This window comes from Drosophila teissieri, chromosome 3R (assembly GCF_016746235.2).
Source record: "Drosophila teissieri strain GT53w chromosome 3R, Prin_Dtei_1.1, whole genome shotgun sequence".
Classification (NCBI taxonomy): Eukaryota; Metazoa; Arthropoda; class Insecta; order Diptera; family Drosophilidae; genus Drosophila; species Drosophila teissieri.
This window is the reverse complement of record NC_053032.1, coordinates 6401473-6627364: the sequence shown is the minus strand read 5'-3', so window position 1 is coordinate 6627364 and position 225892 is coordinate 6401473. Positions and strand designations below refer to the sequence as shown.

Here is a 225892-nt window from a genome sequence, read left to right as displayed (position 1 = left end):
AGTGCCGGACTGGGTTATAAAATGGTCACGGACTGCAGACCGAGGACTGCAGATGCAAATGACACAGAAAAAATGTGATATTTTTTATTGAGCATTTTACAAACGGCACAACAAACCGCAGGGCATGACCTCCGACCGCGCAGAGCCCCAGCCACGAAACCCGACGACGGAGTCTTCCCAATGGAATCACGATGGGCCCAATCGTTTTTGTGCATTAAAATGCAACCAAGATTTATGTAAGCCGCGGCCAAAGTTGCCGAGCTGGTAGCGCAGGAACCCCTCATTATCGATCGATATAGGCTTCCAGACGAGACAGTCGATGAGAGACTGACTGCTTGAGTGGGGCCAGGAACCGCATATAATAACTTGATCACAGGAAAATCATTTATTGTGACACGATCGCCAATTGGGACCCGATAGACCATGTCTTGGAAAGAGATTCTCCCCCACTCGCCATTAACTTGTTGTCATGCTGTTTGATTGCCCTGCTTGTTTGCTTTTTCCCCCACTGATTAATATCTCTGTGGGACCTAATTGTGCACAGATAAAATAAACACAGTTCCGCGAATTTCATGATTTTATTATTTGTCTGCTCCATGGGTACTACTTCGGTATAATAATCTCTACGCGTAGAGCATTTCCTCATCCACTTTGCTGTCATTTGGGTTATGAGTAAACATAAGATATAAGCGAATTTCGTGCGTTTGCGTATTTTATACCTCTATTAAGGGGTTTCACCACTCTAATGATCCAAAAAGTGACACGAAAATCAATGTTTGTTTTATGGAATCTATGAACCACCATTTTTTAAGATTAAAAACCCACGGCTATTACAAATTAAATTACTATTTCCTAGAGTTTAAAAACATGCATCATATTTACATTCTCATAGCACTCAAACTGATTTAATTGTTGTTTTAATTCATAAGTCTACCAGTAGAGTTTGTGTTTCTTTCTTTCTTAATTTAGGAAAATCGAAGTGTCAACTAAGGAGTGCATTCCTCATGTCATATCATATCATCATATCATATCATCATTTCAGCCAGCTCCAGGCAACGATAGAATATGCAAATCTGTAGCAGACGCACCCGCTGGCAGTTGCTTTCCACCCTGATATGTGGGTAAGAATCCGGTGATCTGTTTGATCAATCGGTGATACGTTATATTTTTTCACCAGTGTGCATTATGGCATTGACTCAAGGAATATCGCTAGGATGGTTCTCGCCCACTCTGCCCACTCTCATCTCCGACAACAGTCCCATTGGAAAACCAATTGACACCAGCGAGGTGAAGTGGTATGTCAGCAATTGAAATAGTGAATTTTGGTGTAAATATAACCGGGATCATTGAGATTTTCAGGATCGGTGCGGCTTTTGGAATTGGGTGTCTGTTTTGCAATGTGGTAATTTGCGTACCGGTCTCGTATTTCGGAATTAAGAAGTGCATGTACTTCGTGCCCCTACCAAATATCGTAAATAAAACTTTGCCTTAGTTTAACGAGCTCCCAAAAGACTAAGCACTAAAATGTTTACAGATCAATTGGATCTTAATCTACTTCGCAAGCAAATCAGTATATTTTTATGTGTGTCGTGTACTTTTGGGATTTTCTGGTGGCACTTTGGTGGTTTGCTTCCCTGTATTTATCGCGGAAGTATCTGATAATAGGTAAGTCATTCCAAAACTCAACTGCGAGCAACCGCTAGCTAAATCGGATAGTATTCAGACTAGTTTAACCACAACTTTCCTTAAGCATTCGTGGAACTCTAGGCTCTTTTTTTATGATGACCCTCTGTAGTGGCATCACGGTGGGATTTGTGTTGGTCTATTGCCTATCCTACCATGTGCTTCCGTGCGTCGTCATTGTCCTGCCAATTCTATATTTGTGCCTCATCATTCCCCTTCCTGAGCCGCCACAGGACTTACTGAAACGGGGCCATGAAGAAAAAGCCGAGAAGTCTTTTTGCTTTTACAACAATTTGTCGAAGGATCCAGCCAGACAGGAAGAAATTAAAGCTGAATTTGACAACTTGCGAAATAAAGTTCTCGCCAGCGGCATATCAGAAAAGTTTACTCGTGCAGATTTCTGTAAGTTAAAAATTGTTCAAATAACCAAATTTAGTTCAAATAACCAAATCTTGTAGACATCGCACGTATTAAATCAATTTGTATTTGAAATATATTAATTATTTATATAAAATGCCAGAATTCTTCAGAGCACAGCCACTCTAACATTAATATTTACCTCTTCTGATGAGACATCATTATCATAGAAAAACTGTTTTACTTTACAATGATACATTTTTATCTTCAACTCAGTTAACAAAGTCTCAGGAAGAGCATTTGGGCTAATCGCTGTTTTGCTGGTCTCCAATCAAATGTCGGGATCTTTTGCCATCTTCAACTATGCGTCGACCATCTTCGAACAGCTCGGTAGCAGGATGGAACCTAATTTATGCGGCATATTTCTGGGTGTTGTGCAGATTTTTGGATTGATCAGCGCCGTTTTCCTGGTAGACCGAGTGGGTCGTCGACGCCTTTTGATCCCATCGCTGGCCGGAGTGGGTCTGGCTGAGCTGGGTGTGGGTCTATTGAAGTCCTTTGCCTCACAGGAATTTTTAGACCGCAATGGTTGGATTGGACTAACTCTAATGGGCATTGTGGCTTACATGGCGTCAGCGGGCATTGTGGCTCTTACATTTGTCATCATAGTTGAGCTTCTGCCCTTAAAGGTAAGCTCGGGTATGCTTATTTATCATAGGATTTTACTTAAAACTCTTGGTCTTGCAGATCCGCGCCCCCGGCATCTCCATCAGTATGTGCGGACTCAGTCTCTCCATATTCATTGCCCTCATGACTTATCCTGTCCTGATCAACGATTATGGACTGCATGTCACAATGTTTATGTCTGCGAGTTTCTGCCTACTTGGCTTAGTAGTTCTGGGAATCTTTTTGCCTGAGACCAGGGGCAAGAGCATTATCCAATAATGGGTTAATTTCTAGTACGTGTTAAGTAAAACCAGTACAAATCGAAGTACAAATTCACGTAGTCTAGGTAAGTGATAAACAGCGAGGTTTGCGAAATCTGAGATTAGTGAAAGCGATATATTTCTAGCAGCAAGCCACAAGGAATAAAAGAAAGCGTATTGAGATGAACCATTGAAATATGTGTAGATTTCAGGGCGTTTTAGAATATGCATTCCACCTAATAAATATTATAATTTCCTCTTGCTTCCATTATCTAATGTAATGTTTTATAATATTGTTTAATAAACTTCCTTTGGAATAAAGATCGAAAAAAGCTGTACATTTTAAAGAGAAAATGTATATAAATTCATAATAAATGTCTACATGGCGATAACTCTAAAAAAAAACAAGAGAGAACGCTATAGTCGAGTTCTCCGACTATCTGATACCCGTTACTCAGCTAGTGGAAGTGCGAAGGAGAGTCTTTAACACTGACAGTTTTTGGCGGCTTGTGGGCGTTAGAGTGGGCGTGGCAAAGAGTTTTTTGGCATATCGATAGAAATTTACAAATCTAATACAAAAATGCAAAAATATCAAAACATTTTTCAAAAGTGTGGGCGTGGCAGTTCTGGGCGGTTTGTGGGCGGTAGAGTGGCCGTGGCAAAAAGTTGTTTGGCAAATCGATAGAAATTTTCAAAACTAATACAAAAATTAAAAAATATCAAAACCTCTTTCAAAAGTGTGGGCGTGACAGTTTTAGGCGGTTTGTGGGCGTTAAGGTGGGCGTGGCAACATAAATCGACAAACTTGCGTCTATGTCCCTGGAGTCTGTATGCTTAATCTCAACTTTCTAGCTTTTGTAGTTCCTGAGATCTCGACGTTCATACGGACAGACAGACAGACAGACAGACAGACGGCCAGACGGACAGACGGGCATGGTCAGATCGACTCGGCTACTGATCCTGATCAAGAATATATATACTTTATATGGTCGGAAACACTTCCTTCTGCCTGTTACATACTTTTCAACGAATCTAGTATACCCCATATACTCTACGAGTAACGGGTATAAAATAAAAACTGTATACAATGTATACTTTACCAATCTTAGGTAAATATTGTCCCCTTACCCATGCAAAGTTATGCAAATTTACACAGTCTTATTGCTGCTATCCAACAGTTCAACGGTAAGATTAGTCTGACTGTCAAGTGTTTTTTTTTTAACAAAATTTGCAGACTTCCCCAGACCTATTCAAATGGGAGCGTTTTGCATTAATCAGCGGTACTACGTTCCGACTACTTAAAACTTATCTAATCTTCAACAATTTTACAGTCGTCATTATTGTTTACGATTACCAGAAGATTGGGAAGTAAGCTTATCTGGCGTGATTTCCACTACATAAGCTCTTGTCACTCAAATTGAGAACCCTCAGTAGACAAACGAGCGCCCAGTGGTTAATTCGGAATCGAAAAGCGGAACATTTTCAGGAGTCCTACTTTTATATATGCAATATGACTTTTGATTCAAGTCCACCGCAGAAGTTGAGTGTTTTTAGTGCGCGGTACCGATGGCAATTTATTGCCACCATGACGGGTGGGTTAAAATTCAAAGAACCCTAGAGAGAAATTTATTAAAGTTCACTAATCCAAGTGCATATTATGACGCTAACCCATGGAATTGCCGTGGGATGGCTATCTCCCTCTCTTCGACTGCTCGGATCCGACGAAAGCCCTCTGGGAGATCCCCTGACCATTACCCAGGCATCCTGGTAAGCTTGATATCCTGCCAGTAGAAATCCCTGTGGCTTAACTCTTCGATGTTGTCAGGGTTGGATCACTTATCGGCCTAGGCTCGCTGGCCGGCAATATAATCTTCGGACTGCTACTCGATCGGTTGGGCCGTAAAGTGTGCATGTATTTCTTGGCCATACCCAATATGGTAGATAAAGTTCCAAATATTTTCAAGGGGTTTCCCAAGAGTTTGAGTCACTGCACGGCTTTTTTTTTAAATTCGTTAGATCTACTGGATCCTTATCTATTCCGCCCAAGACGTTACTTATCTGTATGCTGGTCGATTCCTGGCGGGAATGTCCGGAGGTGGCTGCTACGTCGTCTTGCCCATATTCATAGCCGAAATTGCCGACAATAGGTAAGTCGCGTTATTTTCAATTGAGGAACAACATTTCCGATTAAAGGTAATCTATTAATTATAGATTATTTCAAGTTTTACGTGCACTGATAAGCTCAGACTACGTTCACATATTCAATAATATCGAAACACGTTTGTCTACCCTATAACGATTAGATATAGGTCGGGGAATTATTGTACGATTGAAAGTAATTACGTGGAATTAAGGATTGCCTCTTTTTAGTGACCGTGTGGCGGAAAACTAATTCGTTTATTATACCCGTTACTCGTAGAGTAAAAGAGTATACTAGATTCGTTGAAAAGTATGTAACAGGCAGAAGGAAGCGTTTCCGACCATATAAAGTATATATATTCTTGATCAGGATCAAAAGCCGAGTCGATCTGGCCATGTCCGTCTGTCCGTCCGTCTGTCTGTCCGTCTGTCTGTCCGTCTGTCTGTCCGTCTGTCTGTCCGTCTGTCTGTCCGTCTGTCTGTCCGTCCGTATGAACGTCGAGATCTCAGGAACTACAAAAGCTAGAAAGTTCATATTAAGCATACAGACTCCAGAGACATAGACGCAGCGCATGTTTGTCGATTTATGTTGCCACGCCCACTGTAACGCCCACAAACCGCCCAAAGCTGCCACGCCCACAATTTTGAAAAATGTTTTGATATTTTTTCATTTATGTACTAGTCTTGTTAATTTCTATCAATTTGCCACGCCCACTCTAACGCCCACAAACCGCCAAAAAATTTCAGAGTTGAAGAGCCTCCTTCGCAACTCCACTAGCTGAGTAACGGGTATCAGATAGTCGGGGAACTCGACTATAGCGTTCTCTCTTGTTTTTATTTTAACATTCAACTGGAGTATTGTTGCGCCATGTAATTTACAAAAGTGTTTACAGAAAAAAACAGATAGAAAAAATGATATTAATCAAAATGGCCGGTAGCTCATTGCTTATTGCAACTATACTTGAAAAGAATTAATTTTTCATCCGATTTCGAAATTATTTTTGTTGATCATTAATATTTGGTGGATAGAATAATTGATTTCACGTCCATATTAAGAGAATTTTGAAACAAGGTATTACATCCAGCTGGTGGCCTTATAATGACCACATACATTCTTATTTAAATCCATTTAACATTTAAATCCAATACATTAATTATTTTAATATAAACTGAAATACAATACATCATTATCTTAGCGTTCGGGGAGCGTTATCGTCCATGGCCATGATGTACGTTAGCATCGGTATGATGGTTGGCTTTACACTGGCCTCGTATCTCTCGTACAAACTGATGCCGTGTATTATCGTTGCTCTGCCGGTGGTGTTTATGCTGGCAATTATTGGCTTATCGGAGACACCGCAATATCTGCTGAGACGAGGCCGCGATGACCAGGCCGAGAAGTCTTTCTACTTCTACAAGAATCTGACGCCACCCACTTCCTCCGACAAGGAAGCTTCTAAGCATGACGCGGCTAAAATTGAGTTTGACACATTTCGACTTCAGGTTCTCAGCGGCGGCGTCACCGAGAGCATTTCTTGGCGAGATTTCAGTGAGTAAGATATGAAAATATTTGTAGATTGTATAATATTGCGCTATATCCGCACTCTATTCTAAAGAAAATGATTACAGTTAAAATACAAATTATCTATAGCTAAGTAAGGTCTGTTTAAATAATTACGTACCCTTGCAGTAAACGTACCTACGCTGAAGATATTCGGCCTGATCTTTGTGCTGATCATCTGCAATCAGCTGTCAGGGAGCTTCGCCATATTCAACTACACATCGCACATTTTTGCGGAGCTGGGCAACAATCTTGATCCGAACACCAGCACCATTGTGGTTGGAGCTGCCCAGCTGGTGGGAATCTTCAGTGCTGTGGTCCTGGTGGACAGACTGGGTCGTCGTGTTCTGCTCCTCACCTCGATGGGTGGAATGGGCCTGGGTGAGCTGTCCATTGCTCTACTAAAGTGCTTCGCCTCGGAGGAATTTCTGAATCAGAATGGATGGCTTCCTCTGGTTATCATGTGCCTTGTGGCCAGCATTGCTTCACTAGGAGTTATTGCCCTGATCTTCATCATCATCATTGAGCTGCTCCCAGCTAAGGTGAGTGATTCGGAAAGAAGTTTATGTCCACTTTAGAATTGAAAAGAAGAGGGAACGCTATAGTCGAGTACCCCGACTATTTTCACATTTTTCTGGCATATTGATAAAAATGGGGGAAAAAAAGAATTAATTGAAAAATAAGAGAGAATTCTATGTATAGTCAAGTTTCCCGACTATCAGAAACCTGTTACTCACCTAGTAGAAGTGCGAAGCAGAAATTTTAACATTGATAGTTATTTGACGTATTGTGAGCATTAGAGTGGGACAAAAAAATTGTTGAGAAATCTAGCCTTTTACTGTTTTACTTTTCAACGAATCTAGTATACCATTATTATCTATGAGTAACGGGTGCAAAATGATCAATAATTGCAACCAAACATTTCTTATGCTTCAGCTCCAAAGATATCTATTTCTATATTTTCCTTACCCATGCAGATCCGCTCCATTGGCACCTCCTTGAGCATGGCAACATTTAGCGGATTTATCTTTGTGGCTCTGAAGATCTACCCCACAATGATCTACGATCAGGGCCTGCCTGCCACCATGTTCATGTCGGCGGGCATGTGCCTCTTCGGATTCATTGTCTTGGGACTGTTTCTGCCGGAGACCAAAGGGAAGCTGATGACGCACTGATGACATCAACCTCGGGCCCAGCGGCCACGCCAGTTGGATGCTTTTGTTGGCCCATTGCATAAGCTGCGGGATCCAAAATGCTCCTATGTCAGGAGTACTCACTTAACAATTTGTGGCACAATAGCGGCATCGGCTCATTCTGAACTCTTGAACTTAATTCAATTTGTGAGGCATTGCGGTTTTCTTTCAGATTTCTGTACATCAAAATTTAATTTAATAATTTGGTTGGGAGAAAGTCTTGGGTCTGTGATCTTGTGATTGATAAGCGCGAAATTGTAAATGAATAGGCTTAAGTCACCTATAGCTTTTAATAAAGTAAATTTGAATTAGATGTAAAAACTATCGAGATTGTTGTTTTTATCTACAGCTGTAAAAAGTATTCAATTCATTTGGCATTTATTTTTGAATTTGCCGTATTCATTTGGCGTGTTCTCTGGATTGTGCAGAACTTAATGACATACTAGGATATGAAAAATGAGATAACAATACATAAACGTATAGTTTATATTTACAAATATTATCTCTTATTAACTAGACTAAACAGAGAATTAACTTTTTCTAAGTTTTGGAAAGTTTGTTCACTATTTTTATATTTTATGTGTTTGCATTTTCTTCGTAATGCTTACTCATTTTTCCATATCGATTTCTACTATCAGACAGTTTTATTCGCTACCTTAATGGATTTGCAGTGATAACCCTGTAATGTAACAAGAAAATACTTTTTCTTAGCCGCTTTCCTGCGATCAATTCGCAATGCAAAATTAATGAACTCGCAAAAGCCTAGATGATAAAGCCAGCTAAGGTAAAAGCCAGGCAGCCGAAGCTCCAAAGAGCCAAACAATGACTCATAAATTCAACACAATAAAAATTATTTATTTTGCTTCTACGACGGGCACTTTTTGAGCTCTGCAAATGCAGTTTCAGTGCAAATTAAGCGCCGCAATGTGAGCGAGGAGAAAAGAAAATTTGATCGCTATGACAGGACACACAAATCTCGCTCAGATCTTCAGAGACGATGCCAGCCGAAACAAAGCCCAGCTGGAGATGGCGCTGTAGCTGCAGTCAAAAAACCCACAGAGCCACAATCTAATGCTCACATTTTTAGTGGGGGGAGTTTCTTATTTCGGGAGTCCATCCACAACCGCATCCACTTACCCGCAGACGTTGCATCAAAATGCAGTTTCATAATTTTCACACGTTTTTCTGTCACTCACTGGAAATGGGATCTAGTCGGTCTGCTGACAGGCGGAAATTTGTAACCACTCCAACTTAGCTGCACTTATTGCTGTTGGGTTAAGTGCAAATGTGGCGGCAGACCGCAATTAGCCGCTGCTGATTAAGTTGATAATCAGCCTGGCTGATGGGATGGGTCAGCCCTGGATGAGTTGTCGGAAGTCGGTAGTATGGTACCGAACTCCTTAGTGTGTGGGCCATGGAACTGTTGCAACCACTCCCGAATTGAAAGAGGCCGAAAAGTTGGTCAAACAATCGCGACTAATGCCAGCAATTGCTTATTGTTGCGATTACGAGCATTTGATTTGTGGCAACACGGATGCCAATTGTTTGGCTTTGATCGGCTGCCATGGCTGAAAGAAAGCCGGGTGGGCAATCCACATCCATTGTCTGCCCGCATGACTATTAACACGCAATTTTCCATCTGACCGAAATGTCAATTCTTGTTTTTGGTCCACGGTAGCAACTCCGATTTCGGCCTCCATAACTCACAATTAGCGGCCGAGTGCCACTCACCTAGTGATCTCCATTGATAACCAAACTGGGATGACAACGTCGCAATTGCGGGTGAAATTATTTCTCGATTTATTTATTATGTTTTTGCAAATATTGAATTCATTATTGTTTGTTTGTCCGTTGAGTTTCTATTGTGCGCTTTGGCCGTCGATTTGGTAATTGTGAAAAATTGGTTTAAATAGTTATATGCTCTAATTTTGTGAATGGAGATTTGGGCATACCGAATTCCGCATTTCTTTTGATCACGAAACTTATACAATCGGTAGGCTTGAATGACTTGGTTCTTTTTCGGGGAGTTTGCATAATAGCAGATTCCGCTTGTTATTGCTTCTTTAAAGACTAGGCTTGGACTACAGTTGACTGAACTTTAGCCAAAATAAACACCATTCGCATTTTAGACACAGATATCCGAAGAAAATACTTAAATATTCATACAGACTAACTTACTTCCATGAAACCTGCCCGGTCGTGTGAAAACTTTATGGTAAATACGGCGGCGATTGAAAAACATGTCTGATAGCGGCTGTCAGCAGAAGCTATCTTAAAACACCTGAAAACTTCACACTCATATATTAGCCATGATTAATTGAAAGGTCAGGTAGCGAGTGAAGTGCGTAAAGCTGAGCAGAGTTAAATATTCAGTAATATTCATAAAATTCAGATATCAATTCATAAAAGCTGCATTCGCATTACTCGTGAATGTTTGGCACGTACACCCAGAAAATTAAAGTGGCCTTGTCAATCAAAAGGAATTACCAAGGATCGAGAACTAAAATGCAATTTATAAATGCCTGAAAAATTACACAAATTACGTAAAAACATATATTTAATTAGCGCTTCCTGTCAGTGGAACATTTATAAAGCGTCTGCCAATAAAACAATTAATAAGAGTACCTGAATCCCGCAAGCATCGTCTTCAGCATCTTAAAAAGGTCATTAAATCAACCTCAACTGGCGGTTGGCAAGACAAAGCCATCATTATTTCAGAAGAGCTGGCCTGGCCTTTAAACATGAATTATAAATTTATGTTAGAACATTAATTTAATGCCTCCGCCACTTGGAGGAAATTTCGCCACATCTAAGATTTATGAAATCCCACGAGACCTGTTATAAAATTAGCCACGATCAGCAAATTAAAGAATGGTCAAGTGTGAGGATAGAATGCGAGGGCAAAAACACCATTTGGGCAACGCCATTTGGGTCCGACAGAGACCTTTCTATTTTCTATAATGCTAATTTATGTTAGCCGGGACAGCATTATTGCTATAATTATTATGTAAGATCGTACAGCCGCCATCCACGTAGCCAAAGAAGAAAAGCTATTAATTAGAAATGATAAAAAATATGGAAAATGACGCAACTTTGCGGAATCGAACATATGTACATATACAACTTCTGACCCTGTAGTTTTCGGCTTTGCTTCCCAAAAAGCAAGAGTAAAGAGTAAAGCAAGAGCTGTAAGTATCGTTACATGGCACAAGAACAGTAGAATGTCTAGTGGCATTGTTGTTATGGACTGAAGCAATTATGTTGAGTGCGCTAGTGGCTATGCAAGTGGCGAGTTGCCGTCGACAGTGGCGAGTTGTTGTAAATTTAGTTATAAAACAAACACAAATGACATTGTTCGCACGAAGACAGGACGGCAACTTGGCCGAGCTGCCGTTGCAGCTGTTGCAGCACGACTTTCTTTGGATCTTCGCAGCAACTGCCACAACTGCAACATCAACTGCAACAATCAATTCGACAGCAACGCCAACGACATTTGCTAAGGCTCAGGCGCCTTTGTTGCGCTTCAGCTCCAACTTCCGGAAATCACGCTGCTTGTTGTAATAATGTTTTAGGTTTTCTCGGTTTTCAGCCGAGTAAAAAACCTACGGCTTTGGCCAAGGAATGGGTCAGGTCGGATAGGTAAACGAAATGTGCACGCGAGCGAAATTACAAAATGCGCACAGTTAACGTAAAGTTGTTAAATTTTTTCAATTATGCAAAAATAAAATTTTAACACAATCTTGTGGTGGCGGTGGGTGAAATGAAGACATGAAGGCAAAGGCACGAAGCCGAAAGCCGAAACTAGTTGCTAGTTGCAACAATCTATCGAAAGGGGGTTATGAAACTGGGCAGGCATTCACCTCCTCAAAAGGCAAAACTTTGCATCAGTAAAAATGCAACGGGGAAGTCCAGATTACATCTAGAAAATCGATTTAGTTCAAACCTTAAAAAAGTCATAGCAACCACATCCACATGAAACATTGTACTATAATCAGCGTTTACAGCCGAGTACATCAACATTTTTGTCAGACTTTTTAATTAGAATAGTCTAAATTGTGCAAAGATTAATGATAAATAATAACTAAGCCACCAACTTACCTACCTTAAAATAAACACTGAACCAATTAGAAAATGTTTTCCAATCATCTCTGCCCAGCAAATATCTCACTTAATGATTCAGTCTATAAAGATGCCCAGAAAACAGCTTAGATTGTGCAGATTGTACTACCCTAAATGAAATGAGAAACATTTCTATATATATAGCAAAATAACATAGAAAAACTAATACAAATTTAATTGATCGTCGACTACCGAAAAACCCCCTAAAGTGCCTTATATACCAAATTGACACCTTGATTATTCTTCAGACCTGGCCGCTCCCCGAGTAGGTGGTTGATGTCAGACAATCATTTGGCCCTTCCTCGGCTTTTAATTCGTGACGTAGAGCTGCGCACTGCAATTTGAAAAAATTCTTTTGATTTATATGTACGAACGAGCTAGAAGAGCAACCGAAATGGCCTTCCCAAGTGGCAATCAATTCTGGCCGAGCTGTGCGACTCCAGAGCCGGGTATTCACAGCCCGGGGGCATGGAACACTCTGCACGTGTTGACTCCCAGTTGAAGTCGATGATTTAGCTCGCCTCGTTACCTCAACGCCATTTGACCCCGCAGCAATTGTGGTAGCCACGACTCGACGGCGGCTTAGCAGACTGGCACTTGGTATCAGTGATGGCAAAGGTACTAAAGCTTAACGCAGGGTACTACAAAAAATATGCTTAATTAAAACCAAAATATTTTGATTAAAATCTGATTGTCACCTTAAAGTATCACCATCCAAGGGCTTACAAAAACTTTAAAATAGTTCTTTTGTAAGCAAGATCTTTTAGAGCTTTGTCGAACTGCCGCAGGCCTCCATCATATGTATTAAGTTTCCTTATGAATTAGTATGTATGGATGGGTGACTTTAAATCCATTTTAAATAATTTAATATTAAATTTTAATTTAGTGAACTAAAGCTTTTATTGTGACCAAATGCAAGATTGGAAGTCTTCTCTGTAACCCACATCCTTTAGCGCACACAAACATAATATATTGTTCATTGGCAATATACGATATTGCTCAGTTGGCTTATCCTTAAAAATGATGTACCCATATTAGTGTCCAGCCTTTTCGCATCACTGTTCATCAGCCGGCAGTTCGCAGTCGAGGACCTATACATTTCATTGGTTATCAGAAAGGCAGAGATCGCAGCAATATGTTTTCTATATGCCTCATTTCTGCACAAATCGCTTGACCTTAAGCGTTGCCGTAATTTATTTGTCGTTGTCGCAATTTCCCACACATAACTCGACCCGATGATTTTCCCGCTCGGGTTTTGTTTCATTTTCTTTAGAAGCTGCAAACTGTATTACGTTGGCTTTAGCAGTTTAGCTTTGTATTTTGGTGTTTATTTTTCTCCTTTTGGGCCTAGGTTCAGTCGGTTAGTGAGGTTGCATTTGTAGGTTATTGTGCCTGCCCTGGCAGCTGGAGGTTATGTAATGTCTCCGCTGCCATTGTTGTGTTCGCCCGAGCTTTTGGTTTTCCTCAGCTCCAGGGTGAGGTGGCCTTATCAGTTGCGGAGCGTCAAACAGTGGGGGCATTTACAATTTACTACTGGATTGTATAACTGAGCATTTGCAGTTGCCTTTTAATTGATTTTGGCCAGCTGATTGAAAGCGTTTTGCCTGAATCGAATACATTTGCTTAACTTGTGGACGAAGTTCTGCAATTTGACTTCCTGAAGTCAAGCTAAATTCACGATATTAAAGATATTATCCTCTCGTATTTATTAGACGTACCGTTTATGTAACAGTAGGACTCCCTTTTTAGTGTCTATTTAATCAAATTGAAGCCTCAATTTCCCTGACATGCATGGCCGCACAGTCAAATGCATCATGTATAACACTTCCTGACTAATGAACTTCCAGACCCGGCAGTTTGGCACGGATTCGGTTCCAGTTTTGGAGAGACATCTTCATTAGGCACAAAGTGATACCCGCAGTCCGAGGGTTTGGATGAGGGCCAAGGTTCGGTGAGGGAAGAGCTGCCCGAGGTGTGAAAATAGGAATAGGAAAATGCGCTAAAGAGTCTTCCATTTGACTCTTCTTGGCTGCCTTGCATTTCACTGAGGCCGCCCATTTAAGTGTCCAATAATTCAATCACATCAAACGTCATGTTGATTGCCGTTAAAGAGTTTCAATTACACCAATTTCCAAAGACGTTGGGAAAGTTGGGCTTATCACGAAGAATGCAGGGAAGACAACAAAAATGGAAAGTAAAGACGGTTTTTCAGGCCAGTAGGCGAGGTATTTCCAGTCCAGTTTAAGTCAACCGAGGATAGCCCAAATTATTTTATTCTACAACGTTGGTTGAGCAGCAAACATTGTTCGGAATTCAAAATTTGTATATACAAAAATTTAATTTAAAAATTTGGCACTTGAAAATTTGTACTAATGGACATTTCCAAGGCCGAGAGTCAAACGCCTGTCGGCGAGCGTCGATCTGCGAATCCTGATTATTTGAGAACCCTGCTGCAGGACATCCTGTGTTTCTTGGTCCTGCTCTCGGTGGCCTTACTGATTGTGGCTGGCATTTTGTTTGTGGTGGAGGACGTAAGCCGTCTCCAACAACAGCACCAACACCAGCAGTACCACCACCACCATCATCGCCACATGCGTCCGGATCAGATAGGCAATGACTTAAAAGGATCGCCGATCGAGGAGGCACCGAGAGAGCAGGGTCAAGTCTTCCGACCGCACACATGGATTCGATTCTTCAACTGCAAGAATAAGGTACCACAACAGCAACAGGATCAACAAGATCTTGGAAGGGCAGCGGTACAGTTTGGCGCAAAGCAGGACGATCAGGCGCAGCAGATCCCGGTAGATGATGTTCCAACTTATCACCCTGCCATAGAACGTTTGCCGCTGAGCGCTGGCGGAGACTACATAGATGAGGTTATCAACAAAAAACTGGATCCGGAACCCCACCATTTTCTGGCCAGTAAGAACCGAATAATTTGTTATCAATGGCAATAATAATTCCTTGTTTTTCTAGATAATATTAGGACCTAAAGAAATGTCTGAAATGCTGTTTGCATGTTCAAACTGAGCCCTTTGCAGCTGCAGACTATTAGGTGCCTCCTGGTAGATTTGTCATTTGATGTTTAAAGGCCAACTCAAAAGCATTTGCCCCTTTTGGTCAAGGCCATCAAGAGCGAAGACGGTTACAATCCGAATGTTTCTGGGAATACCTAAATTGTGCAATAAATAAAATAACAGCTATGTTAATTTGTATGTTGGTCATAACGGGTAATATTCAAGTATGTCAAGGTCTACGCCTAGAGAATTATTCCTAATATCGTACATATCTAAAGGAGCCTCTGTAAATGGCATTTTCCCCACCCAAGCCCTTTTAAGGAGTCCAAATGATAATGCAATATATTTCACACTGTTAATTAGATACTTCCTAATATCAAAAGCTATGATGGTACTTCGAGCTCGTTAATGAGTTCAAGTATGCAAGTCGCGGAACCTTTCAATTATTTGCAAGAACTTTAACTGATTCACGACTTTTCAATGGCACACCGAGTTCTGGTCCCGAGTCATAACGAGCCACCAACGACTATCTGGGATCTCACAAATTGTAGATCGACGCAGAAGTGTTGGCTCGATAGGCATCTCGGAGATACAAAGGCAAAACAAAGCCCGAACCAAAGGTAAAACAAAGCCGCAGACAGAAGCTGCGCATGCCCATGATGGGTTAATTGAGGTATTGAAAGCCGCGCAGACGCGGCGGCAGACCAAACCAAATGAAATGAAGTGTCTAATGTTTGCATTATCGCGTTCCAAACGAACAATTGCTGTGACTTCTCGAAGGGCAAGTCCGTGGACGGGGTGTGGATTGGGCTGGAATCCATGCCCGGGGTCATTTGAGGTCGGGCCGTGTTCTAGACAACATGGCTGATAAGTGCAGCTGTGTAATTGCCGGGAAGATATGGTTGGAATATTTGCATAGAACAGAGCTTGAAAAACAATTGCATTAACAGCAGAATGAAAGAATAAATTTTTGGGTATTTACTTTGCCATTGGCATATGGGCGTTGGGTCTTTTATAATAAAATTTAATTTAAATAATCGGCAAAACTCTCACAGAGAGCTCCTGAGGTATCCATATTTATAGAGAGTGATTTCAAAACACCTTTGGGCCAGAGACTTAAAGAATAAAAGGCTTAAAGCTGAAGCCCTAATGGCGGCAGAACACGAACGGAACGTGCAACTCTAGGTCTTCGAGCAACTGGCAGATGTTCTTATCTACGATTTGCTGAATATTTATGAAGCTTGGTTAATTAGGCAGATGACTGGGCCAAGACAAAGTGACACTATTACAATATGCATGCCAGCAAATTTACAGTTCGGCCAAAAGTCTTCTGACGCTGGGAAAGTTTCGCCGAGATTCGACTAAACGTGTTCTGCGCCTAGAACCGAAACAAGTTTGTTGTCCAAGTCTTTTGTATTTAATCTCTCGCTTGCGTGTTTGATATTTTTTCATTTACTCCTATAAATTGCATAATCTGGAATGACTTAAGGGGTGTTTATTTAGCGATGTTTTTGTTTAGCCATCTATTGTCTTGTGCTGGATTCTGCCAGTGACACAGATTTATTTATAACTTATTCTCTGTTAGCGACTGAAGCCGGTTTCTGGGCCGAAGAAATGGGATAGTCCACTAAAGAGTTGGACCTGTTAGTTGATATTGTTCTGCAGGTGATATACTGCCAAAATTGATCGCTACTTTGATGTCTTTTAAAAGACATTACCTGTAGTCAACCCAATTAATTTAATAGATTTATTTGGAGCATACACAATTTAATTATGTAGATTAAAGACAATTGTTAGGACCAAACATAATTTCTTATAGACAACTAGACCCCATGCCCTACTCAGGCCCCATGCTGGGCCTCCTGAGAGCGGAAACCTAAACGCACCCACTGACCACGAACAAAAGACAAAACTGTCTGCCCTATACGAATCATCAATTGCAGAGAAATATATAAATGGATGGATAGTTGGTTGAAATCGATGTTAACGGTTACATGTGTACTCGACTTTGGACTCTCTCTCTCCCCCTCTCTGCACTGCTTTCCTTGGTATGACTCGATGGCAATTAAATAAAACATGCCGCATCAGTTGGAGCCGAGTTTTGCAATATATACCCTACCCCTTTTGCCTTCCCAAATTCAGCTTATATAACCATATGTAAATTATTCCAGCAAATGAAGAAGAAATATGGTTGGGATCATGAGCTTTAGAGAAACACACCTAAAAACGAGCTCCCAAAAAAAGGGAACTGCCAGCCAGGTCCGGGCTACTGTCCATCTCAGGCCAAGTGAAATGCAGAGGAGTTGGCCCCGGACTCCAAAAACGAAGACCATGCCCAACAATAGCTGGACTGCAATTGAAGCGCAGCCATTGACAAGATAATTTCCTGGGGGTGCTGCATGCAATGCAGTAAATCCTACATTTATACCCTTGGTAAGGGTATAAACTTACTTACTTACTTACTTACTTACTTGATTTGGTATTTAATAAATGTTACGTTCTAACAAGAATGATTACTAGCATAATATTGCTAAAAAACTGAAGAATACGAGAAACGTGAGAATTACACATTGGTCGATGTTTTAAGATGTGCCAATGAAACCCAAAAACGTAATTAAGGAACACTTTGTCACTTTTATTTTTAGAAATCATTATAGACCTTTTTTAATTCTCATGAGTAAGGGTAACACCGTTTCGTCACATGCATTTTCATTTATATATTTCCTTCCTCCTCCCAGCAGTTCGTCTTCGTTTTACAAATTGAACAAAGCAAGAAAAAGGAAAGGAAAACTTTGGCCACGACTCAGCCGGCAGAAACGAACAGAAATTGGCTAGTTTCGCAGATCGCGTTAAGTTGACTGACTACCAATTGTTGTTGCCACGATGCCCGGGCTACTATGCGAATAATTTCAAACACAAACTGCCGCCATCAGCCAAGAAGGTTCATAATTATTGGACGCCTGAACGGTTGCTGGTGGGTTGCAGCTTCTTAAAATGTTGCAACTTGCTACCGTTTGAACGATGACTACAGGAACTGAACAACCGCATCGTCGTTTTGGGGCAAGAGTGCAAAGTGACGGGTTAAATAGGTTTTGACTACTTGAAAAGAGTCCGAGGAGCCTGGGCAATTGTTTCCTTTCGTTTATGAAGATTTACTACGTTCAAATTAGCCATTTGTTAGGCCCAATCACGTAGCTGACTTGGGAGTGGGTAATGTGAAACAGTGACCAGACTCCAAACCAAAATACATTATTTAGTGGTAATATACATATATCCAAAAAGCATAAGACTGATTTAATTTACAGTCGAGGTGAAACCCCCAAAACGAATTGACCTAATTGTTTAATTTTGAATATAATTATTCTCATTGCCCAATGGGATTAATTGATTTCTGCTCTGGGTATTTCCGAGAATATGTGATTTATTATGTCGATTATACATTGGCCTTTAATATATATGTTTTTAATTATTTAATTGTGCTGGATTCGGACCAGAAATGTAGCGGAAATTACTACGAATTCACAGAATATCTGTGTGATGTTATCTATCACTTTTTTATCTTCGTTATTTGTACAACAAGTTCACCGCAAAGCACCAACTATTCAAAATATTTGAACACTATAGAAAAGTCGAAAGTTGACCACACAATTAACTCTTAAGGGCAGCCACCAAAAAACCATCATCTTCGCTTGAGCCAAGCGCTTCCAACACCCAATTTGTCTGGCTTTTCGGGGGGGAAACAATGACAATAGCCGCATCGTGAATATGTTCGAGTGTGTGGATATGAATAAACATGGTGGCCCGCGAGTAATGTGAGACTTGCATAACCTCATTTGGCGGCTTACGGGCTCGCGTGCTCCCGTGCCAGGCTTATATATTTTTTGACGTCAGCGTGATATAGTGTACGCAGATATAACAGTGCAGATAGATAGAAAGGTAGTCCGCAAGTGTACTGCGGATCGGAATGGAAGCGTGCGCGCTCCTCTAAGACAGTTAAATTACGGGCCATAACCCATCCATCCAGCCCATCCAGTCAACTTTATTTCGGTCGATTGGTTTTATCCGTAGACTGGTGAGCGAGTAAACTTTTATGACAACCACTGACCTTTTTGGGAAAGACGACAGGAAATCGCAGTGGAGTGGCCAGGAAATGATTAATGGCTCTATTGATGCATTCAGAGACCGTCCGAATTATGCTCAACGAATGCGGATTAATCTGTAGAAGGCTGTCTGCATCGTATTCAAAGCTGAAGCTTTATCTAGTATTCACACCTTGCACAACCCACAAATCAAACTGGGAAAACTCCCAAATTATGAGATGAGGCAATGGAACTACAATTCTTCCCCGGAATTATTACAACTGCCACTGAAAATGCAGGGCGTCAACAAAAGCCAAAAGTTGAAGCAATCTAGCTTGGTTCAATCCAAGATCCCAAGCACCGTTTGCTGCAATTATGGATAAATTACATAAAGTTGACTACTGAGAGGCAGCGCCTCTTGTTTTGGAATTTCGCCAATGCAAAGCTCACGATTTTTTATTTTTTCGAAGCCACCAATTGTGCGGGCAATTCAAATTGTTTGTTAACGTACAGAATTTAAGTTACTTCAAATTTTATATAGCTGCAACACGAATACCTAACTAAACATTTACATTTCATCCCGTTTGGCCAGCTCCTCCACAAGCTTAGCACTTTGTGCCTTGATTTGTTTGCGGTTGGGCACATTGGCCATGGTCTTGTTCTCCTGCAGTATGTCATCCTCGGGAGCTGTTGGAGCCTGCTCTTCATTATCCACGGGCTCGTACATATCTAGGCTGGCCAAGAAGTCGGCATGGTATTCCTCGACATTTCGCTTGATGGTCGCCGGCTTGAGCTCAACTGCATAAGCCTTCATCAGCTTGTAGATCTTACGCTTCACCATGTGCATTATGTTATCAACTGTGGGCAGTGATTTGGATTAATGGCTACTGTTTCATTATATATGTCGGCTCAACTATTCTCCTCGAAAATCTCTGGGGCAGCGGCCCTCATGTTCAGCATTTCGAATTTAAGCAAGGGGAGCTTCAAGTACGAGTTTGGATACTGGGCACGAAGTAATTTGGGTTGGCGATCAATGTGACGAAGAATCTCCAATAAATTCCAAATGCTAACCCTGTAATCGACATGATAATATTTTTTACAGATCATTTTATATCACTATGATAATTGTCTGCTTATTTTATAAGAATCAAAAAACCTAGTTACCTTAACATAACATATGCATCAGCTCTATTCTTAAGATGTTGCAAAGTATCTTGCTCAAATTGGATGTCATTTTGAAGCATCTTCTTTAAGTCCTTGATGCGCTCCAAGCGACTATAAAACAAGTAAAGGTAAGAAAATTGATAATAATGGAGTTATTTACCTACTTAATCTCTTCCTCTGAGAGATTGTTGATAAGGACCCCTTTCAAGACACTGGCGCACTTCATCTTGGTTTCCAGCATTTCATGAGCTAACATGTCATTAACAATCATGCGATGTAGTTTATCGTTGTTGTCAACCTGGCTCTTCATTCTGAAATGTACATGGTTAAGTATTCTCAAATAGATACAATACACTTTAATGACACACCGTGGATAAATTTCCTTGGCCTGCGAACAAAGTGTTACAAACTTGACCTCCTTGATAGTCTTTTCCACAGCCTTAAGCTCCAGTTTTAGGATCATCATGCTCTGAGTTTCGCGAACATATCGCTTTAGATTCGTCGTAGGAGGCGCCTCCTTGGGCTTGTTGAAATTAACAATTGATGTACCTGTTGGTTTCTTTAAAGCAGACAGCATTTGCAATTTGTGCTGCAGGTTTTTTCGGGATTTCTCCTCCATATTTCGGAACTCATCGTTTAACTCCTTAAACTTGGCGATCGCCGGCATGCCTAGGAACAGGATATGTTTGATGAAGTTAGATTGATCATCCATGTCACTGCTAAGGGAGCGCAAGATGGGTTCATAAAAAATCTCGTCATGAACGAGCACCTGTATCATCTTTTTATAAGTATTGTTGATGGTCTTGATCGCCTTTAGGCGCACATTCGAATTTTCAATCTTCTTTAGAAAAACTCGGGACTTCAGCTCCTCGTCGAGGATAAATTCGTTCTGGTACTTGATGCGATTTTGCAGAAGTGCCCTACGCAGCTACCAAAACAAAATTTAAGGTAACAATTAAAAGGGCAAGTTGCAAGTAAAAAAACAAGAGAGAACGCTATAGTCGAGTTCCCCGACTATCTGATACCCGTTACTCAGCTATTTGAAGTGCGAAGAAGAGTCTTCAGCACATACAGTTATTGGCGGTTTTGTGGGCGTTAGAGTGGGCGTGGCAAAAAGTTTTTTGGCAAATCGTTAGAAATGTACAAGACTAATACAAAAATGAAAAAATATCAAAACATTTTTCAAAAGTGTGGACGTGGCAGTTTTGGGCGGTTTGTGGGCGTTAGAGTGGGCGTGGCAACATGAATCGACAAACTTGCGCTGCGTCTATATCCCTGGTGTCTGTATGCTTAATCTCAACTTTCTAGCTTTTGTAGTTCCTGAGATCTCGACGTTCATACGGACGGACAGACGGACGGACAGACGGACAGACAGACGGACAGACAGACGGACGGACAGACGGACATGGCAAAATCGACTCGGCTACTGATCCTGATCAAGAATATATATACTTTATATGGTCGGAAACGCCTGCCTGTTACATACTTTTCAACGAATCTAGTATACCCTTTTACTCTACGAGTAACGGGTATAATAATTATACAAACCAGCTGTTCCTTGTAATGCTGCTTCAATTGATCTAAGCGAAACTCTAAACGATCCCGTTCCTTTCTCATCACAAAGGTTCGCTGATTAATGTTGTCCACTACCAAATGAATGGGCATCTTCTGGTACAGTCTCTGTAGCGGCTTATGGTTGATGAGAAAGTTGCGGATCTTATGGGTGTTGTCGTTGACCAGAATATTCTGTAATTTTGTGCGACCATCTCGACATTGCAACTTTAGGCGCTTGTTCTCTCGAAAATACCGCTGGCGATTGGCTTTCGACTCATGGTTCTTAAACACCAAACGTCGCGCTGTTCATTATGTATTATTAACGGAGCGATATCACACCCAGAAAGATATATCTTACTCAACAAGTCGGTCATTCCCTTAAACTGCTCCGTTAGGGAGTTGGGTGTCCATCGCTCATCCACCATCACATGCTGATGGACGTATGACATGCCAAAAAATCCATGAAAGCGCAAGGAGCGCGGATGCACAGGCTTCGGGGCCAGGACATCCTTCTCTCGGTTCTTGTCCCGACGTGGTATATAGGCCATACCTCTCTGGCGCAAAGTACACGGCGGCATGGTGAGTGCTTTAGGGGCTCTTGGCTAAAATGTGATTTGATGGAGCTTATTGAACATTCGATTCTCGTGTGGATGTGATCACTTCAAGAAAACTATATGTTTGACACTTTCATAGCCGCCGACTCAAAAGAATAATACAAAATCAACAAAATATATTTTTGTTTTACACATTTATTTTGCACTAACATTTCATTTTTGTTTTGTTTTATAGTTGGGTTTGTTTCAACATAATTTTAATAATACACAATATATTTTACTCCTATTTAATGAGAATGTGTGCATATTACATACTCGAGTAGTTTGCATTTCCATGAGATTGGATCGAATTGTAAGAATTCATTGCGACAAAAATGTCTTTTAATTTATATGTGTTCTTATTCATTTAAATAGGGTTCTTTCGAGAGAGAGAGTACACAAACTAATAGAAACATAGTAACACTTTGATTCAAACATAAATAGTTCTTAGTTGTACATTGCATTGCACGATCGATGGTTATCTACAAGATACATTCGATTTGGTAAGCCAACCCTCCAAGCACGCTTCATTGCAAATTGTCGACCAAATATATCTCACTACCTATTGATCATTTATTAAGATTCATTAGAATCATATACAAGTGGTCGCAATTTTCTAATAATTTTAGTTCTGCAAAGTTATAAACGCATGCACCGTGTTGACAGTAAGTGTAGTTTTAAGTTAGTCCTATGTATGAGTATAGTTTAGCTCAAACACCAGCGTATATATATTGTCATAAAACATTTTTTTGTAATTTTTGAGTGTATAATTTTGCTAAATGTACATTGATTCGAGTTCGGGTCTTTACGTTTACATAAGCTGTAGCTTTAATGAAAATTCCATACATGATTGTTTGCTTCTAACGATTATTGCATTTGCGTTGTTGTTTGCCTACGAGAGTTGACCCACCTATTCCATTAGTAGGACATACTAAACCGCAAATCCTGGTCAACCTTCTTACTTAATAGTTTTACTAAATTGTTGCCTACTTTGGTGAGCAATAAAATTGCATTTTGGCTGGTGCAAAAATATAACGTACTTTTCTGCTTATGTGATTATTTTTAAATGATAACAGCGAAAAACTGACGGTGTTACCTATAGCAACTGCTATATAATTTTGAAGAATTAACGGCCTTAGCGGATAGACTCCCATGAATAGTAGTATGAAAGCGGCAGAATTTAAAGCATTTGAGATAGGATGTGAAGATAGTTGAAGAAACCTTTGAACCATCAATTAATCACTGAAGGAGGGTAATAGATTGGAGTTGATAAAAGTTTTGGAAGTCATTTACTTTGTTTGATTTTGGCAATTAATTCCAGTGCAGCGCAAAATAAAAAAAATAATGCAAATTAATATTTCATATAATTTTTATAAATTTTATTTAAACATAGCTCAGCTTGTCGCGTAGAAGGAAAAGTTCTACATTCACGTCTTATGCTTTATATACACATTCTTGAAATGAACTATGTACGTATATGATGTCCGTTTTCAATCGAGTACTAGAAGCAATTAAATAAATTTCTAACACAACGTACGTACTAAAGTATAACACATATTAAATAAACGTTGCGGTTTTTCTAGAATTTAAACATATTTTACATTAGCGTTGCTTGAATTTGTTTTTAAATAATACTTAATAATTACATATGTTTTCTACTTCGCAAATTAAATTTGGACAAAATTGAAGCTAGTTTGGAATGCATTTACAAATATTTGCCGTTCAATAAATCATAAATTGCTTAACAAAACTTTAAAAAATATAATAGGTACATATTTAGTCACAAGAAATGACTAAAAATAACAGGAAAACATTGATAGACGGATTAAAATATTGCAAATTATTACGTTAGGCTGTGCAAGCACTTCGACTGCGTTTGAAAATATAATTTCTGAATCAGTTTCATGTTCGGTCTTACTTCTGTTTTGAGACAGTTAACGTAGTTCCACTAGATAATTCAACGTGTGTTAAGTGATTGGCGTAGGACACAACTGCAGGTTTTGTAAAGACTTATTTTTAAGTTAGTAGGTATATTTCACATAGGTTACTTTCCGTTAGCTATTGTTGGAAATTGTTTCGTTTTTGCTTTTACTTTCTCTTCATTTGTTTTAGCATAGTATATAAATTGGTGTATACATATAAATAGTCAAACTTATTTGCTTTCATTTAAATATTAATAATATAAATATATATATATGTATGTATATAGCATTTTTCGTGTTTTCTCAATGTTCAACATTATAATATATATTTTTATCTGCTTCCGTCTCATTTGTGTTTGCCATTGCTGCTGGTTTTTCCATAAACTTTATATGTATTTTCTGTATCATTGGGTGAACAGAAAACATACTGCAATTTTAAGATCTTGTTTTTCACTTGCACGTTTATATAATATATAATTATGGGTTTATTTAATATTTCATTACGCGTTTGTGTCTGTGAGTGTGGTTGGATATTTGCCGTCTATGAGGTTAGAGCGCTCAGACTGAGTGAGTGAGTGGGTTGCACGTATGAGCTCCTTTGGGACCGCTTATAACGCACCAAATGGGTCGAGTGGGACGCCTTTATTGCTGCCATTCTGCGTTGGCTGGATGGGTTGCATGATGCCTGTTGCATTACTGTGCGGCGCCGCCATCATCGTCGGTTGCACCCCAATCAAAGGGGCTGCTGCCTGCCCCATCATACTTGGCTGTCCCATCACCGTCATTCCCTATAAGAGTCATAAGGAAGGGCGTTAAAAACGAACATAAATCTCTGTTAAATTGAAATTCATGCACTGAAAAGGGAATACTTATTAACTGCTATGGCACACGCAATGCTACAAAATCAGTGGCAGGAAAAGAATAGTCGTTTGGGCTAAATAGGAGAGGCTGCAGTGAGCTTGGGAAACAGTTGCTACATGGAATCGCACGTAAGGTAGTGAGCTCTACAGACAAGTGAAATAGTAACTCTATTAAAAACAAAATGTCTACTAAACTTAATAATGTATATTTAAATAAATAATCAACAGATACGAATGGAAGATAGTATTGCAGTTTAGTTCACAGACGAGAATCATAGAGTAGGAACACTTAAAACGCTTGTTACTGGTCATCGAGAGGGAATTGTTGGCAGGTTTCTTTGAAAGTTAGAAGAAAGTTCTTGGCATATGGGTCACATTTATATGTTATAGTGCTGGAGATGATAGAAATTCGATTGGTAAACATAATGAAAACAAATAAAACTAAAATAATATTTTAGTTAAGAAAAACGGCAACTCAGGGCAAAACCAAGATGATATTTATATAGAATTTTTCATTCTGCTTCATTTTGTAATGGTTCATTTCGTTCGTTTCAGCATCATCTTACCTGCATATAATTTGGCGTTACAGGATAACTAGCATGTATATACGGATGATTGATTGTGATTGGCGCAGGACTTACGGTCATGCCATGTGCCTACGTGATGCATATTGGTATATATAGGCATATTGATAGAATATATATTGATATATCACAAAGACACATACACACACACAGACAGCATTAGCAAAGGCGCAGCGTGAGTTGTCATACGTGATTCGTTTGTTGTTGTTTGTTTGATTGGATTCAATATATATTTAGTTGTGATTCAATTTGATTCAGTTCGGTTAACGATTTTCGATTTTGCGGTATGCGTTGGGATAGTTGAGATATAAAGCAAACATAAAATAAAGAAAAGAAAGAAGTTGATAGTTTATATATACTCCGTCGAAATGCAAATTAAAAAATAAAATAAAAAGGATTTAAAACTATAAAATGGGTATATGTGAATTGTCGTATTCGTGTGCTGCGTGTTTTGTGTGTCCAGACTTAAACCCATCATCAAAGCCCTGCTCTTCAGGATGCCCTAGTGCTTATGATCTAGTGCTGTTTACTGTGATTCTGTTGTATAAGTGGAAGGTGTGTGGAAACTAGGGCCAAGGTTATGTGTGGACAAAATAAAGTCAAACTTACAACCCGCAGACTTGATTTTGCGCTTTGATTCTGGTCATCCAATTTATAATTATGATATACGAAAAACACTTAGAAATTTAAAGGGAACTGCCACAGTGAAGAAATATTAAATATAATAATTTACTTTAAATCTTATCAAGACAATTTTAAGCAAGCTAAAAAATTTTCATACAGATCAAAAATGTACTGTAAACCAAGGAAACCAAGTAGCTCAAGTTGTAAATTTATACGGATTGTGCAAATGGTAAATAAACATTAATTTTTATAATTTAGTTCACATTAAATTAAGTAAAGTGTATTGTACTTTACATGAAGTGTAGCCTAAAGTGTTGGGTGACACAAAATCGTAAGAAAATGATATGAAAAAACAATGCATTAACATAAGTAAAGAAATGTGTCATTTGTTTTCTTCTCTGGCATTGTTATATTTCTTTTTATTTTTTGTATCTGCTTCGGCACAAATTCTAGTGAATTCGAATTTTTTTCAGTCACTTATTAAATTTGAACAAATTTGAGGCAACGTAGATTCTTTCGAGTAGTATTGATTGTTTTTGAGTAGAGTAGTTCGGTAGACAGAAGAGTTAGAGTAGGCAAAACTCACCATTGGACGGTAGCCAGCACCAGTAGTAGCCGCCATTGGTTGGGGTGTCCAATTAGCACCTGGTTTCGCTGTATTTTTAGGTGAATTCCATTGCACGGGTCTATGAGAATAATGGGGTAAGAGAGTAATGATATATAGACGACGTCAATGAACACGGCATTTTGAATTTTTGAGTTTTTTTCATCTAAAACGATTTCTGCGTGATTTCGAACCATTTTTGGATGAATATTATGTACACGTATGAAACATGAATATGGCTATATGGTCGGGAGGGCAAGTTCGGAATGGTATTGGATTAAAGGATCATCAAAGGATCGGTTTCTTCGGAAGTGGAGCATGGCTTATCAAACAGATCTGTGGTAGATCGAAAATGACACCATTCAGCCATCTACTGCGGATCAACCGAAAGGGATGTGACAACATGGATTCTGATCAACATTCTGGTTTGGCTTCGCTTTCGAACGCACGCACATACAATCATCAGTTTACTGGCTCGATCTACTCACTTTGCACTTGCCGTTTTGTTAATATTTAAGTTATCAACGAGTGACATTAGTGAACTATCCAAGTCGCCGGTAATTATCTTTCCAGTGCCAGCTGGTGGCTGCTGCTGTTGCTGCTGGAGTTGCTGCTGGTATTGCTGCTGGTGTTGCTGCTGGTGCTGCTGCTGTTGTAACGCTAGGATCGAACTGCTATTGCTGGAGTAACCTGCGGCGACAACGTTCATTTGATTGCTGTTGTTGCTGGCTGAGGCCGGCTTGAGGACATCGCCCAAGGCATCGAAGCCTTTGATAGATTTATATTATTCAGGCGACATGGTTGATTGGGGATAGCCATAGCCAATGCACCGTTTTTAGCAGACATTTATACACAGAGACAAACACATTGGTGTATATATAGTAGGTATGCATAAATAATGAAGCCGATGAGCCCAAAGGATTTGTTTTGATGTTTGTCGAGTTAGCGTTGAGTTTGATTGCCGTAGATATTTGATATTTCGGTTTTAATTTGTTTTTAATATTTTTCATTTTGCCAGCGTAATCATAAAACACACAAATATGTTTTAGCATTTTGTTGAGATTTAAGTGTTCAATATGTATTTGTGCCACCAACATTAACATGATACAATGTGAAATTGTTTTTAGTTTTGATATTTTTGATTTTTACGTTCAGTACATAAGAACATAAGAGAGAGAAAAAGAGAAAAAATAACATTTACAAAATAAATAACATGAAATTGCATTGAATATTTAAAGATTTAGGAATTTTCGATCTCTAATGATTTTTGACATATGGTGGATTAATAATAGGTTATCATTTACACACACATGACAAAGGTAAAATTATTTACAAAGCAGAATAATTTTTGTTAATGTAATTTGTGTTAATGTGTTAGGTGTTGCATTATATTATAGAAAATACATCCTGATAGCTATGTAAAAAGTTCAGAATTAAAAAAGCAAAAATTCGTATAGCGGAAATTAACACAAAATGAAAAAAGTTAACACACAGTTATCACACGAAACACATATTAAATAATTTTTTTGTAGAAAATTAATTAAAAGTTAAGAGACAACAACGCAGCTTCCTTGTCAATAACAGGACGAGTTTATAGTCGATTGCAGACAACTCAACTTCATAAAATAGCTACAAAACACGAGCAGACAACAGAGGGAAAAGCGCGTTCTGTTTGGTGTTGATGAGCATCTGTGGCAATGGCCAAAGCTCAGGAGATCTTGGATGCTGAGATAGAAGTCAGTGTCCGATACAGTACAACAAGCCAGTGATGGATCAAGCTTTGTACAAAAACAAAGCGCGCAGAGGAACATATGCTTGTGATTAATGGGTTTGTTTTCGTTTTGCGTCGAGGAGCTACGATTGTTCACCTGGTGGAAACTGAGCTGCTGACATGGAAGGTGGCAATATCGCTTGCTGTTGCGGCCAGTGTTGCTGCTGCTGCTGTAGATGCAACTGCTGTTGCTGCTGCTGCAAATATAAAGCCGCTTGTTGTTGTGGTTGCATCTGCTGATCCATGAAATTTATATTGTTGCCAAAGGGCGCAGCAACAGATTCAGCAGAGAGTGAGACTTGGGGAAACGATAAGTCATCAAAAAATGGATTTGGCAACGACGTCGAAGCTGTGTAAAATGTAACGCAAACATTCAGAGGATAACAATTAAAATATGTAATAAAAAAAAATAAGAAATAATAAAAACTGGCAATTAAATATACAGGTACAGGATCAGGTTCTAATATCATCACGCATAGTTCTGATCGAATTTTATATACGCACTAAAGAATTTTCTTAGCTCTTTGTTGAGTCTGTTTAAAAAGTGGAAATTAATCAGGCTTATTAAATCGCATGCTACATGTATTTTAGTATTAATCAAACACATCACAGTTGGATGATATTACTGGCATTGTTATTTCCTTAACCAATTGGTAAACTAAAACGAACCACTTCAATTTTCACTCAATTTGGAATAGTTAGAAAATCATAAGCATGTTGTTAGTGACTGCATATTAAATATTTAAATATGTATTCTTAGGATTAGATTTTAGCTTGCAGTTAGGAATGAATGAAGACTGTTCCGTATTACCATCGAGTGACTTACCTGCCGGTTCCGTATTACCAAATACGGATGAGAAATTACTATCGGAAACGAATGCATTTGTAGCAGCAGCGGAGGAAACTGATGCTCCATTGAAACCTAGTTTTGTTTGTTTTATTTTGACATTTTTTGGTGGTTTTGTTTCAGTTTAGTTGGGTGTGTGTGGGCGGTGGACAGTAGGCGATGGTCGTTGTCGTGTTTTGGAAGATTTGCGATTGGTTTGGTTTCGTAACCGAGGATTTGATTTCGGTATCGTTGTTAAAGATGTTGTTATTACAGTTTCAGGTTGGAAAAAAACAGTGATGAAAAAATGAAGAGTAACAATACATTAGACAAGAATTTAAAAAAAAAATCAAAACTTACAAAAATAAATATGGTAAATAATTGAATTAATACAAAATATATCGCTATGACTTCAATTATGAATAATGAATGCATGTAAACTTGTGCAAACAGACGTCTAAGCTGAAGTGATAAGTAGACAGACAAAGGGTGAGGGGGGTCTAGGGCGCCTGAAAAGTGCGCTCCTCATAGCTCTGATTTGTAGAATACGACAACATAAATAGGTAAGATCACTACACTTACACATCGACTGTTACCTATGTACAGCACAAAATAAATGTAACTTAAATCGTAATCGCTAAACGAGAACTTAGGACGAAATTATAAGAAAATTATAACATGCTACCGTTATTATGCATCCACAAATTATTGGCATTGAGTGCAGCACCTGTGGCTCCAACAGCAGCTGCTCCACCATCAAACATGTCTGCGAAAGGATTGCCCAACTGCAGCAGATCGTCGGAGGCCTTGGTGGCTGCTGCAGCAGCAGCGGGCTGCGCAGACGCGGCACCGAACAGATCAACTATCGGCTGGCCAGCCTGCGCGGCTGGCGGCGACGATAGAAATGGATTTGTTAGTGCAGCGCTAGCGCCAGTAGCACCGCTGCTGGTGGGCGACGACACCTTGGACTAGCAAAAGAGCAGGCAGATAAATGGATTATTTGGGGTGTGATATATAAGGATAATGTTTCAAATAAACTCACCTTGTACTGGTTCATAGCGGCCTCCTCTTCGGCCAGAACCTGGGCCTTAAGCTGCTCGTCAATGCCGTTGGTGGTATCAAATTTGCTAGACGCAGCTGCAGTACCAAAAGCCGAGCTGGTAGAAGACAGGGCAGATACAGCGGATTTTACATTACGCTGATTACTAATGTTTGCCAGGCATCCAAATCAGGTGCAACATAAGAACCAAGGAAAATAATAGAAAAAACAAAAAAAAAAGCAAGTCAAAAATATATCGCAACAATACACTAAATAGTAAGTAAATAAAATCCATATACAATTAGAACTAAAAGAATTCTTAAATCCTTCATAAATAATTGCTAATTATAAAATAATTTCTTATTATTTTATATAACATTGGAAATACGTCGAAATGTGTCAAATAGAAATAAGCTAACCAATTATAATGTTTAAATTATGTTAGCATATAACAGATAACAGTAATAATAATACTCCAATAGATCGATTTCGGAGTTTGATATTTTAGATGTACAAATCACTTAAATATCGCAGCTTTTTCTGCATTCTTCATATTACAGAAAGCTTCAAACTCCTACTACTATGTATTGGTTAAAGCATGTGACGCACGATTGCATTAAAATAGATCAACAAACCTCGATGACTGTGTAGGAGTATTAGCAGCGGATACTTTTCGACCCTCAAGCGTGGCCAAGTGCTGCTCCAAGGCGTCTAACAACGAGCTGGGCGCCTTGGTCAAATCGGGTATATCACCCTTATCTATGCCCACATTCTGGAAACAGAAAATAAAACGTAAATGATATTAAAAAAAAGTATATATAATATATTAACATACGACACTCTTACCTCAGCCACTTTTAAGAACTCTCCAACACGATCCATTCGCACTAAGAACTTCTTATAAAGATCCAACGCATCGCGCGCATGTTTCTTGTTCATGTCGAAATATTTTTCAAGCAAATTTATAATGCCATCATTGTAGCAAGCAAACAATCGTATGAGATCGCGGAACAAGAGCATAAAGCTCATATTGATGACGCCTAAAAATCGTTATAATTATATTTTACAAATTATTTGGGAGTATAAACATACCATTGGACAAGTCGTTGGATTGGCAGTCGAACTCTAAAAGTGCATCCAATTGTGCCTGCAAAACTGGCAAAGTCTTTAGAAGCTTTTCCGCGTTCATGCTGCGTAGCGAGCCTTCCTCTTTGCTAAAATTATAGATTGCGATACAAATCAATAAGATGACACTTAAATGTAAGCTGGATTTACTTACCCCCGTTTGACTTTGCAAAAGTCAAAGGCCATGGCTCGATAGGAGAGCGATTTCTCATTCAAATACTTGGCGTAGCGCCGAATAAAGGGAGACATATCGTAACCTGTTGATTGGGCAAAAAATATAGTACAGATATCCAATCATAAAGGTCACACAAATGTTGGGCAATGCCAAATACGAAACTTAAAAAGAAGTGTCTTTTGGTTAGTTAATTTCGCATTTAATAATAAGTAGAACAAATTTTAGTAACAACCAGTAATGAATTCAATGCCTATAGCCAAATAAGGAAAGTTTTATCCAATTTCTAATAGCTTCTGTATAATACTTACCCATTCTGCCACCAGGAACGCCCATGCCACCATCTGTATAAGGTTTATATTTTTTTATATTGAATATTTATTTCGGATAATTGCATTTTTCAAGTTGTTGTTAGCCACCATATTGTGTGTTGTATGTAGGTCAGTAAGCAGCGCCATTCGGTATTAATATTTTTGGTTTATAAATTGTTGTTAATCAAATAAAAGTATAAAAGATGAAGCCAAACGTTCGCGCAGCATTTGCATGAGTTGAACAAGAGAATGGGAATGATCAAAATGTAGGCATTAGTTAACAATTTAAAATAGGTAAATCGATTAAATCGTCGATGCGTTCGAAACAAATTTGGGATGTTTTATAAAGAGGGTTCGTTATACCTTGTACAGTTCCTTTATCCAGAAAGGAGCTGAGATTGAATGTCGAATTGCTAGAGGCAAGATATTGCATAAACCGCTGAAAAGATTTGGAAAATAAACAATCAAAAAGCCGTTAAATATTATTTCGACAATAAGAAATGGCAAATAATTTATATAAAGTTTAAAATTGACCCCCATATATTATCTGTTGTGGCCCTATTTAAACTTAATTATTTTTCATTGAAGACAAATTTATGCGGCACCAAATAAATAACCAATAAATAAAACTGGACAAACAGAAACAAAAAGTAATATATCACATAACGATAAGCTTGGTCAGAGGTCATCCAAAAAGCGTAATGCCTCCAGTAATTATTAGCCATTAAAGATAGCCTACAAAAAAATCAAGAAATGAGAATCGTGTTATGTACGTGACCTTTTCTATAGAAGTGCCCACATTCTGTACAATAAATAAAAAAATAAATAAAATAAATTACCTCATTTTTAACGCTTAAACGAAAGTAAAAATTTAACTGTAATACGCCCCTAAGCTTCACACAAACACTAGATACAGATAAATATACAAATACAAACCTCATTGCCATATGCCATCAGATGATGTGTGGTTATCAGCGACTTGTAGACAACCACCCAGTTGGCATTCTGTGAACGCTCGATAAGTAAATTGGCCAGATGAGGGATTGACACATTCGGCTCGTTTGTGCAGTGCACCAAATCTGCAATTGTATTAAAAAAATGCAGCCAAAAGATAATTTTACACATTACTTTGCATAAGAGAATAAATTAATATCCTCTATTTTATAAACAACGCTTTATATTAGTTTCTTATCGCATAGACAGAAATCCCTCGAGTGTATTACTAAGCAATTATAAAATATTATATTGTAATTTTCTATTAGTGCACCATTGGCATTTGTTGCTTAATTGTGTACGTTCAATACAACTTTTTGGTAGAAAAAAATAGGCAAACGATTGATAAAATCGAAAAAATATAATCTGGTTGCGATAATTGGTTGCGATTAACTTTAGTTTGATATTTATTTTACTAAACAGCCCAACATTTTTGAAAATATTTTCACAGATTCACAAATTACTTCTGACAACTATTAGTTAGTATTGATTTAATCAACAGTGTCATTATTTTTACAATAATTGTAGTTAATGTAATCAAAACAAGAAATGTTTACACGTATAAGAAGCCACATACCACTTTAAAAGTCAATTTATCTCTTCTACAAAGTTTCTGTAACGATTACTTTTATTATTTGGTTCTCTGCTGTACGACCGAACCTCCCATAAATATAATCATCTTGTTTTTTGCGTCCCATTATCGGTCGCGACTCTTAGTCGTTGTTGGCTTATCAGCGCTTTCAGTTTGCAACCGCCAATCAAGCTAAATATTAACGGAAAAGTGTCGATGATAAGCGCAGAATCCCATTGTGTCTACTATCATGCGGTTCCATTTGAAGCATTTCCCATTTCAGTTGCAAAGTGTTTGTCGCAGAGCAAAATAATTGCATGGGATTCGAGGGGCGTTGCACATGCCAGACCTGATGTTCTCCGGCATTTTGTTTCATTTTGTTTGGGAAAGCTGACGGGCGCCAGACCAGTGATTCATGCATACATACATACATAAATAAGAACAAATTTCAATAAACAGTAAATGTGGAAAATTGATTGGCCCTTGTAAGCGAAACTGGTGAGTTTCTGAACGAGCACAGTGGTCTGGATCTGTTTCTTTATAAAAACGCGTTGAAATTGCAGAGTGGTAAGCATTTAAAAAATAGTTTTTTAGTTAAAATTACTATCCGCCCGCTTTTTTAGTCTGATTCACGTATATTTTTAAGTGATTTACAGTTGTTTAATAACAAGGCAGATGGCGACTTCAGTACCGTAGTTATCGCTGGACTGAATCCACATTCATATGCTCTCAAATAATTAAAGTAAATGTGGTAGTTGATAAAGGCAAATGTTTGTCGGGAGATGTTAGATATAAAGGGCAACCCTTTGTAAAATGTACGAGTTTACTTTGAACTCAGATTTTTGTAGAGTTTTGCTACGTGAATTGAACATTACATATTAATATAAAATGATTATCTTGAATAATCAGAACACAAAAAACAGCATACAGCATTTGCGGCCAAATTTTTGGTTATATGTATTCCTTTTGGTCGTGGACAAATGCGAATTCATTGGAAGTTGGTCTGCGGCAACTACAATACAATGTTTATGTGGCAAGTAACGCCCTCAGTAATGCCCTCTTTAATCGGAGCCATATCTGATGACTCATCGAAAAAAAAGTTTTGCCAACAAGCAATATAAAAGGGGGTCACAATGCGAGTAAAACTAACCAAAAAACCAGATTTCAACGGGAATGTCAAGATATTGGGCTCTTTAGAAGTTTTTGCAAAATTCAAACGACTAAGGAAATCCAGCAAATTAGGAAAAGACTTGTGCATAAATTTAACAAGCCATGATACCGCGACAACAACAATACCTGATTTCGCAGGCGTTTTAAGCCATTCAAAGCCCCTACAAACACACGTGCACCCGTGGGAAAGTGACGTAACATTAGAGAGAGAGAGAGCGCATTGGGTAGAAAGAGATGGGAGTGCAATCAATGACGAACGGAGTCCACAAACACCAGCAGCTGAGCTCCAGATGCAATTGTGGGTGGTGGTAGATGTTTTTGGGTTTATGTGGACCGTGAACAGTGGTTTCGTTTTCAGAAAACTTTGTGATTTATCGCACAAAAACTCAAAGCATGTGAGGATGGCCAAGAAAGCCAAGTGGCTCGAACTGGTTGCATCTGAGTTACTTTTACAGCCCGTATTAGCTGTGGCAGTAGTGCTTTTTATTTTAAGTACATTGTAAATTTTTATTTTCTGTACTAATTTGTTGTTAGTTTGTTGATTATAGAAAAATGTAATTGCGCTAGACTCATTTGATTTTTAATTTTTTTTCACCTTATCCGGTCTAACATTATTTTATCAATACCATTACCAAAATGATTTCAATTTAATTTCAAACAGACAAGTTACTGCTTTGAATGTTTGTAGATTTAAATAAATAACTTTAGAAGCTTTATACAATAATAACAGTGAAATTTCAGCATTATTTTCGTGGTAGGGGGGTGCATCTCCCCTAGTAGCACAAGACTGTGCCTCTTTTTTCTCCGTGTGATAACAAGGAAATGTAACCGTGATTTACGCAATGAAAGAGCGAAAGCGAGGGTAAGGGAAAGAGATAGACAGGGCCACTCACAGTCCAAGTGCTTCTTCTTCGGACCAATGCATTCCTCCGTAGTGGCCTTGCAAACGGACTTGGCGAGTCCTTGGCCCGCAAGGCTGTGACGGGCGGCCAGCAGCCTGTCGTTGATCGTTTGCCCTGCCATGGTCATGATGAAGCTGTTGTTGTTCCTGCTCCCGCTCGCTGGCTTTTATTTACTTGATTAATTTAATTATGCACCCAAGGAGCAGACCACACCGACACACACAATCACAAGCAGATACAGAGAGAGAGAGAGTGACACACACACGTATGGGGCGAGCGAGAGACAGAGAGGTATTGATTGATTGAGAATATTTCGAACGGGAAAACTCTGCTACACGGGTTTCACGAATAAACGAACGGTAAGGATTTAGTGGTTCATACGTCACAATCACTTCACAATTTAACGCCGCGATTAATGCGCTCTCTAACCGGTACCTAACGCTGAAACGCGATTTTTTAATTCTCTATTTTTCCTCTGCCACAAATCGATAATGGCGACTGGCAAATGGAGCGAGTTTATGAGCAATGTCCTAATGCGTCCGCAAAGTGGAGCTAACGCGTGAAATCGACTTCAATTTACGACGTAAGGCAAGAAGATATCGATTGCAAACGTAAGCGAATACGAAGCGGTTGAAGTTAGCCTACAATGATTTTAAATATGTTCTGAAAATGAAAAGTACTGATTTTACTAAAGGTAAATATTGATATTATAAAAACAAAAAATGTAAATAGCCTATAAACTGTATAAAGAGTCAGAGATAAAGCAATATAAATATTCAAATTCGAAATTTATACACTTTTGGAATTGTAATTATTTTTCAATTCATTTATTTTATAAATCGGGCTTCACTTATAATATACCTTCAAATTTGAAAAGTGGCTTAATTGGTCGGAAGTGTAGCCGAACCCGCAGCCCATAACGTAAACCTATCTAGCAGTTAACAGCAATTTTTTGTTTCGAGTAGGCGGTCATACTGGTCATTAAAATAAATAAAATTATACTAAAAAACAGTAGTTAGCAGAATCAGCAGTCTCGTAATAAAATTATAAGATGTTGAATGGACAGATTGCACACAGTTATTTGGAGAACTCGTGCACGCTGCTCATACCCCGCCCGCCTGCCCTGAATCAGTCCTCAAAGTGGCACCAGCCAGCAGCAGCTGCTGCTGCTTCTTCTTCCGCAAGTGAAGAGTTGTGTCAGGGGGCGGGGGTAGTAGAAGCGGAGGCGTTGCATGTGGATCGCATAAGAAACTGCGATATATTCGTTGACGCGCACGATCTTTATTTCTACGCAGACGTTAAGCTGTACAAGTGAGTCACATCCGGCAATCTGGCGTGCCCACAGTGACGAAATTCCAGCGATATCATTACGCACTATTATTTTTCCTCTCTGACAGATTCCACAGCCGCCGCACCTTTGACTTGCGAGAGCTGAAGACACTGTTGATAAGGTTCAACACTAAGGAGAATCACTACCAAATTTGCCTGCGCTGTCTGCCACTATCAGCGGGTGCCCAGGAAGGACCCGGCGGCGAAAGAGGAGGTGGCGGCGGTACGGGTGATACAGCCAAGCAGTGGAGTGGGCGCAAAGAGTACATCGCTACTTTCCTGCACCTACCCACGCTGACCGACGCCACCAGTGCCCATTTGCCGGACAAGGAGCATCTGGTCCAGGAATGGAAACTTAAACGAATCACCGATCAGTGCCAATTGCAGCTCGACGGCCACGAGCGCATTTACAAGTTGACCAACAATTTCGGGTACGGCTATGCCAGTGAGTACAGTGGACCGCTGGACGCGAGTGAGGTGAGTTCCAATATTTTTTTAACTGCTCTTCCGCACAATAATAATCTTCCTATAATCTTCCCAGTTGGACAGAGCCACGTGCCGCGTTTCGGAGCCACATCGCATGAGCCCCATACAAAGGCGACAAGAGCGTGTGGTCGATGAGATGAAGCGCTTTTCGCGCGAGCAGTACAAGATTAATTTTGTGGAGCTACAGGTTCCGTCCGGTCACCAGAATCCTTTACGCTACAAACCGAAAATCTACGAGACTTCCATGACCCAGGAACAAGCGCATCTGCTGCACAACATCAGCCGAAAGCTGACACGGGAACAGCAGCCGTGCGACATCTTTCGGCAAAACGAGATCGATTGCGGACTGATTAGCATCCTGTTGGCCATATGCTATGATGTGCGGACGACGAACAATGAACCGACGTGTGAATCGGGCTGGACGCGAAGTATCCTCTGCCCGCTTTATTGTTACTTTGAGCAATTCGACAACTATCGGGACGTACTGGTTGCCTTCCTGCGGCGAATGATAACCTACCCGCTGTACCGCAATTTCGAGCTGGGCCGCCAATGTGTACGAGATGCCATAGAAGTTTTAAAGGGCGGGCGTAACTGGTTGATTAACCAGTTGCTGCTGACGCACCAGCAGTTCGCCAGCAGTGATCCCAGTCGCGATAGCTTCAACAGTTACTATTTGGAGGACTATATCCGATATGTGACCAGTCCGAGCGCTTGCAGCGATGAGCACATGCGCCTTCTTGCCCGCAATCTTAAGAACGTGCTGATGGACGTAAACAAGCAGCACTTGGGCCTTGGGGTCACCGAGATTGAGACTGAGCTGATCAAGGAGCTGATGCAGGAGATGCGCATTGATGCGGGGAGCGACGGCTCCTCGCCGCAGCAACATGGCCATGGCGATGATGAGCTAGACCTTGAAACCGATACTTCTGGGCAGGAGGACGAGACTACTACTGATGATGATAGCGTCATAACCGACTCCTTCGACAGCATGGACATGGACATGCGACTGATCGAGAACGAAATTGTATATGAGGATGACGAGGAGGACGAGGATGGGGATGAGGATGACGATGAGGATGGGGATGGCGATGAGGATGACGACGACAGCAGTTCTTCCACAACCACCAGCAGCGAGGCGGAGGGAAACAGCGTCATCGAGCAGTGCAGCAACAGTGAGACAGCAGCCAGCACCAGCACCAAGTGAATTGCCACTTATGTCGAGTCCGGCAAGTCCTACTCCTGCCTTGCCCAAAACAAACAAGCAACACAACCAACTTAATGTCAAAGAACGGAGGCTAAACAGTGATTACTTTTAAAATTAAAACAAAGTAAAAAAAAACAAAAAACAAAGCCAAGTAAATGATGTAAGTTTACACAAAAATATCCCAAAAAAAACTACTTAAATCTTAATTGTACAATAATTTAACGAGAAGCAAACTTAAAGATTTGTTCACGCCAAATGCGGAAAGATATTTGAATATTTTTTCCCTTGCACTACAATAACTTCGATTATAATTACACATACAAGTAAATCAGAACTTTAGCATTTAGTATGGCATTAGTGTACGAAACATTTGAATTTTGAATTCTGAACAGCGAAATCTAGTTGTGCATTTGTAAATACATCTATAATCTTATAGATATCGATATTGTTGGTGCTGCAAGCAAAAAAAAAAAAAACAAAATATGAATAAAATAAAATGGAAATGGAAAACAACCTCCAAACTGAATATACACTTTGGGCAAAAGTCATTAAGGATTTACATGTTAATGTTGTATGAGTGTCTTTTAAGTGAGAAAAGAAGTATGAACGAAAATTCTAATAAAATGGATGATACATATTTTTTTACAAACGTGACGTTAGTCATTTACTGTTTTTATTCTGCGTATCGACGAGGCAAAGGTAAGATTTTTGAAGGCCTATATCTAGCTTTATTTAATTTATATTAATATAATTTCAAACATTTTATCAGTATTCCAAATAAAATATATTTTTACTTTTAATACGCTTAAATCAACAAGAATGTTATACTTCCGATAAGTGTTAGTGATAGGGGCCTCTATATCAACCAGAAAAAATATAAGCTTATTAGTTTTATTATCTTTTCTTTATTTATCCATACTCACATACATATACATATCTATGTACGTTTTAAAAGCTAATTTAAATATTTATGGACTGTTAATTGAAGAACGCATCGTATTGCTGGTGCTGCGGAGTCTGTTTATGCTGATGCGCCCTTTAATTACGATAAGTGTAAAGCTACAATTTACAAGTTAAACTAACTAAACTCGTATGCATTTTGAAATCGCCAATAGAATCGATACGCCCAGAGAGACCAATTTTAGTTGTGGAGCAATTGTCAATTGGTTCTTTCATAGGGTGTCTTCTTCTGTCTCAATCTCTCTCTATTTACACAAGTCGCAAATTGTTTAACAAAAGGTATGTGTTTTTAGATTACTTAACCATTACATTCAACATGGCGGACATTTCGATTTTAACAAATTTTTAAGTCTTGCGCCGGTTTCGGAAAATTGCTTGCTCCATCTCATTTAATCGGTTTGATTCAGGATTTTCACTTATATTCTTTTACTGACACTGAGTTTTTCTTCCACATCTATTCCCTTCAATATTTACAAAAATCTGCTTTCAAACTAGTTGCTTGCAGGGCAAGGTGAGTCATTTACAGATCTGGAATTAAAAAACATATCATTAAAATCTGGAATTCTTACCGTATTATGCAATCTACTCACTCATAGTCTCCTGTTGGATCTCCACTTTGTATGAGGGATTATCATAGGCAGCGTCGCTTTTTCGTGGTGGCGTGATGGATGCCGTTTGATGAACTCGTCTCCTGGTGATGATCAGTAGCAGGGCCAAAGTAGACATAATCGCCAAGGCAGCGATCACAGAAACCACCACAAGCGGGCCGTAGTAGTCGCCCACGGGCTGGTCCGTTCCCGCGGTTAGGAGTTTTCCTGATAATGGCATAGTCGAGGTAGAGTATTAGTAGCGAATAATTGTCAAATCACTAAAACAAAATATAACATGTTAACATAAATAAACTATATATGCCATTTTTGAGTTATATCTTATGACTGACTTTTATAATAGAGGATTTTTTTCCGGCTCACCAAATAGTTTAAATCCTCTACTTATTCCTTCAAAAAATTGCAAAACTTGAAACGGAATTATGTTCTATTGATAATCTTTACATATATCCTCAACCTTCCTATGACTTACCAGTCTTTCCGGGAGTGGACGGACCACCTGGCTTCGTAATGAAGTTGACAACATTGCTCTTCTTGGTGTTGCCGTTGGTGAGGTACATTTCCAGCCAGAGGCGGTACTTGGTGCCTGGTTTGAGATCCATGATCAGGGTACCAGTGGTGCTGTCTCGCTTCGCCACCTTGAAGACGCTGGAGTCCTCCTTACCAGCGTCGCTCTGGTAGATGGCACGATAAATGTGCACGAATTTGTCCTCCGGATAGGGCACTCCATTCCATGAGATCTCGACACTTTGGGTCTTCACCTTGGTCACGTTTACGGTCACATCAAAGCCATACACGTCCACCTTCTGGGCAGTTCGCACCTTAATCATGTGTCCCGCACGCAATTCAGCTCCGTGTCCTGCCAATGGAATGTAGTAAAGCCCGATCTCGTAGCCCGTATCCGGCTGAAGGTTCTGGATGGTGTAGCTGGTCAATGTGCGATGGATCAGAGGCGTTGAGGAGTAGATCATGCCCGTCAGTTCCTTGTAGCGCAGTTGAACTCCATCAACGTATTCCATTTGGTCGTCGCCCAGTTTCTTCCATGTCAACTGCAACCAGCTGGCGTTTGTTTCGCTGACCGTCAGCTCTGGGTCCTCTACGTTCTTAAAGATGTCCTGGAAGTCTGGCCTGTAATCGGGGAACGGAGGTGGGGGAGTGATGGTCCTTTCAGGCGGTGTCTTTACGGTGTAGATACTGCTCGTGGGCTGCGAGTTCAGATCACGAAGAATTAAAGTGATCTTCACTTTGTACAGTGAGTTTGGTTCAAGACTGGGTAGATCGAACTCCATCTGGGATGTGGCAATGAGGTCCTCGGGCGGAGCAAAGATCTGCTGTTCCCATGTGGATGTGTCGTTACTGGGTCCATTCGAGTAGCGCAGCTCCACGCGTCCATGGAGGTTCACATAGACCTGGGGAACGGTGAAAACAATGCGAATGGAACGAGGATCGATGGCTTCCAAGGTGTGAACTTCGATATCAGGTTGCAGGTTGCTGGCTCCTAGTTATTATAATAAAAAAGTGTTAATGTTAAATTAAAGCTTTTTACGAGTAAAGAAAAGAGATAAGCAATCATAAAGATCTTCATTCATTCGATTATTTATATACTAGTTAAAAAGTTACTTTCTAAAAATTTTAAAGAAATTAAAATTTATTACTTCTGAGCTAAACATCGGGATTTCCAATTTGGATTCGATTTTTCAATAAAAGAACATTAAGCTTTTAATGTTAGTGGGGAAAATATGATAGTTTCCCACGGTGATCTTAACTTGCTCATCTCTGACTTAGAGTATTTTTAGTAATAGTAACTATAGCCCGAATATTAAAAAAACGAGCATCGTTAGGAAATTGCTTGAGTTGCGGATTAGCTGCAAGCATGTTTATAATGGATGATCTTTTAAGCTGATGGGTGTGTTAGTGCTTGTGATAGATGAGTGTATGTCTGTTGTTGGTTTTTGGTTTTTGGTGGATGGTGTTGTCTCAGTTAGTACAGTAAAACCCTGTCGCAGTGTTTCTATTGTTTGCTGAATAGCTGAGCAGAGTAAAGGAGATCTAAAAGGTGTGGTGGTGACTAGAATAGTTTGTTCAACCTGACTGCTGCTGTTTGACCAGCTTGTCCTTGTTCTGGTGCAGACTGTGCTCACTAGCCTGTGTGGAGAGTCCAGAAGTGGTGCTCGAGCTAGGCGAGATTGTCTGCTGCAAGTGTTGCTGCGGGGTCGTCTGTTGTGGCTGCGGATGGAGCTGTGGTACTCCCAGTCCCGGGATCACAGGATAACTGTCATAGGTCACTGTTTGCCCATCGACAATGGCAATGCCATGTCCTGGTGGCGGCGGAGGCACTCCACTGTGTACGATGGGCACATAATGACCCGGATGTTGCTGCGGAGCTGGTTGCTGCTGCTGTGGTGTCAGAGACTGGTGTTGCTGATGGGGCGGCGGTGGTGGTCCACCTGGAACAGTTTGCTGCAGGTGCTGCAGTATCTGTTCGATGCGAACTTGTGGTCCCAGGTTGTGATTGTCCTTTTGTGTTTGCCCAGGATGAATTGGTGGTCCAGCATGGCCAGGATGATCCCGGTGTCCTGGTTGCTCTGCACCTAATATATTGAACAAATCGGACTGACTAGTGGGCACTGGAGGCGGTTTGCCCTGGGGTGTGCCATTGGGATTGATGTCGTACGGTTCATATTGATTATAGTCCTCGTAAACAGGCTTCACAGGATTGTAGAAGCCATACGGTCCAAGATGTGGCTGATGAGCATGCTGGTGGCCGAATTGGAAGGGCACAAATCCGCCGTTCGGTGGCAAAGGGTCTTCCTGCTCCTCTGTGCGATCACCGTCGAAAATAACATCATTCTGGTGTTGCTGCTGTTCCTGCTGCAGATGCTGCTGCTGTTGATGCTGCACTTTCTTGTGGCCCTTCTCCGGTTTCTCCGGCTTTTCGAAGATACCAAGACCCCCAATCGACTTGGGTGGTTTGCCATCCAATGTGGGATAGAAGGCGCCATTTGCTGATGGCTTCTTCTCCTCGTCCTTCTTGATTTGGGGTACTTTGCTAGGTATACTGGTCGATATATTTGCTGTCGCTGTCGTTGTTGTGGTTTCTGTTATCGGTTGCATGTTGGATGGTTGATTGGTTGTTGTAGTTTGATTATTTACAAAATGCATAGCGTGAATAACAGTATTGAAATTGGTTGTGATGAGCGTAGAAAATAAAAATAAAGTAAAACGAAATTAAATAGCATGTCAGCGCGATAAAGATGGCAGTAGAGAGGTCAGGACAACGGGCAAAAGCGCAACATATTAACAAAACAATGTAATCAATAGATGTAACAACACGAACTCAAAATGACTTTTCAATGACAAAGCTTAAGGAAATGAAGCGATTTGGTGGAAACACTTTCTTGATAACGGCATGCAAACTATAAAAGGAGGAAGGGATTATTATGGCATGCACATTTTTTTACCATTTGGTGGAATAGAGGCATGGGTTGAAGTAGCTTCCTTCTCTTCGTCCTGACCCGCACCTCCAATTTTAGGGATTTGGGGGGCACACATCCAGTGCTTGCAGCACTCGTCATCGGGAATGGGCAACAGGCGGGCCAAAGCTGGATGACAGGGCAAATCTGCCGGAGGAAGAGCTGGAACCGGAGGACAAGCTGCCCTGCACTCTACTCGTCCATTCTCACAATAGCAATGCTGATCGCAACCTGTGTGAAAGAGGCATGTTCGAGGGATATTGAAATGGAGGTGAATAAGCCACGATCTTACCCGTCAGGTTGGCTGGGACAGGGGACCAGTTCTCGATCTGGACGCCTTGGTAACTACATGTGCCATTGTCGACGCAACGCATGCTCTCCGGACAGCAATTCGGCGGCGAGGGCTTAAAGTCCGCCGGAACCGGTTCCCAGCGGATGCAGTGCGGATCCTGGACATCCAGGCCAAAGTTCGAGGGGCATTCCAGCTTGGCACAGTGAATGCCCTGCTCATTGCAAATGCACAACTGATCGCAGCCATCGCGGAACTGCTGGCCCACATCGTATTCTGTACCCTTGAATGTGCAGGAGGGCTTGGCGCCTCCGGCGTCGCGAGCCTGCTCCTGGAAGCGGAAAGGGTCGATCTCCTCTGGATCTTCGTTGTTGGTGTTCTGCTGCGGCGTTGGCTGCTGTTCGTGATCGTCCAGGGTGACATCGCAGAGCTCCAGTTGGCAGCACACGTCCTTCGGGTCCTTTACGTACACACACTTGTCCAAACGCGTGTGATTCCGTTCCGGGCAGCGTGGCCTGCAATCCATGACACCTTCTTCTGCACAGTGACAGATCTGCTCGCACCCGATCTCCAAACGCTCCCGGAACTTGTAGATAGCGCCCATGTAGTGGCAATCGGTTCGAGGCTTGGGCGTGGCTGCAATGTGGTGGGTGGTGGAAATGAGCAATGGGCGTGAGCGGCGTGGATGGGACATGTTTATGAAGGGCACAGAGAATACGGCAAATGTTAAAATGCTTGAGCAAATAGTGATGACCTGGGAATGCATATAAGCTACGTCTACAGCAAAGCCACAAAAAGCTAACTCATCTGCTGCTGCCCTTAAGATATACGCTCACTCACCTTCATCATCGGTCGTGGGCAGGGTCACAGCAGCTTCTCCTGTTCCATTGGTGGAAGTTGCCGCACCCTCTGTGGCCACCACCGTGGGCTCCAGCAACGGCTCAATGCATTCCATCACCCGACAGCATTCATCCTCCGCCACCATCTTCTCCAGGCAGTTGGGATTGGCCATGCTGCGTTGGCTACCGCGTGGATAACTCAGTCCCTTGCACCTCGGCTCGCACATCCAGTCACCGCGGTTGCAGGTGCACCGTTCGTCGCAATCTCGCTCCATCAACTCTCCGTGCTGTGAATTATGGTAATACGTTAGAGTCAGACTTCTTCAGTTTATAGTCACTGTATTATAAATAATTACAAACTATAAATGCTTTAGTGTAGATAACTATGAGTCACTTTTTGTAAATTTAAAAAACCCTTTAAGCCACTACATTTATTAAGTTATAAGTTATATATAGTAACCAAGAGAGAACGATATAGTCGAGTGCCTCGACTGACAAATGGCCTATCAATATATAATGTCAAAAAATCAAATCTTATTGGACAGTGTGCGGTAGAGGGCGTGGTAACGTCACAAGAATCTGCATGCTTGATCTTAACGTTGCTGCTTTCATAGTTCCCGAGATTAAGACGTACGAACAGATACGGACAGATGGACATGGCCAGATGGACTCCTACCTTATATGGTCGGTTAGTTTTACAAATGAAGCATACAGTGTACAATAATAATAATGAAATTTATATCTCACTTGTGGAGTATATACAAATACGAATTTTTTCAAAGCCACCATAAGCTATAACCACTACTTTCACTATCTCAAAGACCCCTAAATTACACCGATTATCATGAATTTGAATTCCAAGAACAACAGCAAATTTATTCCGGTAATGACCAAAGATCGACCTACTGAGCCATTTTTATTTTTTGTCAAAATACATTTCATAAGTTTCGCTGTGTGAAAGCTTTTTGCGCAGAAATTACGTCAATTTGCACAACTAACTAAGTAGGTGAGAGTAGATGGGCTCATCAATCATCCGCCTTGTTGATTGAAGGCAATTGCCGACTTAGATTTCCTGCTCTCTGCGTGGTGCTCCAATAATCAAATATGTCATATTTAGACGAAGCCTACGCATGCTAGAGGGCATAGATTTTTGTTAGAGTGGAAAATTAACTTTTGTCTGATGTTGGTTTTCTTAAATATTTCGACGCGTTTATTGAATTTTCAGGTGCAAGAACTCGCACCCGTCTGTTTTGCCAAATCGTCTTTTCTGGGGCCATAATTGCTTCCCCTTTCCCCCTTTCTTTAATGGCACCTAATGAGCACAATTGTTGTGAAGGCTCAAAGGCCTTGGCGTCGAAAAAAAACCCAAACCGCCCTCTTTGACACAATAATCTACTGAAAAGGTAAACTGTGCTATTTTACTGATTATTTTCTGAGTTATTCGGTGCTCACTTAAAAAAGATTTGCGGCATGCGGCTTGGCATGTTGCACGTGTCCACCAATCGATGGCAATTTATAAAAAACAAGAGAGAACGCTATAGTCGAGTTCCCCGACTATATGATACCCGTTACTCAGCTAGTGGAAGTGCAAAGGAGAGTTTTTGGCGGTTTGTGGGCGTTAGAGTGGGCGTGGCAAAAAGTTTTTTGAGAAATCGATAAAAATTTACCAGACTAATACAAAAATGAAAAAATATCAAAACATTTTTCAAAAGTGTGGTCGTGGCAGTTTTTGGCGGTTTGTGGGCGTTATAGTGGGCGTGGCAAAAAGTTTTTTGGCAAATCGATAGAAATTTACAAGACTAATACAAAAATGAAAAAATATCAAAACCGTTTTCAAAAGTGTGGGCGTGGCAGTTTTAGGCGGTTTGTAGGCGTTAGAGTGGGCGTGGCAGCATGAATCGACAAACTTGCGCTGCGTCTATGTCCCTGGAGTCTGTATGCTTAATCTCAACTTTCTAGCTTTTGTAGTTCCTGAGATCTCGACGTTCATACGGACGGACAGACGGACAGACGGACGGACAGACGGACAGACGGACGGACAGACGGACGGACAGACGGACATGGCCAAATCGACTCAGCTACTGATCCTGATCACGAATATATATACTTTATATGGTCGGAAACGCTTCCTTCTGCCTGTTACATACTTTTCAACGAATCTAGTATACCCTTTTACTCTACGAGTAACGGGTATAAAAAGGGGTGGAAGGGGAGGACCGATCGCCGCCGACAATTCATTAAAAGTGAAAGCAAAAATTATTTCATATCGAAGTGGACCGCAAACTCGATTATGAAAACTACAACACAAGCAATTTAAAAGACTAAGAAAAGCGATATTAATAAAAGATGAGGAGTGTGCCATCTCGAAGTGTAAATGCTCTACAAAAGGGTACCACTTTTTAAGTGTCTAATAAAAATTATATAAGGATTAGGACATTGAGAAGGCTATCTCGAAATTCTATGACGTCTTAAAATTTGAAAATTGCATAATTATCTTTAGTAATGTGTGCCTATAGTTAGAGTATTTAAAAAGAAAACCCAAACACCCAAAGATTCAGGCATCGCAGCGGAAAATGGCTTGGTCAGTAAGTTGTGGCAGCTGTATCCATCTGTATCTATGTATTTTCGAACTCCCGATGCGGCCCAAGATGTGGAGCTTACATGACTGGGCGCCATTACCCGAGCTGGAGAGAACCGAGTGCAACGTTTGATGAACACGTCACACATGGACAGACGCAAAGAGGAGTGTAGCAATTATTTAAATTCAAATGGCCCGATGGGCCATTTAAACAGCTGAAAGATAAGGCACAAAGTTTTCCCTGTTCGCGCGAATCGTTCTAACTTATAACTGTCTTATTACTTATTTAAAATGCCGGCAATTGTCACTCTGCTGTAAAGATTGCTGCAAATTGGGTATGCGAATTGGCGCGGTGATTGGATGGACTGATCCGCGACCACAGAGGCGATGTCAACATTAATGACAATGAGCAGTTTCTTGGAATTTTCTTCCTCAACCTGTCTTTTTTGTGCCTTTTTTTCTGCAATTTAAAGGTGCGCAAATATTTGCATAATTGCTGCTTGGGCGAGCAGCAGCCGGGAAAGCTCACCGAAATATTTTCGATTTTCGACGCTTTTTGGAGTGCGCAGACAGCTGCGCTGGATGCTGGAACTCGGAGTGGGCTCTGACCGGTTTCATTATGAGCACCAAACTCGTTACCATTATGCAATCCAGGTGACGACAAGGCGAATTGGAGTTGCGTGCCAGGAAGTGGGCAGGCCGACTGGGAAATGGAGACGTCGACCGCAGCTCTGTTGCTTGTCAGGATCTGTCATATATTCTATTGTGTTTTTATGATGGTTGTCATAGGGCCTGGCGCTTTGGTCAAACTAGACTTAAACAAATGCTGGCAATTCTCCAATCAATATAACCGAATGTGAAACAACAACCAGATCTGTGCATTGACGTCAGACGGTTGAAAATGTCAAAGATTAAAAAGTTTCAAGCAACGGATATAAAATGGACTTCCTCTATGATCGTTAAATAGAATTTATATACATAAATTATTTATGTGATAATAATAATAATTACGATGATATCATTCCAAATATAATTTTGAAATTCTTTAGGCAGAGAAAAATGAAACATTTATTGATTCAAGCTAATTTAATAAGTGGAATTATTAATTATTACGAATTATTTAATAGTGTTAAAAATATTTCGGTATTCTGTGTTTCGGACACCCTCAAGAATTGTTAGGAATTGTTTGGAATTAGTTCTAAATGATTTCTGTGTCCCAACAAAAAGAGTGCGTTGGATACCAACCTTATAACTTTTGTTGTTGGCCAGGCATTCCCGCTGCATGGTATCCCCGCTGGCGGTGATTTCCACTATTTTCGGCATTTCCGTTTCCGGCTGAGCAGTGGGCGTGGTGGAGCTGGTAGTGCTGCTTTGTGTTGTGCTGCTGCCCTCGTTCTGATCTACGTCCATGCTGACATCACTGAGATCCATGAGCTGCTCGTGGGTAGAGGCATTGTGGTGCAGGAACAGTTCGATATCGTTGCCGCCACCAGCCGATCGTCCCTCGCCAGCAAAGGCAACGAATGGCGATGGCTCGGTGGTGGTGGTCGAGAGTTCGGTGGTGGAGCTGCTTTCCGACGCCTGGGTCACCTCCTCCTTCTTCGGCTCCTCCTGCTCCTTCTCCTTCTCCTGCTGCAGCATGTGTTGTCCTTCAACAATGTTAATCACTGGCACCGACTCGCTGTCCGGCATTATTGTGGTGGCCGCTTCACTTTCTGGATCATTCATATGCATGGCGCGTGCTCGCGATGTGGTTGAAGTTGCCGCTGTCGCTGTCGCTGCAGTTGTTGTGGTTGTGGATGTGTATGTTGCCTCGGTTGCAGTTGATGGCTCAGCGGTTGCCTTGTTCTCCTGACTGACAACAATACCAGCCACAATTCCCGAATCGGCGGTGGTGGTAGTCGAAGTGGTAGTGGACGATTCCTCGGTGCTGGTCGAGAGCATTTGATAATCTTCGTGTTCGGCCAGGCGATCATGATTCTCGGACAGTATATGCACATGATAGGGATCTTCTTCGCGCTCGCTCGGGACTGTGGATGTAGATGTGGCTGGCGTACCTGTTGTTGGTGTACCTGTTGCTGTTGCCGCTGTGGATGTTGCTGCCGCCGTCGTTGTCTCAACTTGTTTGTCACTTTCGATTTCAACGTTCTCCTCGCTGTTGCTGTTGCTGGCTGTTATGAGCGTGGCCGGATGTCGGAAATTGTTGAGATCCTTGGCCACATCGTCCTGCTCGTTGGAGATCTGATTGAGCTCATTCTGCTGCTGATCCTGCTCGCGCTGCCGTTGCATCTCGGTGGTGGCATCGTCGGCGCCAATGCTCTCGGCGTGCTCATCCCGCAGCGGAATGTGCTGAATGTGGCTCTGATCTGGTTCCGTGTTGGAGAAGACCATATGCTGATCGGGTCCCTCGGTCTCCAGGCGGGGCGTTGTTGTGGGCTCCGTGGAGGTGATGGGTTCAATGCTCGTCGATCGCATGCTGGTGTCTTCTGGCAGGCTACTTGGCACTGGCACAACTGTCGTGAACTCTGGAAAGAAAACATTTTTATATGTTTAGTTATTGGAAATATAAGATCTTCTCTGATTATCCCTAACAAACCATGAAGTTATAGATTAATGCAGACCCTTGACCTGTTCCTTTTCCAATTACAATGCCGCAATAAGTTTTTGTTGTAGACTTTGGTTGTGACAGCAGTCAGTTTATATTCATAAACACCCATCTATAAGAAATTCGCTTTTAAGCGAATTCATATCTTTTCGATTTTACTTATATATTTTAAGTATCTCTAAGGGTCCTCACCAAAACACTTCAATATTTCTGTTATCGCAAAATAGCGATTACGCTATTTGTAAACAAATTAAATGTACGAAGAATTCCTTTTGATTCCGTTCCGGAATGAAGTCATTTCTGGGGTAAACAAACTCTAAGGCTTTGTCCCACATTTACGGTAAGTGGCTGATAGAATTCTTTCGCAATTCTAGCGGAAACCACGTAAATCGTATTGGAAATATCTCACGCGTCTCGTCATCATCATCGCCATCCGCAATTCGCTTGGATACGCCATCATTGAAACGTAATTTCTGTTTTTCGCTCGGTTTTTTTTTGCCGCAGCATCAGTTCCTCAAAATCTGCAAGGTATTCATTAAGCCCCGTCTGCCTGAATCTTCTGCCTGCTGAATCATCGTCCACATGTCGGACCATTCTCGGAAGACCTGGGCGGACAAGCCCCGACCAAAATATCTGGCAAAACACATCTTTTATGATATAATTCCAGTTCCTCTTCGGTTTTCTGCTTCTTTTGGCTTGAGTATGTTGGCTTGTAAAGCTCTTTTGTGGGCTCAGACAGACCCGGCAACTTGTTGTTCTTTGTGATTTTCTTTTCTCTCTGTTATATAATTACATTTGTTTTCGGGCATAGTTTCGGGGCGCAAAGCTCTTGTCATAAATAAATGACGACCTTAGTAAGGGGTCTTTAAGGGGTTCTTGTTATAAACCGACAGAAAACACTTGACTTGCACATGGATGCCCAAGAGATTCAAGATTGCTTCTGCCAAGCTAGTCTGTGAGCTTTCACAGAAATATTCAGTTAAGACTTAATTAATTAATGGAAACTTGAACTTGATTGCTAATTGTTGAACACGAATAGGAAATGGTCTCGTAGAAAATAGCAGGGCAACCTTTTTCCTCCACCGCTAGGTTCCTATCTCGTAAGTTAGTCAATCGATATTCATCAAGCTGGAACTTAATTATGTGACTGTCAAGGAATTCCGAAAATCTCCATTTGAATTCTGTCTTCAGTCTCATTCCGGTAATAACTTTAAAATGGTCTAGCTGCAATTTTCAACGTAGTCGAGCACTCGATCATCCAGTTGGAATGGTAAATAACCCTCGCTCACTCGACTCTGACTCATGGAAGGAGGAGGGGAAATGGAATGGAGTAAATGCGACCCCATGGGGACGGCACTTACCCAGTCAAGTCCTCCGCCTCGACAGGCCCATGTAAAGTGTGGGTGGAGGGGGAGTGCGACTGTCATGCGTGCGTCGTAATAGCCATAAAAGTGGCCCCAGACCCCGTGTCCCCACACCATAAGGCCTACTCGCTATTCGCTAGTCGCTAGTCCCTAATCCCTATTCCCTAGTCATGAGCTTATTGTTCCTGTTACATGGTGCGGATGCAACAGTTGTCGCCGCTCCAATAAGAAGAAGGAGACCTGGAACCAGGCAGTCAGTCAGTCAGCTTCAAAGGCTGACTTGCAGTCAGAGCTGGCATGCAACGAACGCCAATTTAGCGTTAAAATTCTTTTTTTTTTAATTCAAGCTCCGAAAGATGAATACCCTTCATTCGCTAGAAAATGAAAAAATACCGAATATACTAAGCATACATTTTAGATTAGACTTTTAAGTTCCAAACTTCGGATTAAATTGAAACAGAAGGTACTAGCTGAGAAATTTGTTAAAGGAATCCGTCAAGCTTGAACATTCACAGTACCACACATACACCTCTTAAAAGTCAGGGTACATACCACCTAACTAAACACAGTTCGGTTCGTTAGCCAACAGAGTGAATGGGAGAAAGAGGCCCTAGACGATTTTTATATAGAGAGAACACCTTTATGTGTGTGTTTTATGTTTTAGCTGTTGCTTTTATTGTTGTGTCGGGACTGGAGCTTAGGGTTACTGACATGAACCTTGAATTTCAGTTCGTTATGCTGCTGCTGGCAGCCTCCAGCTCGAGCTCCAGCTAGGGTTGCCATTGCTGTGGTGCAGCTCTGTTTCTTCTTCTGGTTCTTGATTCTTGGATCTTGGTTATTCGACGGGCTTGCTGTCACGGTTAGTCGTTTATAATACGCGAACAGTTCGAGGGCTTTTGCCGTAGTGAGCTCCCACTCCATTTGTTTAGTTCGATTTTACTTGGCGCACAATTTGTCTCTTACTGTCATTGATTTTCATTTTTTACTGGCTTTCGTTAAGCGAGTCCAGGCGTCCTCTAAATAAATATATACCCAGCTGGAACATGGCACACAGATAGGACTCGTTTGGTGGTCTGTCCTTGCGTTATGGAAGTTTTGCATTGTGTTTTTATCCGCAACTTCTGCGACTGCATACGAAAGACTCAGACAACAAACTTGAGTTTATGTATCTGCATTTGTTCCCTTGCCTCAGTTCTTTCTGGGCTTTTGGCTTAGCGTAGTTTATGACTCAGCGCTAAGCCGGTCAGCCAGCTTGATTATGATATATATGCATGCGACAACGAACCACCAGCTAACCACCATCAGCACCGCAAACAATCACCCGAGGACAGGCCACTTATGCAGAAATGCAAAGCTGCTGTCCGGTAGTTTTAACTCATCTGCGGTTTTTCTAAGTCGCCGCACGTTCTGCGGCTTGGCAAACAAACAAATGAAAAGACAGTTCTTCGGAGGAGTGGGAGATCACTTTTAAAGTAGGGGCTGTAGAACGGGGCAAAGGAGAGCCCATAAGTGATGTGCTTAGAATTGACAAGCTGCCATGAAGCGATGCATGCAAGCCGGATGTCTTTGTTAGATGGGATAGTGGTTTTTCTTCTGGGTAATGGTTGCCATAGATCTAGAGTTGATTATGTCTGGAAATGTGCTTCATATGCGATTGGGAAGGAGTTTCATGGTCAATTTATTTAGTTCAAAGCCATCTGTACATCGTAAAATAAAATTTAAAAGATCTGAAAACATTAACACCAATTCTAGACTTTTTCACCAACTTATAACATGTCGATTAAAGATCGGAAATTTAAAATAACCAGACCATACTTAAGCCGTAAATCGATACTATTTAAAGAATACAATTTATTCGGGATTTCAGTAAATGAAGTGCACATCACAGACCCATAATATTATTTTTATTATATCATTAATATTATTTCCAGCTATTAGATTTTTAATAGATAGATTTTTAATAATTTCCACATTTAAAGTTTTGTGGCGCAGTGTACTGAAAGCTCTTCAAAACAGCTTCAAAACAATCCCTGCCTAATAACCATGCCCACGCCCCTGATCCCCACTAACCTGTCACCGCTCCCTGCCCCGTTATCACCCTTTTGGCCGAGTTTAGTAATGCGCAAAAAGTGTCAACAGAAATGAAACCGGCAATAGCTATCAAGGGGAGGGATAGGGAAGAGGAAAAGTTTTACCTTTTTGGGGGCTTGGGTAATGTAACGGTCATGCATAAAGTGTGACATGAATCAAAAATGGATACTCTCGCACATAATATTATATATATAACGTAGGCATTATGCAGCTGTTGGCTGTGGTCGGTTTTATTTATTATTCAAAACTAAGATCTGAATTGATTACGCAATCTACGATGTAGCCTGCATTCGAATTCACTCGCTTCTTTTTGAGTGTTAATTTTGATTATATTTTCGTTTTAATTAAGCCCATGTTTTGGAGGTTTTATTATTGTATTTGTTTTAGAAATTTGCTGATGTTAATGAATTTGCGCGGCCTTTGTTCAAAATGATGACGTTCCACAAAAGACGAGTATGGAAATTTGTGAAACGAAGTGTTAACTTTCAATGGCGCATGTTGAATGAAAATTATACATGGATAAAGAAATCATTTTTTGACGGAAAGACCTTAAAGTGATAATTTTAAGAATGATTTGCTTCCGGATCTAGTAGAAACATGGAGATTCATTTAAAACGTCACAAAATAGACAGCATTATCCTGAACTCATCTCAATTGGAGTTAACTGAACTTGCTCTTAACCCAAATAGTTCTTGGCATCTTATCGGCCTTTCTATCTGGCTAATGATATAAAAATGTGCCGGACCATTGAGAAAACCCAAGCAAACAAAGAATATATATACTCAAACAAATGGCTGGTGGTCAGTCAGGTATGTAAGAGCATCTCCGATAGGCCAAAATTCCTCTACACCATAAAAACAACAGTTCACAACAATATCATTAACAAGCCAAACGGAAGACGAGTGCAACCATTCGACAATAAAGCAAAATTGTTTCCCAACCAGCATTTGACCTTTTTCAACTCGAAAGTTCATGTGCATCTAACAACAACACAAATGCCGTTTGACCCGCTAAAAAGGGGCAGAATAGGCGGGCGTGGGAGGAGAAGGCTGACCCGATGCAGAGGTAAAACAAGTTTCGAATACTACCAAGAGCGCGTGTCATTCTCCGTTTGGAGTTCGGGCTGAAGGAGCCGAGACAAAGACCTCTGGCAGAAATGAGAATAAGCAACAATATGACTAAACACAACGCCACTACTGGCGTAGTTGCAGCTCTAGTTGTATCTGTACCCGATCTCAATGGAATGACACCACACACTTTTAGCCAAGTGAATGCGAGTTGTTTGGGCGGCCATGAAATCGAATTGGAAGTGGAGTTTGGATTGGAATTGAAGCCGCGTATGCCTGTGGATTTTGTACCGTCAACTTGCTGACTTGTAACTAGTGCCAAAGTGCGTTTCGAATTGAAGGCCAATTGAATGGCACAAGCAGCGAAAACAAGATCGCTTAGGCTATACATATATTTACAATGTACACTGAACGTGTTCGGAATTTCGATTTGGTAATCACGTTGAATGAGAGCTTCACTTCCTTGTGTATTTAGCAAAAGGAATGTAATGCAATAAAATAAATAAATAAAGTGCAAAATTAGACCAATTTTAAAATATAAAATTATACTTTGTTCGTTGGGCCATTGTGTATTTACTAGATCTACTCTTTTAGTACACAAATTAGTATATAAATTAATATATATTTATATATATGCTATTTATACAGTGGGTTTTGGACAAAAATTACATGGGATGTTGATCTGCAAATTAACAAGAAGTTCATTCTTTCACATATTTATGTGGCGAGAAATTGTTCAGCTGCCATTACGCCCCTTAGCTAATCTTTCGACTCAAACAACAGTATAAAGTATTCAGAACTTGTAATTAAATTAATTTCCATTCTTTTATTTGAGGCTCCGCTTAAGCTCAACTTCCTGACTACGTTCGCCGCTCTCAGCACCGTTCAATGACACAGATAATTGCCCAGCACACACTCAACTCTAGTCATTCGCAATTAAAATGCATTAATTAGCCGCATATTGCCTTTCTGTGCTACATTTTTCTTACTGCGCTCACATGGGAGAATAAGATACATGAAAATTATCTAATTGGAAAATGCAAGCCAGCTAACCTAACGCACGTCTAGACCAGGGAGGGAATTGCATGATACTGTAAGGGGAATTGATGCCATAGCTTAATGCACATTTCAAACGAGTTACAATTGAGCTACATTTTAGCCTGTATTTTGATTTGCGCCCCTGACATAAATGAGATTGAGTTCACAGCCAGGCTGGGTCGGGTTTTCACTTGCCTAACCCGTTTGGTTCTGCTGAATGGGAGGCTGTTGGCGGAGAAAGCCCGCAAATCTGCTGTGAAAAACCCACTTACAGTTTAAAGCCCAAAAATGTTTTTTTTCGACACTTTAATACGTAACATCCCAAGAGCCATATTTACGACTAAAATGTTTATTGCCCTGTCTGCACTTTCTCGCTTCCCCCTCGCAAACTGAAACTGAATTGAGTGTCAATGTACAAGACCATATTAATAACAGCGGCAAAAAGCCCACTGCCTAACGGCAAACAATTAATAATCGCGCAGTGTTGTATTTGTCACTATACACTTAATACTCAACGTATGTATTTTCGAACTAGCCGGGTGAAAAGCACTTTTAAGCTACTTTTACTTATCGGTTTATTATAGCGGTCCCCTGAAATTCGCCAGCTAATCGAGTATGAACCCCAAAGCGAAAGGTACAGCAGTTCAAGTCAGAAATCACGAACCGAATTGCCACACTCTTCAAAGAAATATGTTTCTCACACTCCGCTGAAATAGGTATCCTTGAAAGATCTGAGAAAACATAAGGCTGAGAGACTTGCCTGTTCTGCAGAAATTCTCAGTTATGAAAAAACAACACCGTATAAATAAACATGAACGGGAAGGTGAAGAAGAAGCTCAAATGGGCGCGGCAAACTAATGACTTAGGGAACGAACTTCATATTGCACCTCGGAGTTCGGTGTATTCCATTTAGCAAAACTTGGGTTTTCATTTTAGGATCCACCATTTTTTACAAAAAGTCGTGTCGTGCAAGAAATATGTAAATTTCACTTTGCTATGAATTGTAAAAATAATAAACAATTAACAAGTCCACAAAACGGCAGGTCAATCAGCACTTTTCATTTTGCCCGCTGTACATTTTCCCTTGAAGAAAGTGAGCTGCAGACAAGTTGGCCAGTTGATTGAGGTCGTTATTGAATTTTGTAAATTTCGTGATACGTACTTTTTTTAAGGGACCTCGTGCATATCTATATTTATTTATTTTTGGCAAGCCATTTTGAGTGCAGTCCCTGACTTGCAATGCCAACGCCTTGAAAATTGCTCAATACGATTTTTTCTGCATTTTTGTATCTCTGCTATATCAAGGCATCAAGGCCATTAACTACAGTCAGTTGTGGAGTGCAATTTTCCAAATCATTAGTATTACTTTGCTGATTTTTTTCTCATATTGAAAATAACTCGATGGCCCCAGAATGTTTCTTTTGGATTGTTTATATATGAAACACGAGATTTTTATTACAAATTAATATGAAAATTCAATTGATTATTTTGTTCAAAGCTATTCCAGCTATATTTCTATATTTTCTGTTTCAGTAGCTGTAACTATAACACAAAACCAGTTAATCAACTGTCTAAAGTCTTGCCCAATAATTGATTTGCTAATATATGTGCTTGTTTTAATTATAAAATCAAAATCCCCAATCCACTAGCTACCCACTCGACGCCTAGCAGAATAAGAGTTTGCGTAACTTTAAATACCCGTTTTAAAATGTAATCAGGTGCGGTTTCTTCTTCAAGTTTGTAGGTGTTTCATTTATTACATCTGTCAATGACTAATTGCTATTTATCTCTTCCAGCTAATTTCCTGGGCACATACTTATATAATTAGCCCACGCGAAAAGACATTCCGAGTTGCTGTACAAGTCAACACCCAAAATTGACCGAAGCTCACTGAAAGCTTGTGTTACTACGTAGGTTAAGGGCATGAGTCATGACAGTTGGCTGCTATGCATTTAAATTGAGTAAGTAGTGAAGGCCATCAGCTCAGTGTTTGCTGTTAAATATTATTCGCTTCCCCGTGGTATTTATACCTCAAAAAGGCCAGTCCCTTTATAACACATGCCATGGCAACAACCTATGTTCAATCGATCTCGTTTTATCGAGTCATCAATGAAACTAGCTGAAATTCTATCAAAATAATGAAAAACCAATTGAAGTTTTTACGACAGCGTGCTTGCCCCTTAAAAAGTTAGGTGTGCATCTAACGTTAAGCCCAAAACAACGTTCAAGATAATTCTAAATGTGCTACAGCCAAGAACTCGGCTATTAAACGGGCACTCTATTTCCAAAACCCGATTGCTTTTGACAAAACGCCGAACAATGGGGCCTTTTACTTTTGCACTACATAAGTTTAAACAAAAGGTACGTGTGTGAAAGTTAATTATTCTATCTGAGATGATCTGAATACATTTTTCCAGTTATCCTAATAACCCATATGTGAATGTCTTCATTCAACCGAATTTAAATAAAAAATTTGGACGTGTGATCTGAATTATATAGTAATTATTTATATCAATAAAAAATAAGTACATATATTTCAATATAATTATATAATATCTTGAAAAACGAATTAATTCTTTAGATCCGAAATATTAAAATTTAATTATGTTCATAAACTTATTCTAACACGCATAATAATTTCTCTTAGAATAGGTTTCCGAGATTAAGCTTGAGGACTCCAAATTTTATTATTTTCCCTTTAACATGCCGCGTAATTAACTAAGTAATTCAACAGGAAACCACTTATATCTCCAAATATTCTTCCATCCATTAATAGTCAAACAATTTCTCTTGTTCGCTCCATTTAACCGGATCGGAAAATAATTATGGAGAAATGCCTTACAAATCGAAACGAAATGGGTAAAAAGGGCGGACCAGAAGTCACGCACCGGCACGGCGTTAATTGGTGGCTCAGAGAACGAGATTTGATTATGGCGCAGAGAGCGCGGCTAGGCGGGATTAAAGTGTCTGACTGGAGATCGGGATGAGATGCCCCATCTATGCGAGCGTCGTCGCGTTTAGACGGCATCTATAATTTTCATGGCTTTCGGCTTGGACTCACCAGTTTCGGAGGCATTGGATTTGTTGACCGCCTCAGTTGTTGTCGTCGTGGAAGTCGTTGAACTATCAGCTGCCTCGGTGGTAATGCTGCTGCTTTGTTCTACGGCAATTGTGGCTTGAGTGGTGGCTGCTGCGGCGTCTGGGGCATCTGTTGTGGTATCCAGAGCTGGCATCGTTGTGGTTGCTGCATCTTCGCCTGCTGGCGCAGACGCCGCACGGTCAATTTGAATGCCAAGCAGAAGTAATCCGCAGAGAGTGGCCAGGCACATTCTACTCCACATGAGCGTGGATGGGTCGCCTGAGGCTTTTCTTCTTCTACACGTTTGCATTTTGGTTTATGTTTCTGCTCCGTCTTTTTGGTTTTTCCTCTTTGATTTTTCTCACACGTTTGCACTTGTTATTGTTAATTTATAGTAATCTTCTATAAATATGGAATTAAATAAATTACATGCACTTTTAAATCATTGAAGAGTTTCGATAGCTCATTACCGACTTTTGTTCATTCGTTATTATTATTTAGTTTTCTCTTTTGGGGTCTGGGATTTTCTTTTGAGGTAGTTTAAGTTCACACGACATTTGTGGCAGAAATTTCTGTTATTTGTCATTGACTCGGCTTAGTAACCCCAAATGCTGTCATTTCCGTTGAAAGTCGGTTGAATAACGATCTCTCAAGTGTCAAGTCGAGTCTATATTTTGCCAGCCAATTTTTTGAGTGATTTGTTAGGTCAGCCCCTACGAGTAGCTTGGAAAGTCGTTAGCTTAGAAATAGGGGTGGCTTACTCTTGCCTCAATCAATCAAAGAGTTAATGTGTGTTAATATTGCCGGGGAATAAAGGTATTACCTAATTTTTAAACTACGCCGATAATCAAAAGCATTTCCTATGTCTTACATTTTAGTAATGACCATTTTTAGTGTGAAAGCGTAAACTTCTTCGATACCACTCACGCAAGTTCGTTTCCCAAGTCTTTTGTTTTATATAGTTTCGGTCAGTTTTTAATGTTAATGTGCTTTTAAAACAATGTGAAGACTTACGATATGTAAACTCTGTTTAGCATATTTAATTTGGATTTACAACTTCTGCACCTAACCCAAGAGCAGCTCATAAATATCTTTCATTTTTTAGGCAACGCCAGCACAAATTTTACTTCTCACAATTCAAATCAGAAACTAGGCAAATAAACCAGCTTGCCGAAAAAACAAAGGCTGTCAAATGGGCTCTATGAATAGATATACTGTGTATATGCAAGGCAGTCGATGCTCATGCAACTCGCTACAATGCAACAACAGCAACAAAAACCCTAGACCCAAATCGCGACATCAAAATATTTCAACCGGTTCCAACGGCAGCAGCAGAAACTGCAACTGAAAACGGCTGCAGACAACCAAATTCGCTGCAAGCCATTTTGACCAAGTTAGTACGAAGGCAATTAGGCAGCCGCATGCTCTGTTCTTTCCATATCTGTTTGCAACCGTTAGTATTTGTTTTGGCTAATATTCAGTGATGTCATTGTAAAAGTTGATGGCTATTTGCACTGACATTTCACATTTCACTCTCACTCCTTTTATGTAGAAATGGCAAACGGCAGAAAGCAAACAGCAAATAAGCGATTCAGAGCTGGAGGGAGAAAACTTGTTTTCGGTATTTCCAATGGAATGTTTTCGTTCGTGGTTCTCTTTTCTTTCGGCTGAGTCGTATATTTCACTACCAGATCTTGTTTTTGTTTAATAAGAAAGCAAAGATTTGCATAAATCACAACCGCACACACATGCAGGCACACTTAAATCGAAGATTAGCACCAACCCGGCGAGAAATAGGTATATAGCACCTCTTATCTGGCCACGTTTGTGGGCAGCGCGGGTTATATATATATCGTTAGGAAAGTAATGCGATCGCACACGGCCAACCGCTCCGTCTCAAGCACGACCACCAACTGATCTCTCTGGTGGCACGGATCTTGGCTGGAGCGTTGCCAACTCACCACGGTCTGCAGGCGGCCACCTGGTAACTGGTTTCCTCTCCGGCCAACTGAGGAGCCAACTCTGGCTCTGGTCGCTGGCTCTTTCTCCCGCGTCAGCTGAGCGCAACAGGTGAGAGCGCGCAAGTAATACATAATACCCATTACCATTACCCCTGGTTGAACGCTCGCTCTCACCCACACTCAGGTGTGTCTAGGCTGTTTCTGTCTGGCAGTGTGGGTGTAGTGTGCGAAAGGCCCTCTCTAGAAGTAGTTGGATTCGAGACAAGACGACCATGATGCATTCACAAGACTCGAAGACGGGGTTTTTTTCAATTTGGCAAGGCAACTGCAAAAGTCGATTCCTTGACAAGTGAACTCAGCGATCTATTTGAACTGTCCAATTGGTTGGCGAAAAACTCAATCCCATTGAAAAACCCAGTCCAAGCCGCGTTGGCATTCATTGTTTCGATTACGCCTACGGTTTGTGTGCACGCTTCGCTTTTTTTCTTCCTCGACTTCTTTGTCTGGCTCGTTGAAAGAGCACAAGCGTAGATTCGGATTATTGTCCATGCATCTACATATGTATGTAGATGGATAGCGCTCATGAGCCAGGGATGCTTGTGTCACAGCAGCATTAAGATATCAATCCCTTTTTATAGTTTTCGTAGAGATGATTAAATAAAGAAATTCTCTGCTATTTTAAAAAAGTTATATAAGGTATCACCCTTGTGGGGTGCCTTTTGAACTGGTGTACATAATCACACACTCATGATAAAAAATTATAAATATTCAAAATGTACTAGTTCTATATTATAATTTCCTAGCATAAAAATATTATTTAATGTAAAATAATTATTATATTCTGTAAGAATAAGTATAAGTGTCGTGAGATGAGTACACTGAAGCTATCAGAAATCCAAAAACTATTCGAGGTCAATTTGGTTTCTACAAAGGTAACTAAATTAAATTCTTTTTTAACTGCGATACACAAAATATTAAATACACCAACGAGAACATGAAAAAAAATAAAGCCAGGTACATGAAATTCCAGTCTCTATCAGCAAACCCAAATAACCGGCATTTCCAAGGCCTTATCTGCGAAGCTGCTCCCAAATTCATAAATCTACCGATCATTGATCCACCGCCATCAAATGCCATCGATGCAAATACCAATCCACCACTTGGGATTGGAGACGCGCCCAGAAACCGTCACCACACATCACTGGCAGCAAGTTGGCCAACCGTCATTGAAAGGAAATGTGTGTCTGAAGAACTCGCAGCACTCAAATCCAATCAAATAAAATCAAATCCAACTCAACTCTGTTCGCAGACGTCAAAAATTATTAAGTGAGCACAGAGTTTCTTGTGGTTGCATACATTAAAGTGCAAACATAAGAGAATAATGCCGAAATGCATTTGGTGTTGCACAAATGCAGCCAAAGCTGTATTGTTTCCCTTTGTTTATATATATTTTGTCTGTGGCTTATCGCACTGTCACTGAGAAGCGGCTACTGCCGAAGAATAAAATACAAGCGAACATGAAATGATTATAATAATAATGCAACTTCATTTTATGCACTCAGCTTTTGAATGGAAAATTTCCTAATGCTTGCTATAAATGGAACACGATGTATTATGAACATTCAAAAATGAAAATAAATAATTGAAGAAAGGTCCTGTTCTTGAAACTGAAAATCAGTAAATGAGATGAAAGTTTAGCTTTTCTGTTTTTTTTATTATTACTATAAAAAAGTGCAAAATTTATGAACTTAACATTACGAACTTCCAATGGGACTTCCACTGTTAGTTAATTAGGTATCCAAATGGCCACAAACCTAAGCCCCGACTTCCTTCCATCATTGGAATGGGACCTGGTAAACCTGATACTTGTGTGATTTGCTTTACCCAATCGCATGCAATGCGATAGCAGGCGAAGAGCAGCGAAAGCTGTTCAATAATAATTGGCTTAATTAAGAGTACAATCTACATAGAAACTCGAAATTAAATTCGAAATTAGCGAAAAGCCATTTCCACATTATATAAAAACGCGAAAAATGAAGTTTTTGGATGCCATTGCATGGTTGTATGAGAGGGGCCAAGTTTTCACAGTTCGTTTTTCCACTTGTTTTTTGCTGGTAATGTCTTCATTCGTGTTACACAAAAATCTCATGATAAAAGTCAAAGAGAGTTGGCCAAATTAAAACCATGAACCAGACGAAATCTCTTTCAAGTTAATCTCGATTTGGGTCTGTTTCAAAAGCTACGGACAACGAGTAAATAGAAGCAAAGTCGGTGCGCTTTAAATTGGCTTATTTTTCCTTATTTGTTCACAAAAAGCATTTAACCAATTTGCTTTGCACCGATGCTTGATATTACGTCAATATATTTGGCTTAATTTTCGGGTTTCTTTGTTTGGTCTACATTTTATGGTTTATTATTGGATGATTTAAGTCAAATAAATCAAGGCGGGGAGAATGATAAATAAGCGATATTGGAGTTATTTTTAAGCTGCCCACACTTATTTATTTAAAAGGTGTACGGATTGATATCATTGGTCTTTCGTTAATTTCCTTTATCAAATCAGATTTATTTTTCCGTTAGTTCACAAGTGCTCTAGCTAAAACTAGTCTGCTTAAAAATTAAATGTCTTTTCTATTAACCCGAACTGTACAATTAAATAATATAAATTTCGGTTAAAACTCTAAAGCAGTTTAATTTAGTCGATACAAGTACATAATGCAGTGTAGCCAACGAACGTGGCCCAAGCCCAACAAAAAGTGTAGCAGCTGCCATTGTGGTGCTATTGCTGTTGCTGCGGCTGTTGCCGTTTATTGTCAAAGCGGTTAAGCGACATGCCACCAAAAATGATTGACAATCACTTTACAAACTGTTTTCATTGCAGCCGGGGACTGCGACAAAAACAACGCACACACTGAGAGAAACGAAGCCCACACTCGGACACCACTTCCCCATTTTGGCAGCCTGCAACCAGTTGCACATGAAAGTAAAAGTAAAGCAAATCCACAGGCTCATGCGCATGTACAATGTTCATGCACATGCGGCGTATAATATATACACAAACTGCATTTAAATGCAGACTCGCTGAGGCCACAGAAGAGATACATATGGGAATATATGTATATTTCATATGTTTTATATACACAAAACAAACAAAAGGCGAGCCGGTGCGAAGACAGCCACACCGGTTGTGAATGCAGACACCGCTCAGACAACTATACCCATATTATGTGCCCAAAGCCTGCATATAACCCAATATATATGTATATGGCTACTAATGAAATGCGTTCAAAAAGGCCGCAGCGCCTGCCGAAACGATACCCAGATGCTGATAAACAACCAGAAAACCGACCCAGGCTCAAGCTCAAAAATATCCGAAACTTCATTTTGAAGGCATGACATCATATATGTATGCTGCATATTCCTCTCGATCGAGATTTAAATTGACCAAACAGAATTTCTTTGAATTTTCGACTCGTGACTCAAAAGGTTGCTTTGGGAATTCTTAGCGACAGTGAATTTGTTTTTTGACCTTCGGTTGGCAACAGAGGGATTTTGGACAAATTCCTATATGGTTAAACAAAAATTTATTGAAATTAGCATAAAAACAAGTAAAAAGAATTAAGGTGTTGACTGCCTAATAAATAAAATCTAATTATATGAAGTGAAACATAAAAATATAAATTTTTAAAATTACCATAAGGTGAAATACTATTTCATGAATGAACTAAAGTGCTTTAAATCTTTCAAATGGTGAATTTCTCACAGGACTTATAACATTCTTTTTATTAGAGAACTTCAAACGTTTGAAACTCAGCATTAAAAAATAAATTAACATTAACCAAGTCTCACTGCCTTGTCAATCAGCTCCATATGACCATGACCATGACTTCAGAGTGCAGATCTTCTCACGATCGTTCGACTTGGACAATCGCAGCTTTTCGGCGTAGCAGGCCATTAAATTGATGCATGTGTAACATGACACCAAGCTCAATAATAATTATTAAAAATTTCTGCCTTTCGGCAAATGGCTTGTGAAAGTTTTCGCAGGAGGCTGGCCACGATTTATGCAACAATTTATTGGATATTGTTGTTTCTGGCACTCTCTCATGCAAATTGCGCGGAGCTCAAGGCCTTTGCGACAAAGTCGTCGACTGCATACAAAATCCGAAAATGTGATTCACATTTCGGCTCATGTGATACGGTTGCAAAAAGCTGCTGGTCGACCTTTGCAAGGCGAAAACGTCACCAAGAGCGCGTGTTCGAGAAAAACCTAATTTAATTCAAGACGGGCCGGATACTGAGTAAACTACGGCGGGCATACGGCGGGCATACGGCGGGCATACGGCGGGCGTGGAGAATTACCCCAATCATTTTGGGAACCTAAAATGACTCATTAGATGGGCATTTTCAAGCGTCAGCCGAAACACCATTAATATTGGCCAACATGTTCAGCCACAGACTTGAACCTGAACTTAACGTTTAATTGTTTACAAAACGGCATGGCCATTTTGATTTAATTAATAATTATTAAATGTTTGTATAAACGTTATGGGGATGTGGGTTTCATTTGTGACTTATATGCTGGCCCACTTCAAAGTCATCGAATCACGGGCTATAGAATTAATAAGCACTTTAGAATGACCGACCGAACGAGAGATTGTGAATCTCGAGAGCAATAAAAACAAACGAAGGCGAAACCAAAACGCAGTAAAAAGATCAACTTGAAGACCAAGAAATATGCAAAGAAATAAAAATACAATACATGAAAAAATAAAATGGCCTTGAAAAATATTAAGCAGCGGATATTTTATTCAAATAAAACCAAATGCATATTAGTAACTTAAATACACGAATTTCTATTTCGCCCAAGTTCCCAATGCATTCGAAAAATCCACAGTCATTGAGCAAAAAAATCCCGTATTTTCCCACTACGAATACGCGTAAAATGTAGATCCGCTTAGACCTCAGTTATTTTTATACGATTGGTGTACTAGACCCCCGCAGTTCGATGTCGTCACACGGTGCGTATACGCGATTAGGCATGCACGAGTGAACTTGGCCCCCAAATGAAGTCGATTCACTGATCATTTGTCTGACTTTAATTGCGACGATTGTTGCAGCCATTTGGCAAACTAACTGATAACCGTTTAATTTGATTATCAGGGGCCGGCGTCTAGTTTGCATCGAAATTTATTAAGTGTAAAAGGTCGAATAGCAGCTTTATTTTGGGCCATGGCCTGGGTGTACCAATATGAACTCTTAATTAAGCAGCCTGCGACATCAGCCGAACAAGTTTGTTGTCCAAGTCTTTTGTTTTATAACTGAATTTTAGTTGATCACAGCTACACTCTGTTATAGCCAGGTTTTTAATTGTAAGCCCCATTGACATTTAGCGGATAGCTGGTCGTTCTAAGAGAGACGCAAATCATATCTAATCGAAGTGCCGGTCTCGAGCCACCAGCGGCAGCATGAAGAAGAATGCCAAACCGCTTCGCTGAAGGCAGTCCACTTTTAAGAACGGCACGCAACCAGACTGAGGCAACAACAGCCGGCTTTCGTTGCTATATTCTTGATTCCATTCCATTGCGACCGAAACGGGGTTATCAGCTAATTGAAAGAGGTTGTAAGAACAAACTTGTAGGGAAATAAATCATTCAATTCGCTGAGGAATAAATTAAAATATGAAAATAAAGAGAAGGAGTCCTAAATCTACCAATTAAGATATTGATTTTACAGCAACTATACAATTTTTCAGCATATATAACATATATATGTATAAATATAAGGTGTTATGGGTGCAATATAGTTTTTTTTAATTACAACTTTTATAATATCAAGTTATAAAAAATATATTAATGATAATATAATGATATTTAATAGCGAAAACGTCACCAAAAGCGCGTAGCCCATTTAATTGAATGTCTTATTTTAAATACAACATTTAGAATATGAAGTTATAGTGATATATTTATAATAATATCATTTTTATTTAATAGGTGAATTCTTCTGCACTTTAGTTGTAATAATTTATTTTCATTTATAATACTTTGCAAAAATGAACTTTGCCCTCCTTAATATATTCCACATGATAAATCTCAATAAGCGATTCACTCAAAAACGATTAATTTCAATCATATAGAGCATTAAACTGTACACATTCCTCATTCCTGTATTGGCTTTCTTTTTTGTGCACACATATTTTTATACCCGTTACTTGTGGAGTAAAAGGGTATACTAGATTGAAAAGTATGTAACAGGCAGAAGGACCATATAAAGTATTTATATTCTTGATCAGGATCAATAGCCGAATCGATCTAGCCATATCCGTCTGTCCGTATGAACGTTGAGATCTCAGGAACTATAAAAGCTAAAAAGTTGAGATTAGGCATGCAGACAAGAGACATAGCCGCACTTCTACTAGCTGAGTAACGGGTATCAGATAGTCGGGAAAATCGACTATAGCGTTCTCTCTTGTTTTCTTTTGTGATTCTGTTATTAATTTATTAATAGTTTTTGCCACCGCTGCGCAAGCAAAAAAAACCCGTTGTCGTTACTCTATTGGCTGATCATGGGATTTTGTTTATCACGAAAATTCTAAATGGCATGCCCATGTCATTTGCTAATTTTTTATGGCCTCTAAAAGCCCGGCTGCAAAGCAAGTTCGCCGCTCACGTCGTCAGCTAAGACCTTGACTTTCTTTTTAGTAAATAAGACATTTCTCCGACTCCGTCTGGCAACAATTAGTCGGCCATAAAAAAGTTAGGGCTGGAGTTGACAAACTTCAACATTACAATGCGCATTTTGAAAGCAAAACTGTTTGCCTGTGTGTAGAAAGTCTTAGTCTTCGCGTTGACAGTACTTTTTGTTGACTCACTCAATCGCGTTTTTGCGAGTTTCTTATCTGGAGTCATTTCGCTAGCTGGCATGCAAATTTCGGGGCTATTACAGCCATAACAGAATAGTTTGCAAAGCCCGACGGACATCCATTTCAGGCGGGCACAAAGGCTGTCTTAACAATATGAACTCCAATATTCAGCTATTCTTGAAACCGGAACAGTGGCGAATCAATTAAAGCTAGCCGCCAGACGAGCCAACTTTTGTCTTCCTTCCGCCTGTGCATTTATCACTTATGGATCGCGCACTTTGCACAGACGCAGGTAACTTGTTTTCACCGCAGCCACCGCCACCTAAAACACACATTTCAAGGCAATAAAATATGTTTGGCCATGTAATTCTGCAGCGTCTGGAAGTGCACTCCGGTGCGTGTGTCTGCGCAAACTGCATTTCCATTTCGTTTTGCTTGACTCGGTCTCTGTTTATTTTGAGTCTCCGTGGGGAATGTTGACCGTGCATGTCATTCGCGTTTAGTTTTGAAAGTTGTTTGCTTCCTGCTTCTGCACGTCGAGTCGGTTAGGCCATTTTAATTAAAAACACATCACCTTTTGAGGCAGTTATAACATTTGTTATGTAGAGTGCGTTTAATTTAGATGCTCGATAAATCAAATATTTATTTAGCAAACGATTTGGTGCAGCGCAAAAATCATACTGAGAGCAAAATGTAATAGATGAATAGGGTGGCAGCAAAAGGAAATCAATCAATACAAACCCACAAAAGTAGCTACTTCAGCCGCTCTTGGCCCAGTTTGTGCGTTTAAACGAGACCAATAAGTGGGCAATTGCACTTGAAAGTGTATATGACAGACACTCAAGCGGAAAATGATACGAGAGGAAAGGATTGAAAAGAGACAACAATAAGGGCTTGTAGTGTCGAAATAATGATTTCGAATAAATTTAAATTTACGCGCCCATCTGGTATTTTAATACCGAAAACAAGTACGTCGTTCGATATCTCGTTTTTAAAAGCTGATCTGGCAACGCCAAGCTTGTACACTTTTAATTGTGGCAAAAAACATATGTTCAATGCATTTTTTGTAAGCGGCATTTTAAATAACCAAAAGTATTTAAGAAACTAGGAGCTTGTTTATCAGATTAACCCGAAATGGCCAGCACTTCCCGCGCAGCTAGGAGCCAGAATGCCAACCTCTCGCAGGCAACTCAACAACCCGTTCGAGAGGTCGACGCCAAGGTTCGCGCCATTCTAAACTACATCCTTGATCATACGGCCCAGAAGATTCCCATAAAGGACAAGGATTTGCTGGCGGCGGCTGGTAACAAGAACGAACTGAAGGAGCGCCTGCCGCTGGTCACTGAACTGCTGGCCCAAAGATTCGGTATATTGCTAACCCCACTAGATGCGACCTCCAAGACTTTCATCTGCACTGCGGAGGAGCCGGTGGCCTCCATCCATGAGCTAACCGCGGCTCAACGCCCACAGTTTACGCTGCTGTACATCATTCTCATGTACATCTTCCTGCGCGGCAACCGCATCGAGGACTCCAAACTATACGGTATACTAGAGTTGCTCAACATCCATCCAGACGAGGAACATGGCTACTTTGGCGCCAGTGTGCGCAAGCAGATCGAGGAAACGTTTGTGAAGCAGCAATATTTGAAGCGAGAACGCTCCCAGCTAAGCGCTTACGATGATCCCAAGACATTCTTCCTTTGGGGACCACGTGCCAAGGCAGAGTTCACATTCGAGCAAATCGTGCAATTTGCCTCCAGGCTGCTCAATCAGCATCCCAAGATCTTCGAGCATTACCTCTCCATGGCCCAAGAAGGGTTAAACGCGGAGCAGTAGAACGCTCAGCCCCCGTTAACAAAATTTTAATTATAATTCGATTTTCAAGTTTCTACTTCTAAAATAAATTCGTTTCCATATAAAGTTTCTGAATTTTATTTAACAAATTGAAAACGAAGTTATTTATGTATGTATGTATAATTTGTAGGCTACCTAGTGGATTTCACGATTCACGATAAAATATAGGTTTGATTATAAAAAATTAGCATTGAGTTAAATTTTTTTATTGAAATAACATTATTTGAAGTTTTAAATAAATAAAGAAAACTAGTTAAACTTCGTCGTGTATGTAAATTAATGTTAAAAAAAAATGAGATGAAATATTTTAAAATACCTAAAGAAGGGTTGAACTATTAGACATTTTAAAATATTTTCTGCACCAATACCAAGTTTTGTAGCTTGTATATGCCTAAGGTGTGCCATTAAACATACTATGTATCAGATCCCTAAGATAGAGCCAATTTCCCTTTTATCACCAACAAAAGAAAATAATCAAGTCGATGATCTTATAAATACAGCACGGCTTTTCTATTTATTTAAATCTATACTTAACAACAGAAGCAGAGACCCGCCTCTAATACTTTGCATAGTCTGTGTCCATTATGAGCTTGCCATCCTTGTCCTTTAAACGAACGCGGCCGTTTGAATAGCGCGTCTCTTGGCTGCCATCTGGATACACCAGCTTAACAGTGCCGTCCGGATACTCCCTTCGCTTGTTTAGTTTGGTATGAATCTCCTTTTGGCCATTGGGCAGATTGAGAATCTTGTCTCCATTCCGGAGCTGCACTAGGTGAGTTCCGTCCGCATAACGCCACTCCTCTAGTTTCTCTGTATCGCTGGGATCCACAATCTTAATGCTGTTGTTGGGAAAGTGGATCTCGACAGTGCCATCTTTGCGGCGATGTTCAGTCTGCCCATTGGGAAACTCGAGTATTTCTAAACCATCTAGGTAAGAGGTGTGCCAAGTGTTGGTCTCAGCGTAGTAATACTTTACAGTGCCTTCCCTGATGTCAGTTTCCTTGATATCCTTATTGAAATAAAGCATGCGAACGCTCATGCCATCGGCGCTTATCTTTTTTAGATTTCCGTTTGGGTACCAAATGTCCTTGCTGCCATCCGCATTCATAATCTCTCTCTTAAAGTCCCTGCTGGAATTTCCAGACGGTGGGGTATCAGCTTTCGGAGCGGTCACGGGCGTCTGACCTTCCTCCGATTCTCCAGAGCTACTAGAGGCGTAGATTTCATCCAGAGCCTCTGGTTTTTTTTTATTCCTGCCCAACGAGCGACTCCGACTTCTCACTTGGCCACTGCCGCTACTCTGACGACGGTTGTGCGGCTCTCGATGCTTGGCAGGCTTACCAGCATTGCCATCCAGAGACTGAGTTCGTCGACCATTCTCATCGAGGATTTGTGACGTCGTAGCGGAAGGCAACTAAAAGAAGACCTTGCTTACATGACGATATACACCCAAGAAACCCCAGAATATACATACCACTTTGGGAGCAAGTCGAGCTATGTTTCGATTGATTTCCTGCAGCATCTTGCTGTTGTTTTCACGGCCAATCTTGACCAGCTCGTGCTCTAGGCGCTTGTTTTCCTTGCTCAGCAGCTCGATCTCATCGCGGTAGTTCCGCTGCTCCTTCTCACTGGCCCGCAGTTGAGCGCGAAGTCGCGCCTGTGCTGAGACGTGCGCCTGCTCCTTTTGTTTTAGTTGAAGCTGCAATGCCTCCACCTCTTGCTTCAAGGCAGCTATATCCTTCTTTTCCTTGCTGTTTGCATTGCTCTTCTGTAGTCGCATCTGCTGCTCGAACTTGCGGCGGTCCTCATCGATCTTCATGCGCTCGTCGTGCAGATAAATTTCGGCTTGGATCTTTTCGTCATGAACGCGATCCATTGCCTCCATATGATCCTGTATGCACTTTGCCTTCTCCAATTCGTGCTGCTGCCTGAGGCGGAGGAGTTGGGCATTCTGTTCCTTGAAGGCGGCTATTTCTGTCTCAAGCTCTTCAAGGCGAGTGCGAACGAGATTGGCCTTCTCCTGAAGATTTTTGGTTATGGGTTCCTCTGACTGCTGGCTGGGACTTGACTTTTTCTGCTGTTCCAAAGCCTGGAAGAGAGCCGACTTGAACTGTTCAAAGAGCTGAATATTGGAACCGTCGTTAAGGCTGGTTCCATCGGAGTACTCGTTGGTGTCATTCGAGTCGGAGAAGCGCACTCGCACTTGGGTTTTCCCCACCTGGATGGGTGTCATTGTGAGGGTCTGGTCGCTGGACTGTTCGATGTCCTCCTCATCTTCCTCCTGTACTAGCACCTGGTCCATCTGCGGTTGCAATCGCATTTGACGCACCTGTTGTGTGACTACAATGTGATCGGAGTCATCGGCTATTAGGCATCGCTGATCCTTGCGAGCCATAAAAGTTCGAATGCAGCTTGAGTTCATATCAATGTTTCCCTCAGTGGCCTTCTGTTCGAGAAGCTCGAATATGCTTACATTGCTGTCATCTTCCACTCGGATTTGGGCAGAACGTCTTTGGATTTGTGCTGGTTTTATACTCTGTGTGTCCAGCACCTTGGCCCAGCAAACTCCCTTCATCGGACTGGCTTCCGAGGAGGCTTCATCATCTGCCTGATGATGTCCGGCTCTGCTCTTCTGCTCAACAAAACGAACTCTGGGCGAGATGGTCGAGGCAGTAATGGAGGACGCAGTGGAAGACTTTAGATCTGGAGTGGAGCTGCAGGCGTTCTTGGAGATTAGCATTTGCTGAAAGTGCTGCTCGTTGAGATCGAGTTGTGCTGGGGGTTCGGGAGCTGATGCAGGAGCAGGATCGGGAGGTGATTTGCGCTTCTTGAGAATACCCTTTTTCATTTGAGGCGTGCGAAACTGTGGGTGGGCATTAGCGAACTTGTATCGCGGCAGGTTTTCCAGCCGCAGATGGTCGGGATTGATCTTGAACCTCTGCTTCAGGCCTTCGCCGCGACGAAGATAAGGTCGTTTGGGCTTGGCCGCCTGGGGAGCAGTCATTGGAATCTCCGGCTCCTGCTCGTCCGGTTCCGCAGCCAGTCGCGGCATTTGTATAGAGTGATCCTCGTCCCACTGTGACTCCTCCAGCACACTGTTTTCCCGGCTTTCCGCCTCCTGGTGAAGTAGTCCCAGCATTTTGTACATATTGCGCTGCTCCAAACCGAGCATAACGCGCTGATTGGACTGACGCTCTTGCAGCAGTCGCTTCTGCTCGTCCTGCCAACGACTAAGCGCCGCTAGACGGTGCGCGATGGCCTCCTGGCTAAGAGTCATTCCAACAGGACTTCCGCCAGCCTCCTGCATGCTTATTTATTTGCCCTTCGAATCGCAGTTTTGTCTAGACGCCGTACGCGTAGGGGAATTTAAAATTATGGCAGCAGTTGTCCAACACTGCACTGGTGGCAACTCTGTTACCAGGGATGGTGATTATTACGTATTTTGCTTAGATTTAATTTTTTAATAAAAATACAATATTGAACATTTTGTTAAGCAATAATATAAAATGATTCTGCTTCAATCCCGTTCCGCTTCCTCCGGCTCATCAAAGTCCTTAACGTTGACGTCTGCATCCTCGCCGTACTGCAATATATTATCAATTTGCAACAGAAGATCGCCCACGCTCTCCTCGTCCTGGGAATCCAACGGGAAAAATCTCACCAAGCTGTAAATAAATAATATATATCAAGAATTAGGATTTTTGAACATTACAAAAGTAAGTGATGTTGACAAGTGGCAACCCCAACGCCACCGCATAGCTCGCAACCCTCGTATCCCACACAATAGCATTTTTCGACGCGTCGCAAAAGAAAATGTGCTTGTGTAATTAAAATCGAATAAAAACCCAAAAATAAACCCTATTTAGTGCATCAAACTGCAATAATTCCGTGCGTGTGCGGTAAATGGTCGGCATTTGCAAAAAGGCGCGCCAATAGTGAGCTTACGAAATACCACCAAAAATCCCAACCAACAAATCCCAGGCAGTCAGCCACTAAAAAAATCGCCTAATTTACGATACAAAACACTTTTCGGGGGCAAATCGAAAAACGCTGAATTCCGGGCTCGGGCGAAACAGCGAAGCAATTCAAAAATGGAGACGCCTGTCGAGGAGCACGGCATGGACCTGACCAAGGTGTCCGTGGTGCGCTCCGCCAAGGGGGTGGATATGCTCTGCGTGGACGACTATCTGTACCACTTCGATCGCATCGGGCGGAACAACACCTACCGATGGCTGTGCAACAGGCGCAAGGACAAGTCCACTCCATGCAAGTCCCGCATCTGCACCTTGCTGCCCGATCCGCTGGACAAGACGCGCCACGTCGTCGTGGACGTCGTTCTGGCCCACATCCACCCGCGCTGCAGCGATCACGAGGTCAACAAGGTGGCCCAGCGGAAGCGGCTGTCCGTGATGATGATGAACGACGCCTACAGCACGACCCAGCCAAAGAGAGCACGCCAGTACGAGCGCGCCAACGCCGGCATGAATCCGCCGGAGTTCATCTACGGAAGCATCGACACTTCCGCCGTGGAGGCCTCATTCCAGTTGGACTTTGAGGTACGGCCGCAGCCCAACTGTACCTGACTCATCTTCCTGAAGAACCCTGTATTCGGAAATAATATCCAACTATCATGTAGAATGTAGCTGCGTGTCGTTTTTAGAAACAGCCTCGATATTAATATTAACTAATACTTCGATAACAATTCACTTTGCTACCTTCAACATCTGTTAAAGTTAAAATGTCTTTTGATAGCGTAACTATCAATTTGCTCACTTTAATAATGGAAAGTTCTTTCCCGCCAATTTGGTCATTATTTTTATTTTCCTATTTGCAAATCAAACAGCAATACCGTTAAAAGGACAATAAATACCAAAGTTTAATCATTAATGATTTAAAAAATACTATAAATCTCCGCATCGAAAACAAATGTTAGGGATTTTTTAAAAAGTCGCCCAATCATTTTAATAACATGCACATGTATAAAAATACACATATTTTAAATAGGGCTCCCATGAAGTAAAATTTGAAGAAAAATAAAATTAATCTTTAGTCCTGAAACAATTTTAAGCCACACAAATGACTAACACGAACTCTTATCTGGCAGGACAAGGACCGTGTGTACATGCTACGGCGCCGCGATGGCCGCGTGATGGTTTGCATCGACGGGCATCTGTACTACCTGGCCGGGAAGTCCTTCAAAGGAGACATATTTCGATGGACCTGTGTGCGCAAGCGTGACATTGAGTGCACGGCCAGGATCTGCACGGAAGCGACCTTGGCGGGGGCACATCGACTGCATGCCGTTGACACGGATGCACACATTCATCCGCACTACTCGGCAACCAAGCTGATGCACATGTTTTCCAAGCACCAAATCGTTTTGGTGGAGGACGAAAATACCTCGGATGTGTTGGCAGAGTGCCCTAATCTCGAGTATTTTGATCCAGAAAACTCCTTTGACATAACTCAGCGGTGCGATGACTTGGAATCCATAATAATCGAGGAGTGCGAGGATAACTACGATGTATACGTAAGGACGGACGAAAGCCAAGGTGGAGAGATTCAAGGCAACGAAGAAGTCGAGAGTCAGGAGGGGGACGACGAGTCTTCTCTGGTGGACCCGAAAATGGATCACAGCTCCAAGTGGCCAGCGGCATTCGACGTAATTGCCAACTATCTGCCACCGCCGGGCCACAATCCTCTCACGGAAACCGACTTGACCAAGTTCACATTTCTTCCTTCGGCAAAGGGTCGTAAGGTGCTGTGCTTGAGTCAGCATTTGTACCACTTCGACTCCCAAAGCAGGTCCAACGGCCACATGTTCTTCACTTGCATAAACCGACGCGACAAGGCCAACACTTGTCACGTCCGCATTACCCTAGACCCGGTTGAAAACGGACCAGTGGTTCTTCGAATTAATGGGGAGCACACGCACAACCCGGATATAAAAGAAATTGCTCGCCGGCTTAAGCAGCAGGCCAAGCTGGACCAGGACAACTCACACAAGCTGTCCAAGAGTGAGCACGGTGAAGAGATTAGTTTCGAAAGCGACGAGGGGTCGGCCAGCCAGGGAGGGGATACCTTCGACCCTGAACACAGCGTCGATGAAAGCTACGAACACATTGACACGAGCAATGTGGTAATGAAAAAGGTGATTAGCATCGATGGTGCCATCAAAATGGAACCAGAATCGAAAGCGAACATGATAGTACAATACCTAAAGGACGGAGCGGACAACATAAGCGCCAAGATCGAGATACTGCCGGACGCACTAGATGAGCTTGACCCACAATCACACGCAGCTTATGCATCTACGCCTTTGCCGAAAGTTCGACAGCCGGAGATCACAAATATACGTAGGCGACGCGATGTAGCGGAGCCGACGAAAGGCGCGCAACCGGATATGGACCTCTCAAAGATTTGTACCCTGAGATCTGCTAAGGGGCACGAACTTTTGTGTGTCGATGGCTATATATACCATGCCAAAAATCGTGGCGTCATCTCACGCAACTATTGGGTGTGCATCAAAAGCCGCGATCCGGACATCAATTGTAAGAGCCGCATCTCGACGGCCACCCAAAAGGATGGCTCTATTCGTGTGCTCCGAGTTTACAACAGTCACAGCCATCCGTTCAGCGAGGATGATATCAAGCGGAGACTATACAACGAGATCAACAAAAAGAATAACAAGAATCTAAAGTTTCGCCCACTGCACTTTATCGGCAAATCGTTGGATCAGATTCAGCAGGAGTATGGTGATTTAGCCATCGAGCGACTCAATGTGTCTAACATAAGCAGCGACATCGTGGTACACAAGAAGCCTCGAGTCACGAGCAGTAATAATAGCAGATCCGCTTCTTTATCTGTGTCCAATAAGGTGGATTCTCATCATGAGGAAGAGGATGTTGTTATTGAGGAGGAAGAGTACCAGGAGCAAGAGGAAGGTGTCGAAATGACTATGGACGGCGATCATCAATACATGGAGGTGGACAACACAGATGGCATCATTGAGGTTGTGGAGGAAGTAGCTGATGAAATGGAAAGCTACGGTTCTATTGTGTATGTATACTCACCAGTAAAATAGATTTCTGGTTTACAAATATAAATAAAAAATATTAAAAATATACTTAAAAGAAAAATTAAACTCATACATACATAACTTAAATATCTGCCCGTGGCCATTTTAATAAACATCCACTCTCCCGATTCACAAGTGCTAGTAAATCGGTAAAATCTTTTGGTACCAATTGGTGACCACCTCCAAAAGGCAAGCAAAGTAGGTAGAGTATTTGGGAACCTATGTCAGCATACTGTCTCTCAAACATAAAACTAGTTTGGACTGTCATTGAAGTAAACACCTGCAATATCAGGCGAGATGACACAACACATCAGTATAGTTTGAAAGCTGCTCCAGGGTACAACATTAATTGCTGGTTTATTATTCAGTATTTTAAAAATTTCTTAAAAAGCCCAGAAAACTTTTGAGAGAATTTTTCTGATACACACACTAGACATACACACTGAATATAGTTTCAGCAAAAAATCAAGCCAAAAATAGGTACATATAAATTAAATAGACACTTTAGGCAAATTGCTTTCACTTTTAAGCTACAAGCAAACCGGTCAAACAAGAGACAAAAACAAAACTAACGCTCACTGATACCCACAGACCCATATACACTATGAAACTCTACGCCGTATCTGATGGTCCGCCTTCCCTGGCCGTTCGCATGACCCTGAAGGCCTTGGATATACAATATCAACTCATCAATGTGGACTTTTGCGCCTTGGAACATCGCTCTGAGGATTACTCTAAGGTATGTGTAGATGGAGCCCTAAAGATCTTGAAGCTATTAAATTTTCAAATCATTGCAGATGAATCCGCAAAAAGAGATACCCGTGCTGGATGACGATGGTTTCTATCTATCGGAGAGCATTGCCATTATGCAATACCTCTGCGACAAGTACGCGCCGGATTCAACGCTGTATCCGCAGGACGTCAATATGAGAGCGGTAATCAATCAGCGGCTATGCTTTAACATGGGATTCTACTACGCCCCCATATCCGCCCATAGCATGGCGCCCATTTTCTTCGACTACAAACGTACGCCCATGTCGCTGAAGAAGGTGCAGAACGCACTTGAGGTGTACGAAACTTATTTGGAGCGACTGGGTACTAAATACGCGGCAGGCGACAACATAACCATTGCAGACTTCGCTCTCATTTCGGCCACGCTCTGTTTGGAGGCAATTCATTTTGACTTACAGCAGTATCCGTTAGTGCACAAGTGGTACGAAACCTTCAAGGAGGAATACCCGCAGCTGTGGGAGATCGCCAACAGCGGCATGCAGGAAATAAGTGCGTTTGAGCAGAACCCACCGGATCTGTCACACTTGGAACACCCATTCCATCCGACGCGCAAGGCAAAAGCCTGAAGTAGTAGATTTAAGACCCTTCCAGCAAGGAAAGTGAAAACGTTCTCCTTTTAATTCTTGTGAAATATTTGATACACTATATATTAAAATATGAATATATAATGCATATATTACTTATAGCTTGTTTTGCTCTTAAATTGACCTGAACGAAAATTAGACTAAAAGTACAAGAAAATGTTACCCACAAATGTAAGAAGATTTAATAATAGAAATGCGTCCCAGAAATGTAACTTAAAACGATTGAAATTGATATTCGAAATGGAGTGGCACGCCCTGAGGTCAGGCTAAAGTTTCTTAACCCAATACATATTTCCATTACTTTTGTCTAATAAGATCAACTTTTCATTTCCTTCTAACGATATAAAGTTGTTTTATGGCCAATTTCCCCTTAAATCAGGTTATACTATAAAGACTACTCAGCCTATGCGTATTATTTAAAATAAAACGTTAGGATAAAACCTGAAATATTTTGTATGTAATATAATTGTATTGAAAAAAACTGAAGATCGAAACCCTATCGTTAATAAAAAGTTGATGGTTGTAGTATAAGAGTTCTAAATCAAAAATATTAACCCTTAAGTAGCAGGCTTTTTTGTGTATTTTCTGCTCCTAATATTTTTTTATTACCGTATTAACGATGGGGTATCCTAAAAGTCTTTCCTCAAGTATTAAATTGCCTTCTATATTATGAGTAATTTTATTTTAACACTTGTCCCAATCAATTTTAGATTAAGTAATTTCAGTAGGATGTGCTGCCAAAATGCTGTTAATTAGCTCACCTGAAGTCCTCAATCAGCGAGCCTATAGCCTCCGTAAGCTTTGCATATTTTTCGCCAAAGCCAGTCCCAATGGTAAGTTCCCCCATCAGACTGTGGGCATCCGGTTCCAAATACATATCCAGCTGCTTCCGGGCATCGCTGCTCAGCAGATCTACTTTGGTCAGCACGTTGATGTGCGGCTGCTCCATGTTGGCCATAACACTGAGTGCGGCCATGGTGCCGGAAATGAACTTGGCCCCGTCCACCATGAACTGCGAGTCCAAGCAGAAGACGACGCACGTACGGAAGTTCCAGGACTCGAGCAGTTGCACCAGCTGCCTGCCCATCTTCAGGTGAGTAAACAGTTCGATCTGGCCAGGCATATCGAACAGGATGTAGTCATCATCAGGCTCGCCCACCATCAGCTCGTTCTGGCCGCCGCAGAGCTGTTCCTTCAGCCATTCCTGGTTCTCGATCAAGAACTCCAGGCAGAAGATGAGGCCGCCGTTCGGTCCGTAGTGCAGCTCCTCGTCCTCCATGGCATCGTCCAGGTGGATCAGTTCGCGAATATCGGTCAGCGGGTTGTAAGTAAAGTGCTCTGCCGCCGGATCGAGGTTCACCACCTGTATATTTCGCTTGGAGTCCATCGCATATTGCTGCATTAAGCTGCAGTACGTCGACTGGGAAAAATTGTATTAGATTAATGATATCCACACCGGGTGCCCTTTTTGAGGACATACCTTGCCACTGCCTGCAGGACCCACAATTATTTGGGCGAACCGCATGATAATGACTCGTATTAAGTTACTTTCAGTCCGTCATAAAACGCACGGTTCTACCTTAATTCAACACAACAAAACAAATTCTAATGCGAAACAAAGCGTGCGCCAGCGGCAGTGCTGAACAACGCAATGTTTCTACACCATTAAAATCCTCTGCAAGTCGGTTGGCAGCCCCACATTTTGCCCGCCGAGAATCAAAAATTCAAACATCATTCAGTATGTGAATACAGGCCTAAACTTTATACAAGCAAAGCTTTATACAATAAAATCATAGTATAGAGAAAGAACAATTAAAGAACCGTTTTCCTTTCTACAGCATGAGGTCTACTGCTCAAGTTTATTTCAAAGCTCTTATTTATTTAGATTTATTTTCCTTAAAATATAATAAATATATAATAAATAAAACAAATATTTGTATATTAGTGCTAAAAATAAAATACTTATATTTACTTTTTTTAAATCCATAATCACAACATTTTCTAATTCTAAGTCAGATGATCAAGTGTTTCGTGGAATAGTACCATTTGATGATTCAATTGTAAAATGTTTAAGGTTTCGATGTTTATGAGTAATGAGTTATAAAAGATAAAGTTCCGAAACTTAGTAAGCAGCGTAGCTGCCACCGAGACTATAAAGGCGCTGCCCATACATTTTAACTGCTCTCATTTTAAAACTATTGCTGTTAAAATACACGAGATATGGCCACCAGCTCGGAAAAGGTTCGCAAATAAATTATTAAGCAATTACTAAACTTTATTAAACAAATAAACATTAAACAAAACTATAGGAAAGTTTTGAAGAACTAATAGAGAGCATGAAATTGGGCGAGGCGGAAAGGATATACGCGCTCTCGAACAGTGTCGGAAAGATCCTGGATGACTCGGATGCTCGAAAAGTCCTAAGGCACTTCATGGGAAGCGAAAATAAGTCTGTGCAGTGTGTGGACATTTATGAGAAGTGCGCAGAGTTCCTTGAGAAGCACCCAAAGTACGAGTCCTGCGAGTTTGAAATCCTGGCCCGACTGGGACTACCCCCCCATCTGAAGCAGCGTCTATTTTATCGATTGAACAAGGGTGATCCCACTTCTATCAGCCTGTGCCTTAAAAACATCCAGGCAGAATGTCTCAGTGAGGTGGCCGAGTCTTTTAGCGATTTCAAAGACTCTATCACAAAAGTACGAATGAATCTTAAACTAAAGACACTAGGATAACCAAAAGAAACAAATATATAAAGCGATAAGAAGATGTATGAGAACACATACTCTTTTAAACTATTTCTTTTGACTTTTCAAAACTCTTATACATAAATAATGTTGATAAAAACGCACATACATTACTGACGTTATAGACCATTGACGTCTTGAAATCTTAACTTATTAATAAATACAAACAGTTTTGTAATTCAGACTATTTAAATCTTTATTTCAAGCAAGAGTAGTGAGTTTTGTAATTTTCGGGGGTTATGTGGGGGTGTTCAATTTGATTTTTAAAAATGTTTTAAAGTTTGGGCGTGGCAGCTTTAGTCTCAGTATCACAGCAAGGACATTCGATTATTCAAATTTGTTTGGCATCAGTCCTCTGAAAGCAGACGGGCATGGTGTGATTGACTCGAGAAGTGAACCTGCTCGAGAATGTGATTCAAATCTACTTTTTACGATCGGAACGCCTTCTTATACCTGTTGCATATTCATCAACCAGTCCAGTACTCTTTTATACGGGTAAAATTGGGAAAACAATAAAAGTTACCTACAAATTGAGCTAAGTATGGTGATTCATGATATCTTGGTTCGATCTTCCATTTCTCGAGTATAAAACTTATTAGGACAATTCTTGGAATTATCGACTCAATCGTAACAAAATTGTTAGATTCGGGTCGTAAGAACTTGTAAAGCTTTCACACTTTTCTATATTTGTTTTTAAAACCAACCAAAAGCTTTAACCAATGTGTTTATTTTGTTTACTATACAGTCATAATGAAATTCCTTATCTTAAAAGCCCGATTCAGCATAATTGTCACATTTGTTTTGGACACTCACCCTTAGCTCGCAACTGATCAGATTTTGATAACCCCGCACAGCTGTCGCCGCCGCCGACGGTTAATTAAATCTTTGACCACAGCAACCCAAACGGAAGGCTCACATTTACATACGATCGAATTGATATATCAACTTGGATCGGCTCCCAATCGCAAGGTTCAATCACGTCATCACAGAAACACCCCTGCCGCTAGCTAATCCTAATTGCAGATAAACATCTCCATTGCTCAGCCAAACGGACAACATCTGTCCGTCTCGAAGGTTGACAGTCGTAATGATGTTTTAAATGGCACGCTCACACCGCCAACTAAACGCTTAAAAATAATAATTTCCCATTTTTTAACGGAATTCCGTTCAGCGTGTGGGCATGCATGTCAAAAGACCGGAAATAATTTTCTAGTTGCAATGCCCTCTAAGCTGCAGGATACACTTGACAAAATGGTGGAACTGTTAATCAAAAATAGGCTAAAAACACAAAATAAAGAGTTTAAAATAGAAAGGATAGACTGCTTGAGTCTTCTTTTTTGTATGCAATTAATAATAATACAATACCAGTCACTTTTATATAGCAATTTATCAAAAAATACAATTTAATTTGTATGGACGCAATTTGCTTTAATTTGGCATACGTTGGCATTTTTTGTTGAAATAAAAGAATAATACTTTTGCGGAGTGTACAGTTTTTACCCACCCCCACGGGTGAAAATAAACTGCACTTGTACTTTATGATATTTGTCTGTTCGGCGGTTGTCCCTCTTTTTTAACGATATCGAGAATCGCGGGGTGCAGAGGCCACGAGGACAACCAGGACCAGGTGTTCGATACACACTCGTGCTGATAACTATATAATTTATCCTCAAATTGTTCCCTTTGCCCTGGGCGCTTGAACTGCAATTAGATGTTGTTGGGTAGATTTGTGTGAAATGTTTATTCGATTTAAACTAAACCACTATGTATAACATTTAGATATTAGCAAACTTAGAGCAATTAAATACCACAGAACATGTTTTCTTCATATAATTATTAAGTTGGTTAATATGTGTTAGATGCCAGGACTAGCAAGGCTTGACTAGTAGGATTTCCAATGAATCTCATTCTCTCTGACTCTTTTCAGGACTTGTTCACGACAGCGAATCCTGAGGCTCACATTCCACTGCCGCTGCTGAAAATACTGGCCGCTGCTCCAGGATCCGACATATCCGCACCACTTCCGCTGAAATCGTCGCTGCTCTGGTTGCTGTTTTGATTTTGATTCGAGTTGCTGTTGTTGTACAGCGGCAGGGGCTGCGAGTGGGGTCCCCGTGGGTCCTCCGGTGTCCAGGTTCTGGCGTAGAGCTTACTGCCCGGATATCGGTCCCCCTTGCGGTACCAGGACAACGAGTGCGCCACACCGCCAGCTGCAAGTGGTAGGAAAGTCGTGGTACATATGGTTAGCAAACATTGCGCTTTATCGTATACTTGTATTTATAAAAAAGCAAAGAACACAAATGAACAGCTCAGAGCCCCAGCATCGGTATCTATTAAATGTATCCAGCTCCACAGTTGCCTTTTTCTCATTATGCCTATTTTCTTATTATGCCATACGATTATAAAGGCAGTATACGAGACTCCAAGTAAATTATTTAACGTCAATTGCTACTGCAAATATATTAGCACACTATATTTTTAGAAGTTAGTTTAATTAGTGTTGCGCACTCTGTTGTTCACTCAATACGCGTTAATACAGCACTTGACTATTCAATGCCCTTAAATAAACTCTTAAGATCGATTTGCTTCGACATAACTTTTGGGGCTGACAAAATATCTACGGCCGTTTTCAACTCATTGCGATTATTAATATTAATAATCACGGGCCCTCAAACTATACCCATTTAAAGTCAAGCGCCGCCCAAACAATTATAACTGTTGCCAAAAACTGAGCAAATGCCATTAGCGACCACATTACGGGTCCATCATCGAGGCAGGGCAAACAAATGTACGGAAAGGGTTGATCCCCGGGGTTGCCCGGCTTGTTGTTGCAGCTGCCACCCCGCTGCGCCCCGCCATTTGCCTTGGACAAATAAACTCACAGCCGCTGCGAAGAGAGAAGACCAGGCCGGAATCCTTGTCCGCCACCCTCCTCCTGCTCCTCCGACCACATCCAATCAGAACCAACATACCACCCAGTCGGGCAATTTGTAGCCCTCGCAGATTTCGAGTGTCTCATGCGGGTGCTGCTCAAATATGCAAACCCCGACCACTTCCGGCGCAGTTTCCGGATCTTTGCAAGTTGGTGTGAACATATGCCAGGCGCGTGCCGACAATCCTCAGCTCCCCAGGTCTTCCTGGCAGCCATTTAAGTGGGCGTTTCGTGGAGATGGCGCCTCCCCCCGCCAAACTTCGTTGGATTTTTGTTGTGTTTTTCTGCAACATTTTTAATGCCCGTTAAGCATGAAAACGCTTTCGCCATCAGCGTGGCCATCTCCCCGCTCCCCCTGACCTCGTCGCCCTCCATTTGGCCTTTAAGGGGGACGCCGACAGCGCCATCTGCTGGAGTGTAACGAATTTCCCACGCTATGATTATGTCGATTGGGCATTGTTGTTCCTGTTATTGTTACTATTTGGTTCGGATCGGATCGGCCGGGCTCCGCCCACCCCCGCTTGGATTCCCCTTGTCGGGGTTGCGAAGATGGAATCGGGCAAGGTGTATGGCATGGTGTGGTATGGTGACGTGTGGAGTGCATGCGGCACTTTTATCAGGTAGACACAAATTACAAATGGGAGCTGCATGTTCCTTTTTTTCTGGATCAAATCGAACAAAATGATAAATGCCAGTAAGGGAAGGCCAAGAATAACCAAAATCTGATTGGTTATTAAGAGAGCAATCAGGTAGCAGTAAGAATAGTATAATACGGTTACCTACTAGATCTAACAATTTTAGGGGAGTTGAACCAACTATGCGACCTGGGGAAACAACTTAGAAGAAAGGGGGCCTGTGGGGCCTATAGACAATAGGAAGTGATTTATCTGATATACAATTCATATTACATTCTTAAAGCCCATAATTTGGAATACAGATACCAAAAACACTTTATCCTATTTAAATTAACCTATATATATTTGTATAAAATTCATTAGTAAAACGAATTTCCAAAGCAGTAAATTGTAATACAAATCACCTCACTAATGGCGTTCTTATCATCCTGAAACCAGTTCCAACTCAACTTTAACCAGTTCAAATTTGTGTTGTGACACGGATGAAAAAAAAATTGTACAAAAAATATTACATTTTTTAAGGGCTATACATAACACTCAATAAGTAACGCCACCCCTTTCTCATCCCAAAACCCCAAATCGACACCCCTTTTGGCTTTCCAAGTGGACCGACTATTAGCTATGCAGATGCTTTCCAAAGATCGCGAAGCCCAGAAACTCGCCGCTGCCTGCAGAGTCATACATTTTGAATAGGAAAATTATTAACCAAAAAACCATGACCAAAGCAACTTTTATGAGCCGGCTCACGGAAACCCCTAATCCAGGCAATTGTAACCAGGGTGCCAGACCACATCACATTCCCATCCACATCCGCATCCGTACTCTCCCATCCTCGATGATCGATGCGACGGCAATGAGCAAAACAATTTCCTTGACTGGCAGTCACGCAAAGCCCGCAATGCGAACCCAGAACGCCGCGCGAAAAGTGTGAAAATTCTAATTAGTTACACTTAGGCAGACACGGCAGACCCCGAATCGATGATAGGATGCAGCTCAGCATCCCCTGTGCAGGACCATTCATCGCGAATGCCATCCATTCCACCGATAACCTTTGAATGAGGCCGGTGCCCCGGATGAATTATGTTATTAGATGTGTACCAGGCCCGCTGACCATCCGCCCACCTAAGCGCTGCACGGCATTTGATTGATTGACAACTCACTGCGATCCTTGAGAATAATTTTCTTGGGCGGCTCCTTCTGGTAGTTACGCTGCAGACTTAAGCCCGGCTCGTTCCCGTTCTTGTCCTTCTTCACCATCTCGCTGAGGAAGGTTATGTAGCTTATGGCCAGCTTGAGTGTGTCGACCTGGGGAGAAGCCGAATTTGAATGGTTGCGTTAAAGAGATTACATGATTAGTTATAAGGTTATGAATAAAAAACGGAATGATGTCATTCCACACATGGTAGTTATATTAACTTCATTATCGTCGATTATACAACAAATTCAAATTAAACAAATACTTTCAATCAAATTTAACTTGCACGGACTGATAATCCCTTCCGGTATGTGATCATTTGTCACCGATGAATACTGAGAACACTATTAAACAATTAATTTAATTTTAATTGGCTATCCCGTTTCAGATTCATAAGATATGCCATTAATAAATGTAGTTTTCAAACTGAAAACCCTTTGCGAAGTTATACATCAGAGATATACGACTTAAGAATGATAGGTTATCTTTTTCACATTACCTTGCTCAGTCGCTTCTCGTAGGGCAACGTGGGAATGTGGGTGCGCAGACCCTCGAACGCCTCGTTGATGCTCTGCATCCGGCGGCGCTCGCGGAGATTGGCCGCCTGTCGTTGCTGGGCCATTTGGGAGGCGCACTTTAAGCGCCGGGGCTTGTGGCTTCTCCGGCTGAATGGGGAGAAGCTGAAGTGGATTAGTTGGGCTCCAGGACGCAAACTAACGTCGGACTTACGTCTTCTCGGTGTTCTCCTGGTCGCTGTTGAACCCACTGCTATAGGCATCGTCCTCGTCATCGCTCTCCGAGCTGTGCTCGTCCCCGAAAAAGTAATCGGAGCTGGAGGTAGAGGCGTTGGTGGCCTGTGATCCCTCAAAGAAATGACGCGCCATCGTGGCTTCCAAGTCGAAATTGTCCATGGAAAACATGGTCGGGGAAGCAGAGAGCTCGTAGTTGGTAAATCTATTGCGCTTCTGTTTGTCTGCCTAATTGCCAGCTAAGTGCATAACGGTAAAGCTAACACTTCCGATCCGCAGATTGGCGACGCGTGACCAGCACGTGTCACAAGGTTCGAGCTTCTGGAGGGGGGACAGCAAGCTGGACAAGTGAAACGCGTGTTGTTGGTCCTTGACTTTTGCCTCTCTGTGAAAGAGTATTTAATATTTCGGGGTGAGACCGATAATAAACATGTTCAACACACTTCGATTAGATAAGATAGGATTTAGTGGCTAATAGATATCAAATATATCATTTACATGGATGTGAATGTAATTTACAATCGACTTGTAAACAGAATAAAAGAAGAATATGGTTTAATAAGTCTGTTAAAAAGAAGCATTTCAAATATAAAGTACAAAATCATAAAACGGATTAATTGTTAAAGTTTGTTTCACGAGAGTTTTGAGATAAGCTTAAAAATAATTAGATTCTTGTATTCAGGGTTCTATTAATATTATTGATATTATATTTATACCCGTTACTCGTAGAGTAAAGGGGTATACTAGATTCGTTGAAAAGTATGTAACAGGCAGAAGGAAGCGTTTCCGACCATATAAAGTATATATATTCTTGATCAGGGTCAGTAGCCGAGTCGATTTGGCCATGTCCGTCTGTCCGTCCGTCTGTCCGTCCGTATGAACGTCGAGATCTCAGGAACTACAAAAGCTAGAAAGTTGAGATTAAGCATACAGACTCCAGGGACATAGACGCAGCGCAAGTTTGTCGATTTATGTTGCCACGCCCACTCTAACGCCCACAAACCGCCCAAAACTGCCACGTCCACACTTTTGAAAAATGTTTCGATATTTTTTCATTTTTGTATTAGTCTTGTAAATTTCTATCGATTTGCCAAAAAACTTTTTGCCACGCTCTCTCTAACGCCCACAAAACCGCCAAAAACTGTATGTGCTGAAGACTCTCCTTCGCACTTCGAATATCTGAGTAACGGGTATCAGATAGTCGGGGATCTTGACTATAGCGTTCTCTCTTGTTTTACTATTCTATTGTGTTTTCATTTTTATATTTATGCATTACCACGCACACAATAATTTTCTGTTCAAAATTCGACTTCTAATGTTCTTAGAACATTCTTATGTGACTGTTCTTATTGCTTAACTTACCAAAACACTCACATGCACACTTTGCAATTATCCTCTGACTAGACTTAGATACAATAACACCGATAACTTCTCAACTTCTACGAAATGGTTCACTGCAGTACTCTTTCGAATTGCACATCATCTAAGCAGCAAACATTTCCACATTCACATTCCACATCCAATTAATAAAGTAATTTCCCAGTGGCCAACACCCAAGTAATCCTTATAGATGCAACGGTACCGAGCACTCTGACATCGAAACGCGAACCGTGTTGCGAACTCTCTGACTGCCGGGAAGCGAATGCCTGGAACATCCACAGGACCTGTCTGATAAGAATAGTGCGCCGAGGGGTGGAAGTATGCTATCCTGCAATGGCGGTGCCACATCAAAAGGTACAGCCAAAGGGGCGGCGCCGAAGTTTCCAAGCTTCCACCAATCGGAGCTCGTCGAGCTGAAAGTTTTTGCCAAGCAGGGTTGCATTTCGGGGTGTGATAAGCTTATTAAGTTCGTTCAGAGGTTGGGGTGGGTAGAGATTTTGATTTTCAGGCCGTGCTCTATACCACTTTCACATTGTGAGCGCATTCAATTGTTTTTTGATTCGAGCGCTCGTTTATCTGTTTAAGCGGAATTATTGCCCAAGTGCTTGACAATGGAAGGTGTTGATGTTTGATGTAGACAAGTGTTTCCCCAGGAGGCAGAGGTGCACCAAGGGGGTTGAGCTGGCAGCTGCACAAGTTCCGCAGTGATGTTTGGAAATAATGATTACGCTTGTGCTGTTCCCATGGCCTGGATTACTTGGTACCACTCCTAAGTCTAATTAATGATTTGTTGCAACCAAGAGGAGCTCAGTAAATATGGTAAAAAGTACACAGAATAGTTTGCCTACCAAGAAACTGCCGACGGAATTTGTCAACCAGCATAATATTTTAGCATAGCAGAGCCGAAATTCAAATATTTGCACAGTCTAGGATTTTCCCTTGCCCTTTTTTGGAAACAACTCCATTAAAAGCCGATCGCACTATGTACTGCATATTTTTCGGGGTCTCCAGAGACAAGGGTGTCAAAATATGTTACACTCGACGAAAAATAAATGTAAATCAATTGATACGATACAAAAATATAATTAAAATGATATTATATTTTTGTATGATATAGTAAACATTTTAAAATATCTAGTTGTCGTTCATATTTGGATTTATAAATTATATGGAGCCTCCATCAGTATTCTTTATCAGGATCCGTAGTCGAGTTGGTCTGTCTGTCCGTATGTATGAACGCTGTAATCTCGGGAACTATGAAAGCTAGAGAGTAAGCAGATTCTAAAGACGTTTATGCTCGATTCAGAATATTGCCATTTCTATCGTTACGCCAAACCAATTTGGATATTTCTACCTAGCACTGTCTATCTAAATATATGAGGTCGAGGCCAGCGACAAAAGCGTTTTACCTTACTTTGAATCTAATTATCTTATTTGAGATTAAGACGAAACTCTTTAAACGCAATTTTTTGTAACAAACATTTTTAAACTTTTGAGAAAGTGGCACTTATCCCTGCGAGTATACCTTTGAATTTATTTTTTCTGTGTATCCCCGAGTATGTTGCCATCCCCCGATGCGTTGCCGTGCTCATCCTCGTCCTGCTGCTCGGTGAAACTCGGTTTGTTTGTTGTCCTTTTTTCTGCGCCTGTCCTGTGTGTTGCCTCATCATCAGACAACCTCACTAAGGCTACCATGATAAACAAATTGTTTTGCCTTCGCCAGGAGCCCGCCTCCTACCCCCAATCCTTCCTCTTTGTTTCAGCGTTGTTATCGTTGCCGGCGCTGCTCGTTTTGTGCAGCTGTATAAACAAATTAGTTTTCAATTTTATTAAGTTATCTTGCAGTGGCAATTTGTGGGCGGAAAGCTTTGGCGTTTTTACGGGAGATCACCGGCCCCGATAGTTCATTTATCGCCATACATATCACTATTCCAATCGTAATACCTTTGTAAAACCATTATTTTACCAATAAAGTGTGGATTTTCCATATCCCCGCTACAATAGTGTGTACCACTATACCCACATAAGAAACAAATACCCCGCTGTATAATTAATGCCTTTAGTCAAAATTACCATACAGTATGGTGAGAGTATTTATAGAAAACATAAAAAAAAGGATCGAAAATTACCAAAATTACAGTCGTTTGAAAAAGGAGATTCTTATTTTCAATTTGTAAACGTATAAAATCAAAACATAAAAACATTATATGTTGTTTTATATTTCTCATATTATGAATGTGAAGCACTTTTGAATTGGTCTTTTAATAAATTAAATAACGTCGTATTGATCGTTTTTAGAATTCGTTATTGCATTTTTCGAACTCTTAGCCTATATTACTATTAAACATACTCTCTGTAATTTAAAAACCAACTGAAATTAGCCGAGCTGGTCGGCACTCGGCGAATTATGCACACGTCATATAACACAATCAAGCGTAACCACCTCTTTGGCAGACAACCCTATATACATACATATATGTATATCCTGTACGATCTGCGATATCATTACACGCAATTTCCCTGCCGCAAGGGTATTTGCCCTTGGCCTCTCCCCCTTTTCTTCTGGCGAGGTACTTTTAATTTTTTGTTATTCGAATTCTAATTAAAAACCCCAGTGCATTGTTGAGGTGAAGCCAAAGTAGGATCGAAATGCTTATCACACTGCTCACACAGCAAATCTGCCCTGCAGTCCAAGTCCATCCGCTGTATTGACACCGGGCATTAGGGAAACGTTGGGAAATCCCTTCGAGTGCATGCCTCGCCGAGTCCTGAATTGTGTAAATTTTAATCTCATTTGAAAAGTTTTTTCGAAAGTGCAAAAATTGACATCAGCAATGAGGATAGACATTTAGAAAGGGGTGTGTTCAGCGCTGAGGGGATTCTGCAAGGATTAAAACTTTGGAATCGTACTGAAAAGTTGTTCAATTATATTTTTAACGACCCATGTGGGCTGAACCGATTTTTAGTTCAGTGACAGAACTGAAATACAGATGAACATAGCCCTTGTGAGGGCTGAGTCTAATTCCTCTGAGGAATAAGTGACAGTGCAAATACTTTGTATAAGCACGTGAATAGTATCGCACGTTGAATGTTAAACAGATAATTGCTAACAGATACAAACATACCAAGTCATAACATTTTGATTACAGTTTCCTACACTTTAGCCAGGTATTACTTGTTTTTCGAGTATACTACATTAGATATTCTAATACTATATTTCATAAAACTCTGCATAATTAAAAGCTTCGTCGTCGCTTCATGCATGTTGGCTTCCACCTAGGTCCTTAACTCCGATGCATATGCATATCTATGCATATCTCACATGTGAAGGCGATAATACAATCGTATCTCCTCTAGCAGCCTGCCAACCTTTTGGACTGTTGGACTAACACCTCAGGTGGAAGTTTACCCTGAAACATTAGCCTTTCGATATCCATGATATGACTGGTCAAGTATCAAAAAGGCCAAGACATCCATTTCTTTTATGTACATATGTACATATCAAAGCTGTTCTCAAAGGCATCCATTAGTAGGATCTAACCACGTTGAGACTTTGAACTGGACATAATACGACAGTAATGGGAATCCTTTTTGTATTTCTGCAGTTAAAATTAAAGTCTAATAAGCTTAAAGTTACTCGCAGATGGTGAAACTTGTCATCTAAAATGATGCAGTCTTTAATTCTAGGGCGAAAAGTCTAAAACATACCTAAGATAAAAGTCACTTACCTAATTTAGCTTAACAAATTAAATTATTCTGTTAAATATTGGGAAGTGTGTCTTTAGTAAAATGAAGTCCAGTACATTAAAAGGAATTATGTTTTTGTTTTTTAGATTAATGAAAATTAAACTTAAAAACGATTAATAATTCCTTGTTAATTATAAAAAATAATAATAAAAATAATATTCGAACATTTTCGTTATTACAAAAATTAAATGCCGCTTTTAAAGACAACAACTATTCTTCTTTTACTAAATAACTCAGAACATTTCATTCGGCTTGCGTTTTAGGTTTTTATTAAAACCTTACTACTTGGAGTTCTACATATTTCAAGGCCTGTTCGTCACTGAACTCCGCGATCGCACCGCCTAAAGACCTGAGCTCGGAAAATTGCCACTTATGAATAGTTCTCATTCCCAATTGTCTGCCCATTATTTGCGAGGATTGGGATGTTGTTATTGCGACAACAGCCTGCGGTCTTTCCATCTGGATCTCCTCAGCCAGCTGGACTAGAACCTCGAGAGGCAGCTTCCCCTGGGCCATTAGCTTCACCAACTGGATGGAGTGCTGGCATAAAACGTGTCCCAGGCCACGTCGTCTAAATTCCGGCAATGTTCCCATATATTCCACATCTGCAGTGCTGTCCACCTGGCAGTGCTCGTTGACATCAAAGCTTGCATCAACAGCGTCCCAAAGTTCAATATATCTAATCATATTTGGACTCTTGACATGGGACCTAACGTCGTAGTATGAGGTCATTCTTTTTGTGTTCTGTTTGGGTGCACTAATAAAATATAAGTGATTAAAGCCAACTGCACAGTAGATACCTACAAATATTGTATTAGCGATTGCAGCCACAATTCTGTCACTTTCCACATGACGTATAGCGTATGATATTCCTCGGGATATGATGTACCTTATCAATTTACGTAGCTCGGCAATGGCCAACGGACAGTCTTTTAGGTTAGTGATCACACATCCGAATTCATGGTTGACCGAAATATTCACAAGCAACTGCGACAACATAATAAGTGTAAATGTTTACTCCTTAACGGATGCATACCTCTTCAACTTCATCATAAAACTGTGCTGTCACACGCAGAACCTCAAACTCCCCATCAAAAATACCGACGCAGTCCTCCATCGATAGAGTTCCAAAGCAATTGTTTTATTTATGTATTCGTTTTATTGTTTAGCCCGATTTTTATTCGGACTGCTAATATGATCTATTTCAAAGTACAGCACGCCTTTTAATATATGTATATGTGAATACCATATACATACATACATATATATCCCCCTATTAATGTGGAAAATTGCAATTTTCGTAGCATTGAATATAATCGTAACCAAGCCTTAGTAAATACAAGATAACAAAAAGTAACGATTTGCTGCAGCAAATTAAGTAACGCATGGTTTATTAATTTGAGCTGCCAGTTTACATACAAAACAAACAACATACATTTCGTAATCGTTAGGAAAAATAATACACGTAAACTAAATATTACAAGCAATAATAAAAAAAAAGTTCAGTACTTGTAAATAGCAATAAAATAAATTATGAAAATCGGCACCGTATAGTTCTTGTAAAAAAAAATTAGAACTATACAGTGCCTTTCGCATATAACTATCTTGTTAAATAAAGTAAAACATTTAAACTTTAAAAGAGAATCATAACTTAACGATTACATACAAAGCATTCGAACCATAGATTACTTCACCAATCTTGGTAATTTTCAACATATAAAATATGTAATATATATATGTAGCTTATGTTGCAATTAGTATATTTATTAACTTGGGGTCCTTTTAGGTCTTAATTTCCATTCTCTATTTTTACTTGGTTTCCTCTAAGCAATTCAAATTTAACTGAAATTGTGAGTGTGACCGCATACTGATAGCAACTACTATCGATAAAAAATACATATTATCAAACGAGATTTTATGTATAAGCTGTACACCACACAACAAGGAAAACGGATCAAAGCAGATGCATGGCGTCGGTGGTGTAATGGTTAGCATAGTTGCCTTCCAAGCAGTTGACCCGGGTTCGATTCCCGGCCGACGCACAACAAAATTTTTTATACAAATTTATTTTTTATTTCAAAAATTATAGATGACATGTTCGCAAAACTTGTGGATAGGGTTAATTCTCTCGTTAAATCTCTTTCCATTGTACATAAACTCCGAATAGGAAACAGTGTTAATTACTTTAAAGCCTGTAGCTTTTCCAACTTTTTGGGAGAAACTAGAGGTCCAGAGTGCGGTGACAGCAGCTGGGCGTTTTGACCTCAGCTTTTCATCAATATCCTCCAGGCCCTTTCCTTCAGCCAGCTCCTTCGTCAGATCAATTGTGAACTGCGACAACGAGCGCGCCAAACCCAATCGCTCGTGGCTCGGTAAAGTAGCCAGAAACATCAGTTCACAGAAGCAAGCCATGTTGAACATGGCACATACATCAATTCTTTCATCCACTTCGATCATAAAGTCCATTAGACGCCTTGCCTGAGGACTTTTAACGTCCTCATTCCGAAATTTAAGAAAGAAGTGGTCATCGCCAGGAGGTGGTGCGAACTGCGTATTTGACCTGTTAGGATTAATATTGTTTAAATAAAAATCAAGTTTTACCTGAATTTTATTAAACGACACTGACACAACACGTCCAGTATCAACTTCTTTAACTAACAAAGAAACACCATCCAGAGCGGTTTTTTTGCACAACTTCCGCAAATCCAAACGAGCTTGACGATTTTCCGGTAAATTAATTTCACAGGCAATGCATACCGATTCGTTAAGAAAGAATGAGCCCTCAAGTACCTGAAAAATTCACAATTTACAATTTTACAATGATCAAACAAATTAGAAAAAACATTGGGAAACCATAGAACTAGCATTTTAGTCATGAAAAACATTAAAAAAAAGGCAAAAAGCCAACTGCGTCGGCCGGGAATCGAACCCGGGTCAACTGCTTGGAAGGCAACTATGCTAACCATTACACCACCGACGCCACGTTTGTGAGAAGGCACAAAATTAGTTTTCTGCTTCAGGAAAGCTAATGATAATACATTTTGCTCTATACAAATATTACCAAGCGAGTAAACTTTAAGCTTAGTTCTTGATCGTCTTCATTTCAGAAACAACTTTTTAATGGCCCATATGCAAAATTGTCGGAGTTCCATGGAATTATACTCACATCTAGCGCTTCTTCCAGGTCGGATTGTGTGACACTACGAACCTCAAATTTACCTGGAGAGTATAGAAATTTAAAACTAGAATTCGTGGGTGAAATAGTTTTTGTGCATTACCGTCGTGTAAGGTTCCCCAGAGTCTTCCATTTTCCACCCGCATGCTCAATCTCTTGTCCTTCAGCTAGCTAGTCGCGAAGTATAGAAGCAGCCGCGTCCAATGGTGATCTCTAACTGAGCGATATAGGTTTACGACTAGGCAACATATGTATTTTAAATGGAAGCTTTGACCACCGAGCACTAGACGTAAACCATCTAATCTAATCGCATGCTCACGCGATGATTTTGGATGATACCATCAACGAATCGAACTTAATAGAGCACTTTAAAATAATCAGAAATATGCAACGCCCATTTAGTTTCAGTAGTACAATCGTTACATTGAAATGGCACGCCGCACAATGGCGCATCAAATCAAATTTTTTATGACAACGGATCGTTGCATTCGACAGATAATAGTTCAAAAGGGTTGAATCCAAAAAATGATTAATATCGGTTCAGTATTTTAGAAGTGTTCAACGTTGAACCTTTTTTGGGTTGCAAAAGAAGCAGGAGTTTTTTATAGAAAATAACTTTCAACTCATCGTAAAAAACGCGCGCTTAGTGCTAACTCTGCTACAAGCGCAGTCGCTGCGCAGTACGAAATTGTATAGCGGGCATACATTTTTTCCTGTATTGGCGGCTTGTTTTTCAATCCCTGACTTTGTAATGATTTTAAATTAATGTTTAATAATTAATTATTCTTCGAAAATATTAAATGAAGTAAAGTTGATTGATTATTTTGAACAAAAAGTACAAAAGGTAAAAATAGATAAAAATTGACAAAATAAAATAAAATAAAATATTTTTCTTTAAAATGTATTTATTTTTTGTTTTAAAACATTAAATATGTACCATATTAGCATTTGCAGAGAAAACAAATGAAAAGTATTTGTCGAAATTGGATACAAATTGAGAAAACTGTTTCCAAAAACATAAATTTTTGAATATAAAATCTACTATTTATTACACCATATAGTATTACCATCAAAAAGTATTAAAATTACCTTTCATTAAAAAAAAAATTATGAAAATATCTCAACTGGTTCAAGAGTTATGATTTTTGTAACCCCAAAGTATTTACAAATTGGTTTATTCCTACATAACCCTTTAACTATAAACTCTTTTGTAAAAATAATTATCGGTAAACGAATTGGATTTCGGGTTATAAAACTCGTCAAATTTTACCTCGGGCTGAATACACTTTTATGCCTGCGATTTGTGAAAGCTCGGAACGCCAGTCCAATTTTAGCGACGTAGTCTCTAAAAAATATCCTTCCTGCTTTTGAGCTTCTGCAAAGATATGAAGAATATCCTGACGAATAGGTTGCCTGAGACGTCGATAGTTGGCTGGAAATAGAGGTCAAATTTTTGGAGTACCAGACTAGTTCAGCAAACTTATTTAAGTTTGCAGTACCAGCAGCATTTTCTTTTGGTTATGAAGAACCATATCAATTTTGTTCATTCAAGATTTTAATTTTTTCCTCGGCACGGGGCTTGGAGAACTCATTTTTAACCACCTTAGAGGGCAATGTTTTCGTTTCATGTTTTCTATGAATGTGTGTATGTGTGTTAATTAAGCTGGGCAAAAAAATCAATATCGAGGTAAATAACGTAATTGGAGCTTTATTCAATCTGTTAGATTCCGTTAAATTTATAAATATAAATACAAGTATATATGGTCTCCTTACACACATACAGCAGTGTGACCGTTTATAGAACAGCGTATTAAGTCAAAGTTGCTGAAAAATGTAGGGGGCTCTTTTTTAACAAAAATGTATTTTCCATTTCATAGGGAACCATTTTTTATTTAAGGTATAATTTTATTCAATACGATAATAGCACTAAGCATTATTAACGTGTCTTTTAAAAGCAAAGCGAATTTTTTTCAAGAATACCTTAAACTCCGTCTACTTTTCCGCTATTTACAGCACTGCCTGATCAGCTGCTTAATTTTTTTAAATAATACATTGGATTTGTTATTGTTGAGGGTCAATCATAAAATCTATTTAACGACAACTCGCAAAAGTGCAATATAGTAGATAGAAACGCAAGACTGTGATCTAAAGACAATTCTGATGTGTTGCCCTGGTAACTGGGCCCAAACAAACGAAATCGGAAAATCTCAATAGTTATCTTTACCGCTTTAGTAAAATGTTTATTCTCGACCGAATACTGCCTTTTATTTTTAGCTATATAAGACCGTTTATAAAGTGGTTCCTGCACGCCTTCACCAGGCTCTCGGAGCTCCAGAGGATTTGCTATGGGGCGAGGGCGGGAGCCAGTCGGACTAGCCAGGTGGAAAGGTCCCTTACATTGTCCAAAAGACCACAAATACAGCGACTTGTACTTGACCTTGATGAGGCGGCGCCATACGTGAACAACGAGGAGCTTCTGGAATTTGGTTAGTCCAAGACATTGTTTAATATTTGTAATCCAAGCACCACAATCATTAGAATATTTTCTCTTCCAGCTCCTCGCGCTGCGCGCATTGTGATGCAAGCGAAACGCATCAAGAACAATGTGCACCCAGACTTTGCCCGGCTCTTGGGCACATGCGTGACGAGTATTTGGGGCTACCGTAGACTGATGCATCAAGTGGAACAGCTTCGGGCGGAGAAATACGACTCGGATAACCTCGATCACGAACAAAAGCTGTTGCGCTTATGGCAACTCCTGATGCCAGAGACTCCCCTCACCGGTCGCGTGACCAAACAGTGGCAGGACATTGGCTTCCAAGGCGACGATCCAAAGACGGACTTTCGGGGAATGGGCATGCTCGGCCTGGAGAATTTGCTGTACTTTGCCACAGCCTATAACGACGCCGCCAAACATGTGCTGTTGCACTCGATGCATCCCACCCTGGGTTACACCTACGCCATTGTGGGCATTAACCTCACCTCCATGGCCTTCAATCTAGTAAAATCAGGCTCCGCCAAAACCCATTTCTACAATTTGGTGGTGCAGCACAGACAGGGTTTTAGCACCGTAGAGGATTTCCACAAGTTGTACTGCTATTTATTCTTCGAGTTTGACCGCTTTTGGATGGACAGCGACCCGCGAAACATTATGGACTTCCGCGAGATTTACCAGGCCTTTGAAATTACAAAACTAGAGGCCTTGCACAATGATAGCACAATTTTTAAGACCAATTTGGCTGTAGAATCCGTCTGAAAATTGACAGTGTGAAAAGGAATTTTGTGGCTGTATCTGAATAATATCTAACCCTGAAGAAATTGGAATTAAATGAATCACGTATTACTTAGTCCGTTGTTGTAAATACATGTTTAGAGTGTGGCTAAATAAAATCATTTTCCTTATATTTGTCATTCTTAAATTAAAATTATCATTTTCGCTTCTAAATCTCTTTGTAATAAAAAAACTAATCATAAAGTAAGTATCCAAATACGATAAACCGCTTTAATTTTTGTATAAATGCAGATTTTATGCGTTTATTTGAGAGCCATATATACTTTTTATTTGTATATGTATTCATATATATTTTAATGCAAGTATGTAAATCGTTAAACTAAGCCTGGAATGTCACATAATAATACTTTAAATTCAAGTCGGAGATTGCCCACTGAGAAAGAATAAATAATAATTTAAATATCACGCAAAAGTATATAAAAACTAAACGAAATAAAACAGTAGAGATTGCACAAGAAAATAATTTGCCGACTATAGCCTATTTGGTAATGCCATAAGAATGCTAACGTCAAATCCCAATGCTCAATAGAGCTTGCAAGCTAGTTTTTGGAGTATCTATATAGAAAGTAGTCGTTGGTCTAGCGATAGAACTTGACTTCCGCCTCGACACAGTCCTTGAGCAGTTCGTCCAGCTCGTCGCTGGCGTGATCCTGTAGAGAGAAATAGTTATTTAGCTCGTCCACGCAGGAGCGCTCCAGGCTGCGCAAGTGCTCCAAGGCGGCCGGCTTGCGTTGAGAGTGTAGCTTGTGCAGCAACGTCAAGTCTGCATCCGCCTGCACTTGGGTTAGAGGCGAGATCCTCGGCTTTGGGGCAAAAACGAACGGCTTGAACACAGACTCGGCGGCATTAGGCGTGCCGGTAAACCAATGGCACGAGATTCCCTTTGCCGACAACACTGAAACTGTGGCCGCCCTTGAGCTGCTCGCATTACTGGCGGAACGCAGCGTCTCAAACATATCGTGCTGGGTGTATGTTCCATCGCCAGCTGGCTTGGGACCACACCAATCCTCTGCCGGGGCCTTAGCCTCAGCATCGTGAGCAGCGGCAAAACTGGCGGCATCATCTAATCCCTCGCTTGACTTGTTCACCACTGTGGTTACAGCCAGTCCTCCGGAGGGCAACCGCAAAAAGCTGGCCTCCAATTTCTCGGCGGCCCATACCTTGCCAGAGCAGCTTACAAACCAGGCAGCAACTGCATCACAAGCGATGAAGTTCATTTTGGAGTTGTCGTGACCGTGACTGGCCACCAAAGCTCCAATCCGGTCCACAGCATCGTCCACGTCTTTGGCCACGGCCAAAGTCAAGCTACAAAAAAAGATTAAATTATAATATGGTATATAGTAATTGAAACTGCATTAGTAGAGATATCCCTGCAACATTAAATTTTAGATTGATTCGTATGTACTTATCTACCAGTGCAGGCCGGTCTAGAAAGTACAACAAAATCAAACAAGTTGATTGAAATATATTCGTCAAAGAAACTTGTAAGCTTGAAGTATTTATCTAAAAAAAAATACTAGAGCACTATCGAATTAAGGGCTCAGTATTAATAAACTCTAAATGACATGAAATGATTAGACTGTAAATTACAAACTTCATTGCATACTTAGATAAGATATGTACGTTCCTCATTAAATGTACTACATATATACATACATAGAAAGTTTTAGAAATTACTTTTATTTAGTTAAAATAATATGCTTTGTTGTGCACAGTTTGTTAATACGCTATTGTAGATATACTCTAAATATTGAATTTTAAAAGAAAACGTACCGCACTATATCCGTGCCCAGTAAGCTGTCGCTGTCCCTGGCCTTGTTTTCACCTGCCGCCCAGGTGAGACCTAGGGCCACTCCGCGTTCGTTGGCCCCGAAATCACCACCCCAGAGACCCGGCTGGGGTTTTTGCAGTATGACACGCAACACATCGCCGCCCGTCTCGGCAGTAGCTCCACCGTCAGTCTGAAAGCGAGGTGTTTAGGTGGTGAGTCATTGATCGAGCTTCGTTTTTGGAGGAGTCTGTTTTTACCTTCCCCTCAAGTACTTCGGTGGCATCGTAGAAGCAAACCTCCGAGGCAATGTTGACGTTTTTTTCGTCCTCCGCATTGCGACCAATGATCAACGTTCCTTCGGCACAGTTCTCGGGCAGAACAACAAAGCAGTCGCCGTTGGTCATTTTTATCCGTGTTTTTCTCGCGGACAAGTTTCTTCAGAAGCGAGAGGGAGTTGCAAAATTGATTTTTCCCACAGCTGTTTAAGGTTCGAACGTTTTTCAACACTGCGCTTCATACATTGTGGAAAAGATAATGACACGTCTGGCAACGTCGGATATCATTTATTTGTTTGCTACATACATTATATTTTTACAAATTAATTTAAGACATATTTATGTAAAATTACAAAAAAAAAAAAAAAAAACTATAAGGATTGGGTATTTGGGTAGTGTTTTTACTGTTCTATATATCAAATATTTACTAAATCATCTCCATTATATAAATGGCGCGCATTAATGTGACCATAAATTTACGTCTCTATAAGTAACAATACAAACAATACAATCTTAGTTTTCATCAAGACCAACAGAATGTGTTTTACTTATATTACAACCTTCATTGACACTACAATTGGCAGGATTGATTAAAAAAGATAATAATCAACATAGACTCTTTCATTTGAATATAGAAAATCTGAAAAATTCATGCAAGTGCCATCCCATTTCTAAGTATTTTACCCGTCTCTAAGAAAGTCCCCATCGCTAGATATTTGCCCATCCGTCTGGTAACCGAGGTTTTTCTTGTTTCGGCGTCAAAATGCTCAATACTCCTTCTGCATAGAAGAAAAACGCGCAACGTCTTAGATTTGCAAGCTTTACACGATATTCGGGCAATAGGAAAAACGGCGCAGACCGCAAAATCGCACCCACTAAGCTGCATTTGTATACAGAGAAGGTGGTGTTGTCTCCCTTTCGCGCCCGCACTGCTCGCTCCCGATGTGCGAGCGAAACAACAACAAACAAGTTACAAGGTGCGTGGAGTGGTGTGTGCTGCTGGTGTGTTGTAGCTGTAGTTGTAAATACTCGCGCACACGGTATTGTTGTTGCGCTGGTGGATGGTGTTGTTCAGCGCCTTTTTCGAGTGTTGATTATTTTACTTGCGTGCGTTTGCTACTCGTGGGCGGCTGTAAAGTCTGTAGGACGCGGAAAAGTCCTGAGAATAGCTACAAAAAGCTAGATAAACGCTAAGCCACAGCTGCGGGACCTGGACATCGGTTATTTCAAGTGCCAAAACGGGTAAAGAAATTGAGAAAATCAATATTCTGTAAGGGTGCCAGCGGCCAATTAGAAACCTCTTCGTGAAAATAGCAAGAAAGTCGAAAAAATTTCAAGTTTTCGGTAGACCGCTCCCTGAAAAAAGACATATTTTCTGTTTTTGTTGTGTGTTGCTTGACGACTTTGACCGCGCGCATTTTCACCGCCGTGAAACTAGTTTTTTTTTGTTTGATGGCACACCGCTGATGACGTTTTAAAGCCCCGCTGGCCACGGAAATTAAAGCAATTGCCCATAAAAATCAATAAATTCAAGCCACGGGTATATACACACAATTTAAAAGAAATTTAAACAGTGCTTTAAGAGGCGAGCTGCAAAAACTGGGAGAAACTACCCTGCAGTCCCCAAAAACTCCCCCGAAGGATGTAAATGGGGTATATACATGAACACACACCCACCCGCATTTTACCCCCCCATAAGCGCGCTCCTTTTTCCGGCATTTCGTCAACATTAATGTAGCATCTCCCCGCGTACGTGTGTATGTATCTGTTCTGCCTGACAGAGTGAGTGTGTGTGCTTGTGACGAAAGTGCATTGCTCTTCATTACAAAAGCAACGTGCAGGGCGGCCTCGTTTTATGTGCCCAAGTGTTTGTGCTTTTACACCGTTAAGTTTGGAGAACTCCAGCTAACCCGCAGTTGGCAACACGCTGGCTGCGTTTTTCGGCAGTTGGCAACACGCTGACCCAATATCAGTACAATTAGACTCTCGCACATATGCGCATGCATGAATGAAACAGAATCAACACCCGCATGCCGTTATTATTATTATTATTGTAATTGTTGTTGTTGTGAAATCTCTGCGACCCACATATTTGCGTCCGCTCGCACAGTGGGACCAAATCGTCATCCAATTGGATTCGGAACAGGGCTCCATTTTCATGTTTTATTTTTGGTAACCCATTTTATTCAGGTTCAATGAACCAGCCCATGGAATGTTGTCTAAAATCGAGTCTGTGCGCTGTCCGTATTGTGAAAGTTAAAAAAATGAGTTGCTCATACTGCTGTGCTAAAAGCTCCTATCAATATTCGGTGGCATCACTGATTTTGTTTACGGCTGTTTTTATTTCAATGGTTCTACATAATTAGCATGAATTATTAAACAGCGGCGAAATTACCTTGACATTGAGTGATTATTTGTGTGTGCGTGTAAATGTTTGCGAATGGAGCTCCATGTGCCATCTCGCTCGCTCTTGCTGCGAAGGCCAAGTTGTAAATACAAATGCACAATTAAGAAATATTTTATACGGCTACTGCTTTTGTTGATGTTATTGTGGAATAACCGAGTGCGAATGACCTTGCCAATAGACACCTGCCTCGATAGCTGTGTATTATCGATAACGAGAAACGCCGGAACCTCTATTTCAAGATCGGTGCCTACCCGCGAGGTGTTCGTAAGCTCTGCTGGAATTCGCTTTATATATATATATATATATATTTAAAAGCTTACAAAAATGTAAAAGAAAATACGCAAATAAAAGAACATGCGTATTTTTTTGATAAGGATAGCTCTACAATTAATTTCTAAATGCATAAAATTTACTTATAGTCCTTACTTTAATCCTTAATCCTTTACTTATAATCCTTTAATATTAAAATACATCGCGTATTAATAATTTATGTATATTTCTCGCATTGTCGCTCATATCAATAAGAAATATTAATCAGTCAATATAATTAATAACTCAATATACCAAAGAAGAAGAAGTTTAAAAATGTAGATTTTTTGAGTATTCTATTCTAATTCTGATATTATTTACTTTAAATTTGCAGCGTCAACAAAATTCCGTCTTCAATCAATGCTAAACTGGAGCTAGACTCCAGCAAAGACGACACCATTCACTCCACAAGCTTGAACAAAAAACTGGTCAAGATAAAAAAGTTCAAGTTGGACGATATGAAGGAGATGGTGGGCGGTTGCTGCGTTTGTTCAGACGAGCGGGGGTGGCCGGAGAACCCGCTCGTCTACTGTGACGGCCAGAACTGTACTGTGGCAGTGCACCAGGCGTGCTATGGCATTGTGACGGTTCCCACTGGACCCTGGTACTGTCGCAAGTGCGAGTCCCAGGAGCGAACCTCTCGGGTCCGTTGTGAACTGTGTCCCTCCCGGGATGGCGCCCTTAAGAAGACAGATAATAGCGGGTGGGCGCACGTTGTTTGCGCCTTGTACATCCCAGAGGTACGATTTGGGAATGTGACCACCATGGAACCGATCATATTGTCATTAATACCGCAGGAGCGGTACTCAAAGAGTGAGCTATTTTTATGTTAAAAAATATAACAAATTGGAAAATTATAGTCTCTGTTAGTTAAACTAGCTTCAGCTCATTGGCAATACAAATTACAATTGGTTAGAAATATATTTTATTTTCCCCAAATATTTATATATTCAAATTTATTTTATGTATTTACCTTGTCGTTAAATTTAGGGCTTTTTACTCAATCAATCTTTTTATTTCATTTGTAACATTTTCAGCTTGCTACATTTGCCAGGAGATTGGCAAACCAAATCGGGCCAATGTCGGCGCCTGTATGCAGTGCAACAAATCGAATTGCAAGCAGCAGTTCCACGTCACCTGCGCGCAGAGCCTTGGATTGCTCTGCGAGGAGGCTGGTAACTATCTGGATAATGTGAAGTACTGCGGCTACTGTCAGCACCATTACAGCAAACTGGTGCGTATGTGAGGGATAGCATTCATGATTTTTCCGTTCAAATTCTTGATACTTTGCAGAAAAAGGGCGGCAACGTCAAAACCATACCTCCATATAAACCCATTCAACATGACACCTCTTCCGATTCGTGCTCGTCGCCCGAGAAGGAGATCGATTCTACCATGAACTCCGCAACGACCTCGGCCACAAGCATAAAGATTACCAGCAGCAGTGGCAGTGGTGGGAGCAGCAGCAGCGTGTTGAATGCAAGCTCCAGTGCTGGAATCTCTGGGGCAGGCGCCAGTGGGAGTGGTGTCTCATCTTCCTCAAAGCAGCGGAAGAGCAATGCATCCAGTAAATCATCTAACAGCAGTAGCAGCAGCTCGTCATCCTCAACAGGAGTGACTCCCAACCCCTCTTCGAGTTCTGCGCATTCGGGAAGTGCTAGCAGTATGACAGGCGGAGGAACTTTACTACCAGGCAGTAGTAACATCGGCAATATCAGCAATAATTTAAACAATAATCTGCCCGGAGGCAGTACGTCCACCAGCAGTGCTGGAAACGTGCCTAGTGGAAGTGGAGGAAATCCATCAGCTTCAAGCGGTAGCGCTACGCAATCGACGAGCAGTCAATCGTCAACAGCACCAGGGACCACCAAATCTTCAGCCAGCAGTTCGAGCAGTAGTAGCAACAGCTACAAGGAGAAACATAGCAAAAGCTTAAGCAAATCCGCATCCAGCAAGGACAAGGACGGAAAAGAAAGCGCTAGCAATTCAGCAAATAACAATTTCACGAATTCATCTGCATCATCAACATCTTCCAGCTCCTCTTCAACGCGAGAGAAATCCTCATCAAAGCTTTCGAAAAACAAAGACTCCAATCAAATATCGAATGCCACAAGCAGCACAAGCACAACCAGCAGCATCAACACCCAGCCCAGTTCGTCGACTTCAACTGCTACGAGTGGATTGGGCGGGACTGGGACTCATGTGAGCAGTTCGGCTACCAGTGGAATCAACACTGCTCCTTCAACAACCAATGAGCATTCAAATCATGCACACAACCTTAGTACGAATGGAGCAGGAGCCGGAAGCGTAACCGGAAAATTGCAATCAGCAAGCAATCTGAGCACCAGTAGTTCTGGTTTTGGATCTGATCTGCGATCAGTCAGCACATCCTCAAGCTCCACTTTGAACGACTCCACCGGATTCGGTAGTAACTTAAATTCAGAAAGAGAGAATTTATCAGGAGCTGGATCGTCGGCAAGCAACATACCAGGAGCCATAGCACCTGGAACGGGTGTCGTATCCTCAAGTGCTGCCACTAATCTAAGCACCAATAAGGGAAGCTCTTCGTCATCGGCGGCGAATAGTCTTACATCTATGAGCAGTTCCTCGGGCAGCTCCTCTAACTCGACATCAAAAAAACGAAAAGCAGATTCTGCTAAGTCCAGTAGCAGTGTTTCCACTTCCGCCTCCGCTCTGGAAGATAACAATAGGTGGGGAACGAGAAACGCAAAGAAAAGGTCTTTTAGAATATTACATTTTTCAAAATTTGGTAGTTTAATAGTTTACGCCTGATTTCAAAGAAACAAAGGGACTGAAGTTGCACATATATTATTTTGTAAATTGTAAGTTTATCAACTAGCCGGTGCAGAGTACTCTTATATAAATTTCATTCTAAATAAATTGTAATAATTAGAACATACATTATGCTATGTATTTAAGTAGTTCCCAAAGTTACTGAGAAACCAGACAATTTTAATATGTTTTTGTAATTTTGCCTGAGCAAAAGGCTACTTTTGGAATCCGTTTCGTTTGTTGTAGAGTATACTAATAAAATAACCCCGTACGAGACCTTTTTCTACTGAAATAGTGTATAGATACAAAAAACACTAATTTAATTCTTTATTTGTATCTATAGCTTAATATCCCGATATGATATCAAAGATGTTCATGTTGCACTGACGCCCCTAACAGATTTTGAGAAGGAAATTGAGAAGAGCTCCAAAAGGGTAAGTTCAAGTTTTCATTGTTTACCTTTTAGCATACTATTAATAGACTGATAAACAATTTAATAATCGTTCCAAAATATTGAGATTTTGATGAGCTTTTTACTTCTTAAGGAACATGTTTCTGATCTCTTGAGTTATTTTTCGAAAGTTGTTCTCTCTCGTTTTACAATGTAGCCATTTTAATGATGGTTCCCATTATACATCTTGTCATATAGTTTTTCTCTGATCCAACCTAAAGAATAGGACGAGAGTACTACTATATTCGTTTCACTCGTTAAAAGTTTTGAACGCAGGCGCTTTGCCAATTTTTGTATCATACTTATAAGTGGAAATGCAATTGCAAATGCATGTTAAAAATGTTTTGAGAAATTCTGCCGAAGGTGCGCCTTAATTATACAAAAGGTGTGGCCCACCCCTTCTTGTCTTAAAAAAATGTCGTGTTTTTCAGTGCTACCGCTTGGACTGTGGGATCTTCGATTTTTCCATTTTTAAAATGGGTGTGTTTCGAAGAAAATACTATAATTAATGAAATATTAAATTAGTTCGTTTGTATACATTTTATTGTATGATATAATTCCACAAGACATTTTTAGAAGGGACATCGTACTTTGTTTTCAAAACTTACACCATTGTACTTGTATACGAGTTTTATGTTTATGAATCAAAAATAATTTTAAAACGTACCATTAGAACTTATATTCTAATTGTGTACCTTAGTAATGATATTAAGAGGTATTTTCTCGCCGAGTTGGGCCTCGCCATGTCTGGTTCTATTTTTCCGATCTGATTGATGCTCAACGATGTACCCATGCCCCATTAATTTCCTTTTGAACCAAAAATGCATGGCAAAATATTATCGAATTTTAATTAAATGCAAATGCGCATGTTAATTTATTGATGCTGAAGTGCCAAAGTTCCCAAAGACAGACAGGCAGTGAGTTTGAACAAGACAGTTGAATCATGTTGTTGGTCCAATAAAACATCAACATCATTTTTTTCGCCTTGTCATGAGCACCTTCACCTGGAATATTCTGCTAGAAAATGTCTGTATATACAATTTATGAAAGCACATTTTATACTAGCATATACGTGAGAGCAGATACTTTGTGATTTGTTGCTAATGTATTTATTGTCGGGGCTACAATATAGTCATCCCTATCGTTTTCTCTGGCGACATCGTTGCCTTCGTGCCGTGTGCAGACAAAGACTCAAAGCGCTTGACAAATTTTTCAGCGCGATCAGTCGAAAATCGTTGTTAATCGAAGCTAAACTAAAACTAAGGATATTTCTCTTGCGAATCTTTTTATTACGAACGAAAAGTAATTATCAGTTTTCTGTAAATGGAAACTAAAATTATCATCCACGCATAACCCAGTAATTCAATAATTAGTATTGTGTTTGTCTAAAAAATATCGGTTATAGCTGCTACAAACGCGAAGCGATGAAAATATAGTTTTGCCAAGCGATCGTTTAATTTTAGAACATATGTGTAATTTGGAACATAATTTGACCCACAAATGAGAGGAATGTATGGCTCCACAGAGGAAGCATTTTTCCTACACACTATTATTTATAGATTCCGTTTTTTGTGCGTGGAAAAACTTTTCCACAACAGTCTTACTCTAAAAAATGAGAACTTTTTGCGAGGAGTTTGGTTTTAATCGAGTTTCATTTAAGTACAAATCAAAGATTAAAAGACTGATTGTTTCAGCGGATTAACTCGAACAGCCATTTTTACGTCACTATCTGTAGAACAATAAAATATGCAGTCCTTTAACACGTAACTCTTTTAAATCCCTAAACAACACATCGATTTTAATAAGTTTTTTAATATTATTGCAAGCTAAATAGTTGCTTGCAATTAAGTTAAAATGTTTTGCTTAAATTATTAACTAAAACAAGTAAATTAAATTCCCAGATACCTGATTCCTAATTGAGGTACCCAATGACACTGCAACTTTTCGATTTTCTGTGATAAGCTGCCCCTGGAATAAATGTGCATTTAATTTACATCAAAGTTAGCGAACATAAAAAATGAGATACGAACATAAAATAAAAAACTTTTTCTAAGAATCGAAAAAGTTTTAAAACCGCAGACTCAACGAATACTTATATGTTTCCATCCCACTCTCTGGCATTATTTGATGAAAACTGAAATAAAACGAAGGAAAACTGCTCCGTGTTGCCGCATCTTAAGTTTCTCAACTCGGTGCTGAGCAGGAAAACTCAGTGGCAGCAGCGAAAAGTTGACCGCGTTGCCGTGCCGTGTGCACTCACAATTATATAGACTAGTTTGCTTTGAGCAATCTTCCAGTTCAGTACTCGGCGCTTCCGTGTGTGGTTTTAGTGGATGTAGGTTCCGTTCTATCTTGGCATATAGGTGCAGCTATATACCATCACCCCCAACGGGGGATATCGCCAGCTCTTAACCGATATTGCACGCAGCCACCATTGCAAAACACCTGACTAACCCATCGCAACAGCTAGATAACCAGATTACCGACCAGGGACGATCCTCTGTTGGTGTTGCTTTAGCTGTGACTCAGTTTTAGAACACCCAGATATGTACATATATATGTATCTGCCATAGTCATTTTTTGTGTGTGCTTTCCCAAATCTATCTACCTGTCTGCGTTATTTTTATACAACATTTTCAGTATAGATACACATTTATTGCTCATGTTTTCCTCTGTTTTCTGTGATTCGAAAAATTCCTCCTGTTTTTTTGTTGTCATGAGAAAGATGTTATTTTCTGATCATAAGCATAGGAATCTTCAATATGAATTACGTATACATACGTCCGGTTGGGAAATTTTCTTGAACGGGCGATGAGGTCTCGACTAACAGATATGAATTTTGATAGATGATCTACATAATGCAAACTGAGGAGAAAATCTCGACTGTCATGTGAAATTTTTAATAGTTCACTGCAAACTTAAGATGAATCGAACGTATTAACCTTCCTAATAGGTTAGCGTGTACTAGCCACTATACAAGTTGTGTCCTCACAATTTGCACTACAATATTACATTAGCTTAAATAACTAGTTGGGCCTTGAATAATTTGCATACCATTTCACATTCAAAAATGCAGATGCTTACCTCATCGCTTTCATCACCACCGAAGCCACTTTCCTGCATTTCCCAGCAGGGACTACACCACTATCCCATCGACTCTATGTGTTCTTGTTTTGCAATTTCAGATAATAAACTTATTAAGTATAGTAATTGTACTCGCGTAGATCATTTCGATAGAGTTAACCTAAAAACACAGACAGAATGCCTTCCTTCCAACCGATCGAGGCCCCCAAGTGCCCGCGCTGCGGCAAGAGTGTCTACGCTGCCGAAGAGCGTCTGGCTGGCGGCTATGTATTCCACAAGAACTGCTTCAAGTGCGGAATGTGCAACAAATCGCTGGACTCCACCAACTGCACAGAGCACGAGCGTGAGCTCTATTGCAAGACGTGCCACGGTCGCAAGTTCGGGCCAAAAGGTTACGGTTTCGGCACTGGAGCGGGCACCCTTTCCATGGACAACGGGTCACAGTTCCTGCGCGAGAACGGCGATGTTTCGTCTGTAAGAAATGGAGCCCGTCTGGAACCCAGGGCCATTGCTCGTGCCCCCGAAGGTGAGGGCTGCCCTCGTTGCGGTGGCTATGTGTACGCCGCCGAACAGATGCTTGCCCGCGGACGCAGCTGGCACAAGGAGTGCTTCAAGTGCGGAACCTGCAAGAAGGGTCTGGACTCGATCCTGTGCTGCGAGGCTCCGGACAAGAACATCTACTGCAAGGGCTGCTATGCCAAGAAGTTTGGACCCAAGGGCTATGGTTATGGCCAGGGAGGTGGTGCTCTCCAGTCCGACTGCTATGCTCATGACGACGGAGCACCCCAAATCCGTGCCGCCATTGATGTGGACAAGATCCAGGCCCGTCCTGGTGAGGGTTGCCCGCGTTGCGGTGGCGTTGTCTACGCAGCGGAGCAGAAGCTATCCAAGGGCCGAGAGTGGCACAAGAAGTGCTTCAACTGCAAGGATTGCCACAAAACTCTGGACTCGATCAATGCCAGCGATGGTCCCGATCGGGATGTGTACTGCCGCACCTGCTACGGCAAAAAGTGGGGACCCCATGGCTATGGATTCGCCTGCGGCTCTGGTTTCCTGCAAACCGATGGCTTGACCGAGGATCAGATTAGCGCCAACAGGCCCTTCTATAACCCGGACACCACGTCGATCAAGGCCCGTGATGGCGAGGGCTGCCCCCGGTGCGGAGGAGCCGTCTTTGCCGCAGAGCAACAGCTGTCTAAGGGTAAGGTGTGGCACAAGAAGTGCTACAACTGCGCCGACTGCCACCGGCCATTGGACTCAGTCTTGGCCTGCGATGGACCCGATGGCGACATCCACTGCCGTGCCTGCTACGGCAAGCTCTTCGGACCCAAGGGCTTTGGCTACGGCCACGCCCCCACTCTGGTGTCCACCAGTGGCGAGAGCACGATCCAGTTCCCAGATGGCCGTCCTCTGGCCGGACCCAAGACCTCGGGCGGCTGCCCGCGATGCGGGTTCGCTGTGTTCGCCGCCGAACAGATGATCAGCAAGACCAGGATCTGGCACAAGAGGTGCTTCTACTGCTCGGATTGCCGCAAATCACTGGACTCGACGAACCTGAACGATGGACCCGACGGCGACATCTACTGCCGAGCCTGCTACGGCCGCAATTTTGGACCCAAGGGAGTGGGCTACGGTCTGGGCGCAGGCGCTTTGACAACCTTCTAAACGAGTTTATGTATATCCAATCGAAATCCAAATCCATGTCTGTGAATCGTTCCGATACTTCTGTCCAATGACCTATCTGTTTTAACTAACTATCCCTGAAATTAGCTAACTTAGTCTTCGATTTGCTTCCAACGATTTTTGATCAACGATGCACTGAATGCAATTCAATTTTCTTTAGGTTATGTGAGATTAAGTTTAATATAAAACAAGAAAAAAGAATAAATGCAAAAAAATCTTGAAAACAAAACTTACGACTCAAAGCGAAACTAACCATCGATCACAGACTAACGAATTAAACGACATTGACCACATCGAGAACAGCCTAAATTTCTGCAGGTACTGTAACCGCACTAACGAAGGAAGCAACTACTGCGAGCCAAGTCGTTATTACTTTTTTGTATCTTAAACTATTTTCGAAGACCAGCCTAGTATGTCTTATGCTCCAAACCAAAATATCCAAAAGCATACTTTGTGCAAATTGACAAATTTTATACACTTACTCTTACGACGAACAATGATGAAAGATATGATGTTGTATATTTAGCTGATTTAGTTCTTACGATATACTTATGAAATCTGATTATTTTTAATGATGTTTTATTGATTTCTCACCCATCTAATCTCTTGCATTCTGATTGGGAAGCGAGCCATGGCAGATATAATATATTTATATATGTCAGCGTACATGTTCTGCATACACACACATAACATCCAATAATATATATGCCCTAGTGGGTTCCATGAAAACAAAATGATTTTAAAATGGTTTTCGTAGTTTTAATTGATTTAATTGGGTGCGCATACCTGAGATTTCTGCATTTAAATGGTTGAGTGGCAATCTGATTGGAATGACCGGTGGGTGGTTGATTGTTTAGGTTGAGTTCAATTCTGTTTGTTTCGGAATATTTGGTTCTGATTGAGCCAGCTCATCTGGTCTATATATAGCTTGTTCGGCCGACAACCATCATGAAAATAATTGCTCAACATACGCACAAAAAGTTCCCTACATACATATATACGTACAGGAATAAATCCTTGGCTGTGTCGAGAAAAACATCGAAATGTTCCATAACCGTACTGAAATGATTTCTAAATATAAATATGATGCCAATATGGCTCTCACAGCTGACGCGAAAGCTTTTTGCAGCACTCAAAACTCTCACTCAAGGAAATAACTTAAAAGATTGTTTTTATTCGCATATACTTTTAAAAAATTATAACACGTGCCTGCTGAGAATGTTGTGTAATAAGTGAGTTACTCAAGAGATGGCTCACCCACCTAGAGCAAAGTTCTTATTGCTAATGCACTTTTATTACCACCCCACCCGAAATAACCTCTTGGGAACTAAGTTTAAATGACTCGTCACACACCCACTTGTGGGCACTATTCACATTTCTATTCATTTTCAACATCCCAAGCAGAGACGTATAGGTATGGTATAGTTTTATGCTCTGTGACGTTGACCACGAATATACGTTGCCATGGGGTTAGCCAAACTAAATAAATTATTTTTTGTTTTAATATAATTTTTTTCAGACCTAAATATTAAATAAATCGCCTTTAGCCAGGTGTGTTTACGTTAGTTTTGGTATCCCATTGGCGAGAATATTTATAGACCTTCCGAGTCAGCGTCTATTTTCGAGAGATTCGGTTTTGAAATTGTTTCGCATATGACACACGGCACTTCAAAAACACACAAATTGACGACCCACAACAGTGAGAATATTTTTTGCTCTGCTCGATGATCTCTAAATATACTTGAAGATGTATTCCATTCGATATGGCTTTTCTAGTATGTTATTAATGTTTAATTTCTGGCTTTCAATGGCGCGAATAGATTTATGCCTTGTTGAAGTCCGCGACTATTTGTATACCGGATCGAACATGATAATAGCTGAGATAGAGAACATGTGGTTGTGCTGATTTTCGGTTTGCGGAAGACGAGTGCAAGGTTTTCCAGTGGGGCTTGTTTACCCACCGCCTGCTTTGAGATGTTACAGAAAAGGCGATTGATTGATTAGATCAGGAAACGACACATTCGATTGCTCTGGTAATGACACAATGTGCAATCAAATGTACATGATGTACATTGCCTTACGTGACTAGCGTGCATTTAATGGCCAACTTATTGATTTCACATTAGAAAGTAAAATGTCCCATTGTTTGGCGGGGGTTAGAATGGAACCGCATCGAATCGGAATCATTTGGCCACAGACTGATAGTTTTGAGCGGCTCACTGCTGCGTTCATTCTGACCACCAATTGTGAGGACCAAATTGCAGCTACCGCATGAAACTGTGGGGGGTGGCCTGAGAACCAAAAAATCAGGAACCGGAAGGACCCGGGTTCTGTGCGATGTTTTTGCGGTGGTTCGAACGCCCTGTTCTTTGATAGCGATAGGGTGCACAGTTTAACAATCCACCCGCTGACGGGAGGGTGATAATTTATAATTTCTATTCCTCTTGACTGTGTCGATTATAAGCGGTTGTCAAATGTCAGGGGAAAAGAACTGGGAATCACATGTGCTGACTACTCGAGGTACTTACAATAAAACTATTTTTTATGACGCCTCACTCGGATGAGAGTTTGTTTTATGATCTTGTCCCCGAAAGTCAGCCGCTCGGCGTGGCAATTAATTTAGTTCCCTTCCTTGAAAAGTCGGGTCACCGGAGCAACAACACCATCTTTGGGTGTGGGTGTCGTTCAGTTTTCATCGAATTTCCAGGTCGCGTGCTGCCTGAACTTGACAAATTCAAAAAAGCGACACGTGTCCCTTTTCGGACTTTTTGTGAATGTCTTTAGATTTGTCTTGTGGTACAGTTACCGTGTTGTTGATGCTAATAAAAAAAATGAATATGTGGATAGTTTGGTCACTGGACTTCTCTAAATTTTATTACACTCGTTAGGATAGCGAATTTAACTCCTTTGACATGAACAAGCCAACCTATTATTATTTTTTTACTGTGATGCAATTAATAATCATCATGTTTCAATATATCGTATATTTTGTGCTAGGTTTCACCACCAAAATAAAACTCTTACGACCTGGCAGCCACAGCTGAATAAAATCGCTGAACTGACACTTGTGTAAATACGAGGGTCGTTTGATAAGTCCGTGACTTTTTGTATTTGCCGCGCACCTGCTCTAAATACAACACTGCTCCTGTCAGCAGTTATCGATTAACAGCTGACTGTAAAATTTTGAGAAAGCTGCGTTTTTTGGTTTGCGTTTTATAGGCATTGAAAGCAGACGATCTCGTGAATTTTTTTTGTTCATCAGGACAATGCACGGGTGCACACGTGTGTAGTCAGCATGGCAAAATTTCATAAATTGGGCTACGAACTGCTACCCCATCCAGCATATTCTCCAGATTTAGCCCCCTGTGACTATTTTTTGTTTCCAAACATGAAGAAATGGCTCGGCGGTAAGAGATTCGGGTCAAATGAAGAGGTCATCACAGAAACAAACGACTATTTTGAGGGCCTTGAGAAAACCTATTATTTGGAAGGAATAAAAAAATTGGAAAAACGCTGGACTAAATGTATAGAGCTAAAAGGAGATTATGTTGAGAAATAAAACGCTTCTTTGACGAAAAAAATATATTTTATTCAAAAAGTCACGGACTTATCAAACGACCCTCGTATTTGAGTGTGACACTTTTGTTTTAATAGGATTTTTGGAACGCTTGAGCTTTTACCCTCCTGTCGTTTGATGATCAATAGTGCGTCCTTAATGGGTTTGCTCAGTGGCGTGTGCAAAGTTAAAAACGTTGCCTGGAGAAATATTTACACAATTCATCTGATTTATTGAGTGCTGCACTTACTGCTTTTTGAAGCCCCTCTTTTTAAGATTTGTTTGTTGGGTTGAACGACCCGTCCTGTCGAGACCTAAAGCATTACCTGTCTGAGTGCAGGGATTGCCCTAATTAATGCTTACTTAGGTACTTTGTGGTCGAGTTCCTGTTAATTATGAACCATATCTTGCCGATATTATAAAGAGATCCTGTCAACAGATAAATTACAACAGCAAGGGGAACATGAATGTTGGACTGCATATTAAAATACCAGTGCAACTTGTTTAAGTATACTTTTTATTTAAGAAGTGTGATATACTTCAAAAACCTAAACACTGAAGGCGGCACTTAAAGTTGTAATATATTGTAAAAAATGTAATAGTCTCAAACAATGAACTTGGTCAGGTGAATTACATATGTCCGTGATACGGAGTTTTGCCTGTAGTAAAATTAATTTTCCAAGCGGCAACGAAGACGGCGCCATTGTTCCTTTGCCACCTTTCTGGTGATTCGATTACGGTCGCGATGTTGCAACGCCAACAGTTGTGCCCCAACACCGAACAACCCAAAGACTCCCCAGGACTTTTGTTGGGTTTGTTTGTTTTGTAAAACAGTCACGTTCACCTGACCCCGCTCGTGCCCCTCCACCGCTGCTTCGTCGCCAGGTAAATGCCACTTAAGGTTCATTTTTGCCTTTCTGCACAATGATTTTTTGAGTTCTTATTTGCATCGAAAATTATGCTCGCTTTGCTTCTTCTACTTACTACTCCAGCTGCAAACAATATGCTTCTTCTTCTTCTTGCACTTCTTTTATTTATTGCGAATTGTAAATGTCTGCGGTGGCGGTTCCTGCTCTCTTTCTCGTTCTCCTCTCCTGTAAAAATTGCCTTACAATTCAATTATTTTTCATTTTCCTGTTTTGTCTTCTTAAATCGCTGTCTGGCAACTACAGCAACAGCAATGAGAGTAGAATTAACCTGCATGTAGCAACTGCCACCCACCCCCAACCTCATCGCTCTATCTCGCTCGCTCGCTGATGGGCATCGCATAAAGCACACACAACGAAATATCTACATCTGCGTTTGTTTTTATGTTGCAACGGTCTCTCGCATTGCTATCCCTATATCTCTTTCTCTCAAGAATTTGCTCTCCGAAACTGTTCTTAGGCTGGCTGGGAACAGTTTTGTTATATCAAAGGTCCAAGCTAAAGCATTAAATATACAACATCTCAATGAGTTTTTGCGTTAATAATAGTTTTATTCTATTTTTAAATATTTATGAGTATAATATACAAATAATATCCTTAGTACCTTAAGAATTATCGAAGCACCTTTGTTGACCGATTTTACATATTTATTAATGAACTTTTATTTATAAACTTCTTAGCTCATAAACATCAGGGCACCATAATTATATAATTGTTACTCTATAGTCAGATTTGTATCTCTTTTTAATGGGTTTCATAAAATAAAATAACTATTAGTGCAGGTATTTCTTGGTCCAGGAATTCCAGTTAAAATTTTGAGTCTCCACCTACTTGGTCAGTCTCCTTTTAATTTATTGTTCATTGTCACATTTTTGTTTTGCTAAGCTTTTCTGTAGCCTTCACTCTTCCTGGTCATTGCAGTATTGTTGTTGCTTCTGCTGCGGTTTTTTTTATTACATCAACAGTATTACGACATTCAGTTTATGTAGTTGTAGTTCGGCTGCATTTGAATCCGAATCGTTGGTGCTCAAAGTGACTGGGAGAGAGAGAGAGAGAGAGAGTACTCTGTGTATGAGAACGAATCACTTTTACACTCTTACATCCAAAAAAGGGAATAAAAGTTATTTTAAATATAGTATTAATCTGAATTTTTGTGGATGTTAATGGATATTATTTCATGACCATTATATTTTGTGAATATTCTATTTGGATGAAATTTCAAATATTCTTTTTATGTAAAAAAAATTGTAAACATATTATTTCTTTTTGTGTACCTAGTGCATCACTTCTAGTGATGCATGTTTTGTGCCAAGTCCTGAATTTGAATAAATTTGCGACTTGCTTATTATTCTCAATTACCTTAATCCCACTTCGAAATCCATACTGGGAAACGTTTTTCCAGTTAACTTATGTGCCTCCGTTTGCTACTCAACTTCTTCATGTATGTTTGAACCTACAAATTTATGTTTATTTTTATGCTGCCGCCGTGTGTTCTTCTGTTTTTTTTACCGTCTGCAGACCGGTGTGTGCGTGCGAGTGTGCGTCTGGCGTACGTGCAGACATGCACTCACACAGGCGCAGAAGCAACAACAAAACGTACAGACGTCGCAATAATCCCCCACGGAAAACCGGCTGCCAACCAAATCAACAACAACAATGCAGCTCACTCTCTGAGAGCGCTTCTACTCTCTGCGCTCTCCCCTCTCCCAGTCGCTCCTGTGCTGTATAGCTTCTAAGCGCTCGGATGGAAACTGGCCAGTTTATTCGAATTTCGAACTCCGTGCGGCCATGCAGCAACTATAGCTTCGTAGCTTACTTTTTCGCCATGCAGCTTCGCCGACGCTGCAGCCTCCGTGCATGTGAACCAAAAAACAGTAGATAATTTGTTGATTTTCGGTTAAGCGAGCACGAGCGTGTGTGTGTGTGTGTGACACCTTCAATTAAGTTTAGTTCTATATGTGTTTTGTGTGAAAAAATAATCACGTGGTCGCTACTGGCTCTCCACATGATTTTCTAACAAAAAAAAATTGTCATGTTTCCATTTAAAATAAAATATTAAGTTTGGTTGAGGAAAAAAGTTTAACGTCGACTGTGCTGTGTGAGCGCGCGAGAGAGAAGGCAATACGAAACAAGAAGTGGCAGAGAGCGAGAGCCAGCCCAGTCGCCGCCACATAAAAAGTTATTCACCCCAACAACAACAAGAAACGCAATAGCAACAACAAAAACGAGAGAGAGCGGCGGAGGTGGTTCTCACGTATGCGCTGTGATTTTGTGATTGTGTTCGCAAGTGTTTGTGTGCGTGAGTGTTGTGAGTGTATACAAAATACAGGCAGCATACAAAATAATAATATTGAAAGCGATACAACAACAAAGGCCGTCCCGTCGAAGAAGAAGCGACCAAAAAGACTAAAGACGGAAGATCTGGAGACCCTGTCCAGTTAATTACGGAGCACAAAGTAGAATCGAACAGCAACAGAGATAGAAAAAGGGAGGCAGATAGGGGTCAACCTGGCTCTATCGCAAAGAAGACGGGGGCGAGGAGCGGCCAAAATGATGATGATGGACACCATGGACACCTCGCAGTCGCAGCCGATGGACGTGGCTCCGGCCGTTGCAGTGGCAGCCACATCTGGCGGCGCTCTGGTGGATTTTACCGCTGCCATGGTGAGCATGGCGGCCACCGCCGAGGCTGAGTCCGCCGAGAGCAACAACAACCACATCGACATGGCCGAGTACAAAGAGCACCGCAAGAACAAAAAGAAGAAACGCGAGAAGAGGGAGCGCGAGGGCAAGGAGCACCGGCATCACAAGCACCGCGATCGGGAGCATCGCGAGCATCGACGACATCGAGATCGGGAACGGGACAAGGAGCGGGATCGGGAGGGACATCACCACCATCCAACGCACCACCACCCCAACAGCCAGCACTCGACCTCCGCCTCGTCGTCGCCTTCGTCCGCCTCCACCACGCCCTCTGCGACCATCGAATACGTGGGCGGCTCGGCCTCCGCCTCGCCCTCTTATTTGGGTGGTGGAGCGACGGGAACGGGTGGAGCTGTAGGAGCCACAACTACATATCCGCACAACTTAAAAATACGCTTCCTGCTTTCCGGGGTAAGAATTGGACTTTTCCTCGGTCCACAAGACACTTTCCCATATCCCCTGGCCTAAAAAAAACACGGAGCCCATATTCATGCATCCAAGCATCTGTCCCTGCCAATCCCTTGAATCTATTTTCGGAACTCCATGGAAGCAGTCTAGTCTGTCAACTAGGAAATGGTTGAAAACAAAAGCAGATCTATAGGAGAAGTTCTAAACGTTTGTGTTATTTCCATTTTAGCGAGTCTTCTCACAATCTATGGAAATAATGGTGATCCGATTGTAATTTATTTATTAATTATTGCCATGTATTCAAGGTATCAATGATTATTAAATTCCGAGTACCAAACTTGGCCAAAGCTGAACACTCTCAAATATATGTGATGCTACTTTACGGACATTCCACACATGCAAGGGTCGATTCCGAGAATAAAAATAATGTATTACGAATCTTTTCGGTTTTCCCTTTTCATGCCCTTTGGAAAAAATAGTTTGACATCAGTATCCAAAGTTCTCGGTGTCTTCTTATTTTTTTTGGGTATTAACAGCAAACTTTGTGGCTTACGCATTTTTCCAAACGTGATATTTGATCTCAACCCTTTTATGTTCGCTTAGAAACTTATCCGTTTTTTATTTGTCTTATTTCGTTTTATTTCATTTTCTTATATCTCCGAACGGGATTGATCGTCCTTTGTTTGCCATGATGCCGGGATACTCTTATTTAAATTCCTTTCATCGGCAATGCGTTTCCTTATGGGTCCTTTATGTTAAAGCAACCCCATTGCGTGGCTGTTCGATTGCCAATGTTTTTGACACTCCATCAATATTTTAACCGCATTTTCACCATGCAGCGCACAACGTGCAGAATGCACCTGCAACTGTGGAACCGAGCCACCTGCCATGAATGCTGGAAAACAAAAGAAGCGCTCAGAGGGAAGACACCTTCAATTACGACGGGCTTCGCCCCTCGCCCGCATCCACTTTCCCTGCCTTCCTTCCACTCCAATTGGCCTTAAAACGCATATATCAGAGTTGTGACACATGGTGCTCGATTATTGATTAGTGTAAGTGCCATTAAGGGCGGACTCTAATCGTGCTAGTCCTCCTTCTGCTGCTTTATCCAGGACTACGTGACGGACTAGCAGAGGGGACTCCGAGCAGACAGCTGTTCGCCTTATCCTTACCGTTTCCCATTTAGAGGGTAAAAACTTATCCCGAAAACAGGACGGCTTCGCTGGCTGGGATATCGCATTGTATACTGGCCCGGGTCGTTTCCTTCTTCTGGCCTTGTCCAATACAGTCAGCATGGCACATTTGCGCCTAGTTTACGACAGCTGCCGAGCATCTTCCTCGCTCCCTCGTGGCAACATCTTGAGCTCGTTCCTCGGAGCTACCCTTGCATTTTTTGCCTGAGCTGGCTGTTGCTTCCTGGCAGCTGATTGATCCCCGCTTCGATCTTGTTACATCTGCCGATTCTTAACTCCCAGGTATAAGGGCCGTTGTCCTGTCTTGGGATCTTTATTTGCTCACATTTCATTTACGCTGTCATCTTGTTGTTTTTCGCTTGCTCTAATTGTTATTTTAATTGGCAAGCGCGGTATGGTTTTTTTTTGTTCAATAGTAGATTAAACATTAAAGAAAACGTTTTTTTAAGCCATGCTTTCTGGGATTTCCTTTAATATTTTTTTTGGGCACTTTATAAACATGGTCAGATTAAGGGATACTTTAAAATTCGCTTAATAATTCTACGAAAGTGTTTGTACCTGTCTTATTCCTTTCCTTTTTCATTTCAACATCCATCCGAACATGATAGTTGGTTATAGTTAGTTCCTATTTATATGACCACGGTCTGTAATTTTATGATAAAGGTCTTTTGTACACAATTTTAGATTTCTTCTTGACTTATTCTTAGCTTATGATACTTTTGCGGACTAAAGTTTATTATATTTTTGGGGCTTTTAGACTTAACAAAAATAAGGTTTACTTAATTTAATGTACAAACCATCTACGACATTTGTTAAGTGATTTCCAATTACCCAGAAGGCACTTATCAAAATCCTTTCCTATATTTCCTTTGATCGCCCAATTATCCCATAAATAAGTGGAGAGTTGTAGTTGCCCCTTTGCTAGACATGCCTTTCCCCACTTAAGGCCTTAATTCAATATAGGATACACGAGACGTTTTGTTTATTCGTTGAAATTTAAGCATTTCCTTTTGATTTTGCTTTTTGCCAGCAAACGACTATGTTTCCTCAGGCATTCACAAAAAAATAACGCTAAATTCAATTTGAATAATTCTATCGTTTATTTGGCGACTTGTTTGTTGTGTTCTTGGATATTTTTATCGCCTTTGCGAATTCTTTCCGCAAAGGGCACAAGGACAACCCTTTTTACGACTATTAACCCACAGCATTGTTTGCCAGAAAGCGAGGGAGAATCGCGAAGGGGTAGGAGTGAGCAAGCAGTCATTCGAGCGCAGACACGCTAATATAATATTTATAGTTGGTGTTTTGCTTCCGGCTGCCTCAGCTTAGCTGGGCTCCTTTTATTGAATTGAATTTGTCGCACAATGGAAATAAAATTGAAATGTGTCCAGGAAGCGATATTCGAATGCAAAGCACGCTCAAGTTGTCGAAAAAAATTTTTATGTATAGCATAGGGGTTGCTTCGCTATCCTGATTCCGCTTCGACTTCAGGCCATTAGCTGCAGCAACAGGATAATCACAATTGCGGCAGCTGGCGAGCAGGAGAACCTCAAAAAGCGAAGGGTTAGAAACCAATTCGAAAAGCTTGACAAGCGTACACTACTTGACCATGAAAAAGGATTAACTCGATTTTCAATTATAAAACATGTCGCATATAAACATTGGTTGACAGTAGAACTTTTAAACTGTTTTGGAATACTTTATGACCATTAGAAATTATTATTTTCACTTCTAGGCTTGACAAAGTACACTTTTCATAAACTTTGTTACTTAATGTTTTTATGTAACAGATGGTAGTTTGAGTCGTCCCCGTCGTTTTTTCATTTCTTGACCTTGAACTAATGAGGCATGAAGGTGTTCTTGTCGGTTTTGGAAATTTGACACCGGAGTTTTTTGGAGCAACAGACATGCGCTGCCACCTCGTTGTTAAGAGATCCCAATTAAACGGGATTTCCTATTGGAAAAACCATCCATCAGGTGGCAACGCCGTTCATAGGCTTTTCTTTTTTGTCTACGTGACCAAACTTCATTGCATGTGGATGTGTGTGTGTGTGTTATGTTGCACCGCCAACCCCGATATTAAACAACAACAACAATAGAGAGGAAGTCTGACGACACAGCGAGAGAGAAGGAAAAGCAGCTAGTAACAAAGAAAGAGCGTGAGAGGGGTTGGGCGAAATCGAAATGAGCGGAGTTACTCTCTCGGTAGGCTTTGCTCTTTATTGTTTTTTGTGCACTCGCTGCATGTAACATTTGTTGCCCCACACAAACCGACGTATTAATATACATACAGTATATAATTGAGCTGCATGTGGCAACATATGTCGAGCCAAAACCACAAAAACACAAACAACAAGAAAAACTCGCCCAGCATTGCGGCCGCATTCGCTGCAGCTGCAGCCTGGGTATCTTGCATTCTTTTTAAAACTCTGACTCATTTACTTGTTCCGTTTGTTTTTTTGTTTTTATATTTTTCTCCTTTTTTGTGTGTGCAGTAACATCACCGATAAGAGCTTTTGAGTTGCTTTAATGTGGCAGCCTTTTTTTTTTATCTATATAGAACACATCAGTAGGTTGTTAATACAGCCTTCTCTTTCTGTCATCCACCCGCATGCATTTGTTGCAGCAACAACAATTGATTGCTGTGATTGCTAGCTCAGCTGAATAGTTTAACAGCCTGTTATGGGGCTGTTAATCAAGCTGTGCTCTCTGGTGTTTCCCAGTGTCTTGTGCTATTGTTATTCCTCTGTCTCCGTTGTTGATGGTGTTGTAAACATGTGTTTACATGGCTCACCACCAACCGGATGTGGCTAATGACCGCAAAGCTAAAAAGCAAATCGTCCGAGGAGCAAACACCATTATTTACACTTTATACAGATATGGATTCCCTCTTAAGAAACTTTGGATAAAGTTTTGACGAACGATTTTTGAAACGCTCAGCTATCGGAGTTTGGTACTTTAATCCTACATATAAACCTACATAAACCTACATATGCTGTAATCGAAATGTTCGGCAGCTCGATAGGCAGCTGAATTAGCATCAAAACAAATCAAATAGTTACACTTATCAATATTTAAACATCTTTTTTAAGCAGACGATAGCGACAATGGATGTCGTAATCCCATTAACATTATAGCAACGCAATGCTGGAAATACCAAGTATGACGTTTATATTTGCATCATAAGTACTTGTCGTAAGTACGTGTTTCTAAAAGCGAACGTACTTTTTTGATTCAAAACCATAACAACCCTCAACTGTTTTATAATGTCTCCCTTTCGCTGTGCATTACGAAATACAACTATGGAAAACAAATTTTTAGTTGTCAGATTCGCGGACGTTATCGTGGGTTTAGGTTTTTATCAGCTAGTTTTATTTACTTCTGAATCACAAACCAAGCATTCACATACTAATTCACCACTTCCTGCCTTCTTTTCGCCTACAGCAACGTACCGAACTCAGCCCGCCGACCCACCAAACATCCGCAACCGCCGAAGTAAATGCACCGCTGGCCAGCTCGACGAATGCATCCATTGCGGTAACTGCGAGTGCGACAGCGGCATCTGCCACTCCGGCAACGGGCACCACTACCTCAGGCAGCAGCATTAGCGGCAATGCCGGCTCAACCTCCAGCAGTAACAGTTCCGGAGTATCGGCGACTGGAGGATCACAACCCGCAGTGGGGTCTGGCGGCTATCCAAAAACAGAATCGATCAAGTCGAGTGGCTCCGCAAGCGCAGGCAGTGGCAACAGCAGTAATACGAGTAGCACAAAGCACGGCAGCAACATCAAGGACATTAGCAGCAGTGGCAATCAGCCGCCATCGACTGCGAGCAGCAATAGTGCACCCAGCCTTTATGTCTCCGTGCCACTGTCCACGGCCAACGTACCTGGAATCAATCTGCCGACTAGCAGCACTACCACTAATACCACCAGCGGTAAGTTTAACAGTGCAAAAAATTAAAATTGTTTTTTAATAAAGAAGCAATATCTCTACAAAGATTCTTAAAATGCTTGTGCTAACATTTTTTTTTTTTGCAGAATCCCATTCAGCACCCTTGCGCAGCAGTGGCGCACAAACCCAGCATCAGCAGCAGCTAAGCAATGCTTTGGTTGGTCCACCAATAGGAGGACCCGCTGGAGCTTTTCATGGCGGAACACTCAGCAGTGGGTCCTCGTCGGTCATCCAGCACCAGAGCGGAAAGTCATCGCCGGCTCTGGGCACTCTAGTCAGCGGCAACAGTGGTGGCAGTATAATCTCCGCCAGTGGCCTTTCACTACCCAGTGGTAACCTCACTGCCACGACCACGGAGAGCGGCAACTTGAAGATTAGCTATGAGAAGCAGACGACACGAGTGCAACAATTGCAGGAGCAGGAGGCGCCACCGGCCAGACGCAGCAGGTATGTGTGCTCGACAAGAAGACTTCTCCATTTGTGGCATTATCCATTGCTTTTTGTTGCCTGTGCTTGCTAGTTCTTTTAGTTTATATTAAATCGTAGATATATCTTTTGGGAGCCTTACTTTGCGATTTTTTGTTGTGTGGCTGTGAGTGTGCAGATTGTTTAATGTCCTCATTTCCACTTTGTGAGATTTGGTTACGTTCCGTTTTTATGGAATCGAAAATGATGTGATGATGCAAATAAATGCAAATTAAACAACAAAATGAAACAAATCTTAGGGAGAACTTAAATTTCGTGACAGATTCGAGCTTATATCTATTTTAAAAAACAAATAAAAGTACTTAAAACTGCATAATTTATTAATTATTTGTTTCTTTTTCCATTTCCCATAAAAGATTCAGAACTGACTTCAAAAACACTTTGTTTTCCTTCAGTTGCGACTTTTTTTCTGCAGCACTTCATTTCATTGAAATATTTCGTTCACTTGTGTTTATGTCCACTCAAAGTGGAAGAACGTAAAGCCAAAATGTGCGATCTATAAAAATCACAATTTTTGTCTTTGTCTCTCTCTCTCTCTCGTTTGCTTAATGTCTTCCTACACTATACACTTTTTAATCACCCAACCAACTCCCCACGTAGATCGCGCTCCGGTGAGAGTGGCAGTAGTCACCACCATGTCCATGCCCATGCCCATCACCACCACCATCACCCCACCCATCACAACAGCCATCACCAACAAAATCCACAGCAGCAGCAACAGTTACACCAACAGCAGCAGCAAAACGCGTCATCACAGCCGCACTCCTCCACCAACTCATCCCCCACCACTTCCACCTCCTCGTCCTCGTTATCGGGTGGAACTGCCCCAGCCATATCGTCCTCCAACTCCAAGGGTCCCTCGAGATCGGGCAAAAAGCGTGGGGCTGCGATAAGTAAGAGCGAAGGTGCGACGGTGGCAACAACGGCAATACCAGCAACTGTTGCTGCCACACCAGTCGAGAAGCAGAGTCGCCACAGCTCGCCTCACTACAGTGCAACCCCGACCCCTCCACCAACATCTGCGTTACCACCAGTTGTATCCTCACCGGTGGTGATGCTGCAATCTCTGTCCTCGTCCTCGGTAGATTCCCCGCCAGCACCAGCATTTGTTGGGGCGACTTCAAATAGCCGCAACACGCGCAATAACAGTAGCAATTGCAATCACAATGGCGAGCAGACATCCTCGTCCAGTTCGTCCTCTTCGTCCTCGTGTTCGGGTGGGGGCACCAGTGGTGCGGTTAATGTGGTTAATCTGCTAGACTCTCCGGTTAATATGTCAGCTTCAGGAAACTATCGCAGCAGCAGCAACTCCACCGGAAATGCCTTGCCGGCTGCCAGCAACGCCAGCCAAGCCAAGCCTCTGAACAAGAAAATGTTACGTGCACAGCAAACGCAGCTGTATCAGCAACAGCAGCATCAGCAACAACAGCAGCATCAGCAATATGCACCCCCCGCTAGATCCATTTCCCCTAGCCTTAGCTCAGCCTCAGCTTCCAACTCAGCTAGCTTTACGCACTTGCAACAACAGCAACAGTCACAGCAGCAACATGAAGATCTAGAGATTTTGCAATTCACTAACACTAATACAACTGCCTCTTCCAATACGCCCACGTCAAAACCCAACAACAGAACGCCTGATCTGAGCACGGCCAGCACTTCATCGTCATTGGCATCTGCAGTGCCCGCGACAACGTCTCCCTTGGTCGTACTAAACAACCAATTGCCACTTAACTCGGTGGCAACTAGTAGTTCTGCCGGTGGTCTCAAGTTTACCTACGAGAGTCAGACCCAGATGGACGTGCCCATGATGCCTGTGAGCGCCATAAAGGATTCTCCGCCCAGTTCGCCCGGCTCAGAGATAGGATCGAACATGCACTCCGCAACTGCAGCAGCCGGTACCCTGGCTGGAGCTCCAACAGCAACGGCTGCTCAAACTGGAAATGTAAGGAAACGTGGACGCAAGGCCAAAGACGCCACAATAGCTGCAGCTGCAGCTGCTGCTGCCGCCGCAGCAGCTGCTCTTAGCAATGCTCAACAGGATCTCAAGGATGTGCGCTTACTGCAAAATGGAGCGCCGAATGCTTCGGGCAATCCATCTAGCAGCACACCAACGCCTCCTGCTACTCCGGCTTCGTCCAATGCTGTCACCTCAGCTAGTTCGATCATTACACACACGGCTGCCCATATGCTGGGCAACCAGATCAACCCAAACAGCAGCGTTGCCCAGAAGCTGTCCGAGCAGCTACATATGGAGGTTCAGGATCACTCAATCTACACTCCCGATTCAATAAACTCGCAATACGCCGGAGTTCCGTTTCCCGGCAAGCAGGTAAGAATCACTACACAGACTTTTATATGGCACAAACATCAAAAATAATGTTTCCGTTTCTCCCAGCGCAACTCGTCGGCCGTGCCCAGCAACGCCACACCAGCTCAGAATCCGCTGCAGTCGATGTTCAGCGGTGGTGGTATGAACGGTAACATGCCCATTCCGCAAAGTCTGGAGCAACTGCTGGAGCGCCAGTGGGAACAGGGCTCGCAGTTTCTCATGGAGCAAGCGCAGCACTTTGACAGTGAGTATGAGTCGCATATCGGGAGCTAAATGCTAATTTTTGGAAATTAACACTAAATGTCTAAATCGCAGTTGCCTCGCTGCTTAATTGCTTGCACCAGCTGCAGAGCGAAAACCTCCGGCTGGAAGAACATGTGACCAGCCTTATAGCGCGACGTGATCACCTGCTGGCGGTCAATGCGCGCCTGCAGATCCCCCTGAATACCATCGCAAGCAACACTAAGGCCGAGGCGCATGGTAAGTAGGGAAGCGCCTATTCTCTCTTGTACTTGGTGTCGGCACCTGCTCGCTCTAACTATGTGGCACTGGAGGAGCCCACATCCCACTTACACAGCCACTGCACACAGACCAAATTTTGCGTTTAGTTATCTGTACATCCATTTTTTGTTTCGTATTCCTTGTACATACAAATTAATTCGAGTCTACTTCGCGTTGTAGTCCTAAGTAACTTATATTAAGTTAACAACTAATCTGGTTACAAATGGTCATCCTTATAAGCAAATTATGTACATATATACACAGCCACATGCTGTAAATGAAATTACACATTGTCGCACAAAATTAGTGATTGAGAAATTAGCTATTGCATTTATCGACCACATTGACAACTCGTCACCTTTTTAATACGGAATGCTTCTCTACCCTTATCATCGAACCATACCACGACTAGATAACTTTCTTTATTTATACTCTTAAGTTAGTTATATGTATTTACCAAAAAATACAGATCTAATTATACTTAATCTTGTGACGAGATATGATTTCCTTGGCCAAGTTAATTGTTAAGTTCTTTCGATATCTAAAAGCTAATTTTTTTCGATTTTATTTATTTACAAAATGAATAAAATGTTTAATATATTAAACACAAAAACAACACAAATTCTAAATTTATTTACTTAAATTGTCGTTATCTGTACCTATAGTTTTCAGATTTTGCTTAGCCAAATATTAACACGCTGGGTTGATGGTTACCTTCAGATCAAAAGCTGTTACTTTTAGTTACACTTAAGTTCGTTGTGTTGCTGTCTGTTGCATGCAGTGAGGAAAGCCTCACATCCGCATACTAAGTATAATACTCCCCTACCACACGCACATAACAATTTCAAACTAATACCGCACAAATATACACATTTCGTGGAGATGGAACAGCAACAACGGGGTACTCACAATCTAACCAAAATGCTTACAGCCGCCATATCAACAACGGCAGCTCCAACAACCACATCAACAACCTCAACAACAACAGCAACATCAACTTGTACAACTTCTGTCATTTCCACAATAGCTTCCAGCGGCAGCAGCAACATCGGACTCGGCAGCAACATCAGTGCCCTTAATGCGGCCACAACAATCGCAGCAGCCGTCTCACTGGCAACAACGGCCATCAATACCACCATCCCCACCATGGTTAATAGTCGGCCTACAGTGGCTGCTGCGAGTTCTAGCGGAGTGGCCGACTATCGCGTTCAAGGTGCCACAAGCAACAGCAGCAATAGCAGCAGCAGTAGCAATACAATTAGCAATAGTGTGAGCAACAGCAGCAGTAATCCTACAAGCTCTTCGAGTGCCAGGGACCAGGCGGTCCCTGCTTCATCGATGTCGATCTCCGGCATAAACATGTCCAGTGCAACTAATTTGGGAATGAGGTGAGGTTTGCCTTATTGAACCTAAAAGTTATAGCATGAACACCTTAAATTACAGAATATAGAAAATGTTATATGTGCCTAATCTAAAAACATTTTTTTTTTAAATTTGTATAGACACGTCTCTACGGCCCATGCGTACAACAATGCTGGCAACAGCAGCAACAGCAACGTTGGGAGCTTGAATGCCAGTAGCGCCATTAACAGCAACAGCTTGCATCACCAGCATTCATCGCAACAGCAGCATCAGACGCAACACCAGACGCATCCTTTGCAGCAGCAGCAACAAGTGCAACATCATCTGCATCAGTCGCACCACACCAGCGCTGCTGTGGCAGCCGCCCATATGCTTGGCGTGGGAATGAGCCTGGGCGCTGGAGGTGGTGCTGCCGGTGGAATTGGACGAGGTGGGTCAGCGACAGCCATGGCTGCAACAGCAGCAACAGCCACAACTACTTTTACGACCACAGCGGGCACGGGCATGGGTCAGCAGCACCACCACCCACACCCACACCAACATCCTAGCATTCAGATTCAAGTGGGTGGCGGCGGCGTTGGCGTTGACGGTTTAAGTAGCACCTCCTCCTCCTATGCGGTGCACCACGCGGCTCTGTACAGCACGCATCATCAGGTAGTAGAGTGCGTGCGAACGAGTTCCTGTGTGTGTGTCAGTGTGATTGTGGGTGCATGTTCTTGTCACATGAGAATCCATAATCATAAACACGTGCCTGTCATTCGTGCATTCTCACCTTTTAATTTTTGCGGCAGCTCCATGATCATCTCCGCCTTATTCACCCACAGTCAGTCAATCGATCAGTCAATCAATCGGAAAAGCGCAAAAAATTACAAAACACCAACGCCACTATTTTGAATTCATCCGCTTATATGCCAATAGAGTTCATTGTTAATATACCATTGCTGTTGGCAGCTAACCCGAAATTGTTTGTTGTTTTGTGTGCCAGGTTGAAAGAAAAGACCAAGATATGTTTCCATCAAAACAAAATTGTTCAAGAATAATTCAAAGACTAGTCTAAAATCCTTAGTGCAAGCCTGTGAAAGTCTTACTCATCCATGACTTTATACTTTCAGTCCCAACTAAGGCGCGACGATAACCTCGCCAAAACCAGCTGAAAGTCGCACAGTGAGCCAGTCCTTCAGCAGCCGCAGCAACAGATAACGATAAAGAGAAAGCAGTCCCTGGCCAAACGAGGAGCTCGTCAAAGCAGTACCAGCAGCAGTAGCAGCAATCACGGCAGCAAAAGACTGCCTCAGCACAGCAAATACAGCAAGCTGAGTCCGGCCGTGTCTAGCTTTCAGCAGCTGATCGAAAATAATGAAGATGATGTAGGTGCTAGAAATTTAGCTCACACTGTTTGTCCACCTTATTAAGACAATTTTGTCATTACAGCTCAGCAGCGATAGCAGCTCTTCGACCTTTTCATCCTCCTCCCAGCAGCAGTCCTCGGTGGACTACGAGGCAGAGGACGAGAACGAGGACAAACTGCGCAGGCCGTTGCATAAAAACGACAACGACAGTTTGCTGCATGTTCAAAACTTCCTTAAGTGCTTCGGACCCAATGCTTATGCATCGACAAAACCACCTACTCCAGCGCTCGCGTCAAAACCTTTTGCCTTTGTAAAGTCCCCTGCCGGAGGGCAACTGCGTGCCTGGTGCCAGAATTATAGCTCTCCAGTTAATGCAGCTCAGCCAGAAACCTCAATAGTAACATCACAGGTGGACCAGCCGACAGCCGTGGCGGAAAACACAACCACAATTACTGCCATGTTTCAAGCCCAGTCCAGTGCAAGCCACAAACCAACCAAGTTTCAAATAAACACAAAGTTTTTGCGCAAACCACGCAACAAACTACTGAAAATGCTGCCGACAGCAACGGCAGCTTCCGCGGCGACTGACTTCAAGCAACACGAGCTACTGGAGCAGCCGCAGACGTTCAACGATGATTCCAACGCCAAATTCAAAGACTTTTCAATCGACTCGTTATTGAATAAGTAAACGTAAAACATTTACGGAGTAGCACTTAAAGTTTAGCCTTATTATTTGTAGCATAATAGAAGAAATGCAAGCAGAGCCCAACCGCGTTCCTAATTTTCCCCACATAACCAACACAAATTTTGTTTAGCCAATCGAGTACCCATACCATGAACATAGCGACAACGTATTTTAACTACAATTAGGTTGTTTATTTATTACATGCATATTGTATAACTAATGGCGCAACTCATAACTAGCATAAGTATGTAAATATCTACCGAAATACGATAATAAACCACAAACACGTGTGCTAGAATTTAGGACGTGCAGTTTTAATCCGTTAAATGCTCAGCTGAGCCCGGCCTTTTGAATGGGACTGGATGGGCAGTCAGTTCTTCTCCGGGGGAAGCGAGGATTCCAGGGCGGCGCGCACGCGCATCAGCATCTCCTTTTTGATTACATCAGGCACCAGAGCGCGAGCCTATTTAGTTTTTAATTGATTTAGGAAGCGCGAAAATAGTGGACATAAACCTACATGGGGGACTATTTCGGCAGCCAGTTGGTCGCGGTTCAAGTTGGCCACTCCGCGCTCCTCAATGGTGTGGCGTATCATTTCCTCAATGTCCTTGCGCCATCCGCACTCCAAAAGTCGCTTCTGCAGCAGATCCTTCAAGCTGTTAGGGTACCAAGCACATCCGGGAGTAATGGCAACCGAATCCTCGTAAGAAATACTTACGCGACGCTATCGCGACCGCTTAACTTAAGATCATCCACAGGATCGGGATCGGTTCCAGTTTCCTTACTGTTTGGCATGGTTTAAGTTTGCGTTATTCAACAGTTCGAACAGTTAAAAAATATTTTAGTCCGGGACGTTGGATTTCGTATACAAACTGAACGCAGTGTTTTGACAATAAACTAATTCTATGGAACCTTACCATGCAGTGGAACTAGTTTCAAATGCAGCAGCGGACTTGTTTTTTCTCACGATCGCATTGTCACATTGTCAAGATCAAATTTAAACATATAATCACTCATTGAATTTGTATAAAATTGATCAAGCGTAAAGTATTTTTAATTTAATTATATATACAATTCTTGTACTGAATCGTACTAAAAATATGTACTGATATTTATTTCTTCTATAGTAATAAAGATAATATTACATATATTAACATACATATAATCAAAATCCCTATATATCCCTATAAATCTGAACATGATTTACAACAATTTTTTTTTAACGTAACGTGACATAAATTTGAAATATAGCGTGCCGTGTGCTTGACTGAGAACTATTCGTGCATACTGTATACTGTATCCAAATAACATCTCTACAAGTGTATGTTTTTGTTTTGATTTGAAAACCATTCCGCAATGGATTTGCTGAGATGATTGGAGATGCTGAGGAAGCAGTCCAACCCTGCCCAAACTACCATTTGAAGATATTTCGCACAATTACGTAACCAATTAACACGAAATCAACGGATATCTGAGAATGCAACTTGTGTTGAAGACTGTGATTTTAATTTGCTACGTTGGTGAATGCCTGTTACCACTGCTCTATAAAAGCAGTTGCAAGGTATTTGCCTCTCCAGCCAGTATTGGATTTGCCTTAAAAATAGTTTTTGTTAAGTGTATTTTGTGTTTAAACTCTTTTAATTATAATGCCCATAGGACAAAAATATATTGGAAGCATTTCTGCATACATTTGTAAAGCACCCCAAGCGATGAAATATTCCTTATCTCCAACATAGAAAATACGAGTTTTTTGTTTTAGTTTTAATGAAAGTAAATATGCATTAAAAAGCAATTACATCTAAAAATATCTATAAACCCATTCTGTTTTTAAGTATTGAAAAAATAGGTACATATTCCTGTAACCAGGCAACTCTAGTGTAAAATAGGTTGGCAGCCCAAAATATGCATGTCAAACAAATGTAGAATGAATTTTTACAAATGGAATAGTGGCATGTGTAATAAACAACTCTGGGAGGTCTCTACCCCTTAAGTTAATCCTAGTAAAGGTTGACCAACAAAATCTAAATCCTATTGAATGCAATTCTTATTACTTCTGTTTCTAAAAAGACCTTCTGAACTAAAGGAATTCAAATGTGTACTGAATTGTTATTGGTTTTGATTTTGTACACTGAAGCAGATTTGCCAGTACATTTGTTTCTCTATTCCCGAACTTTACTTTTTTTATAAAACATTTCGGCTAAAGGCATTCAGCCGTGAATGAGAGCTTAATTGTGGGCCATCGCCTAATCCGCCCACATCTGTCTGAACAAATATCTGTGAGCCGGTTTCGAAGTGTCGTCATTATAAAAATGCGTTGGCTTGACACCATCCATGTACAAATATAGTCATATCGCCATAGCAAATCTGTGTTTGCAGCTGGCGCTGATTTCACGAAGCCAACTGTTTTCATTTATAGCTGAAAAAGCGTGTTTTAATGCTGAAACTATTTTAAACTAGTCTTAAACGTCTTCTATTGGGTAAACTATTTTTTCAACCTACTTAACAGCTAAGATAGTCACCTTTCTTTGCATTTTGGTACTAAATGACGTCAGACATAACCTCAATGTTGGCGCCGGTCTCTGCCGGTAAATGCAAATCGACACGTATATGTACATATGTGTGTATGCACATTCATACATGAAATGTGTGCTTTTTTGTTTTTCCTACCAATGCAGTAAATGTATTTAGATACATACGAACACATTTTGTGGGCACATCTGCCTCCTGTGCTGCATTTCCTGCGCGTTTACCTGGCTATTTTTGGAAATTCGATAGCAGCTGCCTCCTCGGTCTGTTTCTTGAAAATTCCGCATTGGGCGCAAACGGAGAAGGCGGCTTACATATGTACATATGATATACATACATACACGTACAACACAACAACCAGCCGGTTTGCCTAGGCTTCAATTTCATTTTAGGAAATCAACCCCCCATAAAAGTACTTATACATCATGCACAAAGTACATACATACATAATATGTACAAGCACGGTCACTTAAATATGTACATATGTTTGTACTTAGCTCTGGACTGATTGCAAAATTCGGAAGTTCGCTGAAGCTAAGGCTTCATTTCTTTTCCTAATTATGTCAGATATTTCGGGCTTACATACTTACTTCAGGCAACGAAAATGATTAATACATACATATGTATGTAAATGAATTGTGGAATCATTCCTGTGTTGCTATTATTTCGACATCCACCATAGTGACATATATATACAGAAACAATATTGTAAGTGTGTAAACTCGCATGCTTGTCGGCAGTTAGGAAATGAAGTCATCATTTCGCTGAGCTGGCAACGATTATGCTGTGGCCCCGAAAGGAATGACTCATCGTAACACAGGATCGATACCAGCAAGTGGAAAGTCTAGTGCATGCCACACTGCCTCCTACAGCGTGCTACACTTGCCACAAGCAGCAGGCGGAAAAGCGCAGCAGCGGCCCGAATCGGGGAAAATAGAAAGCGCTAATTATAAACCAAGTGAACGGCAGCTCTGCTTTCCCGCAGTCAAAACCGGGTCCAATGACCCCTTTCTTTCATTCCGAAATGTATGATCGCTGGAAAAGGAGAAGGCAAAGATAAACGAACAGGGGTTTTCTTTTAGCTGACAACACTGAATCTGGCCGATTTTATTCTTGTACACAACTTATCGCCAAGTTAGCTTGGCTTTTCTGTTATACGTGTCTTTGTGGATAAAATACTATCTGGTTTTTCTTACAATCTTCGTTTTCATACGCTTTACAGTGTTGCAGTGAATTTTTTGTTGCGATTGGAAGCGTAAACACTGATTTCGACGGTTTCCCCGCCCACCAATGACGCTCCCATCGAGCGTTGGAGTGGCGGCACGCTTAGTACTCCTCAGCACCCTCGCCCTCGCCGTCACCAGAGTCCATGCCGACCTCCTCGTAGTCCTTCTCGAGGGCAGCAAGATCCTCACGAGCCTCTGAGAACTCTCCCTCCTCCATACCCTCACCGACGTACCAGTGAACGAAGGCACGCTTGGCGTACATCAGATCGAACTTGTGGTCCAGACGGGCCCAGGCCTCGGCAATAGCCGTGGTGTTGGACAACATGCACACAGCACGCTGCACCTTGGCCAAATCTCCTCCAGGCACCACGGTGGGTGGCTGGTAGTTGATGCCGACCTTGAAGCCAGTGGGGCACCAGTCGACGAATTGAATGGTGCGCTTGGTCTTGATGGTGGCAATAGCGGCATTAACGTCCTTGGGCACCACATCACCGCGGTACAGCATGCAGCAGGCCATGTACTTGCCGTGACGAGGATCGCACTTTACCATCTGGTTAGCTGGCTCAAAGCAGGCGTTGGTGATCTCAGCCACCGACAGCTGCTCGTGGTAGGCCTTCTCGGCGGAGATGACGGGGGCGTAGGTCACCAGAGGGAAGTGAATACGTGGGTAGGGCACCAAGTTGGTCTGGAACTCGGTCAGATCCACGTTAAGGGCACCATCGAATCGCAGAGAGGCGGTAATCGATGACACGATCTGGCCAATCAGACGGTTCAGGTTGGTGTACGTGGGGCGCTCAATGTCCAGGTTGCGGCGGCAGATGTCGTAGATAGCCTCGTTATCGACCATGAAGGCGCAGTCGGAGTGCTCCAGGGTGGTGTGGGTGGTCAGGATAGAGTTGTAGGGCTCGACCACGGCAGTGGACACCTGGGGTGCTGGGTAGATGGCGAACTCCAGCTTGGACTTCTTGCCGTAGTCCACAGAGAGACGCTCCATCAGCAGCGAGGTGAAGCCAGAGCCGGTACCTCCACCGAACGAGTGGAAGATGAGGAAGCCCTGCAGACCGGTGCACTGATCGGCTAGCTTACGGATCCTGTCCAGAACCAGATCGACGATCTCCTTGCCGATGGTGTAGTGGCCACGGGCGTAGTTGTTGGCCGCGTCCTCCTTACCGGTGATCAGTTGCTCGGGGTGGAACAGCTGACGGTAGGTTCCGGTACGGACCTCATCGACCACAGTGGGCTCCAGATCCACAAACACGGCGCGGGGCACGTGCTTGCCAGCTCCAGTCTCGCTGAAGAAGGTGTTGAAGGAGTCATCACCTCCGCCCACGGTCTTGTCAGAGGGCATCTGACCATCAGGCTGGATGCCGTGCTCCAAGCAGTACAGCTCCCAGCAGGCGTTTCCAATCTGGACACCAGCCTGGCCAACATGGATAGAGATACATTCACGCTGTGGAGGAGAAAGGGAAAATTGATGATTAGTGCCACGCCCCGAGAAAATCGATAATTGCAGAGCCGCACCCAACTTAAGCCGGCCCTAGGTGCGAGTGAGACAGATAGTTATATGGTATACATATTTTTTTTTTGCTCTACTTCGTCGACGCCGAAATTTAATTTTCGCCATTTTTTTTTTTTTTGTTATTCCATCCATACAAAACTATACAACTATACAAAATTTAGCAGGCACTAATATTTCTGGCTTCTCTTCCCAATTTTTCAGTTTTTTTTCCCCTTAGGTTTTAAAAGCGTTTTCTCTTTGAGAACAATAAAATAAGCCATGACATCATCACTTTTCGAGAAAAACGCAGGCCGGCCGCCATTTTGACAAAAAGCTGCACAGCGTTCGCCCAATGAATTTGGGCTACACTAATTTCTTCTATACATTATTTCAATATATTTTTTTTTGAATTACTTACCATATTGAGTTTTAATGGAGGTGTTTCACACGCGACAAGGAAAATTCACAAAAATGTGTAGAGCTACGATTTCGAGGTCTGACTCAGAGAGCGTATACGTTCGAACTGCCGGCTATGAGGCTTGACAAACGTAAAACGGATATGAAATCTCGGACGCCGGCTGCTTTATATAGGCGCTGGAGCTAGAGAGGGCAAACTGTCGACTTAAATGCCGCATAACCGATAACTGGCAAGGAAGAGGCGATGACACTTGGTCACTCTGACTTTTGTTGCAGCGTTTTTGCACTAGCTAGGACTCGAATCGGGGCAAGTAACTTTGCTATCTTAATCGGTAGGCATAACCGGTTGCTAAAGTTGGTCAGTTTTAATACTAATTTTGGCCCATATTTTATAAAAGTGGTTTTAAAATAAATACGAATTGTTCTTGATTCAATAAAGTTAAGTAAATCATTATATATCGGATTCTACAACAAATAAATGAAGTTTTAAGGAAATGCCAGTCGGGAGATTTTGAATTTCTTCTCGTTCGGTGGGTGTGCTTAAATAACCTACTTATGGTCACTCTAATCGCAGGCCGCAATTTACGTGTTTCCATCTTAACGCTGTATTTAACGCACGCAAGCTTACAGCCGTAATAATTTGAAAGGAAAGGCTCAAAGTATTTGGCACCATGCGAATTGAACCTGGGGATTCGTTTTGGCTGGAAAAGGAGGTGTTTTCCAGCGCAGAAAGGCAGTACTTTGAGACGGTCAGTCGGCGGAAAACCAGTGTGAGTAAAAGCTGACCTTCGATGGCGATTTCACAAGCAGCGTTCAAGTGGCGTGAACTACTTCCCGTAAATCCCTGAGCGCTCTGATATAAATTATTATATGGGGCCGTGATCCGAGCGTCAAAGGCACACACATTTCCGTAAACATATCCGCATCGCGGTATGATTTTGTCGCTTATAAGACACTCACACCCATACTCATACGCAAGCACAACCAGCCGGCGAACTTTGAAGTAGTTGGCAACCTAACAAAATTCAGCTGACTTGATATTTCGAATCAACATTTATTGGCAGTCAAACAAAGGCGGCAAACAGTCCAGTTGCAGAGAAGCTCACGCATTCAGTTCACCTTTCAGCTTCCTGACCCCACCGCCCCGAAAGAACCCGTCTGCGCGCCCAACATAGCCGCCCCGGCAAAGAAGGCCAAAAAGAAAAATAAGACGATGGCCGAGAAGGAGCCAAACAAACTGCTTTACGTGAGTACATTGCAATGCCATTTCTGGACTAAAGCCCGCTGATCGTGCAGATGAATCCCCTTACCATGGAGGCAAACTTCTTTCTGGAAACCCTAAACGCAGTGAACCAGAAGGCCAATCCGCCTCAGCTGGATCCGCACCTGGCCAAGCTGCTGGAGCGTATTATGGTGGGCATCGAGAACTACATGGACAGGAATCCCACATACGTTATGCCTCAGGAAATGGCCGCACCGGGTGAGGGCGTGGCCTTTGTTCAGCCCAAGGACCTGCAGACAATTAAGCGCACATTCAACTGTAGTGCCTGCTGTAACCGGCTTGTGGGCACCACCATCGCGAAGGCTGTGGCCCACCTTTCGGAACAGCATCCAAACCCCAATCCCAACAATCAGCTAATCCAACAGCAACCGGCGCATCAGACCAAACAGGAGAGAAAGCAGGCGCAAGTGAAGGCTCGTCAGCATATGACAGTGCAGCTGCCCAAGAGTAGGTCACCATTTCTTGTATACAAATATCTATAGTTCGGACCAGGCTTTTATTTCAAAGAAATCCCTTTTAAATTGGTTACTTTAAGCCAGCTTACAATGCAGAACTGCATTTTAAAGCTGGTGGTTCCAGAACATTAATTCAATGTGTGACCACATGTACATTTTGTCCACCGAATTGCTTGCATGAAAAGATTAGTTTGGTGTTTGATTAATCGTGCGCCAATAGGATTTCAATTTTCAAGCTCCCTTTAGAGCACAAGGTCTCATATAATATTAAATTGTTTGTTTCAGAGGCCAAGGCAATGATTGTGGGAGAGATCACGAATGTGTTCAAGGACAAATACCCAATAGCGGACAAGCTAAAGGTGATTCCCGAGTACGACATTATCGAACAGGACCTGTGCAAGCTTTTGTCGCCGGGCTTTCCCAAACAACCACTGCGAGTCTACAAGTTTGGCTCCCGCATCACCGGCATCGGAAATCGGTCCTCCGACCTGGACGTCTTTGTTGACATCGGTAAGTTAAGTTCCTGAATCCAGTTCCTCCTAATTTCTCATGGCTTTTGGATTGGCAGGCAACACATTTCACACGTTCGAGCATCGAGCTTCCAATGCTACCATCGCCAAGCTGCGGGCTATGAGGAAGTTCTTCTGCGTCAGCGACGATTGGCGCCTTATTAATGTAAGGAGTGCCTTAAAATATAAATTTGTAAATAACAGTGTACTTTTCTGTACAGTTCATTGAACAGGCTCGCGTGCCCATCATCAAGACCTGCCATTTGCCCACAGGCATCGAGTGCGACATTTGCCTGAACAGCTTGGGCTTTTGCAATACAAATCTGCTCAAATACATATTCGAGTCACAACCACTGAGTAAGCAGAAACGCCCGAACAAAGTCCACGTAATCTTTTTGGTTTCGCTTCCATGCAGCTCAATATATGTGCATATATGTAAAGAACTGGCTGGAGCGATGCAAGCTTACTGAACAAATATCGACGTACAGCATTACACTGATGGTGATTTACTTCCTGCAGCTCCAGGCCCTGCTGCCTCCCATCGCCATGCTGCAGATGGAGGAACCAGCCAATCAGGGCGTACTTGTAGGACGTAAGTACTTAGTTGTCTTTTTAGGGGATTTACCAAGTTAGTTGTCTCTTTCAGCGTGGGTTGTCAACTTTGCACAAAAGTCGTTTAGCGAGCTCGGACTGCAGCAATTACAGGCGACTGTCCCCGTTGTAAAGGGCTTCCTTCGAAACTTCTTTTTGTATTTTGCCAAGTTCGACTACGAGCATTTCTTAGTCTGCCCATATTTCGGTCAGCCGAATGTCGAGATCCAGAAGTTCGAGAAGATGCTGCATGCTAGGTGAGATTTTGAGTTTTAAATATCAAAAATTAATTTAAAGCCTTGAAGATATGTTTAAAAATATTTAAAATTAATTGATTGTATAGAAATGACAAAAAGCATTATCTCCGTTACTAGGTATTCAGCATATGTGTCGGAGAACCCTGACTGCTCGCTCCAGCTGAAAAAACCGATGGTGGTACAGGATCCCATACAACTTAACCACAATGTGACGAAAGCTGTGACCAAATTTGGACTGCAGACGTTTGTAGACTACTGCCTGCAGACGGCGGAGCTGCTTGAGGACCCTTCCACCAATTGGCGTCAGCGCAATACATAATCCAGAAAATCCCCCTGATCAAGCGGTTCCTCCATCCAATCTCAAGGCACCTTCGTCGTTGGTCTGTTAGCCATCTACCTTGTGAGCGCGGCATACCCATGTAGGTTTGTTCAGACTGTAAATTAAAGGCGGTTGGCACGTCTCGACAATATACAACACACAAAGTATAAGTGACTTTTGTATATTTCACTAACAAGCGTTTAAATTGTATAATTGGTTTGGTTTCATTTGCATTAACACGTAAAATAGCGTCGTATGGCACGCACAGAAACGGACTACATCTGCCAGGACTCGGGCAACCGATTGAACACCTTCAAAAGCATATATATTGTAAAGCCAACGATTAGGAATAGCCCCAGGAAGCTGATGCGGTTCAGCCAGTGCTGCTTGGAGTCTCTCATCAGGTTATAAATGCTCATGGCCGAGTTTTCCGCCTCCTCCACGGTTCCATTATTATCTATGACGAAGTGAGATTTTTCGCACTTCTTGTCCAGCGGCATTTGCGAATCGACGCGATGACGCGCTTCCGATTCGGATAGCTCATTGCGGGCTATTAATCGTTCCAGCTGCTTATCCGTGTCGCTGCAAAGAGGGGATAAAGTTGAGCCCAAGCATACTAAAGCTATAAACCCAGCCTACCAAGTTACACAGACGATCTTGTGTATGAAGTCCATCAGGACACCGGTTTCAAAGAGCAGTGGCAGATCCAAGACGATCCACGCGTGCCCCGAGACCAGCAGTTTGCACACCTGCCAAAAGATCTTGCGATGGATGGTTGGATGGGTTATCTTGTTTAGCTTTCCGCGAAGCTCTTTGTCCTCGAAAATCATCTTCCCCAGAACGGCGCGGTTGATCTCCTTGCTGGGCAGGAGGACCTCATCTCCAAAGACTTCCCGAATCTTCCGCCAGCACGGCTGACCTGGTTCCACAACTATGCGGATAAGTACAGGCAATTAGCGGAAATGGTCGTTAATTACGGGCACAAAGCGGATGTGCTCCACTTTCTGAACTCACTTTCCCTGGCGATTTTGTCGGCGTCAATGACTTGAATACCCTGGCGTTCGAACACTTTGCTGATGGTACTCTTTCCCGTGGCGATGCCACCAGTTATCGCCACAATAAACATTATTCAAATGCAGTTAAAATACTTTAATTCTATGGTAGGAATGTTTTTTATCGTATTGTTCGTTTTTTTTTAAGAACTGAATGTAGAGTGTGACCAAGTCATTCCCGTATAAATCCTTTGCTAAAATACTGAAACTCGCGGGCACAGTAGGTCATTTCGGCGAAACTGTTCTTCAAAATCATTTGTTATTATTTGTATTTATAAATGTTTAGTATATAAAATATATGTCCCGAAAAGGATTAGTTTCATACTTGTATATTAAGTTAATAAGAAGAACAAAACTGAAATGGGAATATCACTTCATATTTTTTTAATTCGTGTATTAAATTAAGATGTGACTTCAAAAATCAAAATCCAATATTCTTTCTTGGACGTGTATTACTCCAAAATACTCATGCTTCAAACGAACATCGTCGTTTTTTATAGCAATATATTTAAAAATCGTTCAAAACATTTTCAAAAGTGTATATTCCTCAATTTGTGCATATATCTGAAACATACTAATGAAATATTTTTCCGTATTTACCCTATTTCGCCGTTCCATTTTGGATGCCAGCTGGTCGTCGCTACCTTGACGTACACCGTTACTTAACACTTTTTTTTCCCAGAACCAAGATGGCGATTGTGTAGTTCTTCGTGCGTCGTTTTTGCAGAGTTTTGTGAAATTCCACGCGCTCCCTCAGAAAAAAACATTTTTTACACGTCCTTCGGTAGCAAGCAGAGAGCAAACCTTTCCACATACTTCAAAAGATCTCCAAGTAGTCAGAAACGCACGAAGTAAACAAGATGGTGGACAAAATTGAAATGAGCCTTGACGACATCATCAAGTCCACTCGCTCGCAAAAAAAGCCGCAAGCCGCCCGAGGCGGACCAGGTGGCGCCCGAAAGCCGGGCGGCCAGCAGCGTTCTGCCAGTAATGCCCGCCGTGGCGGCGCCAGTGCCGGCGGGTCGCCCAGGAAGCCAGGAAGCGCGCTCAAAGGTCCGCGAGGAGGGGTGGCCGGCGGAGCCGTTCAGAAGGCCAAGTTCCCACGGGTAATTCATTGCGTTTCAATGGTCAAACGGAGCAGCCGGAGCAGACCATCCCCGTGCTCAGTTTACCAGGACAGAGTACCCAAGCAAGTGTCTTGCGGCCCATGACCCGCACAACAGTGCTTGGACGCGACGCAGACTCAGATTCAAAATCAAAATGGCCACCATGCGCCTTCCAACGGAGGGAACAAATCTTCGAGCCCGAGCAAAGCCTTATGTTCAAGTTCCTTTAATTCCGTTTTAACAGAATACCAAACAGACGACACCTGTGTCTTAACTAACTTTCCCCCACGTCTCACGCTTCACGTTTTCCACGTGAACCCTACCCAGTTAACAAGCATTTCTAGTGTCTCCGCTCAATATGGCTGTCCTCTTGGGGCTAGGATACGATGCAACTGCTACTGCAAAGGCTACTCCCGCCACATACATATAGTTGATACGCCCAGCGTTCGAAGAAATACCCATCTACCTTCTACCTAATACTACCCCCACCTCTAGGGCGATGTGAACAGCGCTTGGAAGCACGATATGTATGACGGACCAAAGAGGGGAGCCGTAGGTGGAGGATCCGGGCCCACCCGTCTCATCGTCGGCAACCTGGACTACGGCGTATCCAACACGGACATTAAGGAGCTCTTCAACGACTTTGGGCCGATGAAGAAGGCAGCAGTGCACTACGATCGTTCTGGTCGCTCGTTGGGTAAGTTTTATTACTTCTCCAACTACATGTCGCTAAGTGAAAAGTTTCGATGCTGTTCATAAAATGGCGTCATTAAGGTTAAAGAACAAACATACCAAATAATATATATACATTTCGATTGATAGCAGATCTTATTATTCGAAGACACAGCGGTTTTTATTTGTTAAAATAAAACTTAAGGAAATTGATTTTTGCTGTAACTTGCAAACCATATTAGGTCGCAGTATAAACTTTATTATGAGACCAAGCTAATTTGAATTCTTTTAGAGTTAACCAAAGCATAACCTTACTATTCAAACCATTGCAATGTATTATAATTATTCCTTTTTCTTTGCAGGCACCGCTGACGTGATTTTTGAACGTCGCGCCGACGCCCTGAAGGCCATTAAGCAGTACCATGGCGTGCCTTTGGACGGACGCCCTATGACCATTCAGCTGGCCGTCTCAGACGTGGCCGTGTTGACCCGTCCTGTAGCCGCTACCGATGTCAAGCGTCGCGTTGGTGGTGCTGCATCAGCTCCATTCAAGCGTGGTGGTGCGTATCCAAATATTTTAGCAGGGACCCTGAATAATGCCCATATTTGTTATTTTTACCTCAAACATCGTTCATTAAAAAACCATTTCAGATCAATTTTGGATCTATGCACTCCCACAAAGATTTTTAAATGCTTATTTATTTCGATAATAACCTATTTCTTAGGTTTCAATTTTATTACTGGATTTATTTCTTTTTTAAATGAATGGAGAAAATACTTTATTTTCTTAAGTGAGTCATGCTATCTTAATACAAGATATTTTTTTGCGATGTTTTGGAAAGAGTTTCTGTAATTATTCAATCTTTTGGTTCGATTCAGTACGATATTAGTTGGGTAAAATACGTTAGGAGTTCAGTTTTACATCTGAAAGCTCAACTTCAATCAACGGTTTGCATTGGAACCAATAATGAATATGATTACGGTCCCTGACGGTATACCCTTACTCCAATCCTTACACTTCCATTCCGAACTGTTTTTTTAGGTGGCCAAGCTGGTGGATCGTCGCGTCGTGGCTTCAAACGTCCTGTCGGAGGCAAGCCGGCGGCAGGCGGCCAACGACGGGAGCGCAAGGCACCACCCACTGCAGAGGAGCTGGACGCCGAACTGGACTCGTACATCAACGACATGAAGATCTAAATAGTCAATAGTCTGAATTAGTCTTACAAGAACACAAGAGAAACACAATCCCTAGTTTTAAGCCTACCATATGGACACCCCCGCTTGGTACATAAATGCATCCGGATCGACAACGCCGCGCAGGAGCAGATCTAAATATTGTTCACTTTAAGAACATCAGACATCAAAACCTAAATCCCACTTGCGCATGTATCCACTAATTGTTAATTTTGTCAACGCAGCGGATGTTGGGATAAGTCAACTAACTGAAATACATTTGATGCTGTATTTATTATATATAGAAATACGCTTTACAAAGTTCGACGATTAATTAATGGACACTTGTAATTCTAAACTGAAGTGTAATAAATACTAGAATTAATTTCGTGACCAAATCGAATTGTCTTTACTGACTCAACAGGCTAGGAGTATTCAGAATCTCCACAAACTTGCACAAATAAAAGAGCCATAATTTATAATTAAATGTTTTATTTGGAGTAATACATCGATGGTTATTATGGTATTCGTTTGGACAAATTGTACAGACTATAAGAAGTTTCGCTTGGACACTTTAAGTACAAATGCTAAATTAGGCTTAGTAGGTGGTAGATTTTATAAAAGTCAATCCATATCATCCATATTTGTGGGGCGGAATCACGATTTACTTAATTTCAACAATTTCGTTAGACATGTTATACCTTTTACTTAGACAATAGAACAAATGTGGGACATGAAAATGAAACGACGAAAGGAAGAACGACTTGGAGTGCTGCTTTGCAAAATATAATCAGATTTCTTCTTCGGCTGATCAGCATGTTAATATAGGTAATGCGCCTCTAAATGTAGGTGTATACGTATGTTATAAGCGAGTTATATTTATAGGTTTATGATTCTTGTCGGTCTGAGGATGTGATGGTGAGTCATCAAATGCTTGTCAGCTGCTTCTGCATCCGGGCACACTCCCTCTACCAGAATCCGCCCGACGAGAACCCGCCGGGTGGAACTCGACCGCGAGCCTCTCCATTCGTGGCCGCTGGTTTGTTCACCGGCTCCTTGGGTTGGCTGGGTGGGGCGGACTTGGCCTCCTCCTTCTGGGTGGAGACCTCTTCGCGAATTTTCTCCACCACCTTATTGGGATCCGTGGAGCCCATGCAGTCGTTGAGGTTTGAGGAGTTCTGTTGGTTGTACTTGGCACGGGGGGCGGGAACGGCCACGTCGGGCTCCGAGAAGATATTGGTGTGTCCGCCGCCTGGGGGCTTAAGCACTCGGCTGGAGGGACGGGCACTGGTGGTCAGGCCGATTTTCAGCTCGGTGGATGTCATGCTGGTTGTGGTTTCAGTGGCTGCAATGTATAACAATGAAAAGTGAATCAGATGCGGTCGGAAATACGAGTGCCATAGACTACAAATGCAGTCACGCCATTTGCGGATGTGACGACCGTCATCCGACATGGCCTCACGGGAAACTCTTTGTGAAGTGGAGTGAAAACGAGACCTATTTGTTTGCCTTTCTGCCACCTTCTCGACGGTCACCATACACATAGAAACTCATTGGCACTTCCCCTTATTATTTTCTTTTTTAATTTTTAATTTTGCCGTTAACTGTAATTGGGCGTTTTGTGGCTGTCGCATTTTTATTGTTGTTTTCGGCATTGTTAATTTCTCTGTTTTTGTGTCAAGCCTTCGCACAATGGGCTCAAAAAGTGCGTTTGAGCACCTATTGACTCCAGTTTAAACTTTAAAGTCTGCGGTGATGATAAGAGCTAATAATCAGAGTGGAGAGCAATGCAATCATTTTCTAGTTTATTGACTAGATAATTAAAGCTAGTTATGAAGTTATCAACTTGTGGCTCATACATATGTACATATATATGTATTTACCGTCCTGCTTTATATACTTCCCATCTAGAAAGTACACTTCCGTGTATCCAAGATGCTAATAACAAAGTTAAGTCTCGTAATACTGCTTGGGAGGCTTCCCATTCATATTTATAAGTGTTTCGCCATCTATTTATGCCTCGATTATGACGAAAAGAGGTCGCCTTCCAAGCGATGACATCTGAGGCAAGTGCTGTAAAGCATTTGTAATGATGCGTCATCCACTGGGGAGGCACTTTCCGCCCAACTCCCGCTCAGGGTGTATCCCATTTGGGGTGGCTGTTGGCGACAACAACAAGCAGAGGCCACACACACTGACAATTTTGTTGGGACATGGGAAAACAAAGCAATGTGAATGACCGCACCGAGTCAAAGATCTCAAGATTAGACGGCTCACAAGCGATTCCGATTCCCATAGTAGGACGCTTTCAGCCTGGGCAAAAAACAATAGTACCGCAGTGCACAGCACAAAATGGTGGTCATTTTACATTTTCGACATCTACATACATATGTATATTTTAATATATTGAATCGGAGTGATATCTAACATTTCATTTACAAGACCACAACACTGAAAAAATTTAATTTGTTTGTAAAAAATGAAGCGTAATATCGCATAAACGCAGTATTTTCTCTCTGTGCAGAAAGGCAATAACAGCGACTGATTGCCGTGTTCCCTTTCCAATGTACTTGTTGTTTTTGCTTCCCTAGGGCGATTGCCGGCTCTTACACACACATCTGCATGCATACGAAAACCACATTAACTGTGCTTTGTGTTGGTAGTAGTGCTGAAATTATGAGTAATGAGCAATCTGGATAAAACTCGAAATTGAGGGCATGCTGCCTCGCCGACTTGTTGACCAAGTGAATATGTATGGCCAAAACACATTAGACGCAAATCCAGTTTCGGTAGACCTACTTAAAATGTATCATCGATTAGACTTAAACGGCGATGCACACGGAAACTGGCCGACCAGAAAGCGAGGTAAACAAAAACCACTCCAAGAGCAGGCTACTGAGGTTCGGTTCAAACTGCTTTCGGCTAGTTTTCCGTACCGAGGTGCATGCAATAATCGCCCGACTAAAGCGAAACACACAAAACGCGACCAATATGGCCGCCAAAAAAAGAGAGGCAACCGGCAATTCCCCTATCGGGGACCAGAGCCCAAATCACCGAAGCAGAAACCGGGAATCTTCCACAGAGGACGTGTTATTTATAATGCATATGGCAGCTGTGCTAAATAAAATTGAAAAGCAGCTGCACATACACACACGCACACACAGACAGCGCTTGCGCTCGGTGTATAAAATTCCATGACACAAGAGAAAAGTGTTGGTCTGCGAAAATTATTGATTTATGCCACAGAGCCGCTGTCGGCCAAATATCTGTGGACCTAGCCTTTTGTCACCCAAGTCACGCTTACCTTGGAAAGACTCCGGAACGCGGCTTCACTCAAATCAGTGAGGCTATAAATTTGCGAATAAGATATGCGGAAAACGACGCGCACTTGCCAACGAACGTTGATTTCAAAAATGGTGTAGAGCGACCGCGGTAGAGAATTGGGATAATACCAAAAATGTGCTAACCGTTCGTAGGGGAAGTCTTTCAAGTCTGGTCACATTCCATTTTACAGCATCGTATTGGGTTATGTTAAGTATCTAGGTTTACGAACACGCCACCTATAAGAACGAATTCCTACTTTTGAATAAATTAATTCATTCAATTGGGTACTGCATTTATAAAAAAAACCTTGATTAACGATCAAAGACGACCGCGGCTATATCCTCCCTATTAATACTGATTGAGATTTATTATACAATCTGCTGACTGCATCATTATTATACTCTCTGCGAGGGTATTAAAACTCAAAAAGAGGAAGAGTGTTGACGAATTTAGACGATTGAAGTGCTTGGGTTACTCAACTACCACAAGCTTTAAATATATTAAATTTTTTAATATTTTTTGTTTTATATATATATTATTTATATATATATATTTTTTTTATTGATACTTCTTTCTAGGAACGTAGTAGAGTAACGGGTATCTAATAGTCGAGGAGATCGATGACAGACTCAAAACATTAGCCCAGTGTTCAACCGGTGCGTTGACTTAAACCAGTAACATTACTTTTTAGCGGTATGGTCACACTTCACTTTTGTTGACGTTTCATTTTAGGTTTTTCAGATTGCATCTGAGCAGAGTCTGTAATAATAATATCTGTATCTCTACTATCTCACCGAATCATAACAATGGGTAGTGGTGACTGGGATGAGATCAAGCGCTTGGCCGCCGACTTTCAAAAGGCGCAGCTCACGTCCATGCTGCAGAAGTAAGCTAAGCTTTCCTATTTTACTGCTTGAACGTGGTTACATTACCAATTTTTAAAGGCTCTCGGAGCGAAACTGCGTAGAGATTGTCACGCTACTGCTGGAGAAGCAAATGCTGGAAGTAGTGTTCACCAACGATGGCAAGGAGTACATCACGCCGGATCACCTGGAGCGCGAGATACAGGACGAGTTGTACGTGAACGGAGGTCGTGCCAACTTGGTGGAGGTCAGCAAAACCCTGAATGTGGATTTTTCACGAATCGAGGTCCTAGCCGAGCGAATAGCTGCGGAGAATCCAAGCGTACACCTGGTACTAGGACAGCTTATCGACGAGGATTACATCAGTCATATTGCCCAGGAGATTAACGAAAAGCTGGTTCTGCGGGGAGAGATTTCGATTTCGGAGTTGGCTTCCCAGTTCGATTTGCCGTCAGACTTCTTACAACACGACGTGGTCGAAAAGCATCTGGGTAAGATCATTAAGGGTCGCCAGGATGCCTCAAATCCGCGGGTGTTCTTTACTCAGGCCTACATCCAACGTTGCAAAGCGAAGATTCGGGGAGCCCTGGCAGCCATTACCAGGCCCATAAATGTGGCTGTGATTCTGCAGCAAATCGGTGTACAAGAGAAGATCTTCCACTCGCTGCTGGACGAAATTGCGCCAGCCGGTCAGGTGACCTCCAAGCTGGCCAATTCCCAATATGTGCCGCTCATCTATGCCAAGACGCAAGCCGACTGGGTGAACTCGTTCTACAAGCAGAACAGCTTCCTTGAGTACGACGCCATCCAAAAGCTGGGAATTTCGGATGCCAAGTCCTACATTCGCAAGCAGTTCCCTAACGAAGAGTTTCTCTTTCTCAAACGTGTGGCCCTTGGTGCTCGACTTGTAGAGCTCACGGTGGTCACGGCGCTTAATGAGTGCAGTGCCACCAAGCAGTATCTGGATCTAACCACCATACTTCCATCCAATCTGTCCGAGGAGGATATCGAGGAGGTATTCAGCACTATTATGGGACAAAAGCACAGTAATCCAAGCAACTTCGTGTATCTCGACAGCATCGGTACGTACTTGACTCTAGTTCGAGACCTAATATGTTTAATGTAATGTTATAAAGCTACTCACCCCTTGTGAGATACTCCTTTTTAATTTCATGAAAGGTCATATACATCAACAAATAATACTTTTAGTGTTTTCACAACCATACCTCGCACAATTGGTTCAGCCCTGTCAAGCGTTGGCAGAGTCTCAGGCAAAGGCGGCCGTCGATGGCGGTGTATACCAGCAGTACATTGTGGAGAAGACTCTAGCGCAGAAGGGAAGCGTGTCGACCCAAGAGCTAGAGGACGATGGCAAGGTGGATAAGCGCGACGAGCGGAGAAAAAAAGCGTCCTCTGGCAAAGCAGGAGGAGGAGCTCAAGGGCGTGAGACTAAGACCAAGTCCACAAAGAAGCATCAACGCGGAAAGGCGGCAGCTCATAACGACAGTGATGATGAGGACGATGTACAGCAAGGCTCTCGAGGCGGTGGTGCCGGAAACAAAAAGGCAGTGAAGCCATTGGAGCTGGTCAAGACAGCAGACATTGTTAAACTGATTACTGCGAGCCTAGAAGAGGAGGGACTGGAGCATTTGTCGAAACCCATTTCTGCGCTTTATACAAAGTACGTTTTATGAACAAAATATATCGAAACAAAAAGTGTGGTTCTAATTAAAGTTTTGGTAACCATTTTATTATAGCCAATTCAATCAGACGGCCCTGGCTCGTGCTCAGGAATTGTTCGAGGCTACACCGCAGACAAATCGCCGCCAGACACATGCTGCTATCCAGGATCGCATCAATACGTTTTTGATTGACATAAGGCTCTATGAAAAGGGCTTGAAGCTTTTTCCGCAGGACACGCAAACCCAGTTGGTTAAATACTTGTTGAAGTCATTGGGGAATGACATTTGCAACGAACTTTCCCTATACGTGGCAGGCGAGTGCAATCTGACTGTAAAAAATACCAACCTAAATGTGGACCAGCGTATTAAATTGGCTCAAGAATGCGAGGTTCAATACCGTGCCTCGTTACTTGAGCAAAACAAAGCGCTAAATAAGAGCATTGACGAATTTGAACTGGCCACGGAAACGGTTCTGAAAGCCTGCAGCATGATCATTAAAAAGGTGGACAAGAAAAAAGATCGCCTATTAATCGCAGACCACAAAAAGAAGCTGCAGAATCAGCTACTAGAGTGCCAAGAGCCGGCACTGCTGCTGCACCTGGCTGCATTGATTTTGTTCACCACGATCACTGGTAGTATTTTGCACGCGTCTGGAAAATTCGTTTCTGCCATCCTGCAGCACATTCGCGGCTCACTAAACGAGGAACAGAACGCTTTGTTGCTCCGGTATCACGGTCAGTTTTTGCATCCACGATTTACGTTTAACTTATTCCTAAATACATTTCAGATTTGGTCCTACAAGTTCTGCAGGCAACTCCTGATAGCAGTGAGTCGAAAATGGCCAACGAACATCTGCAGGCAATGCAGGTACAAGTTGTGGAGCTAGCCCAAAACTTTTCACGCGCATCGGTTTCTAAGGCTGATTGTTGATCCTTCTATTTCAATCTTCCTTCCCAAAGCCATTAATTGCGTCTATGTAAATTTGTTCTGGTCTGCAATAGATTTAGCAATTGTTAAATTTTCATAATTTTTAAATGGTTTTTATTACTGCTTTGCATGAAAATACAAAACGATGAGCCTAGATTTATCACTTTCGAGGGTTTTTGTTTTTGGAAAAACGATTTAAAATTGATTATGTTGGAAGGGCTGTTTTCTATTTAGTATGGTAAGCTCAAGCTTGGATTTAATAAATCTCCTACGGAGCAATTTATATACATGGTTTTAAGATTTTCTTACAAGACCGATAGAAGTTGTGCATTTCATGATTTTTACAACGAATATTTGATTGTTAGGAACGATGTGAGCGGTCACTGTAATGTTTGTCCCTGCACTTTATAAACTATGTAGTCTTTGAAGTATTTGCTTGGCTTTATCGCTGGATTGCCTGCAGAAAAAGGAAATAATAGATGTAATCTTTAAAAACAACGTTTCATTACTTACATAAAGATTGGATTGCTTGCATCACAGCTCTCTATTGTTTGCTTAATATACCCTATAAAAAGCTCCAAGTTCTTGATGGTCTCGCTATTGGGCAACAACCAGACTGTAGGCAGGGTATTTACAATGATGTAAGCTTTGTTTATGGCATCGTTTGGCGTGCAGACTCGCATAGCTAACAACAGGTAACGATTTAGAAGCGCTCCAATCGCCAGCTCGCGCAGTAGCTTATCAGCCAGGATGCCCTGCCAGCTTAGGAAATTGCGAAACAGCTTTAGACCACTGCAAAACTGTCTCTGAAAAAACGACGTTTTTGCCTCTTGCACTCTGAAGTTAATAAAAGGGAAAATGAAAACAGTGATCTATATTTTGAAAGAGTAACTGCTTACTGCTTTGGGAAAATGGGTATAAAGACATCGTTTTCTAGGGCCAACCGCATGCGTTCCATGATGGATTCAAACAGTTTGTTAAGCTGCTTATTTGTGCCGCTCAAGGGAAACTCGCGACCTAATCGATTAATGAAACCAACCAATCTCAGGGTCTGTGTGGTAGACAATGGGTCCCAGCATTCCGTGACCAGAGCTAAAAAATATATTAATTTATTACCCCGCAACTTTTTTTTAATGTGTAGGACTCACCAGTCACCTTAGGAAGCACAATTTTCTCAATCAGCGCCGGCACCAGATTGATATCCGGATCGTTCTTGAGCTGCTCCACAGTTTCATCTGCCTGAGACGCATAAAGCATGCATGCCTGATACCATCGCATATTTTCTATATCCGCGTACTCATCCAGCAATGGCGACCAAAGAACAAGTTCGTGGCGCACCAGCGGAGCCAAGAGTTTCGGAAGGCACAGGCTAACAAATGCGTCCTGGTATGATGACATGTCAGTCTTTCGCCAGGCAAAAAACTTTATTAGTATTAGCTCGATCTTGCTAAAGTCATCAGTAACGTCTTCAAAGGCAATCGCCGACAGGGATTCTATCTGCGCCATTGAAGCCACACTCAGTTCCTGCTGTTGATCGGCAATCTCATCGTCGCTCGACATGCCATCCAGGTGAGAAGAAAGCAGATCATTACGCTCGCGCTCGCATCGGCGACGTGTCCTTCGACCCTCCCTTTCCGCTGCACGGCGAACTTGTTCTTCATATTCAGGTGTTCGGCGGGAGCCAGCTGGTACAGGTTCTGAAAACAGAAGATTAAAGATTACCATATAGTTACAGTTTCTATGCAGAACTATTTCCCAATATGCATTTTATCGTATAATCGAACTATTTCCCTAGAATTCTCATACTTGCTGATTCCGCGATTTCTTTGGCCTGATCACGGACATCCTGCCTCCGTCTGTTTACCAAATAACGTTGGTTTTTGCCATACTGTTGCAGTGCACGTTTTTCCAGGTCGTATATCACTGGTGCTTTTTCAGAGAGACAGTCTACAAGGTCATTCACATAGCATTTTATTTCTTGGTAAAACTTGTACTTTGCTGCCGCTGTCGGTGCGTTCTGCTGGCACTTCAACTGCTGGAGCTTTAATGCCTTTAGTTCTGTACTAATCCTAGCCATACTGGCGCTGTGATCAGCCGAACGTTCTTTGAGTTCGCTAAGGCGCGATTGAATGGCGGCTAAGATCTCCTGAGGCGTTCGCAAAGCTGTTGCCTTGGTCTTCTCCTTTTTGCTTTTGACGGTTGATCGAACTGCTGCTGCTAAGTTGGTGCGGTCAAGGGCATTCTTAGCATATGCCTGCTCCAGCAAAGTGAACGTTGACTGCACCACTGATGAATCTCCGTCGTCCATGCCGGTTCCGACGCCCACCGTGGCAGGCTTGATCATAAAACGGGATAGCACGGATTCATGCTGAGAATGGACCAATTGGGCTGCCGTAACACCTTTGCGGATCTGCTGGTTCTCCCACTCGTTCATCTCCCGATCGGAATCTCCGTCGGTGGCTGCAGGGGAGTGAGCAAAGGTTAAAAATTGTCTAAAAACTTCACCTGTAATTAGCCTAGCTCTGGCCGCAAATCGGACTTGGTCCCTCTACATACAATCATTCTCGACAGCATAAAACTGCTCGCGTCGCTCTTCACGCTCTTTACGTCCCGTAATATCGTTCATGTCCATCCGTTCTTCGTCATCCGACTGATCGCCCTCAACATCTTCGCACGGTAGGCGGCTGCTTAGCTTGGTCGGCTCCTTGGGCTCCTCAACAGGTATGTAGTCGCCTGCACCTGGAATTTAAGACAAGGCGTAAGTCATTGCTATGGTGGGAACGTCGCTTATCTTACCCTGTTCTCTAGCCCTTTGCCGACGTTTTCGGGCAGCGTGTATCATTGCTGCATCCGGAATGGAACCACTTTCGAGCATCTGCTTTAGATGTTCTGGCTTGGAGAAGCGGTGGCGCGTTTTGTCATGGCCACCATCCTCGGATTGCTGGTCGTCTTCGTCGCTCATGTCCTCCCGTCCAGCGCAGAGGGCAGCTCTACCGTTCAGAATTGCCTCGGGAGTTTCAGATTTCTTTACCACTAGCTGGGGACAAGGAATAAGATTTATGTTATTGTTATTTAGGGCGAGGCATGGTATTCATCCTCCTTATTTGGAAGGGAAGACATGCGACTATCAATGGTGGGAAAATAACTAGGTATATGACTACGTAAGCAATGGTTTTGATTTTTGGTAATTCAAAACATATATCAATGAATGCTACAAAATATTTAATTAGTTTTCCTCTGGTCAGGTTCAAGTTTTATGCGTCAATATAATATTAAAGAAATAATGAGTTAGAATGTTCTGTTATACATTTTTTAATTAGTGGTCATAGTTACAGAAAGTGCAGTACTTAAAGAATGCCTTAAAATTCCAAATTCTAAGTTAAGCAATGGTTGGATCGCAGATCCTGGACACTTCCTATCACTGACCTAAAACGCCAAGTGAATCAACGTCTAAACTACGAGTATTTATAAATGGCATTTAAGGACCAGAAAATCCAACAAATTTTTAATTACACATACATATAAACTCATTCAACCCAATATTTTCTGATAATTGCTCTACGATAATTTAATTTCTGATGTTAAAATTTTGTTAAACGGTATTATTGTAGAAGAAATTGAATAATAATAACCTTACCACAAAGTCGTCTGTGCGTATTTCGGTTTGGATCATATTATTATCACTTTTTTTACTTTTACTCTGATCGCTGGCACTTTTATATCTGCCAGAATTGGCAGGATTCGAGTTGGAATTCGGGGGACCCGATGATGGGCCACCGGATGACTCTAAATGCTGTGTACTACCATTTTCGCCCCCGGGAAGTCCGCTGTTTTCCGCCCGTTCCTCCCGCTTCTTCTTGCGGCGTTCCTTGTCCAGCATGCGCATCACTTTCTTGCTGTGCGACGACTTTCGCACCTGAAAGACCTCGCCGTCGTCCTCTGGAAAGGGATATGGAATTTTAAATCCTGATTCGTATGTCCCGGCATCACTCACCGTCATCTGCGAAGCTGAGCAGCGCCTTTGGTTTGCTGTTGTCCTCCTGCAGCTTTATGGCCTTTCGGCTCTTCTCTTTCTCCCTCTTGCCGGAAATTATGGGAGGCGGAGGCGCCTCCATTTCGGCGTCCGGATCCAAGGATGCACCGTCCTCCTCTTCGTCAGCGATGCTGGAGAACACTCGTCGCTGAATTTTCTTCGGTTTGCGGAATAGCGACATTTTCCACGATGTTGTTATTTGTTGTGTGAGATTTGTTTAATCAATGAAAACTCGGAAGAAAAGCAAATTTTCACAAGATCTCTTCTTCTTGCTGTCGTACTGTAATAGAGATGGAAATTGTTCGATATCGTCTTCGTGTCCACGTGAGTCACGAGCAGGGGTGCAGCGTCAATACTTATGTGGCCTTCCTAGCACTTACAAAACTTCTCTGTATGTGAAAATTTAAACAAATTTCGTATTTTTTTTTTTAAATCTCCTTTTTAAATGCAAGACTTCACAAATTTTACACTTTATAGTTTACAGTTTAGCTTTTAATAGTTTTACTAAGTAATTGTAGTAGTGATAGGGAAGTTTAATTGTATACCCAGAGAAGCTTTATTTAAAACAGGTCATATTAAATATCGGCTGATATTTAGTTTATTTTCATCCCTAGATACCGACAACGCCCATCTCTAACCTTTGAATTCAGCGACCGCAGGGCGTTTAAAAACAGACCGAGAAGTCGATAACTTATTGGTGCCTCGAGCCACAGAATCTCAAACATGGGCCTTAAAGGTTGTGAAGTGCAATTGGACAACCCGTGGAACACATACTACGCTGGTCAGACGGTCAATGGCCAGGTGAAGTTCACTTTTGATTCGCCCAAGAAAGTTCGAGGTAAGTGCGAATCAAGAACAAATATGTGCAGTTGCCGTCATTCGTTACTAACTTCTTTAAATCCTGTCATAAAAAGCCGGTGCACCACCCACAAGTGTGTGTTTTTCCTTCGGTTCCTAAACGACCTTATTTCAGCAAGCTGGCGGTTGTTAAACCCTCCAAAGAAATGCACTTTCTCCTCTTTTCAGTAGGGTGATAACAACTATAAATAGCTTTAAGTATGAATACAAAAGAAAGTAAGTAAATATGTAGATCTGAGGAGGGAATGTACCCTATGTGGCAAACATTCCACAATAATTTAATTTTGATGTCATCAAACACGGGAGACAGATGCTGCCTGGTAGCGATGATGTCATCCGTAGAATATGCCGTAGAGCGCTTTTCATATTATTTATAGCTAAAATTAAAGCGCGACAGTGACGTCGTCGATTTTCATTCAGTAAATACAGCCACTTGATTCTCGTAGGCATTATCATTCGGTTTCTGGGAGAAGCCAACACCGAGTGGACAGAGGAGAAGAGCGTGACCACCAGCGAGGGCAAGACCGAGAACGAGGTGACTCAACTGAAGGGGCATGAGGAGTACTTCAAAATACAGTACTATCTGCTGGGCGGCAAAAACAGTAAGTGAAAAAACATTCGAGAATTTAGTTGATCTTTAAAAGTTTGAAAAAATGGCATTAATAGAAAAGTCTTTAAACGGCTTTTTGGTGAATTTATTTATAAAAAACCTACGTAGTAAACAGATCAAAAACATTTAAAATTCGAATAGCATACATTTTCGTATTCTAGAAATTTATATAATGTTGATTTTTGATTATAAAAATTGAATGGTACTCATTAACCAACCAAAGTAACCAAATCAACTTAAGCTTAATTCGTATACAGTCTATTAAAAGAGATGCAAATCAAATTAACAAAAGATACCCACTACCCAAATAGTGTAAGTGCGAACGAATAATTTCAACATTTTCTGAAATATCGGTAGAAATTGGGAAAAAATTAATAAAAATGAAAAAAAAAATTAAATTTTTTAGGGCTTGACTGTTTGGGGCGGTTTGTCGACGTTAGGGTGGGCATGGCAAAAAGATTTTTGGCAAATCGATAGAAATTTACAATACTAACACAAAAATTAAAAAGTATCACATTTTTTAAAAGTTAGGGAGTGACAGTTTTGGGCGGACCCTTTTACTCTACGAGTAACGGGTATAATTCTATAATTTAAAATAAATCTCGTAAGGCATATTAATTTTCATTTTACAACATTTATAACCTTTCCTTTTGAAACTTAAATAATAGTTTTATTTAGTATGTATTTAATATAATATATCCTTCCTCTAATTTTCAGGCTCTGAGACGGAACTGCCGCCTGGCACACACACTTATCCATTCACCTGTGCCCTGCCGCCGAATCTGCCCTCTTCTTTTGAGGGCGAATTCGGCCACGTGCGCTTTACCATCAAGGTGACGCTTGATCGTCCTTGGAAATTCGATCAGGACATGAAGATGGCGTTCACTGTAATAGCACCCGTTGACCTGAATCTCAATCCTCGAGTCAAGGAACCAAGCAAGCTCGAGTTGGAAAAGTCCTTCTGCTGTTTTTGCTGTCGCTCAGGACCGTTGGCTGTCATCACGAGCATCCCACAAACAGGATTTGTTTCGGGGCAGGTGCTGCCCATCACCTGCGAGGTGGACAATACCAGCAACGTAAATCTCACAGCAGTGAAGTTCGAACTGCGAAAGTTGGTCACCTTCCACACGAACCAGCCCCGGAGCGAGAAACGCGAGTCCAAGGTGATCATAGCCACGTTAAGTGTTGGCCCAGTCAATGGTGGCGAGTCTCGCACGTTTACGCAGCAAATGGAGATTCCGGCGCTGCCACCGACTAACCTTCTCAACTGCGGCATTATCGCTTTGGACTATGACTTGCATGTAGAATGCGAGGTCAGCGGTCCGCACCGCAATCTCACCGGCAAGGTGCCAATCACCTTAGGCACTATTCCGTTCGCTGGCGTACGGCCACCTCCTCAATTTACGGATGCTCCGTCGGCGGTTCAGTCCGAGGATCCATCCTTGGCGCCCACACAGCCAGTGAGTCCGGCCAGCCCTCCTGGCGGCGATGGCGTGGGTGGTGCTCTAGGCTGGAACGTGGCTGACAGCACTGGTGGTGGTTCTCTGTATCCTAATATACGTGAGTATGAATTTTAGATTGAAAAACTTACTAAGGTTATTGAGATAGGGATGAGCTTAATAATTAGCAAGATATACACAGAATAGTTATTTACTAATGCTCATATCTAATTTTGCAGCGCCACCGCAGTTTGTGGAGACGCAGTACCGAGCACCAACGATCGCTGGCAGGGACGACTCCGAGCATACGCAGATGATCGGGGACGGAGCATTCGCCCCACGCTATCCGACCTTCCAGTTTAATAATGCCACAGCACCGCCATCGATCCAGTAATTGAATCTCTAAACTAGACCCACAATGATATTCTTTAACTCTTTTTTTCTTGCTGTCTCTGGGGGTATCCTCCCTTTTGCAATTTTAATCGGCTTGCATTTATTGATTAAAAGCTTTCCGTCCAAATAGGAAGCATCATCAGCTGCAGTCAAAAAAAAAAAACAAAACCTCCTATACACCGTTTTTTGAAATATAAAGCAATAGATGGTTACGTAAGTTCTGTTACTTAAAACAGTAAGTACAAGAAATTTTGGCTTTTTTGGTTTGACTGCATCTGTGTTGAATTTAATAATCGTATAAATACGCACAATTGTCAATTCCGATTTTTAATGCTCAAATTTAATTTTTGATTTTTGAATTTTATAAGCCAGCAAATAGTGCCTAAAACTGATGTACGACTGTTATCGTAATAAAACACAAATGATAATGAAGAATTGATGGGCCTAGCCAAAACCTGCGAGCCAAATGTGTTGAGTCCAAACTTGTTTTATATGGAGCATTGGAAGATCTATGAACTTCGAATGGTACTATTGTTCCATATTTACTTTTTTTTCTTGCAGTATTCATCCAGTTCCTTGGCCTTTTTTGCTTTCTTCTCACACTTGCACTGTTCCTTAAGAGCTATTTTTTTGCATTTGGCCTTAAGGACCTTGATTTTCATTTTCCTTTGTCTAAGCTTCTTTTCGGCTATTTTTTTGCATATCTGGAACAGTCCGTCGGGATTGGGTTTGGAATTGTGTTTGGGTTTGGGTGGTGAGGGCGGTGGCGGTGTAGGGGATGGATTAGCAGCTTTTGGTGGTTGGGGAGGAGGCGGGGGTGGCGTTTTGGCGATCTCCTTTTTGACCTCCCGTTTGATATTCTCTTTAACATCCGCTACTTGTGCAGATTTGCTTAATTCCTTTTTAACTTGGACTGCTTCTTTGAACTTGTATTTAGCGCATACATCAACATCTTTTGGTTTTTGCTGTTCATTGATTTTCTGGCACATTGCTTTTTTGGCGTTATCTGCGCTTTCGGCTCTTTTCCTGGCCTGCTCAGCCACTTGCAAAGCTTTAAGTCTGTCGGCCTCCTCCTTAGCAGCCTTTTCGCATTCCGCCTTTTCCTTGTCGGCCTGATCCTTTTTCGCCTGTTTGCGGCACTTTTGAATTGCGGCGATTTTCTTACATTGCTCTTTCATCTTCTTGGCCCTGGCTTTCGCGGCTAGGGCCTTGAGTTTTTTCTGCTTGGCCTTCGCCTTCTTTCTCGCTTCCTTGGCCAGCTGGGCGCACTGTCTCTTTATTTCGCACAGATCTTCTTCAGGCCCTTTCTTGGCTTCCTCTTCGGCCATTCTCCTGGCCTCCTCTTCTGCGCGTTTCCTTTCTTCTTCGGCTCTTCTCCGGGATTCTTCAGCTAACCGGGCGCACTCTTCCCTTTCTTTTTCTTCTCGGCAGGCTTGTTTGATGGCTTCTATTTTTGCCAACTTTTCGCAGTTCATTTGATCGGCCAATTTCTGGATTTCCTTGTTCAGCTTTTCCAACTCTTCCTCCTCGTCGGGGCATTTCTTCTCTACCTCACATTCCTCATCCTCATCTCCTCTTTCTTTTTTGACACACTTCATGCATTGCTCAATTTTGTCCTTTTTCTGACATTTTTTCGCCTTTGCCATTTTCTTACACTTTTTCATTGCGACCTTTTCCCTGCACTTTTCTAACTTTTTCTCGGACTGAAACTCCTTGCACCGCTTTTTCAGCTTTTCCATGTCATCTTCTCCATCATCACCCTTCTTTCCACCACCCTTTCCACACTTCTTCTTTTTCATACCCCTACTTGACCCTGTCCCGCACTTTTCCTCCCCACACCCATCGGCGGAACTGGCTGTTTCGCAGAAAATTTCTCGCTTGAGGGACGTCATTTCACGACCCAAATACTCTTTTCTCAGGATTTTCTGGTTCAGGTGTTTCTCCAGATCTTTCAGGAACGCACTTTGCAACGACTGATCGGGTCGATGACTAAGGATATCGCAAATACCTAAAGACAACATTTTTTAAGATACCATTTTATTTGCACAAGAGTGACTAAAATTAGAAAACCTACCTTCCTGGCAAGTCAGCACGCTCTGCAGGTCTTTCGGCGATCTCCTATAGTCCTGATTTGACTTCTGAACAACATTCAGATCCTCCTTGCATTTTACCACGTGATACATTCGGAGACACGTGCTACAACTGCAGACACGAAAACAGGCATCAGGGTAGTGGCTCAACGCCAACGAGGCTCTTTTCAACATGTTTTTTTTATGTTTTGGTTCCAAAATTTAACAGATAATTTTAAAAACAAATCGGGTTGAAATGCAAAAAATTAGGATGATTTTGACCCGATCTGCGCCATGATATTCCAAAAACTGGAAAATAAATGGGCATGCAATGACGTAATTATCACAGTGTATGAGAGAGGAAAGTATGATAAATATTTTAAACATATAACTGGGGTATATTAAAAGAATATAATGAATAATATACAATTATGTGTCTGGATCACTAGCTTGGTCTAGCCATGTGCATTTTTCCAAAGGTTGTGATTAATATTCGACTTGAAGGCTTAACAGTAACAATGTCAAAGTAAAAGAGTAAAATTAGTGTAGTTGATAATATTCTAAGTGAAGTTGATATTTTAACATGACGTCAGATATTGACGATCAAGTTTTTCAATTGGTGAAGGCTAGTATTTGGCCATTAGGTATAATTTAAGATTATACATGATTGTATCATTATTCCGTGCTAATATAGAAAGTTCTCGAACACTTTACCAGATGAAAAGCCTGATTTGCAATGTTTTTATTTACAAAAATCGTACTTCAATTTTAATCAAAAAGGTTCAAAATTTGTATTTTTGATTTTGAGCCCGCGCCATTTTCAATCGGTCATATACTTTTTGTTTCACTCGTCCTTTTTCCCTTCTTTGGCCTTTTTCCTGCATTTCTCTTTCTCGGCCATTTTTCTGCATTTTGCCTTTTCGGCTAGTTTTTTGCATTTCTTTATCATTTTCTTGAACTTTTTCTTCTCGGCCAGCTTTTTGCATTGTTCCCTCTCGGCTACTTCCAGACACTTTTTCTTCCAATCCACAGTCTTCCTCTTGCACGGATCCTCTTTTTTGCAAGGATCTTTTTTCTTGCAGGGGTCTACTTTCTTGCGTTTTTTTGGGCAACAGCATTTCTCGCAAGGATCTTCTTCCTCACAAGGTTCCTCTTCGCAAGAATCTTTTTTCTTGCACTTATCTTTTTTCAGCAACTCCTTGCACTTCTTTTTCAGCTTATCCTTTTCACATTTTTCTTTTGCTGCCAGCTCCCGGCACTTTTTCTTTTTTTTTTCCTTGTCGCTCTTCTCTTTTTGGGCTAGTTCCTTGCAGAGCTTCTTAACATCGCTATCATTACCTTTCATTATGATATCTTTGACTAGCTTCTGGCAATCTTTTGTCATCTTTTCGAGATCGTCACCCTTTTTTTCCTTTAACGACCGGTTTAAATTATTCCTCTGGTCTTTCTGCTCCTCCAGATCGTCCACGAATTTTTGGTGCATGGGGTTGGCGAGTGCATTGTATTCGTTCTTGATGATGTGAATCACTCCGATCGAGCCGTCTTCAATTTTCTTAGGCTTTTGACTAGGATGGCTTTCCGGCTTGAAAATTACTAAACCAAGCTTGTATCAGTTACATTTATTGTGGTCGTACTATGAGCTTTTACCTTTTTTTCCTAAATGTTCAAGAACATTTAGGTCGTAGAACCTTTTAACAGATGTCTGCAGGCACCGATGAACTAACGCAGGTCTCTTCAGCATTATAACGGCAAATTTTGAATTTTTCTTGTACAAATGTCACAACGAAATGTTTACAAAAACCTCATCTAAAGGAATGTTTAAAATGTATAATTTTCTGAAATTTACCCAAACGTGATGACGTTATCGTCAAAGACAACTCGTGAAAGTGATGGAAATTAACAAATGTGATTTAAGATTACATATTTAAGCAGCAAATAATCTGAGCTTTTCGCTACCTTATTGTAAAAGCAATCTATTGTTACGTATCATGTCCGTGAGCCTATTAATCTGTCCGTATAAAAGTCTCGGCAACTACTTGTACATTTATGTACATAAGAAGTATAACATCAACCATGCAGGATCTAGTGATGCCTGCGCACACCACGTTCGATTAAAAAGATTGCCATGCCCCCATACGCAAAAAGTTTGGTTCACATGTTATATTCTATTGTTATATTTATTCAAAAATAGAGCAAATGAAAATATCTAATTTTAAGTAAATAAATAAAGCAGTATTGTTCAGTGACAAATTTAAAATGGGTATTTTATTGCTTATTCTACTCAATCTTTAGTCTATTACTTTTTCTTGCATTTGTCTTTTTTGGCCAGTTTCTTGCATTTTTCCTTCTCAGCCATTTTCTTACACTTTTTCTGCAACTTTTTCACCTTTTCTTTCTTGGCCAGTTTTTTGCATTTTTCCTTTTCGGCCAATTTCTTGCACTTCTTTTTTATATCACCATCCTTTTTCTTGCACGGATCTTTCTTTTTGCAGGGGTCTTTCTTTTTGCAGGGGTCTTTCTTTTTGCAGGGATCTTTCTTTTTGCAGGGATCTTTCTTTTTGCAAGGGTCTTTCTTTTTGCAAGGATCTTTTTTCGCGCATTTGTCCTTTTTCTTCAATTTCTTGCACTTTTCTTTTTGAGCCAGTTCCTTGCACTTTTTTTTCAGTTCTTTCTTTTTGCACTTTTCTTTTTGAGCCAGTTTCTTGCAGGCTTTTTTAATGTCGCCCCCTTTTGCAGCCATTGTGATTTCTAACGCCATCCTCCGGCAATCATTTTTCATATTTTCAAGTTCATTCTGATTCCCTTCCTTGATTTTAAGAGCCTGCTGCTGCTCCAGGTTTTGCAAGAACTTTCGTTGCATTGGGTTAACGAACGCAAAACTAATGGGCTCCTGAATGTGAGTAGAGCCGTCGACAAATCTTTTTTGCCACTGATTTGGAAGATCATCGGGACTAGCAACGTCTGAGGCAGTGAAGTAGTATTAACAGTAACATTGTAGACAGGGATATGAGTTCACTACATACCTTCCTTCAAGTTTGGAAAGACATTGATGTGGTGCGGCCGTATTAAAGTGGGCTGTAAGCACCGACTTAAAATAAAAGCGGTTCTCTTAAACATTTTGAGAAAAAAATTTTGAAATTTTGTGCCAAAAATTTTACAACGAATTTTGAAGAACCACAACTGGATAAATTTGTTGATTCGTCTGTGGAATCAGGACCTAAACTGAATCCGAGATGTACCCCGTTTCCAAAATTATACAAGTTGACATTATTATCTCAGATAACAAGTTTAAAATCAATCTATAAGAAATTTAATGTCACCCAAAAAACTGTTAGATCCAAAAGAACTTAGTTGGTTAGTAACAATCCTTAATGACACAGATATACCGCTTAATTTAATCGAAGTGTAATGCAATATATACTTTATTAAACCATATGGTAATTCTTTAATTTACCCTTTACTAGAAGATTTAAAGATTGCACCAGATTTTTTGAAAAGTAACAGGAAGAATAATTCGTTTCCAATGATATATATTTTTAATCCGGATCACCAGTCGAGTCGATCTGACCATGTCCGTCTGCCCGTCCATCGGACATACGTCCGTATGACGTTTGAGATCTCGGGATTCTAAGACGATCACGTTTGATTCCACAAGCCGTCCAAAACGATCACGCCCTTATTATATGCCAAAAATTTGAAATTGTTTCCTCTTTGTTTTAGCTTTAGAGTAGATGTTTTAAAGATCAGAAGACTTTCAAGACTCTTACATAAAACAGCTAGAATTTAAAGCAGAGGGAGGGGTATACCTATCTCGTTGAGTCAGACTGAATGCAACAAAGAAACAGTTCGACATGAAACGAGTGTCAAATAACCAGCCCAGCAGCTACTCTAGTAATTGGCAAAGTTAAGCAGTAGGGCGTTGACTCCCAAAATAGGGGAAATACTCCTAGGTGGGAACATTTGGAGTAAAAAAGGCCATATAAAACATTGAAGATCAGAGGTGGCGGTGGTCGGTGGGGGTCGGTCGTCGTCCGTCGCCGGTGAGGAATTCGTAGAGGAATCCAGAATAGCGGCAGTTGCGATGGCGACTGCCCGCCAAGTGAAAACATTCATCGATTATTTGCCTTTTGGTGTATTTTTTTCGATTTACTTCGTATGTGTATATTCTTCTTGTTTTTATTTATGTGTATTCCGTTTTGTCTTAACTACAATATGTTGGAACACGTATGTATGTATATATGTATATATGTACATATCTACAATATGTTGGAACACGTATGTATGTATATATGTATATATGTATACTTCCAACTTCTTCTGTAGTAACACCCAGGATCCAACACGTCCAGATCTTATCGCGCAGGATTAGAGAGAGGTAAGTTTGACGGAACACAGTCCTCAGATTTTCTATATTATACCCGTTACTCGTAGAGTAATATGGTATACTAGATTCGTTGAAAAGTAGGCAGAAGGAAGCGTTTCCGACCATATAAAGTATATATATTCTTGATCACGATCAATAGCCGTCTCGAACTGGCTATGTCCGTCTGTCTGTCCGTATGAACGCCTCGATCTCAGGAACTATAAAAACTAGAATGTTAAAATAAAGCGTGAAGCTCCGATCGTTTTACGATCAAGCGACAGCTACATGAGCTTGTGAGGCAGTGTCGACCGATGACTGACAAACGGTACGAATCCAATTATTACAGCTCTTCTAATATTTATTCTCGTTCTGTTGGCGAGGTGATAGGGTTACCAAGATGTCTCTCCCTCGGCCCAATTCCTTTTCCTGCACAAGGGCACTAGACTACCGACGTAATTTGCGTAACTAAGTCCCCAGTAGCGCTCTGCTTTTAAATATATTTTTTTTATACACATACGCATAAATAAATGTCGGAACTATGCAACAGTTTCTTGTATGTACATTTGTATGTATGTACATCTCTTCGCCAAGAATGATGACACTGAGATAAAGGGAGGCTCGCCGGCGTGCTCGTCACCTAAATGTCGGAACTAGGCAAAAGTTTCTTGTATGTACATTTAGAGACAAGATTAATTAATTTGTGACCTGCATCTATTAAAAAAGAAACGAAGCCTTTTTAAAGCTCTATAATTAAAATTTTATTGCGCATGAAAATAGTTTGAAAGCCAAATCGTAAGCTCCTTAGAAATACACGTTTTTGGATTCCAGAATGTCATCAGTTCGATCCTTTTTTGGGCATATGCGTCCAGGCATTATTCAATCCAGCCTGATATCCAATTTTAATCATAATAACATCTTTGGTCTCGTCTTGTCGGGTAGATGAGCAGATTATTTAGTTTTATTCGAGGTGTTTGCCGCATCTGAAATTATAGAGAACTGTGCCCCCATTGGTTAAAGCATTCAGTCTTGACCTACAAACAACCTAGATTGCTTCCAGAGTTTTATTTATATTTCTAAATGTGTTAATGGCTCGGTTGTGTAGTCGCCAGACTTTCAAAGTTGAACCGACGCTGATTTGCGACACCTTATCAGACCCCGGGGTGGTATAAAATTTTAATTGACTCTGAATAATTCCCTCGTTTTCGTGTGAAATGAAGCTAATCTATATACTACAGTCCGTCACCTCGATATGACATTCAAAAAGGTCTCTGATAATATGTAATATAGTATATTTCCGTTCGGTTTGCTCCCAAAATTTGGCCAAAGAGTGGGTTATTTGAAATCTATCATTAATAAAAGTTAATTTTTTTTATCGATTCTTAAACTTGACATCTTTATCGAAAAATGATCCCTCCGACAATTAAATATTGTCGATAATATTCTGAGTTACAGTAAAGCTAAACTTTATTATTTGGGTGAGAAAAATCAACATCCAAGAGCCCATTAGCTAGTATGAAGGCACTAGCCTTAATCTATAGGCTACAGTCTGACGTAAAGCGTTTTTGGTTCAGTGAACCCAATCTTACCCAGAGCTGACGTAAAAAGGGCGATAGACTGTTAGAAAAGCGTCGACTGCCGCAGTCATCGTCGTCGTTGTCCTTTGCAAGCTCTTTCAGCCGTTTCATCTTCTGGGCACACTCCTTGGAACCACCAAGGATCTTGATCTTCCTAGTCTGCTGCTTTTCCCGGAGTAGCTCACGAGGTGACTTTTTAGGTGACGAGCACGCCGGCGAGCCTCCCTTTATCTCAGTGTCATCATTCTTGGCGAACAGATCTAGCTCCCTCTTGACGAGCACCCTATCCCGATTCTGAGGCCCTGGGGCAATACCATAAGGTAAAGTATTCATTGAAAATGTGCTCAGGTGACGTTGACCAGTAAAGGAAGACATTCGCCGTTTGCCTTCGTCGCTCTTTCCTCTGCCCAAGATCTTGTCAAACAGGTGTTGAATGAGGCTTTTTTCCACTTGTGGTTTCAGTGGCACTGCAGTCGCTGGGATCTCACCCGTAGCTTTGTCCCGCAGTTTCAGGGCTAGCTCCCCATCATCCAACTGGGGCTTTTCTTTCTTTGGCTGATTTACTTCGACCGGAGGCTTTTGGTCATCCTTGGTTCTGGTCTCATCCATTGATGTAGGTGCCTTGACTCTGGTTTCCTCCTTTTTAGGCTTCACCTCTGGAGCCTCTAGGCTAGGACTGGATTCTTCAGCATCTTCTTTAAGTTCCGTATTGCCTGTTTCTAAAAGGGATGGTGAGGAAATTTCTGGAGACACTGGATCATAAAGATCGCTAGGTGTTAGCTCCGATGTAGTTGTAACTTTGCTACTACTGCTCCTTGACTCTCCTTTCTCAAGTCTTCGCGATGTTTGAGTAGCATCGTCTTTAATCACACTCTTCTCGGCGGACTTCATGAACGACGAAACCTTCTGTGCTAGATCAAAGCTTTTCAGTTCTACATGCTTTTCGGCATTCTTTTCACTCTTTGCATACTCCACATTCTTGTTCAGCTTGACACTTTTGTCTTCTCGGATAGTGGAGTCTAAGTTACTGAGTTTGACGAAGTAGTCTTCGTTGGGCTTGTATTTTTTTTCTTTTTGATCTTTTACCTCTTCCTCTTCTCGGATGGCTGAGTCCAAGTCGCCAAGTTTGGTAAAGTAATCGTTAGATTTATTGCCAGAGTCAGTAGTATTAAGGTGGCCTTTTTTATTAATTCCGATTTGTTCTCCTTTTTTATCCGATGTCGATGAGAGCATTGCTAGAACTTCCGTTTGACTGCTTTTAGTTGCTGAAGACAGTTCTGGCAGTGTCCACCAAGAACCTGGATTATCATTAAATTTTTGAAGTGTGTCGAATAGTTCATTGATTTTGCCTTCCTCGTTTTTGTTTTGCTCACCATCGTAGTCGTCTTTAAACAAGGCCACTATTTCCTCTGTGGACTGGCTCTTGTCCTTATGACCGATTCTAACTATTTTACCGTTGTCATAGGCAATAAATGCATTTTGTTTTACGGAATCGACTGGCGGAGACTGTAAACTTTTATTTGATAGAGGCTGACTAAAAATAAATTCTGTGTGCTTAGTTGCTTCAGTTTTGGTATCTAGCATGGTGTCCTTACTCGACCGTAGTTCAGACGACGGGATAGGCTTAAACTTTTGTGTAAACTCAGTTGGAGCTTCATGCTTGGCCACAATTTTTAATGGCAATTCCAGTTGAGGGACAATCTTAGAGGTATTTGTTGAAGTAGAGTTCTGACCATGAGAATGGGAAATATTATTTGAATATGTCTTATCTTTGGGAACCCAAGTATTTTCTTTTTTTACCAACGTTTCAATGAAATAAGGCTTTTCAATTTTATACTCTATAGGGGTCGGACTGTTCGCTGTGCTTTTGGTTTCGGAGGTACATGCTGCCTGTTTACTAAGCGATTTAAAATGTTCCACCCATTTATGGATCCTATCCCGATTTTCTTGGTTCTCGTTGTGTGTGTCGACATTGTACAATCTCTTTTCATGAGCTTTATCTAGCATTTTACTAAATTCCATACTTCTGTCGACGAGTGTCTTCGAATTGACTTTAATACCCGATATCTTACCTTCCCGAGGCATGTTAAAGCTGGAACTCTCACCTTCTTTCGAAGATTTTGTCTCTCTGGTTTTTAGAGTAGAGCTTTCTTCTAAGTCTTCAATATTTTTAGTAGTAGTCTTTTGTAATGTGCTGGATATAACTTTAAGATTAAAGTTTTCATATGGATTAGACTTGGAAGATGAATTTGGTTTGGAATGGTCCGGCTTTGGATTCAAAGATGTAGTATTACTAATTTGAGGCTTAGAACTGTCATTGGCTGTGATTATATCTTTTGATTCATGAGTGTTTGGAGGGGTTTTTTGAGGCGTATCGTTAATCGACTTTGATAATCCTGGCAAACTTATATCTGCTTTAGATTCTTTTGAGGTCGAGTCGGTAGATTTAAGCTCCGCATTAATTAGAGAGAAGTTTTTCTGAATAGGGTCATTAATAAAATCAGACACAGAAGCTGCCAGCGTCTTTAGCTCGGATTCTATTGATAATAAGTAATCTAGTTTGGGCTCATCTTTCGACTTAGTAAATGATGAGTTGGTAGACTGAATTGAAAGCGACTGACCAAAATCTGTATGGAAGAGTATTTATTTAATAAATTTTATTAACTAGAAAATTTCATCGCAGCTTTGCTCACCTTTCTTTTCTGTAGTCCTAACCGAAGACCCAAACTCAACCACCTTCCCTACCATTTCATCATTGGATCCCAAAAGATTATTCGAAGACCCCGAGGAACCTCTGTTGTCTGACCTGCAGACAATAGTTTGTGGGTTTGGGGGCTTGACTTCTGTAGGCAAGGGCTGGGAGCGGTTTGGCTGATCTTGGAGGGGCAGGATCTCTGGCCTGACCTCGTACGGCAACTCCGGTCTTCGCTCTCCAGGAACTTTCGGAGGATCGGGGGGCGCTGCTGCCGTCTCCAATCCCAATGTACTCTTATCTGGCTTTTTGGCTGGGCTCACTTCCTGATTCAACCGACCTGGGCCCTTCTTCTCAGCCGATTCCCCGGACTTTGATGAACTGGTGTATCGACGTCGTCGGTGGTGCAGTGGCTTAATAGATGAATAAGCCACAAGAGGGCGGTAGGAGGACCGCAGGATCCCCAAGCAGTGGGTGGTTCGGCGACATGCCTCAATACTGCCAAAAACGATGCCGGCCATCTGGCTGCTAAAAGAAGGGGGTCGACTGATACACTACTGGAAGCTCAACAAATTTGGGTTTTCGAATAGAATGTGTGTCGAAACTTTAGATTTAGATTTCAATAGGCATTGATAGTCGAGGAGTAGTGTACTGTGTTCTATATACTATATTTTTATCGTCTTATACAAGTGTTTAGAATTTGCGAGGATTGTTGGTGTCTCTGGGCTGCACGTGGATCATGACCTTAATGGCGCCTCCCAGTCCCTTTCGCGACGTTTCAAACGCCTTTGCCGTATCCTTGATGTCGAAATGGTGGGTCACCAGCCGCTTAACATTCACCTTTCCGGAGGCGACAAAGGCCAGGGCAGCAGCATAGCTAAAATAACTCTTGGGTAATCAATTGATATCTTTCAGGAAGCTAAAACTTACTCATTGCAGTAGCGGAACACGCCGCGGATGTCCACTTCCCGGGCCAGGGCATTGATTAGAGGCAACTTGACCTCAGCTGCTCCCATGCCCACCACCACCACAATACCACCAGAACGAGTTGCCTGGAAAGAATCGGCGCTATAGCTTTTCATTTCAACCAGAGCCTTTTTGATTACTTACGAAGATGGCCAGCCGGGCACTGCTCTCTGCTCCACAGCAGTCAATGGACTTGTCCGGCTGACCGCCCATTGTTTTTTGGACGAGCTCCGCCGTCTCCTCGGCGGTCTGCTCCCGCTTCAGCAGGAGCGTGTGAGTTGCACCTAGTTCTTTAGCTACGTCGAGGCGTTGCTGCACTAGATCCGTAATCAGGATCTCCGATGCACCCATGGCTTGAGCAGCCTGTAAAATGAATAAAATCAATATATAAAGCGTTTTTGTATAGACCAATCATCCTCTTTTTTAGTTTAAATTTTTGTTACCCTTTATGGACAAGAAAATGAATTTCTTTTATAATCAACATACCATCAGGGTGACCAGGCCGATGGGTCCTGCTCCCAGGATGAGAACTTTGGAGCCCAGGGTGACCTCCGCCCGCTTGCAAGCATGCACGCCCACGGAAAGAGGCTCGAGCAAGGCGCCCTCCTCCATGGTGACGTGGTCGGGCAGCTTGAAGCAGAAGTCCGCCGCATGCTTGTAGTAGCGGGTGAGGTTGCCGTCGTAGGGGGGCGTGGCACAGAAGACCATTCCGGGGCACAGGTTGTACTTGCCCTGCTTGCACTGGTCGCATGTACGGCAGGGTACTCCCGGTTCGATGGCCACGCGGTCGCCGACCTTCAGTGTGGTCACCTTCTTGCCCAGCTTAGCCACCACTCCGGCGGACTCGTGGCCAATAATCATGGGCTTAGTGAGCACAAAGTCGCCAATTCGACCGTGTGCAAGGTAGTGTACATCAGAGCCGCAAATGCCGACACTATCCATGGCCAGGAGAACCTCTAAGCGAGAGAAAACAAAACCAAAACTATGAAATACGAAATAGGAAACTTTTTTCCCTAACGAGTTTTAATACTACTATAATTGCCTAAATGTAGTTAATTTTTGATAATGCTAAGATCAGTCACTTTGCAACTATCAAACTGACAAAAATTCATATCAGTTATAGATTTAATCATGTACATTTAACCTTGGGATGGTTGGTTTGAGGCAGGAGGTTATCAACTTGATAAGAAGTAATATAAAAAAGGGGTTGAACCGCACAGTGTACGAGTGAAAGAGTGTATAGTGTAATGGGGCAAGTACCATATAATGAAAAAAACCCCAATGTATTAAATTTTAAACTGCTTTCAGAACTTTTATACAAATTTTTGGATTTATTACTTACCGTTATCGGCAATTTCTGGGATAGGAAGTTGCTCCTGTTAACGAAATAGACATGGTCAGTAAATATTCGGTGCAAGATCATTTTGTCCTTACCAATCGCAGGTCCTCAATGCCGTGCAGCACTGCTGTTAGATTATCCTTGGCCATTTCTATGTGTTAACTGAATTATTTGAGAACTCGAAAACCACACGCTCGGGAAGCCGATTCGCAACTGATTCAAATATTTTAAACCTTATACTAGTGGACTTCTGAATTCGGAGTTATCAGTTGGTGTGACGTAGGAGGCACGGACAGCGATAGGAATATAATAGGCACCACGCCCACTCGCAATTGTGGTCAAATGTTATCATCCTTACCACTACTTGAGTACAGCTGTTTTGATAAGCTCGTTTACATTTATAAGGTGTGTTTGCATGAGCTTGTCTGTACGTTAGAACGTGCATATGAGGGGGTATAATTTTCAAGCACATGGGGACAAGATATAATTATCTTATTCAATATCAGTATCAGTATTTTATATATATTTTAATATATACGATATGAGTTGAATATTGCCTGGTTTCTCCACATGGTTAAAACTTCAACACAAATGGCAACTTTAAACTGTTGAACCTGAAAATACCATAAAATTATCAATCTTAGTATAATACCATTTTGATTGTTTAGGCAACAGGTGTAAGGCTGCCTAAAGGGTTAAAATTATATACATATGTATAAGATATATACAGGCCTCAGCTTTAATGTCCCTGCACCTTTTTAATGGAATGAATAGCAGATAACAAAACCCCACATCTTATGTCCTTATATGTATGTAAGTCATGTATGCTTTAAGTACAAATAGGAAATGTCCTCAATGTGTCATTGCGGACACTTAACAGAACATCAAAATTGGTTGCGCCATAAATAAGAAGACCCTAGCTTTGGTCCCACCGCTAGTTCACAACCACCCCCAACCAAGGTGGGGCTGCTGACTCTCCTGGAACTGGACCATTTGTAATTTTTTGCTGGGGCAATAACAACGGCAAACAAATTTTAGTCCACTTCTGTTTTATGGCAAATTAATGGAGCGACATGCTGGCCCATGTTCGCAATGGAACTTCACTCCATGCACTCGAGCCTAGCAGGTGGCCCCAGCATCCGGCCACTCCCCCATTCGTCCTCCCTTCTTCTTCGCTCTTATCAACCTTTGACCTACACATGCCGAATAAACATGGTTTATGGCGCACACTAAACGAGGCTTTCTACAACTCCATGATTTTAAGAAGTTGCTTACATAGAAAACATTTAGCATTTTAGGTATAGTTTTAGATGAGCATTGCAAGATTGTAATAATAAAACAAAATCAATCTTAACAATTTGGTGGTAGATCGAAATATTTTATCCATTTAACGAAATAAAAAAAGGGATGCATATATGTATGTACATATATCAGATATTTCCGCTTTTTTGTGAAAGTTTCAAATATGAACCGATTCGAAATTTTATATTACCCTATTAGAGCGTATTCAAGGTCTTCAGACCGAGAGCACTGCTGTTCTTTTCGCTTTAGTTGTTGCTGCTGCTGCTGCCACTGATGTCGATTCTGTGCCGGCAGTATGTTGGGTGTTGCTTTCTTTTGGCTGCGCTATGTGTTGCCAGGACGGGCTAACATATTGGACATTTATTATTTTTCGTGAGTGTTTTTGCTCGTCGAGTAAATTATGGCGGTCCAATGCGGGTGGATGTGGACCAAATCTGTAGCTCCTATCAGAGATGGGAAGTACTTTCTTTCTAGGATATAACATTTATAATATATTATTAGTATTAAAAATCCATAATTTTGTATATCTAGCGTTTGTATTTTTTGAGTAAGAAAACTATGTCAATTGGGTTTTAAGTAGAATAGTTCTTTACATAAACAAACTTCATAAACAATAGTACCCGTGCATGAATAACTATTTACCTTTGTCAAATGCACTTTCTATAATATTTGCGCTCTTCACTTCTGCCACAGTTGGTCCGGTTTTACCCGCGAAACGTTTTGCCGGGTCAGAATAGATCTACATACATATATCTGTTCCATGACCGTACCGGAGAACGGTACGGAATCGGATTCAAATAACATGTGTGAAGGGTGGGGATCAGTGGGGATGGGTAGGAACGCGGTAGTGGCAGTGTTGCAGGAGTGTTAAATTAATAATTGCATAAATTTTACATGTGCTGTGGCATGAGTTATGCACGAAATGGCATAAATCGCGAATAATGTGCACACTGGCCGTGCAAATATTTATGGGCGGGACTGTAAATCATCAAACCATAAACGCACTTGCAACGCCAACACCAAGCGGCCACTATATGCACCGATCCTCTCGACCTTTTGTTCTCTTTCCATTTTGGGTCCAGCACTGGAAAAAATATTCCATTCCATGTATTTTTGAAACATGTTCCATCAGAATACGATTTAAATGCATCAATTTATTAACCGGTCTGCGTTATAACTAATTTAATTGAACATATATAAGTTTAGTTTTATTAGGTACATTAGATCAATAAAAGTTATGTCATTATACGTTCAAAGGAACGTTGCTTTTTGTTTAAAATTTGTAATCTTAGTTAATTGTAATTTAGTTCTTATAAAGCGAGGAACTTAGGAAGTCGAGTCCCTGTTATTTAAATGTAAGGCGAGTTTTTATCCACTGCGCTAGCGCAATTCCGTTTCCATTTAATATTTTCGAAAACTGCAATGACAAATGCGCCAAATTGATGAAGTTGCATAATTTTTAAAATATGATCTTAAATAGTGTTTACTGCTATGCCATTTTCGTTGTATTCGTTTTAAAACCACTTAGAATTTTTTTTCGAATTTGGTTACTAGGGTTTATATTAAATGGTTTAACCTGCAAAAGATATAACATATGTACATATGTATATTAATAGCCTGTATATTATATTATATTATATTATATATATATATTATATATATTATATTATTATATTGGGCTATTTATAAATTATAATTTTTTGTGCTCTTTTGTAGACAGGAATGTGATCTTTGAGCTTATTTACGTCGGTAGCCCAAAAATAGGCTACGTTGTCGCGATTCTGCAGTACATTAAAATAAATATATAATATATATATTATATTATTATATTGGGCTATTTATAAATTATAATTTTTTATTACAGACGTGTGCTCTTTTGTAGACAGGAATGTGATCTTTGAGCTTATTTACGTCGGTAGCCCAAAAATAGGCTATGTTGTCGCGATTCTGCAGTACATTCCCACAACTAGAGATAAATTCCAAAGATGTAGTCTTCGGAATATTCCCCGTTACTGTCTTTGTCAATGAAGAACTTCCGGCAGCTTTCGGCCATTAGTCTTAATACACGCATGGAGATGAACCGAAATTTGCCCAATAAAAGTTCGATGCCATAAATTAAGAGCGCATCCTGCGCCATGTCCATGGCCCCGGGCCAAGGATGCGAAGGATACGAAGGATGCCAGGCGCCAACTGCCGCACGGGGGCATTGGAAGTTGGAGCTGGCCAAGGGTAAAGGTGTTGACCAATGGAGGAAAAGATATGCGATCAGTAAATACGTTTCCGTTTCGTCTGCTAATACACTTCCGCCAGGACTCAGCTTTAATTCTTAAACACCCGGCAGCTGGTGATGAATGAAACAGCGGAGCCACCAAAACAACAGGAGATACAAAGTCATTACTCTCAGCTGGTGTGCTGTAAGCTCGCAACACTTTGATGTTTTTAAAAAATTATTTCATTTTCTATATCCACCACTCCAGCTGCAGCGGAAAAAGGAGCAGGACATTCGACGAGCAAGAAGGGGACAGCACGCGGGCTTTAGATTTATGGCCGGGAGCCAGACAAAGTGTCTGCGGTTCGGTCAGAGCCTTCAAGGCGAATTCTTCGGCCTTTGTGTATCGTCCATCCCATCTCGGTTGCAAACTGCGCTTCTCCCCATTGCTTGCCGGGCGGGAAAAAAGAAAAACTGCACACACAAAGTTAAGGAATGGTGTAAACTTGGCCGGGTCACATGTGAGTCAAAGTAACCGAGACAGGGAGAAGATTGGTAAGTCAAGTTATACGCAGCCGATGCCGCTGCATCTCTCAGGACGAAAGTGCAGCAATCGCAAAAAAGTGCAACCGGATGTAGGAAGTGCTCCATTCAATCTGCAAACACGCCGCAAATGCAAATGCTACGAAATGAAATATTCCTTTAATATTACAATTTTAAGGCGGCAGCAGGATTTTGCTTACACTCGTTGAACACTCTTAATAGAAAGAAATATATAAGGGGTATGCCAGGGACTTTAAATCGTTTTGTAAGGCGATGGAATGGAATTCCATTTAAGAACGCATTTTTTGAATAAATGGGTCAAACTATAATATACAAAGATTAGTTCATAGACAACAAATATAATGAAATTCTTTTCTCCGTGTACTCTGTTAGTTATTTGGCTGATTTTCATTGTACTGCACCCAAGTTTTTCACTGCTGCTGAGTTTTCCACTGGAGTTTCCGGCGCGAGGAAGATGGATGCCTCGCCAACGACAACACGATGACGCCAATAGTTTTTCCTTTCTCAGCCCAGTCTCAGCTGAGTTTAGCTTCTCCGAGTGCAGTTTGGCTTGTGGTCTCCAAGTTTTCTTGATTTAGGAGCAGGGAAGGGTTTCTTGTGCGTAACTATTTGGTTTTTGCTGAAGTTCTCTCAAGTATTCAAATAATTTGTGAATTTGTCAGAAGCGGAATACCGAAAGGAAATATATTTCAAGAAGAAAGCTGATAAGTTGTACTTCAAGAAAGATAGTTATTATGATACAATTATTTTTGGGGAATAGTTTCCAATACATTTTATATTCATACATACAAACAGGATTAAAAAGTAGCATTCTTCTTGACGGCTCTTGTCCTAAGCATCAACCTAAATCACTGCATAATGGACTGCTAATAAGATTAAACATTTTTTTATTAAGTGACAAAGTCATACGGCCCTTTAAAACAATCAGCCAGTTCCAGTCTTTAGTTCATTTGCAGCCATAAACGCATGGTGACTTTAGCTCGTTAATTTACACATCGCAGATATAAATTATATAATGTGTCCCAAGGAGGGGGCGCCCACTAAATTAAAAATGATATAGAGAAGGCAATTTGCACAGTCAACGCGGCAATTGTCAGTGGAGCCGACAGACGGAGAACTTGCCTAATTAATTTCCATTACAACGTGCCATGGGTTGCAGATTTTCAAGGGCGGCCAATATGTATGTATTGTATAATATTCGGGCTCCTGGTGCCGCGATTAAATTAAGTCACGCGAAACTAAATCATTTTGTCGCGTCACAATTCACACTCTCTGAAGTCTGAGGGAGATATGTCCCTGTATTATATATCCTGGTAAGCTTCTTGCAATTTGTCTGCGTTTTTTGAAGGGTTGCAAGAGGCATTCGCACTACTCGGCACTCAGTGAAATTGGCTCATTTGCATTCGAAATTTAAATAAATGCAAAACCGCTGAAAATGCCAAAAAAGCTGTTGGGTAAACTTCTGGCCGGACCAACTTCCTCAGCTTGATGTTGCTGTTGCGTTAGGCAGATGAGGGGAGGCGGATGATGAGGGGAAGTGGTTGGTGAGGGGGCGGTGAGCCCAGGCTGATCATAAATATTCGCTGGGGCTCGTTAGAGCTGCGAACGAATGAACGCGACTTCCTTACTAACTACGCACGAAATCAAGTGGGGAAAATTTCTCAGGGAGCAGCTGCCGCGGAAAATGTGTGCGGCCACCCCACTTTCCCCCTATCTAGCAGCCACTTTGCCGCAGTTCCTTATATTCCGTATTCCCAGGAGCCAGCAGCAACAACATTAGGAGGAACATCTTACTTGCCTTTTTAAAATGTCCAATAAAAATTGCCGACACATTTCGCCCATATTTCTTCGGAATCCCATATAAATCACGCGCTGTAATCCCTCATGCTATCGCCGCGTCGTCTTGGCTTCCTCCACGACTTCTCCTCAAGGCCCCTTGTCGAGACCCAAGATGCAGGGTGGAAAATTGGATGCGGAGGAGCTGTGGGAGCTGTGGGAGTGGCAGCCTTCTGACTTTGGCAGTTTGGCAATAAGAAAGTTTTTCTTTTCCCTCCTTGTGGTGTGGTTACTTCGGCGGCTGCCGTTTCTCGGTGGTCCAAACAGAATCCCAAAAAAACCCCCAAATGCCACCCCACTTGGACCGCCCAGCCCCACCCACAATTTGGCCATGCGTGCGTGTGTTGGCCAACAAACGCGCACTCTCCGGCCTCATTATTGGGCGCTGGCGATTATTTGAAATTGCAAAAGTTTCATTCATGGCCGGGGCATACGTAAATGGAAAATATATGTTCTCAGGCCAGATAAATCAATAGGTGCACCAAAACATGCCCGGAATTCTCGATTCAAATGAACAGCTTAGTTTCCAATCCAGACCAAAAATGTGGCTGCTGCTGGGTTAAGCGTTTAAGCCCCGCTTTTTTTTAACGGACGTTTGAAATGTTTTACCTCTATCACAAACTACAAATGGACACAGTGTCGGTTTAGAAAGTGACTGTTTGAGCTTTGGTTGCATATCGAAAGAAATTGGCAGAAAAATATTTAAAAACCAATAGTTTTACACCCTTTTCCAAAATTCTAAGCGTGACCAAATTGGACGGTTTGTGGGCGTGGAAACCTTTTAGAACCAACTTTCACACTCAATAAAAACTTTTTAGCTTTGATAGTTCTCGAGAACTCGACGGTCTTATGAGTCGATCTAGCCATGTCCGTCGGTATGAAATTCAAAATGTCTATAGCGATAGAAAATAGAATATAAGCTAAAAATCAATTAATAAATATAAGCAGCTCTTGTGTAATAGTAAAAGCGATCACTTTCTGCTATCTTATCTCTGAGTAATAGTTATCGCTGAGTAACAGCGGTCTTTTAACGTTTTTTATATATTTTATTCAATTGAATAAAAACGAAATGTGACGGGATATAAAATAATAAATTAATTAGTTTTTGAGACATATAACACTTTAACAAAATAAGTGTTATACAATTTCGTAAAGGGTTTGTAAATGTAAGTCACTTGCCATAAAGTTGTGCAATGGAGATTTCGGGAAAGTGAATTTTAATTAAATTAAAAACATCTTAGAGTTGCTCTTTTGCGTTGGTTGCTTATAAGTAGGAAGGCCGGGGCAATGGATCATTTTAATGGGAGTGGGAAAAGTATTGCAGCATCAGACTTAATGTGCCACTCGCATGAGGCCCTCTTACCCAGAAACGTTCTAGAAACACGCGAAAATAATGTGCGCATATTGTCCAAATTTGTTCTCTATAAATTTTATAAACAAAAACACCCAAAAATATAAGGAAAATGGATAAGGCAACCGAGTGCAAAGTGGGGAAAGTGCAAATTGTGTTGCGAAGGTGAAGCAAGACCAGAAGGCTCAGGTCGGGGTCACCACTTGGGTCGGATGGATTCCGGGTTTGCCTCGATGGTTTATTCGCCAGCGGATTCATTTGAGTGGGTGGTTGTGAAGGTGTTTGCTGGGTGGGTCGGTGCACCCACCACCGCGGTGGTGGGAAGTGGAGGCTGCCGAAAGGCAAAAGAACTATGTTTGGCGAGAGAGATAAAGCAATAAATTCTGTCAGAAATTTAATTTGATAATAAATCTTTGCTTCTAGCGCTACGGAATTTATTTCATTCGCACACACTCACACTCACACGTTGTATATAGAAATTCGTGCACATAATAAAACAAAAAGCAACAACAACACGTCTGCCGAAAAGGGAAAGAAAGGAGCCGGATCGAAAAAACGTGCGTGCATGCCAAGGATGAATGAGGATACCCGAACATGACACTTATGGATGTTCCACCGCACACACTCGAGACCTTCTCTCCGCCGGAATACGCACCTTTCCGTATCCTTGTGTGGGTGCTTCTGGGAGTGGGCACCACATAATGGTTTCTAATCCGGCACTTTCCCTTTTTCCCAATTGTCGTTTGGTTCTTATCACATTTCGAATGGCCCGGAGCGTGGATAACTTTAAAGTGAAAATAAAAAGGATTATATTTTTATATACAATTTTGGCATATCAGACAACGTGTCGCATATCTCTATTGTAATTTCGTGGACGGGGCGGAAAGGTAATATGGCAGATCGCTAAAATTATTGGAAAACGTGGCTTGGTTTATCCTGTAGATTGACAGAATGTTGTATACCATATAGAAACATTAAATAAATTTACTCTTCACATTCTTAAGTCTGTTTTGCCCCACAATCTCTAAAGCTCTGAAATATTTCAGGGACACTGGCAAACTCTAATTAAGTTATATTCATATATGTATACATAAGGTCCACATTTTCAGATATGCTCCGATAATATTGAGAAGGGTGCTAAAGAATTACTTTCGTAACCTTCATTACCGTAAATATGTGAGACTCCTCTGAAATTTTCCGTAACCAGTGTCGTCCTGCATACATAATTATTATTTCCATTGTGTAAATTATAACCATGACAGATCAGTTATTCCACTGTCACAGAAAGTTGCATGGCGCAACTAAGGCACAGCCTTAGTTCAAGGATAACAAAATAGAACAATTTCGAATAATTGGCAGGTTGAAATATGGTCGAAATCTCTGACCTTGGACCGGCCATTTACCAATGGTAATAACCATTTCCCAAGCTGTTATCATTGTTTTTCGGAGACACTGCGCGTTATTGGGTCACCTTTCCTTTCACTTTTCCCCGGTTACGCATAGGTAGGCACACGATTAATATGGCCATTAAAAGGGGAGAAGGACGGGAAGGTTTTCGTTTTGGTGCCGACACAAGAGATTTTCAGTTCGCAGCTCATTTCGACTGAGGTCATGCTGAAAATATGCACTGCAGAGCTGGCCGATGCCCAGAGAAAAGCTGAAATTTCGATACGATTTCGCCAAGATGCTGCCAAATAAAATGTCATAAATCTTGGCGCTAAGGATTGCCCTGTTAAGCAGCTAAGAAGGAAATCTCCCAAAGAAATGCTCAAGATGCCAAAAGCAAAAGAGTTGTCGAGGTCCAAAAATACACTTGACACATCACGCCGTCTCTATCTCGCGCCAGCTGTCCTTCTCTCTCCCGCCCATTGCGACAAGTGCACTGATTTATTTGGCCGGTTTGCAGTTGAATTTTTGATGCAGCGTAAGAAGACGGCAAAACAAGATAAATGACGACCGGCGACTCTTGGCCATGCGGTGATTTTGGTACCAAAAACTAGCTGGCCAACTTCAGACAAACAGTGCTATACCCGATAAACGTGTACGAACACACATATCCCTTTATTTCCCATTCCGCTCTGAGACATCATCCCCAATCGCGCGGCTAACTGAACCCCTAATTCCCGCCATAGATCAACCATTTCGGGTCGTAAATAACTCTCTCAAATCTCTAATTTGTTTTGCCCGACAAGAAGGAAAGGTGGAAAACCTTTTTCCACGCGCAGAATGGAGATTAGGTAACCGAAATCAAAATGGAATATGTATCTGAGCATCGCAGTCACGTTTATCATTGAGAACGTGGACGTCTATATAAAACTTTGCATGACCTCTCTATAAAAATTTAAAAAATAATAATTATCTAAATCAAAGTTTAATCAAATACCGTTTTTTATTTGATATTTGTATATGTGTATGTATGTATAAAAGCAAAAACAGGGGTATGTACATATTATGTTAGCCTTACTATATATAATATTATATGCAATACAAATTATTTAAAATGAGTTTCCGTATCACGAAAATGGATCTTTGTTTCTATAACACTATTCATTATATAATATAAAAACGAAAACTGAAATGGACATATCCTAGATTTGCAATCTTCCCATTGTCATCAAACATCTGCTTAACACGGTAAGATAACATTCATCGATATGTTCAGAGAGTCAATTGATTCGCCATGCCAGACACGACAGATCCAGCGAATTAAAAGACAATATCATCAATTATATTATGGCAAAAGGAGCCCCAAGGCCCTCGTGCCCAGCCCCCTGCCCATCCATCCACTCAATTCGGGAATCCTCTTTTTTTGCCGCAAAGTTCCATTGACCATCGAAGCCAAAATACTTGGCATCGCAATGAATCGTGTCTGGCATTAATCCCTGCCACTACCCCATTCCCCACCGCCCCACCCAGCCACGCAAGCGTAAGACGGTTGCATAAATAAAGAAGCGGACATGGAGCCCGAGGATGGGATGGTATGGGATCCAGTCGGATCGGACCTGCTCTGCTGATCGTGAGTTATGGGTTGTCACCTGTCTGTCGCAGCTGTCAAATTGAAAGTGGATTGAACCGAACGCAGTGCAATGTGAGTAAGTAATCGCACAAAGCGTAATCGTCATCGATCGCCGATAAGAATATCAATTAATGTCGCATGGCCAGCGATCAATTGCGGTGCAGTCAAATGAACTTGCAGATATGCAAATCTAGTAACTAAATATAATGTAGTCGTAGTGGAACGAAATGAAAGACCCTAATGAATCGCGAATATAAAGATCTAATGGGTTCTAGTTGGCATGCCCGTTACTGTATCGAAATAGTTTATGAAACGAATTAGTGGGAAGGACTGCAAAATTGAGCTCACCATGACAAACCTAATAAACCCTTTGAATTAACTGGGATTAAAAGCGAAAAACCACACAACGCTTCAGTTTCGGGCTGAGGACGAAACCCGGTTAGACTATGGAGTCTTTTCGTCTTTTTTGTTTAATGAAAATTAATTGCGCCACCAAAGTCGTGTGTTTGCGATCGCATTTAATTGCATTTCGTACACTCGTATCCCCCTCCCCCAGCGATCCCCAACAGCGGATCGAGCCCAAACCTTTCCGTGGATCTCTTTCCCTCTCTCGGCGACCAATATATCATGGACACACACGGGAACACACACTGCCATGCGGGGCAACAAGAACATGATTAATTTCTGACAAATGTGCGACACAAAAGAGATGTGACACACCTTGGACCACAAGATGGCTGGAATGCAAGCACCACCATACACTCCTAAAAAGTTGTCCACAATTTTATTTCGCTTTCTGCAAATCCCCGCTTGGTAAAAACACAATAGAATTAATCATTTTATCAATGGTTTTTAAGATGACTAAACTATTTTTAGAAATTCAAAATGATTGGCAGACAACAACAATTACAACTTACAACCTAATCATTTTTCCAGATTAATAATATTAATCATAGTAAAACAAAATTAACACTACTGAATTTATTTATTGAGTGTAACAACAGGATTATGTTCCTCATCAAATTTCAATTTATGAAATGTATAACAATTTATGAAATTAAATTGAATACACTTCCAGCATTTTATATTTTACTAAGGTCATTTACATATTTACATTTACATATTTAAAAATATACATTTTTTTAAAGTGTGTGCTTTCCCAGCTTCCTGCCCCCTCCCTTTCCTGCGATCGTTTCTTCGAAGCTGCGGTGAACTTGGCCGACGGCATCAGGTTGCAGGTTCCACGGAGCAGCACACGCGTACACAATGATCGATGTTATGCCCCAGCCAGCTGCCCCGAGCTTGCGTCCCCGCAGTGGGAAGGGTGGGAGGGGCTGGAGCTGGAGCTGACCCTCACAGGTAGGAAAAGCTCGCCCCTATATATCACACGGCCTTATCAACTAGACAAGTTTCGCACTAATTCGTGAGTAATTTTTTGTATATTTTATGCGAATATTTCACACCACGACACACTGCTTGCTTGGCACTGCTTGGCCGGGCATTGGGGTGGACCAGCAAAATTATGACATGGCAAATAAAAAGAATTGTGCGACATAATTCTTTCGTTGGCCTAAACGAGGCTATAAAGATAAGTCCGAAAAGGACCTGGAAGCAACAGGCGAAGCATAAAAAATGAATTTGAACCGCTAATGTAAAAAAAACACGAAAAGAGCAACAAATATGTTTTGTTAGACATAAAGGTGGAAATATTCGGGATATCCGCTTAATTGTTGCCACATTTGCTGCCCAGCAATTATTTGATAAGACAACGACTCACTTTCGGGCAATAAATTTACTGCCCACAAAATAAATTAAATGAGGAACTGGCAAATGTTTAGTAGTTACTGCCAAGCTAGCAACAAAAAACTGACTGAAAAAATGTTAAAACTTTTGTTTACTCTCTTCTGGGAAACACTTGTGCAGTCAGCCACCAAAAAAGAAAACTAAGTTGAAGAAGAAGAAATTTCAGCTTCCTGAGTTCATAAATTTTCACTGCGGACCCACATAAAACAAAAGCAAAAACAAAACAATTCACAAAATTTGGCTAGCCCCCCAGGAAAACTCGAAAAGTGCAGTAAATTAATGAAGGTTTCTCTTGCTGAAAGATATGCTGTGCGTACTTATCTTAAAGAAAAGGGGTTGAAACTATTTGTTTTTACGGCTTGAAGCATATAATAGGTTTTAATTTTACAAAATTTTTGTTGTTTACAAAATTTGTAATGTTAGTAAATAAGTAGAAATACCTTCTTCATGTAATATTTGAAATCCTGATTCGTGCTGCCGCTTTCTATGTCTTCGGATATCTCTGTTCCTTTTCTGCTTTTAATACTGCATTCCAATGACTTAATATTTTTCTTAGTGAAAAAAGTGCATGGCTCAGTTAAAAACGTTTAAAGCCACAAAAGACTTCCAGCAGTTAAATATAAAAATGTTTGATAGGAAACCGAAATATACATATAATCTGTATAATCTTGTAATATAAACCTTGTATATTTTTAAGACATTCAGAGCAATGATAATTTTTGGATTTAAAGTACATGAATGCAGCCGGAAATTATTAAGTTATAAATTACATAACTGCTTAAAAACTGTTCTGCCTGGGGTGGTCCAATGATGAGTTGGTTATGCTGTTTAGTCAGGAATCTCTGGTGAACACCCAATGGCTAAATTTCCAACAGAACCACAAAATGCAACTATAGCCATAAGACACATTTCTTGGTTCCTGTATTCCCAGTAAGTTAATTATTTGATATTTAAAGTATTCCTTATAATGAATGGTACTACAGAAGCGGTCATCGGATTTTTAGAACTTTTTTTTCTTCCGTTTTTTAAACTCAGGCAAAACATTTTTGTGGCAACCTTGTTTTTTTTGTAATTGATTTTGGTGCAGAATATGGATTATATCCTTTCAAATAAAAATAATTAGCAATGAATTTTAAGTTTTAAGGATGCTGGTTGGACTTTAAAGATTTAAAAGACTCTTAAAAGACACGCAGTTATATGGTGGCAATGGCCACAAAATTAATCTTATTACGGAGAAGTTGAGTGTGAAATCCTCTGGGCAGACAACCAAAAACCAAAACCCACAACGAACAACCACACAACCACGTGAGCAAGCAGCTCAAATTTATAAACTTGCCCACACCAAACTTGAAACGGCCAAAGATGAAAACCACAATGGCTACAACAGCACGGGTTTATAAGGAACACACACTTTAAGAAGGATATAGAAAAAAACAAGAAGACCGTGGCAAAATGAAGTTTCGAAAGGCTCGAAACTGAGAAGAGGGACAAAATGAGCTCAAGAAACCTTAAGAGCAACGTTTCCATTTTGCTTGAGTTGCCTGAGGTTGGACAATTGGGAAAATGTACAGAAGGAGTTTGGTTGAGGGCATTCATGTGTTTTGTGACAAACTATCTTAATGGCTTTTCGCAGCTTGGCGGCTGTTAAATGCGATTTTAATTAATTGGACACTTAAGTTAACGACATTTCTTTAGCCCCACGCCACGCCACGCCACCCAGCCTCACCTCCTACTCCGATTGCGATTCAGACTCCGACTCCGATTCCGTACTCCGGCGACTGCACACGGCGACGATTTTGATTAATTGGCGGACCCGTAGAGCTGGCCACATCCACTCGCCACGGGAAGGCACAGCAAGGTGGGACGCTGCGAGGTGTTGGACGCTGGCTGCTGCGATGGATTTAATTGATGAGCATCGCGAGTTGCGCTTTGGGACGGCAGCTGCCCACACCACTTTACTCCCTGCGAGTTCGCTCCTTTTTTTTTTGGCAAAATGGCGCTGAATTTGGTCATTTTATATGGTCGAAATGCAGTTGGGGCTAAAAAATGCCTGAGAGGATCAGTGATGTTATCTTCGCGCTAGACAGTGAATATGGTCATTTGAAACAAGTTGAAAATGTACAGGTGTTAGAACTTAAAAATGAGAGAACAAAATAAGAGATTTTCGCGATTTTGTCCGTTACTCAGCTTGTGGGAGTGCCAACGAGAAAGTTTAGCTCTTACATTTTATAGTAAGATCTGGAAAGTGTTGTCTAATACTTTATGAGTGTTGACTTGCATTTCTAAGCAAATCCCGAGCTCCAATTCAATACCATCATTAATCACCAAACCGTATTCTAATTTAATTTAAAATTTCGCCTAATTTCGTTTTTGTTTCTCAGTTTCTGGCTGATGATAAATGCCTTCTAATAGACGAGCTCATTCCTAAATGATTAATAAAGTAATTTTCAAGTTCAGCACCGATATAAAACAGAGGGCTGGTATTAGGATGAGTGAGACTGAAATGTGGTGAGTGAAAAATTCACTCAAATGCGAGTCATTTGAGAGGTCGTAAATTCAGATCCTCGAAAAGTAAACGCCCATAAACAATGATGTTTCTCAATGAAAGCAGAGACCACGTGTAGTCGTAAATTTCTCTCGCATTTACTGTCTCGCTCTCGCCCTGTCTCCATCTCGCTCTCTTTGAGGTTCCTCTAACAGGTTTCTCATTAGGATAAAGTTGGAAAATGTCCTAAAATGAGTGTATCCAGGAGCGAAATTCAAATGGAGCCGAACGCAAACGTTACGCAACACTAAAACGGGGCGGAGCTTGATGTCGCCCTCCAACTCCCACCCTGCCTCCGTCTCTTTCCCACCACATATGCTTAACAAAGAAACAGCTGCTCACGAGAGAGGAGAGAAAGCGCCGACTCAGAGTTTGTGTTTGTGTGGGTGGGTGGGTAATAAACCATTCCCGGCAGCCATAAAGCATTGCATTGCGAGAGTGAGATAGCGAGCGAGCGCTGCTGTGCCGCCTGCGTCGCGGTCAACGCCGCTGCCATGATGGCAGCGACTGCGACTGCGCTCGTAGTTCTCACTTTAATGGTTTGTTTACATCATAAATAAACATGGCTGAGCTGCGGCTGAGCGAGATAGAGAGAGAGTTTGCGTGCAAGAGCGTCTCTCGAATTTTGGCGCGCGTTTCCCCCATTATTTTCGCAGGTTCAGTTCGTGGGAGAGCTTCAATGATTCCGCTATGACGTCAGCACTAGTTCCACTCGATTCGAGACATGATCCCGATCACGATCGTGACCAAGATCAGATACAATTAGCCGGGCACGGGCCGATCGCAAAATTAACAATCATTCGATGACTCACTAATGTGGCGAAGACAAAAACGTGGCGAACTGTAAAGGAAATTTATAATTTAAAAAACATTTAAGTGACCAGTTAGGTCGGAATAAAAAACCACTCTATAAATGTAACATTACCTAACATTATGCTTTTGAAATTTAATAATTAAATAAATAAAAAATGCTTACCGCTTGTTAAAAAAACTTTTATGCGTAGTTAGGTGAGCGTGTACATGTTTTTCCCTCTTACTGCAGTATCCCTTTTCAAATGAATGCTACATTAGCACAAGGCAGCTTCTTATGATATTTATGATCATCAAGGATCCTTAATTTATATATTGATGTTATAGAATTGTGACTGAAGTTTTAATATAAAGGTCGCCCAAACTGCCACGCTCATTACTTAAAAATTGTTGCAGTTTTTTATTTTATTTTTCCAATTTGAAACTCCCACACCCACACTTTTTTAAATAAACTTTGCATTTTTTTTAAATTTTTTATTTTTCCTCCGCGTTCTATCTACACACTAGCTGAGTAACGGGTATCTGATAGTCGAGAAACTAAACTATAGCGTTCTCTCTTGTTTTTAATATTTAAAAAGCCGTTAAGAGAAAATAGCCTTTCTTTTTACCACTATCAATTTTTGTTTATTGAATTAGAACCAAACTTCTTATTACGTGCCGACGGATTTGAGAACATGGTAATTTGCCGTCGGCGTTGGAGACTGTGATACTGTGCCACAAGATGAAGTACAGCGAGGATGTAAGCTGTAAAAGGGGCGGGCTGATTAGCCAATATAGCGGAGACGTTACCGAGGAGTGGCCCGGAAAATGCCGAACCACTTGTGGCGCTCGCACTAATTCAAGGGCCCAAAAATGGCACGCTCGATGGTCACACAATTACGGATGTAATAAAGCAATTTGCCGTAATTGCAATTGAGCCGAGGGCGCGTCAGCAGCTGGCACTTTGTTAACCGCTCCTTCCTTCGCCTTTTGCCACCGTAAAACTTTGTCTTTGAGCCCGGGACGAAGAAGCCCAACAACCCTTTGTGCCCCTTTGTTTCTGGAAAGTTTGCCGCCGGATAATGTGTGACAATGTCTTGGCACTTGCCGTGCACAGAGGGTGATTTTAATTTAGCCAGGTAGCCGGTTCCGGCCAAGTTTGTTCCAATTTTTCCGTGGGTTTTGCATAGCCAACTTCTTAATTACGGAACGGGCTTCAGCCCTTGCAGCGGGCGGTGAGCTGTGATGGCTTTATGATCCCGCAAACGAATCCTTTTTGTGCGCCTGGGCTGGCTAATGAGCAAGTTAATGCCTTGTTATGATGATTATTATGTGTGCGGCAGGCCGAGTCGGCGGAATGGACTCGTAAACACACGGCTACTGGAACAAGTGTTGAGCAATCCGGACAGAAAAACAAACACCAGAAGTGTTTTTGGGGGTGCCGGTGGCCCCATAAAAATTAGTCTATAAAAACAAACACTCAGCTTGGCGACCCCCGTTGGATAAACAGAACGCCAGAGCGCCCCCATATCATGTGGCACCTCATTTCGCCCAGCGGAGCAGTGGGAGACGGCGAGGAGACTGTGCGGCATGCTGCGAAATTTCCTCATTCGCTTTTCCACCTTTCCTAGCTCGCTGGATGTCTACGATTCCCCCAACACTTCCCCTCGCGTTGATAAATAAACAAACAACTCTATTTCATTTTTTGTTGTTCAGGCTGGATTCGTGGACTTTCAATTTATTTGTTTAGTAAACCGCTGAGTAATGCTGCAAATTGTGATTTGGAAACTTTGAAATCAAGCGATGACTTAATAGTTAACCTCATGATTTCGATTTTCTTTAATCAATTAAGCTCATTCGTTTTCAATGTACGGATTAAAGATTTCCTTATTCTTAAAAGCTTATATATTTGTATCTATCGTTACTTAAAAAGATTTAATGTAAATGTCTGTATTCTAATTTTATATTAGTTCAAAGGGAAATAATCAAAAATCATAATAAACAAGTTGCTAAATTTAAAATCGATTTTTCTAATTTGCTTAGCTAACGATTTATTAAGGTCTTATTCTTCATATTCAATGACCAATTAAATAACTAATTTGTTGCAGTTACTTATTATCTGCTCTGTGTTTTGTCTGCGGGCGCTGCACTTGAGTCTGTTCAATAATTATAAATCAATATTGATTCAATTATGGGCTCTTACAATTATTATCTGTATGGCTATACACCAAACAACAGGAAAAAGCAAGAACCCGAGAGACAACAAAAAATTCAAACAATTTTCAAGTGATGCCAACTTAATTAAGTTACAAAATTTATGAGCTTCATCTGGTTAGGGCTGCCGGCATTGGCACGCACACACACGAGCCCCGATAAAGATACAAATAGAGACCCAAAATACATATAGATGGCAGATACACAGATACTTCCAATATGGCAACCAGACTCACCCGATTGACACGCGTCCCGCGAACACAAAACTCCACAAATGAAGACACATTTGGGGGAGTTAGCGGGGATTGTAAATCGATTGCCATGCGGCGGAGATCGATTTTAACGATTTGTTTTGATATTTTTACGATTATGGGGCATCGTTTGCACAACATAAATAGAACATAAAACTTTGTGTATGATGAGAAGGGAGAACAGGAAGCTGTATGCGGCTTGTTGTGCGTGCTCACGGATCCTGCACAGTAAACAAAACCCATTAAATCCGTTTCTAACATATCAAATTCAAAATTCTACCCCTCCGAAATACGATTTTAAAATAATATACAAATTTGTTGAATGCATTGGAAATCATCAACATTATTTATATTAAGTTAACAATGGCTTTACTTAAAAAATATTTGTAACAAGCAACTGATTTTATTATAATTATTTTACTAAATAAATTCCAGTTTTTTTTTAACTGAAGTGGATTTTCATTTTCATTAGTAAGGGACCGTTTAACAAAGTACAAAATATATTGCAGTTAGTTTTTTCTGTGGGACATTAACCGACGCCAATCCAACAGCCAACCCAATGGGCTCCATGGGCTTGAAATTCAATTAATAATAAATTAGCTGCAAGTGGCGGCGTGAAGAAATCACAAATTAATATTTCCATTTAACGGTGCAGCCAAGACGGTTTGTTCATTGCGTATGGGCTTTTAATTACCCTACCGCAGCGCCTTGGATGCGAAAGTATCTGAGAGATACTTAAGCCTGCTGTTTTATTTGCTTCCTCGCTGCCGTTGTCATCGTGACGTTTTCCGCTCGCATCATCATAAATCATATGCACCACATGCAACACCAAGGCACAAAAAATACGACAAAAATATGGAAAGAATATTATATGTTTCAACCTAATTTTGTTGTATTTTTTCTACATCCCGGGCCGTACTTGCTGTTTTATGGCTCGTAGGTCCTTTGCATATGCAAAACTAACGCACTCGACTCAACGCTGCAAATTTCGCCGCCGGCTTCCTGCGTCAGTAATGCATTTCTTTGGTTCTCTCAGCAGAATTAGAGCAGGATATCTTCGCCGTGGCTGCCTCTTTTCTTCTCTTCGTGAGGCCTGCGTTCTTTTGATTTATGGTTTCTTATGCAGGATGCCAGGACACTTAGACTGCGGCAAGCGCTGGTGTTTCAACGGATGTAAGTAGTAAGGCACTGACGGATCGGATAGTTTTTTAGGGCTTATGTGGGCCGGTTTCTAGATGTCTCAAAAAAGGACAGACTTTAAAACTTTTGATGCTAAAAAACAAATAATGTACTTCGATATTTTACTCGGGATAAAAATCCCGTTATTTCGGGATGGACACTCTTTCATATAGCAATAGTAAGTATTCGATTTTTTGTATCATGCGTTCCTTCGTCAATACATGCACTGCGATATGTTATAAACATCATGTAAAAATTTGTATTTATCGAAACATTCTCGGTACATTTATTTAAGAAAATGAGGGTTTCAGCCCAGCATAGTTTTATATAACTAAGAGATAGTACAAGTTCAGAAATGACACGTGCGCAATGGCATCTAAATGCATTTGCTGTTGGAAATCAAACATAAATAGATTGTCTAACCCCCAAGAAGGGAAAAGCCATCAAATTCATGTTTAGTCCGGAGAATGCATCTCCTTCACACCCGCATTAATCTGCATTCTTATGGTGGACTTGGAAGCAGCCAAATGGTGAAATACCATCTCGACTTTAATTGGGGTTGTTTCTCTTTGGCTCTAGGCTGCTGGAGATTCTGTATTAGTAGACAAGCCTCGCATCCTTGGGTTTTTTTGGCAGGAAGTCTCTCGTAGTCGAATCCATTTTCCCAGCAAAGCGTGACGGCTTTAAATTGGGCATGCCACACTCCCATATTCCTCTTAGTCCTCGCCAGTTGCTGATAAGCCTCAATCGAACACAAATCGGTTGACCAAAAATTGAACATGATAAATGTTCGAGTTATCCTTGCGCCCCCTCACAGATGTCACTTGCAAATGAAATACTTCCAAAATCCATATATTCCCTATCCCCATTTCTTTAGTAAATAAAATGGCGGAGAGAAATTCCTTTTGAGAGGTAAATGAAGTGCTGAGCTGAGATAAGGGTTCAAAGATTCTGGCTATGTTTTTTTTTATTATGGGGTTACTCCAGATAACAAGGCTGGAGGCTTGCTTACTATAAAATACAAATTCATCATGATTTTGTTTTGAAAAAAAAGAGAGAACCCTATTATCGAGTTCCTGTCGAAATACTCAGATTGTATAAGCGGACGCAAGTAAAACAAGAGAGAACGCTATAGTCGAGTTCCCCGACTATCTGATACCCGTTACTCAGCTAGTGGAAGTGCGAAGGAGAGTCTTTAACACTGACAGTTTTTGGCGGCTTTTGGGCGTTAGAGTGGGCGTGGCAAAATGTTTTTTGGCAAATCGATAGAAATTTACAAGTCTAATAGAAAAATGAAAAAATATCAAAACATTTTGAAAAGTGGGCGTGGCAGTTTGGCGTTGTGGCGCTAGAGTGGCGTGGCAAAAAGTTATTGCAAATCGATAGAAATCACAAGACTAATACAAAAATGAAAAAATATCAAAACATTTTCAAAAGTGTGGCGTAGCAGTTTGGGCGGTTTGTGGCGTTAGAGTGGGCGTGGCACATGAATCGACAAACTTGCGCTGCGTCTATGTCTCTGGAGTCAGTATGCTTAATCTCAACATTCTATCTTTTGTAGTTCCTGAGATCTCGACGTTCATACGGACAGACAGACGGACGGACGGACAGACGGACAGACGGACAGACGGACAGACGGACGGACAGACGGACATGGCCAGATCGACTCGGCTATTGATCCTGATCAAGAATATATATACTTTATATGGTCGGAATCGCTTCCTTCTGCCTGTTACATACTTTTCAACGAATCTAGTATACCCTTTTACTCTACGAGTAACGGGTATAAAAAAAATAATTTTTTCGAGATTGCTATCAAGCGCATCCAAGTGGCGTTTCCTTCAACGTATTGCGTTCCTTTCGAATTTGGTACAGAAATAGAAACGAGCCTAATTGAATGAAGCTTTATAGGTCGTTTCCAAAAACCTAAAATGTCTGAGATTTTTAGTGGTCTAATGCTTAGAAATCAAGATACCGTTTTGTACAATAATAGAGGGTGTTTTAAAAAGTCAAAATATAATAGGTTTCAACCATTGAAGTATAAATACCCTTTAGTTGAAGTTGAGTGAGCATTTCACCATTCCGCCATAAATTTCCACTAGGAATCTCAAATATATTATGCCCGATCGCTTCAATAAAGAACAAATATTAAGCCCGAATGCATTTTTGACCATCTCAGGGACCTGGACCTGTCCCCATGAAAGGGGAGTGGCGACGCCCACGAATTACATTTGGAAACGCACACGCACACACAGAGGACACGGAAACGAAATAAATCGAGGGCGAAATGAATGGACACAAAAGGATGAATGGTCAGTCATGAGGACAAAAAACCAAAACAGTCAACGAACGGGAGACAGGCAGAAATATTGAAACGAAAAATACAACTGACAAAAAATTTTATTTCGTTTTATTTGCAAAGCGGAGCACTCCATAAATTTTCGTGCGCTCAATATTGTTTCAGATCATAAATCATGGCTGCATTTGCGTTCGCACACACACACACAGACTACAGACACACACACAGCGTCAGTGCAGCTGCTGCAGCGGGAGGGAGTGAGATGCACCCCGGGAGCAAGCGAGAGGTCCGACACCGACAAATGCACGTTGTTGTACCTTGTAGCTGAAAGTTGGGATGCATCACGGGCACTGCAAATGCAACAAAAACAAACACCGCCTGCCAGAAAGACAACAACAGCAGAACGGACGGCGAAAAACACCAAACCAAATCCCTGCAACAACAAGTATGCTTCAGAAGTGATCCGCGAATCGGCTGGTTGATATCCTGTAATAGGAAGCTCAAATATGTATGCTACGGATTTCTAAAGATTCCCATTTCCTCTGTTTTCTTTTATAAGAATGAAAAATCTTAATTTTTTTCACTAATTTAAAAATCAATGGTAGTCGTACATCATTTACGTAAAATAATTCAATAGTCTTACACACATTGGTTATTACACACATTGGTTATTCAAATAGTTTTCCATCGACTAAATAACCATTTTTTCGTGTGATTTATATAACTTGAAGAAGTATGTTACAATGTTGATGATATTTTGAGTTTTCTAGGTTTCAACAAGAAGTTAAAATAGGAAATATATTATGTAACTTCATATGAAAGGCGTAGGTCCCATATTCCTACCGAATTTAATAGATACCGATGCTGACAATAGTAACATGCACTCATAGTGCATTTTTATAAACTCGAGGCCGCTGCACTTGTGCCCTGTACATTTCCCTCTACTGCCTTTCCTCCTTCAGTCCCACCCCTTCGCATATCCACATTCACAGCGATGCGTCGGCGTCCAGAATGCAAATACGGAATGAAAGCAGTCCGCCAAAGAGTGGAGAGGAGCACTGAAAAAAGAGACTCAATGGATTCTCTGGAAGTTGTACTTTTACCAAACGACAAGTATTTTGGACGTTTTTTTAATTTAAAAAAAAAACCGACAAATTTAAGGTTTAAAGGTGCAATCAGAATTCTTGCATTACGTATTCAATAATGTATAATATATCAATTGATTTGTAAGATTATGAAAAGTTAACTTGATTGTCCGGAGTACAATCAAGTGTTTTCGCTGTGTAGAATGAACGGAGAATGGGAGGCTGGGAGGGAAACCAAGTGGAGTGGTCTGCAAATTCACATTAACGCAAATTCCGTAAGTGAAGTATGTTGCATTTGCCGCACGTAAATTTAAAAAGCGCGGCACAATAACAAAACATTGTTGTAGGCCCGCTCACATATGCAGATACTGGTACACTCGTACAGCTGGAGTCGCACGGACTCGGAATCTGAGCTGGATATGGCCACAGTGCTGGAATCGGAGGAGTCGGAGGAGTCACGGACCATCCCTGGAATGGAGGCTGGATACCACAGAGCTGCATAGGCATTCGGACTCGAACTCGACACTCACACACAGCTGCACATATTTGAGATACATAAATCTTGCGGATGAGCGTGCAGCATTTGGTGGGCACTCTGGGTTCGTTTTTGGTAGAGCCAGCCTCGGGGATTTGGGCCAGGAATGGTTGAAGGAGCATCGGGCAATCCGGAGTGGAGGATCTGCAGCTGAGCCTTGGACAAAAGTCCGATATTGCAACGTTTCGATTCATAGGCAGATGAGGAAAATATGTAACTGAGTTTGCTTCTAAAAAAAATGTAGAATATTCAAGGCAGATGCTCGGATTTTGGCTTTACAAGTTTGGATTAACAGAAAATGGATAAAAACATAAATCTGACAAATCTGTCTATGACAGTGGATTTGTTTTGTTGGTAAACGCTGAGTCGTCAAAAATGTTTAAATCACCTATTTAAGATTAAAACTGCACCCGACTTAAATAATAAACACTTTAATATTTTATTAAATCTGGTTAAAGAAACATTTTTGAATCAGCGCATCATTTTTACTTTTCCAACCACTACCTATTACGACAGAGTTTATATTTCATCCGAGAAATAAACAACGATTTATTCGTTTAAGCAGGTTTGTTTGCATTCAATTTAACAATAAAATCCAACATCCAAATACCGTGCACAAAAACGGCCCCACATGTAGACGCCTACAGATGGCGCTTTAACACGGATGGCAATCCATCTGCGGCGCTAATAAAAGATTTCGCTAAATTGATACTGTCGATGGAGTAATTAAACTGCAATTTTTATGAGACATGCCGGACAGAGGCTGCGGCTATCGCAGATCGAATAAATTATATTCGCCCGACCACGCACACACACACACGGAGGGAGGAAAGGACAACCGGAAGTACAAGAGAGATAGTGCAGGACACAGAGAGCTCCGTGTGCATTTGGTCTGCGTCCTTTGGCTCGTCTGCCGGTAAATTTTCCAACGCAATTTCGCCATTCTTCCGAGTGAGTGTGTGGTTGCACACTGCAGTTCCATTCCGACGATTCTGCTTTTTCGGTAGCCAAACCAGTAGTTCAAACAAATTAAAAGGCGGTTCACCTTTTTTAAACTTATGAAAGAAAAAAAACAACAACTATCGCAGTACAACATAGTTTTATAATATATCTTTTCGATGTCTTTTCGAATATTCTTCTTCTTCTTACCCAGTCAAGGAATCCTACATTTCTACTGGCTTTTATTGTGATTCTCGATGATTTTCAGCTCATAATTGGCGCAGTTAAACACTGTTTTGGCATCCCAGCCAGGCCTAAAAGTTGTTAATTTTTATGACGTCATTACCCGGCTCGTAAAGTTCCCGGCTCAACAGTTGGTTGTAACTCCGGACTTGTCTATGGCAGTAAGGTTTATAGCAGCCATCAGCATGGGCAACAGGCGATGATTTTATGAACATGTTCAATGTCTGTTGCGGCACTTTGGGAGCCAGGGTCTGGGTTTTGGACCTGTTTTCGTTTTCGTTTAGGTTACCGGTTACGGAATCTCAGTCGAAATCTCGGAGCGGCGCTTGAAACTTTATTTCGCTCACTTTATTTGCAACCGGAATTTTTATTGTTATGGCGACATTTATGAGTTTTACGAGTTGTGTCTCAATTTCGGAGCACTTCTAATTGGCCACTCATTGTTTTCAGTGATTCCCATTGCCCGGTTACTTGTTTGCCCATAAAGTTTCTCAAATCGGAATCTCTTTGGCAGTAGCCAATGACAGAGTGCCATTTTGCTAAAAAAAGATTTTATTATTTCGTGTCATAGGTAATACTTGACGAATTTATTGATTTCCGTAAACCTGACTTGAATATGTTTAAAAAGCAATCATATTTTATTTCAGTAGCTTGCATTTTCTGTATAACTATAATTGAGCTAAACTGGCTCCTCCTACGCTATTTACTTTGCAAATGAATAATTAATATAATGTTTTTAGGTGGGAATTGGGGTAAATAAAGTAAGATTTTCCCTTTACTTAAATTTTTTTTAATGCCAATATTTGAGAAGAAGCTCATGCTAGTTTCAGCCATTCACACCTTTCCTTATCCATATTCATTCAAATTTATGATACCTCACTCCAAAAAGCTGTCGTCAGCTAAGGGTGAAATTGAGTGGGCGCTGTCATTCAATCCGTTGACTCCGCAACCCCCTGTGAGGTATTTGAGGTATTAGGGATCCAACATCTATGCGCCATGTTCTACTTATATTTTTATGGCTGCTCCTTGCCACTCGAACCCACAGACAAGATGAACAAGGAGCGGGTACATGCATATATTAAAAACATGGATTCTTAATTAGTAGCAAATGTATCCCATTTTTTTGACACGTACCGGATACCCACGGTGGGATCACACCATCCACCTCTCCGAGTTAGTTGACACCCTGGTGCCTGGGAATTGCTCCTCGAACCGGTTGCGTGAGGTGGATTCGGGTAATGCGCGCTAATTAATCCTTGTTGGTTCGGATTTTGCCGTCGTAATTATATTTACAGCCGCCATGCGAGCTAAACAGCAGCAAGGCGGCACAAAAGGACCTGCATCTGCCGGCAGGATGCCCTCTCATCTTCGTCTATATATCCTCGACTTGGGATCTCCTCGTTATGGCCACGGAGCATGCGAGCGAGCTGCTGGCTGCGTGGAAAAGGATATGCGAGGATATTAAATTAATTTTTAAGTGCGAACGCAAGTCGGCGAAGACGGCGAGTAAGCAGCGGTGAGCTAAAGATGAACCACCGATGAAGGGGGTTGCATGGAGGAGGGCGCTGAAATTAATGCGCTTTTCCTACGCGCTTCTATTGTCTGAGGAAAGTTTTAGCACACTTCAGCACAGGGTGCTTTGCCAGATGGAAGCGCTTTACATTTCTAGGTTGAAGAGGATTTCATTTTTGTCATAACAAATTTCCGATTCCCTGCCTAAGAACTCGCTTAAGGCAGCCAATTTTTTGTAGCCATTGTTCAAAAATACGTTATAAAATACTCAATAATGGTGGTACATAAATTCATCCTTTTCGCAGAAAAATTTGGAATTTTTGATTTCTATAAGTAAATATATCAAGGTTTAAGATAATTCTAGGGTTATTTTATACCGCGTAACTATTGTCACACGTCACGGTTAGGTTATATTTCGTTCAGTCAAACACCCTGTACTTTTTCTGAACTTTGGGTCTCACAGCTTGTTTTTAGAGAATTTTTCCTAGTTCTTCCGTTGGCTGTTGCAAATATAAATAATGACTGCATTTTGTTTATTTAACTTTGTTATTCTTCTTTATTTTTGCTGCTACTGTAGCTGCTGTTTTATAGCTTTCCACGTGGGTGGCTATGGCGATATGAGCTGGGATGGGAAAAAGCTAAATGGGAACGAGCTGCCTCCAATCCGTTGGCAAATTAATTTCACGAGCGTCCATTGTGGCCCCATGGATGTCTTGACTGTTTTCGCTCTACATATCAGCCAATGATGATTAAGGCGCCCACTAAGTTGGAATCTAGGGGGTTAGGGATTTTGTGGGAGCCTTAGGTGGGGGATTTCGCAAACTTAAGTGATTACGTTTTTGCTGACCGGAGAGACAGAGACTAAAAGTTGCGGTCGTAAATTTATTAGCAAAAAACTTAAGTCCAACTTTGGACAGACTGCGCAAACGCAAGTTTTGTAATTGTATTCATTCAATGAAGTCCTTTTTATGCATTATTCATGGGTTCTTATCTTAAGAATCGGGATCGGCCAACTTTGCAATGTTTCCAGAGAATGTTGGGAAATTTGTAGAGTAGAAAAATGTGTAGAAACTCCATTGAAAACATCATTCAGGAAGTTCCTTATGGACTCTGAATAAATTGGTTTATTTGGGTGAATGTTATGGACTCGGAAGTTGATTCGGGCACTTAGAATCATCATGAAAAACTTATCCATATTTTCAAATATTCAATATACGTTTCAATAAACATTTAATTTAAAGAATACCAAATAAGTTTGGAGCTCTTTAGTTAACTATATTTACTAATTTATGACTTGTCCCAACCTTCTTCAGCACCCAAAATCCCTAAAGCAGCTTAAGTGGGCGTTTTCCTGTGCCTCGAACCGAGTGCTAAATAAGCTTCCTGATTTCAGAGGTTCAGCTCACACCCTTGCTGACCCGCCAGACCCTCAGGGCCAGGTTGGGGTCCAAGTGGGAATAAAGTTATTGAGCGTTTAACGAGTTATAAATGCCCAGATGGGCCATCGTCACTGCATGCGGTTCGGGTGGAAAGGGAGGAGTCCCAGGTCCAGGCTTATTGCCAAATGCAGATGGCTGAAGTGCAACCACAAGATACGCGGTACCGGGATTTATAACCGAGTGCCAACAGGGAACTAAGCTTTAGGTGGCCCCTAGCTGATAATGATAATGTGCTCCTCTCGTCAGCAGCGATAGCTTCGGATTTGGGGTTGGGATTGGGATTGGGATTGGGATTGTGTAGGTTAAAGGGATCGAGGATGCATTGCCAGGATAAGCTGGCCGCGTTGCTGGTTGTCGGTGGGATCTATAAGCTCAAAGTGCCGCCATTATGATGGGGCCATTGACGGTGGGAAAGGATGACTGCATTTATAGTCAGAACTCGCAGACGCAGCCAGTCCACTAGACTCCACTCGGTTCCACTTCCCAGAGAGAAACAACTGCAGCAAAAGCGGCAACAACAGCTACTACAGCAAATCAAAGAGGTAAGAACAGCAGCTGCACCATGACAATGAGGTGAACAGTGGCCTGAGAAGTGTTTAATGATCTAACATAATTAAAGATAAATTAATTTTTTTTTTATGTATATAGAAGTATATGCTAAATCGTAAACATTTTACCATTTTTAATGCACAAATAAAATTATTTGTATCACAGGTCACAGGTCAAATACTGATCATTACAATTTTAAAAATGTTTTTTGATGTTTATTATTTTCTTGGTTTGTGTTTAATCCTTCGGAACCCACTGTGCCCTGACAAAGCCTTTTTGGCTGCGAGTCAAGCATTTTGGATGCATAAATCAAACATTTATATGCGGCACAGCTTCGGCATTGCCTCGCCTTGCCCTTGTCCATGTGGAGCCCAAAAGCAACCCAACCCAGCTGCTCCCCAGATTCCCTCCGCCCCACTGTTCTATACCTATAGGTACAGATACCTCCCCCCGACGGTCTCACATGTGCGGTGTTTGGAGGAGACGGCACTTGAATGTGATTACCCAGCGCGAGATTGCACGGGTCTGAAGGGGGCCAGAGACTCGAGACTCGAGACTCGAGACTGCCAGACTCGAACACAGACAAGCCCCACTAGGAGACCCCTATACCATCCTGTTCCATCGATATCTGAGTCATGGCCCGGGCATCAAAGGCGTCTCCGACTCCGCGGCATGCCCGCTGCAAAATGAAGACGATTGCTGCACTGGGAGAAATGTGCAGATTACAATATCAGAGTATATTTTACTTCAAGTTAAGAATTAAAAATCCGTTGTGACCCTGCGGCATGTATAAATTTGAGCCCTTTCGGAGCTTCAATCAATGAGGTCGTAAATGGAAGTGAAGGCGCCGTTGCTTCACCAATTGACAAATAACTATATTTCAAGTGTAAGTCTTTGAACGACGGAGACAGGGCTCGGGGCTGTGAATGGGGAGACCTCCACTGCAATGATGGATATTATTCCTAAGGCGAAAAGTCTTTGCCCAGCGGTGCTTTGCGACACCAAAGCGATTTGCGCTTTGATTGATTGCTTCATTGCGCTGCTGCTCCGCGGCATGCAACATGAGCCAGCAAAGGATTTTGGCAAGGAATATTTCCCGCCCAGTTTTTTTTGCTGACGCTACTTCTGCGCACAATGCGACATAAATTTGGCTTGTATATTGAGGAGTTCGCATTGGGTAAAGATGGCCTGGCAAGTGCGAAGTTTGAACGTAGTGAAACTAGTACTACTATTCTGCAATTACCACATTTAACGGTAATATAATATTCTGAATGTTCTAAATACCTTAAAATGTTTTACTAGAATATAAGTAACAAAATAAATTACTTCGCCTTACTTCTGCTTCCCAATAATAGACTTCCACGAATTAGCCTTACTAAAGACGTTGAAAAATAATATTCATAAACAACACTTTCATTAACTCCGCAGGGCAGAAACGGAGCATACTACCATGGTAGTAGCTAAGAATAAGAAAAAGTGCGGTTGTGGCCATCCTTAAAAAGGCAGCCACATCGAAAACAAGTTGGGACAAATAGTCATTGCTCCACCCCAGTCAGTTGCGGATAAATGGAAATCAGGGCAGAACTTATAACTTGGAAGACGTCCAAAAGATTCCGTTTCTCTTCCCTGAAAGTAGAAAATAATGTGAGTATTTTCCCTTGGGACTGACTGTCAGTCTGCCCAGCCTTTTCGTTGAATTGAATACAAAGTAATGGAAAGGCGCAAAAATTAAATGCGCCAAAATAATATGAAAAAGAACATACACACATTTTCTCCATTTCCTCTACGTTTTTCTCTGTTCTGTTAGTTTTGGTTTGGCAGAAATTTATTTTTTGCTTAAAACTTTCTGTTGTAAGCAATGAAAAATGGCAAAACAAACTTTTTGGCTTTACAGCAGAACAAATACAAAAAGTCTTTCTCAGTTTTTTGTTGAGAAGAAGTATCGAATGATTTCAGCAAACGGAAGTTTGGACTTTTCAAATTCAAACGGCTAATTTATGCACAAGTTCCGCCTTACCAGATTATTGGACTCAATTGAGGGATTTTTTCTAATTTATTTACTTTATTTTTATTGGGTGAGGACAAGAAGCCTTATAAATTAGAGAAATGAGGATGGAAATAAAATAAGGGAAGGATAATTTCTTTTAAAATCAGTAATTCGTATAAATAAATGGGAGTTTAAAGGCAACCCCATATATAAAAAATAAAAATGTGCGTATGTTACTTTTTAATTATTAAAAAAATTAAACACAATTAAATACATTTTGGTATATAAAATTTAAAACGACCACCGAAATGTGGTATATACTTAACAATATTAACGATATTAATTCTTATGCCTTTGAAAATATATTAAGTCTCAATACTATGAATTCTTTTATAAATTTAGTGCAAGGAGTTTTCATTGCTGTCCGAAAATAACGCCTTTTAATCCAGTGCTGGTCAATTTTTTTATGTATTCCATCCTTTGAAGCTGTTGGTTTAAGCCGGAATAAGTGTAATTTATAGATTTGCTAAAATTTATTGCTTTGCAAATCAAATTATTTGCCAAAACTTGAGTCAACAACCAAAAACGATGCCACAAGGGGGTCGGTCGAAGAACTGCAGTCGAAAAAACATCAGACAATATTTTAATAGTTTAAAGCAAAACAATAAATAAAATAAAATCAATTGAGCGGGGAGGGTTGGATCTATGCTGACAAAACAAAAGGCAAACGGCCCAAAAGCGCAAATAATACGACATGTAATACGACAAAAACGAAAACAATAAATGCAGAAAAACAGCAGCAATAGCATTGCCTTTTGGAGCGAGTAGTTGCAATAAAATCGTTTGTTTCCGGCTACTGGAATTTATTCTCGTTCGAACAACAAACACAGAGGGCCAAAACTGCAAATCGGCAAAACCAAAGTGCAAACATAGTCTTATTGTTGTTGTCTCTTGGTGCTTGACTATTTGCTAAAGTCATTGCGGTGTTCGCCACTCCCCTTCAGCAGCACCACCCTCGCCCACCAGCCACAAACACCACCCACCGCACACCGCCCATCGCCCACCGCCCACTTTAAGTCCTCGGGAGCAGAACAAATAGAGCTCCAGCACAATGCCAAAAGCGACACGAGCAACAACAACTTTAGTAATAATATTCACATTTATGGATTTGTAAGTGGTTCCGCATGACTAAGCCAGCATCCTGCTCCACGACTCCCCTTTCCATGGACTGTTTGCATTGTGCAGCGCATTAAGGTTTCAATAAGGTTCACTCTAATTCGGGTCTCCACTTTCCAATTGTTTTATTGATGCGGTAAGTGGGGAGAGTCCTTGGGCATTAGGGGTTCATAAGTCACTTACAGGCCAGAACGTGGGTTCATTAGAAACTGAAATTGAAATAACATATGGAATTGGTTCAGATTAATAATTTATTGTGGGTATCAATAAAACTGAGAATGTTTTCATACGGTCTTCTTATTCAAAATATCTTAGTCCCAAAATATAGAGGTAAGGGATAAGTACTTAACCTGTATTACGTAGTCTAGCTAAATTTTCCTTTTTTTTAAGCTTTAAGTATAATGAAGCCATCTTACACTTCCTGTACAATATTGTCGGATGGGAAGCTTCGAAAAATGGAAACCAAAGAATTTATGTGGCGAAATAATTAATTCTGTCAGCGAGAATGCGCTGCCGCAGGAATTGGCAGAATGAATAAATAAATTAAGCGACAAAAGTGCACAGGCTTGGAATCGCTTTTCGATTATGTTAATTTCCCACTGCCATTGCCCAAGACTAGGAGGAGTACCAATAACATGGGGATGTCCGTGTGGATTCAGATGCAGATTTGTATTTGGATTGGGATTGCGATTGGGATTGGGATTGGGAGCGAGTGTGGCACACATGCCGGCAATATGTCCAATGGCGCGTTGGGAATAAATCCAAATCATGCGATCCAATGATCACATTGTGCCGCAACTTGAGTTATGGCGATGGCAAACACACACACTCGGACAAACAAACAAACCCACAGAAGCAAATGAATAAACAACTTCGATGCCTGATGATGGCAAATAAATTGCAGATGTGAACACGACAAATATTCAACAGCAAAACAAATGCAGATTGCGAGCAGATACAATAAACTTTAGCTTTAAAATTAAATTCAACTGCTTAGTGACTTATTTATTTATTACCTATGTTTAACTTTTCATGTTTCAGATCACTAGTTAGTAGGACGCTTCCAGTGCTAAAAAGTATATATAAAATCTGAAGTTTAAGGGATTGTGCGCCGATTGTATGTATATATGGTATTTGTATATATATGTTAAATATACGTATACATTTAAATTTAAGTTTATTTGTCAGCAGTATAGTCCTAGAAAAGAGTTTTATCTATCTGCATATTAAAACATCATCTAAAACATATCAAACATATTTTGTCTATACTTAACTTTCTCTGATTAAGAAAGACACTTGAGGTGTCTTTGAAATGTGTTCCTAGTTGCCTTCTCTTAGACAAGCTCCAATATTCGTTAGCCCTCCTAGTTACAAACGCCCCAAGTGAATGCCTAGCTGCCTGTCTACGAATTCGGTTCTTTGACCAATCTAGCAGATCCCCCATCCACGGGTACTGTCTCAGTCTGCTTAAATGGATGTCAAGCATTTCGGGCACTGGCAGCGAGACAGAGTATTATAATATTTTTCTTTATTTATTTTTTTTGCTTGCTTGCATGCTTCTGTCTCCAATTTGAATTACGTTGTCGGATCGTATGTGCGTCTTGCAATTTTGAATGCTATTTGTTTTATATGCCGCAGATTTTTTTCTTCCAAATGAAATACGTTTTAATTTATGACTCTGCGCGGGGTCCATTATTCGTATAAAACTTGTGAGTTCTACATGCACTTGGCAGGCAACAGACAGGATATGTAAGAAGAACTCTTGAGCACTAAGGATGTCTTTCCTCTGGCAAAGCGAAATGCTATAGGTTGTCTTGAATATCGTTGGTGAATTTAAGCTGAACGCACAGGGAAACGCAAAACTATTAATGTATATGAAAGAGTGTAATCGGAATGCAGTACCAAAACGAATTAAATCATTAAGCCTGTACTCTCAAGGCGCTAATTAATGATCGACCAGGGACTCGCAGAAAGTGTGAGTCATTGACCAATATTGCGCCACTTGAGCTGGGCGAATCCCTCACCGAATCTGAATTGCTTTTCACCATAAATTGCAAACGAAATCGAAAGGAAACCGTGAACATCGTAAACAACATTTGCAGTTTTTCTTTGCTCCGCTCCACCATTCTTTCGATTTGGCCAGGCAATTTGTAATTTTCCGTATTTCATTCGCATACACTTCATTAACATCAGTCGGGGGAAGAGTTGGCTTCGGTGCGCTTGAATGGTTTGCGGATTGTGGAGGCTGACAAGGCGAAGTGGGTGGCTGCATCATTAGAGCCGGGTCCCTTCGAAATTTACGTCCCTTTTGGCAGAGACCTTCTCTCTAATTTCTTGGAGGAATCGCCCATGTGTGGGGCAGGGGCTCGCTTTTGGTTGGGGTTCGTTTGCTTTTGGTTCGGTTTGGTTTGGTTTGGTTAGCATCGGCGACGAACGACACAAAAAGTCCTTGGCCAATGACAGCGGCAGGAGCCAGCAGAAGGAGCTGGCTCACAGGCTCACAGGCACTGGCTCAGTGGCAGGCTGAGACAGGAAAATGTTTTTTCACGATAAAAATGATGGATGACATCATAAATAACGTTGGAGTGCGCCCAAACAGAGGGTTTCCAGTGGTTGTTTATTTCGATATAAATGAAATTCCTCTTTTTTTTCTTTCTTTCTTTCTGCGCTTATTTTCGGCCACTAAGATGAAATAGAAAACTTTCTGCCCCAAAAATGTACGAAAAATGTATATTCCTCATTTTTTTCGGCTCACAGAGAAGTAATTGAACGGGGCTAGCCAATGCAAATGGCGAACTTTCGATACCCTCTCCACCGTCGAAAGGGAGATCAATGTAAGATGAATACCTTGAGGGGGTTGATTGTTGGTTGCCTGCCTTGTAATCACATTTCACGTTTCCATAGTCAACGGCACTCCTATGCCTTGTCGATGTTTCCCGCAATAAATATCGAAAATTATTATTAATGTTCACCAAAATATATGTATATAGATATAACTTTCTGTGAAGTCATGATGTTGGTGTCCTTTGCGTGGGCCTTTGTAAGTTTTTCCTAAGGTCACCATGGGATAAAAAACGACTCTTTCTAAATAATTAAATTACTATTTAAATTAAGTCTAACATAATATGAATACAAGAAAAGGATCCATAAAATGGTTTTGGTTTTAACTTCGTTACAAAAGATATATAGATGTAGGGCTATAGTGATTAGTGCTGTTTGAATTGGATATTATTATACAGAATACGAAAAAACAACATTTTCAATATGGTATTATGGTAAAAATTTTACATTTTTAAATTAGTATGTAAGCCATGGTGCAAAATGTCTGTGGACAATCGCAAGCTTAGTGGATTGTCTGAAAGTGAAAGCATGCCAAGATGCTGTCAGTGTGTGTGTGGTTGCTTGAGGGTGTGGGTGTGTGGTTGCGCTTTAATGATATCCTTATAGCCTGGTAAATTTATGGGAAAGCCGCATAAATTTAGACGATTTTTTTCACGCTTCCACTACAAGGCCCAAACCTTATCGCCTTCTTATTTTAATGGATTTTTTATCTGCTGCTGCCTCTTTTGCGGCTTTTGCTGTTGATGATGTTGCCTCAGTTTCTCGAGGACATCAGGATGTTTAGGAGGAGGCAAGTGAGCTTGGGTTGGGCCAACCGTACTGGCCAAATGGCTGGGCACATTTTTCATTTAATTTAACAGTAAGTTGGCGCAGGCAAATGGGATTTAATAAGCCAACATTTATTTTAGCCATTATTGATGACGGTTTATTTATCGAGCGTCGATCTGCGGAGCACGGAAGCTTGAGGTGGGAGAGGAAGCACATCCTGGCCCGGTTAGTGACTCTATTAATGCGGGTCTGGCTACTGACTACCGCCTCCTTTTGCGGCAAAACTCAAAAGGATTAAGTCAATAGGGCATCTGATGGGGTGGCGGAACAAAAGGCTGCTCGAAAAGATTCACAGCCGTCGCAAAATGCAAAAGCTGCTTTCACATGCATCCCCCACCTTCCTTTACCACGGCTCTAGCATTGTGCAACGATTATTCAAAATGCAAGTCACAAAGTCATGTGTGTGTGAGCCCTTTAGTGGCAGTGTGAGTGTGCGAAAATCCCTGCAGCCATGTTGGCGTCAAAATTGTGGGCACCGAGAGAAAAGAAAGTAAGAACTCGTACATTTAGACAGCAATGGGATACTTATATTTGGAACGACATCACTCCAAATAAATAATACTTGGTTAAACAAACTTTGTTTATTTTCGTGCATACTTAGGGAAGGGCAGACAGCTTATGTTCAGCAAAACTACTATTAACTTAGAATCCTATCTACTATGCTTAACTTATAGTTGTTTTTGCTGATACTTTGCTTGATATGTTATAACACATGTACTAAGTAATTTACGTAACTAATTAAATGCATGTTAACCGAATACTTCACTTAAAGCAGTTTTTATAAAAGGTGAGTTAGGGTTTGCATTTGGAGTCAATAGATTCTTCCAGTGTAGCCCTGCTTTGGGTGTCATGCCTGTAGATTTGGACTTGGTGGCTCACTATGCTAGCTCCTCCGTCCCGATTCTCCGTTTGCAGCAGTTTACGCCGCCGTTGCCGCTGGCTGCAATTGCCGCATGTAAATTCTTAAAGTAGTACTTAGCGCTATTATTTATTATATTCCAACACTTTCAACACCTCTCAACAAGTAAGCGAGTCGGGCGATGCCAGGGAGCTGGGAGCTAGGAGCTAGGAGCTGGGAGCTGCGAACTCTCAGTTAGGGAGTTGGTTTAGCTGCGAATCTGCCTGAATTCTGGCCATTGTTGCACTAGGGTGTTGCTGCTGGTGTAGTGCAATGCTGCTGCTGCTGGTGCACTACTCGATGTTGTTGTGCAGAAATGAAATTTATGAATATTGCATGGTAATAAAGCGAAGGATTCCATTACGAGCGACTCGTGAGATCCCCCTACACACAAGTGCACACATGGGCGTCTGTGAATTGTTTGTGCTTGTGAGTCCATTAAAGACTGTAGCGTTTGCGTTGACTATTAGGTGTAGACTTGAAAAAATCACAGGTCAAGAGCTAGAGTCTGAGGTATTGTTTCTTTGAAATTAATTGGATACTTGCTGGCACTTGTGTCATATTACACAGATAAGACTGTTTAAAAATGTTTAAGCTACTCATGGAAGGATGCCCTGGGTATTTAATTTATATTTTACTTTGACTTTTTCTTGAAAAAAAGATAATTGCTATTTTAATGGTTATATTATCTAAAAGATGTTAGTTAATTGACAGTGGGATTAATGCTAATTTACGTTTCTAATTTTGTTTTTAAATGTCAGTCCCTTCCAACAGCTGCCGAATTTAAATGGAAAAAAACTTATCTGTTAGTCAGCGAACAATACTAAAGTATTTCCTCTTGTTTTCATTTCTGCAATGAAAATCTTTCACTAAATTTCGTATTATTTAGGCAAAAGTATTTGTATAAAACTGACTTCTCTTTGTAAAAGGATTACTCTTCGCACCTAAGCAGTATTCAAAAAGAGTTATTTCGACCCCGACAATTTCATTTTGACTGCCTTATTTAATTTAATCTCGTAATTTAATACCAATTGCAATGCCTTTCGTCGACGGTAACCTCAAACCAGAAACCATTTCAGTGCACTCACAATGAGATTTATATAATTCAAATAATTAAAACAATACGCCACATAAATGCTCACGGAGGCGAACTTCCCAGCTGCGATGTCATTGTCCTGCATCCTGCATCCTGCGGCTACCAATCCGCTGTCTTTTATCCCCGCCGTCCCAGCCTCTGATACCGAATTCAGCCATTTCAGGCGTCTATTCATATGTAAATTTTTCACGAGCAGTGAAATGCGTTCGAATGTCAGTTGGGTTTTGGTCTGTGGCTTTGTTTTGGGAGGCGTTTGCTGAAAACGAATTGCCTGCCATATCCTTCCGCGTATTAATTTTTAACCGCATCATACCGAAATAAAAAAATAATCAGAAAATATGTGAAAGGGAGACAGCACAAAATCTGAGGCAGTCATAAAGTCAAGGCTGGTTGGGTGAAACGGGATGGCAGGGGAAGGATGTTGAGGACAAACAATTGGCGGCCTGTTGCCAGTGAAATGTCAAGCCAAAGTCGTTTGTAATTGTCGACGCGACCATCAACGCGCCTGAATCGCTTTTAATAATTATTAAAATTATTCTTGTTGAAATGATTATGGCGCTTGTAAGTGGCATGCCACACCCTCTCTCGCACTAGCCCAGCCTAAAACAAATTGTGACCGACATAAATCTTATTTTTTGGGGTTTTCTCGTCCCATGTGCCGCCTTCTATGTGGCTATCCCTGATCACAGTTCTATTTTCTGGGCCTTGGAATGTCTCTAGTCCTTAAAATAGGAACTGCCACTTTCGAAGCAGACAGAAAATAGTTTATTTTTAGAATCATTGGCTTCGTTTAACTTGGTGATACTTATCACTTGGGGGAGCACAGTTCTTTATTACATAAACGATTTTTCCATGTAACATAAGCCATTAAAAGTTCCACACTGTTTTGCATTTGTGAAGAATATGTATATTTTGGTAAATATAATCCTATTATAATACTTGTTTGTGATAGTATTTCTTTTACAGTGAAAGGAACGGAAGCTTATAATTTTACAACTCAAATTTTTCCAGTCCAGTATAAGTACAACGCTAAAATCCAATTAAATATGACATATTGTACATATGTAGCTACCTTGTTAAATATGTGTAGCATACGAATACAAAAACATTAAAATTCCAAAACCTTCAAATTACAAATACATCCGTCAATTGCTGAGTAAGGTAGGATTTTCGTTCCTAAAAGTGTCTATTTTCAACATTTAAAGACCAAAACCATACCAGCCGAATCCCCAATACCGAATGGACAGTACGCATTTGCCAATGCCCCGCTTTCGAGTCACGTTTCTCGGCAGCAGTGGCAGTTGGCGTTTCCGGAGAGGGAATAGGCAGCAGGATCTGTGGCCGGGGCTGTCACACACATATCCTGGCACAGCTTGCGGTTCGCGCGTGTCCTGCTGCAACTAAGCCCCGATTTTGCAAGCTCACCACCCTTCCACTAATGGCACTCGCGCATCTGAAAACTTGCATTGAAGCGTTTTGTCTTCCAAATTAATTTGGTGTCCAGCAGTTTGCTGCAGTCCCTTTGTCCTGGCCAGGACATGATTATGTTGAACATTTCGGCATACATCTCTAAGCTGGGTCTGTCGTCCAATGTGTCTGATGATACTCGATGCACTGGGAGCCATAACTTTGGCCCTACAAAGTCATTTCAAAACAGAGCACCTACCTAACAGTGTATAATCCAAAATGTCAATGCTTTGAACTTTTAATATAATAAAAACAAGCAAAGCTCGCCAGCTTAAATGACGACATACTTTCAGCCTGCGAGCCAAACAGTTCCGAGTTTATTTCAGTGTATCTACAGCTCTGCTGCTCCGTTTCAATTAAAAGTGGGGGAAACTGCGCGAATTCCAGAGAAACTGCGGATGGAAATCGGAGAACGAATCGCCGACGCCACTGGCTGCACTTAATGCATAAATTCTCTGCAGGACATTTTCGTGGCCATGATAAATTTTGATTATTTTGCATCGACTGCGGGTTTGTTGATGTTGTTGATGTAATTGATGTCGTCGATGTAGTTTTGGTCATTTATGTAGTTGTGCTTGATGGCACTTCTGTGGTTTATGTTTGTTGGGATTATGAACGGAGTTTTCCGTTTTTTTCTTTTTGGTGCTATTTGGCTACTTTTCGATTATTAAAAGTTAAAGTAAAAAAGGACATTGTTTTGGTTAATAAGATAACATAGGGGGAACTTTCAACTACACTTGTCTGTATATGTAAATATATTTTTATAGCTTTATTGTGCCGCTTAGATAAAGCCAATTTAAACTTAAATAAAACTTTATTTATTTAAACTAATTAAAACCGCGTACAATTTTAAATAAATAGCATATTATATATACATATTATTCTAAAAACTTCAATAAATCTCACACAAACACCTTAAGTTTTAGCAAAAATAAATTGAAAAACAGTCTTTTTCATTGGAAACTCACTGGCAGACTTTGGCCATTTCGCAACTGGTGCTGTCAAAATAAAAGCCAAATGTTGTCCATTTTAAATTGTTTAAACATTACGATGCATTTGGGAATAGCCAATGTAAGAAAAAAACTCTTCCATTTCGAAACTCAAAAAAGAAAAGAAAAGCAAAGGCGGCACAAGAAGAAGAGTGAAGCAGGGCGAAAGGCAAAAACGGGGCAAACATCCAATTATTTTTCGATTAGTTTCGCTATCATTCCTCAGCAGCAACAATAACAACGAGATATATGTGTATCTGAAACTGAAAACGAACCCATCGTCCATCGCACAGACGGCGATGGGAAAACTCACCCCCACAAGCCGAGAAAAGCGAAGGGGATGCGAGGCGCATTTGGTGGAACGGCTGGCAAGCCGAATATAAATAAATAAAACATACAAAATGGAAATAAATCTAACTGAAAAGCCATAAAGCATTTTCAGCATTCGCAATTTAATATGTTCGAGGGTATTTTTCTCGCACGTAGCGAAGATGAACCCCACCACCCACCCGAAGCCACCATGCCACCCAGCCACCCAGCCACCACCGAAAATTAAAGGCACCACCACCAGAAGCAAGATGGTGCCTGAAGCAACAACAGACAGAAGGACATTCGGACGGGCAAAAGGACAGAAACAGAACAGAACAGAGCAGAAGAAGAGTGTAGAAGTGCTCGAAAGAAACGGAAAATATCCTTGGGTGGAGTTTTTTGGGGCAGCTGAAGTCCCGGCTAAGTGTGATATATTTGCCAAGATTATATAAAATGTTTTATTTGTTCTTCTTGCCTCACTGTTCCCTCCCCTCTTGTTTCGTCTTTCGTCCTTTTTCTTGTTTCTCATCTCTGGCAAGCAAATTGCGTGAGCCGGGCCAGCGGGTGAAAAGTGCGAAAAAAGGATATTAGGTGTATATGGCAAGCACCCCACCAATCTAAAACCCTGCTCCCACCACTTGCAACCCCACCAACTTTATCCCGCATCAAGCGAATGAATTATTTCTTGGCCTCATCCAAATTCCGAAGAAGGATCCTTCTGTTTGCCACTCCGTTGGGCAATTGGTAGGGCTAAAAGTTTAGTAGCTCTGCTACAAACTTATGCAGATGAAGAAAGTCGAAATAACTAAAGTAAGTTAAATTTACGTAAGCAAACTTAAAATAGCAACTCTCATGTACTCTATTCTCTATATGAGATAGAGTTTTTTTCATTACTCCTATCAACACTTCTCACTTTATTCCAAGGCGTTCATAATTTGGTTTTCTGATCTTAAAGTACATACTTAGCAATAAAGTATAAGAGGTGCTAATTTTGTATCCCTTGTGAATTGTGCTACAAAACAAAGTGAGCAAAATATAAATTATTTCTCAAGTTCTGAAATAGTTGGGGACTGATTTCAACTATGTCCGCACTGTGCACCAGCTGTCAGAGGAGGTCAGTCCGGATCAGGCTTAGGCCTCTCCTCGTGCCACTCACCATAGACGAGGACCAAAATAAATTGTAACTGAGAGCACCAGATGCGCCCAAGTAGAATTTTTAAGTGGCCAAGACTCATCAGCATCCCATTCATTCTTATCCTGGCCATTGTCTTCTCGCCTCTTTTCCAGTAAATTAGCGAGCATCTTTAATGTTACCGTTTTCACTTTGACGCCGAATAGATGCTGGAATCATGGCTGGTGATGATGTTGCCAATGGTAGAAAATAACAACCATTTTTCCTACTTTACGCCAACTTAAGTGGGTGACAGCTGAGCGGGTGAAATGGGGGATTCGGGGGAGTTCTGGTCGAGGGTCTGAAGATGAATGTGCCGCAGCTCTATAAATATGTATGGGATGCTATATATTAAAACCGACTCGACTGCGTCTCCATCTCCGACATCTCGACTCGCACAGAGCAAAAACTAATTTCGAAAAATGCCAAAAGAAAACGCAGCAAAACGAAAATAAAAGAAAAACAACAACAGGACAGAGTTTGGGAGGCCAGAAAGAAGAAAAGGACATTTGTGCTGGCTCTGCGACTTTCTCGGCTGCAGGGGTGCGGGGAGGTTGTTCTCCGACTGGTTCGCCAAGGAGAGAATGTGGTGGAGCTCCCAGGCCCCACAACAGACTGACAGCCCAGCCCGGCTTCGTGCCCGTGTCCGGATCCGTGTCCGTATCCGTATCCGTGTCTGTGTCCGTGTCCGCGTCCGGGTCGCAAGCTGCTGCTCCTGCTATTGCCTTCCTTCTAGTCTCCTTACTGTGAGAACACTAAGAAAATCGCTATTTATATCTGCAATACAGCATAAAAATAATATCGAAATAACAACTTATCTTTTTAACTAATAAACTATTGATTTGGGAAAATAAATAAAATATTTTATTTGTCGATTTAAATACAATATACCAATTTTAAAGGATTTATTATGTGAAAGGGGATAATTCTTTAATTAAATACTTTAAACCTTTTGATTATTATTAGTGCTTATAAGTCCTTGAATTTCAATAGAAAATGTCTAAAAATAAAAGAGTTGGTTCATCTTCAGTTAAAATATGTTATTGATTGGAGTGCGTAAATATATTAGCAATACCAAGTCAATTATTGAACCTAATCCTTACGCTATAACATATATTAACAAATTAACATTTATTATTATATATGTATATTATTATAATACATATATTGTATTACAACATACAGCAATTGAATTTTATAAGCTTTATTTTATTAAATTTTTTGTTATTTTCCCTTCAGATTTTTTCAGTGCATAACCCTCCTCTTTAGCTGTGGGTACACGAGGGTAATATAACACAACAAAATGCAATAAAGCATTTTGTGGCAACTTGAAGATGCGAGAGCAGATGCTGATTAAAGGTGTGCGGTTCGGGAAAAGTGGAGGAGGTGGCTGGGTGGGTGGTGGCAAGAAGAAGAGGGGGAGTTTGGGTTGCCAGGGTGTACAGGCACGGACACACAGACGAGTAGAGAAAACTCATTTGCCGCTTCAACTTGAGATGTGGCAGGGAGGAGAGCGGAGGGATTGGACGCAGAGGGCGGTACGGAGACCTCCTCCTCCCAAGGGGGCGGGGCATAGAGCTGAGTTTTTGCTCATTTAAATTGCGTGTGCATTTGCCGGGCACTTCACACTTGAATACGAAAGCAGATAAAGTAATGCCGGGAGCAACGAATGAAAGTAATTGGGTGCTGCCCATAATGAATGTACTTAGAAGGAACTCGAACTCTTCTCCGGTCCTCAATCCGCTTCAAGACTATTGCTTAATGGACTTATTGGCTTCATTACGGAACATATGACTTATGAATATTGTCGCCCCATAGAAGTATGTAGCTATGAATACGAGTGTACATTAATAGCCAAAAATGCAACTCGGTTTTCAATATAATAATAAATATTTAATGTCACCGTTAACGTGAAGTACAATGTAGTTACCACTCATGTTCCCAAAACTACTATTGAAAATGTACAGTCCTAAAATATATATCGATTTTTAAATTCGGTTTATCATAATTTGTACTAATATAAGAAAACAAAAACTGTAATAATATATTTGTAAAAACAATATGTTACATTTATAATCAAGGATTTTTCTCCGTTACATAATCTATTATAATATAGTTTTCATAAATTTTAAAAACCGTATTGCTGACACAACTGCTTTGCATTTGGAAGGAACTAATTTGTATGTAGGGCTTTGCCTTCGATCGGAGGTGCAATAAAAATAATCAAATTGGTGTTTTTGCCGCCGACTGCCTTATTAATACAGCCCCGAGCCGAGGGATACAGGCATAGCGAAATCGATGTAGATCGTGATGCGAATTTACAATTGCATGGGATCACGCTGCGAGCGGCGACAAGTGTGCAAATTGGTGCATTTGCATTTGGCCCAAAACAATGGTTTTTGTTATTATTGGCCCACTGCAGTTCTTGGCTAATCAAAGTGGTGTCCTCACAGCCGTCGACCAATTTTGGCCGGACCCGCTTTCCATATGGGGTCTACGGCTCCTCCAGTTAATGACAGTTTCGACAGTTTCTGTTTTGATTGCACAGATGGGTGGACGGTGGATGGGTGAATGGGTGGATGGAAAGAGATGGAAAGGTGGATAGACACATAGTCAGGGGGTGGTGACCGGGCTGGCATTGTAATGTGGTTGTTGACACTAATTATAGCTGGAATTGGTCTGGACTGATAGCTTCAATGGCCGTACGGTTCTGCAGAAGTAACAAAGGGGGCTTAGTATAACATATTGAATATATATATGAAAGGTATGCTCATAAAAGTTCTACACAACTAATCCGTAAGCCATATAAATAAAATTAAAACTATTATTAATTGATCAATACTAAGTTGACCCCAAGCGATGATTCCTTTAATATTAATTGTAGCTAAAAATACAAGAACCAGCCACAGCTAAACATTTTATACAACTGTATAGAAATATCCATATACTAACTTTTTGTTTTAAGGATAAATATTAACATATTTAAAACAAACTTTTTTTTAAACTTTTAGTATTTTATTTTTTATTTATTATTTATTTATTTTTTGACTCTTTGAATTGGTCTAATACTGTCGACTTAATTTCCATCAAAACTAGAAAGCCCCTTGCAAACACTCGAGGATATTTAGAACCCCTTTCCTCCACACCTCTGACATCATTGGGTTGCCAGCATTTCCACCTGCAACTCGGTCAGTTTTTCATTATTTTCATGCTGCATTTAGCTCACGTTTTAATTAAGTCGTTGTCGTTTTCGTCGTCGCCGGAGTATAGTCACCATCGACGACGACGGGTTCCGTTTAAACTGCAGCGGAGACACAAAACGCAGCAGAAATGCCACGGCAACTGCAACTGCCACTGCAGAAGAAGCAGATGCGAAGGCAGAAGCCAAAAGTCATTGCAGCACGGTGCTTGGCACTTGCATGTAAATCTGCTCATCATCGTTGATGGGATATTACTCCTGCACCACCCAACCGAAAGCCCACCACCCAGCCAATCCGACCAAATGAATGCGATTTGCAGTCGGGACATCTCCGAGTTGCAGTCTTTGTTGGCTTTTTATGGATTTTCACTGGAAACATCGTCCGGTGCTTGGTCAGTGTTAACACGTTTTGCTTTGGCTTTGTTGACTGTGTTTTTGTTGCTGCCAATTGCACAAATGCTTTGGAATTTTTATAGTCCATGTATCTATTTTGCGCACTAAGGAAAATATAGTCAGCGCAGGTCGAGAGTCTAGAGGCTAGACCTACCGCACACATCGTTATAGAGCTTTGATCTTCTAGCTAAATTATAATTTATAAATAAAGATATCATCGTCGGACGCAGAGACGTTCCGCGTTTGCCGGCCAATTACTGAGGGACGTGGCCTGCCTCACTGCAATTGCTCATTTCGGGAATTAAATTCAAAAATGTATTTTTGGTACCTGGCACGTTCCGCCTATCTAATGCAAATGTGTACTCGAATATGACATAACCCTTTGTTAATAATGCTGATTAAGTTGGGCATTATAAATTGGTATATGTATATAACGGCTATCAGTAGTTCTATTTTCACCTGCGTACTCTATTTTGAAAAGAACAGGTATACCTATTATTTTTATTACTTGATATTACATTTAAAACATATAAAATTCCTATTACTAGAAGTATTGGAAAGCTCTAACTCTTATCACAAAATTTGTAAGGAAATCATTCAATTTAACAATTTATTTTATTGTCCATTGGCATTTCCTTCTGGACTTTATTTTACCTGCACCGAGTGCAATTCAAATGACCCTGTCTAAGCGGAATACAAAGCAATCCCCCTTAATTGAGGAATGCAAGGCAGCAAACTTCAGTTCTTCTGTTCTGTGTTTTTCTAGGGGTTGAGCGAAATCAATGTGGCAATCAGTTACAACTGCAGATTGACATCTGGCCGATTTGCATCTAGGAATACAGATAGGAAAGGAGGCAGGGCCAAATCCACTTGGAGAACGATTCCCGGTTGACTCTTCAGCTCAACGCCATAAGCGATTAGGTTTTGTTGATCCCCTGGGACGAGACGGGTAAAACTTTTCCGTATTTCTTGGCCACTTGTTCGAGGGTGTTGTGCTATTTTCGAAATTGAGTGAAACCGATTTCCCCCAGGAAAACCACTCCCATCCATGTTTGTTTTGCCTTATCTTGCCTTAAAACTCAACGAGTCGGACTCGGAATCGAAATCAGGCAACCAAAAAACAAAACCATGTCAGAAAAGGAGCCGAACTAGAGGACCCAGACCCACACCCACCCACAATCGCTGAAACGGAGAAAATGTGGTTTCGGTTACGGTTTTTCTCTGTTTCATTCAACGTCCCACCATCCGCAAATCCGCAGAAAACTTGTTTTCCTCCCTGCCTATTTGGGCTTTCTTGTTTTTGTGTAACGTAATGAAAACTTTTCGAAGGCATTTCGTTGATTTGAGTTGGGAAAATCGACAAAGACGATACAAGTTCTAGTGCTTGCCCAGCCGTTCTTCCTCTTCCAGTGCTTCCGGTCGAGTTTGTTGTTGTTTATTTTATCATTATCATTGGCAATTTCTTTTAAGTGGTGCCAATCTTTTTTCACTTGTCCTGCCCCCAGTTCGTTGGGGATTACCCAAGATTCTCCCTTTTCCTTGGTCTTTGAGAGTGTGTGTGCAAATTTATTGTTGTAATTTTATTCAATCGACAAATCGGAAGTGATTTTGAATTCATTATAGTGTTGTGTCGAGGGAGGATGAACGTTCTCTTAAGCCTTTAAGACCAATGATCTAAGTTGCTTCCCTATTTATTACGTACACAGGGCTTGGGCTTGGAATAGAAAAAGGATATCCCGTTTTTATTGGCAATGTAGAAAAATATGGTTTGCATATACTCCTTAGTTACGTTTTTTGACGGAACTCTTTTAAAACAATTATTAATTAGGAAACTTTGGGCCATAACTTAAGGTAATACTGGTGAACAATTTAATAGCATTATACTTAACAACAAAAAAAAAAGAAAATCCAATATTTTCACATTTCAGATTTTTCTAACATTTCTCCACAGTTGGGCTAATTAGTATTCTGTCAAATACATTACTGTTGAGTATAACCAAATCCGATATCGCTTTAAGCCTTTCTGTTATGTCTAACCGTCTATGTTCGGGACGCTTGCCACTTGGCCAAAACGCTCAAAGGCTAAGTCGAGACCCCGATTTGAGCGCAACGACCTCATAAATTACACACCCTTGAACGCACACACTCGCACATACAGGGTCAATGCAGTTCGGTTAAGTTGCAATGGCAATTTCGACGGTGGTGGTGGTGGTGTTGATGGCATTTCCCAGACACTTGCACTTTCTCCCGCCTTAATGGACAATTAACCTTGATTCCTGCCATGGCGGCTTTCCGTTCTGTACAGTTTCCGCTCCGACCGCCGTGACCTTGCGCCACTAAATTCGGGCCAAAACATCGGCCAAGGACACTGGCAAGTGCAATTGCGATTACGATTGCCGCAATTATTGCATTTTATGGGTGCCAACTGCAGCTCCTTACGCATTATTACGTACACACGACGGCATTCGGAGGTGGGGTAATTAGTCCGTCCCTGACTTTGCACCACCTGATGATTTCCAGACCCTCGTATTGTACTCTTGATTTATTCTCGATTCATTATTGTTGCTGTTGGTGTGGTCTTAACCGATCTCTCACTTTTGCTTTTCATGGTCGCCAGACTGCCCTCTTCAAGGTCTTGATGATCTCAAAACGCATATAACGAAATATCCGTAAATCCATTTCTGTATTTTGCACGAATAATTTTAGTAATGGCCTTACACCTTTGTACCATATGTATACATATTCTATGTATAGCTGCTGTTCTCAATTATTTATTTTTATATACGTTAAGCTGGAGCCAATTGGTCAATAATCTCCAAAATATCCCCTAAGCAGTAACGTGCCAAAATTAATTTTATTCTAGCTCAATTCTAATTGAGCATTTTTCCCTTAATGTTTTTGTAAAGAATGAGCAGAAGATTGAGTGCCAGCCAAGAATGAGAACTTTTCACAATGCCGGAGATAAATGGATCGCCATAATGAAAAGTGTAATGACGGGCATTTATCAAACATCGTTTGTTCCCCGCAAGATGTTCGCATATGTATCTTGTATCTGTGAATCTGCAGCGGCACAATAAAAGTACGAGTATGTATATGCGGTGTGTGCAAGTATTTGATAATTTTTGGCTGTATCTTGGTCATGAACATGAATCTTTTTCAACGGCAACACAAAAAAGAGAAAAGACGAGGAAAAAACGAGCGAAAAAGTCAAGCCACGTTTGAGCCTGTTCGGTGGTTATTTCAATTTCGGGGTACTGGGGGATCATCTTCAAGTTCGCCATAAATCTTATGGTATATTGGACTTTTAGGCGATATCAATGAAATTGTATCTCTTTATCCGCATTATTATATTATACAGATACGAATGCCTGGTGCCCGTTTTTTATCTCCGCCCAGATGCTTCCTTCACCTTGCTCCTTAGGTTTCTATTCCTTGGCAGATACTTCACGACATTATGAGATATTATTTATATTTCGCCGCATTCTTGCCGTCTCTTCCCCGCTTAAATTCTCACTTATGTATATTTCATGATGACTTCAATGCGGCCTGGACAATTTTCAGTTTCTGGTCTTTTTTTGTCTGTTGAACAAAAGAATTTCACGTCGGGGGGCGCAAGATAGATTGTCTTGACTTTTAAATTTATGTGCGAAATAGCGTTGATACAAGCTTGCGTTTTGAGCGGAGTAGTCCTTCTCGGTCTAGCGTCCTCAGCAGTTCCTTGGAGCAGAGTTCCACTGGGCTGTTAGCGAGGGTGGAACCTGTCCCGCCCACTGACCCACTCGCCCACTCACCCACTCGCCCACTCCTTGACGACACCCAGAATCACAAATCATATAGATAAGAGCACACAAAGGAATTTATTTCTATTTGAGCAATTTTTCGGGCGCTGTTTTTGCTTAGAATTTTTTTCTAAGTCCTATGCACTAGGAAATGTTTTGATTACACAAGCAGTATTGCAAGCAAATGTTAACGTGTTAATTTTAATTCTTTAATTTTTAATTATAATTTAGTCTGGATAGAATATTTTATTTCGGATCGCTGGTAAAAAACTACTAGGAATACCATTTAAAATTTGGAAATTTTTAAATATATTTAAATTTACCATATTTTAGAAATGTTTATTTAAATATTTAATTAAAATATACATTAAAATATAACAAAAGTTCAAGAGTGCTGTTCACGCTTAAGTTCATGTGTGCTGTTATTTAGCCCTTTAAATTATATTAAAATCATTTAGTTACTTAATGTAATTATTACTTTTCCTAATCCTATCCTTTTTATCTAATAGGGAAATTACTATTCGGTTTATTCACACGTTGTCTATTGTTCTCCCACCGCCGTTGTGTCCTTCTCCATCGATATTTTCGGCTATTTTCACCCCAAAGTTATTGCGTTTTAGATTCTTATTTTCCTCGGCTACTTCTTGCTCCCCAGCTATTTGTGTCGCTCTTTCGGCTTCCTAAGTCGCCTTGGGCTTGCCTGCCACGCCTGCTGGAAAAGGGCCCCGTAAAGGGGGCGGGGTGGGCGGCAGTTGAGGGGTTGGGCAGATGGGGACGCACGCACCGGAAGCGACGATAGCGCCATGTGTCGAGTGCGTGCGTGCTAGGCACCAGAAAAGAACAGAAAGGAAAAATAAAATACAAGTGGGGGGAAGAGGGTGCTACGGAGTGTGCGTGCGTATCTGTGAATGTGTGCATGTTAGTGGCGCCGCTGGGTGTTGCCACATCGTATTTCACCACCCCCAACACAGCCAAGGGCACCTCCCACCCGCCGCCCCCGTTTTTGCACACAGCTTGTAGGCGTTCCGCCTTCTTTCATTTTAATGGCGCACACGCATTTGCTTTCGATCCCATAGATACATAAATATATCTGCATGGCCCCTATACATACATATGCGTGTGTATCTCAGCCGTATTTTGCCCGCCTCTCTTTCTGCTTTGGGCCTTTAGTATTTTTCATAATCATATCATTAGATAAGCCCGAGATGGGCCTAATTCTTTGGGTCGGTGGACTTGTTTGCTGATATCTAGCTAAATAAATATAAATAGTAAAAATTAAGAGAACAGGCCTAGGCCGATGTAAAGCATCGAAACATATTGATCACACTAAAGTAAAAGTCAGAAAGGTACTATCTTTAAAGAAAGGTACAAACTTTACTTTGTTGGTCAATTCAAGGACATCTTTTAGGGCTTATAAACCATTATTGTGATTGATTATCACTTCAATAAGAAAAACTTAAATTATTGTTATATATTATACACTTAATTTAAATATTATTCAATTATTAATTCAAATATTTTTTACAAAGGCTGTTGTACACGGGAACGAAAACCTATAAGTGCCGACATATGACCAGAAAGACAGTTTAATCAACATTTCCTTGACGTATAAACACCACGGTGTCAAGGATCCCAAACAACGCCCCCAACAATGTCAGCAATTGATGTTAGCATTAGCTTCAGCCCGCAGACAAATTATGATAAACGACCAGTAAAATGTTGTCATATGTACACATGTCCCAACTCTGCCGACTGTCTAGAGACTCACATTGCTATTGTCTATTCCGTGACTTCTGTGGACTACTCTGCAGAACAAGCCGGGATGGGTGGAGAGGCAGCGGTGGACGGGCGTTTGTAACCCGACTTTATTTATTGACTCACCTGATCGATTTGACTGATTATCCACTTGCATGCCAGCTAACGGAAAATGCCCTCAAAATGCTAATTCAACGACATTGACTTCTGACATAACATTGAAAAAATTGCAGTGAGGAGAGCTTGTTTTATAGGTTCGGAATGCAATCCGTCATTCGGATTATCGCAGTAGCAATATATTGCCATTTAAATAAGTCTCTTTATGTTAGACAGTGTATTTAAATCGTATTACAATTTAATGTCGCATTAGATGCTTTTTCAGCTACAGAGATTAACCAACATTGCACTTATTGAGGTTCCACAAGCTGAGATACTTTCGCTAATCTATAAGGAAATATTACAAATTTTGTTATGAAAAAGTATGTAAGATAAAAACTGCCGATATGCATTTCTATTGACGGGCATATTTGCATTGATTATTATACTCGTTACTCGTAAAGTAAAAGGGTATACCAAATTCCTTGAAAAGTATGTAACAGGCAGAAGGCGTTTCTGACCATAAACCGCCCAAAGCTGCCACGCTCCAAAGCTCCACACTTTTGAAACATGTTTTGATATTTTTTATTTTTTTATAAGTCTTGTATATTTGTATCGACCAAAAAATTTGTTAAGTCGCATTCACATTTTTGTTAGTCTTGTAAATATTTCTCGATTTTCCAAAAAACCTTTGGCCACGCCCACAAATTGCCAAAGACTGTCAGTGTTAAAATTTCTCCTTTGCACTTCCAATAGCTGAGTAACGGGTATCAGATAGTCGGGAATCTCGACTATAGCGTTCTCTCTCGTTTTAGAATGCATTCAATATATTTATTATTACGCGACGTGTGTCCGTCCGTCCGTCTGTCTGTCCGTCCGTATGAACGTTGAGATCTCAGGAACTATAACAGCTAGTAAGTTGAGACTCAGCATGCAGACTCCAGTGACATAAGCGCAGCAGCGCAAGTTTGTCGATTCATATTGCCACGCCCACTCTAACGCCTAGAAACCGCCCAAACTGTCATGCAAACACTTTTAAAAAATGTTTTGATATTTTTTCACATCTTTGTTAGCCTTGTAAATTTCTATCGACTTGCAGAAAAACTTTTTGCCACGCTCACTCTAACGCCCACAAAGCGCCAAAAAATGTCAGTGTGGAAATTTCTCCTTCGCACTTCCACCAGCTGAGTAACGGGTATCAGATAGTCGGGAAACTCGACTATTGCGTTCTCTCTTGTTTTTACTTGGCTTTAGTTCGACGATGAAGGAAAAGCGGTGCAGGGGTATAATATCGGAGTAGGGAAGTGCCTCTTGGCAGATGGCAAAATCGAAGCGACATGCGAAACAATTCAAAGTTTCACGTCGTAAATTTGGCGGGCAACTTCATCGATCACTTTTGGGGGACCGCTCTTGTTGTTGCCGGCACAGGTTGACTTATTTGCTGAATTCGCTGGAGGGCGAGGACCAGGAATTGAGAACAGGGCGGTGTCGGGAGGTATCGGGGACCTGGTTTTTGAAGTCTTCCATCCAGCTTAGCGGCACGCGCGCTCCGCCAGTTGTTGCTGAAGGTAATGTGTACCCCTTAAGCGGGTTGTGTAAAGGTGGCTTGGCACTGAGGTATTTAAAGAACAAAGAAAATGTATTTATGGTAAATACTCAATGCATTTAAAGAAAATAATAATTACTAATGACAAATATTGAGATTTAATTACTTATTTAATTGAAGGAAATATACACCTATTTTAATGGAAAATTAGACAACTATTCACACGTTGAAATTTTATAAATGAATTCATTTATTCATAAGAAAAATGTATTGCAATTCAAAATACATTTTTTTTCTCAACGAATTTATAAATATTGATTTTAATGATCCTGTAACTGTTGTAAAAAGAATGTTGCTTTTTCCAAGCAGCAAAATATTAAAGATGGCCTTTGTTTTGATGATCAAGTGTACATGGCATATCGTAGTCGATAGACACTCTTTTTTAGTTGTTGCTGAAGTTTGCTGGAGCGGAAACGCAGGCTTTGGGGCGAGTTGTCTGTGGCGGCGGCATGTGAAAATATTTTCCAAGGTGAACGCCACACACAAACACGACTCCGACCCACGGGGACGGGAAAAGGACCCAAGCGCAAGGAGGCACTTGATTCCAGCTGAGACCGGGTCTGGTTTCGGGCCTGATCCTGGACCCGAATTGAATGATTTAGAGTCGCACAGTTGTCAAAGAGCAGTGATGCGTTCGGGCAGCATTCATGGGACCTTTCCTTCTGTGGGGAGGTCAGGAGCGACAGCGGGACGGTTGCCCATCCCAATTGAAGTGGGTGGTGCCGGGGTCGGGCGATTAAAACCGATTCATCCGTTTTCATGATATTTATTGCTGGTACATAATTGAGTGTACAATAATATATATAAATATAAAAGGTATGTCCACAACTTAATTTTATTTATTTAAATACGTGTGGTTGTTAAATTATGGGAGGAACAAATACGATTTAAGCTTCGCGTAGGTAGTATGACTGTTTTAATCGAAAATTTTAAGGTATTTTTTCTAATCAGATTCGTTATGTTCTATGTTTACAAATTTTAGAAATTTGGCATGGAAGTTTTATCGCAAGTATGTTCACCGACTTCAGTCATGACACTTTTGAGAAAATCAATTTAAAATAATTCCAAAATGTGCACGAATCTGGATTTTATAGTTCACGAGATCACTACATTCATACGGACAGACAGTTGCAAAGACACACGGATAAACAGACTTGTTCAGATATAGTCGGCAAGTGATTTTAATTAAGTATAGACTTAGTGGTTAAAAACGTTTACCCTTTCCTTTTTCATACTTTTCAACGACTCTAGTATACCCTTATATCATACGAATAACAGGTATTATTATGCAAAAAAAACTTCACAGCACAGTATTAAACAGTATTAAATATTTATGCAATATGACATTTTTATAAAAAAAAGTCTGGTAGCTGTATGTTTTTAAAGTGCTTTGTCGGTGTGATTGGTACTTAATAGATGGATGCTTAAACGCTTTGATAAGTTCTTATTGTTGCAAACCTATTAAAAATCTATTAAGAAGTGGCAACAATTCAATGAGTTTTTAGTTTTTGTTTTTTTAGTAGAAAAAGAAAATTCGAATATTTAAAAAAAACGCCATAAAACACCTATACAAATTTTTCATACCCATAAAGCAAGTACGAAATTTCAAAAATTGCATCAACATCCGGTAGCATTTTTGCCGCTGGCGAACTTTCAGTTCCAACTGGAGTTCTCAGCGTTGCTCCACCAAGAGAATTATCCGCACTCAGAAAGGCAAAAATTCTCAACCAAGGCGCTCACTGGCAGCGGCGTCAGCAGCGCAGCCGGCGTCCGACGACTACGTAAATTTATGTGAGAAATGGCAATTGAAAAAAGAGCAGCACACATAAAGCAAAATAATGGCACATTCGTCACACTTAACGCGGCCGCATCTGGCCATCTCCCTCGCACTCGCGTCTGGCCCTCTCGCTCGCACTCTGGCTCTCTGCCTGCGCCGCCATTCATCTTGTGCGTCGTGTGTTTGTGTGTGTGCGGGCTCTGAGAATGCTTTATGAGTGTGCGTGTGTCGGACTCCTCCCTGTTTACGACGCTGGCAGCGCCGCAAGCAGAGGCAGCGGCTGCAAAAGTCGGCCAACTTGTTGTTGTTTTTTTGGCCTCTCCACAACAGCTGTGGGAGAGCGAGTACGAAAACCAAAGGGAAAGAGAGTGTGAGATGCTGAATCGTGCGCGTGTGAGTGATGGCGAGCATGTGTGTGTGGCTGTGTGCGTGCATGTGATTTGTTGTTGCCACGCTTCGATATAAACTCGGCCATGATTGTTTTGCCGTCGGCAAATACAGTATTCCGGGTTCCATATTTCACGGCGGCCATCATTTGCCCGATTATGGAATGTTAGCCGATAATGAGCCATCAAAACGACGAGATGGGACGGCAACGGGCTAATAACATTTGTTAAACAAAACTGTTTGCTCTTGAACAAACATTTTTTATGGTTGTGATTATAACAATAAATATTCTATATAAAAAAAATATATACAAATTTATTTGTCATGCCTATGTTTAAAAGAAATGTACCATTCTTCAAATAAAGGTTTCTATTCCATATAAAAAAATATTGCATTTAGTTAATGCAAATCTTAGCTAAGAACATAGGAGTCAATAACAAAGGAAATCAAAGTCATAAAAAGGTTAATACTCTTAATGAAACTAAGCCAATACAACGGTATCAATTAAATCGTTTACAATCTATAAATGGTTCGCGTTACGAAATAAACGTTTATTAAAGGTTATTAAAGGCATTTATAAGTAAATGAGTTTATAAATTAATGACAATAAAATAAGATAAGCTTATAATATGTCGACACAAAGTTTTTAGAAGACCATGTTTCTACATCTTACTCTTTATATAAATTTCATTTCTAAAGAAGAATGTGTCTTACAAGATCACCCAAAAAGAAAAGCAAGCATTTGAATCCTGGTAGTCCACAAGTATAGTTCAATAGTTATGAAGATAATTTAGAACTACACATATGAATAAATAATAAAAGAGGGCAAGCAAACATACCAAACTCAAATGCAAAAGTATTCCCACTTCGAAAAAAGAAGGAAGTAATTGGTAATGCCTAGAATATCTTTGTCCATTAGATTCGGGTTAAAATACTCTGGTAATCGGCGTGGCAACTGAAAAGAGAACTCAAAAGGAGGGTACCCAAAATCGAAGCCCAAAAAATATTCTATTTAATAAATCAAAATGAATGTTATTATAAGTCTCTTAAAAATAATAAAATTAAGCATACCAACAAAACTCAATCAGGGAACTGAAAAATCGTAAGAACTGAATGTGCCTCATAAGATCGACTTTTGAAGACTGACTACAGTTTATGTTACAGCTCAGCGAGCTCAAACCGGCAACTTAGGCCGGGACCTCTGGCGAATGAGTGCGAGAATCTGAGAATGTGGTCAGGTTCCAATTCGCAGCTCCCACTCGCTCTGCTCTCTCAGTCACTCAAATGGGGAGCGGAACGGTTCTTTTGCAAAATGCTTTATAGCCGGAGCAGAAACGGACCTCTGTCGCAGCCGCGGTCGCAGTCGCAGTCGCCGCCGCTGGCGCTGCTAGTGCTGACGCCGCTGTCGCGGCCGACGCTGACGCAAGGACATAAATAAAACGCTCTCTTTCGCTCACAAGTTTCTTATAAGACTTTATTTATATACTGCGCTGCCGCCGCCGACTGCGCGTCGGCGACGTCGCTGGATTAATATGGAGTTCTCGCTGGGATTTTCACATGTATATGCTTTGAATTGAATGCTTTATGGGTTTAGTTTGATAGGAGTCGTAAAGAAATCAACATCACACAACAAAGCACTCGAGGACCCGTCCGTGTACCGTTGACTTAGCCCACGTGCGACTGTATGTGTGTGTGCGAGAGGGATCCCAGTGTTCGGTGCCCCGTATTCCGTGGTCGTTATAGCGGCTATATCTTGGGGCTGGGCTCTCGGAGCTGAACTGAACTAAACTAAACTGAACTGAACTATTCGCATTCGTATTCGCTCGCTCTCCGCCGTCGCGACCGCTCTCTTATCCCAATTGTCAGCCCGCTAAGATCATAAAGGCCGTAAAAATAATCATAACAATAATCGTAAAAAATTAGAACCGCAATCAGTCGCACACTGTCCATCGCACTGCGCAGATCGTCAAACACCCATTATTATTATAATAACCGTAATCGTAACCGTAATCGTAATTGAAATCGGAGGCGCCATCGCATAAACACCAAACGAACAGCCAGAAAAATTGGAATTGAACTTCGCGCGCGTTTCTTTTTATGATGTTCGAGTGTCTGGCAGGTGTCTGGACTCAAATTCAAATTCACCCACATATTGTGCAATACTACTAATGGATCTAGGCTGACTG

At 41.3% G+C, this 225892-nt stretch overlaps 33 protein-coding genes and 2 non-coding genes across 85 annotated transcripts; 15 read left to right on the top strand and 20 right to left on the bottom strand.

Moving 5' to 3' along the window:
• The first annotated feature begins 930 nt into the window (after window positions 1–930).
• LOC122620326 (facilitated trehalose transporter Tret1-2 homolog) lies at window positions 931–3202 on the top strand. 4 transcript variants are annotated; one of them, XM_043797736.1, is made up of 8 exons: window positions 931–1117; window positions 1178–1295; window positions 1360–1471; window positions 1535–1665; window positions 1751–2085; window positions 2317–2729; window positions 2788–3052; window positions 3116–3202. In XM_043797736.1, exons 1-7 carry the CDS (start codon window positions 1066–1068, stop codon window positions 2983–2985), a joined length of 1359 nt encoding a protein of 452 aa, XP_043653671.1. In that variant the 5' UTR covers window positions 931–1065; the 3' UTR covers window positions 2986–3052; window positions 3116–3202. The 4 variants fall into 4 exon arrangements, with proteins under 4 accessions (XP_043653671.1, XP_043653672.1, XP_043653674.1 ...); XM_043797737.1 differs by having other exon boundaries at window positions 3113–3202; XM_043797738.1 differs by having other exon boundaries at window positions 998–1121.
• Window positions 3203–4411: 1209 nt separating this feature from the next.
• On the top strand, window positions 4412–8167 carry LOC122620325 (facilitated trehalose transporter Tret1). The gene is made up of 7 exons (XM_043797735.1): window positions 4412–4558; window positions 4616–4733; window positions 4792–4903; window positions 4983–5113; window positions 6302–6654; window positions 6796–7208; window positions 7644–8167. The coding sequence occupies exons 1-7, from the start codon at window positions 4477–4479 to the stop codon at window positions 7839–7841; spliced, it is 1407 nt and encodes a 468-aa protein (XP_043653670.1). The 5' UTR covers window positions 4412–4476; the 3' UTR covers window positions 7842–8167.
• A 6073-nt stretch (window positions 8168–14240) lies between these two features.
• LOC122621270 lies at window positions 14241–15187 on the top strand. Its single transcript, XM_043799087.1, has 2 exons — window positions 14241–14900; window positions 14955–15187. The coding sequence occupies exons 1-2, from the start codon at window positions 14351–14353 to the stop codon at window positions 14969–14971; spliced, it is 567 nt and encodes a 188-aa protein (XP_043655022.1). The 5' UTR covers window positions 14241–14350; the 3' UTR covers window positions 14972–15187.
• A 4281-nt stretch (window positions 15188–19468) lies between these two features.
• LOC122621018 lies at window positions 19469–22482 on the bottom strand. The gene is made up of 7 exons (XM_043798738.1): window positions 22151–22482; window positions 21787–22094; window positions 20607–21166; window positions 20403–20549; window positions 20239–20349; window positions 19989–20146; window positions 19469–19932 (listed from the first exon to the last, which is right to left on the bottom strand). Exons 1-7 carry the CDS (start codon window positions 22368–22370, stop codon window positions 19643–19645), a joined length of 1794 nt encoding a protein of 597 aa, XP_043654673.1. The 5' UTR covers window positions 22371–22482; the 3' UTR covers window positions 19469–19642.
• A 1254-nt stretch (window positions 22483–23736) lies between these two features.
• LOC122622134 (phosphatidylinositol-binding clathrin assembly protein LAP) lies at window positions 23737–36412 on the bottom strand. Of its 20 annotated transcripts, none has more exons than XM_043800336.1 (16): window positions 35851–36412; window positions 33160–33302; window positions 32587–32662; window positions 32224–32256; window positions 31895–31997; window positions 31708–31829; window positions 31462–31655; window positions 31251–31387; window positions 30619–30733; window positions 30304–30544; window positions 29577–29672; window positions 28848–29099; window positions 27468–27747; window positions 26962–27061; window positions 25734–25823; window positions 23737–25095 (listed from the first exon to the last, which is right to left on the bottom strand). In XM_043800336.1, the coding sequence occupies exons 1-16, from the start codon at window positions 35984–35986 to the stop codon at window positions 24916–24918; spliced, it is 2298 nt and encodes a 765-aa protein (XP_043656271.1). In that variant the 5' UTR covers window positions 35987–36412; the 3' UTR covers window positions 23737–24915. The 20 variants fall into 20 exon arrangements, with proteins under 20 accessions (XP_043656271.1, XP_043656269.1, XP_043656268.1 ...); XM_043800334.1 differs by having other exon boundaries at window positions 30262–30544; window positions 35851–36411; XM_043800333.1 differs by having other exon boundaries at window positions 30619–30781; window positions 35851–36409.
• A 391-nt stretch (window positions 36413–36803) lies between these two features.
• LOC122622137 (protein SHQ1 homolog) lies at window positions 36804–39532 on the top strand. The gene is made up of 3 exons (XM_043800352.1): window positions 36804–37170; window positions 37257–37665; window positions 37730–39532. Exons 1-3 carry the CDS (start codon window positions 36911–36913, stop codon window positions 38876–38878), a joined length of 1818 nt encoding a protein of 605 aa, XP_043656287.1. The 5' UTR covers window positions 36804–36910; the 3' UTR covers window positions 38879–39532.
• A 231-nt stretch (window positions 39533–39763) lies between these two features.
• LOC122621079 (putative epidermal cell surface receptor) lies at window positions 39764–60773 on the bottom strand. Of its 5 annotated transcripts, XM_043798826.1 has the most exons (10): window positions 60653–60773; window positions 58852–59271; window positions 48871–50150; window positions 45049–45334; window positions 44212–44844; window positions 43908–44150; window positions 42534–43544; window positions 40919–41944; window positions 40429–40653; window positions 39764–40366 (listed from the first exon to the last, which is right to left on the bottom strand). In XM_043798826.1, the coding sequence occupies exons 2-10, from the start codon at window positions 59177–59179 to the stop codon at window positions 40359–40361; spliced, it is 5040 nt and encodes a 1679-aa protein (XP_043654761.1). In that variant the 5' UTR covers window positions 59180–59271; window positions 60653–60773; the 3' UTR covers window positions 39764–40358. The 5 variants fall into 5 exon arrangements, with proteins under 5 accessions (XP_043654761.1, XP_043654756.1, XP_043654757.1 ...); XM_043798821.1 differs by lacking the exon at window positions 42534–43544; XM_043798822.1 differs by lacking the exon at window positions 42534–43544 and having other exon boundaries at window positions 60609–60750.
• A 7878-nt stretch (window positions 60774–68651) lies between these two features.
• Window positions 68652–69688, top strand: LOC122621078 (melanoma-associated antigen B16). The gene is made up of 2 exons (XM_043798820.1): window positions 68652–68761; window positions 68819–69688. The coding sequence occupies exon 2, from the start codon at window positions 68830–68832 to the stop codon at window positions 69529–69531; it is 702 nt and encodes a 233-aa protein (XP_043654755.1). The 5' UTR covers window positions 68652–68761; window positions 68819–68829; the 3' UTR covers window positions 69532–69688.
• Window positions 69689–69952: 264 nt separating this feature from the next.
• Window positions 69953–72924, bottom strand: LOC122619043 (centromere protein J). The gene is made up of 2 exons (XM_043795725.1): window positions 71024–72924; window positions 69953–70963 (listed from the first exon to the last, which is right to left on the bottom strand). Exons 1-2 carry the CDS (start codon window positions 72854–72856, stop codon window positions 70106–70108), a joined length of 2691 nt encoding a protein of 896 aa, XP_043651660.1. The 5' UTR covers window positions 72857–72924; the 3' UTR covers window positions 69953–70105.
• Window positions 72925–73046: 122 nt separating this feature from the next.
• LOC122619044 (GPN-loop GTPase 3) lies at window positions 73047–79639 on the bottom strand. Of its 2 annotated transcripts, none has more exons than XM_043795727.1 (3): window positions 79484–79639; window positions 78765–79423; window positions 73047–73214 (listed from the first exon to the last, which is right to left on the bottom strand). In XM_043795727.1, exons 1-3 carry the CDS (start codon window positions 79526–79528, stop codon window positions 73067–73069), a joined length of 852 nt encoding a protein of 283 aa, XP_043651662.1. In that variant the 5' UTR covers window positions 79529–79639; the 3' UTR covers window positions 73047–73066. The 2 variants fall into 2 exon arrangements, with proteins under 2 accessions (XP_043651662.1, XP_043651663.1); XM_043795728.1 differs by lacking the exon at window positions 73047–73214 and adding an exon at window positions 76705–76907.
• Window positions 73299–78096, top strand: LOC122619042 (glutathione S-transferase 1-1). 2 transcript variants are annotated; one of them, XM_043795723.1, is made up of 4 exons: window positions 73299–74105; window positions 74654–76608; window positions 77219–77366; window positions 77425–78096. In XM_043795723.1, the coding sequence occupies exons 1-4, from the start codon at window positions 73641–73643 to the stop codon at window positions 77983–77985; spliced, it is 3129 nt and encodes a 1042-aa protein (XP_043651658.1). In that variant the 5' UTR covers window positions 73299–73640; the 3' UTR covers window positions 77986–78096. The 2 variants fall into 2 exon arrangements, with proteins under 2 accessions (XP_043651658.1, XP_043651659.1); XM_043795724.1 differs by lacking the exons at window positions 73299–74105; window positions 74654–76608 and adding an exon at window positions 76946–77107.
• Window positions 79640–80223: 584 nt separating the features above from the next.
• On the top strand, window positions 80224–80735 carry LOC122621866. Its single transcript, XM_043799876.1, has 2 exons — window positions 80224–80244; window positions 80313–80735. Exons 1-2 carry the CDS (start codon window positions 80224–80226, stop codon window positions 80733–80735), a joined length of 444 nt encoding a protein of 147 aa, XP_043655811.1.
• A 1573-nt stretch (window positions 80736–82308) lies between these two features.
• On the bottom strand, window positions 82309–87873 carry LOC122620713 (pancreas transcription factor 1 subunit alpha). Of its 2 annotated transcripts, none has more exons than XM_043798311.1 (5): window positions 87621–87873; window positions 86239–86643; window positions 86009–86174; window positions 85475–85619; window positions 82309–82957 (listed from the first exon to the last, which is right to left on the bottom strand). In XM_043798311.1, exons 2-5 carry the CDS (start codon window positions 86427–86429, stop codon window positions 82704–82706), a joined length of 756 nt encoding a protein of 251 aa, XP_043654246.1. In that variant the 5' UTR covers window positions 86430–86643; window positions 87621–87873; the 3' UTR covers window positions 82309–82703. The 2 variants fall into 2 exon arrangements, with proteins under 2 accessions (XP_043654246.1, XP_043654245.1); XM_043798310.1 differs by having other exon boundaries at window positions 87633–87873.
• Window positions 87874–91637: 3764 nt separating this feature from the next.
• On the bottom strand, window positions 91638–92588 carry LOC122621260. The gene is made up of 3 exons (XM_043799073.1): window positions 92422–92588; window positions 92190–92372; window positions 91638–92129 (listed from the first exon to the last, which is right to left on the bottom strand). The coding sequence occupies exons 1-3, from the start codon at window positions 92500–92502 to the stop codon at window positions 91656–91658; spliced, it is 738 nt and encodes a 245-aa protein (XP_043655008.1). The 5' UTR covers window positions 92503–92588; the 3' UTR covers window positions 91638–91655.
• Window positions 92589–93355: 767 nt separating this feature from the next.
• On the top strand, window positions 93356–93427 carry Trnag-ucc. Its single transcript has one exon. It is a non-coding gene; the product is annotated as a tRNA-Gly (tRNA).
• Window positions 93428–93461: 34 nt separating this feature from the next.
• Window positions 93462–94797, bottom strand: LOC122621423. Its single transcript, XM_043799275.1, has 4 exons — window positions 94664–94797; window positions 94552–94604; window positions 93987–94175; window positions 93462–93932 (listed from the first exon to the last, which is right to left on the bottom strand). Exons 1-4 carry the CDS (start codon window positions 94704–94706, stop codon window positions 93462–93464), a joined length of 756 nt encoding a protein of 251 aa, XP_043655210.1. The 5' UTR covers window positions 94707–94797.
• Trnag-ucc lies at window positions 94294–94365 on the bottom strand. Its single transcript has one exon. It is a non-coding gene; the product is annotated as a tRNA-Gly (tRNA).
• A 1790-nt stretch (window positions 94798–96587) lies between the features above and the next one.
• Window positions 96588–97982, top strand: LOC122619860 (ELMO domain-containing protein 2). Of its 2 annotated transcripts, none has more exons than XM_043797057.1 (2): window positions 96588–97046; window positions 97116–97969. In XM_043797057.1, exons 1-2 carry the CDS (start codon window positions 96797–96799, stop codon window positions 97814–97816), a joined length of 951 nt encoding a protein of 316 aa, XP_043652992.1. In that variant the 5' UTR covers window positions 96588–96796; the 3' UTR covers window positions 97817–97969. The 2 variants fall into 2 exon arrangements, with proteins under 2 accessions (XP_043652992.1, XP_043652993.1); XM_043797058.1 differs by having other exon boundaries at window positions 96935–97046; window positions 97099–97982.
• Window positions 97983–98106: 124 nt separating this feature from the next.
• LOC122619859 (secernin-3) lies at window positions 98107–100137 on the bottom strand. The gene is made up of 3 exons (XM_043797055.1): window positions 99881–100137; window positions 99626–99813; window positions 98107–99157 (listed from the first exon to the last, which is right to left on the bottom strand). The coding sequence occupies exons 1-3, from the start codon at window positions 100025–100027 to the stop codon at window positions 98431–98433; spliced, it is 1062 nt and encodes a 353-aa protein (XP_043652990.1). The 5' UTR covers window positions 100028–100137; the 3' UTR covers window positions 98107–98430.
• A 454-nt stretch (window positions 100138–100591) lies between these two features.
• Window positions 100592–130110, top strand: LOC122621941 (protein AF-10). Of its 14 annotated transcripts, none has more exons than XM_043799967.1 (14): window positions 100592–100875; window positions 102949–103427; window positions 103652–103848; window positions 103908–105352; window positions 105751–105841; window positions 122856–123348; window positions 123452–123812; window positions 125481–126180; window positions 126247–126424; window positions 126496–126660; window positions 127613–128069; window positions 128184–128473; window positions 129156–129410; window positions 129475–130110. In XM_043799967.1, exons 1-13 carry the CDS (start codon window positions 100841–100843, stop codon window positions 129176–129178), a joined length of 4914 nt encoding a protein of 1637 aa, XP_043655902.1. In that variant the 5' UTR covers window positions 100592–100840; the 3' UTR covers window positions 129179–129410; window positions 129475–130110. The 14 variants fall into 14 exon arrangements, with proteins under 14 accessions (XP_043655902.1, XP_043655900.1, XP_043655897.1 ...); XM_043799965.1 differs by having other exon boundaries at window positions 128184–128697; XM_043799962.1 differs by lacking the exons at window positions 129156–129410; window positions 129475–130110 and having other exon boundaries at window positions 103908–105325; window positions 128184–129071.
• LOC122621943 (muscle LIM protein Mlp84B) lies at window positions 107015–111362 on the top strand. Of its 2 annotated transcripts, none has more exons than XM_043799976.1 (2): window positions 107015–107160; window positions 109044–111362. In XM_043799976.1, the coding sequence occupies exon 2, from the start codon at window positions 109120–109122 to the stop codon at window positions 110605–110607; it is 1488 nt and encodes a 495-aa protein (XP_043655911.1). In that variant the 5' UTR covers window positions 107015–107160; window positions 109044–109119; the 3' UTR covers window positions 110608–111362. The 2 variants fall into 2 exon arrangements, with proteins under 2 accessions (XP_043655911.1, XP_043655912.1); XM_043799977.1 differs by lacking the exon at window positions 107015–107160 and adding an exon at window positions 108085–108193.
• A 134-nt stretch (window positions 130111–130244) lies between the features above and the next one.
• Window positions 130245–131072, bottom strand: LOC122621945 (enhancer of yellow 2b transcription factor). Of its 2 annotated transcripts, XM_043799980.1 has the most exons (4): window positions 130995–131072; window positions 130796–130861; window positions 130595–130733; window positions 130245–130540 (listed from the first exon to the last, which is right to left on the bottom strand). In XM_043799980.1, exons 3-4 carry the CDS (start codon window positions 130670–130672, stop codon window positions 130448–130450), a joined length of 171 nt encoding a protein of 56 aa, XP_043655915.1. In that variant the 5' UTR covers window positions 130673–130733; window positions 130796–130861; window positions 130995–131072; the 3' UTR covers window positions 130245–130447. The 2 variants fall into 2 exon arrangements, with proteins under 2 accessions (XP_043655915.1, XP_043655914.1); XM_043799979.1 differs by lacking the exon at window positions 130995–131072 and having other exon boundaries at window positions 130796–130975.
• A 2602-nt stretch (window positions 131073–133674) lies between these two features.
• On the bottom strand, window positions 133675–135903 carry LOC122621944 (tubulin alpha-1 chain). Its single transcript, XM_043799978.1, has 2 exons — window positions 135746–135903; window positions 133675–135279 (listed from the first exon to the last, which is right to left on the bottom strand). Exons 1-2 carry the CDS (start codon window positions 135746–135748, stop codon window positions 133930–133932), a joined length of 1353 nt encoding a protein of 450 aa, XP_043655913.1. The 5' UTR covers window positions 135749–135903; the 3' UTR covers window positions 133675–133929.
• A 402-nt stretch (window positions 135904–136305) lies between these two features.
• LOC122619760 (terminal uridylyltransferase Tailor) lies at window positions 136306–139327 on the top strand. The gene is made up of 9 exons (XM_043796872.1): window positions 136306–136514; window positions 136871–136990; window positions 137041–137473; window positions 137767–137991; window positions 138050–138156; window positions 138212–138347; window positions 138406–138582; window positions 138637–138838; window positions 138956–139327. The coding sequence occupies exons 1-9, from the start codon at window positions 136416–136418 to the stop codon at window positions 139155–139157; spliced, it is 1701 nt and encodes a 566-aa protein (XP_043652807.1). The 5' UTR covers window positions 136306–136415; the 3' UTR covers window positions 139158–139327.
• Window positions 139323–140383, bottom strand: LOC122619761 (dephospho-CoA kinase). The gene is made up of 3 exons (XM_043796873.1): window positions 140172–140383; window positions 139797–140088; window positions 139323–139739 (listed from the first exon to the last, which is right to left on the bottom strand). The coding sequence occupies exons 1-3, from the start codon at window positions 140281–140283 to the stop codon at window positions 139433–139435; spliced, it is 711 nt and encodes a 236-aa protein (XP_043652808.1). The 5' UTR covers window positions 140284–140383; the 3' UTR covers window positions 139323–139432.
• Window positions 140384–140888: 505 nt separating this feature from the next.
• Window positions 140889–143558, top strand: LOC122619097 (THO complex subunit 4). Its single transcript, XM_043795810.1, has 4 exons — window positions 140889–141315; window positions 141811–142012; window positions 142350–142547; window positions 143030–143558. Exons 1-4 carry the CDS (start codon window positions 141070–141072, stop codon window positions 143182–143184), a joined length of 801 nt encoding a protein of 266 aa, XP_043651745.1. The 5' UTR covers window positions 140889–141069; the 3' UTR covers window positions 143185–143558.
• Window positions 143559–143635: 77 nt separating this feature from the next.
• Window positions 143636–146621, bottom strand: LOC122619098 (jupiter microtubule associated homolog 1). 2 transcript variants are annotated; one of them, XM_043795811.1, is made up of 2 exons: window positions 146465–146621; window positions 143636–144505 (listed from the first exon to the last, which is right to left on the bottom strand). In XM_043795811.1, exon 2 carries the CDS (start codon window positions 144483–144485, stop codon window positions 144129–144131), a length of 357 nt encoding a protein of 118 aa, XP_043651746.1. In that variant the 5' UTR covers window positions 144486–144505; window positions 146465–146621; the 3' UTR covers window positions 143636–144128. The 2 variants fall into 2 exon arrangements, with proteins under 2 accessions (XP_043651746.1, XP_043651747.1); XM_043795812.1 differs by lacking the exon at window positions 146465–146621 and adding an exon at window positions 145960–145978.
• Window positions 146622–147195: 574 nt separating this feature from the next.
• LOC122620426 (E3 UFM1-protein ligase 1 homolog) lies at window positions 147196–150112 on the top strand. Its single transcript, XM_043797873.1, has 5 exons — window positions 147196–147370; window positions 147429–148429; window positions 148557–149028; window positions 149105–149763; window positions 149817–150112. Exons 1-5 carry the CDS (start codon window positions 147291–147293, stop codon window positions 149957–149959), a joined length of 2355 nt encoding a protein of 784 aa, XP_043653808.1. The 5' UTR covers window positions 147196–147290; the 3' UTR covers window positions 149960–150112.
• On the bottom strand, window positions 150048–154269 carry LOC122620425 (PAX3- and PAX7-binding protein 1). Of its 3 annotated transcripts, XM_043797870.1 has the most exons (9): window positions 153951–154269; window positions 153594–153895; window positions 152753–152993; window positions 152513–152695; window positions 151763–152416; window positions 151105–151653; window positions 150856–151048; window positions 150470–150793; window positions 150048–150413 (listed from the first exon to the last, which is right to left on the bottom strand). In XM_043797870.1, exons 1-9 carry the CDS (start codon window positions 154168–154170, stop codon window positions 150362–150364), a joined length of 2718 nt encoding a protein of 905 aa, XP_043653805.1. In that variant the 5' UTR covers window positions 154171–154269; the 3' UTR covers window positions 150048–150361. The 3 variants fall into 3 exon arrangements, with proteins under 3 accessions (XP_043653805.1, XP_043653806.1, XP_043653807.1); XM_043797871.1 differs by lacking the exon at window positions 153951–154269 and having other exon boundaries at window positions 153589–153721; XM_043797872.1 differs by lacking the exons at window positions 150048–150413; window positions 150470–150793; window positions 150856–151048; ... (1 more) ...; window positions 151763–152416; window positions 152513–152695 and having other exon boundaries at window positions 152861–152993; window positions 153589–153895.
• Window positions 154270–154610: 341 nt separating this feature from the next.
• LOC122620915 (arrestin domain-containing protein 17) lies at window positions 154611–157453 on the top strand. The gene is made up of 4 exons (XM_043798595.1): window positions 154611–154827; window positions 155294–155449; window positions 156175–157017; window positions 157136–157453. Exons 1-4 carry the CDS (start codon window positions 154713–154715, stop codon window positions 157288–157290), a joined length of 1269 nt encoding a protein of 422 aa, XP_043654530.1. The 5' UTR covers window positions 154611–154712; the 3' UTR covers window positions 157291–157453.
• Window positions 157454–157600: 147 nt separating this feature from the next.
• Window positions 157601–159667, bottom strand: LOC122620914 (axoneme-associated protein mst101(2)). Its single transcript, XM_043798594.1, has 2 exons — window positions 159364–159667; window positions 157601–159297 (listed from the first exon to the last, which is right to left on the bottom strand). The coding sequence occupies exons 1-2, from the start codon at window positions 159551–159553 to the stop codon at window positions 157832–157834; spliced, it is 1656 nt and encodes a 551-aa protein (XP_043654529.1). The 5' UTR covers window positions 159554–159667; the 3' UTR covers window positions 157601–157831.
• Window positions 159668–160067: 400 nt separating this feature from the next.
• LOC122620916 (sperm-specific protein Don juan) lies at window positions 160068–161241 on the bottom strand. Of its 2 annotated transcripts, none has more exons than XM_043798596.1 (2): window positions 161006–161241; window positions 160068–160951 (listed from the first exon to the last, which is right to left on the bottom strand). In XM_043798596.1, the coding sequence occupies exons 1-2, from the start codon at window positions 161097–161099 to the stop codon at window positions 160203–160205; spliced, it is 843 nt and encodes a 280-aa protein (XP_043654531.1). In that variant the 5' UTR covers window positions 161100–161241; the 3' UTR covers window positions 160068–160202. The 2 variants fall into 2 exon arrangements, with proteins under 2 accessions (XP_043654531.1, XP_043654533.1); XM_043798598.1 differs by having other exon boundaries at window positions 160068–160940; window positions 161006–161157.
• Window positions 161242–161596: 355 nt separating this feature from the next.
• Window positions 161597–162593, bottom strand: LOC122621137 (sperm-specific protein Don juan). The gene is made up of 2 exons (XM_043798895.1): window positions 162382–162593; window positions 161597–162319 (listed from the first exon to the last, which is right to left on the bottom strand). Exons 1-2 carry the CDS (start codon window positions 162473–162475, stop codon window positions 161655–161657), a joined length of 759 nt encoding a protein of 252 aa, XP_043654830.1. The 5' UTR covers window positions 162476–162593; the 3' UTR covers window positions 161597–161654.
• Window positions 162594–164454: 1861 nt separating this feature from the next.
• Window positions 164455–168633, bottom strand: LOC122619829. 2 transcript variants are annotated; one of them, XM_043797010.1, is made up of 3 exons: window positions 167989–168633; window positions 165308–167922; window positions 164455–164701 (listed from the first exon to the last, which is right to left on the bottom strand). In XM_043797010.1, exons 1-3 carry the CDS (start codon window positions 168506–168508, stop codon window positions 164621–164623), a joined length of 3216 nt encoding a protein of 1071 aa, XP_043652945.1. In that variant the 5' UTR covers window positions 168509–168633; the 3' UTR covers window positions 164455–164620. The 2 variants fall into 2 exon arrangements, with proteins under 2 accessions (XP_043652945.1, XP_043652946.1); XM_043797011.1 differs by having other exon boundaries at window positions 164455–164717; window positions 167989–168632.
• A 3-nt stretch (window positions 168634–168636) lies between these two features.
• LOC122619830 (sorbitol dehydrogenase) lies at window positions 168637–170505 on the bottom strand. Its single transcript, XM_043797012.1, has 6 exons — window positions 170388–170505; window positions 170296–170329; window positions 169440–169909; window positions 169098–169316; window positions 168918–169039; window positions 168637–168864 (listed from the first exon to the last, which is right to left on the bottom strand). Exons 1-6 carry the CDS (start codon window positions 170439–170441, stop codon window positions 168681–168683), a joined length of 1083 nt encoding a protein of 360 aa, XP_043652947.1. The 5' UTR covers window positions 170442–170505; the 3' UTR covers window positions 168637–168680.
• Window positions 170506–225892: the final 55387 nt, after the last annotated feature.

Bases quoted from the DNA above. Each gene is read 5' to 3' on its own strand.
- LOC122619044 (XM_043795727.1), bottom strand. From the start codon at position 79,528: ATGCGGTTCGCCCAAATAATTGTGGGTCCTGCAGGCAGTGGCAAG. The intron at 79,424-79,483 runs GTATGTCCTCAA...AATTTTTCCCAG, and splicing joins GTCCTGCAGGCAGTGGCAAG to TCGACGTACTGCAGCTTAAT. The intron at 73,215-78,764 runs GTGAGCTAATTA...ATTTATTTACAG, and splicing joins TCGCTGATTGAGGACTTCAG to CTTGGTGAGATTTTTCCCGT.
- LOC122621079 (XM_043798826.1), bottom strand. From the start codon at position 59,179: ATGCAAACGTGTAGAAGAAGAAAAGCCTCAGGCGACCCATCCACGCTC. The intron at 45,335-48,870 runs GTTGGTATCCAA...CATAATTCACAG, and splicing joins CCAACAACAAAAGTTATAAG to CACGGAGAGTTGATGGAGCG. The intron at 43,545-43,907 runs GTAAAAAAATGT...AACCGATAACAG, and splicing joins TGCCTCTATTCCACCAAATG to AAACCACAACAACGACAGCG.
- LOC122620915 (XM_043798595.1), top strand. From the start codon at position 154,713: ATGGGCCTTAAAGGTTGTGAAGTGCAATTGGACAACCCGTGGAACACA. The intron at 155,450-156,174 runs GTAAGTGAAAAA...TCTAATTTTCAG, and splicing joins TCTGCTGGGCGGCAAAAACA to GCTCTGAGACGGAACTGCCG. The intron at 157,018-157,135 runs GTGAGTATGAAT...CTAATTTTGCAG, and splicing joins TTCTCTGTATCCTAATATAC to CGCCACCGCAGTTTGTGGAG.
- LOC122620426 (XM_043797873.1), top strand. From the start codon at position 147,291: ATGGGTAGTGGTGACTGGGATGAGATCAAGCGCTTGGCCGCCGACTTT. The intron at 147,371-147,428 runs GTAAGCTAAGCT...CAATTTTTAAAG, and splicing joins CTCACGTCCATGCTGCAGAA to GCTCTCGGAGCGAAACTGCG. The intron at 149,764-149,816 runs GTCAGTTTTTGC...AATACATTTCAG, and splicing joins TTTGTTGCTCCGGTATCACG to ATTTGGTCCTACAAGTTCTG.
- LOC122620425 (XM_043797870.1), bottom strand. From the start codon at position 154,170: ATGTCGCTATTCCGCAAACCGAAGAAAATTCAGCGACGAGTGTTCTCC. The intron at 153,896-153,950 runs GTGAGTGATGCC...ATCCCTTTCCAG, and splicing joins GCTCAGCTTCGCAGATGACG to AGGACGACGGCGAGGTCTTT. The intron at 152,417-152,512 runs GTATGTAGAGGG...ACTCCCCTGCAG, and splicing joins TTATGCTGTCGAGAATGATT to CCACCGACGGAGATTCCGAT.
- LOC122619859 (XM_043797055.1), bottom strand. From the start codon at position 100,027: ATGACCAACGGCGACTGCTTTGTTGTTCTGCCCGAGAACTGTGCCGAA. The intron at 99,814-99,880 runs GTAAAAACAGAC...CCTCGCTTTCAG, and splicing joins CCGAAGTACTTGAGGGGAAG to ACTGACGGTGGAGCTACTGC. The intron at 99,158-99,625 runs GTACGTTTTCTT...CTTTTTTTGTAG, and splicing joins CTGGGCACGGATATAGTGCG to CTTGACTTTGGCCGTGGCCA.
- LOC122622137 (XM_043800352.1), top strand. From the start codon at position 36,911: ATGTTGAATGGACAGATTGCACACAGTTATTTGGAGAACTCGTGCACG. The intron at 37,171-37,256 runs GTGAGTCACATC...CCTCTCTGACAG, and splicing joins GCAGACGTTAAGCTGTACAA to ATTCCACAGCCGCCGCACCT. The intron at 37,666-37,729 runs GTGAGTTCCAAT...TAATCTTCCCAG, and splicing joins GACCGCTGGACGCGAGTGAG to TTGGACAGAGCCACGTGCCG.
- LOC122621260 (XM_043799073.1), bottom strand. From the start codon at position 92,502: ATGGAGGACTGCGTCGGTATTTTTGATGGGGAGTTTGAGGTTCTGCGT. The intron at 92,373-92,421 runs GTATGCATCCGT...ATGTTGTCGCAG, and splicing joins TTTATGATGAAGTTGAAGAG to TTGCTTGTGAATATTTCGGT. The intron at 92,130-92,189 runs GTAGGTATCTAC...GCACCCAAACAG, and splicing joins CAATCGCTAATACAATATTT to AACACAAAAAGAATGACCTC.
- LOC122621018 (XM_043798738.1), bottom strand. From the start codon at position 22,370: ATGCCGCCGTGTACTTTGCGCCAGAGAGGTATGGCCTATATACCACGT. The intron at 21,167-21,786 runs GTTTGTATAATT...TTGTTTTGGTAG, and splicing joins AGCATTACAAGGAACAGCTG to CTGCGTAGGGCACTTCTGCA. The intron at 19,933-19,988 runs GTTGAGCCGACA...CACTGCCCACAG, and splicing joins AGAGATTTTCGAGGAGAATA to TTGATAACATAATGCACATG.
- LOC122619098 (XM_043795811.1), bottom strand. From the start codon at position 144,485: ATGACATCCACCGAGCTGAAAATCGGCCTGACCACCAGTGCCCGTCCC.
- LOC122621137 (XM_043798895.1), bottom strand. From the start codon at position 162,475: ATGTTTAAGAGAACCGCTTTTATTTTAAGTCGGTGCTTACAGCCCACT. The intron at 162,320-162,381 runs GTATGTAGTGAA...TCACTGCCTCAG, and splicing joins CTTTCCAAACTTGAAGGAAG to ACGTTGCTAGTCCCGATGAT.
- LOC122619860 (XM_043797057.1), top strand. From the start codon at position 96,797: ATGTTTATTCTCGACCGAATACTGCCTTTTATTTTTAGCTATATAAGA. The intron at 97,047-97,115 runs GTTAGTCCAAGA...TTTCTCTTCCAG, and splicing joins CGAGGAGCTTCTGGAATTTG to CTCCTCGCGCTGCGCGCATT.
- LOC122619042 (XM_043795723.1), top strand. From the start codon at position 73,641: ATGGAGACGCCTGTCGAGGAGCACGGCATGGACCTGACCAAGGTGTCC. The intron at 76,609-77,218 runs GTATGTATACTC...TGATACCCACAG, and splicing joins GAAAGCTACGGTTCTATTGT to ACCCATATACACTATGAAAC. The intron at 77,367-77,424 runs GTATGTGTAGAT...AAATCATTGCAG, and splicing joins GCTCTGAGGATTACTCTAAG to ATGAATCCGCAAAAAGAGAT.
- LOC122619830 (XM_043797012.1), bottom strand. From the start codon at position 170,441: ATGGCCAAGGATAATCTAACAGCAGTGCTGCACGGCATTGAGGACCTG. The intron at 170,330-170,387 runs GTAAGGACAAAA...TTTCGTTAACAG, and splicing joins GCATTGAGGACCTGCGATTG to GAGCAACTTCCTATCCCAGA. The intron at 169,910-170,295 runs GTAAGTAATAAA...TCTCTCGCTTAG, and splicing joins CCCAGAAATTGCCGATAACG to AGGTTCTCCTGGCCATGGAT.
- LOC122620914 (XM_043798594.1), bottom strand. From the start codon at position 159,553: ATGTTGAAAAGAGCCTCGTTGGCGTTGAGCCACTACCCTGATGCCTGT. The intron at 159,298-159,363 runs GTAGGTTTTCTA...TGTTGTCTTTAG, and splicing joins CGTGCTGACTTGCCAGGAAG to GTATTTGCGATATCCTTAGT.
- LOC122621941 (XM_043799961.1), top strand. From the start codon at position 100,841: ATGTGCGAGCGAAACAACAACAAACAAGTTACAAG. The intron at 105,353-105,750 runs GTCTTTTAGAAT...TTGTATCTATAG, and splicing joins ACGAGAAACGCAAAGAAAAG to CTTAATATCCCGATATGATA. The intron at 126,181-126,246 runs GTAAGAATCACT...CGTTTCTCCCAG, and splicing joins TTCCGTTTCCCGGCAAGCAG to CGCAACTCGTCGGCCGTGCC.
- LOC122619760 (XM_043796872.1), top strand. From the start codon at position 136,416: ATGCGAATTGAACCTGGGGATTCGTTTTGGCTGGAAAAGGAGGTGTTT. The intron at 136,991-137,040 runs GTGAGTACATTG...CTGATCGTGCAG, and splicing joins AGCCAAACAAACTGCTTTAC to ATGAATCCCCTTACCATGGA. The intron at 137,992-138,049 runs GTAAGTTAAGTT...TTGGATTGGCAG, and splicing joins GGACGTCTTTGTTGACATCG to GCAACACATTTCACACGTTC.
- LOC122620325 (XM_043797735.1), top strand. From the start codon at position 4,477: ATGACTTTTGATTCAAGTCCACCGCAGAAGTTGAGTGTTTTTAGTGCG. The intron at 4,904-4,982 runs GTAGATAAAGTT...TAAATTCGTTAG, and splicing joins TCTTGGCCATACCCAATATG to ATCTACTGGATCCTTATCTA. The intron at 7,209-7,643 runs GTGAGTGATTCG...TTACCCATGCAG, and splicing joins TTGAGCTGCTCCCAGCTAAG to ATCCGCTCCATTGGCACCTC.
- LOC122620326 (XM_043797736.1), top strand. From the start codon at position 1,066: ATGCAAATCTGTAGCAGACGCACCCGCTGGCAGTTGCTTTCCACCCTG. The intron at 1,472-1,534 runs GTAAATAAAACT...AAATGTTTACAG, and splicing joins TCGTGCCCCTACCAAATATC to ATCAATTGGATCTTAATCTA. The intron at 2,086-2,316 runs GTAAGTTAAAAA...TCTTCAACTCAG, and splicing joins GTTTACTCGTGCAGATTTCT to TTAACAAAGTCTCAGGAAGA.
- LOC122619097 (XM_043795810.1), top strand. From the start codon at position 141,070: ATGGTGGACAAAATTGAAATGAGCCTTGACGACATCATCAAGTCCACT. The intron at 141,316-141,810 runs GTAATTCATTGC...CCCCACCTCTAG, and splicing joins AGAAGGCCAAGTTCCCACGG to GGCGATGTGAACAGCGCTTG. The intron at 142,013-142,349 runs GTAAGTTTTATT...TTTTCTTTGCAG, and splicing joins TCGTTCTGGTCGCTCGTTGG to GCACCGCTGACGTGATTTTT.
- LOC122621078 (XM_043798820.1), top strand. From the start codon at position 68,830: ATGGCCAGCACTTCCCGCGCAGCTAGGAGCCAGAATGCCAACCTCTCG.
- LOC122620916 (XM_043798596.1), bottom strand. From the start codon at position 161,099: ATGCTGAAGAGACCTGCGTTAGTTCATCGGTGCCTGCAGACATCTGTT. The intron at 160,952-161,005 runs GTAAAAGCTCAT...AGCTTGGTTTAG, and splicing joins TGAACATTTAGGAAAAAAAG to TAATTTTCAAGCCGGAAAGC.
- LOC122619761 (XM_043796873.1), bottom strand. From the start codon at position 140,283: ATGTTTATTGTGGCGATAACTGGTGGCATCGCCACGGGAAAGAGTACC. The intron at 140,089-140,171 runs GTGAGTTCAGAA...TTATCCGCATAG, and splicing joins CGACAAAATCGCCAGGGAAA to TTGTGGAACCAGGTCAGCCG. The intron at 139,740-139,796 runs GTAGGCTGGGTT...CCCTCTTTGCAG, and splicing joins AAGATCGTCTGTGTAACTTG to CGACACGGATAAGCAGCTGG.
- LOC122619829 (XM_043797010.1), bottom strand. From the start codon at position 168,508: ATGGCCGGCATCGTTTTTGGCAGTATTGAGGCATGTCGCCGAACCACC. The intron at 167,923-167,988 runs GTGAGCAAAGCT...TCTTCCATACAG, and splicing joins TAGGACTACAGAAAAGAAAG to ATTTTGGTCAGTCGCTTTCA. The intron at 164,702-165,307 runs GTAAGATTGGGT...CTATAATTTCAG, and splicing joins CCTTTTTACGTCAGCTCTGG to ATGCGGCAAACACCTCGAAT.
- LOC122622134 (XM_043800331.1), bottom strand. From the start codon at position 35,986: ATGACCATGGCAGGGCAAACGATCAACGACAGGCTGCTGGCCGCCCGT. The intron at 30,782-31,250 runs GTTTGTTGATCT...GGCAAACATTAG, and splicing joins ACTCCTACACAGTCATCGAG to TAATCAGCGTAATGTAAAAT. The intron at 29,673-30,261 runs GTAGCATGTTAT...AAACAAAACTAG, and splicing joins TTTGTGGATGCATAATAACG to GTTTCAATGGAGCATCAGTT.
- LOC122619043 (XM_043795725.1), bottom strand. From the start codon at position 72,856: ATGCAGGAGGCTGGCGGAAGTCCTGTTGGAATGACTCTTAGCCAGGAG. The intron at 70,964-71,023 runs GTATGTATATTC...GTCTTCTTTTAG, and splicing joins CTCGACTTGCTCCCAAAGTG to TTGCCTTCCGCTACGACGTC.
- LOC122621423 (XM_043799275.1), bottom strand. From the start codon at position 94,706: ATGCGGGTGGAAAATGGAAGACTCTGGGGAACCTTACACGACG. The intron at 94,176-94,551 runs GTGAGTATAATT...TGAATTTTTCAG, and splicing joins ACCTGGAAGAAGCGCTAGAT to GTACTTGAGGGCTCATTCTT. The intron at 93,933-93,986 runs GTAAAACTTGAT...TCAAATACGCAG, and splicing joins TGTCGTTTAATAAAATTCAG to TTCGCACCACCTCCTGGCGA.
- LOC122621945 (XM_043799979.1), bottom strand. From the start codon at position 130,872: ATGCCAAACAGTAAGGAAACTGGAACCGATCCCGATCCTGTGGATGAT. The intron at 130,734-130,795 runs GTAAGTATTTCT...GTACCCTAACAG, and splicing joins AGCGGTCGCGATAGCGTCGC to CTTGAAGGATCTGCTGCAGA. The intron at 130,541-130,594 runs GTAGGTTTATGT...AAAACTAAATAG, and splicing joins CTGCCGAAATAGTCCCCCAT to GCTCGCGCTCTGGTGCCTGA.
- LOC122621943 (XM_043799976.1), top strand. From the start codon at position 109,120: ATGCCTTCCTTCCAACCGATCGAGGCCCCCAAGTGCCCGCGCTGCGGC.
- LOC122621866 (XM_043799876.1), top strand. From the start codon at position 80,224: ATGGCCACCAGCTCGGAAAAG. The intron at 80,245-80,312 runs GTTCGCAAATAA...ACAAAACTATAG, and splicing joins TGGCCACCAGCTCGGAAAAG to GAAAGTTTTGAAGAACTAAT.
- LOC122620713 (XM_043798311.1), bottom strand. From the start codon at position 86,429: ATGTTTTCCATGGACAATTTCGACTTGGAAGCCACGATGGCGCGTCAT. The intron at 86,175-86,238 runs GTAAGTCCGACG...CTCCCCATTCAG, and splicing joins CAGGAGAACACCGAGAAGAC to CCGGAGAAGCCACAAGCCCC. The intron at 82,958-85,474 runs GTGAGTTGTCAA...TACCACTTGCAG, and splicing joins AATTATTCTCAAGGATCGCA to CTGGCGGTGTGGCGCACTCG.
- LOC122621270 (XM_043799087.1), top strand. From the start codon at position 14,351: ATGGACATTTCCAAGGCCGAGAGTCAAACGCCTGTCGGCGAGCGTCGA.